Source organism: Fistularia commersonii, chromosome 6, assembly GCF_037954325.1.
Source record: "Fistularia commersonii isolate RoL2024-O1a breed Wild chromosome 6, RoL_Fcom_v1.0, whole genome shotgun sequence".
NCBI classification, from domain to species: Eukaryota; Metazoa; Chordata; class Actinopteri; order Syngnathiformes; family Fistulariidae; genus Fistularia; species Fistularia commersonii.
Window position 1 is genome coordinate 13,352,125 of NC_141289.1, and position 288,358 is coordinate 13,640,482.

The 288,358-nt window shown below is 39.5% G+C and overlaps 13 protein-coding genes across 22 annotated transcripts in view; 6 read left to right on the forward strand and 7 right to left on the reverse strand.

The window, feature by feature from the left end:
* The window catches only part of LOC147233423 (ETS translocation variant 5-like), a 9,864-nt gene extending 6,288 nt beyond the window's left edge, over positions 1-3,576 (reverse strand). For 2 of the 4 annotated variants that reach the window (XM_086148258.1, XM_086148255.1), the window contains exons 1-3: positions 3,440-3,576; positions 413-478; positions 216-300 (exon numbers count right to left, since the gene is read on the reverse strand). In XM_086148258.1, the coding sequence (XP_086004384.1) occupies positions 216-300; positions 413-460 (133 nt within the window). In that variant the 5' untranslated portion in view covers positions 461-478; positions 3,440-3,576. Of the gene's footprint in view, positions 1-215; positions 301-412; positions 479-2,937; positions 3,003-3,439 lie in introns of those variants that run through there. The other 2 variants (XM_086148256.1, XM_086148257.1) reach the window with 2 other exon arrangements.
* A 4,352-nt stretch (positions 3,577-7,928) lies between these two features.
* On the reverse strand, positions 7,929-9,859 carry LOC147233424 (gamma-crystallin M2-like). Its single transcript, XM_086148245.1, has 3 exons — positions 9,731-9,859; positions 8,843-9,085; positions 7,929-8,280 (listed from the first exon to the last, which is right to left on the reverse strand). Exons 1-3 carry the CDS (start codon positions 9,746-9,748, stop codon positions 8,008-8,010), a joined length of 534 nt encoding a protein of 177 aa, XP_086004371.1. The 5' UTR covers positions 9,749-9,859; the 3' UTR covers positions 7,929-8,007.
* Positions 9,860-12,938: 3,079 nt separating this feature from the next.
* On the reverse strand, positions 12,939-14,303 carry LOC147233425 (gamma-crystallin M3-like). Its single transcript, XM_086148243.1, has 3 exons — positions 14,241-14,303; positions 13,862-14,110; positions 12,939-13,267 (listed from the first exon to the last, which is right to left on the reverse strand). The coding sequence occupies exons 1-3, from the start codon at positions 14,301-14,303 to the stop codon at positions 12,989-12,991; spliced, it is 591 nt and encodes a 196-aa protein (XP_086004369.1). The 3' UTR covers positions 12,939-12,988.
* Positions 14,304-14,813: 510 nt separating this feature from the next.
* On the forward strand, positions 14,814-15,802 carry LOC147233426 (gamma-crystallin M3-like). The gene is made up of 3 exons (XM_086148244.1): positions 14,814-14,917; positions 15,135-15,401; positions 15,482-15,802. Exons 1-3 carry the CDS (start codon positions 14,909-14,911, stop codon positions 15,758-15,760), a joined length of 555 nt encoding a protein of 184 aa, XP_086004370.1. The 5' UTR covers positions 14,814-14,908; the 3' UTR covers positions 15,761-15,802.
* A 2,658-nt stretch (positions 15,803-18,460) lies between these two features.
* Positions 18,461-20,925, forward strand: LOC147233427 (gamma-crystallin M3-like). Of its 2 annotated transcripts, none has more exons than XM_086148248.1 (3): positions 18,461-18,604; positions 19,831-20,073; positions 20,508-20,925. In XM_086148248.1, exons 1-3 carry the CDS (start codon positions 18,590-18,592, stop codon positions 20,778-20,780), a joined length of 531 nt encoding a protein of 176 aa, XP_086004374.1. In that variant the 5' UTR covers positions 18,461-18,589; the 3' UTR covers positions 20,781-20,925. The 2 variants fall into 2 exon arrangements, with proteins under 2 accessions (XP_086004374.1, XP_086004375.1); XM_086148249.1 differs by lacking the exon at positions 18,461-18,604 and adding an exon at positions 19,581-19,638.
* Positions 20,926-22,834: 1,909 nt separating this feature from the next.
* On the forward strand, positions 22,835-23,813 carry LOC147233428 (gamma-crystallin 2-like). 2 transcript variants are annotated; one of them, XM_086148246.1, is made up of 3 exons: positions 22,835-22,991; positions 23,165-23,407; positions 23,482-23,813. In XM_086148246.1, exons 1-3 carry the CDS (start codon positions 22,908-22,910, stop codon positions 23,749-23,751), a joined length of 597 nt encoding a protein of 198 aa, XP_086004372.1. In that variant the 5' UTR covers positions 22,835-22,907; the 3' UTR covers positions 23,752-23,813. The 2 variants fall into 2 exon arrangements, with proteins under 2 accessions (XP_086004372.1, XP_086004373.1); XM_086148247.1 differs by having other exon boundaries at positions 23,485-23,813.
* Positions 23,814-23,987: 174 nt separating this feature from the next.
* Positions 23,988-25,049, reverse strand: LOC147233429 (gamma-crystallin M2-like). The gene is made up of 3 exons (XM_086148250.1): positions 24,959-25,049; positions 24,632-24,874; positions 23,988-24,326 (listed from the first exon to the last, which is right to left on the reverse strand). Exons 1-3 carry the CDS (start codon positions 24,965-24,967, stop codon positions 24,051-24,053), a joined length of 528 nt encoding a protein of 175 aa, XP_086004376.1. The 5' UTR covers positions 24,968-25,049; the 3' UTR covers positions 23,988-24,050.
* Positions 25,050-47,197: 22,148 nt separating this feature from the next.
* Positions 47,198-70,470, reverse strand: LOC147233430 (DNA-binding protein SATB2-like). 2 transcript variants are annotated; one of them, XM_086148260.1, is made up of 12 exons: positions 70,395-70,470; positions 64,617-64,865; positions 63,034-63,219; positions 60,372-60,498; positions 58,806-58,929; positions 56,225-56,327; positions 54,514-54,564; positions 53,533-54,053; positions 53,239-53,451; positions 52,586-52,732; positions 50,865-51,056; positions 47,198-49,916 (listed from the first exon to the last, which is right to left on the reverse strand). In XM_086148260.1, the coding sequence occupies exons 2-12, from the start codon at positions 64,816-64,818 to the stop codon at positions 49,296-49,298; spliced, it is 2,487 nt and encodes an 828-aa protein (XP_086004386.1). In that variant the 5' UTR covers positions 64,819-64,865; positions 70,395-70,470; the 3' UTR covers positions 47,198-49,295. The 2 variants fall into 2 exon arrangements, with proteins under 2 accessions (XP_086004386.1, XP_086004385.1); XM_086148259.1 differs by lacking the exon at positions 70,395-70,470 and adding an exon at positions 70,348-70,384.
* A 3,211-nt stretch (positions 70,471-73,681) lies between these two features.
* LOC147233431 (voltage-gated delayed rectifier potassium channel KCNH8-like) lies at positions 73,682-109,190 on the reverse strand. Its single transcript, XM_086147486.1, has 15 exons — positions 108,879-109,190; positions 96,569-96,802; positions 96,332-96,463; positions 94,606-94,751; positions 92,925-93,183; positions 91,694-91,851; positions 90,037-90,244; positions 88,099-88,476; positions 87,499-87,698; positions 86,000-86,249; positions 83,746-83,960; positions 77,657-77,931; positions 74,728-74,837; positions 74,543-74,595; positions 73,682-74,431 (listed from the first exon to the last, which is right to left on the reverse strand). The coding sequence occupies exons 1-15, from the start codon at positions 108,952-108,954 to the stop codon at positions 73,772-73,774; spliced, it is 3,354 nt and encodes a 1,117-aa protein (XP_086003612.1). The 5' UTR covers positions 108,955-109,190; the 3' UTR covers positions 73,682-73,771.
* A 5,899-nt stretch (positions 109,191-115,089) lies between these two features.
* Positions 115,090-174,684, forward strand: fam184aa (family with sequence similarity 184 member Aa). Of its 3 annotated transcripts, none has more exons than XM_086148263.1 (23): positions 115,090-115,361; positions 126,694-126,771; positions 128,443-128,577; positions 128,881-128,979; positions 130,570-130,776; positions 131,254-131,427; positions 132,263-132,424; positions 132,837-132,972; positions 135,086-135,267; positions 136,309-136,494; positions 143,948-144,070; positions 144,191-144,352; positions 148,220-148,341; positions 148,572-148,722; positions 156,545-156,659; positions 158,306-158,403; positions 160,890-161,043; positions 161,190-161,317; positions 161,409-161,593; positions 164,754-164,900; positions 165,109-165,226; positions 168,424-168,528; positions 174,537-174,684. In XM_086148263.1, exons 1-23 carry the CDS (start codon positions 115,194-115,196, stop codon positions 174,543-174,545), a joined length of 3,144 nt encoding a protein of 1,047 aa, XP_086004389.1. In that variant the 5' UTR covers positions 115,090-115,193; the 3' UTR covers positions 174,546-174,684. The 3 variants fall into 3 exon arrangements, with proteins under 3 accessions (XP_086004389.1, XP_086004388.1, XP_086004391.1); XM_086148262.1 differs by lacking the exon at positions 174,537-174,684 and adding an exon at positions 170,815-171,165; XM_086148265.1 differs by lacking the exon at positions 130,570-130,776.
* Positions 174,685-182,469: 7,785 nt separating this feature from the next.
* Positions 182,470-197,727, reverse strand: pln2 (phospholamban 2). 2 transcript variants are annotated; one of them, XM_086147488.1, is made up of 3 exons: positions 197,663-197,727; positions 197,082-197,133; positions 182,470-183,822 (listed from the first exon to the last, which is right to left on the reverse strand). In XM_086147488.1, the coding sequence occupies exon 3, from the start codon at positions 183,585-183,587 to the stop codon at positions 183,426-183,428; it is 162 nt and encodes a 53-aa protein (XP_086003614.1). In that variant the 5' UTR covers positions 183,588-183,822; positions 197,082-197,133; positions 197,663-197,727; the 3' UTR covers positions 182,470-183,425. The 2 variants fall into 2 exon arrangements, with proteins under 2 accessions (XP_086003614.1, XP_086003613.1); XM_086147487.1 differs by lacking the exons at positions 197,082-197,133; positions 197,663-197,727 and adding an exon at positions 191,893-192,035.
* A 6,068-nt stretch (positions 197,728-203,795) lies between these two features.
* cd2 (CD2 molecule) lies at positions 203,796-211,883 on the forward strand. The gene is made up of 8 exons (XM_086147489.1): positions 203,796-203,910; positions 206,486-206,776; positions 207,366-207,439; positions 208,141-208,306; positions 208,792-208,845; positions 208,938-209,015; positions 209,457-209,662; positions 210,909-211,883. The coding sequence occupies exons 1-8, from the start codon at positions 203,850-203,852 to the stop codon at positions 210,981-210,983; spliced, it is 1,005 nt and encodes a 334-aa protein (XP_086003615.1). The 5' UTR covers positions 203,796-203,849; the 3' UTR covers positions 210,984-211,883.
* Positions 211,884-215,404: 3,521 nt separating this feature from the next.
* Positions 215,405-284,700, forward strand: ptgfrnb (prostaglandin F2 receptor inhibitor b). Its single transcript, XM_086148261.1, has 15 exons — positions 215,405-215,735; positions 220,154-220,266; positions 222,928-223,186; positions 234,124-234,531; positions 239,685-240,110; positions 253,595-253,741; positions 253,866-254,026; positions 254,123-254,243; positions 254,975-255,194; positions 255,298-255,485; positions 261,553-261,660; positions 277,386-277,572; positions 277,680-277,798; positions 278,415-278,465; positions 280,088-284,700. The coding sequence occupies exons 1-15, from the start codon at positions 215,684-215,686 to the stop codon at positions 280,198-280,200; spliced, it is 2,673 nt and encodes an 890-aa protein (XP_086004387.1). The 5' UTR covers positions 215,405-215,683; the 3' UTR covers positions 280,201-284,700.
* The last annotated feature ends 3,658 nt before the right edge of the window (positions 284,701-288,358 follow it).

Sequence of the window (288,358 nt, forward strand, 5' to 3'; positions counted from 1 at the left end):
GCTTTAGACATCCTGACATTGACTTGACAAGCTTTACAACTGCTGTACAGCAAAGTTTCTATATTGTTTGAAATGCACATCCATAATGAAACATCAGTGAATATGACAATTTGGCTTTCAAAGAATTTACATGTGTGTCTGGTCAACTCCCTGGGTTCAACGATATTAAAAGATTGCTGAGACAAGAGTGACTGGCGGTGCCATGCAGAGCCTACCCTCAGTATCTTGAGCCAGCCCTGTGTCCATCAACTTCCTTTTCCTGTCGCTGACACATCTGTTGGCTTCTCCTACGTGGCGTTTCTGAAAATCAAAAATCCAAATAATGCGAATGAGTATTAGCGTAAACTGACCTCTGTAATAGAGCCAGAGAGAGAGAATATAGAGGCGATATATTTGAATGTTTCAAACGTACGCTATCTGGGACCACATAAGGAACTTGCTGGTCATAAAACCCATCCATGGCGCAGGATTCTTCACCCTGGAACATAAGAGGGAACAAAGGAAATTGGTGCTTATTTTTGTCTCAACGACAACCTACAGAGTCTATAACCAGAAAGAGCCAAAGTTGTTTAGAAAGCTTTTGATAAAATGAGAGTTGGGCGATGGAGGAAATGAAAAAGTCGCAATGCTCAGAGGCTGTTTATCAAGTTTAGTAGTGTATGTCACATCTGTTAAGACATGAAAAGCACATACATGGCACAAATAACGGCTTAGTTTTCAATATTTTCAAAAAAGGATGGGTTCTAAACTTTCCCTCTTGTTTTGATAGACAGTAAAACCAAAGGGTCCACCTATTTAAAAGACGATCTTCCTTTAATATTGCAGGCCTTCTCCATTCATACAGCATAACCAAACATCCTTACACGGCCCTGTGTGTACTTTTCCGAACTCTGTGACCTCAGGCAGGAGGTTTACAGTGGCTGTAAAAGTGCTGTCGTCAGTGACAGTTCAATCTGAAAATGAGCTGAGGCCTTCAGAGATGTTGGAAAGGCCGCATTGGAGGACAACACACCAATCAGTCTTTTCCGTCTTTTGTGCACGGACAGGAGAGCTGTGGTCGGCTTCTTTGAAAAAAGCGAAACAAACAAAAAAAACAACGTATTATCCCGGTTTCAAAACACACAATTAACGCAGATACGCGGTAGAGGAATGTTTTTGGGGTTCTGTTTGAAAGAAATATGTTGGTTTCAACACACTCAATAATTGCAGATAAGAGTTTGGGGAAATTTCTGTGACCTGCGGCAAGTGAAACAAGAAGTTCCTGTCACGCGTGTAGAATAAATAGACATTTGGAGACAGAGCCTGATTAGCTCAGCTTGGCACTGGAAAAGGAAACAGATACATTTTTCCAAAGCATGTCAAAAAAAATATTTTGCCCCAATCCTATGACCAATAAAATATTGTTTGTGTTCAGGATAATTCTGTTTACTATGGGCGGAGCCAGACTCGAATTTTTCCGGCTAGTTAATCTTTGATCAAATAATTTAAACTAATGTAAGTAAAGCATCTCCTCTCCATCCTATTTTCGTTAAGTGACAGAAAATTAATCTGTGAACGCAAACTTAACACCATAACCCCCCCCCCCCCCCCCCCCGAAAACCTTAACCACATATTCACCACAGGAAATGGATTTTAAGGATACAAATAATACTTCACTAAATTTTCCATGTGATTCTCTCTGATGTTTTGTCTGCCAATGGACAGCATTTTGTGGAAAATCCCCCTCCCCTATTACTCTCCATTTTGAGTGTTAATCTCTACGTGTCCTCATACAACCAGCAGCTAAAACCTTTAAAATAATCAATACATTGCATATACTGGAAAAGCTGAAGACAACTCATTGCTGACATATTTACATTGAAAAATTTATTATTATCAAAATACATCAGCACAACAAAACTCTTAGACCTAGTTTCTCCTGATCGACTCTTACATTTACATAACAAGCCACCATAACCTAGGGCGGCCCAAAGCCCTGGCCGTTGTGTTCAGAAACTCCCCACAGGTCATTAGAACAGTGGAGAACTCTCGGATGAGGGGTGAAACGTCTACAAGTTAAGAAATTCGAGTCCTGTCTTCCACGACAGGAAGATTTCGACAAGAATTCCCCACGACCTGGATGACTGAGAACCTCCACAGACAGTTGAATATTCTGTCAGTCACTGCCCATCGGTGCGGCAAATTGAAATAAATCATACCTTGTGAAAAAACAAGTGAGAAGGTATTTTAAACACATGGGGGAACTTTGAAATTTTTGATAAGCTTTTCAATCACATTTTCATAATGAAAAACCTTGAACAGAACACCGCCAATGTGTTTTGATCACTGTCTAGTTTAAGATTTTGAAAATCTAAATCAGATTATCCAATAACTGATCATCAGATTGGTCCTGCATGACAAGTGTGACACAGTTAACCCAGACAGCAAAAAGCTGATTTAATTTGATTTTGAGGATTGAATCAGACAGGAGAGCCGCAAAAAAATTCTCTTTAACATGAAAATAAATGCAATCTGAAACCACAGCTTGTGTGGTATTCTGTGTAAATGAGAGAGAGACAGAGAGCTCAGTGTACTTTAAGAGCCGTTATGGTTCATTAAGTTCTGATGCAACAACATTTAACTATAGCAACTTCAGCTTTTAAAAAGAATAGGTTCTCGGATAAACGTTTATCTGTTGTAGAATGCCTTTTTTCAAACATCAGGATGACTGCACCCTAAGATAAGGGAGTAAATCTCAGAATTACAGGCCGGTTCTTTCCTTAATTGCTGCACCGACGGATTATAATTACAAGTAAAAATAATTTTTCTTTTTTTTTTTTCCTCCTTTCCCCGGACCGCAACAGACTGTCGCAGGTTATCACATCTTTGCGAGAGAGAAGAGGAGCCGAGGAAGGCCAACGGCAGAAGTCTACGTTGAATCATATGACCGTTACTCACCGAACGCCGGCGCTAAAACAAACAAATAAATTAAAAAAAAAAAAAAAAAACCTTTTTAAATGCCCGTGTTCAGATCGGAGTTTGTGCCGTGACGCACAAGAAACAGCAACGCGACCTCCTTGTTTTTCACAATGAAGTGAAACTTGATCCGAGCGAGGAGGAGGACGAGGGGGGGTAGGGGAGGAGGTGCGGGGGGAGAGAGGGGGGCAGAAGCACGCCATTGAGAAATATTACCACGCAGGACTGAGAAAGATAGGTGATACTGACGGGTCGTAAAGACGACCGTATCCCGAGGGTTTAACGACTGAGGGGGCGCTGCCGGACCGGGGGAGGGGGAATGGACGCGACGCCGCTGACTCTCAGAAAATGGCGTTCGCCTCCCGAGAACCCATCTCCGCTGCGCTCGATGCCGACGGCTCGTCGCGGCGGACGTGACCGAAAAAAAACACCGCTGACCGAACCCTCGCGGGAGGGAGACACGGGAAGCTTTTGCAGAACTCACCTGTCGGGTGAAGTTTCTCGGCAGTGTAAAGACGAGCTGGACGCGGGTTTTGTTTCCTCTCTACATTCCCTGCAGATCCCTCGAATATACAAAAAAAAACTCGGCTGCAAATTTTTCTCAATGAGGGGAGCTCTGCTTGCTGGTTCTCGCCCCGGGGCCTCGAGCTCCGCTCCCATTGGCTGAACGAAAAGCCACTCGAAAAAGCAGCCAATTAGCTACAAGTTAGTCGTGACGCCAATCCCTTGTGTTTTTTATGAATGGCTGCGTTTCATTCATGGATCCGCAGATCTCTTAAAGTGCCAGGTCATTCAGTTACATAATGGATAGATCAGTACGTAAGAAAACAACACTGGAAAGTCTCACTTTCAAGTATTAATTGAACAAATAACTATGGTAATTGCATAACTTTACTGAATATCACCAGTAGCATCATATCTATAATCTAAAACGCATTCCCGTGCTTATCAAAATTGGTTATCGTTTTTCAAAATAGTAATCGTTTTTCCCCTCCCTTTTCATATTCCACCTTTCAGGTTCTTGTAAATATGCCATGGTATAATGAACGTGTGGACTTAAAACTCACATGTTATTCTACAAATGTATTGAGCCAGCAAAGAGTAACAATTATATTTTCATCTATTAACCATTATTTTATATCATCAGGAGTTTTTATTTGAATGCTGATTTTCCTCGGTGACAACAGCATGCTAAGTCGATGCTGTGTTGAGGTATAATCTCTTTTTTTTTTCTTTTTTCAGTTAGATGATTTAATCATTGTCTGTATTGATCATCCTGCACACAGGATCTTGGTTTTTGGGAGCAGGAGCCAATCTCAGCTCTCACTGGTTGAGAGTGGGGCTTAACCAGGATTTGTAACAAGTGGCTCACTAAGCAACATATACAGCAAAGACATTGTACAATTCACTGTCATTCCCATTGGTTTTAGAGTATTTTTAATCAGCTACACGTATTTGGATTGTTGAAGAACGCAAGCATGGGGGGTACTCATAAAATCCACAAGATGAGGCCCCCATTTGAAATTGAACCAGCAGCCTTTTGCCGTGAGGTGGAAGTGCTGTGACCTCACCAGGTTCTACCCCTATGATATAGTAAATAAGAGGGGTAGAATTTTATGACAAAGATGAGGAGTTGCTGCCCTAAGCGGTACCTGTCCTGTGTAAGCTGATGCCGTTCATTGTTTTGTCGTGAAACTCAAACTGGGGGATGCAAAAATGAACTCTTGGGAATGACGTCAATCAGTGTAACTTAACTGATTTTCCGACTTTCAAAAAAATGTAGAAATGCAATGGCTTAATTGATTCAAGAACATTTGTAAGCGCTACTGTTTATGATGGATTGTCTCATTATTTTTCTGTTTTTGACAGGTGACCTACTTATCACATGTCTGGATAATGAAATTAAATATGACTCTGCCTGACTTTGAATCCATTATTTCATTTTATGATAATTCCATTTAATATTATCAAATGAAATAAAGAATGCCACAAGGGCTGCAACCTCTGATATTTGATGCATTCATGTATGGTCAACTACTAACAAGAGACTTTCAGTGTGTGGTAGATATTTCTCAAGGTTTTCCAAGTATACATGCCAGTAATTCCTGTTTGGTTGATAGTATGAAAGTCAGGGGGTGACTGTTAAAGTCAGAGTCAAAGTCAGCTTTGTTGTTCATTTCTTCACATGCACTATACAGAGGTACACGAGAAGACCTTTCTCTCTACCCCGTGGTGACAGAATAAAAATGCATAGCACAAGGATAAGACATTTTGACAGGACAAAGATGAGACAACACTAAAGTAAACAAATGTGGAGAACAGATAAGAACATTTACTAAAAAAAATAGAGGCAGAGATTTCTGTGTAAGTTACCAGGTGCAAAATTGGTCAAGACTGCTCGACTGTTTCAGGAGAAAATATTTGTTTCTTATACAAGTATTAATATTAGATAGTGGCTGAAAAATGTTTTTCAACCTCAGGCGGCTAAAATTTCCCAATTGATAGCCGATTATGCGAAAAAAAATATAAATGATTATCCTTCTTTTGTACAATCCAAGATCTTACTTTTAGTGATACTTTTTGGGATCCTTATTTTCAAGTTCAAAGTGAAGATTGGCAACATGTCTGCTATAATGAAAAGTTTCATTTAACCTTTCGTGCCTCAACAGAAAACACAATTACAAATTATACAAACATAAAACATATTCTGTCAATTAATTATTTTTACTTTCATGCTTTGAGTACTTTTTAATCATTTACCAAGTAACATTTTTCAGTTCAGCACTTATATAAGGAAATTGATATTTTTGGACATTTTCATCAATATTTCTACATGCAGTGTAGGTGGCGCACACCTGCCTGCTTGAGATACATGCTAGTCCCATGACCGCAGGCAATTCATTCAGCAGGACCTTCTTTTTGCGTGCAGTGATTATTTGCATTCTACTTTAAAGTGCCTGATCAGCATCCTGGATTGCCAGGAACAAATCTGTACGTGATCAAAGTTTCTAGTTCAAACATTAGCCTGAGCTCAGCAAGTAGTTACTGATTTGCAGCGTCTTCTATGTCCTTGCGCCTCACGTGTCTAATACATTCTAGATATCACATTCATAACGCTTAATATTTCCGTTTTGGCTGATTGGAATGTGCGATAATTCGGACATCCGGCAGGAAATGACACCATTCAATTTTTTAAGCTTTGTATCTAGTACATCAGCATTATTTTTTTAGACCTGATTTCTTATTTATTGCATTGTATCAGGAGCTGTAGTGTTGTAATACAAAGATACAGAGCTTCCATGCAAAGGTTTCTTGATATTATTTTGTTACAAGCTGTAATTTTCATTATCCACTCAATTATGTTTACAAGACTATTAAGTTTCAAGTGCTGTAAATAATTTTAGATGACAATTGAATACCCATTTCTTGCATTAGCTTTTAAATAATGTCTTTCTCTTATGTTTAAAACAATCTCTTTTTAATATTCTTATTATTTTCATTCTAATTACCTCTTTTAATATAGTATGATTGGCAATTTTATTATTAGTAGCAGTAACAGCAATAATTAGTAGACCTCAATATCAGAGGTATGATCTACAAATCATTTGATATTCTAGATATAGGATTATAATACCCGTAAATGTGAGATTGATTATTGTATAAAGTAATGCTTTTCCAAATCATATCCACTCTCTAAGAAAATTGTGCAAAATTTCAGACCCAACATTATACCGTTTTATGTGTTTTTTACATATTGTAACAGGGCAGGTTGTATGCAATGAGACTGTCCTATCACTAGGTAGCGCTTGAGAGTCATTCCCACTCTTCATTTCGCCTATCCTGCTACATACATGACTGCAAGAGCCTCCAATAGTGAAAAAAACACCAAGTATGGTGTTGTTTTCACTATTTTTCACCATTTGTGATGATATGGCAATGAAAATTGATTTAATAGACCACTGTTTTTTTTTTTTATAAACCATTAAGAACACACCTCATTTCAACCTTTTGCAGTTTGAAAGCCAAGCAAATGACAGGCCCTGAGTTGCAATGGCGATATATTGAAACGTTTCAATTCAGCAAAAAAGAGGAACGTCATATGTGTGACATGTACATATGTGCATATGGTATGTAATGATTTTCAAAATTAGCACTATAATACATTTACCAAGGAAAAGCATTATTGAAAAACCTACAACAAACCGATAAATAAACAAACGAATCAAAAGGAAATCTAAACAATCACACAAATAGACAATTCTTTGGAAACAAAGGACAATTACATACTGTCTCAACGCTAATCATTGCATGACTTAGAGGCTTGTTTTAGCTGGTTTCGCCATTATTTAATGTTAATGTAATTCAGCTTATTGGCTATCATATTATAGAATTTAAAACTTGCAGTCTTTTTAGGCCATCTTGTGTGTCATATGTTTGTGTTTTCTCTATGCATCCACTGTCAGGTGGGTGTTTATTCTGCATCTCTGGCACCAGCAGCCGTCAGAGAACAATGTCTGTTGGCATCCCAAAGGCCCCTGGTCAATCCTCCTGAATCATCAGAGTGCCTTTTCAGCCCTTTTAATTCTGGGCTTTACCATCAGCGCCCAGATCCCGCTATGGCTCATCTCATGATGCCCCCGTCAGGACAACCTGCGTCACCCTAGCGGGCTAATTTCCAGCCCAGATAACTACCTGGTTGAACCCCTCTGGCACAACTTGCGGTCCTGATGTCAGATCTTTGCACTATGAAAATCCGGACTGTTTTCTGTTAACACATGCACGCTATAATTTTCTTTTTACGAGACATAAACTTCGATGGTTGCCATGGGTAATGTGGGATAAAGGCTAAAAGAGAGTAAGTGGTGACTGAAAAATAATGCAATCCACATAATTCCTTTTAACCCAGGGGCTGCTATGTTGCAAAATAAAATGAAAGAAAAAAAAATGAAATAAAATCACACAGAGTCAGCAAGCATTTGCCCAAGTGTTTATTTGGGGAGATTCAGGTTGGGAATGAAGTAGGGAGAGAAACAGGAAATGACCTCATTCAGTCTAATACTCTGCAATACGTCTAATAGATCCCACAGTAGGATGAAGGGCTCCCCAGTCTGCGTGGCGTCTGTATTCACCCTTCTCCAGCAAGTATTGGCGCCCCCTGTAGTTGGGATGCTCAAAGAAGACCCAGATGCCATCTTGGACGTGAGCAGAGTGAACATCATGGTGGCGCCAACGGTCCTGCAGGTTGGGCAGGTCCTCGCTGAACTCCATCATCTGACCGTTGAAATCGGGGCGCTCGTAGATGCGAAGCCTGTGCCTGGTGGGAGTCTGGATGATAAAGAGACAAGGGTTCGGAAATGCTAACACACGTCCGCCTCGACCACTAAATTTGTTTTGATTTTTTAGAATACAAATGTGCCTTTAATTGACCCACAAAGGGGGAAATTTCAATAGATTTGGAATAGATTGGAATTTGATTTCAATCACTCAGTTACTTTTGCATCGTCTCAAATGTAGCTTGACTTACAATAAACATTGAAAGCAATAAACCAAAACCGATTTATGGTCTTTTACTAAGGTGTTATTTGTCAGCATATTTGAATTGAGTCTTCAAAACCATTCAGTCAGAAAAATAATGCATAAAAAAGTGCAAGGAAATGTTTGATGTGAAGATATGGATAATCATCAGGGTTCTGATTGGACTGGATGGACCATCTGTTGAATAGCATGGCTACAGAAAGCTGTGGGGAACCAAGGTGGAACTTCATCGTGCCACTATGGATAAAACCTCACAGTGTCTCCTTTAACCAATATTTAACAAACATTTTGGTCAGAGTAACTGCAATAGAAACCACTTCAACTATTTTTTTTCCTTCCCCCTCGGACTTACGTGTCTGATCAGGCGACAGGAGCGGATGGTGTCATTGAAGCCATTCCAGCTCTGATAGTTGGGGTACTCGCCCTGCATGAGCACGTACTGGTAGCCCATGTACTGGGGTCTCTCGTAGATAACCCAGGTCCCGCCATCCACCCGGATGGAGTTGCAGTGGCTGAAGTGGGAGCTGAGCTCAGGACAGTCACTGCTGCACTCAAAGTAACGGCCCTGAAAGTTCTTGTCCTCAAAGAAGAATATCTGTAGAGAAAAAAAATACATACACATACATTATATATTTTTCTATTCAACTACTTGTAAAGAGCTTTTCCAAACCGCCCTGTGGGAGACATTCAAATTTAATGATCAACAAAACAGCACGAATGAAAGTAGTCCACGGATTCTGCGATTTATAAACCAAACTATCAACAAACGTCTGTCATTGCAAATTTAATAAACAGTAACTATCACTGGGTCCATCATAACGTTGTCTTCTTATATTGCCATAAAATATGCGATAATCTGTGCTCTAAAACAGGCGATTGTTACTGTGTAGAGTAAGTTAAGTAACACATTTTATATAAAGTGTGTAGCTTTTTCCTGGGGATGGAAGAGAGGAGACAGGAACTGCAGTCAGGTTACCCCAAAAGTTATTAACTGCAGTGTTTTTAATAAAATAGCTGTATTTTGTATAGATGTGACACCAGAAGTATATCATTAACTGTTCTCTGATCAGATCCTCTCTATGATGTTATCACCGCACGGACATTCTGCCAATCTTGGACCGATACACGATTCAAAATGCTGTCTGTATTCTTTGTAAGTGTTTAGTAATCCTGTTTTTCTAATTCAAAATCAAACTCTCGCCTCACGAGAGAGAATGAGGTGCAGCAAGGGGTTACTCACCTTCCCTGTGCGCTCCATTGTCACTTTGTACTCCTCTTTGCTCGATCAAATCAAAACCCTTCATCCATGCTGCTTTACCGATGCGCCACTTTTATATGAAGGCTGATGAAATGCATTGCCAGTGGAATGATTGTCATTCAAATCAGCTCCCCATTAACTTCTGCACATTAGCTGATGCTGCAATTGTTTTAAATCACAGGGCCTTTATATTTGTTGTTACAGAAAGATTGGCTGAATGCTGTTTGACTCTAGAAAAAGATTTTGTTGGGATAAGATTTAATGTGTCAAATAATGGTAATTTCAATTGTTGCTGCAAAGCATTTCTCCAATATTATTTTCTATGATAATGTTAATGTGTCTCACTGTGAAATGTGAAATTTGAATTTGAAATGTGTTTATTTTCATTTTTAGTTTTTAAAACTCATAAAAGTATAAATATTTGTTATTAATTGGTGTTTAAAACACAGTGTTATCTGTCTGAGGAATCTCTTGTGATTTCTCAAACTGTTCTCTTTGGCCATATCGGAGTCATCACACTGAAGCTTTTTAATTATATTTTTTTGTTTTCATGTTGAAAAATGACAAGAGACAGCTTGCATTCAAAGGCTCCATCACTGTTTTTCAGGACTTTGTGCTTTGTGATTCTAATAAAGCAGCAGAAGAAAAAGTTCCTCATTCAAGTGGATATAGAAATTCAGTTGAAAATTTTGTTTTGTATTAAACAAAGGTACAGTGGAAGTATATCAAATTCATCAAAGGGATATCAAATTGAAATAGTCAAGAAATCAGCTGTATTTTGAAAACTACTCATGTACATCACTTGCTTGAGTTCTATGTTTACTTTCCATAAGCAGTAACCATCACAGTGTAATGTTGATGTTGAAATTGGAAAAAATATTCCAATGTGAGAACAGAGTCTTTAAAATAGGTGTCTGTACATCAAAATTTCAAAAACGTAAATCTTCCTATGCAATTATACAATGCCATCAGACTGACAGTCATTCTTCTTGCACATGTAAAGTCTACCACCCACTCATCCTTGCACCTGCACTTTGTGAGCTGCACACAAAGCTGCAGTCAAATGTCTCCTTACACTGCTGCTGTTCTGTCGCACTGTTCATATTCATATCCTTAATCGTATTTATGATAATGTTTACACTTTTCCTAAAAGTGCATAACCAAATGCACTGCGGACAGCAAAGTAGGAATTTCACTGTACAGGGAAACACGTCTCTAAACTGTACATGTGACAATAAACACTTTGAATCTTGAATTATAGGATATGAAAAGATATTGTTCAACTTGCACAATATATACTTAAAATATTGTCCTAAAAAAATATTATTAACAAAGTAATTGCTTTCCATCATGCTTACTACAATGCATGAGTAATCTGTTGTATGCTGCTAACTGCATTGCTACAGAAAAGTATTTGGATCACACTGTACTACATAAATGTGAGTGTATTTACTTGTATATAACTTAAAATGAATAGTGTACATTATTTAAAATGTGTTTCCTGTCCTCAGTTACTTTGAGTGTCAAAAATGGTGATATTAGAAATTAAAGAAATCATTAAAAAATTCTGAAACCAATTAACTAAGACATTTGGTCAGGACTGAAATGGAGACCGAAGTCCATGGGCTCACACATATACACACACACACACGAAGACACATATACACACAACTCAATGCCTTCTTGGCTCCCACGTCCTCTCCTTTCCCTCGTTGCAGAGCAGGAGGCCAGTGTTAACGCCTTTGTTGGGCAGCTTCCAGTGTCTGCGCTGCAACACCTTCCCCACCCCAACACCCTCCCCCCTCCGACACGTGCAAGTCTCGAGTACTGTTGTAATGTCTTATCTGTAATATTTTATTATGTTGCTATGTGCTGAGGTGTTTTTCCTAATCCCAAATTGTGCCCCCTATAGGAGCTGAGTTCGGTAATGTTTTTTTTCCCCTCTCTTATCCCCCAGGTCTTCCTACTTTTCCTCTAAGATGGCACTGGGAGCCAGCAGCCTGTTGCAGAAGCTCAACTGCTACATTTAAACAAGAATTTCCCACAAAAATATTTGTTCATTCATTCATTAATAGAACTAGGAAAAAATATTTTAAGCTGAAAAGTATGCATTTTAGCTTCCACTAAATGCTCCTATAAACATCTTCTGTATAATATCCGGCATATACACTGTATATTATCTATTGTACATTCCTTGGGAAATTACAGAAAAACTGCAAATTTTGCATTAAGATATAAATTGTTAATGCAACTGCTACCTCGAGAAGCCTCTTCTTGAGCAAAAAGACAAGTTCAGCTCAAGCTCAAGGTGACATCATACATCATGCAGTGAACCACAACTGTGGGAACGCATCCTCAAACAGTCAAAATATAAACCATTTCGACCTAAATAAAACACAATGGGGCCGACCTCATTCTTGGGGTGAATTTTATATTATACCATTAAGCCAATTGCACCTGGTATTTCTGTTCAACCACATTTAGTATGCACAACACCATACTTAAACTTGAGGTTCGTTCTTGTTTTGGTCTTTTGATTAAGATGCGTATATGAAGTGTGACATGATGAGTGAATAAAAGTCATGGGACTGACACAGTTGACAAGGAATAACATTGTGTTCAAAAGGAAGTCTTTCTTCTGTTTTTTTTATCACTCAGTTGGTCATGCACCTGTGCTAAAATGGTAACAGACACAAATTAAGCACATCCATGTGATATCAGAAGTAACAGTTCCCATACACGCATTTAAAATATGAATCAAATTGGCTTCTGGTCCTTGGTCTGACTCGCTGACAAAGAATGCCAGGTCTCAGTTTGTGCTACTTGATAGAATTTAGCGAAAGGCTGAAAGTACCATTTTAGATCCTGAAAAACAACACCAGCGCCACCCAGTGCATTGGATAGACATTAAAGAAATAAAACAAAAAACGAATGAACAAACAAAGAAATGAAAGAAACAGGGTCTTGGATTGGTTTCCCTGAAACTGCGCCATCCTCTTGTGTTGCATAAAACACTGCATTAAATGCAGTTTCCTTTTTGTGTAGATACTTTAACCTCCAACGCTATTGACTATTCAAAAATACATTTCCGACGCAAAGTTAAATAAGTTATAGTTGCACAAGCACAGTAGGAGACACTATTCACCGTTGACAGATTGTTTTACACCGAAATGAGAGTCAGGCACGAGAAGTTATTTCAGCTTGCTTTATTTTTCAGTGCTGTTACATTCCCAGAACAAGCTAACAGCTTTCAAGGATGCGCCTGATGGAGCCGATCCTCATCATGTTGCTCATTCCGGTGTCCTTGAGGTTCCTGTGCTCTCCTGGCCTCACGTACAGCATCCTTCCTCTGTAGTTGGGCTGCTCGAACATCAGCCAGTGACCGTCCATGATGTTGCAGGACTGGCAGTCAGACATGTGGAGACGATCCGAGAGGTTGTCGCAGTCATCCACCAGCTCGTGCATCTGGCCTCCGAAGTTTTCCCTCTCATAGATCTTCATGCGGAAGGGTCCCCTGTGCTGTGGATCGAGGAACACAAGGGACATTACTTTGGAGACAAACTTAAGCAAACGTGCAACTTTTATATGTTGATTTCTGTACTGTGGCTTGTGCTATGACATTTATTTCAAGTAATAGTTTTTAAAGTACCAAAGCAGCAAATGCTGAAGCGTTAACATGAATTAAATGCAACAAGCATTTAATGTTATTTTTTGGCCTCTTGCCTGTATGTCATTTTTGAACCTTCTCCCCATGTTAGTAATCCAGATATAATTACACTAAATTCTGAGCAGAAACAAGATTATATTGCGAAGGAATCAAGATTATGTATTGTTAAAATTAAAATGAAAAAAATTGTTTCCGTAAGGTAGTAATTACTTTATAGCTTTCATGAGACTGAAGGTTTGTTCTGATGTTATGTTAAGACAAATGCATTAAACGATTTTTTATTTGTATTAATTTTCCTATCATAAATGAGCAAATGCCAACTGCAAGCACAGTCTGCATGCAAGCATTTTCTTGCAAATTGTCACTTTTAAAGACGTGACTGTGCAGAACTATTTGCACTTCAGTGGTTTAAGATGCAACTAAATGCATCCAACTTATCAACTTACCAGAGGGATCATGCGAGAGGATCTGATGCAGTCACTGCTACCGATTCCCATCAGACGCTGGTTGTCTGGGTACTCGCCACGCCTCACCAGCATCTGGTGACCCTTGAAGTTGGGCTTCTCATAAACCATGAAGAGGCCGCTCTCCACCCTGCAAGAGTTGCATCTGCTCAGGAAGGACGTCAGCTCAGGGCAGTCGCTGCTTGTCTCATAAGAGCGACCCTGGAAGTTGCGGTCCTCGTAGAAGATGATCTGCAAAGAGTGTTGTGAAAATAAAGAATAAAATAATTAGTTGTTCCCTGCCTGTTCTGTATATTCTTTAATTGATGTTTGCATTTTTAAATTCACAAAATGCATTAAACAATTACAGATTTTCACTCACTCTCCCCATGGCCATGATAATTCTGAGCAAATCTCCAATGTACAGCTTGAACATCAACCTCATTCCCTTTTATACATTGCACCGCTTTGGTATTTCCACATGGCTTGTGCCAAAACCTTTGAGTCATCACTCTATATTGTGCCGCACAGCAGTACCATAGGATCACAGATTTTACTGTACATCAGAATCTGCGTTACTTATTGTTTGAACAATTTCAAGGTCAATTCTTCCCTTTCATTACATGAAATTATTTAATTTCTATGGTAAAAAAGTGTCTAGTAAGAGGACACACCGACTTTCCACGTGTTCTAAGATATACTATGGATTTTACGAAACAATGTAACAGCAGCGCCAGTAGCATAAGGATTCATTACAGTGGCTATATGGTGCTTTGTTTGCATTTGAATTGCAAACAAAGAGGCATTTGAGAAGTAGTTTGTTTCTTTGTTGATCCTGCAATTCCCTGTCCTAAACTGCATTCAATGTACAATAATAGCTATTGAGGTCTGTTGTTAAAAAAAAAAAAAGAAGAAAAGAATGCAGACCCACGTGAACTATGTGATGAGTCAGGATGTTGTCCACAAAGGTGTGCAAGGTGGCCTGAGGCTCATGGTTGATATAAAAAGGAGCACTGTACTGGCATCGGTACAGCAACTACAACCATCACCATGGGCAAGGTAAACCTAAACTTGTGTGATATTACTTAACAAAAAAAAAAAAAAAAATTAAATCAAACATTTGTGAACATTCAACTGTGTGAGTAAACTCACTGCACAGAAATATGGCTAAAAATGAGATTGAAAAAAAAAATGTGAGAGTGGTTTCTCATTAAAGGGGCTACCTTCCCCTGTTTCCCCTCCCTCCCTCCCTCCCCCCTCCCCCACTCTCCTGCAGATCATCTTCTTCGAGGAAAGGAACTGCCAGGGCCGCTCTTATGAGTGCAGCAGTGACTGCTCTGACATCCACATGCACCTGAACCGCTGCAACTCCTGCAGGGTTGAGAGCGGGTGCTTTGTGGTGTACGACCGCCCCAACTTCACTGGCAATCAGGTCTTCCTGAGAAGGGGGGAGTTCACAGATATCCAGCGCCTGAGCAGCATGATGGGTGTGATGGGAGGCCCTATCATGGATACTGTTCGCTGCTGTCGTCTGATCCCAATGGTAGGATATTGCGTTGCCCGCCTGATGATCATAGTGTAGAATTTAGTAAATAATTGCTTTTTTTTTTATTTCCCTCACAGCACAGGGGACAGTTCAGGATCAGGATCTTCGAGCAGGAGAACTTCAGTGGCCAGACCCATGAGCTGATGGAAGACTGCGAGTCCCTGCAGGACCGCCTGTTCATGTCCGACATGCAGTCCTGCAATGTGATCGACGGCCACTGGCTGCTGTTCGAGCAGCCCAACTTCAGAGGCCGCATGACTTACGTGAAACCAGGAGAGTACAGGAGCCTCAGAGACACTGGATTGACCAGCAGCATGAGGATCAGCTCCATCAGACGCATTATGGAAGTGTGCTGATTTACACTGTCAGTCTGAAATTAAAAGAGGTATTTTGAAGTATCACCTGTTTTTGTGTCTTTTTTCTTTTTTTTTTTCTTTTTTTTTTGTGAAGTTTCAGTACCATTTTAGGTCACCCTCTCTGAGATCAAAAATGGATATTTTTAATACCAAATAAAATAATTGTCTTTTTAAATCTGGCTGTTGATCAGCAGGTAACCCTGCTGTTCAGGAGCATGCATAATCTCAAAAGCATGCTACTGAAAGTAATCCCCCTTATATTAGAAGTTTTAGATATTATAGTATATTTATCAATAACAATAACTTTAATATACATTAGTGTTTTGGTAGCACTTTATTCATTCTTATAATTGAATTGATACGTCATTTTCCCATTTCACCAGAGAATCCAAAATCCAAGATTTTAAATTGCACTAATATACTTTTCTTACGATGACATCTTTAGAATTAGAATTAACCACTGTAGGTTAATGAGGGCCAATCTGTGAATTAGTTAGAATGGATAACACACTTTGGGTTTAACGCATTTAATTTTGACTTTTAAGAATTGTAGCTTGTGTTGTGACACAAAAGAAGAGGAAAGATGTTTTTTAGCTTGATCCCTTAAACTAGTTTATTTCAGCGAGATTAATTTTATTTTGGTCTTTTCAACTTGTTAAATCAGATAAATACATAAAAATGTGATAATACACATAACATTTAAGCATAAATTAAAAAAAAAAAAACAATTCATATTTAAAGGCAAAAACATTCAAAAACAACTTTACCGTGAGAGAACAGGTGTAGGCTGTTTTGACGACCCCTCTTACATTATCCCATTTTAGAAATTAAGAAAAGATAAAAATGTGTATATACATGTACAGTGGTTAGAACAAGTATTTTATGTACTGTTGATTTTTCAGCTTTTCCCACTTGCAAAGCATGTAGAGATCTGTAATTTGTATGACTGAACACATTGTATGATTTTCAAGTAATTTATTTGCATTTTTTTGCATGACATACGTATTTGATCATCTAACAACCAGTAAGAGTCGTAGCTCTCACAGATCTATTAGTTCTTCGTTAGGAAGCCTTCCTGTTCTCCACTCATTACCCGTATCAGCTGCACCAGGTTTAACTTGTTACCTGCATAAAAGACACCTGTTCACACACTCAGTCAAACAAACTCCAACCTCTCCACAATGGCCAAGACCAGACAGCTGTGCAAGGACATCAGGGATAAAATTGTAGACCTTCACAAAGCTGGGCAATCAGCTTGGTGAGAAGCCAACAACTGTTGGCACAATTAATAATATTTCATCCTTTATTAATCTCCATGGGGAAATTCATCCTCTGCAATCAACCCGTCATGGATGAACCATGAACAGTATGGAGCTCTGGTCTGGGGCTCAGCCCAGACCGGGGCTGAAGGTGAGGGATCAGCCCAGAACTACATGGCTGGACCTGGTCTGTGACCTGTAGAGAGCTTGGACCACAGTCTTAAAGAAAACCATAAGTAACACACTACGACATCATGGATTGAAATCCCGCAGTGCACACTAGGTCCCCCTGCTCAAGCCAGCATATGTCCAGGCCCGTCTGAAGTTTGCCAATGACCATCTGGATGATCCAGAGGAGGAATGGAAGAAGCTCATGTGATCTGATGAGACAAAAATAGAGCTGAACCCCCAAGAAAATCTTTGGTGGGAGCTGAAAGTCCGTATTGCCCAGCGACTGCCTTAAAAACCTGAAGGATCTGGAGAAGATCTGTATGGAGGAGTGGGCAAAATCCCTCCTGCAGTGTGTGCAAACCAGGTCAAGAGCTACAGGAAACATCTGATCTCTGTAATTGCCTACAAAGGTTTCTGTACCAAATATTAAGTTCTGTTTTTCTGATGTATCAAATACTTATGCCATGCAAAAAATGCAAATTAATAACTTAAAAACCATGCAATGTGTTTGTCTGGACTTTAGTTTTAGATTCTGTCACTCACAGTTGAAGAGTGCCTATGATGAAAATTACAGACCTCCACATGCTTTGAAAGTGGGAAAAGCTGAAAAATCAGTGTATCAAATAAATGTCCTCGCCACTGTATATATCATACAAACAGACAGTTTACAAGCATACTTGTGTTCATAATTCAGTTTAATGCCTATTGATAATATTGTTTCTAAATTAGGTTTTTATTAAGTGTGTTCCATTTTCTTCTTTTTCTGAATTATTCAAACGATTGACTTCTTTGATTTGCATCTTTCTTTTACGTTTATCCGTGCCCAAGTTTTTGTAAGCATACAAATGCCTCTTAATTCATATTTACTGGCTTGGATCTGAAACATCTGCAAGACACGATCTGAAATTAGTATTTTATTCCATTATTTGTGCAGTTCAAAGTCCACCAGATCGCTGAATTTTCTTGGGACTATAACGGTGTAACTGAACCATATGTATCTGTCCAACCTTTCATTTGGTAACTAGCTATGCAATCAGCTTGAGTTGAATGGTATCAATTCTGTTAAATAGATACAACATTCATTCATGTGGCCACTTCATTCAGTTTCTGAGTGGCTGGCAAATAACAACCTACATAATAGCCTTGTTAAATGTGTGTATTATGTATGTTTATTGGATTGCAGCCTGCTGGGGGCACAAGCCAATGTCTTTGTGAGCATGTCCCAGCCCTGGATAAATGCAGAGGATTGCGTCAGGGAGGACACCCGGTGTGAAAAGATTTGTGCCAAACCTAAATGTGCACATCAAACGGAAGTTGATAGAATGATGCTGACATTGGAACTCCCAGGAAAGTTAGAGGAATACCAGAGAGAAGACTGACAGATGCACTGAAAGAGGACATGAAGTTAGCTGAGGTGAGGATACAGAGAATATGGTTAGATGGAGGAAGTTGATTCACTGTGTCGACCCCTGAAAGGAGCAGCAGACAGAAAGACGTATGTTTATTGGGCTTGCAAATCACTGGCCACCTGAGGTAAACGGCCAATAAACCCCACAGATCCCTCCAGGCAATACCGTTTTGTGGCGAGAAAGGAAAACAGAAGCTCTCCCTTTTCCTGTTGAGAATGCAAATTGCAATTATAATTATCCAATCAGAATGACATTAGAGAAAAGTGAGAAGATGGGAGGATTTTTGTGGCCAGCAAGTAGAGAGAGACCAGAAGACATCTGGATAGCAGTTATAAGCGAAGCTATTTCCAATAAGAAACATGTTTGATGTATCAAATCTTGTTCTTGTTTTGCTGAAACCAAATGGCCAACTGTAGGGAATTTAATCTCCATGCTGATCCAAAATGCAAAAAATATTTCCATTCCAAGGTTTGCCACTGCCAATGTGCAAAAACTTGAGAATGTGTGACACATAAGAAAAAATTTAGACCCAAATGTGCAGGACGAATTGCATGGACAAGGACCTTTGTCTTGGGACTTTCTAAAAAGTACATTCAATGGAAGAAGAGATGATGCTTGATGTGAGCATACCATATTTATAGTGAGCAGAATCATTTGGACTGTATGCAATGGAAACAGGCTTGAATTAATGCATATGCATGCCCACTTGGAAATCAGTGAATAAAGAAAAAAAAAATCCCTTTTGTATTTTAGATGTAATGTTTTGCAATGCAACAAAAATGCATACGTCATGCACTAAATATCCTTACCTAGAGAACATGGGGTGAATGCGTTGGGCTTTTGGGAACCCGCTCCACTTTTTGTTAATCAAAGTAATCACTGCAGTCCCAGCTTTGATGTATAATACAGCGTGAATGAGCTGACTCAGTTATTTCATACAATCGAGGGGCTGATTCTTTTTATGTCACATGATGCATAAAAGCCAGCATGCCCCTGAGAACAAGAACAGATATCAAATAGCGCAACCATGAGTGGAAAGGTAATGAAGGAAACACACCACTGATGCACAGAAATGCACATTGACTTGTGCTTCGTTTGACTGCTTCATATGGGCAAAATGTTGTGACATAACATCTGCTGTGCATCATCATGTGACGCTTATCTGTGTTCTCTGTGATTCTCACGGATTCCTTGTCTAGCACTTAAACCTTAAACCTTTCTCTCTCTCCAGATCATCTTCTTTGAGGAAAAAAACTTCCAGGGCCACTCATATGAATGCATGAGCGATTGCTCTGATATCACCCCTCACCTGAGCCGATGCAGTTCCTGCAGGGTGGAAAGCGGGAAGTTCATGGTCTATGACCAGCCGAACTTCACAGGCCAGCAGTACCTCCTGACTCAGGGAGAATATCCCGAATATCAGAGCACCATTGGCTTCAATGACTGCATTATGTCTTGCCACATTGTCCCTGTGGTAAATATTTGTATGTAGGCAGGTATAGGCAAAGCCAATGAGATGCAGGGGAAAAAAAACAACTGATGAGAAATACAGCTGGTTGCTGTTTTGGCCAGGATCGATCCATTGTAGCTCAACGATTAAAGGCCAAACGTAGAATTAACTATGGCAAAAAGTTCAAAAAAAGCACTTGAAATTCAGAATTTTCACTTTATGTATTTCCATAAACCTGTTCATGCACCACCATCTTAAATAGATTCTTCTTCTCTTGCTCTCTTTATTGCTTTCTTTCTGTAAATTGATGAATAATATTATATATAATTATCTATACATTCATATTTATCTATTGTTTTTCATAGTAATGTATTGTTTTTGACTGAGTACTTATTTGAAAGAAGTTTGGAAAGAGTCATCCACTCATTGAGTTCTGTGTGACATTTTGCACTTTGCAGTATTACGGGCCCTTTCAGATGAAGATCTACGAGAGACCGAACTTTGAGGGTGAGATGCGCGAAGTGACCGAGGACTGTGACTGCATCCAGGACCACCACCACATGTCCGACATGCAGTCCTGCAATGTGATAGAGGGCTACTGGTTGTTGTTCGAGCAGCCAAACTATGAAGGCAGGATGTTTTTCTTGAGACCAGGAGAATATAAAAACCTCAGAGAGGAGACGAGCGATGATATGAAGTTCACTTCAACCAGACGCATCACAGAATCCTAATCCTCCACCTTTGCGGGTGCATTGTTTATTCAAAGTTCCCTTTAACCCTAAAACTGTGATACTTGCTTTGTTTTGTTTTGTATGTGGTCCCAGTTGTACAGTTCAGTCCATCCACCTCGTTTACTGCACAATAAAGTGATTTGCTGCATAATCCCACAGAGTTTTGATTATACTCCTCAAAAGGATAAAATAAGGAATTCTTTTGTAGACTTGTAGCAAATATACCTCTGCAACCTGACACTTTGTGATAAAGTATATAAAATGACATATCATATCAAGTGATAATGATATAGCCAGGTAAGATCCATCACTATCTGGTCATAATCAGTAAAAACACAGTGAAGATTTGTTACTATTTTAGGAAAATTAACATTGATATTTTAAACGTATACCTCCATGCACACGTGCCTGACAGTATTGCAGTAACTGTAGGATAAGGGCATTTTCAGAAGAGCAATACAGCACTAGACAACATCAGTAGCATTTGAACCTACTTGATGTTCAGTCCTTCCTAAATGTTACTTTTGGTTGCTTCTTTTATGTTCAAATTCTGGTTGAGGTTTTTTATATATATATATATATATATATATATATATATATTTGTCACGCCACAATAAAACCATAAATAATTGTACAGCCATTAATAAAATTGAACTACACAACATGAATTAAACTGATGCATTTATATATTTACCTCGTATATTAAAAAAGTCCAAATTGGGTTTTGAAATCAGCCAATAGGTAAGGTTAGTGACCTGGCCAATGAGTTGGCTGGTTAGACCTGTTTAGCTCTTCAGCCTCACAGCACAAAGGACCCTGGTTCGATTCCCATGAGGGAACCTTTCTGTGTGGAGTTTGCATGTTCCCCACGTGTCTGCGTGGGTGTCCTCCGGGTTCTCCAGTTTCCTCCCACATTCCAAAACGATGCAGCAGGTCAATTGGCTCTGGGTCATGTGGATATCTAATCATCTGATCAGGAAGTGCTGTTATGACTTGCTCTGCTGGGATTATCACTTCTTGAATTTACTTCCAGGGCAGCTTATCTTAAAAAAAGGAACATTCAGTAAGTGAGGGTATTTGACCTGGATAACTCTGCGACAATCAAAAACTCATACAATTGAAAGGCATGCAAACTCATAAATGAATATATATGTGTGTATAAAAAAACACACTGCTGTATGTAACTAATGTAAACACTGAAATGTATTGTGAGATTGTAAATGTGTTTTCGCATTGCAATTTTTGATCTGTTTGTAAAATGAAATCTTACCTAATGGATACATGTCAGAATAAACTGTGACATTTCACGTGATATCTGTATTTTATGTAACAGGTGTTTACAGTCAATGCTGTCGCTCCTCTCGGTTCACCGGCGCTGCAAAGCGTAGGTTCCATAGAAATACTCTCTAGAGCTTAGCTCATAGAGGCGGTCACAATATGGGGATTGAACTCAAACAAAAGCGGGTTCCTGAAACAACTTGTTGTGCTGACATGAAGAAACTGATGTTCTGTGAATGTAAATGACATAAACAGCGCCTGCGTGTTGAGTGAAAAGGCAGCAGTTGTTTTCAACTTCAAAGCATTTTACTTCAACAGGTAGCAATGCACTTATACAATAAATTTCCACATTTTAAACATACAATTAGAAATAATAAATCCTTGTAATCAAGTGGATTATAGACCTGATACAACATGAGGCCAGAGGTGTTACTATTGTTTTACACAGAACTGTAGTTTTACAGGATCACAATTTGGTAAGGGTTTAAATTGATTAAATTCTGTATGTGACACATAGATGCCAGACCATAAAACTTAACTACAGACTTAACTACATTTAAATGGAAGTGTCTGAGGGATTGTGAATAATTTCTCATTGTGACTATGATAAAATGCTTAATGAGAATGCAGGCACAAGTATAAAACCATAATAATCGCTCATTTGTTGATTATGCTGTGTTATTGGATACAAAATTTCATTTAGTATGAGTATAAAATCAATAGCAAATGCAAATTCTCTGATCAACAGTAAATGGTTGATCTGCTTTCACCAGGCTGAAGGAAAAACGTCTGTGAGAAAAAGCTGACGAGCTCGGTCATTGTCTGGAATCACAATGACACAGGTCATCCATGGGTTATAAAGGCACAGATGAGCCCCCAGCTGCTGCTGCTGCTGCTGCAGTGTTACCAAGGTTAGCTGGCACAATGGGTAAGGTAAGGCTGCTTGTTTTGCTATTCACCTTTTGTGCTTCTGCATACCTGTGCCAATTATTCAGGAGAAAATGGTGACCCGGCAACGCATTCAAAGTGGTAAAGTTCATAAAATATCCTTGAATATATCCTTTTTGACATGTTGCTGAAAAATCTTCAAACTGTTCAACCTGCAGATAATCTTTTACGAGGACAGAAACTTCCAGGGCCGCTCTTATGAATGCAGCAGTGAATGCCAAGATCTGCACTCTCACTTCAGCCACTGCAAATCCATCAGAATAGACAGTGGTGAATGGATGGTGTACGAGAAACCCAACTACACGGGTTATCAGTACTTCCTGAAGAAGGGCGATTACCCAGACTATCAATGCTGGATGGGATTCAACGACTGTGTGCGCTCCTGCCGAATGATCCCTATGGTATGGTTTAGTATCTTAAGGACCTCAGCCTTTATCGAACTAGTTACTAATACATAATTTTGTCTATCATGCAGCAGCAAGGCTCCCATAAAATGAATCTCTATGAACGTCCTGAGTTCAAAGGTCAGATGATGGAACTGACGGAAGACTGCCCCTCCCTGTACGAACGTTTCCAAATCAACAACATACACTCTTGCAAGGTGTTAGAAGGCCACTGGATCTTCTATGAGCATCCTCTCTATAGGGGACGCCAGTACCTAATGCGCCCTGGTGAATACAGGATGTTTACTGAATGGGGAAGCTTGAATCCCAGGACCGGTTCCATCAAACGGATCACAATGTGAGAAGAGCCGATATCTGTACAAAGTTTCCTCGATGAACTGTCAATAAATCTTCCCAAATACAACCGCTTTTGTCTTCTTTGGGCTCTTTCGATCAGTAGTTTGTGACACTTTGGTCGGAAGTTCAAAGCACTTTGAATTCCACAAAATGGAATTCTACTGTCGTGTAAGAATGAGTTTTAAAGACAAAGCAAAAAATAAACGCATGAAGAAATCGTATGTATGGTATTAATCTAGGCACACGCATTGCTTACGCCCAACAGGTTTATTGAGAACAGAGAGAGGGAGAAGGGTCAGAGGATTTAGTTGACATCAGTGATTCGCCTCAGTGAGCCGATCCTTGGACTGGCGCCTCCCCAGTCGCTATATCTGCGGTATTCCCCTGGTCTCAGGTAGTAGATCCTGCCCCTGTAGTTGGGCTGGTCATACAGCAGCCAATGACCGTCGACCACATTGCACGAGTTAATGTCAGACATACGGAGGCGGTCCTGGACGTTGGGGCAATCCTCGCTGACCTCCTGCATCTGGCCACTCATGTCTGGTCGCTCATACAATCTTATTTTGTATGAGCCACGGTGCTAAAGAAGAACAACACATTAGATTCAGATAGTTGGTTCTTTGTCTTACCGATGAGTTATGAACGGTGTCTTGCATGTAGTGGTGTTCTGACGTCTACCTGTGCTTACACAAAGAATACTTGAAAAAAAAGCTGAGCGCTAGCCTTCTTTTGTGTGCACTCTCACATACCAATAATACACAAACATCAGGTCGGGCAGTTAATCATCAAGAGGTTTGTGATATTGATGAACTGAATACTCACAAGCTTTCTCTCTCTGAGCTATTGTTTTGACACTACAATAAAAGAGTCTGCCATTGGTCTTACCATGGGGATCAAACGGCAGGAACGGATGCAGTCATTAATGCCAATCATGCGCTGATTGTCAGAGTATTCCCCCCTGCGGAGGAAGTACTGGTGACCCAGATAGTGGGGTCTCTCGTAGACCATGAAGCAGCCGCTCTCCACGCGGATGGAGTTGCAGCGGTTGAAGTAGGGGTGCAGGTCGGCACAATCGCTCATGCACTCATGGTGCCGACCCTGGAAATTTCTGTCCTCGTAGAATATGATCTGTATAAAAATAATCCCGCTATTTTCAGTCCACATCAAGGATCACGGTTTCATGAGCCCAACAACAACATATGGTGCGCTTACCTTTCCCATTGTGGTGTTAGTTGGGGCCAAACTGATGCTCAACAGATGCTCCCTGTCCTGTTAGCCTTTTATATTAAGAGGCTGTGTGATGGCACAGCACAAAGTATTGTCATACAAATAGGTTTTATAACACAAATCTGGTTATGTATAGCAATAGAAGAGAACGTAATGACTTATTGTTGTTCGGTTTTGACATGTTCATCACTATTGATCAAAACACCACAATGGGACGGCGAAGCAGAGGTCACCGCTCACAGTATCAGCAAAACAACAGCCATTATTTGTGACCTTTCCATTCAAAAAGATACCTTTTAACACAATGGCCGGCGCTTTAACAGACTTTTTTCGGGGCCCTAAACATGACCTTTGCCCTTTACTGTCACTGGTGCACAAGCAGACACATCAGGTGGTTTGCTCCACAGAACTATCCAGGAAGTTGTCCATGGAAAGTTTATGCAAAAAAGTCAATGGGTCAAAGATATTTCTTTATCGAGGCTGTGACAGCAGTCCAAACTTTGTCAAATGTCAGTCATTGAGAAAACCTTCCGCTTTTGTTTTTTACATTTTTTCAATGAATCACCATCCAGCTATGATGTTACTGTTGCTGCGACTGATTAATGCTAAGATGGATGGAGTTACATGGAAAAATCATCCAAGGTAAAGTATAACATCTGTTAAAATTTACACTACTATTCATTTCACATGTCATTTAGATATTAATTTGGCTTAATTTTCTTTATTTTCTTTATTTTTTAGCGATGAAGGATGATAACAGAGAATTATATCAACTGAAACAAAATTAGAGTTAGTCTACATTTTCTGAAAATTAGAGGTAAATGAATGCCAAAGAGTATTAGTCTCTGTCTGGTATGGACACAATTTCAGAAGTGGCTAGAATCGGTGAAATACACTGAATAAATGGACTGTATGTATCATCCCCCTGATGATTGTTAGTCAGTAAAAATGAAATAGTCATGCAAAATATTTTGTTTTCACCTTGGCTCAAAATATTTTTATTTCACATTAATTCAATATTGTGAGAGTATTTGGATACATTTATGTAGGTGCCATGGATAGAACCATATCCTTGATTGAAGCTGCAGAGTATCCGGTGGTGTAATCACATTACATTTACCTGTAACTCTTTACCAATTTTTTTTACCTAGCAATCAATCACAGTATCTCACTATGCCTCTAGTTGTATTTTGCTCTTGTAACATATTTATCTTAAACCCTGATAACACCTATATTTTTCGGTCTGACACGATCTATATTCTTATCTTTATTTATTTCAGTCTATCTCATCTTGGTTCATCTATCTATCTATCTATCTATCTATCTATCTATCTATCTATCTATCTATCTATCTATCTATCTATCTATCTATCTATCTATCTATCTATCTATCTATCTATCTATCTATCTATCTATTTATTTATTTATTTATTTATTTTTGTTTTTCAGAAAGACGCAATTAATCAAAAATTAACCCTTTCTGGGATCTTGACAGAAAAAAAAAATCAGAAAATAAATAAAAACATTATTGATGAATAATGTCTTTGTCTCAGCTCTTGACAGATGAGACAAACAGCCTTTTCTTCGAATTGAAGAAAAAAATTATTGTTTGTCCTCTGCAGGTTAAATACCCTGAATTCTATATCTATTTTTCTCTTACCTAATCTTTTTGCCATTTTTCCGTGTTATTTGACAAGAGCGGGTCCAGGATTTTTTTTTCTTTTTTTGAGGGAGGGGTTTCAGATAAGGTACAGATTGCTGTAGGGTGGAATAGAATGTTACGCTCTATGCATGTACAAGTCACGATTACGTGGCTCGAATGAAAAAAAAATCATAATGGCTCTCTGGTATTGTTCAGGGGCCGGGCAACATGTGGAGGCAGGCTGTATTCGGCCCCCAGGCCGTAGTTTAGGAACCACTGCGCTACACATGATATGTGAGGTGACCGGCTAATAGCTGGCTAATGAAGCCATTCAACCCTCAAAACCAAGCATCCTGCATCTAAAAGACAAGCTATTGGACTTGTGTGAAAGAAAATAACATTAACATGACGGACAAAAGCAATTATCGGGGCCACAACAAGTTTACACGGAGCACACTGGACGTCCATGATGGGACCGTCTAGTTGCAGGGAAATAAGCTTGGGTTTGCCGCTTGTTCTACAATACAATGGGATAATTGTTTAATAATAATCAAAGGTGCATGACAAAAGTTGTGTAGCGGTTATATTTACATTACTCTTTTTTTTTTCTTTTTTAAATACAGACATGAAAAAGGTTACTCTGCTATACTATAGAGTTTGTTTCATTGCTTATTACGGACCATAAAGGTATGAACCTTGCCCTCAGAAGGCTTTGTGTTTGTAATGAACTGGTGCCAATTCAAATAAAAGGGTCACAGGGTGACACAAAGATAAATACAGAGCAATGGAATAACGGATTTTCATCTGACACTCCTCAAATGATGTAATGCTTCCACAAATACTTCAGGTTTTATCTATACCAAGCATTATTTCGATTACAACATGGTACAATTATAAGAGCCAAAGGTTATTTACAGAAACCCCTGATCATTTTTGAAAAATGAAAATTTGCATGAAACATCGCAGACATCACACACCTGACACAAAGACAGACTGCTGATTCATAAACTTAGATTTCCAGTTATTACTTGAATGAGTTGGCCTTTAAATTTCCTTCTGTGCCATTGCTCGGATCCCCTTAGTGCAAATATATTTCCCTAAATAATTGATGTCACAGCTCTCGATCAGCACTTTGCACAAACCTCTCTGATACTATGGCGTGACCAACAAAATCATATTTATATAATTTTGGTGCTTTGGATCATTTCTAAATCTCTGTGTTATCAATAAAGAGAATACATTTGGAATCCAAAGAAGAAAAAAAAAATCCCCCAAAAAAGGTCACTATCTTTTTGGATGCTATGATGTGACATAAATAAATCAGTGATGAAGATGTTGAGATCCTCTTTGGGAGTGACCAGGATGGATAGTGAATATTGGTAGACGGATGCTGGAATCAGAGCTGCCAGGCAGGAGGTCTCGAGGAAGACCAAGGAGAAGATTTATGGATGCTGTTAGAGAGGATATGAAGGCAGTTGGTGTTAGAGAGGAGGATACAGAGAATAGGGTTAGATGGAGAAAGTTGATTCGCTGTGGCGACCCCTGAAGGAAAAGCCCAAAGGAAAAGAAAAAGAAGTGTAACATAAATAAATAAGTACATACATTAATATGGATAGTGTTGCTCTCTAACCAGAGAAGAAGTTAAATTTATTCCATAAGACGTCCGGTTTTCCCCACCAGCCACTTATTTTCATCGAAAAACCAAGAGCTATGAATATCAACCGCAGGTGCTGATATGAAAAAAAACTGTGGAAACGTAAACCATCGGAGAATTAGTTATAAAAATGAACTGCGTGGTTGGCTCTTCCTTATTTTGGTCGTATTGTACCCAAAGGGTGTTACTTATCCTCTCAGCATGAATAATAGATTGTCTGTAATTTCCAATTGTCATTTAATTGCAGCAATTGAAAGTGTCCACATGAGGGTGTCATTTCAATGCAAACAAAATGTTCATGTCAGCGCCTGGATGATCAAATCAAAAACATATAATTTATGTTGTTTTTAACTGGTGACTTTATTCAAAAATAAATCTTTTATTCAATGAAGACCCGGGGTATTTTCCCTTACACGCACACACACGCACGCACACAGACACGCACGCAGTGTGGGGGGTCCCCAGTAGGGGTCAGCAGTGAGTCGACAAACAGCAACAGTGGCGCTTGAAATAATTTCATTTTAATGCAGTCGGTGCTGAACGAAGTACTTCGATTGTAACAGCTTGTGAATTTAACAGACAGTTGTTTACAAAATAATGATGTTGGAACAAAATCAATTAAAAGACATTTTGAAAAAACTTTTTTTCATTCCAGGTTTTTCCAAAGTAAATTTTGATATACACATAAAAATGCCCCCTACCCCAGATTTGACTTTTAATAACAAAACATACTCATTATATAGACTGCATTATACTCTTATAGCATGTCATGCAGCCTTTTTGTCTCTAAAATACATATGAGAACATTCAGTGTTGTAAACAATTGATATTAAAGTGTTTATAAGAAAAGTACACTGTCTCAGCAGCAATTTATTAGTAATTTAAAAACAGCGAGGACTGTCAAAGGAAGTTGGACTATTTCACGTAGAAATGTCACATAGACAATGTATAAAGTAGTCTCGAATTGAATTAAAAATGAATCTTAATGTATTTGAACATCTTTATTTTATTGCCTTTTATCATCTTATTTATTTATTCCTCCTAATCTCTTCTCTTTTATTTATTATATCTCTTCCTTTTTGGTAGCCCTTTCAATTTCCTCCGGAATCAATTAAATGTTTCTAATTCTCATTCGAACGAGCTTACAAGTCAGACTTTTACCCTGCGTCACAATTACCTTTCATTTCTGAGGATGCGTATTCGAGATCGATTAAAAATTCATTTCTTCTGAATCATTCTCTTACCGCTCATCCACTTGTCTTAGACGTTGCCCATGATTACCACCTCATTTCTGTAGATTCGGATCTTCGTTGTAAATTGGGCCACACCAGAACTGTAATTCATTTTTCAGCTTATCTTAATTGTGTGGTGAAGATTATTTAAGGCACACGTGTGTCGGGACTGTTTGAGGTTTAGCGGAAAATTAAAGAGAATGCTGAAACTGTAAGTGGATGGGTGTGAGGAGTTTATTTCCATGCTGTTTGTAGTGCTGCTCTCTGCTGATACTAACGTGTCAGTTCGATTTTGCTCTTTTTCCCTTATTCATTATATTCAGAAAAGGCTTTGCATCTGAGGGATCGTGCACTATGATTTCAATGTATTCAAGGGATTGCTGGGTTCCTTTAAATTGTGTGTAAAAGATGACCAGACAGATATAATGAGATCAGTTCAGTTGGAAAATACCTATTCATTAGTTCTCGAACACAAGCATCACCGCAAACTTGTGCACAACTGCCACATGAATAGTTCCAATCAGGGCCGTATAAAAGATTACTCTGCCATTGAATGTGTTTATCACAATTATTTAACTCTAAATAAACCAGATGCAGTGGAAATACCGGTCAAATATCAGGCCTCGCAGACATTTCCCACGACAAACTGAACATTTTACCTCAGTTGGTCAGTCAGTCAGACAGTCATGGAGACAGAGGTTGATGAAAAATGAGCCATAACAGAAGGGTTCAGCTCTGGCTCTGTAATTACTCTACAAATCTCTGATTTCCCCTCCTTCATCTTCAGACTATTTATAGCTGCTGCATTCCTCTCGAAGAATAAAATGATCTCTTCGAGACAGTACAATGCCAGAAATAACAGGTTTGGACAAACATTGGCTGAGGCGTGGTGGGCCTGGCTGACCATTACTGAGTTCCACTGTGGTTTCAGTCTACTGTTCTTCACCCTCCGCCATTTATTTTTCTGTTATTCCAAATGGCAGAGGGTTGGAAGGGGTGTGTGTGTGTGTGTATGTGTATTTGTGTGTGTGTGATGGCTCAACAAAACAACTTGTGTTAGCTCTATCACTTTGTACTTTGGGAGACGCAGTTGGGTTGGCTTTCTTTATTTATGTAATATATATAACACATATAATTCAGTCTGGTAATTCCCCCCCACGACCTCTTTTTAATGTATTTGATATTGGACATGTGTGGCTTTTAGTGTGACTATGAATGCAAATGCCTTGTGTGTTTAAACTTTCCTTTTGAATTAGCTTCTTGTCAGCTTTTTTTTTAATGAAGATACTAATGAATATAATGTCTTTTCATCACCAAGGTTTGTAGTTTCAATCCTAAATTAATAATAAAACGAAACATGATTCAGCAGTGGTTGATAATCAACTCAACGCCTAACAAAAGAGACCTTATTAATACAGAACAGGAGCTGCCAGGGTGATTGTTTAACTTCAGTAGGTTATTTCTATATGACATTAGCAAAAGATATATAATTTGATATTTTTTTAGATGAAATTATTGTGGCATTATCTTTTAAATATTTGTAAATGTGTTTGGATATTAACTATTTGATCAACTAAAACTAAATTTAAACTTGAATGCCCTTGATTGGCATGTCAATATGTCTTCATAATGTATCATGTATGTTTTTTAGCATACAAAAAAAAGGAATTCACATATTTGCTTAGCACACCTCCACGAAATACTTTCATTTGAACTTTTTTCCCTATATTTATGTTCCCTTTCTTTATTTCTTAAACTAATGAGGCCATATTAATAAGAGGCATCAGGATCTTATTGAAGTCAGCATCAGAAATATATATTCTTTCAACCACAATTGTTTCCCAGATGAGTGATAATATGCTGGATTTGTGTGTAAAACTGTTTATGAACAGAAAGATCACAGATAGTGTCATTAAACTGCTTCCTGTTCTGCTCTATTACAATATTTACAATGTTTTGTATTAGTCACAATTTTTCATACCTCAGTAGGTATGTACTGTTATGCACATAATGATCAAAACAGGGGCTATTAAACATCATAATGTTCTTTTTTTTTTTATTCCATAACATAAGGACAAGATATTCACTAAACGTAATCTTCTTGCAGCAAACTTCATTTAATCAATAGCCCTCAAGACATCAACATAGTCCAGTGTGGTGTATCCTCCCTCGTCTTTAAATTAAAGATGACTACAATCTTCATGCAATAAAAGTAAAAAAGCCATGAGGATTTCAGATATTGTTCAATTTATTTTGTTGCATTGCATTTTGTTCCTAATGTCAAAATTCCAAATAGCTACAAAAATAGGAGGTTTCTAATATATATATATATTTGCAAGAAGTAGGATTATTCTATATTTGGTGTTCAATGTTTCCTTCCAAAGCCACTCAAATGAGATGAGAGAGCTGAAATGTGGCATAAACAACAAATATTGGCATGCTATACCACATATTTTAGAGATATACTTATAGGTAACCAGAATTTATTAGTCAAGTTTAAAAAAAAAGCTGTGTGTTGCATCATACAAGATACACCTATTGTCCTCTCTCTGGTGCACTGTTTGCTCCTTTGTGAAAATGCTTCACCACAATGGCATCGCATTCCACAGCGACACCCGATGATTTCTCTAAATGCAGACATATTATTTAGGGTTTTATATGCCGGGTTCTTGGCCATAGTTAGTGGGTGTGCACACACTGACCTATAATAAAGTAAACATAGTAAACTGGGCTCGGCCAGGGGAGTAAAAGTTAAGCCAACTCATAGTTAAACAAAGTTGTGTTTGCATGGCTGCTATGGTATGACATTGGGTGAGAAACCTGCCCATTTAATCAGGTTTTATACTATAATTAATGTGACTACAGATATTTATGTTTCTCCCACTGCACTGCTCATGGAAGGTCCTAAAGCAGGACACTAAATAATGGCCCTTATTGAAGCCACTCCAGTCCAGCGATGATTTGCAGTCATGGGTTATGAACATAAAAAGAGTTGTTACAGTAAACTCACTGTTCAGGCTATCATGGGTTCATTGACCTTTTCTTATTAAAAGCTATTTCAAAACAAAGTTTGTTCTTATATTCAGTTTGCTGAGAGTCGAGTGATTTGGAAAGTTCAAATCCAGGTTCTCCAGAGTATGGCAAAACATGGCGCGTCATCATCGAATTGTGCAATGTCAGATTAAAAGCTGTGCTTGCGAGCATTTACATCTGGATTAGTGTGTAAAATTAACACAATTGTCCAAATGTCATCCAGGCATCTCTAAACCAAGTGGGAAACAGTGGAACAGTAATCATGAGGGCAGCATGTAGCCAAGGCCTTTTGCAGACAAACCGCAAGAATACTGCAACGTAGACATGCTGACCACTAGTTTGAGAGGACACTGTGTAATTTCAGTGATAATGATGCATTGATATTCAATGTTTTGAAATGTGTTGTAATTCGGTGGACTTAATTTGTTCTCTTTTAAGCTAACCTCTAGGTCAAACCGTTGGAATGAATGTCAACAGTTATGCGGATATTCCTGCACTGTATTTTGTCTGAAAAGGCAGACTATCTGTCTGGTAGATTCATTTTAATGAATGAATGAATAATACTTTATTGATCTCCAAGGGGACATTTGTAATCAATGGGAAACAGGACTCTATGTAACCTCTTTCTTTTAAATTCGGAAAAAAAAAAAAAAAAAAAAAAGTGGTGATCTTCAGGGCTCAAGAAGGTCATGAAATGAGAGTTGCTTCAGGCATGACTTTTTTCCAAGTACATTAGTGAAGGGTCTTTATTTAATTCTTGATCCTGACCTCTACATCAAAAGTTACCGCACATAATATATTGTCTTGTTAGTATTGCGTGATAAAAGGGTATCAGCCGGAATGAAAGGAAAGGTGGACAAGACAGCGAGGAGACCAATGATGCCGCATGGTTAAGAGACAGTGGGTGACATTGCGGAAAAGAGAGAAGGAAGAGCTGGAGGTTGCAGAGTTTAAGATGATGAGATTGTCTTTGCAAGTGACGAGGATGGATAGGATCAGGAATGAGTCGATCAGAAGGACAATACATGTTAGATGTTTTGGAGAGAAGGTCAGAGAAGACAGACTGAGATGCACAAATGAGAAAATATATAGTAAATATAATGGTAGAACGATGCTGGGGTTGGAACTGCCGGGCAAGAGGGTTAGAGGAAGACCAAAGAGATGATTTATGGATAAAATGGAAGTGACATGAAGTTAGTTGGTGTGAGAGAAGAAGATACAGAGAATAGGGTTAGATGGAGGAGCTCGACTAGCTGCGGCGACCCCTGAAGGGAGTAGCCGAAAGGAAAAGAAGAAGAAGACTGTTTATATCAACCCAGCCATAAAATATTACCATTCAACCAGACTATGATGTGGTTTTGGTTCCTGGTTTCTAAAAGCCACAAAAGAGATTAGCTGAGGGATTCCAACTTCATGTTAATGCTAAGACCACTGATGGAGATGAGAATCCCATCTGGGTTGGAACTAATACTGGGTAATGTAAAGTGCTGCAATACTTTTAAACCGTGACTAAACTGTTTTGCAAACCAATGTGTCATTATCCTCTCTGGTTGGAAGTTCTATTTCTCTTCACGAGTGGGCCTACTGTTTCCCATTCAGATATGATACTTAGGTGGTATTGTGGCTCTTCTGAATTGCCATTTAAGTTCAGCAACACAATACATAAATGATTCCCAACACATAAATAACAATGAACGATCATGCCAGAGTGACAGCAATCCACAGAGTAATGATATGCCTATAACTATGGAGGATCGGAGAATGATTAAAAACAACTTTTAGCAACTAATGTTTTATCCCGTCTTTTACACGAATGCCCTCACATGTGAAGTTGACTGGCCGAGGGAGCCTCTTTCCATTATATAAGACACATGTTTGAAATTAGGACTAAAAATCAGCTGGGATCGAAGCAGGGAATTGGCAACCGTGTCCGCACTTATTTACTACTTTCTGCTTCATGTGACATTTTGAATAAAATATCATTCATCAGGGAGGGTGACAAAGACCACGGGAATGACAAGTCGCCTCACTCCACTATCATTTCGGATGCGGAATCATGAATTATTTGGCAGGAAGATAACACTAATTTTGCATTAGATTCACAGCTCACTGAACCTGCAGATTTTCGCACCAACACACACACACACACACACACCCTGATTTGTTGCCCCTGCCCCTCCTGACACTGTTGTTTGTATACCGTGAATGTAGGTCAAAAACTCATGTATTTGCGTCTCTCCCTTTGTGGGTGTGTGTGCTTACTGTACATGGCAGTGATGGACACAGAGTGTGCTGCTGAGGTCTCCTGACACTACTACAAATAAAGATGCACACACAAACACGCATATTCCGGCAGTAGGTTGGTTTAATATTTCATTTGGCTGATGGACGGCGTCTGCTGCTCCGTGAGCCAAACATCATTACAACGCACTAAGTGACTTAACGCTAATTAGAGCTGAAAATCACATTAAAGCTGCTGTGTGATACAGTGGCTCACCTTTTCCCATCACTTGTTGTGGCCGAGAGCTCCGTTCCGAGGCATCAAAACATCAAACATGCAACAGCGATGTGGTGAAAATAATCTAAAATCAAGAATTAGCAAGGTGCTGTGAACTAGATGCATGTGCAGAAGATTCTGTGCAATCTGTCATTTTCATGGAGGGCCTGCTGCGGCCTGAGCCTCCCCGTAGAGGAATAATGATTCGGAGTTGTTTCAGTCTCCGGGACGGAGCAGCAACATGGCTGAAGAAAATAGCCCGAGGCGGCGGCGCTGCCTCTGGGAGCTGCTGTGAGAGAGACTTAGAGGTGTGTTTGGCTGAGGGCTCACAGCTAAGCTAATACAACAAACAGAAGCTGTAGTGGGCGGGGCTTCAGTAATCTAGAATTTCTCTGAGGATAGTGGGACACTTTCTGCATGGTGCTGATGTTTTGTGTCATTTTATTTTAATAAAAAAAAAAAAACTAGAACATGACATGACAGTAGAATATTTCCGAATGCATATTTTGTTATTTTAACAATTTTTGTTTCTGTTTTTCGACCGCCATTTAAGTCAGAGGGATATAACAGAATAGCAGTGTTCTTCCAGCAATCCTGTGCATTTGGGCATGAATGTCTGTGTGTTTGTTTGTATAATTTATGACTGATTAGGGAATAAACAGCTTGCACTTTAGTTACATGCTTTTGCACTTTGAATTCATGGGCCTGCTTGTTTGTAAGTGTTCAGCGATGGTGTAGATGAATTAGCAAACTTTTGTTCCCCATTTCTTTGTTGTTTTTTTTATTTTGTTGTTCTGTTGTGGCATTGGAGAGATTCGTTGAGTCAAAAGCCAAAGGTTCAGTTGCACCATTTTTTTTTTTTTTTTGATGTAACATACAATTATTTGTCTAATTTTTTCCTATTTATTGGTAATCAACAAATAAATTACACAAATCACAATTCATTGCTTATTTTGATGTGTTGATTGTACACTGGACCTACCAATTGTTCAATATACTCTTAGATAAACCTAAAAATGATGTTTATACTGACCACCGAGCCAAATGTGTCATCGCATTTTTACAAGACCGGTTGCTGCGAACAATCATGAACAGCATTTCCCTCGCCATCTCCGATGAATTCAAATAACATAAAATAAAACAAATTTAGATAAATTCTTTCAAAGGGTGAACAAACAGAAAGGCTTTTTGAAGTTTAAGAGCCACAATTATTGCAGAGAGTAAAAACCACAACTTGGTTTAAGTTCTTGTGGTATGAAATCAATAGAAAATACAAGTTATGGTTTGTAAGCATCCAGGAATGTCAGTCATTTACTTTATGTGTGCAGCATTTCCTGTTATTCTTCTTGTGTTGATGGTTACTTCACAGGAAGTAAACAGATTTGAAAAACATTCAGAAAAAATGTTTCTCTTGATCGGATTGGGTTTATCGGTGCCACTCTCTCAGATCTCGTTCGATCCTTTTTGCCCAGAACCAAAAAAACTTTGATTGCACCTGACATTCATGTTTGAAATATGAACTTTGGAAAAAAACCCTCCTGCCTTTTGTCCCTCAGCACAGCACCATGCTTCACCCATGGTGGGAGTCAGAGATGTCCTTGTTTTCTCCTCCCTTCATGCCTTCACCCCTCGCTGTGTTTGTACTGAACAGATGCCAGCGCCGGGTAAAGTCCTCTCCAGAGGGGCTGCCAGCAGCATATTGGTTTATAATTAATGAAATTTGGGCCTGTGAGGAGGCTCGAGTCCCAGTGTAAGATAGACTGCTGCCTGCCAGGAGACAGAAGACTGGAGAGATGGAGGAGGACAGAAAGTAAGGGACAGGCAGATGTGGCTGATCTGGTTGATCCGCTCCAAGGCTAAGATGGTTCTTGAACTATCAGGATCAGAAGCAGAGGCGGACGAATAACACCAAAACACCTCTGTAGCTTTTTGCGAAACATTAATTTTGAGATGCACAACCAGACTGTGTTTCCGTTTAAACAGTTAAAGTGAGAACGGTAACAGGTTGCACTGAACCACATAATTGTTGAAGGACGTCCAAGTGAAATTGTTCAAATGATTTCCCTTAAGAGCCCAAGAAATCTCTTATTTTTGGAAGCTTTGTTTGATCAATTTTTAGATATTCAGACAGTCCCTTAAAAGGAACTAAGTTTCAATGGAAATGATAAATGAGAAAGAAAACATACTCTTAACACAGAAAAACCTGGCGGACTGAAGGTGTGACAGCAAAGCCGGGCTGGAAGGACGGCATCACTCATCACTGTCTTTGAATCCCACATGACATCCGCCCTCGATGCTTTTTGAGTTTCTGAATCACTTTTTCACTTCAATTTAGAGCACTTTTTCTGGCCTCGATTTTGTGAGTTCTGCGGGATCCCCTGTTTATTGGAATCTGGTCCGCTTGGGATTAATTTATTCCAAATTAGTTGTTTTCCCTCTCCATATTCATGGACGGGAATAACGCAGTTAAAACTTAATGCCTGACAAGTAATACAAGTAAAAATAAATGAGGAATAACTCAAGTAATTGCTGCGCACATGAATTGTGTTATGACAGTCATTGATAAACAGTAAAAGTATTTCTAAAAACAGATGTGAAACAGCCTAGGATATATTTCACAGCGATCCCTTATGACACTCAGCTGAGGGAAATAGTTACATCATGGAAAATTTTACTTGAGTTTGACACTTAATGAAGTTTATGCAAGTTTTTGGCATGGGTCCAACATAGTGTGTAAACAAACATGCAGAAAAAAAATATAGTACAATATTCTATATATATATATATATATATATATATATATATATATATATAATGTTATTGAAGGTAATAGGTTTGCAGCACACAATATAAGAGCCACATAATACTGTCTACATAAATGGTACTTTTCCTTTTGTTTCTTGAAGTACACTTCAACAATATTACTTCTTTAATTTTACTTATTCGGGATTCATCGAGGTCTTTTTAATTTTAATGGAGTACTTTTAGATAACAGGATTTCCACTGCTTTGTCCGCTCTTCTGTGCCTGTAAGTCTCTTGATAAAGAACCATTGCGCGTGCGCACACACACACACAAACACACACACCCACTAACCTTGTTTTAGTCACTTGGAAGCTCTCCTCCTCGGCTTAATTGAGTTAGAGACGCTCAATCCAGCAGCAGCCGTTAATGCTCTCCTGCTGTGCTGGATCATCTCTGTATCCGAATGTTGTGTGAATGATGCTTCTGCCACTTTGTATACAGCATGATACACACTCACTTAACCTTTACCATTCTTGTTTGTTTTACAAAGTTGATACTCCATTAAGCCTTCTGCGGATATTGTTAATTAAATAAAACATGGGATAGATAAATATAGACATGTGGAACAGGGTTGTCAGATGGGATATTATACAGATATTGTACTGGACAGAATTGATTATATTTTAAACCAAAGAAAAGTGGCAACAAAGACAAAAACAGAAAAAACAGTGAATCTGTAAAATGTGGTTTATTCAGAGAAATGAACCACTAATCTATCCATGGTACTTCTGGGCACTGCTCTAAAAGTTTTGACCTCTGTGAGATGAATCGTCAGCACAACCGACAACTATTTTTTGTAGTATTTGCGCATCTCAAATGAAACAGCCTCATGAGCAGTCCAACAAACCTTTTCATGACTTTTCAATTTAACAGTTTTGTTCTCTCTAAGACCTGTAAAATTGTGACATTACCATAAAATATTCATACATGGACCTTTCTGCTAATTTTTACCATTCAACTTTGAATCAGCAGAGAGTCAAATGAATCTTGAGCAAATTTCCTTTTGATGGGCCATACTGAGGTTTCTGATCATCTAATACATGGGATCACAGAGGCAGGCAGATATTTGGGTTTCCTCCTCGCTGACCAGCACCAGGCCGTGAACCATTTGGTGTCAGGCTGCAATGAGAGGAAAAAAAAAGTAGTTAGAAATTATATGCGTTTTATTTTCATTACTCTTATGGGTGTTTTGTTATGAAAAATTGCTACTTCCGCCTGCGCCTCACTCCTGCACTTTACCCAATCATAGGGTTTTTCCATGCATCATTAAGTTGGCAAGCTAACCTTTGCTAAAATGGCCTGCAACCAAATGTCATTGGAAAGCCTATTTTCAAAAAAAGGGGAAAAGACCCAACAACAAGATCCCAGAAGGATGTCAGAGTTGCAGCAAAAAGAAAGATGTGTTGAAAATGTTGATTATTCTGCTTAATCGAACAGGTGATTATTGCAACAGGTGATTCACATGCTTCACACCTGCTCTGCATAATGTGCGGGGACCGGCTACTAGCGCCATTCAACCCTCAAAACTACTCTGTCCACATAGTTTTTAGAAAGAAAAATACATGAAAATGAAGAACAGAAGCGATTATTGGAGGGGCACAACAAGATTACATGGAGAAGATTGGACAAAAAAAAAAAAAAAAAGGAACACACTTCGAGTATCATTGTCTACCATCCCCTCCAGATGGGTCAGTCGATGGGCAGGGAAACAAGCTCAGGGTTCACACCGATCCTGCAGTATGGTGAGTAGATATTGGTGTGATAATCATTTGATAGCTATTAAAAGTGCATAATATAAGGTCTAGTGGTTACATTCATATTCTTTTGCCATCTAGAATGTAAGCCATATATAACCCAATCAGGAAATACTAAGCTTTTTGAGAGGCTATCCACGTCAGCCTTTCAGTTAGCCAAGGTAAACATCTTTTTTATTACAAAACATAAAAAGAAAGAAAAAAAAAACAGAATGTGGGTTTGATGAGCAGAGAATAGTCACTGCAGTGTTGTAACGGAGCCGGCTACCGTTTCCTAATCCTCCTTGTCCTCTGCTGCCCAAACATCATTTTGATGCATATTGCTTGTCTCAAAACTTCTGTTATGACATTTGTGTTCGATTGCATTCTAAACATGCAGTGTGGCTGGCTGGCAATGCAGAACCACTAACTGTTGTAATTGCTTGCAGTTGTCTGCCGTGGCAGTTACTGGTCTCTACCAAAGACAATTGTATCTATGTGCTTTTGTATATGGTTACACCCGACAGTTTATATCTCCAAATGAATCAATGCGCATATATGCGCTTTTTAAAATGTTTCCATAGACTTGTGTTTGCTATATCCATGGTCATGTGTAAGTTCATTTACAAAAGACCATTTGAATTCATGTACATGAACTACACGTGTGCGTGCATGTGTCTGATTACTTCTCAGAAGACTTCCTTTCTCTGTTTACAATCCTGGTTAAGCTTCAAACAGCCATGATTAGATAGATGGGAGACAGAGGAGAGGAAGGGTGATGTGAAAAAAAAAAAAGGATAAGATGGAGGGGGAAGGAAAAGAGAGGGTCAGAGGCGTCTCAAACTTCATCCGGTTGCACTGACTCACCTATGGAGAAATGTGATAAATCAAATATTTAACACAGGTCTTCTAAATCAATTTCTTATAAAACCTGATAATTTAGATGAGAGTAAAATCTTTTATTAAAGAAAAACTAGGTGGTACAATAACAAATTCACTTTCTGACCGAGTAATCAATTGATTATATGCAAGGTTAAATAAAGACATTTTTTGTGTGCGTATTGCGGGGGGGGGGGGCTATACTCTGTGTTGAACATTTCTCTAATTCAAGAGAAATATAATTGCAAAGAGTGAATATTCACAGTTTATATTCATTTACATGTAGTGTGAGACGGATGATTTATGGAGTCCAGGTGGAATTGGATTAGAATTTAGTTGCAGATTTTTGTTTTGGCTAAAAATGTTTAAAATGTGAACTAAATGGATATCAAATCACACTAACATTGTCGGGTGAGAAAGAGTCCTCAGACAGCCAGCAGCCTGTATCCATCAACGTTCTAAAAGTTCGTGACTGAAAGCAAACTTGAAAATATATCCAAACACACCTTGTTTTGCCTTTGGCGAGGGAGACGAGGCACTAGTCGACATGCAGCGTGGCGTACTGCTGTGGGACCACGGCAAAACAGCCGGCGATAATCCCTCCCGGTAACGGTTCAGCAAGTTGCACATGGGAACCAATGGAGGAGGAAAGGAGCGTGAAATCCCAGACACCTGGTGGCTCTTTCTGCACAAGTGTCTGCAGCTGGTGTCAAGAGCCTCCAACCAACCAGCCAGCTGTGCTTGCTTAGAGCTCTAATGGCTTGTGGACGTTTGACTCTTATATGAGAGAAGACTGTGGGGATCTCACCTTTGATTCAGTGCACAGTTATCTACTTTGCTGTTTGTTACCACTGGCAGAATTAGCTTGGATGTAACTTAAATCAGTTAGAAATTCAGTTTCAGTGATACATCTTAATATACCAAGAATTGTAATTGAAGAATGACATTATTAGTCAATTAGATGGGTGGCATGGTGGCGCAGTGGTTTGAGCTTTGGCCTCACAGCACGAAGGATGCTGGTTTGATTCCGACAATCGTTTTTGCATGTTCTCCCCATGTCTGTGTGGGTTTCCTCCGGGTTCTCCGGTTTCCTCCTACAGTCCAAAAACAGGCAGGTTAATAGGAAAAAATGGGAAAATTGCCCTGAATGAATAAGTGAGCGAATGGTTGTTTGTCTATATATGTGGCCCTGCGATTGAGCGGCGACCAGTCCAGGGTGTACCCCGTCTCTCACCCGAGAATACCTGGGATCGGTTCCAACATCCCCCGCGACTCTGAGTGCAGGATTAGCGGCATAAGATGAATGGATGGGTATTCAATTTGAAGTCATTTTTTCATTGTCTATACTGCATAGTCTGCAATCCCAGGGGGTGCAGGAGCCTATCCCAGATCTCACTGGGATAGTGAGATCTGGGAGAAGTTCGATTCACCCTGGTCCTCAGTCGATCGCAGGGCCACGTATAAAGATGCCTGGGCAATTCAGGGTCTCCAATGAACCTACTGCATGTGCATTTTGCATTCTTCATTTTGGACTGTGGGAGGAAACCAGAGAACCAGAAGGAAACCCATGAAGACATGGGGAGAACATGGAGGCTCCACACAGAAAGACCCCCAGGGACCTACTTGCCATAAGGAAGACCTTCCCAATCTGCCACCCAATTAGAGGTTTTCAGCAATATTTGGGCAAAAAAGATCTTAAGAACCAAAATGAGTCTTTGTGTATCAGTCCAAAGCACAACTGTATAATTCATCAATTCATCCTCTCTCATGTCCCTCTAAAACAAAAATCACTTGTATATGGAAAATTTAGTAGTTCCCAACACTGCAATTTGGTTTGGTTTTGCAAAATAGTTAAATTATTTCTGATTTAGTAATTAAAATGATAAATTATGGGAACATTCGCAACTGTCCTGACTACCAAACTCCATTAACTCACTGTATGATTCAAATAATCTTGTCATAAGATGTTTTCCACACAACTCGTGAAATGAGAAGTTTCTTTTTAAGAATTTACCAAAGCAGGTGGTGGATGTGGTGTGAAACCCAGTGTGGTGATGTGAGATCATTGCGCATTGACGTAATTACTTACAGAGTGTGGTTTTGGCCATTGTTGTTACATAACCACAGTGACTCAAAAGAGTACTGAATATTAGCAGACCAGTAGCATGATAAAACCTCAGGGAGATTGTAGCAATTATTCAAATTTCCTTTCACTGCTCCCATAGGTACATATGAAGTAAAAAAATAGGAGAAAAAGAATGTTATTCTCTTGGTAAATCTGGGTTTACTATTACCTGTCTTGACACTGAGTTCCAATTAATACTGAACTTCTGAAAATAATAGTTTTCTCCTACTTAATATGTACCGCCGCATAACAGAACCAAATATTCAACTCCAGGCTCTGCCATATTGCAATTTATTGTTTAACATAATACAATTTTTGTGACTTCTTTTAAAATGTCTGTGAGGGAAGTGAGATTTCAGTATCGCAGCCTGTTCTGCCTGTTACTTGTTAAAGTGCAGCTCACCAAAATGTAACAGGACATGTCTGTTTTGTATTTGTTGCCAGTTGATCAAATCCTGTATAATCAAAACACAGGTCCCGAGACAGGGACTGTGGGATTCCACATAATGGTTTTTGGTGTCAGAATGATGATTGAGTTTTCAGTGGGAACTTGTGTGGAACGTTTTGTTTGTCAAAACTGCCCCAGATCATACAATATGTTAAAGAATAACTTGCAGATCAATCAGTCATTTCAAGTCATCAGTCACTGAATGTTGGATATCTCTTCTCACACAAAAAGCCACACTCAGAAATGTTGGGTTCTCTTTTACTGCAATTAATTTAAAACTTGTTTGTTGTCTCAGAATAAAAATAGTGGTGTAAGTCAGATTCACCAGTTAATTAAGATGCTAATGTCATGATATTGTTGACCATTGCAGAATTGCTTGAACTGGTATATGCCATGTGTTTGAATTGATTTACCCAGACTCCTTCCAGGAGAGAAACAAAGTTAATTTTGACTCTCAGATGGCACAGTGGTTAGTGCTTCTGCTTCACAGCAAGAATGTCTGTGGTTCAATTCTGTTGAATCTGACAATTCTGTCCTGTCTGGAGTTTGCATATTCCCCCTCTCTCTCTACAACTCATTGGCTTTAACATACCTAAGTTACTCCTAATTATACTTTTTTGAATCCTGATCATACACATTTGTGTTAATTTTATAGTGTGCTATGTGGTTGAACAGTTATATATCAGACATTTTTATTTGCTTTTCCCCTTTGGTACCCAGTGTACAATATTACAGTTTTATTCTTCATTCGTTTGAACGTCAATGGTTAAATGGACTTACATGATACATATGACTCCAGGCTTGTGTTGATAAAGTTGTATTTGTGTGATTGTGAGTTGTTTATGTCGAGCCATCTGACACAAGATATTATGGATACAATGAATGTACCTGTGATAGCCCCCCTGCCTACACTGGGTGATGGACACACATCTGCTTCAACATCATTTGTTGAGACCCAATTATAGCTGGCTAAATGCATCAATGTACAAACCAAAAGTAAAATTTTTTAAGTCGTTCCAAAACACAACACTTTAATTTAGATTTCAGTTTATTTGATGGCAAGTTTTGTTCAATGCCTGAAATAAATATAGATTTTTACTAGGCTACTTGAAATAAATGGAACATTAAATTAACAAATTCCAGACATAGTTTGAGCCCTATTAGTTTTTAATGTTTTTTTTTTTTTTACTATCACGCTCATAAAAGAACCTACTTTGAATGTCTTTTGTGGGTGTAAATATGTTACTGGCTCTATTTAAAAACAAGCACATCAAAACCCTCCAGTCCACCACTAATGCAGCCGAGCTGCCTTAATGAAACGTTTTCTTTTAAAGGAGATGTGATGTGGTTGTTCTCTGACCCGTTTCATGCTTAGCTAATTAAAGGGAGTTTTCACATTTGGACATTTGTGTCAGGATGAGAGAGCCGCGCTGATCTGCGATTTGTAACCGGTGATAAATAGTTAAATAGTGCAACCGGAGATAATTACAGCAAGCAAAGGAATCATTGAGGTAAACAATAGATTTTCTTTTAATGACAGACAAATCTAAAGGATGTTTCAAACTGGCTAATGTTTACTAATTCACAGATGACCGGTGGATTGCATCACAGCCTCATGCAACTGAGCGCCATTCAGCTTTCAGTGTTCTTACATGGGTATATTGGGATGTCTGCTTCTCAGAGTTCAGTGTTATTTTCAGTATTTAACACGCACCCAGTGCCGTATGTCAAGGGTTCATTGCTGATCAACACTGAACCCAAAGAGACTGATTGTTGGGGTACTGGGGAACACAGAACCCACAGAACACTGAACCTTTGGTCTTATTTCCATTAGGTGCTTTATAAATCTGGGAAAGATTACCCCCGGTGAGTCTCGATTATGTTCCCAGGTATGACTTGATTTGAGCTCAGATCTACCAAAGCTATATGACGTGACTAAATGAAAAGATGTTATCTGCTAGAGATCTGTCACTGTTAGTTCTTGGCTCAATCCTCTGATTTATATGTTCGAAAGACAACATAGAAAGCTAAATAATCACAGATGTTGGTTCTAATCATCCACTGTATCGCTCCGAACATCCTAGTTCACCTTCAATTTCATTTTCTAAATCAGTAGTTCAGAAAATGTTTGAAATCAAATGTGTACGATGGCTAGCGTGAGAGTTGTGCATTCTTTTGTAAAGCGACGCCAGGCAGGACTGTCACGTGAAAGCTTAATTATGACTTTTATAAACTGCTGCTTTCATAACTGAAAGAATGTTAAACAATGTAATTTTTTTTTTTTAAATAAACAAAGTTTTTGTGAAATAAGAGGCACTTTTGACTATGAACAAAGTAACATAAACACATACTTAGATGGTTTGGCCTGTATTTTTTTATACAAAGGGAGAGTCTGAGTTGCTTTTCATACCCTGTTTGATATATACATGAAATAGACATCACACAAAGCGATGCGTTGTGTTCGGTGGTTTGAAAGCTGTATTTGAGAATATTAGCCTGTTTATCAGAGTGTGTATTAATATGACGCAGTGTCATGTTGAAGGGAGAAAGTGTGAGGTTTGTGTGTTTGCAAGTGAGACCATGTTAGCAGTGGATCACAGGTGTGTTTGCAAGCTCCACAGAGAGCCGCCTTCCCCCCACAACCTCTTTTCCTCATCCTGGGTAATATCAGCCCACAGAGCACCTGCGTCCATATCCTACCACACACACATGCACACACACAAGCATACACCTCTCTAATGGCCCTGTATCAGGCTGCCATATGACTCCTAATAGCCAGCTGTGTGAGCAGAAATCCAGTGGACCGTACTAACACTCACTGATGCAGTTGCAATTTCATGTGAGAATACACTATGATCTCAAATTAGTTTTCACGATATTTCAGATGCAATAACACACAAATACGGAGACTGCATTGTTCTCCTTTTTTTTTTTTTTTTTTTGTAACAATGCACAGTCCCATTTAGCCTTTCCTCACAAAAATCAAGTCAGTTGGCTGAGATAGCCCAGAGTGCCTGTCTAAGCTCTGTTCCAAATGAATCTTTTTTTTCTTTCCCCAACTACCTTTGAATCCAAAGACCCTAAAGAACTAACAGCTGGTGTGGTAATATTTGGTGACCAGGATATATTGGCCAAATTTTTTTCAGCAATTCCTTTAACCACCAATAGGACAGGTGAAAGTATTCAAATCACTCAGAACCAAACAGCTTCATGAGTAAATTAAATCTACAATATTTTCATTGTGGCGTCATCTGAGTCTGAAGAAATGTGTTGTAGCAGCAGATGCAACTTTAGCACTCTGAGAAACACTCTTAATCATGTCTCAATTTCAACCTGGTGGAATAAGACGATGCAATTGTTGGTGTTTGACATATGTAGACATTTTCAACTTGAGAGCAGGTCCTCTAAAAATTAATTGCAAATTCTCTTTTCATTAGAATTCATAGACTGTTATACAATTGTTTTTTGTACGACATTTAACACTTACTAAATCTCTTGTTAAATGATTTCACACTTGTTAAATCTCACACGTGTGAGACTTAACACTTATTGTAATATGATCAAAACATGCAGGGACTATTCAAAAGGTTCTTAGAATAATTGCATTTATTATTTGGAATTTTTCACTCAAATTGTTTAATTTTAATTTTTAAGATCATATTATTAGACTGAAATTATTTGGTGCATTATGAAGCTTCTGGTTACCATTGAATATTTGAATACAAGCTTTGTATCTATAACAGATGTATTGGATCATTTGTCAGAGTTCTTTCCGATATTATATGATGATGAAAAATTTATATCCCCACATTTAAGAAGCACAACCTTTCATACCCAGTGCTTAAGTTTTCATGTGGTGTCACTGCAACATCCCATGGCGCTGACTTTTCATGCACTATGTAGCCGCCATTCCGTGTCAATGAAATGCAAGCTCAGTGGTGACTGAGCTTGCGACATGAACCCCCTTAAATTTGATGTTTTAGCCTTTGCAAAAGCCATGAGGTGTGTTGTTCACAGAAGGAAAGAACTAAGATATGAATGACAAAAATGATTCATAACAAAACATTTGTAATGGTTAGATGACAACTGACTGTTTGTCAATGTCACATTATATCATATCCTTAGACAGACTCTTTTTGAATAAGAACAAACTTTCCATATTATTATTATTATTAATCATTATTATCATTATCATCATTATGTCTTGGTCACAACAGAAAAAAAAGTGAGACATTAATGTGGAACACATCAGCTGCAGGGACAGCTGTCCAACTCAAAACAAGCAAATGATAATAATCAGCCTTTGTATTGTGTTCTGTGGTGGCACAAAATAGCTACACGAAACAGTGTAAGTGAGGCATCCCACATATTTTGACAGACTGCAGGTGGTTTCTCAACAATGACATCAAAAAATACTATATTGTTTCTGTTTGAGTCTTTTTCAGAAATAGAAGACAAAAGATGAACCCCTTAAAATTCATATATGCAAAGTTCAGACACAGTTTGTCACATTTAAAAGACATTGAGGTCATATCACGGCAGTTTGCAAAACTATAATTACAGTATTCCGTGTCTTAAGTAAATGTATATAGGTAGAAATAAATACTGATGTGGGGGGTTAAATTTGAGCTGCTCATTGAGTTTCATAGAACACAGTTCATTGAAGGACTTCCCAAAGTACCGTAGGAAAGACAACTGTATGATAAATTATGTACATTTGTCAACTGTACATTTACATTTTTCTACAGATGCCTTCAGTTTAGAGAGAGGTTCTAGTGTTATTGCCCTGCACGCCTTTATTTTCAATGGCGGATGCTCTTCTCGAGGTAACCTCACAACAGGTGTACTTTGTGCCGATAAAATAGCTAAAAAACTGACAGTTCGTTAGACTGATAGCAGATCCTGAACGGTTTCCAATTTCTCCCAAGCAGTGGGAGACATTATATGTGGGGGAAAAAAATATCAGTGTTTATGTAATGTAATGGCATGACTCATTGAGGAGCATGTGAGTCACAGTGGGAAGACTTTTTTTTTTATATTCCATAAAGATTCCTTGTGATGTAATTGGGAGAACTGGCCTTAAAGAAGCCACTTGGGCTGCTTGAAAATGAACCCAACTTCATCACTTCATGTATTTCTTGTGAGAAAGAGGCAGATCCCTTTACGATTTGAACAGCGTGCCTGGTGTAAATGTAACTTTGACAGTCAAACAAGGCCCCCCAAAACTCAGTTCAGATGCATAATAAAACAACCGATGAATAAATGATGTTCAGTTTTGTGATTCCGTACATGCAGCAGCTGTGGACAGATTAGTCATATTTTCATAGTGTAAAAAAAAAAGGGAACAACTTATCTAGGCGAATAATTCACCTTACTGTTCATGCATGTAATGGGTATATGTATCACTTTGTCCCATTCTAATGAAACACACAGCTTTCATGTCGCACAAAGAGACAGTGATTCTGCATTTAACCATTCAAACCATTAAAAGAAAACTACAGTAAAGGTATAGTAAGATTACTAAACTTTGACTTCAGAAAAGATGTGGACTCCAGGCAATATCTTTAAAAAAAAAAAGGAAAAGAACAAGGCAGATGTATTTGTCAGAGTTCATGAGCTGATATCACCAAGCCACAGATACACTGGTATCTTTGAATATGTTGGATGATATAACTTTTAGCGATGAATATTTGCTGTAAAATATCTGATCAGTTTATTACATCTACTGTGCGTTCCCAACATGTGCTGCAGCTCTACAGTAATACTGTCTGTATATATTATTAACTGTTTTGTGATTGTCTTGTCCAAATTTGTTACTGTTTCTGAAGAAAAATATGTTTAACATCAGCCTGAACTCCCTTTCCATTTTCAACAATTGCCGTTTCTTAGAAACAATTAACCAATGTTTGTGTCAAAGGCTTCTTATCAACGTGATGTATTGAAATTAGCTTCAAATGTCAATATCTCAATGTTGCGCAAAACATCAATGAGGTCATAAGTATATGTTTATCACAAACACGAATTGTCTGAAGTACTCTTTTTGCGGACAGCAGTCATGTACTATATATATCCATAAACTCATATTCCACCCTTCTTTTTGAGGAAACGAGAAAAGTATGATGATTTGGTCTCGTAAGGGTTAGAATAAAATTGATGGTGATGTGTGTTTATTCACATGTGACACACAGGTTGATCTTGTGTGTGTGTGTGTGTGCGTGCGTGTGTGTGTGTATGCTTCACAGTTTCCTAATGCTAGTCTTTTCTTAACCCAGCTGTTATCTTTGCTGCTCAGCAGAGACGGGGCTGTCCAAGCTGCTGTAGGAAGACAGGGAGGAGGTTGCTTGTACTGACACTTTCCCATCATCCACTTCTTTCTCGACCTCAATGTCCAACTCTGCTCCTCTGTCTCCTCCCTCTGTTCCAAACACCTCCACTGATCCTCTCCCTTCCTCACTTGACTCCTCAGATGCAGAGAGTGCCTCCTCCTCTTGGCCCTCCGCCGGCCCAGTGCCCCTCTCACTGGTCCCTGAGCTCTCCCGGTCAACATCCCCGTTCCCGGGTTCTCTGGCCTGGTTGTGGTGTTTGACATTGTAGCGTTGGTTCTGGAAGAACTTGACGATGGTGTGCTTGGGCAGATCCAGCTGTGCTGACAGGGTGTGGATGGCTTCCTGGTCCGGGTAAAGCCCCACGTCGCCAATGAAGCTCTGAAGGATTCCCAATGCCTCCAGAGAAATGCGTGTCCGGGACCGAGCCTTCTTCGGTCCTCCGAGGCCAGGGCTCAGCCTGTGCTGGGGCCTCTCTTCGGAGCCTGGCAAGAGTGGCACGGGGATGGGATGTAGGTCTTCGTGAATAGGGGAAGGAGCTGTGAGAGGTGGCATGGGTTGTGTTTGTAGAGCCTGTCAAAAGATACTTTTTTTAGGCGCTACTCAAAACACAGCAGTTTTAAAGTATTTTGACTTAGTAGATTATAATGCTGAATGAAGCCATTTGTATATATTCCTCTCAGTTGCAGTCAGTCTGTTAATTTCAGAATTGTATTTTGTGCATTTGGTGGATTAGAGATGCAGCAGTTTAAGAAATCCTGACCCGCGTGCTTTAATCGCAAACAGACGATTTTGAAGCCATCGCCGTATTCCAAAGTGCTAACGGTTCATCCAGCCCGCGCTGTCTGTGTGCAGTAGCGTTATAATCCAGACCTCAAACTCCCATCATAAGCATAATAATAGGTGTACAATTTTACTCCTCTGCAGGATCATTAGTGGAAATTAAGTACAAACGGAAGTTAGATTTGAGCAGCTTCAGACACCAGCGACCACACAACCAGAACCTATTAACTGGGCGGGGTGGCCAGCACACCCAAATCACTGATCCATAAATCTGTGCTACATCAAAATGAAAGAGCCTAAATAAAGATAATGGCAATTACGTTTTCTCTGTGTCAATAATTATAGGGTACGCTCTGAATGATATTGAGGCTAGGCAAGACTGGTAAGCATTTTGGTTTGAGAGAGAGGGTGGGATTGAGGCATGTTTAGCAGGAAATGTGTGGGCCGCTCATTTACCACCTCTATTTTCATGATTTATGAGATACAAACATGTCAAAGAGGAGGTCTGCTTGGAGGAGCAGGTGGGATCAGGCAGACTGACAGAACCAGAGAGACATTTTTCCGTTCTCTCACTCGAAAAACTTTGATTTGTGCCCTTTTTTATGTGAATGTTGTTCGCTGGCTGGATGTTTAACAGAGGTTGTATATATTTCAAGTGATTTCTCACATATCTTTATAACAACTAAATACACACAGACAATGTCCTTGCATATATCTGTTGAGACTTTCTACTGGTACCTGCTGTTCTGGGATGTGTAGGATGGTGTGGAGTCGCTCGCTGTGCTGCTGCCTGGACTCTTCTTCGTAAACCTGGTCACGCTCAGCCTGCGGGATTGAAAGGAACCGGCGGATTGTGCACAGGTTCTCCCACAGTGTGCGGTTCTCAGGGGTCGGGCTCTCTTTCCACCTGAGCAGCTCGCACAGCCAGCCCTGGGAGAACGACACACCGCGAGTGACACAGTTAATGTCCGGTTTCTTCTCACAATCAGTGAAACACCAGCAGGAAGTCCCACTAACCTCTCGAAGCAAATTTAGCAATGCAATGCAGCAAACACCATTGCAGCAAAGCTCAGATAAACAATGTGCTCCCTTGCTCCCAACTTAGGATGCAAAAAGGGACATTTGATTATTTCATATTTTCTCATGTGTTTGTTGCTTGCATGATTTTTTTTTTTCTCCTGATGTCCAAGTTATATCTGACATCACCAAATGCCTTTCAATGATGTATTTTAAATTTGGAAATTGTCTTTTTGTAAAGAATACCAGCTTTGCGCTCCTAGAAGCCGTGCTTCGAGAAAGCCGTCGCTAGGAAACAGTTGGATCTGAGACAAAGAACAAATATTGTGGTCCCTGTCCCTGCTGATCTTAGTAATTCAACAATTGTTTACACATTTTTTTTTTGGTTGTTTTTTTTTTTTCTTAATCACTGCTGGTTGTTTGTTCAATGCGGCAACCATCTTTATACAGTTGAGATTTTCAAAGTAACCGTATCCTTTAAACTGAAGCGGAAAAAAAAAATCAGTGGTAGTGGGTGAGAAGCACTAAGTGCCAGCCTGTGTTTGTCCTGAGATTTTATTATCTATGCCAGGCTGACCCAAGGCCTCCCATTGGCTGGTGCTGATGCACGGCCCCGGTCTGCAAATTAAATGTTAATAATGCTATTATCCCTCCGTCATCTTTTCAATCTTTGCATCGTACGCCACTCCGCTCTACCACTGCCCCCTCACCTCACATTGGAGTTCTTTGTATTTCAGGTTGTTTAAATTGAGGAAAATGAAAGAAAAATAATTCATCTAAAAATGACTTTCCTCCACTCTGCTTTGTGTATTGGATGAAAATTAGTGGCATAAATAACGTAAAAACATCTAAACCAGTGTCAAAACCACCCGTCTTCCTGTCTTTGTCTCTCCCTCCCCACTGCTTTGATCTTGCCCTCATCGCCCACATTGTTTATCTGACAATGGAGACATGATGGTATGCCGCTGCTGGTAATCAGATTCCCAATATTCCCCCACCAACACTTCTGAAAGTTGTTGTCACAAGTATGACAGGGTGTACTTTTCCTACGCCGAGAACGTATTAAAGTGGAAAAGAACCACAATGGATTCATAAAGTACAGGCAAAAGCAATATATTACACTTTGAGATAAACAAGCAAAATATCAGTAAAGCCTAAGCTATATTTATGTTCCAAACATGCAGTATTCCATACTATTTCTCCCGTTATTTGTGCTTTTTAAAAGGATCTATCCTTCCTGAGAGACTTTTTTTTTTTTTTTTTTTTTTTTTTTATTATTCCCTGTAGGACAGAGGTTTGTATTACAATTAAATGCCTCAAATGTATTTGTGTGTGTGTTGACTTATTGGGGAGACCAAAAAATAGCATAAAAGGGTTTGAGGACCAATAAAGTAGAAAAGTGCTGTCTAAACAAAAGTCCATTCCCCTTCTATTAGACTCACCTGACTTTTATTGGCTGCCACTTTGGCGAACAAGGCTTGGGACACCTTTGCCCTCTTCATCTCCTGCTGGATCTCCTCATATATCCCCGAATTTATGTTCACCAGCAAATCCAGCTTCATCTCGGCAGGAGAGAGGCTGCTCTTTGTCTGTACAGAAAGTCTGAGGTGAACCTTACAGGTCTCTGTTCAATAGCGATGTAGTTTATAAACATTAAATTAAAGTTTGTGATTAAAACTAACTGGGCCGGAATTATTTTAACTTCAGACTGACCTATTCTGATCCGGGTTCAATGTAGATCTACAATTACTTTCAATAAACCTCACAGGAGCTGTTTGCATTGGCTCGTGGGAGCTACAGAAGTTTAACACCAGTAGATCAGTCACAAAAAGCACCAAAAAATATGAGATGGCAAAATACCTGATTTAAAAACAAATTTTTAATATTCGGGAACGATTGGCTGAGGAATATTTTGAAAATGTGCTTCAGGGAGGAGTTTTTATTTCACCCCTAAACTTGGAGCAGCAGTAGCTGTAGTTCAGTCTGGCTGAGATTCAGAGTCACTCAGATGGAACACCGGCTATTTTTCTTGGGAGAATAAAAACAGTCCGTCCGTGCGCGAGATGAAATTTGCGGTGACTACTGTACAACATACCTGTGTGTGTCTGTGTGTGTTGGCACCGGGCATGTGGTTAGTGGAGTGGTTGTGGTTGCTGCTGGTGTTTCTCTCTCTCTCCTCCTGGTAGATGCGGTCTCGCTCGCCCTCCGGCAGACTCAGAAAGCTCTGCATGGCCTTCAGGTTGACCAGGAGCGACTGCGAGGCTGAGCGAGGGTCCTCCTCTTTACGTAGGATCTCTGACAGCAAGCCCTGCAGCCACAAACACACGGTGACGTGAAACCCCTTCGTGATTGATTTTTGACCGGTCAGGCCAAAAAGCTGTCACTTTACCTGAGTGCGGTTGAAGGCAACGCGAGCAAAGACGGCCTGAGAGACGCTGGCCCTCTTCAGCTCGTTCCTGACTTGCTGGTAAATATCAGAGGACACTTCGCCTCCCGAGCAGTTGAGGCCCTGCTCTGTCGAGGTACCAGAACCCTTGCATGTCCGTGAGATGGGCGGGTGGTTTAGGAACTGCTGATTGACCCCCTGTGGGTGCTGGTGGGCGAGCAAGCGGGTGACAGCCAGCTGCTGGTTGATGAGGTGAGCCATGGCGAGCTGCTGATGTACCAGCTGGGGGGAGAGCTGAGGGGACAAGAGCCTGCTGTGACCCAAGACGGGCGGAGCTTGGGGGCGCAGTGTCGGACTGGGGTGCTGGCTGGTAGGGTGAGGCAGGGCGTGGGTCAGGGTGGAGATCTGAGAGTCCATGAAGCTGCTTTTGATAGAATACGGGCCGGGGCTGCTCAGGTGTTTGGGAGATGGTACAAGAGAGGGAAACCGCCTGCTGAGGACGCTCAGGTCCAAATCCCTCTCTACTGTACAGACACACACGTAGACACACAGTTATATATTATCAGATCTTGTGGGGAGAAAGAGACCAGCACCGGGAAACTCCTGGTTGATTATAATTCATCTCAAACGTGCCTTGCAAATATATTTTAAAAATCTTAATTTTTGAATTCTCAACTGTTTGTAACCATTTCTTGTGAATTACCAAGTGTGTGTGTGTATGTGTACATATATATATGTGTGTATATATATACATATATATATGTGCGTATGCAAAATTGCTTTTGTTCTTTTCAAACAGCAGTAACCTATTTAGGAGTCAAGAGTTATTTTGGGACGATTGGAATAAAACTTCATAAAATAACCACATGTCCATCATCTAGTCACTGGTCGTGTCTCTGAAGCATTAACACTGTAAACTGTACATACATACACACATGTGTGTACGTGTGCACACACACATATATGTATATACTATCAATATACCTTTAATGTTGGTTTTGTCGTGTGCTGACCACATCTTCTCGAGATATTCACCTATAAAAAAAAGACGAACACAGACAGCGGTTATAATCACAATTATTACACTAAATCTTACACTTAAAATAAAAGACAATTATTCATGTTGCGCCTCATCAGTGGAGTGAAACTCATAAATCAGTTCTGTTTAATGAGTCACTTCTTTGTAGTAAAGAAGTAAAACCATCTAAAACTTATTTCTTATTACTTATATGTGTAAAAAGTGGTGTTTAATATAATTTTAAGAGTAATTCACTTATATAAATCCTTTAAAAATCCCCGATTGCCAAATTCCAAAATGAGCAACTGAGAAACTTAAATACCATCAGCTTCTTTTTCGAGACAATTTGTCCTGCCTGTGTTTGTGTGTGCAGACAAGTAGTGGGAGCCCTGGCTTTCGGGTAACAGGAGCGAGTGTTGGTGTTTTCTATCAAGAGTTAAGATCATTTATATTTGTCACGTGTATTAAAGGTGACATTAATGTGAAACAAGTGCGACAGTTCCTCCCCACTGAGCAGTCACTACCTGACGTCTCACTCGGCAGATTAGACAGACACCGACTGACGCATATATGGGGGGTGGACAGAAAAATGGGGAAAACAAAAGAAATATCATCAGAAGAAGGATTCTTTTTGAAATAAAAGCAGCAGGGCGGGCGATTCAGACTTTTCATTAGCGTCTGAGTGCCATATTTTGAAAAAAAAAAAAAAAAAAAAAGCGACAGTTTCCATCTTTTTAGAGCAACTTGAGTCACATTAATGTAAATATGTAATTGTTCCAATGCTGGGAGTTAAATAATAGAACATGAACCTCACATAGATTTGCCTTGATTGGGCATTTCTGGTCATGAAGGATATAAATCCCTGATGTTTATTCTTTTTTTTTCTTTTTACAAAATTACTGAGTGCATTTTCTGCACTCTTTATTATTGCAAACATATTTATATATAGAATAACATAACTATAATCACATATCCTTGAAACTTCTGGAACAGATGGCACTTTCAGCAACACCTATTTGTAACATTACACAGGAACATTTTTGGTGCCACAGATTATTATTGAACCACTACGGCCTGGGTTTTGTGCAAGTGACTGCACTTCATACGTGTGTGTGTGTGGTCTATATATTCATATATATTCTTCATATAGTTGTGTGGGTCTACTTTTAGTTCACTCTGGTTTATTCCCTGATGTGCAAATGCAAAAAGCTTGCACCTCACCTCTGTATCTGTTATATACTCTGCTGTGACTCCATCGCAAAGCACAAACAATACCCATCAGGTAAGATAATCAGGTGTGAGGAATTCATTAGTTTGAAATGTTCTGCACCGCTGGCCCCACATCCAAAGTTATTTAAACTCTTGACAGCATTGGATGCTGGGCAGAGCCTCTCGGGTGATCAGCAAAACAGGAGACTAAATTCCGACTGTTCTTGCTTGGGTAGGAATATTCCAGCAAAAAGCATCGTCGTGAACCACACCTGATGCTTGTCAACAGGAAGATTCAGTTAACGTAGTTACACTGCCTTGATATTTGTCGTCAGACAGATTTGATAAATCTTCCTGAAATGTTAAAGCCATGATTTGCCCAAAGGCATTTTCACGACCACAGATCAAATTCTGGATTTTTTTTACACATTCTGTGCCATTTTGGAAATGTGGTGGGGCTGATGTTACCTTTGACGTGTTTGTAGCGCTTGTACCACCGTCCAAACTCTTGACACTTCGACGTGGAGACATTGGCGTAGTAGGAACTGTTAATGATCGCCGAGATCATACTCTGATGAGACAGATACCAAAAGCAAGAAGTTTAGAAATATTCGATTTTGCAGGTATTAGAAATATATGCATTTTGTATCATTTAGTTGCATCTGATATAGTACAGATGATAAGAATGTGTCAATCTCTACTTATCAATACAGACCATTGAACATGTGTGCATACTGGGAAAGGAAAATGGATTTCAGCTTATTGAAAAAAAACAAACACCCCAAACAAAAAGAATAAAATCTAAACCTATTCTATGCATCCATACAATGCAGAGCTAAAATTTGGGGTATTTGTTCAGCTGTATTTGCTCTGCGCTTCAATGTTCCAGTGTCAGGATTCCTTCGGTTTTTTCAATGTTTAGTTTTGTTTTAAAGTTCTCATCGTTGAGTGTATTTGTAATGCTTCTTGGATCCTATATTCACAATCCTCCCCTTCTGTACATGCCCACATCATCTCAGTCTGACTTACCAGACCATCTAACATGTGGCGTCCCTCTGATTGACTTATTCCTGATCATACCCATCTTCGTCCTCCCAACGAGAACCTCAACATCTTCATTTCTGCTGCCTCCAGCTCTGCTTCCTGTCTTTTCCACGATGCCACTGTCTTCAAACCAGAAACCATTGATGGTCTAACTGCTGTCTTGTACACCTTTCCTTTCATTATGGGTGATACTCTTATTTTACATCACCTTGGTCACTCTTCTCCAACCATTTCCATCTCGTCACAGAAATTTCTTCACCTTTTCCACTCTATACTGTTGACCTGAGTACTTTAAATTATCCACCTTCTCCGATCCCTGTAGCCTCAAGGTACCACTTGGGTTCCTCCGATTCATACACATAATTTGGCTTCCTGCGACTAATCCTCATCACTCTCCTTTCCAGGGCATACCTCCACATCTCTAGATTTTCCACCTACCCCCTGCTTTCACAGATCACAAAGTCACCTGCAAATATCAGTCCATGTAGCTTCTTCATCATTTTAAAACTATGCTCAAATAACTCTAAAAGGTGACTTCCAAGCTGATCGGTCACTACCCTTTCATTGAAAAACTGACCAAATCATAAAAATGACTAGTATGGCTCTCCTCGGGACCACCGACGTTCCTGAAATGTTCTCCAAACTTTGCTCTGATTCCCTTATATCTTCCAAATCCTCACTTGTTTGCAGTCATCATTTGCTTTGGATCTTAGCTGGTGTTTGCATGTTGCAGTGCCTGCTTAGACACTGCAGCTTGTGGTTATATTTTCTTCAAAAAAAAAAAAGGAAAAATCTTGAGAGCAGAAGTAAGTTTTTGCTTTGCAAACTGAAAATTGTCAGCAGTTAACACATCAAAATGTTGCCTAGCCCTTGTCTCCCAACATGTGCCGCGGTCAGCTCTGCAGGGCAGAAGATGCCCAAAAGCAGCTGAGTAATGGAAGCTGGACATGGGAAAGGCCACGGATAAAAACTCACATGAGTCTGGCAGAACACACACACGGCCCACGCACTTCCCCTGATCACTAATTTCATTGTGACTCAGCCGCACATGTAAATCAGTTGAAATGACACACTTATGTCCGATGACTACAGGGTGTGTGTGAGCAGGATAATTGAGATGAACGATTTTGCTTTCTTTCCCGTGAGATGGTATCAATCAATATTTGTGTCAAGGGGAGCAGAGATTATGTGGCGCTACTAGTGTGTGGTTGGCTGTTGATGAAACCTCATGTTTTCGGGGACTAAAGTCTGAGGCTTGGCTTCCTCCCCTCATGTGCGTGTGTGTGTATGTGTGAGTGTGTGAGTGTGAGAAAGAGCATTAAACTCACCACCATTGAATATTTCTTTATGACTTTTTTTTTTGTCTCGTTTCTGATTCTTAATTCTCCATCCAGACCAGAAAACTAGCACCAAAATGGTGATTATTTGCCATTTTTTTAAACATACAAGTTCTTGATATTTATTTATTTATGTTCCAGTTTTGCCAGACCATGGTATTTGTCATCATACCTACTGGAAATTCCAATTTTCCCTTTTAGAAAACTCAGTCATTAGAAAAATATAATTCCTTTTGTTTTTTTTTTTTGTTTTTTTTTTTTTTACAGAGGTGGAACATCATCTTCTTGTCAGACAATTATACAGCTCTATAAGTTGTAAATTTGCTTTTTTCAATGTAAAAACTCTAATGCAACTCTAATGTAAAAACTAACCCTAACCCAGAATAATTTCATAGCAGAATTATAACAGCAGAAATTTTAAATGGAAATTTGTTTGAAGTAAAATCAACACAAAACAAGTTGAAGAACAGCATCCCTCAGCATACATTCCAGCTAGAAGAGGATGATGCAGGCATCAGGAGTTTGTACTTTATATAATTGTTGGACACCAGTGTAAATTCTGACTTGTTACCGCATTCAGCACTTCATCTGTCTTGTCACTGGTTTGGCTGTAAACACCAAATTACAGATGTGATGAAGTGCTGGTAGTTTTGCTGTTACACACTGACCTGGGAAAGAGGACACTCTTTTGCCAGCGTGCTCTGATTTGTCTCTCTGAGCAGCTCTTTCAGAGCATTTCTCACTGTTGCATGGGTCCATTGTTCAGATGGCAAATCCTCCAGTCGCGCAAAGCTGCAAGAATGAAAACTGTTGTTACAAAAACATTACACAGTAAAAGATATCTAAATAAATAAACAAATACATTTTCATAAATATAACAGCCTTTAATCAAAAACATATTTCCCATTTTTATAGATCAGCAAGAGCTCCATCACATTTTAAAGGGGGGCTCTGCTCATGCTATGCAATAATTGGAATATTTCATAACAGCTACATGTACAATATTTTTTTCATATTCTTGTGCACTTCTTATCTTTCACTTGGTACTTAAGACCTTAAGACCCTTTAGTTTATTTGTATTTCTTATTATCCCCTCTTTTTTTACTATTTATACAATTTTCTACTATCATTTATTATCATTATATTTTTCTTGTAACTCTGGCACAACAATTTCCTTCGGGATAAATGAAGTTGTTCTTATTCTTATGAAAATTAGCCCTCTTAATCACAACATGAATTGCAAATATTTATTGGAAATTTTGAGTGTCAGTATATCCTCCTTCATGTCAAGCTCTCCTTAAATGTACCTACGTTAGCATTTTGTCTCATCTAGACAGAGTGAATGTGGGTCATATGTGCTCCTGCTTTTCACTGAAGGGGGGATTGTTTCATCTAGTGAAAATGTAAGCTGTCCAAATAATTTGTAATCGAATGTGTGCTACTGAACCCTGTTCTAATGAATTATTTACAACTGTAAAGTTAGGCAATGTATTGATATGTATCCAGTATCATCTGTTGTCATATGATGGGTTTCATATTAAAAGAAAACTGTGCACCAAGTCATTAGGAGAGCTAGGCAGAAAACTTTTTTCCCTCATTGTGGCAGCTATTAATTTTCTCACAACATTTTCATTTTGTCAGCAGACTTAACTGACAAACCCTTGGGCAAATAGTGTGAATGATCAGACAGTTTCCTCCAATATGTACCTCTAATAAGCCCATCAAAAAGTAATCTGAAAAACAATACAGTAAAATAATCACCCCCGAATCAAAGACTCCATGATTATTATTCTTTTTTGCGTGTGTGTGTGTGTGTTGCCTGTCAGACTTTGTTTTTTCCATAGCATAGATGTATGTGGTGGTGAGCTAGATATTAACAGGAAAAAGGAATTTCTGAGTATTGTGATTTCTATTGTGCCCAACCATGAACTGCTTTCCTGATTGGGATTTATTGTGGCAAGTACACAATTAGGGACTGCCATGTGGACTACCTGAGCTGAAATCATTTCAAAGTGACACCATGACAGTGTTTTCTATAGAAACACATGGAAAGTGTTTCCAAAGGATATTGTGGGTGATTGTGTGTAATTGTTACAGTGCAATAGAATGGAAATTGAATTAAGGCTGAGTCCAAATGAGTCAGTATTGATCAAAAGGCCATTATCCCAGTATGTGGCACACACACACACACACACGCATGCACGCACACACACACACACACACACACAGCTGACCTGTGCAGAAGGATCCGCAGTGTCACCATGTGGTAAACATCCAGCAGCATGTCAGCCACTGTTGCCTCCGGAGCATCTGTCAGGCAGTGGATGGGCATTGGCTTCCACCTCCCGACTTTAATGATGCCTGTCACACACACACACACGAGCACATGCGCGCACAAAAAACACACGCGCACAATCAAAACCTGCATTTTGCTAGATATCTGTCATCTCATTTCTCGTTCCTGAGTTGTCTTCGCGCTGAAACCTATTGAGTGACCCACACGTGAAACTCCACTCATTCATTTGTGGCATCATCTTTGGTTGGAAATTCCTTTGGCCTTTCCACAACCGTTACTGGAAGTGCAAATTTAAACAGGCCAATTGTGTTAAGATCTCCTAAATCAAACGCAGACCCTGCCTGGCCTTGGCTCACTGCCTCAGCTGTGTGTGTGTGTGTGTGTGTGTGTGTGTGTGTGTGTGTGTGTGTGTGTGTTCATTGCATGCGGATGGTGGTGATAGGGCCTGAAGAACAAAGGCTTCTCTCTTTGGACTTTAGAGTTGATTAATCAGAGGTGAAATGTAAAATCAGCTCCACATTAAAGACTGAAGAGTGTGTATGAGCGCAGCGTTTTGAATGTGATGGACCGAATAAACACCATGAGGTCATTGTTTTGTTGCTAAATTTTTTCCATTTTAATACTTTTATGGATTCTATATCCAGGGCAAAACAATGGAAAAAACAATTAATATAAAACATTTATTAAAAAAAAAAAATCAAAGTCATCTATACTTGTCCCAATTTGTATTTGTATTTCTAATAAGAAAAAATAAGTACCGGTATGCGTGCAGGAGCAAAATGCGGCTAATTTCTTCGCAGTGCTGATCTCACTACCTTAATTTATCAGTAATAATTTGATCCTACTTCAAATTACTGTTTCTGTATGTGTTCACACAAATTAGCAACATTCAGAAGTAGATGAGGAAGAAGAGTGCAAACCACCACGAGCTGCACCATCAAGAAGTAATAACATTTCAGTGTTTTTTACACTGAGTACTTGATTTCTTTGGTAAGGTGTTGCCTTGCTTTGAAATGACTTGTAGACTTGTGACTTGTTGGATGACTCATGATGAAATGATTTATTATTTCAGTTCTCTAACCAAAACCGTAATCTTTTCTGACAGACATACCTTGGTAGCCACACGCTAATCCTTTGTGGGACTGGGTATGTAAAACCAGGTTTCTAGTGTTCAACACTTATAGAGAGCTGGGCCAGTTGACCTTTGACCTGTGTCATTTGGTCAATGCAATCTATAAATATAAAATGTGATTGTATTTATATAACGCTAATTGGATTCTTAGGAGATGCAACCTGGAGGAGACGCTACAAAAGATGGAGGGAGATGCCAGTTTGTCTGCAAACACAGCTAAGTTCATTCTGAAGGAATGAACCAAACACTGCAAGGACGTTAAATCAACTAGAGCAAGGGATCACCAGGTAGTCAGCGTGTGGTAGTCAGTGTGATCGTCCCATACCACCTATTCTGTATGGGCATAGTTACAGTACATTAGGCTTTTGTACGCCTGTGTATATCTAATGCCACATGTAAGCAAAGGGACATGTTTTTGAGCAGTTTTAGAACTTTTAAAAACTTTTTACTGGCCGAGGTGCGTATATTAATTAGAGGAAAAAAAAATCCCCTATGCCAGTTAAGTTATAAATACTCCACAAAGCCAAAGTTATGAAACATGCAATGCAGTCACAGAAAAGAAAATGAAAGGACTATATAATTTTGGTTGTTACCACACTGGGGTCAGGGGGGATGTATGACTTAAGCTAAAATATTATTTATTTGAAAAGTCTCATTTCAAAGGAGCAAGTTTAGACAATTGTGGGGGCAAAGGAGGGTGGAGGCATACTGGGATTTTTTTTTTTGGGGGGGGGGGGGGTCGCAGGGGCGTTGTCCATTTGGCTAGGCAGCACACTCAAAGAGTTTGTGTGGGTGTGAGTGTGTGTACACACACACTCTCACACACAGACACACACATGTTAAAGGCTGCCTCGTCATGGCTGACTGAACACTGATATGATGTTTTAATCTGAGACAGCTGTACATCCAATGACCACAGATGACTTGAGAGCACCCCTGTTGTTGATGATTTTCTTCAAAGTTGAGGTTCACCTAAATCCATTGATTTAAAAACTATTCAATAATTTATATAATGGGCATGTGTACTTGGAGTATGTTTCACTGATTGTACCATTGTGCTATACATGCAATAACAATCAGCTGACCTGTGCCAAATAATACACTTTTTGAGGTGTACTTTATGAGGTCAGTAAGGCCTCATATTTTACTCCTCTTGAAACAAGCAGTTCTTTATTCATTTGCTGTATAGGTACATTTCCGTCTTTTGACCCATGACCCCAATGGTTATTATCTGTCTGAACGAATGACAATAACACATGGATGTGATATAGTTTCAGTGTGTAGCATTTCTGTCTGAAAAGGTAATCTATTAAGTAACTGAATTTGTAGATTTAGTGTAAAAAAAAGTGTTTTTCAGATTACAGTGACCAACTTCAATAATCCAAAGCTCGTTATTTCTTTTACAATGCTATTATCACATACTTGATGCAATTCAACGCACATGAATGCATACATGCGCATAAGTTACCTCTTGCTTGTACTGCTGAGCTGTGCGAGTAGCCCAGAGCAACCAGCGCCGTCTCCACCAGCTGTGTAAAGAGGACATCTTTGCGAACCAACACGAACTCAGCTTGACAATCACCGCGGCCTTCACAGTCGGCAGCCACGCCCATGTCAGCATGCTCTACCACGCAGTAGACCGGTATCATCAAACCTGGTGGATGAGGGATGATCGGTCAGGGATTATGGAGATGAAGAAATGCGACAAAGTCATCGGCAGCTGTTACTAAGTATGAGGGTTATCCTATGTCCGTACTAGTGCATCTTTCGAATGAAAAGAAATTTAGACAGAATGCCATTACCTTGAATATTACCATAACATTTATGTCATCGCCACATTATAGCAATGTGATTGGTAAGGTGTTCAACTAACGCCAGTAACATCTGCACTGATTCTCTCAACATCATCCAGACTTTGGATTTGACAAGAGCGGTCTGGTTGAGCCTCAAGCTCACCCAGCCAACCACATACTCCAGGAGGAACTGCTCATTAACCATTAACAAGCAATCAATCTCACTTATAACAGAATGATGATATACCAGGCAGACCGAGGAAGCACCATCAGCACAACCTTAAACTAGCTGTGTGAGGATGGAGGGTGTACCCTTAAGAAAGTTTTGTGAGGTCACATCATTTTCTGTAACCCGGTAAGAGAGTAACTGTGATTTGTGTGTTAGTTTCGCCCTGGTTTGGTCTTTTTAGCTGGCCATGCACCTCGATGTGGGGGTTGCCTCACTCACAGACGGCAAATACCATGGTGACTGAACTTGTGCTTTGCACTACCATTTGACATCTTCTCTGGTAGATGCTGATTTTCATTCAGTTCTAACTGGATATATTGAAAAGGAAGATAATTTCAAAGGGTTGGGTCCTCATATCAGAAGTGTAAATTCTGCACCCCGAAATTGGTACAGAATCAAGACATGGATAGAATGATATTACCTATTCCAGCAACAGTTTGTTGTTCAGCAGAAAATGGACTGATACAAAAGAGAGTATTAATGACATGCTTAATGCAAAGTAAGTCCTTCCTGCTGCTTAGATTGAAAAGAAAATATTTTTTTGAGGCTTGATGCTGTCAAGAGGCTCAGGATCTCGACTCAAAACGTGTTCATGCATCCACATTGTCTGTTAATACCCCCTGAGTTGTGTACAATAACCGTAAAACGGGAAAATTCGTCTCTCAGCTGCACTACAACTTCCGTATAGCCTTATTACACATTTGTTAATAACCACTGTAAATTTTGTTCATAATAGCCGGCTGTTATGTATTATGTTATGCATTTATTTGCACGCACTTCCGGTGTGTCCATAGGGCCAACAGTTTTATGTCCGTAGCACACCCATCTGTACCCCATGTTTATAGTCTATTCAATAAGTTAGTGCCTGTACAGTATCCATAGCACTGCCCTCATCCTGTACATACTGTATTTGCTGTATTTATATACCTATTACATGGATTGGCCAAAAATGTACTAAATAAATTTAGTGGTATTTATACATATGTGGAATCTTGCTTGGCAGTATATGTGTGTGTGTGTGTGACCCACCTGCGAAAGGTCTCAGCGGTGTACCATTGGGTCGAGGTTGTGGGGTTGTTGGGCTGCCATTGACCTCCAGACGGCTCATCTTGCACGGCAGGGGGCCACTGGAGGCAGGGCTCTCCCCGCTCTCCACCCTCCCCCCTGGGCTGCCACTATCCAATAGGCAGTTGTTTTCCGCCACCATTTCTTCTCCTCCATGTTGCTCCATTCCTCCGTAGACCAAACCCAGAGGGTCGCCCTCCGAAGTATGTGAGTCTAGGCGAAAAACACAACACTGCGTGTTGGTAGAGTGTAGCCTCAGGATGTCACTGAAGTGGAGAGGTAAGGTGAAGAATCCAAGATGGAGACAGTAAATCAGCCCTTTCTGCTCTCACTTTTTGGCTAAACTTTAATACTGTTTGCCCCAAAATGTATTTTTGCACAACAAAAAAAAATTGCGTCCCCCTTCTTTGTTATGGTTAGTTGTATTTCTATGACAGAAATCTCAACCACAAACAGGATCTTCAACCTTACTTTTTTTTTGTTTTGTCAACTGAAATATAGATGTCAATTTTGCATTCCATAGGAATATAAAGCGTAGACACTCCTCAGAGATTGTTGAGGCATAAAACAGCAGGAAAGTCTGAGATAATGTTTTTATACTTTTTAAAGATTATCATAGTAACATAGTATGGTCAGTCCAGCACAATTGACTGTCATTTACTATCCTAAATATAACTTTCATCTTCTATGATAAGATGTTAAAATTCATAATCAGATCTATGTAATTATGAAGACATGAAATGATTTGGGTTGCAGTAAAGTGACAAAATTGACACAAGCTACTCATCTTGATGATCATGGTACTTTATAGTTCCGTATTGTCCATATACTAATTTTCATCTTTAGATATTATTTCGATTCAGTCACATGATAAACGCAGAAACAACATTCTGTGCTTTGAGCAGAGCAGAGAAAGCGCCGCTGTGCGTCACACATGGGCTCAAGATATCTCGGACTTTGGGACCGACAAGCCCATTGGCCAAATACAGTTTAATGTCAAATCTGACAAATACAACCCTCTCTTCTCCCCAAATCGAAGCCTGGATAATTTCAGGTTTGGGAGTCAATACGTTTAAGGGGGCAATTCACTTGCATGCTTCCAGATTGTCTCCAATCTGTCATACCCTGCCTTTGTTCAGCCTTCTCCAACCAAATTTGTTCTTTAGAGAAAAGGGAGAGAAAGGCCTCTATAAATTACACAGAAGTCCTACAGAGGACTGAAGTCAGCAAATGTATTTCACTCATAGACAATTAGGGAACTTAGGGAACATGTTGAAATAATTAATCTAACGGTATTCAGGATGGATTTGACCTGATACTCTTCCAGGGAACTTATTCACCACTATTCACATCATCACTTTCCCCATAATTTTCCCCATAATTTTCTTTGCTAACTTTTTATAAAGGAAGTATTAGTGAATCTAATCAAGACATATTGACATCAAAAACAATTGTTGATGTTAAATGAAATGTGTTCCTGTTTATTGAACAGCATCTCCTGTCTGTCTCCCTGTGTTTCTGCATTTGTGTTGTTCTCATTCAGCGTGTTCAGCCAACGTGTGATGTGACCACAGACCAGGTTTTGACAATTTGAGCCCAAAAGGAACATATGATTATAATAAAATGCACTAGCTAACACATGCATGCACACACACACACACACACAAAGTAATAAAAATCATGCAATTCATTACACAACAAGGCTTTACTGTACCTTACATCAAACAGAAATCAACAATTGTAGTCTGGCTTCATGTATCTCAATATTTCAATTATGAGTAATTCATATCACAATATCACACTTTTGTCAGGGAGATTTGAGAACGCCGAGACTAATAAACTCGCATTTAGAATTCTTTGAAATGTTTGTAGAATAAATTCAAAAACCCATAAATGATTAAGAAGCATTCCATCCTTTCTGTATAGGATGTAGAAAAATAATAAAAGCACAACCGCACCACTTTTAAATATCATCAGTAAATCTGGTCAGAGATTTTAAAGATAGAAAGGGAAACATTGAAAACATGCTGGCACTATAATCTACCCTCCAAACCAACTTGGGGCTGGAAATATATGCAAATGTTGGGGTCACATTTAATTTAGTAAATAAGGACATACTAGTTTTTCTTTAACAGGAGGGTGAGCCTAAAAAAAAATGTGCTGATCTCTCCGTAGGGAGGAACTCCTTCTACCGAAGAAAGCTCATTGTTATTGAGGTTTGCCAACAAAACAGAACACAACACTGCCACAGAATGTATGTTTTTAGCCGGTTATGGAATTAAGTTAAAATTATGACCTAACACAGAATCTAGAGATTATTTCCATCAACGTGGACCTTTATTGCACAGATCTTTTGCAACTGGGACCACAGGGGAGACAGGAAATCATTGGATGCCATGGGTTGGTTTGGTGGGTGTACGCCACCAACAACAGCATCAAATATAGATGCTCATTTAAAATGCATTGCAATGGGAGACTGTTGTTAATTAACTAAAACAGTTTATTGGAACTCAAACCATGATTAGTCTGTTGCACAATCAGAACTTGCATGGAAAATTGGGTAGAGGAAATTTGTTGGATTCATCTTGGCCTCTCCTGCTCCACCCACACTTCCTCGCTACAATGAAATTAGGGTTTCCTGGCACCATTCAACTAACAGGGACGGTAGCAAGTAAATAAATCTGAATAGAAAACTTTTAAAACACTTACAGGACATGTCTTTAAACGCTCTTTTGTCCAGCATTCTGGAGTAATAGATTAAGAAGCTGACACGTTCATGGATCTGTTGCTGCTGCTGTTGTCGCTGTCTTACACAACACTGTCCCTCCTCAAGCAACTGTTCAGACCACACTGCCTCGGCTCATTCACCCATCAACCCCTCATCACTGACAAAAATTACAGAACAATGGAATTTTCCTCAGCAAAACTGAAAAAACAAAAAACTATACTGCCTAGTCATATCTCATTATAGCCTCATGCTCCCTGGTCTTTTTTTTAAATTAACATTTATATACCAATATGTACTGAATCTACCATATATTCCATTTACTATATGTATACATATCTATATATTTTTGTTTTTTGAGGGGGGCATATGTGCCATATACTGTGTGTGAGTGTGTGTTTGTATTTTTTTATTTTATTTTTTTTAGCATTGTTTTCTTAGCATTTAGCATTTTTTTAGCATTTAGCATCGGGCAACCAATGCTAAACATACCCTTCCCATTCTCACATTTTCTCATTCAGCCAAAGCACCATCAAAGTCTTTATTGTATTATTGAGGGGACATAAATCGTTCATTAAAGTTAAGCTTTTTCAGCCAACGTATTTGTGTACTTGCAAGTACGATTCATTCATTAAATGATTCATTTCTAAGTGACGTTTCAGTTGTGCAGGTTTATCATGGGTAAACACATCTTCACTTCTAAGTAGTAATAGAGTTTGCCTATTACAATATAATCTAATTATCCAGAAAAACTAACAATCATGATGAATCAGCCTTTCATGCACACACACACACACACACACACACACACACACACACACACACACACACACACACACAAACACACACACACACACATTTAGTGTGTGGTCCACACACTTCCAGTGAAGACCTGGCTTACTTAAAAGGCACACATGGAGCCCAAATGTAAAGCTGCCCTCTTGAGACTTTCCAACTGATGCATCCCACAGAAAGAAACTCCTGCTTTTCCTGTGTTAAGGAAGTTTTCCTGACGGTTCAAAAGCAAAATGAGTATAAGCTGCATTCATTAAGGAAGAATCAATTAATTCTTGTGACACATGGAGGTTTGTGGGTTGGGATGTTGCTAAATGAGCCTTTCGGGGGATTGAAGGGGGTTACATAGCATGACACAGTTAGGCAAGGAGACGGATACAAAGTAAAATCTCGAACAAAACTCTCAAGAAATCAATTACATGTATCTTTGACTGTTTCTTCTCTCTTATTGTTTGAGATTATTTTGAAGAGCAAAGAAAAATGTTTTTTTATTTTTTGTTCATTAAGTAATGAATATGTGCTGATATGAGCCCAATCTGTGCATGGGATGAAGTTGCTATTGTCTTGTGCGTATGAAATGGATGTGGTATAGATATTGCAGGAAATATCATCAAAAAAAATTTGCTTAAACATTCACTGAATAAAAGAGGAAAAAAAACACACAGAAACTCCGTCCACGTCACCAGACAAGCCACCACGTTCAGACAACACTCATCTGTCTCAGTGTTGTTATCTGCATCTGGGAGATCATGCAGGAACACGCAGCAAACATCGCTCCTGCCAGGGTTTGGTTCAAAAATCACAGTGAGATTGTAGAATCTGTAAATCACGTTTGACCAACATTTTGCACCAGTCACTGTCACCGCTATTTCTCAACTCTTGTCTGAATGGAGCACAAGCTACATTCATTTTACTATACCTCCACAACATTAGATCCTCTTTATTTTCACTTATTTTCACTATTTCTTTAAAGCTGAGGCTTATTGAGACCCAAGTTTTGTTCCAGCATGCATTTGTGCACACGGGAGATCAACATTCTGTCATTATTTATTCATCATTGCGTGCAAATCTTTTCGCCCTATCCGGCAAATGATCGTATGGGGGCGGCCCTTGGTTCATAGTGGGGATGTAAAGAAAGGGTGAAATCACCTGCAGCCGCAGCAGCGGGGGGCTTTTTCCCGCCCGGGTCTCGACAGGACAAACACAGCTGTCGCTGATCAAAGTAGGCTGATAACAGTGTTGCACGGCTCAGGTGGGCCGCCAGCAACAACCGATGAAGATGATGTTGAAAAGAGGCTTATTATTGCCGATATTTAAGTGTCAATCAGCCGTAACTCTGCTCTGTGCAGATTTAACGGTCCAGTAGTGTTCGGTGGCCAGTGAAATGACAGATGATTGGATAATGAGTGAATTGAAACAACATTGAGTGAAATTTAGTCAAAAAAAAATGTGATTTTACAAAAACGTATTTTACTGGATGAAAAGTATAAACGAAAATGAAAAACACAGATTTGTCTACTATATCCCGAAGACCCGAGTGTCAACAAGATGTGAATTCTGCGAAAACCATTTTTATGCAAAGAAATTAAATCTCTGCCCTCTACTGCTGATTTAACTTTGTGAAAAACTTTGTGGAGCACACAGAAGTACAAATAAAAATCTCAAATAAAAATACAAAATAAAAATTTGTTAAAAATGAATTCCTATGCTCAAAAGTAAGATGTCCTGAGTTATGTGCATTACTCCCCAAAGTTTGTGTGTGGGTATTTGGAATATTCAAAGGAAATTTAACAGCAATAATTGTTTCTCCCCTTTTAAAGGAAAGAAAAAGTTTCCCATTGTGAAAACCAAAGGATTTGAACCCTCTTAAATTTTAGAAGAAATATACAAAGAGAATACAAACAAGTAAGTTTGGTCAAGACATCTATACACTGTGTTCATGTGGCGCAGATACATTCTCACCACAATTAAATATCTTTTATTATAAAATAAAGAAAGGTTAAATCCATCTTATTCACTGACCTTGCTTTTAGTAGAACATTAGGAACATCATTGCACACTATGACAACTTCTTTGTAGAAAACTTGTAAAATTCTGTCTGGAATAACGATAACTATTTTACTGTAATTTTCCGTATTCTGTATTTTGTATTTTGTATTCAAAGAGACTACATACCTGCAGATGAAGAACTTTTTTGAAGTTATCAGTGAATAATCACTCACTTTTTAAGGTGCCGCTGTGCTTGTTGGGGAATAAACTCCATCCATTGGACAAATAAAGCGACTCCTGTCTGGAAGACTGTAAAATTTCCAATGCTTTTCTTTGATGTGTATGTGATGTGTGTGTGTGGGCGTATGTGTGTGTGTGTGAGCACAAACACACATACAACACTAGAGGAAGAGATTTAAAGACAAGGAGTGATGAGAACGAACTGCTGCTGCTGGCTGAATGAGAGCAGTAAAAATGACACATGGAGCTGGAGAGAGAGAGAGAGAGAGAGAGAGAGAGAGAGAGAGAGAGAGAGAGAGAGAGAGAGAGAGAGAGAGAGAGAGAGAGAGAGAGAGAGAGAGAGAGAGAGAGAGAGAGAGAGAGAGAGAGAGAGAGAGAGAGAGAGAGAGAGAGAGAGAGAGAGAGAGAGAGAGAGAGAGAGATGATAGGGTGTGGGACGGAGACTTGCTGACAGACCGACATGCATAAAAAAAAATATTTACAATGAATGATATATTTAGTGCAAGTCATACTTTGTAAGTTATAATGCGGTCCCCCAACAGTTTATGAAACCAGAAAGTGGTCAGTTGAAGGTGCTGCATGAAAATAAAATGAGTCGAAGACAATTGATGGTCATAGATTTAGAAAGAACAGTTGAGTCTCCAGATGTTTTGGAATAAAATGTGTGGGCTAAGAGGTCATTAGGTGAATAGAATCTTGACTATGAAATGAATGAGGTTTACACACGTCCCAGGGTGCAGGTTCGAAAGTGTGTGCCCTCTACTGGTTGAAGTAAAACATATCACGTTGGAGGGGTAACATTCCTCCCTTTATAAATACTCCTGATCCTCACAAAAGTAAACAGGGCCTGAATTCAGCATTGAATTAAAAATGTCGTTGCAGAATTGTGAGTTTCAGCTCAGATGTCCTGCTTGCTTCTGGCACTGAACGCAATACTGGTAAAAGCTGATGCGTTACAATGACGTAAATGGGTTTTGTTCATCCCCACACAAAGGTGTGAAGGAATTAATGTGGTTATGAATTACGCAGTTCGGCTGTTGTTGGTTGTTGAAATGTTATTTAGAGGAAAAATCTGCTTTGCAGAACAAGTGGGAAGTTTGTTAAAAAACAACTTCCTTCATATTTTCTTCCACCTCAACATTTTCATAATAAGTGTGTTTGTTTGTGTGTTTTTGGTTTCGCTGTCTGTGTGGTCAGCAGTTCTTGATATTTTTTTATGGTTTCCTATCATTATTACTTGTCTGCCTTCCTGTTTCCTCCCCTTTATGGCTTGTGTTTGTGTGTGTGTGTGTGTGTGTGTGTGTATGTGTGTGTGTGTGTGTGAGAGAGAGAGAGAGAGAGAGAGAGAGAGAGAGAGAGAGAGTATGCAGTGCAAGCAACTGTCTGTCCTACATCATCTGAAGTACTTCTGACAGACAAGAATTATGTGTGTGTGTGTGTGTGTGTGTGTGTGTGTGTGTGTGTGTGTGTGTGTGTGATGGCAACTGTCACAATTAAAAGGTATTTTTTATGAGGCTCGTATGAACACATACAGCTGTAGCAGCAAACGTTGTTTACGGTCTAAAACTTCCACATGAAGTTTTGATCAAATCTTTCTTTGGGGTGGGCGGAGACACCGGCGCTGAAAAGGGGGTCATTTGGTTTTTAAAATCATATTTCTTTGATTTCCAGTTAATATTGTGTTCTTGCCAATGACACTAGGGATCACTTCCCAAGGTATTGTGCATTAAAAATGGCAAACCGATCAAAAACAAAATCTGAAAGAATTGCCAATATGAGTTTATATAATATTGAGATTGGGACACTTGTTTAAAGTTCATGTCTTTCAGTATTGAAATTGAGTCAGAATTCGGTCCTACTGTTTTTAGATAATAGGTTCCTGCTATGAAAATAAATACACTCAGTCCTTCAAGCATAAAAATTCAAAGCTTATTTATCTCTTAATGCAGTCTATTCTGTGTTATGCATCTTTGTTTTTGTACATATTGGCTTGAAAAAAAATTTGTCTGGACAACTACTGTCCTAAATTATGAAGTACAAATGAAGTTTATCAATACAATAGCTCTGGCGGCACAGACCCGTTACTTCCTAGCATGATGGTCCCTGGTTTGATCCAGACGGGGGGCTTTTCTGTGTGGAGTCTTTGTTTCTCCCTGGGTTCTCTGGTTTCCTCCCACAGTCCAAAAGCATGCAGTGGGTTCATTGGAGATGCTAAATTGCCTGGATGTTTGAATAACAGGCTGAATGTTTTTTATTCCTCTTTATGTGTCCCTGTGATCGTCTTGCCTAGTGACAGCTAGGATAGGCTCCAGAATTAATTTCAAATTCATTTCTAATTTTCCTCTAAAAACATAAATGATATGACATGTCAAGTGGGTTGTCATTCAGATTCATTCATTCATTTGTTCATTCATTCATTCATTGACTATACTGGCAGCACTTAGGGGTGTTGGAAGCAAATACCAAGTGAAAAGGAAAGTTCAGAAAGCAGACAGTGTAGACTTTCTCTGAGGAAATGCTGCTGTCTAGTGGTAGCATTATGTAAGTAATGACCACAGGCTCATTGGCCTTCTCTGTATTGCTTCTATAATAAATTCTAAACTATTTGTACCTTAGACTGCATTTGGAGCCTGAAAATTAAAAGTCATAGTGAGAAAGAAAGTTTATCCCACATACCTTTACATATTTAGTCATATGAAGGTCCAGCCCTGGTTCTGCTAGATATGTCCACTCATTAACTCAAATGGAGGCTACTCTTTCTCCATTTTACATATAATAGCTTATAGCACTGGGTGTTGTGTGCATTTAAATAAATTGCACTTAAAAAGACTTCAATGGCAGGACAATTTGAACAAATACATATGTTTAAAACGTAAAGAAATCTACTATCTCCAGATACGGTCTTATTTCTTTGAAACACACAATTGCTCCACAAGTAGCTCTGAGGGGAACATATCTCTGAATACTAATTTCAAATGATAATAATGAATGAACATTTGTTTTAAATAGCACTTGTCAGTTGTATGTGAAATACTGAGGTTTGTGTTTACATTCTCATCGATGTTGAATTGACAACTCTGTGCTGCCAATTTCGAACACATGTCGCAGATAGAATCGTCTCACAAATCATTTCCGATCACTGAAAGATCCTTCAGCCTGCTTCTTTTTGCTGTCCAAACAAACTCAACTATAAAACAAACTCTTTATTGTCAGATCCATCATTGCAGCTACAAGTGGTGCATGATCCTATTTTTAATACTTAAAATTGTATTTACATTGTCAATTGCATGCCAAACTGGTAAAATGCTTGTCATGCAGTAACTTGTGAGACATGCCAGTCTTTCCCGTGAGTCCATTGCCGGCGGACACGTCACACCGAAGGCCGTGCTTCGTCGATGAAGCTGAGCTGGGTGTCGCACTCGCCCCACTCAGCCTCCTGCAGCCTCAGGAAGGGGTCCGGACTGGAGGGGTGGAAGTCAGGCTGGGGGAGGGAGCGCGAGGCGTGGAGCCGAGGCTGGGAAGAAAGCCGGGACTCGGACTGGGACGTGAGGTTCGAACGCGAGGAGACGTCGGCAAGGATCGGAGCGCGGGATGACAGGTGGACCGAGGAAAATGAAAAGGGGTTTCTTCCGGCTGTGTGCTCGTGGGGGGAGCTGTGGAGTGAGGGGGGAGCCGAGCGATGAGAGGCCAGATCGGAGCCGCCGGTCTGGTGAGCAAGTGGAGGACGAGGGAGGTCGGAAGAGGAACACTGAAGCGGATCAAACTCCACTTCTTCTACGCAGCCTTCTGAACGTAGCTGAGAAGATGGCGCCTTTGGAACCAAGATCTGTGTAGGACGTTGTTCTTCTGAGCCACGTTTAGAAAAAATAGGGAGACCCAGTGAGCAGCTTTCAGAGGAGACTCTGGGCGGCGGTGTTGAGGCGCTGGGTATCAGCGGCGAGGACGAGGTGTGTAAAAGCGGTTTCAGAAGACGTGTCATTTCCTGCAGTTCTTGACTCACAGCTGTCACCTGGCAGGAAAGGACTTTCATCTGGTCAAAAGAAAGAAAAGAAGACAGAGAATCTTACATATCGTCCAGTTCTGGACAGGCTGAAGGGAACTGAGATGAACCTTTCTGGTTTTTGATGAAATTCAGCCTTACCTCATGTTTCAGTTTATCAATAGTCTGCATCATGTCAGCCTCATCTTGTGTCCCTGCAGAGAGAAACATTCAAACATTTAGAAAAGCGGATTTAGCTAAACTGCAGACCAGCATGATTTTTTTTTTGAGAGTTTTTAAATTTGTTACACGATCTGATTTGCACATGTTCAATAGTATGCGTTTACCTGAGGTAGCTGAATCAGGGCTGGGTAAAAAACTCTGGGTGGTACTCGGGGAAAAGTCGAATTTGTGACCCGAGCCGCTTCTGTTTTCCGTTTCAATTCCATCCACAAACCTGAGGTAAGACGGACAGAGTGATTATGTCAGTTACATAATGATCATACCTGAGGTTGCATTCCTTATCTTCTGATTGTTGAGACTAAAGTTTTCTTTTTCGGATCATCTTCTTTGTTTTGACTACCCTTTTTCTTTTCAAAATCCGATCCAAACAAAATGCGATGTAGCCGTTATGGACGGTGGACGTCCAACTCGAGCAGATCCACCCAACCCATGTTCATCTAGCATCCACAAATTGTTGTAATTTATTGCTTTTCTCAAAGGGACTGCCAGGTAAAATCACCTCTTCATCCATTTTGCTTTAGAGAACTTTTTCGTCAGCACTTTTTTCGATCTTGGATTTTGTGCTACAATTGGTCTACATGTGTTTGTATACGTCTTTCCTTCAAGTTCACTTAACTGTTGCAATATTCCCTCAACTAACTCTGCCTTCAGTTCTAAGGCAGTTTAAATGTTACCTTAATTTTTTCATTTCCAGCAGTTTTTTTTTTTTTTTACCAGTGGTCCATCTGCTTCTACGAAACCATGGCAATTACTTAAACCCATTCCCCAGCTGTCACGGCGCATGTAGCCACATGGATCACCCAAGATGGAACGAGACATTTCAGAGAAATGTGCACTAGCCCGGTGAGATTCTAAATGTCCGTCCATCCTCTCGATGGGATGGAGGGGACAAAAAGTCGCCTCTGATAAAACTACAGTAGGGTGAAGATTTTGCGGTAAACTACAAAGATGCCTGTGCACACTATAAGTTGTTTGGTACTTACCCCAGGTGTGTCCAGATTTTTTTGTTTTTCTTGTTTGAAATAGCATTAAAGATAACCTCTTCCAAACATCTCCATGACTCACCAGTGTATAAACATAACCTCTATATAGTTTAATTGCTGCCGCAATGACTCACTCCCTAAGTAACACAATCCTCAGATGGTGGAATCAAAAAGTTGACAAGAACCCTGCAAAATTACAGTGACGCAACGCCGAGCTCTCGATTACCGTAATTTTCCGGACTATTGAGCGCACCTGAATATAAGCTGCACCGGCTAGTTGATAGCTATCTTCGTCTTCCTCCTGCGCGCTAAAACTATTAAAGTTGTCTTCTTGAGTGTCGGAATTCAACAGCCTCAGAATTTCATACTTAATCAATTGGTCCGATGTGACAAGGCTAAATGTTTTGCCGGCATGAACTCATGAGCCCCAAAAGTCCACAAATTAGCCGTATAATTGTTTCAGCCCAAGTGTTCAAAGTGTGTGGAAAAATGTAACGGCTTATAGTCCGGAATTTACGGTACATACAAAGACATTTATTACAACTTCTAATTCCGAATGAAGTACTTGTTATCCACCCAACAATATATTTTTATTGACTTCCTGGGGTCATTTGTGGAGGGCGATATTGACATACAGAATGTTTTTGTCTGGCTATTGTTGTGCTTTCTGTCGAAAAGCTACATGGAGAGATAAGTTGTCACTTATTTGCTGGATCTGCTTCCTTTTAGCTGTGTTGCATTTACACTGTGTAGATATACAGGACTGTCTCAGAAAATTAGAATATTGTGATAAAGTTCTTTATCTTCTGTAATTACAAAAACAAAAAAGTCATACATTCTGGATTCATTACAAATCAACTGAAATATTGCAAACCTCTTATTATTTTAATATTGCTGATTATGGCTTACATCTAAAGAAAACTTAAAAATCCTATCCCAAAATATTAGAATATTATGAAAAAGTAATTTTTGTCTTTTTTTAATTGCATTACAGAGAATAAAGAACTTTATCAAATTATTCTAATTTTCTGAGACAGTCCTGTAGATACAGTATATAGATAGGCCATGTTTCCAGGTCATACTTCTTCTTTTTCTTTTTGCTGCTCCCCTCAGGGGTCGCAACTCATCTGCCTCCTTCTAACCCTCCCCTCTGCGTTCTCTTTGCCCCTCCGACTGACTTCATGTCCTTTTCTGCACCATCCTTAAATTTCATCTGTGGTCCTCCTCCGGGCCTCCTGCCCGGCACTTCTGATCTGTCTTTCCAGAGTGCATCAACCATTGATCCATACTAAGATTTCGGTTAAATCGTATTTTAAACAAAGAAAATAGATATTTGTAACATGTCTGCTTCATCTGTTACCTCATTTTCACTCTACCTCCAAATACGTTAGTGTTGTGGATTATCACTTTATTATAGACTTTGCACTCTTCACTTTGTATTTTGAATTCTGTGCAATATTTTTTTCCAGTCATTGTTTACCCTTATGTCAGAACTAGGTGTAACCGTCAACTGGAGCCAAATTCTTTGTATGGGCGAAAATACTTGGGCCAAAAAGAATGATTTTTATTCCAATTATGATTCATGCCTTCTTCGACCAGAAGTCCAGATATCAGCTCGTAATTGAAAATGTGGATTTTTTTTTCTGTTTTTTTTTTTTTTTTGAAGGAACTCTTCAAAAAGAGTTGTTACGGACGCAAGTGTGCTCAGAGTTATCAGTGTATTCCCTCCCTGTGAAACTCGAATTATTCAGATGACTCAAGACACGGTGTTTCCCCTCCTGTAGTTTAGCTCTCTGAGTATGTTCTGCCAAAAGTGTCAGAATTGATGCATTGTTGGTCTTTCACAGCCGCTGCCAAGGTAAATTGATTTCTGTAGTCTGCTGCCCTCCCTCCAGGGATGCCATGCACAATAGAGAGTGGGTTTGTTTGTTTTTGTGATTCATATCAAACAAGTCAAAAGGCATGAAAGTCAAGTTTCTACACAGGGTTACTTGCTCTTACCAAGAAAACGCTAAGTGTTCAGTCAATAACTCAGTGAGAGGTTTCTTACCGGGGGCTAAAGTCTGGCTGCAGACAGTTGAAGCTCACCGCGGGGATCTGCAGGTTGGTAGGCCGGATGTGATCGGTAGATGTTCTGAAGGGTCTTGTTGGGAGCAGTGGGGAGCGAAGGGGGGATCGAAGTGGGGAGCGCAGGCCTCGAGCCAACCTGCCCGGCTGAGGCATCTTGGGATTAGGTGAGCGTTCCCCCTCGGACCCCGAGCCTTCCTCGTCTTCTTTGATCGAGGGAAGCTTTTTCATGATTCCGCCATTGCTTTCACAGTCCGTCTAAAGAGGCAAAGAAAGATGGCGGCGACTTTCAATCGGAATCAGACACGTTTTTTTATTGCCACGTTGGTTTTCACTCACAAGAAATATTCTTGTCTGTTGGTGCACTGTATCACATAATATTCAGAATATAAATAGAGGTTAAGAGAAAATAAACAATAACTCCACAGCTGGAGTCAAGTCTTTACCAAAAAGTAGAAAAATATATTTACAAGTCCACTTAATGTATAATGTGTCAGGGGGGTTCGGTCTTGATGGCTAACGCTTTTTCAGTCTTGATTTCAAAGATTTATTCAAAACTACTTTACATGGAATGTGCTGTGGTACATTTTGCATGTTTAATGAAGTTGCCCATTCAGCAAATAAATAAGTATTGTGTCTTTTCCCAATACAATGTGGACCTCGCCAGGTGGCCACTTCTGCTTCTGCAGATACTTGAACCCACTCCCGCATCTTTATCCCCATACTAGCGACGGGGAATCACTGCAATAACTGTTGTAACCTGGATGTACGTTGCCAGAGCCTCGGAAACTTCAAAACTCAATACACGTGTAAGGGCACCATCTATGGGAACTGTGGTGTTCATCCTTAAATGCAGTTGTGGGATATGCTTGAGGACAATGATGACGACTTCAAAATAGTCTGTAGGAAATTGCACAAATCATTGCATACATGTTGTTTTTAAGAATAAGAAGAATAAGAATAACAACTTTATTTATCCCGAAGTAAATTATTATAGTTTAGACACAGTTTAGATATTATACTTTATCAGTTTAGAATCAGGTGTTACGGCATGGTTTTTCCAGATTTTAATTCCTATTTAACAGACATAACATCAGGGATGCTCACGCTTTTATTTATTTTCACCCACACAATATTTCTTTCCTCACATTTGTCTTCTCAGAGCCAAAATCAACTCATCAGTTAATTTCTTCACTACACAGTGGGACCAGACTGGGGAGCTACTGAGCTTCAGGCAGTGCCGGGCGCCAACCATTGCGATTCACAGTTGTAGCAGCAGCGCTAACATCCATTCAGCTTCTCAGCATCAGTGAAGGAGATTCAGATTCAAAATCCAGGCGTGAACACTGTTCTGAGACCGACGTCTCTGGAGCCTTTTAGTGAAATTAAATAGACAGAGTGACCAAAGTCACAGCCAGACGGCTGCTTTAAATGGGAAATGTCATTTTAATAAATGTATTATTTAGGGCCACTTTATGTTATTGTAAATAGGTCTGATTTAAGAATGCCGACCAAATCCTGATTTACTTTTCTTTGACGTTGCTTTTCTTTTTCCCCTGTCACCATCGCCTTATCTTTCTTTCTCTCCTCTGCATTTGTTGTCTTCTACATTTGGACGTTGGCTCACGTGCGAGACTGCTATTTTTAGATCAGAGGTTTAATTTTAGCTGGGGTTCGCTTGAACCGAATCAAGCGAAGAAAAGGGAGAGGGGAGAGAGAGAGAGAGAGACAGGGAGTGTGTGTGTTTGTAGCACGTGCCAGCATTGGTATGCAGCATGCCGCTTTGCCCTCCGTGTGTGTATGCGTGCGTACGTGGGTGTGAAGCCATACTCGCATGTGCTGGGAGAAGCTTTACATTTGTTATGGTCACTGTGTGTGTGTGTGTTTACACTGGAACTGCCCTGTGTGCAAGTGTATGTGCACGGGTCAGTGTGTATCAAGGGCACATACAATGCTGTGGTAAGTTGGTGTGAGACTGTGAATGTTCATATAAATGTGTGTGTGTGTGTGTGTGTGTGTGTGTGTGTGTGTGTGTGTGTGTGTGTGTGTGTGTGTGTGTGTGTGTGTGTGTGTGTGCATGTGTGAGAGGAATGATTGGTGAGTCTCTTCCCTTCCTCCCCCCTGAAGCTTTCTTTCATCCTGATGTTTTCTTGCCTCATCTGCATCTGGTTGTTGCTCTATATTTATCCAACCAGGGGTGACCCCACCCCTCTCCCACCCTTCTGACAGCACTATTTTTAGTCCCGTGCCATCCCCGCCGGGGATCTGACTACCACTCTAAATATCTTTCTACAGAGGGATTTAATACAAATATATGTGGGTTTGTGAAAAGTGCTAACAGCAACAGGGCTGGGTTTGTTGGCATCATGGTTTGAGTACAGTTTTGATAAAAAGTCAGACGTATCATTAATTTTTTTCTTATCACATGCACCGATAAAATTGTACATTTTTTGGTCAATAAAACTTCGAGCATTATTTTCATTGATGTTTTCTGACATATATAAGAGCACATAGTTGCATGCAGAGAAACTGCAATCTGACGTGTCTTTCAAGCACACACCCTTCACATCAAGTTGTGAATGTCTGAATTTAATAAATGTAGTTGTGGTACTGTGAGTTGTACTCGAACAAAGAGTACATTTTTAACAGCAAATTTGTTCAGAGATGATTTTTTTGAATTCATCCGGTACCTCCCTCTGACCTCAGGTCTCTGACCAAGTTCTATTTGCCCGGGGAATAACCAACTCCAAGAGAGCAGAGGTTGATTGGAGATGACAAGAAGAGAATTCCAGCTATTTTTAAAAGCCTCACTGATGGCTGAGAAAATTTAGAAAAGCTGACACTTGATCTTCAAAAAATATATCAGTTGCTTTCGAAAACCTCAAGATACACTAAGGGCTAGCAAAGGGTACTGCACTTATCCACAGGCGTGTTTATGCACAGAACACAAACTGATGTCAAATATGTATTATTTAAGTCATTTATATGCAATCGTATCCCTTGATATTTCTTTAGCTTCTCTGCTTGAAGTAACAAGATAACAGTGAAAGTGTGACTGATAATTCCAGTGCATGAGGATTATTCATGTGTGCCGAGCAGCTGAGATCCATCTGTAAATCCCTGGCATCGGAATCAACCATGTCTTTATCTGCCGGCTGCTCCTCAAGCAGAAGCTCCAGCTTCCTTCTCACTCCCCGTCCAAATGCCTAATCGTTTTAAAGTGCGATGCCATCGCTCCAGAATGGTGTAAAATACTGGGTGGAGGAGGTCGCTGCACAGCTGAGAATCGTCTTGGAAAAACAGACTGGCTATTCTTGTGGTGCTAACCCAGAATTTTCTTCAAGGCATAATAACATGATTCATTTCCTCTGCAATCTCACAGCGATTACAGTAATTAATAGAAGTGTACTCTAACGAGCTTCATCTACCAATTACCGTTTCTTATTTTACTAAACAGTAAGGGTTAATGTTTTTTCAATGGGTCTTCTTTTCCTCCAAGATAGAGCCAACGGTCATTGTACATTTATTATTAAATTAGATAAACGAATAAATAAAATGTTTGTATGTCTACATATATAAACATGTGTATTCACACGCACGCACACACACACACACACACAGAAAACACACATACACATACACACACACATATGTGTGTGTGTGTGTGTGTGTGTGTGTGTATATATATACATTTATACACGTACACATATATATGTACGAATGCGCTTATGTGTATGCATGTGTTTATGTGTATGTATGTATATATATATATATGTGTGTGTGTACATATGTATATAAGTATATATGTACGTATTTATTTTTTATTGCAGTCATTTGCACTAAACTCAATGATCTTGTGCCAACCAGAGACAAACACCACTACATTTGTTATTAAGATAGATAAATAAATACATAAAATATTTGCATTTGTATGTATAAGCATGTGTATTCACATTCTTTTGCACTAAACTCAACAATCTTGTGCCAAGCAGAGACAAAAACTGCAAATTAGTTTGATTCATTTTTGTGTTTGTGTGTATGTGTGTGTGTATATATATATATATATATATATGTGTGTGTGTGTGTGTGTGTGTGTGTGTGCGTGTGTGTGTGTATATATATATACACACAGTTGGTGTAATTGAATAGCCAGTAATGTGTTCATGATCATCATCATTATCATCATTATCATGCCTCAGACTAAGTCTAGCCATAATAATTGTCTCATCAACAGCCATGTCAGCGTTTCACCCTGCATTTGTGATGAAGATGTGGAGTCTGAAGGCAAAGCTTTCAATTCACAGTTGGATAACCAGGTGTCCCTAATATGCATCTTTATCCCCTGCACTTGTACTGCACTCCACGTATTGAGATGAAGCCTAACAGTGTGACTGGTTTTAATTTTCAAATATCAAACCACTGGAGAACAGACACTCTTGTGAAGTGTGTGTTTCATCTGCTGCTCGGGGGGAAGGCAACGCTTTTCATCTTTAAATGCATGTTAACCTGTCACCGTCTTTGCAGCCAATACACCTGTAAAGTAACAAGGTAATGTTGAGTCGATTTTGGCAGAACATGATGTAAAAACATTTTAAAAGCGGGAAACTGTTGCATCAGCAGAGAGTAGGATTTCCATCTCATACACGAGAATGCAGCCTCCAGCAACAAACTCACTTAGTTTTAGTATCACAGCGAAGGCAATGAAAGGATACAGTATTTTCCAATTCAAACTGAATGGACAGTAAAAATAATGGCAGCTGAAGTAGTACTTACCAAAGAGTTCAGAAACACTCACAATCACACATACTGTTGTAGTCAGCTATCACTGCTAATTATTTTCAGATAACAAAGGGTTCAATTTTAGATTACATCTAATCGTCTGCAGCCAGCCGAACACTTTCTCACCCAACAGACCCTCTTCATTGATTCTTTTGGGATCTGTAAACAATGTAAGTAAATTGTTTGTTGAGGTAATTGTCTGTTGAGGTTCTCAGTCATCCAAGTCATGGTGAATTCTTGTTGAAATCTTCTTGTCTTGGCAACTTGACTTGAATTTCGTCACTTAAAGGCGTGTCACCCCTCATATGAGAGGCTTCTCCTGCTCGAATGACCTATGGGGAGTTTCTGAATATATCTGCCAGGGTTTTGGGCAGTGGGCACCTAGACCTGCACCGAGTTTCTGCAGATCAACTCTTCCATTTACACATTAAGCCACCATAACCTAGACCCGCCCAAAACCCTGGCGGTTATATTCAGAAAGTCACCATAGGTCATTAGAACTAAAGAAGCCTCTCAGATCAGGTGTGAAATGTCTTCAAGCAAAGAAATTCAAGTCCAGTTGCCAAGACAAGAAGATTTCGATAAATGCCCCATTGAGTTTTACAGGTCTCATTAACATGGGAAATCATGGATTGCAATCCTCTGCACACTTTTTAGGGTTTTTTTGACAGAACAATTGAAGTTATATCATGAATAGGAAAGCACTGGATTTTAAGGCACTTCACGATGCACTGTGGCAAAGGTCCATACGGCAGAATCTAAACATGCTGCAGGGGTTACATTTCCCATGTGACTGAGGAGCATCTTTGGATTTCCCCTTGAGGATCTGCATAATATGGCTTCTTGGTAAACCTGCAGAGTAGGAGATGAGTTGAAGGTGCCACAGATCCCTCCTGCTTCTTCTCATTAGCGGTGTATTAAATCCCCAAAGATTTAACTAGTAAATAATAAATAAATAGTAAATAATTAAAATTCCTGAACACACTCTTCTAACCCTGACCCTTATTTAGCCAAAATAAGGGTTGATGTAGTATTCAATCTGCTGACACTTTGCTGATAATACCGTTTGCAAGGTATTTGTAGTGCGGTAATGCGCCTATAGTTATTGTGTATATCACTGATCCCCACTGTCTACCATATTCAATAGTTATTTATATTTGCTGATTTCAATTGGGATGTTATTATGATTATCAATTTCATTATTTTTTATTTTTAATGATTGCTATTATTATTATTTTTATTGCATTGTTTGATTATCTACTGACTTGAATTTGAATGTTGACGTTAAATTACCTCAGTGCTGTGTCCTTCCCGCAGGTTGTATGTCAGGTCATGCTGGATTTCGGTAATGAACTTCTGAGCGTAGTCAGGATACAGACAGAGAACCTCCCGGAGGCCTTTGAGGCTGATGTACTGCAGGTCACAGTAGGTGAGGGCCTTCACACAAGCATTTGTCTTAATCACTTCCTCTTGTGTCAGATAGTCCGAACCAATAAGGTCGCCCCTTCCTGGAAAATAGGAAGACAATTAATATTCTTTTAACAAAGGGAAATCAAAACTGTCAATACTAGATCCGTTGAGTTGAGTCCCACTGCAGCCATGTTTTATCGAGGCAAACTTGCACTATGAGCTAATAAGTCTCTTTCTTCTGTACACCACCTGAAATCTGAATGAAATTAATTGTTATGAACCTTTTAAAATGACTACAATCAACTTCACTTGACTTTACAATACATTTTATCTTCCGATTAATGTTTATATATTTTCTTTTTATATAAATAATTTATATATTCATATATATATATTTATATTTTAAAATGGAATATGAAATGAACGTGGTTAATTATCATACTCCCACGGCAATTTAAATTATTAAAAAAAGTTGAAGTACAAAAAAAATCAAGTAGCATACTGAACATGGTGAACATGCAGCAAGGCGTCTTGTTTGCCTTTATCCATTTTGAGATCATCCTTTCATACCTAAAAATCAACTTGAAAAAACTGACATTACAATTAAGGTCCGGATGTTACATCAGAACATTTTCATCCTTAAATTGCTGGAAATTCAAAATTGGATGGGATGGGCTATTGGAAATGATGTTAAATACTTTGATATACATGTAAACTGTTCAGCATAGGATGCAGATAAATCACTGGTTACAATAGAGGGTTTGCATTCCACTCTTCCCTTTAATTTTCAGCTTCCTCTCTTGCAATGCCTTCCCCAAAGCTCCAAATCTAAAGTGGCAATGCCAAAACAATTTACGAACGTGTGCAATTTTGTGTTTGTGAGAAAAACATAGCACACCTCCTGTGCATCTTGTCCCATGTATCTAACATGGCAGGAGAGGCAGAGTGTAACTCGGCATGTGTGTGTGTGGGGGGATGGGGGGGGGAGGGGGCTGTGTGTTCATTGGTGTTTCAATATTTCAACATCCAACTGGACGTGCATGTGAGTACATACAAGGTGTAACGGAGTAATGAATAAACACTCTTTCCTCTCAGGGTTGAAATAACTTCATAATTTACGGTCAGGTCATTAACATGAAAAACACAGTTGTCAATTTTCTCCCCTGCTGTATATGAATGAACTGATTCCATTGATGTCTGTGCCCCTCTTCTCTATTTCATCCTAGGGATCCAGAATAGGAGGAGTGTTAGTGTGATGTTGTAGGACACAGCTCCAGAGATTTTCTTATTCTAGCAAAATAAATCTCAGGTAAACACAAGTTACTGATTCAAGTCACTTTCTGTCCGACACTTGTACACTTATTGGAGTCTTCAATGATCAGGATGTCCTTGTCTCAAATATGATAGTTTGCTGTACTCATGCGTCTGTCAGAGAGTAAACATTCTTATCTCCAACTTTGAATATTTTATGCCATTTGATAATTTCAGAACCAAAGAAGCCTCTTGGATGAGATGGATGGGATGGGCTATTGGTAATGATGTTAAATACTTTGATATACCTGTAAACTGTTCAGCATAGGATGCAGATAATAGAGGGTTTGCATTCCACTCTTCCCTTTAAATTTCAGCTCCCTCACTCTTGCAATGCCTATTTTATGCCATTTGATAATTTCAGAACCGAAGAAGCCTCTTGGATGAGAGACGAAATGTCACGATAAGCTTTGACAATGATTTACCATGGCTTGAATGACTGAGAACCTTCTTAATCAATGGTTTTAGTTGTATGTTTCAATCCAATAGTTTCATTTGTCTTGGAAAAAATATCTCCGCTCTGTTTAACCTTTACATTTAATAATTCCCTGCAGCGCAGGTTGTAGCAACCCATCGGTTATGCGTTTCACGTATCTGCATCGATCAGCATTGTGTGAGACTGGGGTTGACTTTAAAACGCAGTTGTACGCTCCAGCAACAGAGGATCACTGAGCTAACTGGTTATGATCTTCACTGCTTATCCTACATGCACTGTAGGATCCCAGCTGCTACTGGATGGGAGGCAGGCTACGCCCTGGACTGATCACTGGAGCATCACAACACGATTTTAAAGAATAGCTTTGGACAATCAAATGCACGCCTTTACCCAGAATGGCCAGCACTGTGTTGTCCTTCAGCACTTCCATTGAGCCCGAGCATACAAAGTAGATAGCCTGGAGGGCATCGCCCTGGCGGATGAGGAATTCCTCGGGCGCGCAGAAGGAAGTCTTGATGATGAGGGACAAGGAGCGCAGACACCCCCTGCTGGCTGATTCAAAGAGCGGTAGCTGCAGTAGCTCTTTGTTCAAATGCATGGCGATGTCGGCCCGAAGCTCATCCGGGAAGTCCTTCAGCAGCTGTGAGAGGAACAGGACATGTGATGTTGGGGAAAGCGTATGAAGATACAGGTTCAGTCTTTGACTCTTTTTTTTTTTCATCTTTAGCGGAAGGGTTATCATTTACGATAACGCTATGACTTAACTTACCCATCTAATCACAGCCGACTGGCAAACAATCTATTTTCTTTTGGGATATAATGTCCCAAATTTCTACTGCTGAATTAAGTTCACAAGAAAAATTACTTTTGGTAACCATTTGGTTCTGTCCACCACTATAACAGGAAAGATCTAGATTTAAACTCGAGTAGTTTGGTCTATTAGGCTAACAATACAACAAATTGGATAGCAGGCCAAGAATGAGGGGATTCAGAGCAAAACCCTGAGATTTGCGCCAAAATCCATGGGTTCCTCACTATGTTGGAGGACAAATCAAGTAATATGCACTTCAATTTTGAGGAGCTGATTCATTGATTCTATTGCCAATAGCACTGTTAGACAAGGCAACTACGGTCATACAAAAACAAAGTAATTGTTGCCAAAATTAGGTTTGCGTATGCTTGTTTGTTAGCCGAGTGGACTGAGGGATAATGGCCTTTTACAGAAATATTGGTGTTAGTTTGTATGCTAATCAATTAATAATCAATTGTTTATGTATAATCAATATTTGTTTGACTGTAGATTAGGATATCAATGACAGGTTTTGTACTACTGAAAATTAAATATTAGAATTTTGACAACAGCTGACATTGACAGTATGTTCATTTACAGTTATGACTTTAAAAAAACAAAAATCCAATATAACATCCAAATATTGATGAAATACCTCAGATGACAATGTAATTTAATTTTTTACGAAGCTCGGTTTGATGTTACTTGACGAAGCTGACTTTTCATCAGTAAGATGTTTCAGTACAGAAATATCATCTCATTTATGTGTTTTAACTCCAAACCGGTCATGGTTGGATGGCAAATTTGTCTTCTGAACCCCAAGCAGTTTCATTTTTTTTTTTTTCTAGGTTTCCTTCAACTGCCTACTGCCTTATTCATTACTGCACTATTAAGTCCAGCACATCAATGCAAAGGGCAAACTAACTTCATGCTCAATGTGCAAAGCATAAAATTGAAAAAGGTCCCTCAAATGTTTCCCATCTAAAGTCCACTTTATATGGTCTGTTGATTTTTCATGAGTAATACTCAAATTAGTTTGTGGGGATGTCCACAAGAGGAGGTTAAACACAAATCATTTATAGTGGTGAGATTATCCTACCTCGCTAACATCTATGCCATTGTTGACGGACCAGGTCGTCTGGAAACATTCCATCATGCGCTGTTCGAGGGCTTTGGGCAGCCGGTGAACACGGATGAAGTCCTTCAAGTCCTTGGTGCGGGTGTGGTAGAGGGAACGACGTGAGTACATCCGCTGGATGATGGCCGTCACGTTCCCAAATACTACAGCGTGCATTAATGCTGCGGAAGCGATGGGAAAAGACATTTAAAGAGAAAAAGCTTGTCCCGCTGAAGATTTCAAACAGACTTCTGTTCTGAATGCACTTGTATAGATTTAAATTGTAACGAGATAGAGATAAGGATATTTCAGATATAAGTAGATCGACAATGAAAACAACAATTTGACTTATTCGGACACATATCAACACTCCCAAGTGCCCACTGGTCAGAAATATAATCAAACAAAACCATTTCTGTCGACTATCTTAATTTTCATGAAAGGGTTTTTACCAAGAAAGACTTCAATGTTTTATGCTTTAGACATTGAATCCTAATGCTTAAAATTCAGATTGCACTCGTGATTAAGGATGAGGTTGAGCTGGAAAACATGGGCATCTGCTGCCCTCGGGGTTTTGCCCACCTCCAATCAGCATGGTGCAGATGGAGAAGATCTTCTCGGAGTCGGTGTTGGCTGAAACGTTGCCAAACCCCACACTGGTCAGACTGCTGAGAGCGAAGTACAGTGACGTCACATAGGAGCTCCGGACAGACGGACCGCCGCTCAACGTTGTCCCCGAGCTGCTCGATGTCCTCGTTCTGGTCCTGCTGCTGTTCCAGTGGCCGGAACCCAGCAAACCTGCTCCATTCAGTGGCTCCATCCCGGAGCTGTTCCACTGGCTCAAATTGGTCAGCCCTGCTGTCACAGTGCCTTGTGGTGAATCAGAAACTCCCAGCAGAGATGTGAGCGGTGCCAGGAAATACGGTGTTCCCAACCTTTTGGCCAGTTCATGCAGCCAGCCTGGAAGGGGCAGAGAAACAGTCCAGACTCAGACTTATTAAAATGCAGCCATGCTTGTTAGTTGACCCTTACTAGGACGCTTCATTAGCAGTGGTAACAAGGCTGTAGGCGCTGGGAAATTATTTTAAACGAACTCCAATGTTGCAAAGAAACATTTTGTTGAGTTATACTGTGGCGAGCTGGGGTTTAGCAAAGCAACAATCGGTGTCAAGGTTAAATGGCTCTTTAGAAGATGGTTTTAATTTAACAGACAGTGAAAAATGGAAACCCAGGGGGGGTTTCTCTCTCAGCGCTAACAGTTAGCCTGAGGGTGCACTCCACCGTTATGGTAACTAACGGCGCAGGTTAGTGTCACATATTGAACACAACATTTTACAATCGGCCAACGATGGAGTCCTTTAACATAGAACCAAGAGAAGCTCCCGGCAGACATCAACATTATCATTCTCAAAAGCTTCTGGGGTTCCGCTGACCAGTCCCCACCCCACGCTACAATATTTATAATCATGCAAGGTGTAATTATGCTTTAAACAAAGTTTTTTTTTTTTCAAACTCCAGTTTATTTGTAAAATGCAATGTTGAATACTAAACAGTCACCTTTTGAATAGCTCTTTCAGAGCTGAGTGGGATACACACCCACATGTACACTTTTTCTTTGCACATGAACAAAGGTGGAGCCGCTTTGCAAAAAAAAGAAAAAAAAATGCTGACCTGTTAATCAGCAGCAATTTTGGCTCAAGTAGATATTGTTTTATTTATTTTTTTTGGCTGTTCTCACCTGTTAGCCCTATTCTCTTGTTGTCTACCTTCATGTTTCCAATTTAAGCCTCCTGAACAGAAGAACATAAGCCCTCACCATACCTCACAGTATTGTTATTATCACTGGTGAGCGCAGCAGGAGGCGAGATGGATTACCATAATTAGAAGTGTTTTTCTCACTAAAAGGACACGCACACTGCAAGCCTGTCTTCTTGCACAGCTCTTGACTATATGTTACAGATTACCTTTGTGTCAGTCTCTGACTTTAGAATAACTGTGATGTCGGTGTCACATGTCAGCACCGCACACATTTTTTTCATCTGGTTTGCTTCGTGTATTTGCAACTCTTTCCATTCTCGCAGCCTTTCTTTTAGATCATCAAATTTGGACAGGCGAGAAATGGTCTTTTTGCTTTTTGATAGCTCATTTGCAATATATTGCATTCCTGCTCATTTTCTAACATATTTTTCATGCCAGTTTATTCATTTATCAGATAATTTAATGTACATATTTGAGTTCTGTCTACTCATAGCAATAATTATATTGCTTTTAAAAGGGCACAGGACACAAATCCAATGTTGTTAACTGAACTTAAGCTTTCTTGTTATTCTAACCCAAATCTCCTGGTATGTATCTACATTTGAGATCACACCTGTGGTATGCATTTGTTTTAATTTTTGATTGATTTGCCAATCATAAAAAAAGTTTTTAAAAACTAACCTCATTTGTTATGAATGGTAATGTAAACATATCTTGTGAAATTGCAAATAGTAAAGGGGACACACACACACACACACACACCTATATCCCAGGAGGCGAGGCTATTACTTTCAATCTCACTGCGTCCAATGAAGTACCAGACGCAGGCCATCCAGTGCGCCAGCAGGGCAAAGGTGGACATGAGCAGGGTGAGGACAACAGCGCTGTACTGTGAGTAACGGTCCAGTTTCTGCAGTAGCCGCAGAAGGCGCAGGAGGCGCACCGTCTTCAGCAGGTGAACACCAAAATTCTGGGAAAGCAATTAATTTCATGGCAAGAAAAAGAAAAAAGTTTGGAAATTAACAGTCATTTTGAACAAATGTATTTTTGTCATATGTTTTCCAGTGTTTAGTTATTATAATGTCAAATTTCCAAAAGGTATAATTAACTAATCAATTGCTATGTTGTTCATGCTCTTTTTTCTTTTGTTTTATTTAGTTCTAGATTTTGTTCCGCAAATATTCCTTTCCTAGTTAATTAGAAGAAGTACCTCTGGTTTCAATCCCATTCACTAAGATTTAATTCTCTGGATATCTGGGGATCAAGTCAAGGACTTTGATGGGACACAGTGTGTTGTGAGTGGTCCACATGTCTTCTGCAAACACCATAATCCTGTTATTTATAACGTGTTGAAAATGACTTTCAACAAGGGGTTCTGTTTCAGTTGAAGTAACGACACCAGTAAACATTACAAGATGACATGAACTCCCTTCATGACTTTGCCATTTCACCAAAGGTAAAATATAGGCTAAAAAGAGTCCTTTAAATTTTATGACCTGACCTAACTTGTGACCCCAGTGGGTCATGCCTTTTCCCTGCTTTTCATCGCAGTGATCTAAGTCACAGGCTTTGCGCAACACCATCTGACTAATCCACATGCCACTGGGAGCAAATTGCCCAAAGACTTTTCATTTATCAGCCTAATAAGCATTAACTTAAATGAGTTTCTTCTCAAAGCTTAGACTCACAGTTTTTTCTCTGTTAAATATCATTAACACGAACGCAAGAGAGAAAAAGACTGCAGTGTTATGAAGAAAATTGAATGGAGAGTTTCAATTGTTTTTGCTCTCTCTCTCTCTCTCTCTCTCTGTCTCTATCTCTAGCTCTGTTTGTGTGTGTGTTTGTCTAGGTGTGTGGTTTTTATGTTCATTTGCAGACTCTTTTCCAAATCTAATTGAACCACTGGTGAGCCAGAATGCTGCGCATAAAACAATGACATGTTTTCCTGCCAGCAGTGAACACACTCAGTCTTTATTTATATGGATATTTCTGTTGGTTAAAACATTTACTGCTCAAAAAATAAAAGGGAACACTTCAACGACACAATGTAACTCCGAGTCAATCACACTTATTTGAACTCAAACCGTCCACTTAGGAAGCAACACCGATTCATTTCGAGTTGTTTTAACGACATTACATCGAAGTTGGATCAGCCTGTGCTGTGTTTTACTACATTCATTTTGAATGTGACTCCAAATCCAGACATCCATGGGTTAATAAATTTGATTTCCATTGATCATTTTTGAGTGATTTTATTGTCAGCATATTCAACTATGTCAAGAACAAAGTATTTAATAATAGAATTTCATTCATTCAGATCGAGGATGTCTTTTTCTTTAGTGTTCCCTTTATTATTTTGAGCATTGTATTTCCTTTGTGTGTAAGTTTGTGACTGAGCGTGTGTGTACGTCAGGCTCACCACGCTGATATTGAAAGCATAGAGGAGGTCAAAGGGCAGGGCAGCAATCAGATCCACGAATAGCCAGGATGTGACGTAGTGAATGCAGATGGAGCGGGCGTCGTACACAACCTGACCCGATGTGCTCACGTAAGTGGTTCGGAAGTTTAGCACAATGTCTATAAACACAAAACATACAGGATGTCATCACTGTGGGGATCGTGCACATAATTTAAACAGACAGACGGTTTAATCCTATTAAACTCCCGTGATATTTAAAATGGTGGCAATAACTGAATGTCCACCTAAATCTAAACGTGGAGAAAATACAGATTCCTCCTTCCAAAAATGAGTGCCAGGATGACGTAATAATTGGTAGCGCTTTCTTCCTATTTCGCACCCATATGGCTGAGGATTAAGTTGCATGGATTTCTTCGTTGGACAATTATACCAGTTTCCCGAATGTCTCATTTAATTGCTTTGAGCAGAATAGCAAAACAGATTCCGGATTGAAAACTGTGAGCGTGGTTTTAAAAAGACTCCCACTAATCTTGTACATTCAATGGGTTTTGTGCCGCTGTTGTCACAACACAGACACTGAAACAATAGGATACAGCTCAGCAAAGACACCTGCATCTCTAAACAATTGCATCACGATCACCTTCTAAGCTTCTACCAGTAAAAGGTCTTCTGCAGTCATATTGCCTTGGCCGTGATTTTTATGCTGAAAATTCCACACGAGTGAAAGCATCACATCACTCTTATAGGAAATGTTTCCATTTCAGTTGATTTTATATGAAGAAAGAGAAATTCATAGTCAAGGGACAGTTCACTTGAGTAATTCAATCATTCTGGAACAGCGTTTTAACCCGAACATGTGGCGTATTGTTGATTAAATCCATTTGTCTGTCTTTATATGTAGAAAAGAAAGAGAGAAAGGAGAGAGCAAGTTGTGTGAGAGCAGATTTTTTTTTTTTTTTTTTTTATGAGCTTGAATTAGCATACAGCTCCACAGTATCAGGAATGGTTGAAGGCAGTGTGGGCTGTTGTGGCCAATTAGAGAAAGAAAAGACCTGATAGTTCAGAGAGGGCATCTAATGCTCTTAACAGATATTTGAATATTCAAGCTGTGTCAAAAAATATGATATTAAGCACTTCATAACATATTCATTTCTACATATAAATCTGTGATATTAATATTGATCATAGTGACACATGACTGCTTTCCCAGTCAGAGGGAACCGAGCCTTACCAATAATAAAGAGAATCTCCACCAGGATATCGCTTACACTTGGCGGGTTTCTTGCTCCTGAGCCTCCATCTTCTCGTATCTCCACTGCAGTGAAGCAGACATTATAAGGAACGGTGATGGCAACGTAGAAGGTCGCTAACAAAATCAGCCAATCCCAGCCAGCCTTGAATGCACCGTAGTGCAGGAGGATGAAACGGGACTTCTGGATGTCGGCCACCTTGTATTCTGGAACTGGATTAGCATTGGCTCCGAGAACACTCTAATTAGGGTTAATGGACAGATATACATGCACACTGTTAGTGCAGCCATTCAGCATATTAAGCATATACAGAATTTTCTTGCATTAAGTGGTGAGCAATCGATTAATCGTTATTTATCCCATTAGTTTTTTCTGTTATTATTTAGTAGCATTGCAGGGGAGTTAGTCATGGTTTAGGCTTATGTCACATGGCTATTTATTTTGTTATTATTTAGGCTATTTAGGCTATTTAGTTGCATTAATGCTACGACAAAAAAAACAAAAAAGAAAAAGACATTTAAAAATAATAAATTAATACATTTCCCTGGTTAATGTGGTTGTCTATACATATGGACCAAAATTGATATTAGGACAAGGTACATTATTTTGATTGTGGTCCATATGAACTGATTCAAAAGAAAACTAAAGGAAATCAATAAAGGGTGTGTTTTTTCTATGAACTAGGTATATTAAAAGTGAAAGCAGTTCTCTTTTCATGAAGTCATCGTGGAATGAGGTAGGGGCCAACAAAGCCCTATTACATGTACCCTGACACAAATGCCTTCCATATTTATCCATATTTTGAGTGCATGAGGTTAAAACAAATTTATGTTACAGTTAGCTGACGCAAGCCGGTGAAACATTTTGTCAGCCACACTGTGATTAGCCTGCTCCTAAATTAATCTGGCTGACTAATGTAAAGTTTTCATTGGCATATCTGCCCCCAGAGGTTTGGTGTCATTGAGATCACACTGGGAAGACAACTGGCAAGATTTGTTTTGTTACAGTTGCTGACTCAATAGTGTGAAATCATATCGTATATCACAATACGTAAATCAGTGGAGCTCATTTTTCATGTTGAGAGGTGGACAATTTTATTAGATTATGTGTTCTTTAGAGAATTCACGGGGCTGTTTTCAAAAATATCAGTAATTTGACAATTGGTCAAAAAACAGTTGGAAAAATAAACCCAAGACACAGCAAGATATTTTCTAAAAATGAGTGAGAATGTTAACATCAAAATATAGTAACGAGAAATTTTTGGCAAAGTTACAATTAATGCATTAATTATTTGAATAATTGCTGTTGAATTAATTAATTGCATTGTTAATTCATTCATGAAAACAGATATAGGGTTACCTTTGAAGTGCCTGATGTGTTGTATATAAATTCTAGCACAAGTTGAATGCAGAGGCATTTTTAAAACATAGTCTAATTAAAGTTATTATCATTATTCCTATATACATATCATATTCCATTGTTCTATTATTACATTATTAAAATATTACTAATTAATGACAGGTCAATATAAAAACAAGCTCAACCTGAATTTATTTACTGTTATGCAGTTGTCTTATTACAAATGTGGCACAACATTCTGATGTAATACATGAGAAATAGATGTAAATTCATCCAGCCCTCATCACAACAAACCCATCTCACATTGTTGATTTTCAGTTTACTCTTGGTCTTGTCCTGTTTTTGGAGGTGTCCGGAGAGCTGGTACAGGACGGCCCGGCTGCGGCGCCGCTCCATGTTGAAGCCCGGCGGACGGCTGATCTGGTGGATCTCCAGACAGGTTTCTTCATCTGGAAACAAAAGCACAAATGTAGGGCTAAATTATGTCAGGCAAGAAGCTATGAAGTCCAATAAAGTGTCATTACATTACATTACATTATAGTCATTTAGCAGACGCTTTTATCCGAAGCGACTTACAAAAATTCCAATACAATTTATCAGAGCAAAATGAAAAAAATGGTTGTTTAAATGCCATTTAATAACTTTCCAAGCAACAGAGCTGCATTTTATCTTACATAACTCAGAAAGTGTGACTGTCACACTTTTTTTTTTAACAGATAAATGAGAGTGAGGATCCGTTTAACAATAACGTCTATGCTTTTCACTGGCTGTTGATTCATTTTATGTTGCCACTTTTCCTCAGAGTTGCGAAAATTCCAAAGCTAAGAGGTCATGTAATATGGCACACTGCACCAGCTATAGGGTAGAATTAGGTTATAATAGTCACTTTTGCTATTTACTCCTGACAACTGCCCTGCTGAGTCAATACAACACGAGTTTGTTATGAGCTGTAAAGTTTATAATATCAGTGAATCTGCGTGCTAAACAGAAAACAGACCAGCATCTCTGCCGACAGCAAACATCCAGTGATGAAAAATTTAAAATCAAACCTTTGTTGTTGTACTCTTCCATTATTTAGCTGCTTAGGGGAGAGTGCTGACAGATTTACCTTCTACAACTTGACCTTGCTATAAAAGCAGCCGTGAAAAATATTAAATAAATGAATGGGTAAGCTAATTAATTCATTGTTCAGAACTAACAATCTATCATTCATTGTACAGTCTGCGGACACACATGGATACCTTGTATGTTTAAGTGCCTATTTTCCATGAAACTAGTTACGTCCAAAATTATCCACATCTCAGAGCTGCAGACCAAGTCAAGACTTCTGATTGGTCAAGAGACCCACTGAATAAGTTCGGTAAATTTGAAGATTTTGGGCTTTAAGGTTGATCAGATATTTCTGTTTTATAACCTATCTGTCTTTGAATTTCATATCTTGCCCTAGAAACACCATATTTAGTTGCCATAGTCAGTGGGAACTGTATATATAAGGGTAAAACTGACAGCAGTAAGACTACAAAAATAAATCAGTTTAATGTGGCTGACAAAGTATTTTATATTTTTAATATCATCCCCTCCTTAAAATGATCGCCTAAATCAGCTTTTTGCTGGAAACTTTTTCACGTTTTCAGAAAAGCCATATGTTGAAGAAGGACTTGATTTTTGACAAAAAAAATGACTTTTACAATGAGTTATTTTAACAAGGCGAGGATATATGAGATACTCTGAATTCAGTGACCACTGGTTCCCTTCACCAACTGCAAAGGTTTTTTCTTGATTATTTTTAGTCCATTCCGGTGACGATGCCGAAACACAGCCACTACAGACATCTTTCTTGACACATCAGTGTCGTTTGATACGCAAACATACCCACAAAAAGAAAGGGGGGGTTATTTACTAAATCCACAACATCCTCTGTCACATTGCCACTCCTGGCGACTGGTAGATTTGTGACCCAGCTGCAAAGCCTCTACAGATCATTTCATCTGACTTATCGGGGTAATTCGACAATGCCTATTTTACTCACCAGTGTCAGAATCGTTGTCATGGTCCTGGTCCTTATTTTCGGTGATGTCCTTATGTGAGACCAGGAACAGAACCACCTCGCTCTTCTCATTCTTTATTGGTACAATATCTAGCAGACACCAGAACTTGGAGCCTGATTGTAAGACAGAGATTTAAAGTTTATGATCCAAATAAAATCTCTTGGCAATGCGTATATTGAACCAAAATGAACACTACAACATCAGACGTCCAGTTTTACCGCTCTTTTTGTAAAGAATGATCTCGGTCTTGAACTCCCGACGTTCATCCAGAGCTTTCTGCATCTGGGAGGTGAGGCGATCGCTGGTCTCGCTTCCGTACAGGAAATGGCACATGCAACTCTTCTGCATCAGCTCACCGCGGGCGAAGCCGGTCAGCTCGCAGAAGCCATCGGAGCAGTACACGATGGGGTAGAGCGTTTGGACCTGGGCATTGCCCAGCACAAAGTTACTGTCTGCTGGGAGGAAAGGTTGGATGGAAAAAGAAGAGGAGAACAGGAAAGACACATCGCACAGAGCTGAGTAAAATAAACATATTTATTGAATATTTATAAATGGTGGTTTCTGTTTAGTTTAACAAAAGCTTTCGGATCCTGGAAGGAACCAATGGCAGCAGGGGCTGTGAGGCAGTGGTCGCTTCAAACCACCGCATCACTGTGTTATCCACTCATCTATTAATCTATTTCGAAAACAGATCTTGTCAAGGCACTGACATTGTAAATACCCTTCATCTATAAACACTTTGATTAGTGTTTTTAGTATAAATCACTCAGGAAGAAAATAGGATAAATCAATAAAGTTAAACTCATTTTTTTCCACGTTTAGTTGTGTGAAAGTTAGTCGCACCACGGCAGAGTATACAGTATGTGTGTGAATGAGAGGAACTCGGGTGGAACGGTGAGGCTACAGGGAGTGGAGATCAAGAAGTCGGTGGATTTCACGCTCTTGGGGTCAACAGCCCAGAGCAGTGGAGAGTGCGGAAAAGAGGTGAAGAGACGGGTTCAATCAGGTTGGAATGGGTGGAGAAAAGTGTCAGGGGCACTATGTGATAGAAGACTATCAGCCAGAATGAAAGGAAAGGTTTACAAGACAGTGGTGAAGCCAGTGATCCTTTATGGACTAGAAACAGTGACAGTGACAAAAAGACAGGAGGCAGAGCTGGAGGGCGCAGAGATGAAGATGCTAAGGTTCTCTTTGGGACTGACCAGGATGGATAGGATCAGGAATGAGTCTATCAGAGGAACAGCACATGTTAGATGTTTTGGAGAGAAGGTCAGAGAAGCCAGACGGAGATGGTTGGGTCATGTACAGAGGAGGGAGAGTGAATATATTGGTAGACGGATGCTGATATTTGAGCTGCCAGGCAGGAGGTCTCGAGGAAGACCAAGGAGAAGATGTATTGACGTAGAGAGAGAGGATATGAAGGTAACTGGTGTGAGAGAGGAGGATACAGAGAATAGGGTTTGATGGAGAAGGTTGATTCGCTGTGGCGACCCCTGAAGGGAAAAGCCGAAAGAAGAAGAAGTGTGATTTTCAATGCCCTGAATCAGTTTGTAAATATTTAACGCAACATAATCAGAGACCCGAGGATGAATGAAGTTAACTGGGAGTAGCAGAATCACAGAATAAATAATTTGTACACAACACAATGATATTTTGCTCGGTATACGCACATGGATGCAGGGGATAGCTAGCAGGTTGTAATGTCACTGGTTTTGTTCTATGAGTGCGAAACAAACCACAACAGCTGAGACTTGTCATCACAATCATAGCGAAATAAATATTCAAACCGCGCCGCACTGAGAGCCTCGCAGCCATTTTGTAAGTTTTCCACATACATGCACTCAGCATGCTTTACTAAGTCACAGCGCTAAGATTACATTAAGTTGTTTTGTTCATTTAAAGACAACGTGATTTAAAATGGTAACACCATGTGTGCTGTTGCAGAGCACAGAAACGTTTCTCCCATGCAAGAATTTAACCTCATGTGGGTTTTCAATTAACTTCATATCATTTCCCTGTTATTATTCACTAGGAGTAATCTTTTCTTTTTTTTTGGCTCATCTTTTACCGCCTCATCCCATCCCACTCTCTGAGGCATCTTTAACAGCTTTTTTTTCTTTTTTTTCTGTCAGACATTGCATGAAATTGGGCTTCACAAATAAACTATTTGTACAGCTCATTGCCCTCAGATTGCATGCCTATAAATTGAGCCGCAGTGACAGTTTTTCTTTATGCTCAAGGCCTCGGGCAAGTACTTAACGCTGGTTGTAAGAATTATCATTGCAGAAGAGAAATTGAATGAAGGGCAAATGTTTTGTCAATGTAGCCATGACAATACTTTCATCACATCATATACAAGTGGAAAGGAAATGACAGACATGTTGAAGCAGCAAATTATTTCTGTTATTGCAGCTCAGTTTATGTTTGAAGTCATGAAATTGAATGGCACATGATGCATTTATGACTCCTATAGTTTTCAGTGTGGAGGCACTGGGGGAGATGGTTTGCCTCACACACCTGAATCGCATTGGGCCGATTGGTGGGTGGGGTTGAATTTCCATTTAGGTGTTCAAGGTTTGATGTCGAGTTCTGTTTTGGTTGGAAGTGCTTTAACAAACATGAGACTCAATGCTTTGACATTTTCATTTGGTACAAATGACATGGCAGCCATGCAGTTTCGAACATTTTCCCCTACAATTTTTGTAACCGTGGTCAAACAGCCGGACTTTTGGCAGCATGATCTGGCCCTGTGGTTTCACAGTTCAACCTTCCAAGAAATCACAGTGGACAAAGGTAAATACTACCGTATGGTTGCACCGCTAGATTCCTCTGCCACCTCTGCTCAGCTAAGGTGGCATTTTGTTTCTCTTCTTGCACCTTTTCCTGCAACAGCTCTAACTTCATCCAATGCTCACAGCCCTTGCATGCTTGTTGAATTTACTGACTAAAGACTTTTTGGGGTTGGCGGAGGAAGCCGACAGGACCGTGTTGACAAGCTACATGTACAATGCATGTGCAATGTACAGACTGGATGGTTTGGTCATGTAAAGAGGAGGGATAGTGAATATATTGGTAGATGGATGCTGGAATTGGAGCTGACAGGCAGGAGGTCTTAAGGAAGACCAAAAAGAAGATTTATGGACACTGTGAGAGAGGAGGATACAGAGAATAGGGTTCGATGGAGAAGGTGGATTTGCTGTGGTGACCCCTGAAGGGAAAAGCCAAAAGGAGAAGAAGATGATGACACATAGACTTTTGATATGTGGCCTGCAAAATGAGGCTGATTTTCTCACTTGAGTGCTGGTCAACTCTGTGCACCTGGGAGTTGACTGTTGCCCTGGCAGTGGACCAGCTCCACAGTTCCAAGAATTTAGGGCTGCCGCAACTGCTACCTGACTGCAGAGAGTGCCAGTCCAAGTCATCTGGGACAGTGGTAGGGGGCTAGTCTGGCCTTGTCTCTGTAAGAACATCAAAAGCTGGGTGGCTTCCCATGTCAGGTGTCAGTGTGCTACTGTGCTACATAAGGACCCCTTGTTTCCGAGAGACAGTTTGACTGTCAGTGTGGACCTGTTTGGCCCCCCCTCCCCTCCTTCAGGGGTTCCGCCTTCCTCTTCAGCATGATGGATCGGACCACCACATGGCCCGAAGCTGTACCCCTGTCCTCCGCCACCATTGTGGTGGTGGCCTGGTTGTTAATATCCAATTGGGCTACTTTGGTTTCACACTCATCTGACTTCCAACAGGGGTCCCCAAGTCACCTTGGGACTGGGGACTGAATGGTAAAGAGCCTGGGGGTGCAACTCAATCGCACTATGGCATACAACCCACAGGCCAAGGGGTTAAATGAATGTTTACACTGCACCACGAGTACTGCTCGCCAGGCGGGTCTAACCAATAGCAACTGGCTTTTGTTGGTCCCTTGCTCTGCTCCTAAGGGGTATCTGCTTTCCTCTGCAGCCAATGTTGTCTTTGGCCAGCCTCTTAGGGATCTCAGGGAGTTTCATCCCGATTCCTCAACCCTTGGCCACCTGTGTGCAACACTTGTTTGTTTAATTTTAATGATGTCGACAAAAACGTCTTTCCAGACATGAAAATAAGTCCCAGCAATGTCTCAAAACAAATAAGTCAGAATTTCTGCAAAATAAGGAATTTAAAATATCACTCCACAGTACTATCCTGTGTTCCTTAACTGCTCATGTAACACATTTATAAGAACAAAAATTAAACCATAGATAGTAAGGAGAGCAGATGGGTTATGCCACCAAAATGAAAAATTGAGCAATTTGAAAGATTAATGGAGACTCATGAATAGTGTGAAAATATTCCAAGTCATAATTGGATAAGGCAGTGGGAAGACAACTTTTCAAAGTAGTCCAGTAGTTACAGACACCAGTGCTTTGACAAATGGTTGGATATTCTTTGTAATCAGGACAGTGTTGAATAATTCATGATGAAATGTGTTATGTATGACAGGTGACTTTGCACAAGTGGCTCACAAAAAGGCAACACCTGCTAAGAAGAACGTGAGCAATTTCTGACAAGGGAGCAGGAGAGCACATGATTGAATGAGGACAGACGGAAAGAGCAAGAAATAAATTACCAATGGTTGTCTATATATGGTGGGGATAATAATCTTTAATAATTTATCAATTGATAAGGTACTGATGTCCAATCCAAATGCTGGCTGCAATGATAATTATAGCAGAGAACCGTAGAGTACCTTTTGGTCCCCAAGTTGTAATATATTATAACAATGTCCTTTAATATACCATTTGTTTAAAGGGGTACATTTTCTTATTAAATCTGGGGTAGGCTGCAGTACATAACCGTCTCAACAATTTGAATAACTTGCATGCTTCATTAACAGAATAACTCATCAGTATTTCTCATAATCCCTCCCATCAGATATTTTTTTTCTGTCAATAAAAGAGGCTTGAATCTATGGTAAAAGGTAATTAGAGCATTTCATGGGTGTATTTTTGTTACCAGGACACTTCTAAGTGACAATAATAGGCCCTTTTTAAAAGTTTGAAACATACAAGTGGCTGCATTCAATTTAATCGAGTTGCAACACCGAATGGGATGTAATATGATGATATGCTTTCGAATGACAATTTATTATATGAAGCTATTGTTCAGTACGTTTTTCTCAACCTTGCACTGTGAAGTCTGCAGTGAAAAGGGCAATGCTTGTGCGCAAAAAGACCAAGCTAACCATGCAATAAATGAACAGGGGATTATCTATGTATTTATGCTGTTTTTTTTTTTTTTTTTTTAATTGACTGTGTCTTTGCGCATTTGTGTCCCACTCTTGACCCTTCTCAATGTACAGCACTTTGGTGGAAGATGCTCTCTTAATCCATATCTCATTATCATTTGATCGTTCCAGCTCCTTGTCTGTTTCTCCTACAGGACACAAAAAAGCAAAAATAAAACACCAGGATGTGAAGCATGGTCACTCCTAACCTTTTCAGATTCAGCAGGTGTGTTAAAATGAGGTTGCTGTCATGGAGTCTGCTCATTCGAGCGTTCCTGAAGATGCGGGACAGCAGGAAGTATGTCTGAGTATATAAACAAGGGAATGACTCAGCTGGACATTCTAAGGACTGTGACAGAATATAATAGGATTGGATGAATCACATCCCACTCTCCCCCCAAAACACTCTTGCACTTTCCTCAGGATTAAATGGTAGAACGTAGGAATGCATCAAGAGATGCGAGCCCATTTTGGAAAATTGCACTGTTCTCCATCTGACCCATTACTCTATAGCCCAGCTAAATGTAATCTTAAGCGCTGACCTTTATGGACTTTAGAGATTGTTTTAAAATGCCCTTCAAATTCCATTTGATGTTTAAACAGGCTCTACTTTTCTGCCAGTATTGTTCATTTTCAAACCAGATGGACGGAACACTCAACAGAAGGAATGAGGTCTAGGTCAGGTGAGCTGCAGGCAGGTGTTTAGCTTTATCCCGTCATGTTTCGAGGCGATAACCTTCAGTGTTGAAAATTCTGACTGGTTCTGTGTTTTTCCTGTATTACTTTAGGCAAAACTAAAATATAATTATGTTAGAATTTCTTTTTTTTACTTAATATAATGTATACATTTTTGTATTCGATCTAAATGTTTACTGTCAACAAGAATGGTTCTTCAAATTTGTTTGTAAAGAAAAGCTAATTTTGAGTTTTTGTGAGATAGAATAAGACAATGGCAATGCTGTATTCCCAATAAGAATACATAAGTTATTGTTATCGCCTTTTAAAATATTAAATGTGTGGCCTTGTGCGTTTACAATCAAGCTTTGGCAATGTAGCACCGAGCGCTATGTATCACATCAAATATCAACATCTTTTGACCTTAATGTAAGGCTTTTGCTTCCTCCACCTGCGCTGTGACATTAGCGTGTAAAATATACCATGGTCAGCTCATGCGATCATGACCATTTCACCCTAGAGACGTGAGCTGGTTACTGAGAAAAAGCCCCCGTGCCGCATCATTCTCCTCCTCCTCCAGCCTTGTGCTGCGAGCCCTACTTTCTTGTCTTTGACTCCATGACTGTGGTCTCCCCCGGCACAGAGCAGGCTGTCATTCCCACTGTGAGCCAGGTATAATAACCTGTGAGATGAACTACAAACCCTCTCACATTTAGACCCCAGGCTGCTGTGGGGAAGCCTGATAACACGGAAAACCAGATCCCAGCACAATACGCTCAGACAAGAACATGGAAACAGGCAGGCGCACATGAACACCCACATGCACGCACACACACACACACACAGAGGTTTAATATGTGAACTGCACTCCACAGACTCTCACTGTTATACAGCTATTGAATCTTTTAGAAAAAGTTTGATCAAATATTCTACAAGATTGTGTTCTGTTATCACATTATGTATATATATATAATGAAGTTTGTTTAACAACTAAATTGAATTTTTTTTTCATATAAACAATAGTCCCATTGCACCACTCATAACAAATGTTTAGCATTTACAGGTCATTAGTCTCAGCATCAGCAAAGAGGATAAAAACATCACAGTCATATTATATTGCACATTAAATTTGCAATGAATAAATAAGAAGTATTTCTTAGACATGTTTGGGTGGGAAAATACATCAATTGGAAATTCTGATTGGTTTCTGTCATGACTTAACAAAACGCAAAAAACAGGGATGAACACATACACATATGATTGTCGAGCACGGGATTGTTGAACAGCTCTATAATGTCTTTCATGAATCCCAAGTGAAAGCATGTTTTTATGCTGTAACGTACACACATACTATAAATCGGCCTTTTTAAAGCAAATGCAGGAACTGAGGAGATGCCATCATTGTGTGGTCGGAAAACACCAAACTTACAAAAGTAAAGTTATAAAGAGGATCTGCTAAGAAATTTGAAATGTAATCTTTGTAATTCACACTCACAAAATTCAATCTCATAATTTCAATCAGCATAGAAATTATATATATGATGGGCTCAAAAAGGGGAAACCGGAAAAACCTAGAGAGAACCCTCGGGGAACGTGAAAAGTCCACATAAGCAGCCAACAGATTCAACCATGAGGTCTTATTACGGTGTAGCCCCAGTGCTGACCACTATACTGCTTTTCTGCACATTGTCATAAATTAATAATGGAAAAACACAGTAAGGCTGGAAATGAGATAACATAAAGAGGATTAATGCACATGAGTACCAGTTAAAGAAGACCAAACATAAAAAAATACTAATAATGATTATCGAAAATTATGAAATATTAAAGCAGAGGAAATGTAAGGAAACAGAACTGATTGGGAAAAAAAATGTTGGCATACCGGAGTAAAAAGGAAATGAATAAAATATGTATCATATAGAAAAATAAAGAGCCCTGGGGTTTCCAGGAAAGCTGTTCCCGCACAGTTGCAGTTATCAGAGTAACATTAGTTAAATAGACAGCAGCGTCTGAAAATCTCCTGTGTGTTTCACTGATCATTCATAATTATTTGAATAGTTAGTGGAGACACACAACACACTTGTTGTACATGTACGCTTCATGTTTTGTCAGTAAGAGGTTGCAGTATAACGACAATGATAAAGGTTGTAAGTGTGAGCACTGGTATTTGTTTATAGTTCTTGCATTATAATAGTAATTTATCGGTTAAATCTCAATTGATATATGGAGGCAGAAAGTACATCATTTGCTTGATAAAGTCTTTTTTTTAACTATAAATTTTAAAAATGCTGAATTTCCTGGTGAGAAATAAAATTTCACACCATTTACATCCAACAAATGAAATATCACACCATTTACACCAAACACCCAAACTGTTTGATGTCTAACCCTTTTGCCACCATACCTCGAGATAAATGTTATGACTTCGGTATTGTTGGACAGTTCACGCTAGCACGGCACAAATACGTTTTCCTACACTGCTGTATGATTATATCCTGAAAGGTTGAAGTTGTTCTAACACTTTGCATATGGATGCAATTAGAATGCAGTCACTCGGGGATAAAAATCTAATTACTCCCCATACGTTAGGAAGAACATCACCTGAAACTTCATTAAAAGTTGGACATTTAAATATCCTCTTTTGAAAGTTTGGATCAGAGAAGCCTTTTACAGAAATTTGCTTCATAAGTGAGGAGTCCGAGCGTGATGTTTTTTTTGGCGGCATCAAATGGCGCCGTCATTGTGGTCTCTGTACATACAGATGTTTGGTCAGAGAGGCCTTTTTCCGAATTCCTACATAGTGTTTTAACCAGGATCTCAGCTTGAGAAACTCTCACAAATCACAAATTATATTATCTTGCAAAATGTTTTCCAACAGGAACGTCTACCCTGTTCATCTCTTTGTATCCAGCTGGGGCTGCAGAGGCTGCATTGCAGTCAGATCAATGGTAGTGCAGTACACGCACATACACAAAATATTATTAAAGTCAATTAAGCTACTCTCAAGGTTATTATAATTGCTGAATTTGCCTGTTTTTTATCTTACTATAATAATAATGATTTAACAATAATATCTGAAAGAGGCGTATCAAAAACCTACTATTATTTAAATGTTTTATCAAGATGTTTTGTTATTTTGTCAATCGAATAAAGACCGAACTTTCATTCAAATACTTCAGAATGAATGAACGGCGTGCCATCATATTGCCATATTGTTATGATTGTGAAGTATTGTATGATGTGTATTTTATTCTGACCATATTGATATTGATCTTTTGCTTCACAAAATGCTCAACATCAATCTCCGTATACCACAAAACTGCTCTAAAAGTCTAAAAGATAAATCTAAATATACCCTTTTATTGATATTATCCTCCTTTTCCTTCTTTTTTTTCACTCTAATAAATTCCATTCCATTTATCTTCTTGCCTAAGATGTATTCCATTTGAGATGCAGTTCATTGTTTTTTTAATTCTTTTATACTTTTACTTAATTATTCCTTTAACTATAACCCATTTGGATTATTGCATGTCATCATTTTAGCTTTGCTGTGCCTTACTCCTCACCATGTCTCACTTCTCTTTGGCCTGATTTTTTTTTTTTTTTTGGACTCTTGCTTTGTCTTTTAAAGTGCTTTTTTTTTTTTAAATTGCTGCAACTTAATGAGATTCTTTATTTCTAGGGCATGAAACAAAGCTTCAGTAATCACACAAAATATTTGAGAGGTGGGGATACAGATATTTGCGCAAAATTATAGGTCAAATACATTTTTCTGCTGCTGTTTGGCTCAAGAAAGACATATAACTGTTTCTGTTTGCTATTTTCAAATGGGCATGCTGCGAGGGCACAGCTGAGAAGCTGATGTGGTCTGGATCCAGTTTTATCATTGCTGGGGGCAATGTGAGATTCATTAAGTGGGTAAAGTCCCTTCTCAGCCGTCTGTCCTGATGGCTCTCCTTCAGCCAGAGAGCGAGTAAAGTCATCAGTTCAGGAAGTAAGATTGACATCTTCCACCAATCTCAAATGAACAGTAGAACTAACTTCTGTGAGCATTACATGGAAAATTATTGGGTTACAGCTATCTGATGAAATATTGCCCATAGCGGGCGAGGGCGGGAGATACGTAAACAGATATCCCCTGAGCATTATTTCACGCTGGAGATTATTCCAGAGCTGTTAGCGTTCGGCACATGGGAGCAGAAATACCCTCTAAATACAGGTTGTCATTCCAGCAAATAGACACGCATCCGTTGCCGTTTATCCTTATTCCGTTATGTAACTCTGTCAGCTGCATGTTGATAGACCGTAGATTTCCAACTGACTATTTCAGACTAATTCGCGGATCAATTGCAGAGTTCTGCAGTGAATTAGTGTGAAAACGTGTGAGTAGTAATTCAAGGTTTGAGATAATCTATTTGATATTGACATAATGTGATGAACTTCCTGTTTTGTGTGACTGGTCTGTTCTCTTGGCTCCTGGGAGTTTACTCACGTGCAGCCTGAAGAAATGGGGTTGCCCTCAGCTGATGGAATGATGTGAAATGTTCATAGAAATATCTAGCGGATGTTTGATATATAAATTCAGCAATTTTACAATATTCAAAATTGCCTTTGCAATATCAATATGCGTGTAAAATCACACATCATTAAAGGTAATTTCCTCTATCGTTTAAACAAAACTTTCTATATGCGCCACTGGTTCATCTGATACATATATTTCAGGTAATAGTTTCAAAATGTTAATGTTAATTAACTTCTCAGTTTAACAATGAAACCTTTTTTTCTGGATATTTTGGGCCCTGTTTGTAGCAAATTGATTATTCTTTACATTATTATAATTATTAATAATATTATTATTTAGCTTCTTTACAGGTAATTTCATGTTGACTGATGTCCTCGGGGAAGAATTCAATTTAACCCAAATTATCATTTGTATCTGGTGGATTCCCCTAATATTGTCTCGAAAACTCACCACCATTTTTCATTTTCCTAAATCTAGACATCTTAAAGATTTTATAAGTACTACTGTATTACTAAACCACAGGTGGTTGGTACTATACTTCATGTTTTGGAACTCTTATGGAAGATCAATAAAATTCAGTGGAAAAGTATTTTATTTGGACACGATTTCAAATTTGCATTTTGACCTTTTTCCGCAGGATCGAGTGATGCAGCATTTGGAATTAACAGCCGACAAAGATATTCACTCTTTCTGGCTCTGACGTGCGCTCGAGGTGTATTTGAGGAAGCAATTATGAGAGGTAAAACCCTAAAGTTTTAGGAAAGTTTCTCCAAAATGTAGAAGCCAGAGAGGGAGGAACAGCAACAAGGCGACAAAGAAATTCAGTAACATGATCAGAGACAAGGCGATTTTGAAATATTTGTGATGTGCCATTTCTTAATTAAAAACATAGGAACATGTGTATTGGTCCATTCGATGATGCTATGTCAAAAATAAATGAGAAATTTGCCACAAATGCAACAATAAACTAATCATGAATTATTAAAATGAAGGAAATTATAAATAAAATTCAGCCAATATATTCCTTAAAATCGCAGAAAAACAATAATGAAACCAAATGGGGAAAAAAAAAAATAATAAAAAATAAACAACTTTGAAAGAACGCTTCGCCACTCTCTTCATCTGCACATGTACAGATTACGTGTACAGATGAGGGCCTTTTCAAATTCAGTCACTATCAGGCAATCGCACTGAAGTAATCTGGGTCTGCCTTCAGATGTAATATATGGATAATAAATGAAGAGTTAGGTTGTAACTGGCAGGTTAAAGTTGCACTTATAAGGTTTGTACATGGAAAACGTGCAAATATAATGATCCAGGAGCAGCCAGCGAACTCTACAGACACCAGTCCAAAAAACAACTGCCCATAGCAGAAAGCAGGACTTAAGGGGCCGCCACTTTCTTTTTCTGCCCTGCCCTTTGGTTATTCTGGTCATGACGTGAAGTATCTTTGCAGAATCTGCAGAGTCTGCACACACACACACACACACACACACACACACACACACACACACACACACACACACACACACACACACTACACAACTATTAATAACTAAAATAGAGCCCTGTCAATTGACTGACGGCCCTCGGTGGCATAAAACTGGCAAGGAAGCAAAAAAAAGAAGCTTTTGAAATGGTAATTAATGCACTGACTCACAGCATTAATTTGCACTGTACATCCGGTGGCTCGACACAACACACACACACGCACACACAAACACACACGCACATTGGATTTGCATCAAAAGAAGCAGTTTTCGAATTGTCATAAAATAGTTCCTGGAAAGTCTAATTCATCTCTCCCACTGGGGATCCTATAGTGAAGATTTTAGCAACCTGAGTGTGTTGGACATCAGTGTGTGCATGCATGTGTGTGAAAATGTGTGCGTGTGTGTGCTTTCATTCATCATAATTCATTCACCATTAATGGCGCATCTCTGACGCCTGTGGTTCACAACATTTGGATGGGTTCTTCAAATTATTGTGGATCAACTGGATGTTAAGGTTGGAAAATTAAACTGCTCAAGTGAGATATTAATATCTAAAGTAGGATAGGGAAACTCGCACTTACGGGTGCCGTCGAAACGCGTGGCTATGGTGTCCAGGAAGGTGTTCTGAGGCGCGATCAGACCCCGCATCACGGGCATCCGCGACCGCGTCGAGCCGCGTCTTTCTCGGCGCTCCGAGCCATGGCTCTCATTGGTGGTCACGAAACCCGGGAGGAACCGGGACGAGTTCCCCGGCGCGCCTCCTAATCCCTGGAGGAGGGCGCCGAGCCGAGACAGTCGGGACTCCAGGGCTGGGAGTGGTGGCAGAGGGAGAGGAGAGGAGAGGAGAGGAGCGTCCCGGTGGCTGCAGGGCGCGGGAGGATGCGGCCGGATGCGTCGAGGATGGCTCACATTTACGCACGGCTTTGCTGCGACGCAGAGCTTCCTTCCTCGTCCCCTCCCCTCGTTTCCTCCCGTACACTAACTCTGTCTGTCTCTCCACATCCCCTTGCATCCCCTTCCACAGAGCCCCCTTCCCCCCATCCTCATCCCCTCTCCGCCTCCCCAGCTCATTGAATTTCCATCAGTCCCTCATCCTTTTTGAAGTTCAGATGAATGGGTGTTAGAAGCGGGCAAGTAAAAGTCTTTTTTTTTGTCATTTCTTTCTCGCTTTTGCCCGGGTTTCACACTCTGTGCGGCACGTTTCACACTCGAAGCTGTGGAATCTGCCATTTCCAGGGAAAAAAAAAAAAAAAGAATAAAAACAACAACCAAAAACATGAATAATTAACTGACAGGATGGACAAAAGAGTGGAACGGTTTCTGGAATTTTAATGAAAACTGCTGCGTGAAATAGCTGATAATAAAATTTGTGTGTGTGTGTGCGCGCATATGTGTGTGTGTCAAGGGGATGTACTCCTAATAAATTCTTTAACATAGATCCTAACACACATGCTTTTGGTATTTCTCCATGAATGACTGCGTGGAAACATTTTTTCTTCTGCTGACACTGTGCGTTTCTTACATTTACTACAATAGTGAGGCACAATATTTCTGTATTTCTCGGTAGAAAATGCAAATCAATTTCAAATTTGTACTGTAAGGTAGAAAAAAAATCCAATCTAAAACTCCAGGAATAGGACATATTCATTTATGGGCATTGTCTTGCAGCTTAGTCCAAAAACTATAAATAAAAAAAAGTGTGATTTAAGATATTTGTCATTGAAGGAAACAGAGGCATTGAGGAAAAAAACAAGAAGCGGAAATGGAGGGAGATGTCAAGATGACAGGACAGGATAGGATCAGGGATGAGTGCATCAGACGGACAGTACATGTTATATGTTTTGGGGTTAAAGTCAGACTGAGATGGTTTTGTACATTTGCACAGGAGGGAAAGGGAATAAATTAGTAGATGGCTGTTGAGGTTGGAACTGCCAGGCGGGAGGTCTGGAGGATGACCAAAGGGGAGATTTATGGGCAGGGTGAAAGAGGACATGAAGTTAGTCAGTGTGAAAGAAAAGGATACAAAGACTAGGATTTGATGGGAGAAGCTGATTCGCCATGGCGACCCCTGAAGGGAGCAGGCGGGAAGAAAGGAAAGAAGTAGTCTCTCTCTGAGATAATGCTTCGCTTTCCTTGTGCTGTTTTGGTGTCATATTAAGAGCTGAGAGCAGATGGGGGAAGCCTGTAGAGCAGAGCTGGTAAAATAAAAGATAAATAAAAAGGATCAATGATCCACTTCTGCTGTCACCTGGAAACATTTATGATGATGCTGAAATAGGAATATGTTGGAGGGAAGTGAAACATGTTGTTGTGAATCAAAAAAGTAAATTATCCACTTTAAATGTTTGCGTATAAAAGGCTATAAGATGACAATTTTGGAAAATATATACTATATGGCCAAAAGTGTTCGCTCAGCCATTCAAAGAATCAATCAGCTTATATTCCACAATCAGGTGTATTATAAAAACATGGAAGTGTTTGGGAACAATAGAAACTCTGCCATGAAGCGGTTTGTCATGTAAACTGGCGGCTGCTGAGGTGTATAGTGCAAAGAAGTTACCAACTTTCTGCAAAGTCAATCACTATAGACCTCCAAACGTCATTTGGCCTTCAGCTCAGCTCAGCTCAGCTCAAGGTCTGTGTGCAGAGAGCTTCATAGAATGGGTTTCCACGGCCGAGCAGCTGCATCCAAGACACACATCACCAAGTGCAATGCAAAGCACTGGATGCAGTGGTGTAAAGCGCGCCGCCACTGGACTCTAGAGCAGCGGAGATGCGTTCTCCTTCTGGAGAACGGTACTTGTCGAGCTGCACTGAGCCAAGTGTGAAGTTTGTTGGAGGGGGAATTATGGTGTGGGGTTGTTTCTTAGGAGTTGGGCTTGGCCCCCGAGTTCCAATGAAAGGAACTCTGAAAGCTTCAGCATACCAAGATATTTTGGACAATTCCATGCTCCCAACTTTGTAGCAACAATTTGGAGCTAGCGCCTTCCTTTTCCAACATGACTGTGCACCAGTGCACAAAGCAAAGTCTATAAAGACATGGATTATGGAGTCCGGTGTGGGTGAACTTGGCTGGCCGGCAAAGAGTCCTGAACTCAACTAGATGGAACATCTCCGGGGGGAAATAGAGCGGAGACTGTGAGCCAGGGCTTCTTGTCCAACATCAGTCACAAATGTGCTTCTGGAAGAACAGTCAAAAATTCCCATAATCACACTCCTGAACCTTGAGGACAGCCTTACCAGAAGAGTTGAATCTGCAATATATATATATATATATACACACACACATATATATATATATATATGTATATGTGTGTGTGCATATATATATATATATATATACACACACACACACACACACACACACACACACACACACACACACACACACACACACACACACACATATATATATATATATATATATATATATATATATATATACATATACATATATATATATATATATATATATGTTGTAAGCAAATACTTTTGGCCATATAGTGTACCTTCTGTCATCAGTCATGGTAGTGGCCCCTGATGAGGAGGGCATAAATGAGTCAACAGTGCCATCTACTGATTTATTGGCTGTATCGCCGTAATAAAAGTGAAATTTAAATGCAGCTTTGCAGTGAGTGAAATGAATGAGGAGAAAATTGCCTCATAAACGGTTCATTCTTGTCCTCAGTCTGTTGCTTCCAACTGAACTCTGATAAAAACTTCTGGCAGCTGCTGCTGAGATGAGAGATGTGGAAAGCAGTCTTAAATTATCTGGAGTCAATGGAAACACAATCTGTTTGTGTGTTTATTCATCAACCTGTTATGGCCTGAACCAAACTGCTGATTTTATTTTATTTTATTTTATTTTATTTTATTTTATTTTATTTTATTTTATTGCAAATGAATTGCAATTCAGATTATCATTGAATTTTTCGGTCAAACAGCCAATGCTTTATGTCAGCATTTAATTTACTGCAGTGACTGATTTTTTTTTTTTTACTGTGTTTATCTACATAAGGGGTCATCACTTACAGCAGATGAATACAGGTTTTCAAATTTCAATTAAAATTAAACGGTAGAATCACTTTTATTGCATGGCATCATGGAATGAAATCAACTACTATGAAAGCCTTATAGATAGATAGATGGATAGATAGATAATGAGAGAGAATGAAAATGTGAAGTACTTGTAGCTAAGTGTTTCTTGCACTACACTGTAGTGTAAAAATACACCACCAATAAAATTGCAAAAAAATTACATGGAAACCTTTTAGGACTTGCACATCAATTGCAGTGAGAAAAAATATAGGTCAGGATTATTCTGGTTCTGTTTGGCAGGAAGTCTTTTATCATCCATTACAAATACATAGTGCAAAAAATATAAATAAATAAAAATGAAAATCCAAAAACATTAACTCCCAATGGATGTCAGTGTGGTCAGTCTATTTCAGAGCTGCTTAATTCACTGAAAGTCCAGGTTTCAGCATAAGAACAGGGAATAAAGAGAGAAAAGGTAAGGAGTGAGAAGCCCTTCTGCAAGTTCTATCCCTCTAACATGATTTTAGGGATCCTTAAAACATCTGCAGTTTGGAAATCTAACCAGTGAGAGTCAGTGCAGACTCATTTACAGCCGGCGTGTTTCCAGACTGACGTAATGTAGTGAAATTTGAACAAAAGAAATACTCGGAAACTGAACGGTGATTTTTCTTTTGGAAATATTAAGTGATTATTGCTGGGAAAATGTTGTACAGAATGTACAGCAAAAAAAAAAAAAAAAAATCAGGATTATCATCAAGGATGTTTGATACCTGTTTTATGTGATGGACCAAATTACGATCATTGGTGTCCTGATACTGGTGGTGAAGAGTTACCTGTTTTTCTGATGATATGTATGTCAGTTCTATTCCTACTGGAATACAAGGCTAAGCCAGGACAGACATTTTTTAGTCTGACATAAATCACAAACTTGTTTTTTCTTAATTTTTGATTTGAACACCCCATTGTTTCATCGCTAATTCATGATGTTCCTATATCGTCAAATAGCATTGGATTCAGTGGTAGACATATATAATGCGATCTTACCTAATTCAGATGAGGTCAAATTGATGTTTCCTTTCCTCATGATGTTTTCAGATCTGACCTTACAAAAACCACAAATAAAATACAAAATTCTGATATTATTTTATCCACAGTGTGTGGGATAACCATCCTGGTAGTTGCTTATTTTAACATATTAGCAGTCATGAAATACGCAGTATTGTATTGCGATATTGTTCATAAGAACACTGATGCCAAACTCTGGGCAAAGGCCCATTAAGCTTTTTTAATAATACAATTTTGCTGTGGGAGCTTCTAACATTTCTTCATCTCAGCCAGGTCAGAAGCAGAGAAGAGGTGAAGTCCCTGGCATTCAAGGCAGGGCAAGAGGTGGACGACCCAGAGGTTGACACGCGCAGACTCCAATTTACATTTACATGGTGCCATGTGATCAAATCTGCCTATTATAATGGGTGGGGGAACCTCTTCTTCTCTCCACAGTCAGCAGATCTAGTGGATAACTGCATCACTAGTAGGCATAAAAGAAAAATATAACATGTCTTTTTAACCAAAGATTCACTGTCATCTTTGTATTGACAGTTTATCATGTCCATTTTATAAGGCCATATTGCATCTGTTTTCGTGTTTTAGTATTATCATCTTTTTAATGGCATCACATCCGGATGACAAGTTGTTTTATGCCATCAGATAGATAGATAGAAAGATAGATAGATAGATGTTCAATCAATCAATCAACTATTCATATATTTATTTTCAAGGCCATTTCCAATGCAGATGATTATTCTGTCTTTAGGTTTAACAACTGACTTTGGTCAAAATTATGACTTGGCAATTATTTTAAGGTGGCAATACAATCACCTGCAGTGATTTTTTCTATTTAATTCATATAATATGTAATGTATTTATTTATGTATTTATTGTGAAGTGTTCTCACTCCCAGCAGCGGATCACAGGTTTTAATGATCCAATCTAAAACTAAACCATGGAATGACACTTACCGCGTGGCATTTTGGCATGAGATCAACAACAGAGATTGATCCATGCATATATAGATAGATAAATAGATAGATTTTCATTCATTCATTCAGGTCATTCATTTAATCAATCAGTTCATATATTTATTCATTTTCAAGTCCTACCAGCTGATTCATATAGGAAATATAGGCATATAGGAAACTCCAGTGATTGTCTTTTTTTATCTTTGTTACAACATATATTATATTTATGCATTTATTGTTAAGCAGCATCATTCACAGCAGACGACAGTAGGTTTTAATGTTCCAATTCAAAATCAAACTCTGACACTTATTGCATGAGATCAAAAACATAGATAGAAAGATAGAAAGATAGATAGATAGATATTGGTCAGTTGGGTGATGCAGTGGAAAGTAACGTGCATATCCATTGCGCAAGAAATCTCGCTGGAGGCCAAACTGAAGGCAGCATCTCGCAGTTTCCCCCGCGGCGCCTGGACGGGACGCCGGCCGGACTTGTGTCCGTCGACATGTCGGTCGCCAGAGAACCCGTGAGGAGACACCAATACTCCACGGCCAACCCGCGGTTCCAACCCACGGCCGTGGAGCGGAGCCGCATTTACGCGTGCGCGCGATTGGCTGAGCATCTGGCGCGCGTCCCCGCCTCTCTCGTCGGCGCTGCGGATGCGTACGGTAGGACGGCCCCCGCCGTCCGTCCGCCCCCCCCCCTCCCCTTCCCCGAACATCCATCTCCAGCACAACAATGGGAAGATTTCACGCGTAGCGGTCGCCGCTCCATCACTGAATTGTGAACGTCGTTATTTTATTTATTCCATCTTTTGGTTTATTTTATTCCCCGCGAAAATGGCGACGGGAACGGGCTGGCAGCCTCCGTACAACAGCTCGGCGAGCAGCGCCAAATATCCCCCCATGACTCCCGTGGCCAGCATGTTTTACGACGGGAGTTTAACGCTGGAATACACGCAGGATCTGCATCTGAAGATGAGCAAGAAGATCGCGCAGTTGACCAAGGTGCGTTTATGGAGGAGGAGAGTGGGATGATCTCGGAGCAGCTATTGCGCAGGGGGGGGGGGGGGAGAAAGGGGGGCGCTCGGTTGTGGGATTTGTAAACACGCCGGTGACGAAGGAAGTGGTGGAATTTGATTTTATTTCTACAAATTCGTTGTATTTCGAGCTGGGATCACCCCCCCCCCCCTTCCCCCACCCCGCTTCCCCAGTCCTGCACCCCCGCCTCCCTATTTCTCGACTCTCCAGGCGACCTTCCAATTAAGTGACAACCGGAAGATGCAAATGAGATTTACTTATTTATCTGCGTCTCCGCGGAAGTGAACTCTCTGCAACACTCGCCGAGGAGGAGTTTGCATCTTCCTGTGCAAAACACTTCACCTGCAAAATTGTCCAAGTGTGTATTTCATGAGCCATTAAACCGATGCCCGGAGGAGCCCTTCCCGGGTTTCCACCCCTCTGCCCACGCCACTGTATAACCTGTGCATGCTTTTTGGTTTTATTTTGTGCCTCCACTGAGCCACAATCACCCAAAGGCTGATGTGGAGTTATGTAATCTTTAGAGGGGGGGGGGGGTGCAGGCGTTTTGTAGAGCTGTATCTTTGTAGTCCACCTGGCACCACTGTAGGGTGCAGGAATAGTGTACTGCTTAGTAGTAGTGGCTCCAAGGTGGCAGCTACATTCACACTGTACTGGTGTAAAGGTGGATGCAATTTCAGTACAGCACTTTGTTCGGTCATCCTGTGCCAGGCTGGACAAAAAAAGGATTTATTTTTTTATTCTTGGTTTTTTTTTTTTTTTTTTTTTACATAACATGCACAGTGATACAATGAAATACTGAGTGTGCACCGGCGTGTGCTGTGTAACCACTGCGAAATTGACAGAAATGTGGTTATAATTCAGTGGCTTCGGTGGCCTGATAATTGTATTTACATTGGCAGACGTGCTGTATAAGTAATGGGCAGCCGGGTGGAGGTCCAAAAACAGCAGATGTAACTCTCTCTGAAGGAAGTCTATAATTGTGGTTAGTGCCCGTGGATGAAAGTACCACAATCCAAAGAAATGCAATTGAGGTAAACAGCCTGTGTCTGTTGAATAGGACAACTTTGCCCGATTGGTGTTTAACCAATCATACAGGCTGCAGTCAGACACCTGACCAGTCGTGCGTTTTTGACAGCTGACCTCCTGTGATTGATCACCTGCTGGTTTGTTTGCCGACATCTCTCAGCAAGAGTTTTTTTAATGCTCAAAGACCTTCGATGGCTTTCCTGAGTTTTCTCAAGGTGCTGTTGCTTCTGCTTACAGGTCATCTAGCAGCTGCGAGTGAGTAAAGAAAAAAAATAGGTGTTTCGGACTTTGTATCACTGCAGAGCAATGTATTTTTATATATTACAAAAGGTGTAAATGAGAATTGTGTATAAAATCCCATTGAGTCGCATGCTAAGTGCGTCTTCCCATTTTTTTTTTCGGTTTGTGAATATTAAAAGCAAATAGAATTTTTTTTCACCCCTAAAACATTCAAATATTATTTCAAATAAATTAAATATTGCCCTTCATTCAGGAAAAGGCAGGAAGTAGGTTAAAAACATTGAACCTGGCAATTATCACAAATTCTCATGAGATTAATAGCATTTAATAGGTTAGATAAGTGATGTGAGTGCTTGTTTAAATCTTGTGAATGTCGTGTTCAGCTTTATGCAACAGTGGAATTCAACTACTCATGAAATTTGCTGGAGAACAACTTTGTTGATGGAAAAAGTGATGTTCACAGGTAGCAGAGGCTTTACATCTGCTGATATGAGAGAAATTTGCATCAGAGTATGATACAGTTATTTGAGCCGAATGAAAGTAGGATCATGGAAATTGCTTTATTTGCAATGAAGAATATTTTGTTTTACTTTTAAAGTGGTCCAAAAAAAATAACACAAAATGCATAGACTTCTACCAGACTGTCAACTTCGTGTCGGGGCTGATAGAAATCGTCAATATTTCTAACATTGGTCGAGTGGGACGATATATCTGCTGTGCCGGTTGAGTTGAGCTTGATGAAATCTCCAGTAGAAATCTTTTAAATTGATTTTTCAGGTCACCCTATGAATTATTGGACATTTTCCCTGCACTATCTGCTGCATTTGGGCAGCTTAAAGCGGAAACCCAGTTCGTCATGTGGTGTTTCCAGAAGTCTTTGATTTTTAAAACAACCCGTGTGTGTGTGTGTGTGTGTGTGTGTGTGTGTGTGTGTGTGTGTGTGTGTGTGTGTGTGTGTGTGTGTGTGTGGTCCTGCAGGCCACTTTCCCCCTTCTTAGTTTCCACTCCTGCTCAGTGTGTTAGATCTGCGACGTGGAAACATTTTTCTTTTTAAACAAGGGACTCCGATGTGGCTGCAGCGGTGCTTGCATGTTTGTCTTTTGTTTTTTTTTTTGTCTAATTTTTAGGGGATTGTAAATGTTTTCGAAATGAAATGCTTTCATGCATTTGATTCATCTTAACTCTGAAGTAGGAATTGTGTTAGCAACTTTTGTAATGCATCGTGTTGGCCCTCTTATTGTCTATACCAGGGATGTCCAAACTTTTTGCAGGGAGGGCCATATCTGGTGAAGCCGACCATTCAGCCTGACATTCTTTGAACCTTTAACATTAAATGCAAATGAACTATTTCATGACTTTTTTATTGCAAATGGCATACTTTTCATGTCTTAACCCAGAACAAAAAAGTAAAGTTTTTATCATAATCACTGTGACTTTTATATTTGAATACCACATAAAATGAGGAAAAAGTCAGTTTGAAAAAAAAAAAAAAATCAGAAAAATTAAACATATCTTGGTTCATTTGAAACATTGCATATTAATCACAATTAAATACTCATTGTGAACTTCTAAATTCAAAACATGTGAACAAGAAAATAACACTTACGGTAATATTATTCAGAAGTACAAAACATTGAGGGGTGTATGAATCCTTGTATTACTCCTTATCAAAAAGGAGAAATGCAGTGTTTTTCATTATTTCAATTTTAGACTCAGAGCAAATATATGAAAAAGAAGAACGGACTGTCAGACTGAATACGTTTTTATTATTGATTTTATGACACAGGCCGCGGGCCGGTATAAATTTGAGCATGGGCCGCATTTGGCCCGTGGGCCGGACTTTGGAAATGCCTGGTCTATACAAAGCAGTGTTGCTTTCTCTTGTTACACAGGCCTATAACCTTTCTTTTTTGTTTTTGATGCATTCATCTTAAGAACATCTCTGAAATAGTCTTGTTGCAACAGTTACCACTGGTGTTAAGTGTTATTGGCTGGAAAGACTTGGGGCATCCAGGGTTTTCCAGTCTCTAGCATTCCATCAGAAGACAAGTATAAAATAGTGCCACACACTGCATAGCACTTGGAGCGGTCCACTTCTGAGCTCCCTCTCCAGGCACACGGGGAACAATTCCTCAGCTCAGCCGTTCAACGAGAGCCTGGAATGGCTGCAATCAACTTCTCATTTGTTTAACTCCTGCCAGGTAGACACAGCGGTTTGTTAAAGGCTTTGCTTTTGAAGACCTTAAAAACTTTGATTTTGCGTTATATCTCAGAGGCCAGAACTGGCCGATGGGCTGAAAGAGCGGCATCTACGGCTCTGCGGGCTGTGGTGAAACGCCGCAGTCAGTTTAATGAGCCGTTCATTTTCAGAGGTCAAAAGCTCTCTTGATGGGGTTTCTATCATCCCTGCATGGCTTCATATGGCAAGTAGTCGGTGTTGTGGAAAGAAAAGTTGCAGTTTCTCATACACAGGCTCAGTTTGGGTAGTGGTATTTACGTTCCCTCTTCTTGAGTGATGGAGATTACACTTCAGACTTACTAGCTTTGAAAGCTCCAGGCTGGGGATCATTATCCTTTAAGACAAGCTCTGCAAGAGGGTTTTGCAGACATCGTTTTTTTGTCATTCTGATTTAAATCATTCCAATCGGAGACTTCGGTTCAGTCTTCACATGGAAAGTGATCCAATATGTGCTGGGTTTCAGCTGAACTGATGTATGAAGTAGCTTTCCTTTGTTATAATCATCATACAGACCAAAAAAGTAATTGAACAGGGTAATATCAGCATCTATTTCAAAAAAAAAAAAGTGCACTGAGAAAACGCACAGACATCAGGTGTTGTTAAGTTAATGGGGAACTCTTTGTTTGGTTTATTGATAAAAAGGTTTTGTACCGGTACCTTTCAGAACTGGTGACAGCATTTAAAATCTAAATGGCATCCTGATTATTTTGACTGAAGTCATGACTTATTTATTCATGCTAGTAGCCATAGTGGTAATATTTTATGCACAGGACTGTCTCAGAAAATTAGAATATTGTGATAAAGTTCTTTATCTTCTGTAATGCAATTACAAAAACAAAAATGTCATACATTCTGGATTCATTACAAATCAACTGAATTATTGCAAGCCTTTTATTATTTTAATATTGCTGATTATGGCTTATATCTTAAGAAAACTCAAGAATCCTATCTCAAAATATTAGAATATCATTAAAAAGTAATTTTTGTTTTTTTAATTGCATCACAGAAGATAAAGAACTTTATCACAATGTTTTAATTTTCTGAGACAGTCCTATATTGGTGTTTGGCAATCATAGACAAATTAATGAAATAAAGGAAAAGAAAAGTCACTCATAGACCATATTGCTCAGCCATAGACCCCTACAGACATGATAACCATGTCTTTCGGTTAAGAATTTTAAGTTGCACTGATATTGCAAATGATACTATAACTGCGTTATTAGTTAAAATAATTGCACCCAAAAGGGAAAGAAAATCTGCTCACTGTCTTCACATGCACGGCTGAGAAAATTGCAGCATGAACTCCTGCAGAATCACTCTTAATCTGACCTAAATGATACACCACATTATATTTGATGATGTTTTGTTTGTGTGGTCATGTGACTGATCATTATGCCGTCACCAGATGTTTATACAAAGCGTCTTTCCGTGTTTGTCAAATAACTAAAGAGAGCGACTGACCTGATTGTGGGCCCGGTTCAAGTCATCTGTCACGATGAGTGACTGTCAAACAGCAGTCAGTCAGCAGCGACTCTCCGGTGACAAAGAAACCTCTTAGACTTTAGGATCTTCGGTGATATGAGGACATTAATTTGGGACAACACTTGACATTTCACGAATCCATCCGTCAAGTACATGCTGAGGTTTCCTGACTGCACGCAGCTTTGTTCACATGAAGGGACGGATGGATTATCTCATTTAATGCAAACAATAGAGGACGAGATTGGAGGAATTTAATCTGATTCTGCTCTTTTCTAATCTAATACATTCCCTATTTGTATTTTCTATGTCAGAAGCGATGCAGCATGCCCTTGTTCTTGCCTGCTGAATGCGTAAACGAGGGCTGAAAAATTGTGTGCTTGTGGTAGCTGAGTGTCCTTGTAGCACTGTAGCAGCACAATAGCTAAAGAATGAGCAGATTCTAAGCGGGAATGGTAAACTGAGAAGACGAACTCAATGCATATTTGGTTCGCGGACTGTATTTGCTATCACTTTATGGTGTGTCTTCTAGCGGAAAACCGAGTTAAAGCACAGATGTCAAGGGATCCCGTTAAGACTACAGCATCTCTCAGAATAAGACTTAAGTTAATCCTTTAATTAGTGAAGATGATGGTAATCCTCTGAAAATGATGAGAGGAGAGCATCAGTCATTCTTTGCATCATCACCGTTGTTGAAGGCAATGATTAAACCGTTTGAACAAAGGCCACCAGCAGCCCACCGACCAGCTATTTCCTTTATAATTGCTCAGGTGGCGACACGCTCTTGATCCTCGTATGAAGAAGCCACTGTCTCGCCAGACCTCGTAGCTCCGAATGGCGGTATTTCATCAAAAGTGCTGTTGAGCTTAACGCCACCGATGTCGTACATGGTAAACAGGCCCCTACTGCTGCAGAGCCAGAACTTTCTACCATAGCTTTGCCTCAATTCTCAAGGGAGTAAAAAAAAAAAGGTCAGTAAGATAAGTAAAATAAATCCAACAAATGAAGCCCAAAACAACCACTATTACCAATCCTGTCACAGTACACTGTCAGAGGCTGGTGTTACCATTTGTGTTTCTAAATTAACTTGGTTTTTAACTTAAGTTTTCCCAAATTAACTTTTTTTTTCAGTTTTTCCATACATTTATGTGTATGTTTTGAAATAGAAAACCATGTTCAAGTCAGAGGCAGGAGGGAAACCAAAATGCACAAATGAGCAGCAGGCAGGAGCTCGAGGATAGCGGATCATGATTTATTCACCAAACACAAGCAGAATGTGGGAGTACAAAATAGAATAATGATGAAAAGCAAAAAAATAATAAAATGAAAATAAGTCTGAGGATCCGATAAAGACAGAAACTTCAGGCTGAACTAAATTACCTTCTGAACGTATTAAATTTTACAAGAGAGGCAAACAGCTGATGGGAGGAGCAGAGCGCGGCTGACTGATGAATTTACAAGAGGCAGGTGATACGAGCGAACAGCCAGGACGTTGAGCAGAACGGACTGAATAAAACAAGACAAAAAACCCAAGACGGAAACTATTCTACTGATTCATTGTTGGTGTCAAGACAATAGATTGACATGCATCTCATGATAAATCTAAATTTCTTTGCACTTTCAATCTCAGACTCACAATGACTTCAAGTAGCAGTTGAACATTACAGACCATTGACATTCATCATTTGTTAAAATTAGCCTGAATGTGACAATAACGAAATGTATTTTTTCATTATTTTTAGACCAGTGGTCAGCCAACACCATTTTGAACATTTTGCATATTAGTGTCAATGCATCTGCTGACAGTACTGATTTTAGCAATGTATAAATAAACAAATAAATTAGTAACTGACTTTTTATACCCCAATACGGAGATTGTTCTTGCCTTTAATAATCCAGTATTGTTCTTGGTTTTTTGTCTTATTTGCCCTCCTGGGTGTCCCCAATGTCAGTATAATCACCGTCCCTCATTTATTTCTGTATTCTTTCATTTTCTTTTTTTCAGCCTTCTACTTGACTTCCTGAAAATAAAGGGGTTCATGCTGATAATTGCCCTTCGGGGGAGCGGCAAACTGTTATTGACTAGTCACTTGTCCACCTTTCTAATGACGGTGCACTTTGATAGAGCAGACATTGATCATTTCTCTACATGGATGAGAAAAGCTTGTTTAACTCTAATGATGCATTTTGTTGGGATTTTGCATTGTTTGAGACACACTGGAATATACAGTACTTTCCGCCTCATATAAAACTGTCCTCTTGCAAATGGTGATCCCGTGGGAATGGCATTATAAATAAGAATAACTGAAGTCCATTAAGATGCCCTGATGCCGCATGTACCACAGAGTCTGTTCTGCTTGATATTGTTGTTCATTTAGAAATAACCAGACAAACCATATTAAATGTTTTCAATGTCAGAGAGAAGTCACCTGTCCTACTTATTTGATTATTTATTTACAATCTAAAAGCGCGTAGTTCTTTTTTGCCGCAGCCAATCACATTCAGCAGGATCCGTATCCAGTAAAAATTCACCTATGAACTGCAGGCAGGTGAGAAAGTACATGAGAAATACTGTATATTATATTACACACAGTAATTCATTTCATGACAGAGTGGCCTGACTGATATGTGACTCTGTGAGTCACTCTGTGACGCTGATATTAATATTGCAAAAGAAAGACCTTGACATGAGTGTCTGGGTCAAATGTATAAGTGCCCACATATCAAAATGACTTTACAAGTGTACGATTATAGCATACATATGTATATAAACTTGTTTAAATGAAAATTGAGCAGCTGAACAGAGTACCTAATATCAACACAGGTGATGCTAAACATTTTTTTTTCACAAAACAACTTTTTTTTTTGAGGGACTGGAGGAAATATTAAGTATATTGTATTTTAAGATATCAGTGATGACGATTTATGGACTGAGCTTTTTGGTCAGGACATAACAGCTCTTGTATTCATTTTAAGCTTTTCATTTGGCAACATCTGTGCTTTTACCCCCAGGTGAAGTGGTGGATAAATATGAAGCGTAGCAGAGGTTCATTGTCTTGTTGCATGTTTTCTGGTAGTGAATGACTACCAACAGTCATAATAGCTGCGGGCTGTTGTGTTTCCTAGGTAATTGCTTTGCCTTGAGCTCAAGGCCTGAAAAGTTTATTGTAACTGTTTTTTTTTTTGTGTGTGCGTGGTTCCTTTTTTTTTTTACATTTTCAACCCGACATGTCCTTGAATGGACATAAACACAGTGTGCAATCGCCGCTTGCTTCACTTGCAACATACTCAGCGGAACATGTTTGAAAACTGCATGGAAAGCAAAAGTTGCGATGACTTACTCAGTAGAAAAGGACATAAAGGAATGTTCAGCTAACTTACATTTGTCAATGTCAATGTTTTCTACTGAGAGGACCAATGTAGTGGTCAGAGGTTCTTATCGTACAAGTGAAAGATCCAGTTAGACTTACGGCAAGCTATAATTCACATTTAACAAAAAAATGTGAATTTCCAGAACAAATACATGAATTTTATCTCACAATGACAGGATTGATATCATGACGAACCGCCCAACATTGAAACACATGTTATAGAGAACAAAAATAAATAAATGAATCGAAAAAATGTTTTCTGAATATTACATTTTGATGTCTGGAGAATGTCAGCAACTTTTCATTACCAGTCATCAGGATACTACATTTGCTGAGACTGTGTCCAGAACCTACATTAAACTGAATATCCATATTTGACCCAATAATCTTGACCAAGTGTTTGTCACTTGATCAAATATTGTACATATAAAACATGAAGCAGAAATGTTTTAATATTTGTAAATAATTAGACTCAAATGCCAGTATCTGAAACAGCAGATTGGCATTGACAAAGTCAGTGGTCTAAGATATTGTATTGCCTTGAATTGATATTATCACTTTGTCTAATTTGTATTCTATAATATCTGATGATGGTCACTACCAGTGGATTAACAGCCATTAATAGTCAATGTTTTTTTTACATTCATGATATTGTCAATTCTCATGAACCCATTCAAAATTGGGAAATACCCAACAAATGGATACATAAATAAGAGAAACAAGAACAATAAAGCAGAGTTTATTGGCCAATAAAATCCTCACCAGAATTCAGTCATCGCTCTACAATGTGATGAATGAATAGAAATCTGATAACAGATAAGTAGCATCTTTTTTATTGCTGGTTGCTTTTGAAGAATTTCTTTCACAAGCGATCCATTCTTACATTATTTATTATCCAACATTGTCTTGGACCGGAGACCCAGTTATTACAGCGAGAGAGCTTTATTCCTGGAAATAAAGACACAGTGAAGACACAGATGAAAGTGATGAACAAAATCAGCCCAAGAAAAAATATGAAAGCAAAGGATGGGAGCAGCAGGCGTATCATTGGCATTACAATAATCATGTATAATGGAAGCAACACTGCCATTGCTGACTCTCTGCTGGGAATCGTGGGCATGGCAAGCCGAAGACAGGCCGTTGACGCTAACCTTTTTATGTCCACGTATATTGGCGATTTGACTAACATGTCGCTGTGATAACATCCAGGTAACATGAAAGCAAGGCGCCATTTGTCCATGCTGATTAATTATGAACTTTAGGTTCCCTCCACATATTAAAATCTTGTTTTCCTTGTATGGAGTCTAGTGTTTTCATGCAAGAGAACTATAGCCACTACAATACGCCATGACACTTACTTCTAGCTTACAATATTGAAGCACTGGCAAACAAATCTGCTGTCATTATTATATATCGCAGTTGATTTGTCACAGTGAAGAAGATGGCTTGCAATTTAGCACTTCAGAAAATCAAATAAAAAATAAAAAACAATTTGAAGAAGCATATTGTTTGTGATAAAAGATACCATATCACAATGTCAGTCAGAAATTGTCCATGCAAAAAAGCCTTTTATTTTGTTTGCAATTACTTTATTAAATACAGTAGCGCATACATCCAGTGTAGCCTCAGGGGGGCACACGGGCCAGTGTCTCTCTGAGCCAGTACCAAGCCCGGATAAATGCAGGGGGTTGCGTCAGGAAGGGCATCTGGCGTAAAACTTGTGCCAAACCAAATATGCGAATCAAACCAAATCTCAAATCGGATTGGTCAATGCCTTGGTTAACAATGAACCCCACTCGTGATTTTGGGGAACAATTATTTATTTATCCATTTATTTGATGGATGGAAAAATCGGTAAAATGCTTGAATTTAAAAACAAGTCATTATCTGCAGCCCAAAGAGTCTGGCCTTGCAGCTTCCCTCCAAAGTTTGTAAACATTGATGACCTATTTTAAAACTAGCGAATATTTCAATTGACAATCTACAAAGAAAAGAAGCTCTTAACAAAACTAACTGCTGAGTTGGGCTACAGATGTGTCACATTCTGGATGTGCCGGATAGGACGCTTCAGAGTTGAGCTCAGTGGAGCCTTCAACATAGAAAAGAGTGTGACTGTGAAATAACTCTTTATGAAGGATAAAATACATCCATTGCACATACTTGCATGTAAACTTTTCATTTTACCTATGAGTGGAGCAAAATGTGGATTTGCCAGTTCTAGCAGGCCTGTAATTTTCCTGACCATGACTGGATATCGGGCTCCATTTGCTGAAGCTTCAGGTTTTTTTTTTTTTTTTGGAAGCTCCCACATTTATAGAAGCTGCATATAATTGTCCTCCAGCACTTATAAAACCTGCTTATATTTCTGGAAGAGAGGAAGCATGACTGACAAGATGTTATTCACTTAGGCTTGTATGTGTGGGCTGGCACAACGGGCTATCCTGGAACCATTTGAAATTTCAGGGTAATTTGTTGTTCAGAGATGTGAGAAGTCAGAAAGTGCAAGGAAGTATAGAAGCAAGAACCAATGCGCGGTAGTGCGACAAAGGGAAGCATTCTGGTGACCGGCAGAAGTCCCATTAGGCTTTTCATGGAAATGCCACATTCTTTTCTTGTTAATAATGCTCATATGAACTAATTTGTCACAATGTTATTGAATGCATCCTGTTGTATGTAATGCCTTATGAACACACCTAGCTATCCATAAAAAGGCCAGAAAAGGGGAGGAGGATTTATTTTAGGGTACCTACAAAACTCTTTTTAAATTCTATTGAAGAAGACTAAATTCAATCAGCTTTTCAACATCCCTTCAATATCAGCTTTTCTGAGTGCAGAACCAAGCTCACTGTCAAAGTATTAATCTGATAACAGAACGAGTTAATAAAAAGTGCTTTTTTTCCATCTGCATTTCTGACATTTTTAATTCCTCTCTCCTCTACAGGTAATTTACGCTCTCAACACCAAGAACGACGAGCACGAAGAAGAAATCGAGTCACTGAAAGACGCCCACGAGGACGAGGTAATACGGACACACTTTGTCACTCATCATCATCTAATGCAATTGACTTGTCAGAGCGCTTTCGTTAATTACAGCCAAGATATTTGAGGGGAATGAGGGAGTATTTCTGGGACAGGGCCTGTCAGATATACATCGCCACACAGCAATTTCCCTGTCAAAGCTTTTAAAGTTGTGCTGTACCTTTTCTGTTTTCATACATCATACGTTACTACAGATCCACGGACACCAGTTTGAGGGTTCCTAGAACCAGTAATGTGTCTCTCAATAGGTACAAATAAAAAAAAATATATATACTAATTTGTTGTCATGCATAAGACTCAGCTGACAGTAATGTTTGTACATTAACCCAACGAGATATGAAAATATAATACCCAGAACTGATTCCGGACTTTCCAGTATTTGCCAAGTGGGATTAAGGTTACACGGAAACAAATTATGCCAGACCTTCGCCTGAACCGGCCTTTAATTGGACAGCTGGTGGATAAAAGCACATAAAATCAAGAAATATCAGACCTGAATCTGATGAGAAAGCAAACACCTGATCTATGTTGCAAGTTGTTTTCCACAATCAGACCGTGACATACAATAGTTCCTGCCATACCTTCACACTAACAAAAGTCTGAAATCAGCTTTGCAGACTTTTCAGATTGTGTATAATAGATGAAGCCCAGTGATTTGATCTCAAAGCATATTGCTGAGTCTGTTTTTGTGAGAACATCTGTGTTCTCTGACACAAATACTGACTGGCCGGCCAGTGATTTCTGCTTGTTACCGAGGCTATTTTCAACCGCGGGACGCCTCGGATAGGCGAGATTATAAAACATTAACTAAGGATGCACACTATAGGGCTGGATTGAAGCAGATGGTTCCTGGTTCAAATGCAATGCTAGACTTGGTGAGACAGAATGGAGTTTGTTTTTTCTCCGGTGCCCTGAAATCATGCATGATTGTGACGGATCACAGTTTTCATTCATTTTTACCGGAGCCATATATGATTCGATGAGTCTAAAGTTGCGAACAGTTCTTTTTTTCCTTTTCTTTATCAACCGCCGCCAGGTAATTTAGCTCACAGCGCATTATTTGACCTTTTCCTTACATTCAGAAATACTTTTTTTTTTTTTCATGAGAAGGCATTGCAGTGAGGGCGAAGCTTTCGAGGCTGATAAAAGGATTCTGTATGTTTAGTCATAACTGTTACTAGCCAAAAACACACCCACAGAGTTGTCGGGTCCTGTGTTCTGCATTTTCGCCACCAAAATATTCTGCACATTTCTTGTTTGATTTCACAGCTGGAGAGGTCTGACACTAAATTGGGAACTATCAAGTCTTAGCTGCAGGTATCGTTTGTGTGAAGGCAAAATCTGTGTGAAACTTACCGCACATCAGATAGTGCTGCTCTCAAGTGTTACATTTTCAAAATGGAGCCCCTTGAGCTTTGACAGGGATAATTTGCTGGCTTCCACATTTTTCATTATTTCATTTGTTTCCTAATTTCAATTTTTTCTGAAATGTTTTCACCCACACCGCAAGAGCAAAATTATTTCAACGTTAAACCCAGACTTTTTGAGATGCAGCCAAACATGCATGGACTGTACTTTATACTGCAATTTATAAGATTGAACTATGATTTAAATAGTATCGCTGCAGTATTTTTACTATCTGTCTGTTCAGGTACAACACATTGTGACAGAAACCAGAGACAAGATCATGCAGTACAAAAGTAAAATGGCGGACGAGGCTGACCTGAGGCGGCGGCTGGCCAGTCTGGAGGAATCTGTTGAACTCCACGAACACATGAAGAGACAGGTCACTCACCGCTGCTGGGAAATACCAGGACATTTTTGTGTTTAATGTCACTCTGGCTTGTTCTTGAGTAAAGCCTCTTCAATGTGGATTTAGTTTAATTTTTTTTTTCGTGTCAAGTCCTTTGATATTCGTAGTATCGGGATATATATTAACATGGTGTATGATAGCCAAACGGGACACCAGTAGTGATACCAGGATGTTGTCTCAGTGTGCACACACTCACACACGCGTGCACGTGAGTGTCGCAGCAGCGGCATGATGTAAAATTTTGTAATTTGGTTTGTAATGCTTTGATTTTCCCAGGCTTTAGCAGAGTTTGAGATGTACAGACAGAGGATGGAAGATTCCCAGCTCTGCACCGAAGCCCAGCACACACAGAGAGTGGTTTCCATGAGCAGAGAGGTATGACTTCACACACACATACCTGTAAAAATTCACACAGCAAATGATTAAATATTTCCTTTTACAGGAGGACTGTGTGCAATTGTGCTGCTACGTCACGAACAACACCTGCATAACAGTGATAATTGGCATTCTACTTGTTTTTCCGCCTGCTCGATGGTTTCTTACTCAAAATTTCTGTTGCCTTACTAATATTAAGACGAACAGATCGCATTTAGCAGCGGCTAATCCGCGTAGCTTCGATACCAGACATGCTCCATCACAGCGACGGCGACTCTATTGGTCGTGGCATTCGAATTTCTAGATATGAATCCAAGTTGAGTTTTCAGTTGCCAGTCCCAAGTTACGAAAGGAGACCGTGATTCGAGCTCCTGCTCCCCGAGTCCAAGCTCAAATCTTCAAGGTTGCATTGGAGTAGGACTTTTCGTCGCTGTCATAAAGAGCTACAGCTCAATAGGTCCAGCTCAAGGTGTGAAATAATCTCATCTCTTAATCTCAAGGAGATGAAGTTTGAATCCTGGTCTTGACAACTGCGATACTGGCTCTAATTAAGAACTGCGTGGTAAAGCACGTTTAAGTGAAACATTTATCCTCCTGACTTTCTCTGCTCGACACTTATGTTCGTAATTCTGACTTTAACAGTCAGAATTATATTTGAATCGGTCAGGACCACCCACTTGGTCACGCACTCAAATAGCTTTGTCCATGGATGCGTGAGCCTTCCGGCCCCGGGAACAATACTGACCAGTGTTTGCTCTCTCTAATCTCTGTATTCCTTCTTTGCATTGAATGATGACAGGTTCACACACATTTGGAGGGGAAATAAAATCACTGAACTGTTGGGGGTACAGTTATACGGCCAGTACAGGAAGTGATTTGATCACTTCGGGCTGGTATTCACTGTGAGGGCAATCCATCAAGTGTTGGAGGCGCACCTTAAATTAAAAACAAATTAGGAAAAAAAAAAAAGGATATAATTAAAATCAACATGAATCCACAATATCATGTCACATCATGTATCACTTCATTTTACACTGTATCATACACACCTGCCTTTGTAGAGTCTGATGGCAGCGGGCATAATGTAGCACTTGAAGTCTATGGAGATGTGATGAGCTGGCGGCTGAATCAGCTCAGTTCATCATCAGTTCATTTTTATCGGGATTGGTCTGTCAGCCAAGGCCCCCCCCTTGTCTTCCTCTTTGCCACTGCCCGCAGACTGTCAAGTTACAGCCTGATCAAAGGGAGGCTTTTCTCTGCCAGCAGGCATCACATGACGTCACATCCCATATTGCATTTTTTTTATATTCTTTGAAACCTCATGTCCGTCCGATCCTTTGATGTGTTGAGGTTTTGTGCCGTTGACATTTCAACAAGTGGTGGTTTTTGAGAAGCTAAGAGCATTTGCATTGGCCAAACTGGCACAGAGAGAAAATTTTAACCGAGTATACTGAAAATATAATAGAATTAATTATGCTGCACTTTTTGAATAGATGCTCCGAGTGTTCGGCTTGGCACGGACGGAGACCGGTTTGGCAATCACACATGAACGATTCCAACAGAATAGAATATTTCCCGTGGTTTCACTAGGTGGAGGAGATGCGTCGGGATTTTGAGGAGAAGCTCCGGGCGTTCAGCCAGGCTCAGGCCCAATTTGAGGCGGATAAACGGCGAGCACTGGAGGAGCTGAGGTCCACCCACCGCCAGGAGGTGGAGGAACTCCTCAACAACCAACAGAACCAGAGTGCCACCACCACTGAAGACCAGGAGAAATTGGCTGAGCTCCATAGACAAGAGGTGGGCCAAGATTGACAGAGAAAGGAAGATAGTCTTCTGGGAGGCGCGGCATACTTTTTTGGCTTTGGACGGGAGTTCATACCACACGTTATCTCACTGGCTAGTTGTTGTTATGGTGGCTTATTGGTGTTAACTTTTTGGCATGAAAATGAAAAAAAACTGGCTCTTGTTGAAGTTGTAGTTGGCTTGTGAGTATGATATAAACTTGCCATGGCCATAACCTGATGTTAGACCTTTGCTGCATGTCATCCCCTTCATTTATTCTCATATTTTTCTCTTCTTTCAACTATTTCCAAAATAACAGATTTAACAAAAAACATTAAAAACTAAAAAAAAAAAAGAAATAAATGGGGAAATCTGTGCATATGTTGATTCCAAAAGTTCTGAATCTAACGCTGGCATCTTCCAGACAGTGTGGCTCTGAATCAAAGGACAGAAACAAAGATCTGCCGTCTCTCCTCCTGGCTCCGTATGTAGGTGGAGGCTCTGATGGAGAGGGTAGAGGAGCTGACAAAGGATAAAGTCCGCCTGGTGGAAGAGTACGAGGCGAAGCTGGCCAAAGCTCAGGAGTATTACGAGAGGGAATTGGAGGCCATGACCAGAACACATCAGCTCACCACTGAGAACCTGCTGGCCTGGAAAAGGACTGAGGTAAAACCCCCAAAACAAACCACTTCAGACACCCTTTTCGAATTCAATTTTCTTAAGCCTCCCTTTACTGGACGCTATCAGTCCCATGCATGACTTCCTCACTGACTGAGTGACCAGCGGTAGGTAAGTCATCGGCCCCTCCATTGATGTCACCCTTTTTTATTTTTTAAATTTCCTCCATCATGATTTCTGTGCTGAGTTATCCACCTGTATCCGAGAGCAGCGGTAAAAGCCAGCAGGAGCAATGTCAGTATTGATCTTAATACATAATGCAGAAATAGGTTTACAGCGAAGGGGAAGGACTGACAGAATGGTTCTTATTAACACAAAGAAATATGACAAACATAGACTATGACATATATCGTTGTAGTTTTCTAGAAAGAAAAAAAATTACAAAGCTAAACATTTACCACTGCTGGCCTATTGAGCAAGAACAGTGTCGTATCAAGATTTGTCAGGACTCGCTGACATCATATAGACATGGGATACCTCACATTTTGTTTTACATGCATTTAAATGATTCGATTGATAGGAGTTTAAAAAGCATATACCTGCTGGTGTGCATATATAAGGCCTAACAGCTAAAATGACTGAATTTGGGAAGCACCAATCACACGAGGCCTACAAGACAAATGTCTGCATGCATTCATATGTCACCGCTTGGTATTGGCAGGTCAGTGACCGGAAACACAGGAAGTGTTGTTTGGTTATTGAACACTTCATTGTGGTCTGAGGGTGTATAAACCTTAAATTTCTGGTATCAGTGGCCACAGCCATCAAGTAGAGTCCGTTAACAGACGGGAATCACATTAGTCACTCCCTTTTCTTTTTTTAGGTCGAGCTTCGTAAGGAGTTCCAGGCTCAAGAATCGGCATTGCAACGCTCGCTCTCCAAACTGAGGAGCGAGCTTCAAAAAGCCCAGGAGGAGGCCCGCGAGAATCGGGACAAGACCAACAGACTACAGACGTCATTGGTCAACGCAGAGGGAACAATCAAGGTGTGTATGTGAATGAATTTGGGAATGTAATCTCTCTTAGAGAACTAAATACAGAACACTTAACATATAATTGACCGACTGTCACCAATACAGATTTGCTCAAAACTGCTTGAAAAAAGTACAATTTCTTGTTTTTCTTTTGAAATAACAATATTGAGTCTTTCCAACTTTTGCAAATTGGCTGAAAAAAAAAAAAAAAACAAAGATGAAAGTGAAATCCCCAGGGCGAAAAATGTTTCCAGGAATCTCAAAGGGTGGAGGCAATGTAATGTAGTGTGCACTGTTGGTGCTGCAGGCAAATCTGTGGCATTGATAGGAAGGTTTGTGTTGAGACGCTGCATGGGAGGATTTTACATTTTGGATATTGATGTTGTGTAATGCTGTTTTTTTTTTTTTTTTTCGCATGCGGCAGAACCTACACAAGCAGCTGGAAGAGGCCATTCAGGATGGAGAGATTTGGGTGATGCAGCTGAAGGACACAGAATATGAACTGGAGGGCAGCCGAGAACGAGTCCAGCAGCAGGCAACTGAAATCCTGCACAAAGCCAGTAAGACGAGTCGCTAACTCTTGTCTCCTGCTATTTTGTTGGATTTATAAACACTTGAGAGGGAAAATGATCAACCTCTAGCCTCTTAAATGTACTCAATTGACCTATTGTTCAATTTGGTAGTAGCATATGTAAATACCGCACACCAGTTAACATATGCTACTACCCATACTGGCGTTAGGCCCTCGTGCCTTTGCTTCTGGCCCGATGTCAGTTGGGATTGGCCCCAGCCTCAAAAAAACAGATTAAAATTAGCAGCGTGAATGATTTCTTATACCACCATTTATTACTTCAGGTTTTTTAAAAGTCCTGTCCTTGATGTTGCCGACTTATTTTTGCAGTATTTTTCATAACGACTCACTTCAGTCAGCTTGGATCTTAGTTTGCATTGACTGAGATTCATTGAGGTCATCCAATACACACAATCTGCATTTAAAGTTTTCTCTGTCGTCATTGAACCAATGATTCTCCGTTGGGAACCTCCAGAATATACAACGGCCAAATGTGCTTGCCATTACGGTGAACAATCTCACAAGCTGGAACTTTTTATTCAGTGCTTGATCATCTCTTTGGTCTTTCCAAAAGGCTTTATTTTGAATATTACTTGAAGCTGCTTGCCAGTGATCCAGTCCTTGGGGACAAATCTGAACCCAAACTGGAGTCTCAAATAATCAGACTTGTTCTCCATAGCGCTGCCACTGTGGACGGTGCTCGCAAAAAAATAATTTTCAAACTGATTCTAATCGAGAAACGTCATTTGTTGAACGCCGGTCAGACTTGAGTTTTGTGTGTTCCTGGTACATTAATCGCTGGAAATTAATTCAGCTCAGAATGACACGCATGAAGAGATTTACCTCTTCAAGAGAGTACGGTGGGTCACTGAGAAGCAGGTGCAACGGATTTTTTTTTTTTTTTTTAAGTTATTTCGCTTCAGATAATTCACAAAAGGGCTGGGACTGGGAGACATTGTGAAGAAAAAAAACAAGAAATGGATGTTAGTAAGCATCAAAGTAGGTGTATGCATTAACTCAATTTTAACTCGTGTAACATGGCAATAAGTTTCACGGAAGTAAAGCATATGTACAAAATTACTTATCAGTAAATACAGCAGCCAAATTCAGAGAGGGCGGTACCAAAACTCGTGAATCAGTGAAATAGTTAATAATTATGATAATCAGAATTATTGAGATTCAAAAATAAAGCAGTAATTTAACAAAAACAAAAACAAAGGAAAAGAACATGGGGCGGGATGGTGGCGCAGTGGTTAGCGCTTCAGCCGCACAGCACAAAGGACCCTGGTTCCATTCCGACAAGGGTACCTTTCCATGTGGAGTTTGCATGTTCTCTACATGTTTCCTCCCACAGTCCAAAAACATAGAGCAGGTTAATTGGAAAATAAAATTGGGAAAATTGCCCCGAATGAGTGAATGAATGTTGTATGTCTTTGTATGTTGCCCTGCCATTGACTGGTGACCAGTTCTGGGTGTACCCCGTCTTTCACCTGATGACTGCTGGGATAGGCTCCAGCATCCCCCGCGACCCTGAGTGCAGGATAAGCGGTAGAAGATGGATGGATGCATAAATGGATGGATGGAAAAGAACATACACACTAATCAATGGCAAGAATAGTCTAAAAACCCCTTCAGTGGAAAAGCAAAAAGCAGAGTTTCTGTTTTTCCACCATTCATCTCAGATGTTGATCTTTCAAGCAAACGAATACGGCGATCTCATCACCGTAGTTCTGGGATCATGTCGATGTATAACTTTCCTCTGCTGTTGATGCTCCGAGGCCTATCCTTTTCTGTCGGAGTAATAAATAAGCTGTAGGTTTGGGATTCTGTTGCTGTTATTTTTCACTGGCTTTGGGATGACAAATTGTATCCCCCCACACACACACTGCCAATTTCCCGCCCCTGCACCTCTCATTTTTCAAAATCCTGCAAAGAGTAGAATCAAATTCAGACCTCCGGCGAAGTTACATGAAACCATTGCCTCACCAGAAAAACAACTGTTTCAACAGTGCGCCCAAGGTGAAGGTCCTCGTTGATTATAATTTGAAATCCAACACAACTTAATATGCAAGCTTGCTCTGAGATGTATTTAACTCTTCTAGGTCAGATTGGTTCTCTGCAGGCCACCCAGATGTCCCACGAAGCCACCATAAGGAACCTGGACCAAGAGCAAAGTCGGCTGAAGGAGAAGATCGGCCGGCTGGAGGAGGAGAGGGAGGCTCTGCTCAACCAGAACCAGGCAGCCAGCGAGCAGCACAAACAGCAAGTGCTCAAACTGGAACAGGTAATCAAACTGTTCGGGAAGGTTCCAGGTTCAATCCCGACCTGCATGACTTTCCCATGCAGTCCTTTGACTGATGGCTCGAAATCGCCCAGGCATGTGGATGAGAGAGTGAATGGTTGTGCGTCTCTACATGTGACCCTTTGATTGGCGAGAGCAGTGTTTCCCAACCTTTTTTGAGCCACGGCACATATTTTACATTAGAAATAAATATGTCAAAAACATTTTTTTTATCAAATTAGAATGAAACCGTGGTCTAAATTTACTTAGTGTGAAATCTAATATATCTAATATCTGTAGATTCGTCAAGTTGTAATGCAAATTTCCCAATGATGTGCAACTTTTCCGGAACACTTTTTTTCAATGTCTGAAGACATGTCATCAATATGTCTGAAAATGGTATTATTTGAGAGAACTGGTTACTTCTTTATCAACACCAGAGCCGAGCATTTCTTCTACAATGATTTTGCCGGCAGGTAGTATTCATATTTTGCTACGGTGTGTGGCTGTTTGGATTTAGAGATGAGTTCAGCAACTTTGTAGCGAGCTTTCACTGCTTTCTCACTCGTCTTGGTAGTTTTCAACAATGCTGCCTGTTTGTTTACGCAGATACAAGTACTTTTTATTTTAAAAATGTATCAAGCAAAGCGTCACTAATCACTCTGATACACAGATGCACAGGTTAATTCACTACCCGTTGCCATCGAATGAGCACGCTGCCCAAATAAGACATAGGAAGACACATTATTTGCGTTGGATAAATAATTTTCGGACCAATCAAGTGAAAGTGGGCATTTTTCCACGGCACACCTGATGATCTCTCACGGCACACTAATGTGCCGCGGCACAGTGGTTGGGAAGCACCGGGCTAGAGGTAGTCCAGTGTGAAACCTAGATCACGCCCCAGGTCCAGCCTTACTGCAGCTCAGAGTGCAGGATAAGCGGTATAGATAATGGATGAATGAGGGAAATAATGAATTCATTAAACATATCGAGGCCTGACAGGGTGCCATTGATCGAGCTAACAGCTTGTCTTCTCCTCAGTCACTGCGGGAGGAGCATCAGGGGTACGAGAAGGAGCTCTCGAGGTTGAGGTCGCACTACGAGGAGGAGACGCATCGCTTCAAGGAGGCGCAGGTCCGGGCACTGGAGGAAATGGAAGAGAAGCACCAGGCCATGAGAGAGGAAGCCCAGCAAGAGAAGGAGGAAGAGAAGAAACTCCTCATGATGGTGAGCTCCACGCTTTCTGCCTGTTTCATGAGTCGGACTCTGAAAGAAGAAATGAAACAACTGAATATGATTCCTCTAAAATGAATTCAAACGTAAAATCCAGCGAAATAAAAATCTGGCATTTAATAACATGAATAATTGAGGGATGTTTATCAATGCTTTTGCACAAAACAAATAATATAAACAATAAATAAACTGCGGTACTGTGGTACTTGGTGTTTCTAGCAGTTACTGTAGTAACTAAACATAATTAGGTACTGGTCTGAACTGCAAGCCTCAGAATGTTAAATTAGATTATTGTCATTGTTTAAGTATTGCTATTCAGTATATCTTAATATACATATAGATATGAATATACTATAAATGGGAAATCAAGATTTATGGCATCACAACTCTTTGACCGCAGAGGAGACACGCTCGACTTATCACAGCATCTGGCCACTGTTGTGCTTTTTGTGCATGGCTCAGGAATTGTTTTGTTTTTTGTTTTTTGTGAAAAATGAGCCTAGTCTGGGAAAAATGTGACATTAGCCAAAACTTAAGTCTGAGCAGTCGATCACAATCTCATTTCCAATGCGCAATTATGAGGTTAGTGGCCTCAAGGTCAAATTCACTTCTCAATTTTGATGTTGATAAATAACTGAAGTGATGTTGAGATATAACTGCTCATGAAAAGGGTTGATCAGACCAATGGCTTTAATTGCACATAAAATCATTACCTCACAAAATCAATATTTGTGGCTTATAGCCAAAAAGTAGTACTATGTAAAAAGGTTGCTAAATAATAATATCCGCTTACTATGCTTTGAGTTGCACATATCTTTTTTTACGATAAGTATTGATCGGAGACAATATGTTAACATAAATAAATCCCACTAAAACCTGTCTTTTAACCCATCGTTATGTAAAAATACATATACTTAGGGTAAACATATGCATTTCCTACTAATAGGATGAAAAGCAGAATTTACCTTAGGATCTTGATGAGAACTCATCAAGAAGTCAGTAACAGCCCGTTACATAAACATTTTTGTCGTGAATCCCAAATTAAAATGCATGATGGATGTTGTCTGGGAGTTGGAATCACCTTCACTTGTTGCTTCGTTCCCATCGCCGCAATTTAAACGATAGCAAAACCGTCACTCCTCAAATAGCGCATACTCACGCTGTGTCATTTTCTTGTAGCATGAATAAATAACCGGGAATAGTAAACACAATAAGATCAAAACCGAGAGAACGATAATAACTTCTATTTGTTGCTGAAGGAGACCCATGGCTGTTAACTCCGGTTGTAATGGTGCCGCGCCTGTCGTCCTGTTCGGATCATTTAACTGTCTATTAACTGTCGCCTGTATGACGTCACATTGGTTCTGTGTGACTATATGACTCTTCCCTGTCATGTATGGGACCGAGCTTTCATAGCTATGTAAGAGTAAGCGCTGATGTCATCTGTAACTGTTGCGGTGGATAAAATTAGCGAGATTATTTTGACCGTATGAATAATTCATCCCTCTTTCTGTATGCATTGCTGGTATTTGAATTAAGTGGAGGACACTGTCAAGACAAGGTCAAGATAATCCCAAGACATTGGTAGTGTATCATTTTGACAATGCCAAGGCATCAAGAGGCCTGTTTGGCCAGGCTGCACTGACAAAGGAAGCAGGGCTGCAGAAAAAAAAGATCGCCTCCAAATGAAACCGCGAACTTGGTCGAATGATCGCATCTCACATTAAATTGCTGCTTTATACGACACGGAGAATCACACCAGCTGTCACAAAACCTCAAACACCTTTACTGTGATGTTTGTGTCCCAGCTTCCCCCTTCAGAGCGTGCACGTCACAGCAACAGACATGCGGTTTATGATTCATTGTAAGATTAGCTCACAATTTTATAAAAAACAAAAGAAAAGCTAAAGATATTCATTTTGGGTATTGGTTTACTTCTTATTGAAAGTGATAATATTATCCCCTTTCACAGTGATTACACGAGGTAATGGGAATAAGGGCACACACCACTTTTCACATTTTTCATTAATGATGACATGCACAGCTCTGGATTGGCAGAGGGTTGCTCTCAGGTTTTTGTATCATAGTTAAACAGAAACGTCACCAATTAACTCTTTCTGCAAAGAAAATGGCCCCAGTCACATAAAAATGCATCTCTAAGAAATGAACAGCTTCCTCAACTGACTGCACACTTTTAATTAGGTCAGCTTTTAGACGAAGACATGAAAACAACAGCACGCTCTCCTTATATTCCCCTCCTGTCATCTGCTCTTTTTCTTTCATCCACCTCTCTTCCTTTTTTCCCCCAACCCTCATCCCCTCTCCTTCACTCTCTTGAGTTCAAAGGGACTGCGTGAAGCGAATACAAATGTCCTCGTCGAAAAAACAGAGCGACACAAACGAACAGATTACACAGGTCAAATTAATTTACCGCGATTCACTTAGCAGCCCCGGTAGGGTGACTTTAAAAGCATCAAATGGTTGCGGGGGATGCTTAACTGAATTCTGGCAGTCTTAGTCTATTATCATGTTTATCCTTCTGCAAGACAAAATGTGGAAGAAGAGATTGTTGAAAGTGGCCGAGTGAGTCGGGAGAGCAGCCTAATGTGCACATATGCAGCTGCTTGTTCACTTGTCAAAAGGCCAGTGAGAAAATGACAGTGACCATTTTTATTTTAATGATAGAGAGTGGATCACGCATGATGAAAGAACAGCCATAATATTTTGGATTACTTTGGCTGACACAGAAGCTCGGTAGATCATCTGATACGCTGTTACATCACAGTGCACTGCATTTATACATGCTTACATGGCTGCACCTGCACTCAGAAGAAATTGCCTTATGGGCATTAAGACACAGCGATATATTTTGAGCTGCTTGAGTAATTATGTGCTATATGTTTTCAAATTATAAATAAAAAAATTATGTCCCATCTGTGGCTTTTCTCAAAGTTCTCCTTTCATAACATTTTTTTTTTTTACCTCTCTCATGAGCTCATACTTCTAATGCTGTTTGAAGGCAGCAGCTAATTGGTTGATTTTCATCTGTGGTAAATCCTGCCCCCGAGCAGAGTGAGAGCGATGTGGGTGTGTTGATGGATTCTCTTGAAGAGAGTGATGGGGAGAAATGATGGCGGGGGGTGTCCAGGGGTTGATGAAGAAAGAAAATGTATGCACCAGAGCCATGCTGCGCCCCTTCATCTTCAGATTAATTAAGTGGTATTGAGACAAAGCGGGGCTGGACGATGGTGATGCAGGGAGGAGAGTGAACTGGTCATTTTGGTAGATTTGGTGGATTTTCCTTTTATTTTTCCCATCTGTCATCCAGATGGGAACACGTTTCTTTGCTGAGGTGGTCAAATGACTCTACAAATTCGCCTCTGCTCTCTTAATTCATAATCTCCCCACCCCACCCACCCACCCCGCGCTGCCGCCGCCTGCCAGTCATCGCTCCTCTGTAGAGGCGCATCATTTCACTCGCTGTTTGAGTTACTTCAGTTGAAGTCAATCGTAAGTGACAATGTTACTGCCCGAGCAGTAAATCGGTCAAGTGTTTTTAATGACCATTAACAGCTTGTCACAGATCTATCAATATCATCTACATTAGTGTTGGTGTTAGTATTGCATCGGGTATACAGGACTGTCTCAGAAAATTAGAATATTGTGATAAAGTTCTTTAAATTCTGTAATGCAATTAAAAAATAAAAAAATACTTTGTCATGATATTCTAATGTTTTCAGATAGGATTTTTGAGTTTTCTCTAGATGTAAGCCATAATCAGCAATATTAAAATAATAAAAGGCTTGCAATATTTCAGTTGATTTGGAATGAATCCAGAATGTAAGACAATTTTGTTTTTGTAATTGCATTACAGAAGATAAAGAACAACATCACAATATTCTAATTTTCTGAGATAGTCCTGTATGTTATCTCCTGAATCTAATACTGGCCATTTGAATTACAGTGCTAACAACAGATGCTGTTAACATCCAACGAAATGTTTACTGCCACATTTGATATTGTCCAGTTCCAAGGTCTGATGTTAAATTAAAAGATTGAGTTTGATAATTACTCTCACCTTTTTTCTAGTTTAATTCTAAGTCTCATCTTTCATTGAACTGATGTAACTGTTTGGTTATGCAACAATACCATGTGCTGAAAAAAACCTCCAACTACACTTGAATGCAGCTCAAATATCAATATCATATCTTGGAAAGTGTTTTTCATCCAAATCTCAATCTAGGCTTGAAAATTACAGTATTGATCAGACAGTAGAGCAGATATAATTCTAATCAGTCATGGTCCGCGAAATGGATTGTTTAAATGCGTGCAGTGGAAAGTTAACATCACCTCCTCTGAACTCCTTAGTTTTCTCCCTCTTTTCTTCAACAGTGCAGAAAAAAATCTGAAATTCTGTGAAAGAAGCGACATTGAAATTTCACTCTGATTTTGAACAGTTTTATATTTAATCTCTAATTAAATTTTATGAGGATTTTAAAGTCAATGTTTCAGTACTTAGAATTGGTTGATCGGGATTTAAGCACTTTAATTTCCATGGGTGAATAAAAAGGAAGTTTAATCCTTGGAATTGGAAGCAGGATGATAAAAGGTACCGGTAATTGGGTTAAGAAAGCATATTCATACGGCTCCCGTGTGGATGAGATAATATAAAGGCTGCTTTGTATTTTTAACATGTCACACAGGAATGAAGCGAGAGAGTGAAAGAATTCCCAACACAGAACCTTTGGATGTTTCATACAAGATAGAGAAGGACAAAAGCAGTTTATACAGTGAAAATGTTTATGTAGTCTGCATTTGTGAAATGGAATTATATGTATATGTATATGGCCTTCAGTAAATAGATCTGCATCTGACATAATGCAGCCAAAATTACCGTCTCATAACTTGTCCAGTAAAATATGTCTAAAATTGTGTGTATCATACAGTGACAGTGGAGAAGATGGGCATCAAAGAGAATTCTACAGAAAAAAAGATTTATATAAACCAGACAAGACTGGATGGCATTAACTGAAGGTTTATAGAGATGGCCTTTTAAGTGTAGATGATGACTGATGTGTCCTTTCACACTCTTGCAATACACTTACCCAAAAATAGCCATAACTCTATATTTATAGGATTTACCTCCACCTCTTGAACACCCTCCTGCAGGACAGATGGTACCGTGGTACAGAAGTACTATGGTCCTTCATTTCTAAGAGAATTAATACAAACATATTATACAGGGTTTATACTACTTATAGGTTGTGCTAAGAGGCAATGAAAAGTAATAGAAGTCATTGGTGGGTACTTGTATATCGTTATTCTAACTATTCTAACAATGCCTTCTATACATATATATATATATATATGGAAGGCATTGAAGAGGATAAAGAGTGGAAAGGCAGTTGGTTCTGATGATACACCTGTGGAGGTATGGAGTAGCTAGGAGAGACAGCAGTAGAGTTTCTGGCTTGGAACAGGATCTTTGAGAGTGAGAAGATGCCTGAAGAATGGAGAGGAAGTGTGATGGTGCCCATTTTTAAGAATTGGAAATGTGTAGAATTGCAGCAACTATAGAGGGATAAAGCTGATGAGCCATACAATGAAGTTATGGAAGAGTAGTGGAAACTAGACTGAGAGCAGAGGCAGTATGTCTTCATGCCTAGAAAGAGTACTACAGATGCAGCAATTGCTTCGAGAATGCCAATAGACAAGGCCAGAGGGAGCTGCATTGTGTTTTGTAGATCTAGAAAAAACTTAAGACAGGTTGCCAAGAGAGGAGCTCTGGTACTTTTATAAGGATTTTTTGAGTAGCAGAGAAGTATTTTAGACTGGTTCAGGACATGTATGCTAGCTTCTGAGACAGTGGTGGGGTGTGCTGTAGGTGTAGCAGAGAAGTTCAATGTGGTGGTGGGACTCCATCAGGGATCAGCTCTAAGCCCCTTCATGTTTGCAGTGATGATGGACAGACTGACAGATGAAGTCAGACAAGAATCTTCATGGATCATGATGTTTGCAGATGACATTGTGATCTGTAGTGAGAGCAGAAAACAGGATGAGGAAAATCCAGAGAGGTGGATGCGCTGGACAGGAGAGGAATGAAGGTTAGTCGCAGCAAGACAGAGAATATATGTGTGAATGAGAGGAACCCGGGTGGAACGGTGAGGCTACAGGAGATCAAGAAGTTGGAGGATTTCAGGTACTTGGGGTCAACAGTCCAGAGCAGCGAAGAATGTGAAAAAGAGGTGAAGAGATGAGTTCAAGCAGGTTTGAATGGTTGGAGAAAAGTGTTGGAGTACTATGTGATAGTAGACTATCAGCCAGAATGAAAGGAAAGGTGTACAAGATAGTGGTGAGACCAGTGATGCTGTATGGCCTAGAAACAGTAACAATGACAAAAAGACAAGAGGCAGAGTGAGAGGTCACAGAGATGAAGCTGCTAAGGTTCCTTTGGGCGTGACGAGGATGGATAGGATCAGGAATGAATCTATTAGAGGAACAGCACATGTTGGATGTTTTGGAGAGAAGGTGAGGGAAGCCAGACTGAAATGGTTCGGTCATGTACAGAGGAGGGAGAGTGAATATATTGGTAGACGGGTGCTGGAATTGGAGGCAGTAGGTCTCGAGGAAGACCAAGGAAAAGGTTAATGGATGTAGGGAGAGAGGATATGAGGGGTAGTTGGTGTGAGAGAGGAGGATACAGAGAATAGGGTTTGATGGAGAAGGTTGAAGGGAAAAGCGGATAGGAGATGTATATTTATTTTATATATATATATATATATATTTTTTTTTTTTTGTTTGTTTGTTTGTTTGTTTTTTGTTACTTATTTTGTATATTAGTAGTCAGTGCGGAGACATTCAAAAAAAACTCTGTCTTTCACCCTATCAATCACAAAACCAAATACTGGAATTGTTATTGAAAGGCATATCTAAACGTGGCAATGTGAATGACAGTTTATTAAAAATTTCTGATTACTTTTCGTATTCAAGTACATTTTTCATAATTCAATAATTCAGCTAATTTACATTTTTTCATGTGCTTTATTTGACATTTCGTTTATTCAGTTTTGTTTTTTTTTACTTTTTTATTTGAAGTCTTATCTATCAAATTGTACATCCTATTTCCTATGAATTGCAACATCAAAATCAAAAGCAAAGTAAAAAATGATTTTATCAAAGTTATTTTATAATCTTTAACAAAATAATTAAAACAGTTATTTAGCTTTCTTACTATTAGTTGGAAAATCCCTGTCTGTGTCTCCTGACCCAACAGGGAAGTCCCTAGTGCTTCTTTGAGAATCCTTGAATTGAAATATAAAGATACGTCCGTGTTTATAAAGTACCCCAAATATAATTAGTCAGTGTACGTTTTAAGATCCTTGAAGAAATCCGTTTTTTTTTTTTTTACGGACACACAATTAATGAGCCCTTAATCTTCCCTCTTCAGAAAATGAGTCAGGAGTTTGAGATAAAACGCCTTTCACTGGAGGAGCAGCGAGACCGCCTTCAGCAGCAACTGGACAACTTGAAAGAAGAGCTCTCAGCCAAACTCAACATGGCTAATCAAGAGGTAACACAGCACGAGCCAACTCCACTTACACCCCTAAATCGTCATCATCTCCTGGCTCTCCAGTGAAGCTGTTTCACCCTGCTGGTGGTGTGTGTGTGTGTGTGGGGGGGGTCTCTGCAGGTGTCCCACCTCCAGGAGCTGGTGAGGGAGGGCGAGCAAAACCTGAGCTCTGCTCAGACACAGATCAGCTGCCTGAAGGAGACTCAGGAAAAGCTCAAGATAGAACTGGATGCGACGCGGGCCCGGGTCAGAGAGACCAGCAATCTGCTCACGGACCTACAGGTGAATGCAAAGAAATTAAGCATATATATTGCATATATTAGCATTTATATTGATGTGAACTGGCTGGAATGTACCGTTTCAAGGATGTGATTTTATGAAGTCATGGCTTTTTTTTTGTTATTACTGCGCAGGATAGATAACGTGATCCCATCATCCATTGCTTTTCTTTTAAGTCCCTAGTTAGTAATATTTCCGCTGTGTTTTGACATCATATTTATCCATTAAATCATGCCATTAAAATGCAATGCAGGGTCAGAATCAGGATTATTTTAGGAAATAAAACATGTAAGTTGTAATTTTTTAATGACGCTTTACATGTAATTGTGTTATATTCTCCCAGAAATATGTCCAAATCATAATATAAAATAAAATGCAATCATAGTTTAAAAAAATTTGGGGGTGGGGGTTGAAAAAAACATTATTCTTGTACAATTTTTTCCCACTCAATTATTCAATATCTTTCTCATATTCACTTTATTTGCCTTTATTTCTGCATTGGGTTCTGACTACTGTCTTTATTAAAGGACAGTTTTAATTAAATGTCTTCAAATTGATGAGTTTGGAAATTCTGCACCTGGGGATTGAGATGGAAATGTTCCCGGTGACGCAGTAATTTAAGTTTCTGAGATGTTTGGAAATCAGCAGGCAATTATTAGGAAAAATCTAAGCTCATGCATTTTTCAGTTCTCTCCCCGTGTGCTTAGTTCACTGGCATAGAACGCTGCAGAATAAGCATTTTAGTTGTTTGTTGTGTGGTGAGCAAAAAAAAATAAAATTACATTGCTAAACCCCGTACAGCATGCAAGGACACTAAGAAAAACATAATTTAAATGGCGGTTTGCGAGGGGATCAGCAGGCATCGGATTCCAAGTGGGGTCGGCTTCATCGTTAAATCGAGCAGACATTGGGCCCAGTGTTTTTAATTATTTGGCACATTTCTAAGTCAAAATGGGGTTGAAAATGTGCCTCAAATGAGCAAAAAACAAATGTCTGTTTCATAATTTGAAGATGCATAAAGTAATGACAGCACTTGAAAATATTCCATGTTGTTTCTTATCAAAAAGAAGGAAAAAAAGATTAGGAGAGGTTTTGAAACCGTCCTTGTAGCCAAACAATCTTATCCTTGGACACGGTGGAGGTCATTTGTTTCCTTCACCAGTTAGTCAACATGAGTTTATTTGTTTTTCACTCCGCCGTGAGCAGACATGTACAAAGTATATTTAAGTTGTTGCTTTTGAGAAAAACTAAACAAAACCCTGTGTTGTCTGATTCTATAAGTCCTTCATCTCCGAGGTAAAATTCCATGGAGAGAAACAAACAACAGAACATCCACAGTTATTAGTTCAACTTTCAACAGTTTTTCTGCTTTATTTTTATTTTATGTTTATCTTTTGTTACATTGTGTTTTGAGTGTTTAAAAAGCTCTATAAAAGTCATTTTTATTATGTTTTGTTATTATTTTTATCAAATCAAAAATTCTTTGACAAAAAGACAAGGATAGTTTTATTTGTTCTTCAAATTGCAATTTTTAACCTTTTGATTTTAGTCTTACATCCTTTGTCTCAGATCATAACTGTTAAGATTGGCTGATATCATCCCTTTTAAATTTTATCATAGTTTGAATACAGACACAAGGAATATATATATGAAGTATTCTAACGTTCGGTGAATTTTGGTTGAAATTCCTAGCTAAAAACCCAACAGTATTTACTGATCATGAATTCTGACAGAAAGGTGTTATTGCTGATATCTTGCGCTACAGGCAAAATTCAGGTCAAGACAGTATTTCTAAGAAGAAAGTGAAATGTGGAACCCTGAAAAGTGATTTTTTTTCCTCTCCAAATCAAATAGTTTTACAGGGAGCCCAAAAGCGTTGCTCAGGAGATGACAGGAGGAAGATACAAAAAATGAATTGGGCGGGGCAGACGGACACAGAGATGTGATAGCAAAAGAAAAATTTGAAAGCAGGAAATGAGAGTTAACGGAGATAAGTGCTACGCTGAAGACCAGCTGTGAGATAATGATGATGAGTCTATTATGAGTTGAAGGATCGTACGTTTGCAAAGGCCCCTGCTGATATGAGACAGTGGGGTGACAGGGGGTGTGTATGTGTGTGTGTTTGTGTGTGTGTTAGAGTACCCCCCCCCCCCCCCCGCCCCATATAGCATCTATTGCAACATGCTGGTGCAGTAGTTAAAGCTTCCGCCTCACAGCGTGGCGGTCCTTGGTTCCCCGGTTTCCTCCTATAGTCCAAAAAAAACATGCAGTAGTTTCATTGGAGGCTCTAAATCGGCCAGATCTGTGAATGAGCGAGTGAATGAATTGTTTGTCTCCATATGTGGCTCTTTGATCGACTGGTCCAAGGTGAACTTGACCGTTATAAATACTGCCTTATCCTCCCTTATCCTCAGTGGCAGCTTGCATAGGTTCTAGCCTTTCCATGAATGAATGAATGAATGAATGAATATTGCTAATAGCAATAATGTTCATGGAAAGAATAGACTGTATATTTATGCTTATTGACACCAGGAAACTTAACCTTAAGGACACACCCAGGACAGTACAGCAAGTCAAGAAATCAAATTAGATTGATAAGAGTCACAATTGACCTATTTCAGTCATAATTCCTGAGAAGGGTAAAATAAATAGGATAGTATTACATGCAAAAAACAAAGAAAATGCTTGAAATTCAGTAAGAAATAATCTACGATTTAGCAATTGAATGCTTAAGAGTCAACAGTATATACAGTTGACTCAGTATTATTACAGTATAATACAGTATTAAAAGTTGAAAGAAATGAAAAAAATATAATAATCATGATTCCCCAAAATTAGCAAGTAATTACAGAAAAATAATAAGGGTATTAATAATAATAATGATGATGTATTAATGATGTATTTTAAGGCACCTTACTTGACCCTTAAAGACTAATGTCAGCATGGATACTGAATGTGTATGCTTCAATTACTTCTATGGTAAAACATTTTATGGATTGGGGCCTGAAAACCTCATGAAAAAAACACAAAATATGTTCATCTGATAAATTGTACTGAAGCAGCCACCCAGATACGTGCGTGCAAAACCAAATGAGAGACACTTTTATAGTATCCTTATAAAAACTTGAGGATGATCCTGTTAGCCTCAGAGGAAGGGATTCTGACCATAAAAAGCATGGAGTTCGCTGCAGAACCGACATGAGAGCTAAGCCCGCCGAGCCATGTTTCAGATGAACTAGTGTTTTGTATTTTAGGAATCCTTGAGCCGGGCATTAATTTTGTAAAGACCCAAAAGAGTACTGTTGCCCTTGTAATGTACCAAACTGAGAACGGTGTTTTCAGCTAATGATTTTTTATAAACTGACACCACATACTTATAGATCTCTTTTAAAAATGTTAGTATCAATTAGAATTTCACCAAATATTCTCCTTGAAATCATAATTTTACAGCGATGACAATTGACACAGCTGCCTTTCTCGGGGAAAAAAAAAATGTTTCTGTCTTGCTTCACGTTACTGTTTCGCCCTAGTCAACAAAAACCATGTCTGCGATCACTGAAAGAAGCAATAAGCTCGGCTCCGTGCAAATTTTGATGAATCAGTTTGGAAACATTATTGGAGTTGGGGGGGTCAAAATGCCTCAAAATGTCAGCCTAATGTGGATCATAACATTTGGACCTTTAGAAGAGCATGTCATTGTTTGGATTACAAGAAAACTGAAGAAAGCATCATTATGGCTGTCTGTGAAATGTCGAGCCTGAAAGTTTTATTCATCTCCATCATATAAACAGGCCGCAACATTATGTCGGACACCAGTACAGCTATGCAGATATATTATGGCTGCATCTCTTAACTGCTGTGTTTTTGCAGGAGGAGATAGAGACCCAGAAACAGCAGCACGAGGCCCGAGTGATGTCCATCAGGACAGAAGAAAAACAAAAAATGGACAAAATGGCAGATGACTTGGACCAGAAATGGCGAGATGCACTTCGGTAAGGAGACATGCTCACCACGTATCCCTGTCATTTCGTCACTTCTTCTTCAAAATGACTCTTGCTATTTGTTGACTTTTTACCTGAGCAGTCATGGATATCAATGTGTGTAGGAAATGAGCACATCCCGAATATTGTCGTGTCAGCCGTGTCATAGTTACAGATGCAGAGAAAGACGCCAATAATGATTATAGCGGTTGAATTTTACAAGCCTGTATCTCTGTATGCAGTGAGGAGGTGCGTCTTTTGAAGGAGGACTTGAATGAGGAGTACAATTCAGACAAACAGGCAGCGCTGACTCAGCTCTCCCAGCAAAAAGAACTGGAGATGATGGCTGCAAGGGAGAGCTGGCAGAGGAAAGTGGAAGACCTGCTGGAACAGGTGGATCATTATATTCTTTTACACATACACACACACACATACATACATACTGGGAAATGCAGCGGTTGTGGATCGAGAAAGCAGTAAAATGCTTTTGTACTTTACATCATTTCTGCCTCAGAATGACTATTCAAAGAAAGATCCATGAAAAAAAATAAACAACTTTATATCCAGAAGCCCTTTACTAGATTAAACCAAATTTTTCTTTATTGATTTATTTTCAGTTTGCACAAAGGTCAACAATAAGGACTATTCCTGAATGTAGACCCAGTGGAATCCATCGAGAGAGAGAGAGAGAGAGAGAGAGTTTATATAATATAATTATGTTGTTTTTATTCTGTTGTCATTCCATTCTTGTTTATTCTTATGCTTCTTGTCATTCTGCTATCTGTCCCTGTCTTTGTAGTGTCTTCGTCCTTTTAATTGTCTCTTCTTTTTAGATTGAGATTCACATTTACAAATATTATATCGTTGCATCGCTGTAACAAATGAATTTCCCCCATGGGGATTAATAAAGTACTATCTTATCTTAATGGTATTATTTATATTCATATTTTAAATATATATTTAAAACTTGGCTGTAACATAAAATAAATAATTAGATAAATTAAGAAATAGTCACTTGGCCTAATAAAAATAAATGAAAGTAAAGATATAAAGGTACACCAACAAAATATATATATATATATATTTTATTTTTTTTTCTTATCTATTTCTTTTATTACATGTATGCGACTTGTTTCAATATACTCAAAAATGAGGATGTTCCTTTTAAGACCTCCTGTTCCAGACAGACCAACATTGGCCAAATGAGGGTTTCTTGCTTTCAACCTTCACGGCTGGAAAGGGTTGAAGGGGTTGTTGCAGGGTCAACCAGCCAGGAGCAGAGCTTTGCTGTGCTCTGGCTTATCTTCTCTGTATATTGATTTTCCAGACTGTTGAATGAGAGATACTCCAGAAGGACAAACCTGGGTTTCTCATTCACTTGAAACTGATTTTTGGATGCTCCTGTGGTAAGATAACAGTGTTAGAGCAAGAGTGAGACAATGTTGCTCTAAAACAGGGCAGTTTGTGCAATTTTTCTTTGAACAGGTAAACTCCAACATTTCTTTAGCAGTGTAATTGGACTTTTAAGCTTGACAAAGGTGCGGGTTAAAATGGTTTTTTTTTTTTGGTTGTTTTTTCAATAGAATTGCTACATAAAAAAATCAATTGAAACATGTTTGTATGTTTTCCGTATTGTTTTTTTTTTTGTCACATTTGTAATTAAACATGATAGAGCTTTTACACAACCAAAACCGACAAATTCTTGGAGGGTAATTCCAACCACAAAATCCTTACCAGACGCTCTTTGGTCGAAAGCAGCTTTTTCACACAGGGGATCGTAACAAAGCAGCTGTATTATAATCTTTGTTGAAATACTGGGTAGAAAGTATTTTATATCATAGCCTGGTTTGGAAGCATTTTAATGCCGCCAGAGTGTCCATAATCAGTATCTCGAATTACCCGCTTGCTAACTTGTACTGAACAGACAGAATGCAGCTTACTGTGCAGATCAAAAAAAAAAGTGACAAGGGTCAGATGAGAATGACACAAGTGGTGTTTTCCATTGCACAGGGAAATGAAACAGCACATTTGGATTTAAAGATGATATATTAAAAGATAGAAACTATTTATATATCTTCTTTTTTTCCTTTTGGGTTTTCCCTTCAGAGGCCGCCAAAGTGAATCAACCTTCTCCATCTAACCCTATTAGACCCCTATCTAACCCTCCTCTCTCACACCATCTAAATTCATACCCTCTCTCACTATGTCCATAAATCTTCTCTTTGGTCTTCTGTGGACCTCCTGCCTGCCAACTCCAATTCCACCATCCTTTTACCAATATATATTCACTATCCCTCCTCTGTACATGACTGAACAATCTCAGTCAGGCTTCTCTGACCTTCTCTTCAAAACATCTTACATGTGCTGTCCATCTGATAGACTCATTCCCGATCCTATCCATCCTGGTCACTCCCAAAGAGAATCTCAACATCTTCAACTCGGCCTCCAACTCTGGCTCTTTCCAGAGCTTTCTGCATCTTTCCTTTCATTCTGGCCGATAGTCTTCTATCACATAGTACCCTGACAGTTTTCTCCTCCCATTCCAACCTGCTTGAACCACTTTCTTTACCTATTTTCCACACTCTCTGTTGCTCTGGACTGTTGACCTAAGTACTTGCAATCCTCCAACTTCTTGATCTCTCTGTTACCGCTCATTCACACACATATATTCTGTCTTGGTGCACCTATCCTTCATTCCACCAATGACCACTCTCTCATCTCTGTGGATATTCTGCATCGCTAAATCTAACTTCCATAATGTTCCATAAGGCTGCTGATGAATGAGCGAGGTTCACGGACCCATGATTGGCGTGCCAATGCGCTGGCAGTGCATTGAGGGAGTTGTAGTATTATTGTGGCGCATGCAATATATGTGCGGGCCAGCTCTAATAGTGTGTAGATATTTTCATGCGGGTAAATGATAATGAATTCACAAACTAGATGTGACCCATAAACCTTGTGTTTGACACATGTGCCTTAGCACGAAGTATATCTTGGTTGGTACTTGTCATTCGAAATAAAACAAAAGGAGCAAAAAAGGTCTCCCTTTCAAATAAAAACTTAGAATACCATATCTAATGATCAGATTAGGACAAGTGAAGTATTCTAGCAGTCTGAGCTAAAGTGATGTTTGTTCATGTTGGATTCCTGATTCATCAGAAATCCCTAATCTGTATGAAGGCTTGCTACGTCTTGTACTATTTCCTCATCCTGCTGTTCAGCTACAAAAGATCACAACTCTGGTAATTCCTTAGTGTTTAGTTCAGGATTTCTGCCGCGCATCAAGAAAAAGCCTTTGAAAAAGAATCTGAGCCACAAAATGTTTCAGCTCCAGCGAGAACAACAAGGACAGACGCAGCCCAAAGCAGCGGTTCCCATTCATCCCTGCTCTTTGTGAGAGTGAGGGCCATGCAGAGACTGATCTTCCTCCTCCACCACACCCACTTTGGAGACCTCATTGATTGGCAGATCCACTTGGTCTTGCTGCCTGGAGACAGCCCGGAGCAAAAATACTGTCTGTCCAGAGAGAAATAAAACTCCATCTCGAAAACTCTCGTGGGCTTTGCAGCTTTTCGATGCATCTCTGAATGTGATTTGCTGTGATGCCATGAAGTGCAGCTTCACCTGCACAACAATTCACACAAATCCCATGGTGTCTATGTAAATCACCCGGGAAAGATAACGCTCCTGTGATATTTTTGGTCTGTTGTTATTGTTTTTTTTTTTGCCTGCAGCGACACAAAAGAACTTCTGGGGTTTTTAATTATGTTTTCACAAAGCTGTCCCTCAGCCCCATGGCTTCACCGACGCATGTTTTTTACATTCGCACACACTCGCAGTAAGTCTGTATGTCTCGCGGTAACTAACTTTACCTAATAGCCTCATTTATTTAGCAATCGTCCCATCAGGATTGGAAATGAGTCGGGGCAGTGCTGCTAGAGATGCTCACCTCAGTGGTGAAGCTGCAGAGAGAAACATTTGAAACCGGGGTATAAGCTCAGACAGTTGACTGCTTACACTAATGCAGCTGAGCATACTGCCTCTGGGTAGTTTAGAGCTCTGCTGAGTCACAACCCAAACCTCAAAGAGGCCCGTCCTGATTTTACCAAGACGCCACTGGGCTTAGATGAACAGTTTCTGACAAGCTGGGGGCAGCAACCACCGATGCCAGCTTGGCAACTTTTGTAGATAGCCTCTCCGTCGCAATCCATGGCAAAAGCAGTTCACGTCATGCTTTTGTTTTTATCATATTCAAGAAGCCGCCTGGCTTTGCATGTAATGTAGTCGTTGAATGTCATTAGACGAGCATTATTTAGCCTGACCCGATTATAAGACTCTTGTAATTCCTCCTTTCTCTGTAATACGTTTTCATATTTTTTCGTACTGTCGCCTGTTGTTTTGTAAGTTCCATCTTCTCCCCCAGAACAAAGCAAAGTCAACTGCTGCATCCCACATATGAAATATGTGAAACTTGAAATATTTATAAATAATATTCCAGAAACCTTGTGAACACCAAAAATACAGAGACCAGAAAAATTCTTAACCTAATTTACTGCCGCTGTTTTGGGAAATGTGTAACAAACAAAAGCTTTTAACTGATAAGCCAGACTAGCCGAAAATAAACATCAAACAATGTCACGGAGCAAATACCTAAGGAGCTTTCGCTCTGTGTGTGTGTGTGTGTGTGTGTGTGTGTGTGTGTGTGTGTGTGTGTGTGTGTGTGTGTGTGTGTGTGTGTGTGTGTGTGTGTGTGTGTGTGTGTGTGTGTGTGTGTCCCCTCCTCTGTGATGTCTGCAATTGTGTTGTCTTATCAAAGGGCTTTGGTGAGTCATCATTTTTTTTTTCTATTTCAGCCGTATGAAGACATCCAGCCCTATGTGTTGCGTGTGTGTGCTTCCCAAAACAACATCGAGCGTGTGTTTTCGGTACATGCATGGTTCCCATGCTGCACAGACCACTTTAAGCATGTAATCACTGTGATATTTGTGTACATGTGCTGAATATACCCATCCTGTTCTTGTGAAAGAAGTATCTCTGGAGTACCATGAGGGAAATTCATTATATTTGGCAGAATTATCCATTTGGCCTCGAGGGATTAGGTGGTCAGAAGTTCAAGGCCGAGGTCACTGTGCTTTTCATAACTCAAAAATTCATGCATTAATTTAATGCGATGAAATGAGAAGTTTTAATTACCAAAGTGTTAAAAGGTGAGGTAGTGTTGACATCATCCTTCTCTAGGAATATACACTTGTGTTCATTATTAGATTACTTGTAAGTCTTCACTGTGTGAGCAAGAATAGAGATAAATGTAAACAGCAAGTAGTTGGTGAATAAAAATGTCTAAAATGTTATTTTGTGATAAATTTAGACTTGAGAATTTCAGATTATATGAGTTTGAGTTTATATGTTCACTTGCCAATGAAATATTACACGTAAATTGCACTTACAAAATAATACAACAGCGCTCTCATAAATCCTGCCTTCAAAGGGATTTGGTTGTTTTATAACCCAGGTTTATATAACCTTATATAACCTTTTAATACAAGTTTATGTTGTCTTCTAATTATTTGGTTGAATTTGAAGAAACTCCCTCAAGGACAGCAGGGCTAGTCCTTGAGAGAGTGCATAATGTAAATGAAATGTAATTATGGTGATTATTTGTTGGACAACCAAGAAAATTATTCCTATTGGTATTAGTGGGCTTGAGATTTTGCACATCTCTCTATTTCCTGATGTTGCACAAACAATGGACTTTCAGAAAAAAATGTTTTAATTTTCTGGGATGTCAGTAGAATAATGGAACGCAAAGAAACTCCTTACCCCAGGATTAGTATAATCAAAGTATGATCATCTCTTTTTCAGGCTGTGACAATATAATATACAATATATCATATATATATATATATATATATATATATATATATATATATATATATATATATAATACACACACAAACTCAAAAGTCAGATTCATAGCAGATACAGAGTGGCATCTTTTGATCACTGGCACTGCAACGTTTCTAACATCGGGACAGGAAATTATGTGCTTATGTGCTGCCAGCATCTTCTTTTATCCTATCAAGAAAATACCAACAACACTGGCAGAAGAAAAGAAAGGACAAACGCTTTCGCCAGATGATACGGAATACGAGTAGCTTCCATCACATCTTCGATTCATGTGAGCGTGAGCCCTGCACATTCAGACGCATGAATCGATAAGTCTCAGGGAAAGGTAGCCACCATTAAGTAGGTTTAGGCTACCGAAGGGGATAAAAAAAAAAAGGGACAAAGGCATTACCGTGGTGATTTGCACTGTATTGACCTACTTACTGTTGTGCTGAAACACCATCTCTACTGGAGGCTCAGAGACTCGCACAAAATGCATGTCAATCACTTCACCCTTGAAGCCTTCACCTTGTGGTGTGTGCTGACATCACGTCGTACTGAAGCCTCATGTTAGATGGATGTGTTATCAACTATAAAATTATACCAAGTGAACAAAGTCCGATACAAATTTGAATTAGAAATGTGTGTACAAATGGAGAAAGATGTTGCTATGTTCGAATGATGAATTCTGTAGAGAACACAAACCTGTCTTAAATACAGGATGAGTCCTTGACTCACAAGAATCAAACATCCTTTATTCATGTTATTAATGTATTTATATAAATTCAAGCAAAATGTCTTCATTGCTATGTATTTGAAAATTTGACATAAAAAGAAATATAACGATAAACTATAATACAAATTTTGTCAACATATAGTTGCAGTTAATAACAGCAGATACCTGGATTAAAATCTCAAATGAAACATAGGATGTTTCCAGTTTTTGTTTTGAATTCTTTAAATAAGTTAATTGATGAATTAGTAGCTTTAAAAAAAGCGTTCAGTTGTTTATGTTATTGTATTTCCTGCATTTGAAATGTCTGGATTAAATGAATGGCTACGGTGCTGAACAGTACAGTACATTTGCCGCACAGTTTTCACTTTAAAAGCCTTACAATTGCTTATTTACCAGTCTTTGTTTGCAGGTGATAACTGTGCAACACACACACGTATGATAAGTAGTTGTTTGTGTGTGACTGTTAGAGAATTTGAATATATTTAAACCTCTGAAGACCCAGTGTCCATCATCTTTTTGGAGGTCTCCTATAATTTTTTTGAGATCTCCCATAATCAGTGGTAATGAGAATTAAATGTAAATGAAATAACTGCATATTTAAAATACAATTTACAATATATTTTTTATTGTTTTCAATGAACGGTAAATATCTGGCTAGCTGAGCTGCGACCCTTCTTTCAGTAAATTTTTCTAACGATGGTAATGTGAAATGCCTTTTTCTGTTTTTGTTTATTTTTTTCAATGTTCCAGCTCCAGACTCCTCCGGCTCCTTGCGCTTTTAATTCAAAATGTTTAACAGTTGGAAGAGCTCTATTTGAAATATTTGTGCCTGGCAAATATTTTCGCCTCCTTTTTGGATTGATTGAATTGGTCTTTGGAGACTGGCAGGGTGTTTAGCCTCTCGAGGTCATCTCCCCGTCTTATTAAACCCATATTCAAAGTCCAACCCAACAAACTTCATCCTAGCCCTGCTTCTCATCCTCGCACTTTAAATCCATCTTACCTTACTCTCAGTAATGTAGTACCCCACCAGCACTAAATCCTTCTCGGATTTAGCCGCTGGAGCTTGAGAAAGAGTGGCGTGTGGAGGACCAGAGCCGTTTTTCAGAGAGTTCTGCCATTCACACCCTCTCAGGATCCTAATGGCTCCAATAATGCCTTAAAACAAAGCCATTTTTTTTGCGCAGTGATGGGGCTTATAGTTGTTGCCTTCATGTTCTTTGGCTCCATTTGCTGCCATTTGCTGTCTGACAAGTTGCTGGCTCTATGAGATGAGCAGTGAAATCTTCAGCTCTGTGTTTGGCTCCTATCCACACGGTCATATCACCACCAGTCCATCTCTAAATTCTAAGTCTCAAATCCCGAAAAAAAAAAAATCTAACTTCTTGGTATCTCTGTCAATATGCCAAAGATATGTGGTGTACTGAGAAAAATAAAATCGAAATGCTGCATACGGACAACCTCAGATTTGTCATTGTTGCCTTGCTACCAGTTTCTTATCACTGTTCACATACAATATAATGATATTAATATTTACATCTGCTGCATTTGTTTTCATTTCCTGTGTCTTTGTGTTCCTCTGTCTCTGTCTAGATATCCTTGTTGAAGCAGTCTCTGGAGCTGCAGTTGTCCCAGTCCCAGTCAGCTCTCCAGCAGCTGCAGTCTCAGTTCAACCAGGAGAGAGAGCTGCTCAGCCAGCAGCTGAAAGGTAAGCCGGACTCAGTCGTCACATAAAGCAAACCGTGGTGTTTAATTCTAATCTCGACCATCCCAAACAGCAGCCGGTCTCTTGACCCAGTTAAGGTGACATCCAGATTGATTTGCGGTAACAGAAGAGCAAATCCTGTTTTAATAACTTTAATAAAATGAATTTGCCATAGACAGTCAGCCATACACTGTCCTTTTGGAGTTTCTAGTTGACCAAATAGTATATCAATTTTATATCATCATTTAAATCTTTTTGTAAAATAACTGTCATTAAGTTTGGATTGAGGGGATTATTTGTCATCATCCTGCATCACTTTTATGTTTATGTGTGCTGTGTTAGTTCTTCGTCCTTTCTGATTAAGTGAGATTCTGGTTAAACGGTTGCATGGAAGGCTGATGGTGCAGAATAGATCAGGATGTAGAGCAGGCTGGTTTTATCGTCTAAGGCTGTCTGGCCTGTATGTCACTAGGAAATGAGGTGATTACTCAAGATTCCGTTTGGAGACATTTTGTTTGTCTTTTGGCACCGATAAACCAAATCTCTTTTATTCATGCGTTTTTTGCACCTGCTCTTTACTCCTCCTCATTTACACAATGCGAACAATACAGTGAACCTTGGAAAATGCGTCTCCAGAACATTTTGTCACAACAACCCTTTAACATTTTAAAGTCAAAATGAAAATGTAATATACATGTGGTTAGAAGTAAATGAAATGAAATTTATAATTTTAAGTAAATTATACATAAACGCACATGCATATGCATATATTGTATGTGTGTATATATGAAGGTACTGTATATATGTGTACGTGTGTGTGTGTAACCTATATGTATATGGATATATATTTCTATGGTAGTGTACCATGCACACAAGGCTGCCAAATTATTCTGTGGTAAAAAGATGATACCCCCTGCAAAATAATCTTGTAGCGAGTCACGAATGTTGGGGTTTTTGTTGATGCTTGTTTTCGATGTAAATTTGGGGTTCAGTGAATTCTGGGAGTTATTTACCTTGAATTGAGCAAGAACAATTAGTTGTATTGCAGGCTCGTGTGGTGCGGCTGTGGCCAACAACAGCCATTGCTCATTAAACACACGTTTTACCACCACATGGGTGTTTTCCTTGCTAAAACACTACAATATAAAAACAAAAAACCCTTAAGTGCTAACAATTGACAAAGCCTATTTCTTAGCTCTAATATTAGAACCCACTAACCTATGATGGTTCTTTATAGTGAAGCCCGTAACACTGTGATGGTTTGATCCCAGGTATAAAAAAGTATTTCTGATCACAAATGTCCTTCAAAAAGTTAACCAGGAAAAAAATCCCACTGTTCTGGGGGATAGTTCGGATTCATTCTTTATTTTGGTTTATGTTTTCGGGCTTATTTTATGACTCAGATTTACAGTTTAACTCCACATGACTACTTCCGTCTGTGATGGTAAAAGTACGCTAGGTAAGAGAGGTGTGTGACACATTTCCATCATATTTCAATGAAAGCGTCTGTCATTCAAGGCAGGATAAAGCTTGTCAGTCTCACCTCAGCTGCTCTCATGTCAATGCAGGCTGCTGACGATTTTAATGCTTTTGAGACCACTGTTGTGGGTGATGGCTGTTTTATTGATTTTGTTGGCGTGTACTCACAGAGATGCAGCGAGAACATCAGAGAAGGGAACATCGACTGCAAGAGGCTCACTGCTGCGCCCTGAGCACCATGGAGGAGGCCAGGCAACACCAGATCAGGGTATGACAGATACATACACATTTTGGTAAAATATCCTTATTTACCATGGTTTGCCATGTATCCTAATATCTTTTGAAATGAGCAAGGCAGTGAACTCTTCAAATATAGATATTGCTATATGTTTGAGTGAATATGTCGCTTTACATAGTTATAAAGAAATAATTTGAGACTAAATTCATCAACAAGGGATGTGATTGATCTACTTTTGAGTGTAATTTGTTCTGATTATTGTCCAAGTGCAAGAACTATTGTATATCTTGAAAATCTGACACAGACCTCATCTATATTACTTTACAAGGCGAACATGTTCCTGCTGCAAAAAAAGGCAATTAAAGTGGATTTAGAGTATTCAAGGTTTTTTCCGTGGAGGTCTCTTTTAATTATTACCTTGACAAATATCTTATTATATCTTTCTGCTTCCACTGCATTTGAGGCATATAAATTCAAAGTGTGTTTGCTTTTTTTATTTTTAGATAGATTCTTCTTCTCTTTCTCCTTTCGGCTTTTCCCTTCTGGGGTCACCACAGCAAATCAACCTCTTCAGATAGATTTGAAATAGAATATTTCTCTAATCATACCACAGTGGGGAAATTACAATTCAAGCAGAAATTGAATACTGTAATAGAGGTAGATAATAATGTGCAATTACGAAAATATATAAATAGAAAAATATAAAATATACAAATAGAAAAAAATGTAAAAATGGAAAATAAAAATAAACAGGAAATGAAAAAATAAAGAATATAAACAATATATAATCAGTATAAACATGTGCAAAAGTAGCAAGTAGTAGCACACAATGATTAAGAAAACAAGATCAAACATCAGGAACCAGGACAAAAAACATAACACAATAATGTAGTTTGTTACAAAGACCAAAACAGTAGAACCTTATTTAACATCCTCGATGCTCTTACATTGTTATATTATTAGAAACTCAGAACCCTCCGCACCCCCTCCTCCTTCAAAGTTGACCTTTCTCTTTAATGAGCAGTAAATTATGCCTGTAAGGTTTTGCCAATGTTTTTAACGTCATTTCTCAAAGTCGAACACACTTGTTGGCCAACTTCATTTACAGTCAAGTGAAAAAGGACAAGAACTGGCAGAAAACTTAAAAAAACAGGCATCTTTAAAATGATGAAGTATCTGTCAATGACAATAACACCATCAGAGTAAATAAATCCTTAGAGGTTTGTTGTTGAGAACAAACAAAATTAAACGATAATGAAATTGTAACAAATGACTGTTTTGGCAAAAGGCTTCTTTGATGTTGTTTCCCCTTGTTCTCTTTTCGTCCTCAAGTCGTTCCCGTCAGCAGTGAACTTTACCGGAGCTGTGTGAAATGGAAGCGTCTCTGACATTTAACTTATCCCGGGACTATCTGCAGACTAACGTTCGCCTGGAGTCATTTCCTCCTGAGAGGAAATTTACTGTCAAGCATCGTCAGATTTACAGTTTAGAGCTCCAAAAATCAATTTATCATGGCTCACACATAATGATTTCATTTTTCATTTCATTTTTTTTGTGTTGACGGTAGAGTTAGCCTCATACCAAGTTGTGACCATCTGTAAAACCACCACTAGGATTGTTTCAGTGTTTACATGAATAGTAATTAAGGCTTCTGACTGAGATGTAAATGAAAGGCTCACGAAAACATACTATAAAGCTGAAGAATTGAACCAAGCTCAGACATTTGTATCTCGGTGACAGTATTCAGTGGATTCACCTGCTCTAGTTCCCCTCATATCCTTGTTTAAATAATATTGAAAAAGAACCTTAGGGGTGATGGCTCATTATTGAGTTCATGGTTGAGGTTCTGTTATAATTGCATTGCAGGGAGACACATTATAATCCAGAATGAGTTGTTGATTAGACTTTTACCCCTCCAGTTAATGATTCACTCCTCTGTGTTATGAGGGAAAAGTACCTTTCAATCTTATTAAGATTATACGGAGATCATGTACAGTATTGTCCATCCTTTTGAATAATCTAGCCTTTATACCCATATAATTATTTTTAGCAAAATACAGCATTGTTAATTAGTGAAGATGCTGTGGAGGTGCAGCTTTGACTTAATCGGTTCATTAAGAGTCTAAAAAAAAAAGAATAAAAAGGATGTAAAATCTTGATTTTATGATGCTGAAATACAAAATGACGTGTTGCTTATTTCGATTTAAAAAAAATCTGTTTTGGCTTTACAACAGGAAAAAAAAAGTTTACCTTATTTGATATCATTATTCAGTCAGGAATGATGATAAATTAGATGTTCCGCATAAGAGTACATGTACTACAAACTATGGCCACTTTGGAAAACAGTGAGTCCATAAACCAATGCAAACGGTACCTGAATTGTTCCATCTTTTTCATGTCCAAGTCAAAGTGCCTTCGGAAAAGTTTATGCCTTTTTTTCAATCAGAAAATTTGTAACATTGCAAATCTGTTCCCCCCCCTCGCTTCTGTGCTCTCTTCCTACTTCTTCCTTTCAGGCCCTGGAGGAGCGTCTTAAGCAAGAGCAAAGAGAGGAGGTCCACGCTCTAAAGGAGGCTCACAGAAGAACTTTAGATATCCTAAGGCAGCAGTCTGAGCAGGAACTGCAGACTCTAAGGTTTGAGCTGGAGGACGAGGGGAAAGCAAAACTAGGTAAATGCTTATGACAAATAATATCGCCTTGTTTGTCTCTGAGTTTAAAATATGAAAGGAATTTGTAATATTTTACTGTGATGGGGTCCTTGAAGTTAATACTTACTTCCCTTAGAGATGCCCTCACTTTATCCTCTCTCTGGCAGCCTCCCTACGTGCAGAGCTGAACCACCTCCATGCTACTGCCATTGAACATCTAAAGCAGATTCACCTGAAAGAGAATAACTCGGCCAAACGGGAGCTGGAGAAAGCCATGGAGCACAGCCACCAGCAGGTGACTGCATCGATTACCTGATCGGCTTAGGATTTCTCCCCTTTGTGACTGAACCGTCTTGTGTTTTTGTTCAAATATATCTACCATCTAGGAACAAGAGCTCCTAGTCCGTATCTCCGACCTGCAAGCCGAGGTGTGTTCCCGTAGCAACCGCATCACCGAGCTGGACCACGAGATCCACTCTTTGAATGAGACCATTGACACTCTGACCAGAGAGCTGGAGCTGAAAGGCAAAGAGGTTCTGCGGGTTCGCAGTGAAGCAAACCACCAGATAAGGTAAGACAACTCAAACCTGCATGGTTTATTTGTTCGGCAAGTGCCTCCAAAGCACAGCAAGAAGGTCTTTGGTTCAATTCCAATAGCAGGCCTTTTTGTGTTGGGGTTCGCATGTTCTCTCTATCTCTCCCGGTCTCTGGTTCCCTTCTGCTATCCAAAAACATGCAGGAGGTTCATTGGAAACCCTGAATTACCCATTAGCTGTACAGATAATGAATGAACGCCACATGATATAATTAAGTTTTAAGTTCATTAAAAAGAAATGCAGAACAAATCTACTTAATATGGGGTGCAGAACAAAAGCATAACTTTATAACTAATCACGCATTAAGACATCTTAAAATTATACGTAGTTTCTTCAATTCATACCAAGCTTATTGGTCCATGCAGGCAATTTCCAAAATTACTCTTTCTTGATAATAAAGACTCATTGTGTGAATGGTCAAAATGAATGCCAAAGGGATGGAGATGTACTTTATGCATCACACATACTACGTCGTACATCCTGCACTGCCTGTCATGGTGTACTTAACTCTTTTATACTGTTCTATTGTACGTTTCATCAGAAAATAATGCGTTGTTGGGGCATTTGATAATGTCAGCCACTAAAATATCAACTACATACGCTATCAGCATGTTAGCGAAATAATGTCAGCACACTGTCGTGGAGCACTAACACCATCTACACGCTGCCAAACCGAATGGCAGGATATTTTGGGGAGTGGACCCACAGCACCCTCTGTGGTCAGGAGATGTTGCTTTACCTTCATTACATACAGTGGGGAGAACAGGTAATTGAGACGCTGCTGATTTTTTCAGTTTTTCACACTTGCAAAGCATGTAGAGGTCTGTAATTTCTTTCACAGGTCCTCTTCAACTGGATGACGGTATCTATAACAAAAATCCAGAAAACACACTGTTTGATTTTTAAGTAATTAATTAGCATTTAATTGGATGACTTGAGTATTTGATCACCTATTAACCAGTAAGAATTGCGGCCGTCAAAGACCTATTAGTTCTTCTTCAAGAAGCCCTCCTGTTCTGCACTCATTACCTGTATTAACTGCACCAGTTTGAGCTTGTTAGCTGTATAAAAGACACCTGTTCACACACTCAGTCAAACAAACTCCAACCTCTCCACAATGGCCCAGACCAGAGAGCTGTGTGAGGACATTGAGGATGAAATTGTAGACCTGCACAAGGCTGAGATTGGGCGACGTAATAAGCACGCAGCTTGGTGAAAAGGGCAAAACCTATTGGCACAATTATTAGAAAATGGAAGAGGTTTGTCTGAAGGTTGCCAATGACCACCTGGATGATCCAGAAGAGGAATGAAAGAAGGTCATGTGATGTGATGAGACAAAAATAGAGCTTTTTGGTTTCAACTCCATTTGGAGAAGGATGAGTACAACCCCAAGAACACCGTCCCCAACATCATTCTTTGGGGATGCTTTTCTGCCAAGGGGAAAGGACGACTGCACCGTATGGCGGGGAGGATGGATGGGGCCATGTATCACAAGATCTTGGCCAACAATCTCTTTCCCTCAGTAAGGTAACTGTTCCTCCTGATGCTTCCCTCAGTAAGAGCCTTACTGAGGGAGCCTTACTGGCCGGGTCTTCCGGCATGACCCATCTTCAGCCAGGGCAACTAAGGTGCAGCTCCGTAAGAACCATCTCAAGGTCCTGGAGTGGCCAAGCCAGTCTCTAGACCTGAACCCACTAGAAAATCTTTGGAGGGAGCTGAAAGTCCATATTGCCTTGTGACTGCCCCGAAATCAGAAGGATCTGTAGAAGATCTGTATGGAGGAGTGGGCCAAAATCCCTGCTGCAGTGTGTGAAAACCTGGTTAAGAACTACAGGAAACGTCTAATCTCTGTAATTGTCAACAAAGGTTTCTGTTTTTTCTGATTTATCAAATACTTATGTCGTGCAATGAAAAGCAAATGAATTACTTAAAAATCATAAAAAAATCATGCAATGTGTTTTTCTGGATTTTTGTTTTAGATTCCGTCACTCCCAGTTGAAGAGTACCCATGATAAACAGTTACAGACCTATATATGCTTTGCAAGTGGGAAAAGCTGTGATACACTGATACTCTGCTCAGCAGTGTATCAAATACTTGTTCTCCCCACTGTATATGACCTATTTTTCTATATGAGAGAGATTTAACCTTGAAAAGAAACTGATCAACATGTGGCCTCAGTGGACCTTCTTGTGCCCGGTATGAGGATATCAAATCATGAAGGCAAACCAGCCTCCACAATTTAAATTTATTATGCAAAACAAGTTTATTTTCAGGTAAGTGTCTGAAAAGGTGGTTTTATTTTTTTTGACAATCTGTGATAGCATATTTATCTTTTTATCAGACAAGACGAGAATGCTTGCAGTCAGAGGATTTTAAACCCTGTGTGTTAATTTCTTTTTGAGGATGTTTTAATTTTCCATAATCCAAACTCACGACAGTCATACATTTGTGAACAAATGTTCTATGATGCTGCAGGAAAATAAGGAGTAATAATGAAGTAATATTGGAGTGATGTTGAGGTATTGTTTCTTAGTTCCTCCAGGTAACAGTGCAATTCGGAAGCATGTAAAACAAGATATTGCAACTCTCTTTTTTTAATATATATATATATTTTATATAAATGTATGTTTTTTTTGTGCCTCATTTTCTGTTTTCATGTTTTTGCAAGTGCATTGATAAGCTGAACATAGTAACTCTGATTGACATTTTATATTTTATTCTGGTCCGTTCCATTTCTCTTGTGATTTTCAAGGTTTTTATTTTTTCCAGGATCACGCATGAACTGATAATATTTGATTGACAGCTACAATAAGGGAAACTATTGAGAAGTAAAGATACCCTTGAGTCTTGTAAAAAAAAATGTCATTTAGATGAAGTGTATATACGAGTATATCCTGTTAGTTGTTTTGTGCAGTGGAATGATAACTAGGTCAAACGGCACTGCCTTGCTTACAGGTTCTTTTGTAATTGAATTGCCTAAGCAAGGGACCAGCAGGAAGTATTGCCATGGGAATGCATACATAATGGTGCATTATTCCAGGGAAAGTGCATCCAGCACACTTTACATATTGGGCTAAAGTTCTGTTTGAACATTAAGTCATTATGTATTCATGAGTGTTCTCTTCCTGCTTCAGGGCTCATGAGCAGGACTTCGCGAAGCGACATGAGCGGGAACTGGGGGAGCTCAGTGTGGTCCATCATCGAGAAATTCAAATCATGCTCGCCGACTTCAACAAGGCACAGGAGGTTCTCAAAGACAAGATTTCTGCTTTGCAAATACTGTGAGTCCCTGACAAATGTCTTTAAGGCTGTTCATCTGTCCCCTGAGCTGTTTAGTTGTTGTGACAGTTTCCAATTGGTTATTTTCCTGAGGCTCTTAAAACCCTCAGCTCTCACCTCTACAAGATACTGTAATTGGTATAAAATAATATGCATCCCTTCCTGCCCTCCTCGATTGATTGGTTCTTCATGCGTCTTGTCTCCCCACAGTTTGGAGGGGACAGAGGACAAATTAAGGAACAGAGAAAGCCGACCGGAGGATCTGCATCTCATCGCAGAGCTCAGAGAGATGGTCACTGAGAGAGAGGCTTTAGTCAAAAAGCTGGTGGTGAGTACATTTTTAATCCCTGCAACAGATTAAATATGTTGTAAGAACATTTTGAAATTAATCTTCTTCTGAGACATGAAAGCATCACAACTAACTAATTACTATTTTCAAAGGCCATTTAAAAGTTTTCTCAGAGAAAAACAACTGACTGATCTACACATTCTCTGCCTCCAAAAGGATAGTATGCTAAATGAAATGTATTCATATGAAATGCAATTTAGTGTGTGATGGGTATTATTTGTTTGTTTTTTCAATCTAATTACGGTAGGTAGTTCAAGTTGACAAGCATCAGGAGGCACTGATTCTTTTGTCTGTCACCTTTGACCAGTGCAGCAGATTTTGTAGTGATAGCATGTCTGCTTTTTTTGGAACATGTCACAGATTTTGCTATTTTTAAGTTCACACATTCTTATTCTAATACATTTTATCAGATATCATAATTAATATTACTTCCATATCTATACTGGAGGGGAAGCAATGTTGTTGTACATTTTTCAGTAATTTCTTCATCTGTCATCTCTTGTATATGTTTGGTTTATACATTACCTATTCCATGTGATTTTTCTACATCTGAAAATATGTGAAAAATCCAGTGAGTCACACAGACTCTTTAATTACAATTTATGGCTCTATTATCCATCCATTTTTCCCCCACTTATCCGGAGTTGGTCACAGGGGAAGCAATCGGAGAGGAGAGGCCCAGACCTCCCTCTCCCCCACCACATGGTCCAGCTCCTCTGGAGGAACCCCAAGGCGTTCCCAGGCCAGCTGAGATACGTAGTCTCTCCAGCGTATCCTGGGTCTTCCCCATGGTCTCCTCCCAGATGGGCATACCCAGAATATCTCCCCCAGGAGGTGTCCAGGAAGCCTCCTGACCAAATGCCCAAGCCATGTCATCTGACTCCTCTATGAGGAGGAGCAGCGGCTGTACTCCGCTCCTGGATGACCGAACTTCTTACCCTGTCTCTAAGGGAGAGTCCGGTCACCCTGTGGAGGAAACTAATTTTGGCCGCTTGTATCAGCCATCTTGTTCTTTTGGTCACTACCCACAGCCCGTGTCCATAGGTAAGGGTGGGAACTTAGATGGACCGGTAAATTAAGAGCTTCGCCTTCTGGCTCAGCTCCCTCTTCTCCATGACAGACCGGTACAGAGTCCACATCACTGTAGAGGCTGCACTGATCCACCTGACGATCTCCCACTCCATCCTTCCCTCACTGGTGAACAAGAGCCTGAGATGCTTGAGCTCGTCCACTTGGAGCAGGACGTCTTCCCCGACCCGGACTTGGCATTCCACTCGTTTCCGGTTGAGCAGCATGATCTTGGATTTGAAGATACTGATCCTCATCCCGGCTGCTTCCCACTCGGCTGCGAACCGCACCAGAGCTGGAGATCATGGCCTGATGAGGCGAACAGAGCCACATCATTCGCAAAAAGCAGAGACTTGATCCTGCAGCCAGAATCCCCTCGACTCCCTGGCTGCGCCAAGAAATTCTGTCCATAAAAGTTATGAACTGAATCTGTGATAAAGGGCAGCTTTGGCAGAGTCCAACTCTCTCCGGAAACGGGTCCAACTTACAACCGGCAATGCAGTCCAAGTTCCGACGCCGATTTTACAGCGACCAAACAACCCGTATGACGAGGTTCGGTACCCTATACTTATGGAGCACCCCTCACAGGATTGCCCGCGAAACAAGGTTGGATACCTTCTCCAGATCCATAAAAACACATGTAGACTGGTTGGGCAAACTCCCATGCCCCCTCGAGGACCCTGCCGAAGGTATAGAGCTGGTCCACTGTTACATGACCAGAACAAAAGCCACACTGGTCCTCCTTGATCCGAGGTTCAACAACCGGCAGACCCTCTTCTCCAGCACCCCTAAATAGACCTTTAAAGGGGGGCTTTATTTATTTATTTTTTTCATTTGTCACAAACTTCTCTAAGCCTAAACATTTCCATTGTAGATTCTTTCTTGAATTTATACACTCAGGGACGATTATCTAGTGTCTAATTTGAAACTGTGTGTGCCTGCTTGGCAGAGGCAAACAAGCAAAAGGAAACAATTGCTGTTTATAGAGCATTTGAGAGCAATGCAGCAAAATTTGCAAGATTGTGAACAACGGCTGAGCCTCCCGTGGTTCAGGTTCCCGTTGTTTATTTCAAAATTCAATTCAAACCAGCATTTTCTCTTGGATCTCTCAGATCTGAAGAGCAGTTCATTAACAAGTGAAACCGGTGATCTGTCCTTGTCATCTGAGCCCAACGCTTTGCATTCATGTTGATGTTGGATCTTTCATTTTGTCACTGCTTCCCCTCCTTCTTGCGTAGGCAAGCCCTTTTGTTATACTGGATATAATATCGGTAAAGCAGAAATTCTCACTAATAGCGTTGGTTCTTTGGATGTTGTTTTGCCAATTTGCTCATTTTGAGTACAATTCTGATCCCACACTGGCAGCCTAATGGGCACTTTCATACTGGCTCAACACGGTCCAGTAGTTGTCTCACTCTCTCTCAAATCAGCAAGTGGTTGGAGGCTCTCTTTTTTTAGCTCTCAATTACCACCATTTGCATAAATGTGGGTGGGGGGGGGGGACACAAGATGGATTGTGTTATAAAGGCGCTTTCCTTGAGTTTCATTTTATCATTTAAATCATCGTAGCAAGTTTTTGTAAATCTTAAAATCTTGATTTAGTCGACTTTGGATTAGCCCTTGGTAGCTTTTTAACATGTCAAATAGGATTTTGTTTTATTTATTTTCATTGATTTTTATTTATTTATTATTGTTTTTTGTTTTTTTTTATGGTTGATGTGATTTTATTTTCTTTGTTTTGTCACTGTAGAGGTTTTCCTGATTCAGGGATGCATTTTTTTTCCTTTTCTGAATATGGATTCTTTTTTTCTTTTTTTTCCATTAGCCTAAAATCATACAATCATGGAGTCAACCTTTTAAACCAAACCTGATAGATTATCAGAAAGTGTGAACATTATTTGCATGTTTTGACATTTCCATTAAATATTTAAACAAATGTTTTGGAAAGCTATTCCTTATCTCCGTCAATTGTTGGCCTTCAAGGCCTGCTGCCCTGGACGTTCACCCCAAGTCCTAAATATGCAAAATACAGTCAAAGATTTAGTTCAGCAGTGTGAATAGTAAGCTGAGGTGAACCAAACTGTGTCATTTTTTTTTTTTTTTCATAGGATGACAAAAAGTTCTACCAGTTGGAGCTGGTCAACAGAGAGACGGGCTTCAACAAGGTCTTCAATTCCAGTGCCAATGTTGGTGTCATTAACCCCCTCATTAAGGTGAGTAGTCATACCGAAATTCCGTGCTGATGTTCATGACATCATCAGTCACCTGCTTGAAGTAGCTCTTAGACAGGGGAAATCACAAAGTGCTTTGAATATTTCAACCAGCAACACACTTCAAGCTCACGCTCCAATTCCTCTATCAGCTGGATAGAGTTTATTCATCTGGCACCTCCTCTGTGTCTCTGAAGCCTCTCCTTCTAAAATAAACACACTCTAAGACTGGAGACAAAGTGAAAATAAACCAAGTCCCTGAAACCCCTTAAACATAACTTTGTGCGCTATCAGTAATTTGTAATCAGTAATTCTGAAATTGATCAGCAGCAGAGCTATTAGTCTATAGGGAAATATATATACATTTCATAGGGGATTTCTCATTTTCATCTCTAAATCCTTCAATTCATGTCATTCTGACTTAAAAAATAAGATAGATGTTTGAATATTGCTTCTGCCTCCTTGCGTCAAATTTGAGAGGATGTCTACGAACAAGGATGTTCATAACCTCTCCGTGTGCGCTGATATGAAAGGTGTTTCTATCCCCGGAGACATCGAAGAACATCATTGTTCAATAGCGGTGCCAGTCGCCTGCCCTCTTCTTCTCGCCGCTCCTGCATGTGGCATCTTTGATCATATTCTCATCAACAACTCCCTTTGCTTCTGTCCCAAAACAGCCTGCTGCAGGATTAGATCATGTTTTAATTTGGTAACTCTTCCTGATAGTTTCCAAACAGCAGCTCCAACTGACAATAACACAAGTTCTTCAATAGGAAGCTATGATAAAAAGCCATTTCTGTACCCTCTTCAACCTTTTATTCCAATTTCAATTTTTTTTTCCCCAATTCATCCTTTAACTTCAAGAACCCCTTCAGACTCAAGTCCGAACTGGGCTTCCTTACTGTTTTCAAACTTTAGTGTTTTTTTTTTTTTTCCAAGGTCATAAGGGGAAGCGCATTCTTGAAAAAGCAGATGTCGGCACGCTGACAATGTGCCAGCTCTTTATGTTGGATCTGCGAAAATAGATTCTAGCCTTTTTTTGGGGTTGCCATGATACAGCGCTATTATTTTGTTTCATCATTGTATCAGCTACAACCACAGACACAGCCATTTTCTCTGCATTTTATGGTCCATTTTTTTGTGTTTATTTTATTTTTATCTTATAATTCATTGTCAGTCCAAATTACAGTAAAATACAAAAGCGCCTCCTCTCTCCATGTGCCCACCTTGACTTCCCCTCCATTCCTTTTCAGTCCCTCTGTAATTTTAATGGCCGCCTGTAGCCTCAACCTCCTAGAAAAGGAGTTTGACTCTGTGGCAATACGATCCAGATGTAGACTAGTTCACTGTGTTGGTCCAAATTTCCGTTGTTTGCTCGTCCAAATAACAATTTTTACCCGATGTCGAGGTCAGCAGTGACCAACCAGCTCATTTTATCTGTAGGTCAAAGATGGGTAAAAGGTAGGCCGTTCAGTGCTGTTTTAAGTTTGGAACCAAGGCGACCGACCAGAAGATAAATCACAACCATAAAACAATCCATTTGAGGTAATGAAAAATTGAACCAGATGGCAAAGGGTGTATGGTTGCGCGTAATAAGTTTACGAGTGGTCGAACTGCTCTACGATGAACCCCCCCACCGATGAGTCACAGCATCATGCGATGCATAAATCGCTATTTCCTTCCCAGCACCTGTGTTCTAATTCTGAAACCACATTAAGCATCTAAAGGGGCAAATCCTGGACATTCTGTGCAGGCACGGTGCATGTAACACTAATGACACAGACTTGGTTTTCTGCAGGAGCAGATAATGTTTTAAAATGTGCTTGCCTGTGGAAAGTTTGCTTTGATATATTACACATGGATTGCTCATGATTTAAAGCCCCAATACAAAAAAATGAATGGGCCTTTTTACTTTCCAATATAGAGTAACACAACACTCCCAAGTTCAGTAACTGTTAAGTCAAAAGAGAACTGTTAACAATTCCAAAATATATTACATGGTAACATTTTCATGTCGTTTTAGATGTCTTAAACATTGCAGAAATGTAAGAAGACTTCTCCTATACATGGTGTTGTGTGATTTGAACAGTATTTTACAGTTCTTCATTTTTACCTTATCCATAACAGCACCATAGCCTTACAGTAAATATCAGAATTCTCTCCGGTCACTGTGGACATTCCTAACAAGTGTCGCTAAGAAACAAAGGATTTAAACCAATCTGCTAAAAATATTCCTGTAACACGACGTCCCGTCCCCCCCCAACCCTGCCCCTCTATGTTTGTTTATAGTCAAAAACAGGCAGCCAATCAGATCACCGCTTCACCAGCTTTCCTAGCCAATCAGCTCTCCGATTCAACAGCCCTCCAACCATGAGTCATGCAGGAGAGGAGCAGGAGGGAAGGGAGGTGGAGGAGGTAGGACCGGGAGGCCACTTTGTGCCTCCCCACTCCCCCCTCCAAAGGTCCCTCCCCCGACTAAAGAAACCCCTGCCTCTGTTCAGTCCCCATCCTCCTCTTCCTCAGCATCCTCCTCCTCTTCCTCCTTCTCCCCATCCTCCACATCATCCCTTACCCAGCCTTGCTCTTCCTCATGCTCCTCATCCTCAGGAACCGCAGGTGCCGCAAAGTTTTCGGAGGTGAGAACTGACTGATGTGCCTTCATGCTGCCTTCTGTCCTCTTTCACTTTTTCATTCTTTAAGAGGCAAGTCGCCATGTTTGTTGCCCCCCCCCCCCCCCCCAACTCCCCCGCCGCCTTACCTCTCACCTCACTTTTGGCTTTTCGGTCTTACTCCCCTCCACCATTCTCACCCTTCACCCCTAAGCTTGAAGGAGGGCACTTTTTTATGGCAGATATCAACCCTCAGATTAAACATCAGCTTAACAGATTTACTATTAAAAAAGTCAGCATGTGGTTCCCATGCCTGATGTTGGCTAAACGTATTATCCAGAAGCAGTCCTGCCCAGTCCAGTCTGCAAACATGATTAGCCCAGAGTTTCGGGATGGCTTGACTATCTTTTGTCGACACTTCACTTCAGAAACTCGTTTTTTTTTTTTTTTTTTTGATGATGTAAACATTAAAACATGCGCTGATGCAGGATGCATTTGAAGCGTTTCACCGCCAAAGAGCGGGCGGAGAAATGCACCCCTCAGCTCTCATTCTAATAATCTAAGCGAGTCACCCGAAATAATTAAAACTGCTGTTCAAAAGTGCCAACAACAATCACGTGTTTGAGACCCTGATGTTGTTAAATCCACCCAGCACTGAAAACCACCCTTAAAGTGAAATAACAGTCAGTAGGAACTGTCAGCTCTGTATTTATTTATAATAACAATGCTCTGATGTAAGACTGAATATCGAAGAGTGGATGCTCTTTCTTTGATAAAAGAATAAAAGAGTAATGCTGGATAACATTCTGCAATGCTTCTGTGAATTCCTTTTGTGTTTGTGTGGAGGCAAAGAGAAGAGAATAATTTCATGATTTAAATAAACAAAGAAAAACAAAACGGTGATACATATAACTTCCTTGATGCATTGTTTTTGTTGATTTGGGGAACTGGTGCTAAACAACCTGGCTCAAATTTGAAAGTCAATCGTGCTTAGCGTAGCAATGTTTTGTTTGGCTTGACTTAGCTTTGCTTGGCAAAGCTTGGATGAATTCTTGACTTTTTTTCAGTTTTAATTTCATCTAATTTGATTTGGTTTATTGTGGCGAAGGGTGGTTTCGATCTGTTTAATTCCTTTTTTTTTTAAACTTTTGGATTGTTGGTTATTTGTTTGGCTAAAATGAATTCATTTCAGTTCTCATTTGTTCAGTTTGGATTTATTCAGTTTATGCAGAATATTAGATCCTTAAGTCTTCTTCCCAATTGATCCTGGAGATCAAAACAAAATGTGCACCTCTTTGTTGGCTGTAAGCTGATTCACCGCCCGTCTCAGGTCATAACTCTTGTCCAAAAACGTTAATAGAATATTTGCCCCCCGTGTTGTAATGCAATGAAACAAGCATCATCTACTATTGGGGGAAATTTGCATTACTGCTTCTCTTGAAGCATCCTTTAGCTGTTCTGCAGCTCAATTGTTATTAAACATGAATCCTCCTCAGGCACCAAATGCACGAATCGTATTGTTCTTCCTCCAAGCAGCATGTTCTAACACAAAAAGAAAAGAAAAAGTTCAAAACAAAGATCTTCTGAAACCGTTCAAAAAAAACTTGGACAGAAAAATAAGTCAGTGAATATTACGGACGTTTGGATTGAAATTCTTTCATCATTTCTAAATGCAACAAAATTTGGAGCGGCCTTTAAAAACTTTGCTCGCTGGATCCATGAATAAATGTCTCTCTGTGGAGCTCTCAAACCGGGGGAGGGGGAAACATAGTCGCTAGTTGGACCAGCAGCCCAGGTTGGTATCTTTCCTCTTGCTACCATAAAGATCTTAATTTTAGGATGTCTGTACCGGAACCATGACTGTGCACCACATCGGTCTGTTCATGTCACACAACCCTGCAGTCCAACTATTAGTCCTTGCTCAACAGTAGAAAAAGAAATATGATTCATTTTTGATGAATTTTGTTAAAGCATCACTCCTCCCCTCCCTTAGCATCGTCTCACTCTCCTCTGTGAGACATACTGCAAATCTTCATCTGCTTTCAATATCTGTATAAAGCAACCCTGAAAGTTAACACTGACAAATCAGTCACAACGGGAATACAGACTCTGTGTAAAGAAAGAAAAAAAAAGGGGAAAAGCAATTCAGTAAACAAAAAGTGCAAATTCAAGAGAAACGTGCTCATCTTCTCTCAGCAAGACCGCTGTGGACACTTAGTATAAGAGGAGATAAAATAGTTGTGCTCGCAGCATGCAGATTTTGAAAATATCAGGTGTGTGTGTGGGGGGGGGGGAGTGTTAATGAATATCTTCCTACAGAAAGATGGACATACCGTAGATAGAAAAAGCAGTATTTTGTTTGTAGATGCTTTTTGTTCTTACATTTTCCTTAGGGGGATCACAAGTGGTCACATTCCCACTTTCAGAGGGCTGAGGACCTCAAACACTGACACCTGCTCAGAGTCGGAAGTAATGATAAACTACATGTTTTGGAGCACCTAAGAAACTCACAGAAAGCCTCACCAGTTATTTATACCTCTTTCTAAATAGCTCATTCCCCACCTCTGTAGTGGGCAAGGGGTGTTTATGTGGCGATAGTAGGTCGGTAGGATTTCTGCAGTGGTGCACTGAGATGCATGAAAAGCAATTCGGTGCCGGTTTTTCTTGTCATAGATCTGTGATAAACAATGCAGATAAAAAATTTTTTAGTAGGTATTGAGGCTTGAAATATTATTATGGGATTATTTAATAGCCTTTCCTGTGCTAGATGCAGTCCCATAAGATTTTTTTTGCAGCTTCTGGGGTACCAACCAACTTTGACCTGTTTAGAATTCATATAAGTGATAAATGTGTCCTTCTAATAAATCCTATTACCAAATAATTACGGCCCCATTATTCTGCCTCATCGCAAACCATTCAAAAGAAGATTTCTGGCTGCTTTCATATGATAATCCAAAACATCAGAATTGAGCCCGCTGTTGTCTCCGTAGGCAGTGAAGTGATCAACCACCGTACTGTGAACAGTAAATGCTCAGAGGGTTGATTCAGCACCAGAGTTTCCCAAGTGTTGATGCCTAAATTAATGACAGAAAAAAAATATGGTCATGTCAAATCTCCCCTTGAGCAAAGCACTAGATTTAAGCTGCATCCTCCATTATGGATATTTCACTAGCTCTGCACTTGAATGGCATGTTACCTGATCCACACAATTTGTCTCCTTGATTCCACTCTGACAAATCTCACAGCCTTTTCGTTTACAGTGTGTTTTTTTCGAGGAAAAAATAGACCTGTGAAGAACTGTGCTTTGTATTATTTCGGGTTTCACAGTGAACGTCCCCCGTGTCTCTCTGTCCAGTTCCGTTTGATAGATGTGGTGTTTTTTTTTTTTCTTCCCTCCCTCAGCCTTCATGAGGCAAATGCAGTGACACCATCAGAAGCGAGGGGGACGGAGGAAGAGAACTACAAAGAAGAGGAATTGTACTCTCAGTACTTCACCTTCTGACCGGCAAAAAAAAAAAAAAAATCAAAAAAATAAGTAATGGGACAGGGAGTTAAAGTCGGACAGCAGTCAACATCTGGGGAGCAATGATTTGGTCAGCAATTTCACGCCCATCAGTCGCACGGTTTCAGAGATCTGAATGTGTGGATCTCCTGGGCTGACATACATGTTGAGCACTTTACAAAATGGCTTGTGAGAGCGCCAACGTGAATTTGATATCGATGTTAAAAGTGAATCAGTGTCTGCATTTCAATATTTTAATGTGACATCTTGCTGAGCGATTGAGCTAAAACACAATAATACAATCACATAATATTTGAGTAACATCAGAGACCGTAAGTCCGTGATGGTTTTTCAAATTCTCTAGATTGCCAAGGCCGAAATGTAGAATATCAATGATGTTGTGCTATCGATCTCTTTAAGCAACATCTGAAGGTTTCTTAATGTTGTTGCAAGAGTTTGATTTGAAAATCCTCAGTCTGCAGACTCATTCTGGATAACAAGGCAAAGTTTTCAGAAATCATGAAAAGAATTCAATCAAACACTCATAATGAAAATCCCATGCAGTGTTTCGCCTGCTAGGAATAGCATTTTATTATTGCAGCATACAAAGATCATCGGGGCAAAACGGACCTTGAATTCAGTCAGAAAAATATTCCCTTCAAATTATATTCTTTTATCCAGTTAGGCAACTTGAAACTAGGAGCGGAATTTCTTGATGGCACCAAACAGCCACACAAACCTGTGTTCAGAGTTTGTTCATTCATTAATTGATTCATTTTTTTATTATTTATTGCTTAGCCTGCAGAATGTGTCATCAAAAAAATAACAGGCAACAGGAATTAACTCATTGAAATCCCCTTTGATTATTATTTGATTATTTGATCATTATATAATTCCCTCATATTTCGAGAATTTCTTTGGAGATTCTTTGGCAGCTTGAAAATTTGCTCCCTGGCATTTCCCCCACAATCTATAAGAACAATGTAGCGGACTTACTGAACACATTTACAAAAGTTTGATTCAGTTGGAAAAATAATTTATTCAAAGAAAACAAAAACTTAGAGAATTAAAAGTTAGACAATTTGTTTTTTAGTCAATTCACTGAGTTTATTTCGGCCCTTTCAACTCATAGAATCCAATACATACATTGATGACGATGTAAACTTAAATACAATAAACAAGAAAACATTAAGTCATACAAAAATTCCCAAACAACTTTACCCTATTTACATAGAAATTAAGAAAATAATAAAATGTGTATGATATACAACATTTAGTCAGTTTACCGGTACTCCCACAAGTGTTAATGATTCAGTTTTATATTTAATTATTAATACATTTTTGAATCAATTTAGTGTGTTAGATGTTTCCATTTCTATATCTAAATTATTCCATACACAATATCATGATTTAGGTGGCGAACTTATCAGGCCAAAATAAATGTGTTCTTATAGTTCAAAGAAGTGAATAAAATTGTTTCAATGACTGACTGCTTTCAAACTATGTTGCCATGTTTAAATAGCATTGATCAGACTGTAAATATGATTTTTGAATATGCTGTGGAGTAAGCATATTATTTTGTTTCTCATACATCTTAGAAGCTGCAACACATCATGCTGAGGCTTCATCCACATCACAAATACACATTTATCGGTCAAACGTGGACACGATGGACTCGATTCAAGACCACTTTTGGCTTCACTAAAAAATAACAATGTTGGCAAAAAAGGCCCACTTCAGCTCCCTGTCCCAGAGCTTTGACTGTGTACATAAAATATATGTTTGAAATTCATTTTCATATCTTGGAACAGGCAGATGGGCGTTTGATTTAGTATCCCGGACACCTTAATAGTCTCAGGAGGGGAAACATCAAGACTAACTGAATCAAACGTCCCTCGTATTTTTATGATTCCAGTATTTATAATATTACAAGCTACTGTTTTTCTACGGTCTGTTTGTGACGCCATCAGTCCAGAGACATTCAGAAAAGAAGATCTGTCAGCCATGTAGATGCTTTTTAATGCCACGGAGTGTTGAGTCAAAGCTACAAACTTTGTCATTACAAGCTAGACGTTGCTGTCAGTGACTGAACCTTTTGTATGTGTCTCTGCCTGAAGGGCAGACCATAGAGCATGTTAAAACAGAACACTCATATGCTGCTTTCACTCACTTGAAATTCAAATATCTCTACTTTTGGTGAGCTGTCTTGTTTTTTTTTTTTTTTTTTTTTGTTTCTGTTTTTTTTTTACTTGACTTGACAATTTACATAGTTCTTGTGCTTATATGAACCTGAAGGTCTGTGATGTCCATTCAGTAAACCTGTACAGTTTCCAAACTGCATGGTTATCATCAAGCCTTCCCGCTTCCAGAGAGACGGATCGAGTGACGCGATTGCGATTCCTCGCATATACTGGAGTTACATTCTAAGCATGAACCGACGCTTGTCTTCCTTATGAGAAACAATTCAGACCCCAAAATGGTTCAGGCAGTTTTTGTCACCTTACTTTATGGCCAATAGAAGATCCAGGCAACCGAACCGAGAACCGAATCAGCGCTTCTTGCTCCATTACACCGACGGACGCGTCCAAGAATCGTCTAGATATGCAAGAACTTGTGAGTTTTAGGCGACAGCCTTTAAAACTGACACAGCTTCTCCGCAATACATCACCAGACTGCTCATTCTCCTTCATGTGAAACTGTTTGGTTCAAGAAACACTTGATGTCAGACAGCAGATCATACGGGAATAAGCTGGCAGTTTTCCTAGTTGGCTTTTAAAATGCAATATATATTTGGTTATTGTTATATACCTCTCACTTATATTAAGGCTTTTGTACCATCGGGGCACCAAGTCCTTGTTTTTTCATAGTTTTGTGGCATCTGTCAATCAATTGACACGCACTACCATTCACTGTCGTTTGGAAAGACTACTTTTAGTAGCTTTTGACAAAGAGATTTCAAGCAATGGATTTATTAACGTGAGCAACTTAACGGAATGGAGAAATCACGTTGCTTGTTAAGCCGGCTCGCTTTTCAAGCACATCCAGACGGCCTCTTCCAAAATCCAAATTCTTCAGCGTACCTGCAGAACACGAGTGACCGCGGATGAACAACAGATGCACGGCTTGCGGGGAAGCCAGACAGAAACTGGCAGCTCTGACTGTGGGTGTGACCTTGCGGGGCTTCAAACAGGGATCCAAACCTAATATTCTGTGCTACTGCAGAGGTGGATAAGCTGAGACATCAAGCTGTGCATATAACCTCGATCTTTTGGAGGACACAGTCTTATTTATTTATAATAACAATAATAATACATTTTATTTAAGATGCCTTACTTGACATTCAAGGACACCTTACAGACATATATGTATACTAAAAAATACAGAGTTAAAGGATTGATAAAAATGAAAACAATAAAAGCAACAAAGTTGTAAAAATATATCATTTATTTATTTATCTATTTATAGGTTGTTTTAATCTATTTTTATTGTCATTGTTGTTAATGTTTTAATAACAATACGATCATAATAAAAACATTGTAATAATACCAATAATAATATAATGCCAGAATGAAAAGGAAGGTATTTCCATAGGGTAGTGAGACCGAACATCAGACTTAGATGATTTGAACATGTACAGAGGAGGCACAGTGAAAATCTGCCTGAACAGAGCAGCCACAAAAGGAAAAGATTTACTTATTATCACAAGTTGACAACCAACCTGATGCTGTTTCTTCTCTCATCCTTGCTTTATCTAACCTCTTCTCCAACCAAATGATTTACTTAGCGGTCTCATCTCGAGGCGTCCTCTGACTCAGCGAGGATTTTCTTGACTCGATTAAATCCCAATGAGCACACGATATTTGACAAAAAAAAAATCTTGCTTGATGAAACTCTTAAGTTTAATTGTCTCATAACAGCAACCGTCTTCCCTCACTGATTTTTCATTTCCTTCGACCCCGACCCCCCGCAAAGAATGTTGAGATGATGATAATACTGTCTGGGACCTCGGCCTTGACTCTGAACCGTTTCACTCCTCCTGGCACACTGTGATGAAGTCTGACATGTGAGTGCAGATGTCTCTTTCTTATTTTTTACCATTTTCGCTCACAATCAGATCCAATACGACGTTTTTTTTTACTCTCCTCTGTAGGAAAATTTCACTCCTCTTTAAACCCTATTTGGCATTAAAAAGAAATAAAACAAGCATTTTCAAAGCTGAAACCAAGAAGCACATGGCAAGGACCTAACTTTATATAAAGGCATATATAAAGGAGCATTTCAGTAATCTTGCACACAATATTGCACATCCCTGGGATAATAAATGTGTTTCTTTTTAATTTTCATCGTTTTTTTTTACAGTCTACTCAGCCTCTGATTTAACACAAATAATCCATGTTGAACAGCAGACATGATTGTAACAGTATCACCGTACATCCATGTAGTTGGACCTCTCAGTCAGATCACATGGTCTTTGTCAGGTGATACATGTTGCTTAGTTGTCGTCGAAGTATAGATATAAATCTTTATCGTACTCCTGAGCATTCTAAGCAATTGTTTAGCCACTTTGGCTGGAGAGAAAACACATTCTGCCTAAAGTCAACTGTGTACTGTATCCCTCTCCTCCTGTCACAAAATGACTGACGGACTCTGTGATATTTCACTATAAATCAATATTATTATGAAAACGATAACCTGAGTCTCACCGAAAAGAATGGGGAAGATGTGGTTATTTAAGTTGTGCACTAATGTTTCTGTTACATAAATGCTTTTGTTTGCTTTTCTTTTCTTCTTAGAAACATGATTATTAGTTGATATTTAATGCTTTTGTCGATTCCTGGCTAGTGGATTTATTTATCCGTGTAATATCCGATCAGACTCTGGTTTATAAGGGAAATAACATTCAGTTACTACAACAGTCTGAAGCGACAAATTATTTCCAGATGAAGATATTAAAAAAATATTTCATCTGCTGAATGATAGTGATGGTGATATGGGAAAAACTCATACTCCACTCGTCCAAAGATTCTTGCTCAATTTACTGCATCACAATATTGGAAAACAATATGTCAGATTAAAAACCAAAATATTGATTAGTGTAGTGTTTGGACTTTTTCTGGTGCTTTCCTGCCAATTTTTGCTTTACTAGCACGAAACATTTTACATCTCTCTATGATCGTCTCAGTTACAGATGGAGGCGACTACAGTGACTTACCACATGTTATAAAACGTTAATTAACCTGTATTACCAGGTCTCCACACAAGACTTTCACAGTTCCGAAAATGCGTTGCGCACTTTTTTACTCGATTGCTATTTTCCTTGTTTGCCCCAAACAGAGAGCCGAGTCGGCATCACCTTACTTTCAAGTAAATGTAAGACAATATAGCCTCTCAATATGAAATGCGTATTTATTTCTCTCTATCTAAACACTGCAATCAGCTGGTCATCAGTGAACCATAGAATCTGTAACTCATCAAATCACTCATTGTCCCTTTTTTATTGTTTTTCAGTGTGTCAGTATACCAACCAGGGCTCAGTTCGTTGCTCTTTCAACTCAGTTTCCACACTAACTGAAACATATTTAAAAACAAGGCCGTCAAAAAATTGTTTGCTTTTAAATATGCCACAGTCTGAATTTGTGTTTAACTGAGATGAGAGTGCATCAGTTTCACCCTAGTGACTTATTTAATGATGTCTGTCCTGACATTTTTGGAGTCAATGTATAACAATTTTTATTTATATTTATATCATTTCTGTTGTATGTTACAAAATAGTAAAATTATGATTGTGAGATTCAGCTTGCCTCTGTCCTATTTTTTTAAATATGTAATACACATTGCCGTTAGAAAAAAATGGCCAGTTTGTGACTGAAAAACAAAACTGACTAGAAATGCTTCATTATATTCATAATTGAACATTCCTAGGAATGAAATCTCCACTGAGCTATCTCTCCTAATAGACATGAAAATGCCATGTTATCTTTTTTGCCCTTTCAGCATCAATTGCTACAGATAACATGTATTTCATTAACTTTGCAAATCATCTCACTTTGTTAGTTAATGTCATCTATTTTTCACAAATCCTTGACTAAAACTGAAAAAGAGGAGAATCACTGCATTATACTGCAGTAGCTTGCTGAGAAAAAAAGAAACTTTTCTCTCATGAAACTAAGAAAATTCAGACAAATTCCTCATTCTGCTGAGTATATTTATTACAACAGATATTTGTTTTATCCTTATGCTGATATTATGTTAATTAAATTTGATTCATTCAGATCAGGTCAATAAGTAATTTAAATTCAAATTGGATGTTTGGCTATTCTATCTCACATTCATCCATCATCCCCCGCTTATCCGGGGGTCGGGTCGCGGGGGCAGCAGCCGGAGCAGTGAGGCCCAGACCTCCCTCTCCCCTGGTCCAGCTCCTCAGGGCGTCCCCAAGGCGTTCCCTAAGGTGTTCCCCAAGGCGTCCCCAGACCAGCCTGGGGACGATGTCTCTCCAGTGTGTCCCGGGTCTTCCTCGTGTGGCCTCCTCCCAGATGGACATGTCGGGAAAACCTCCCTCCAGAGGCGCCCAGGAGGAATTCTGACCTGATGCCTCATCTGACTCCTCTCTGTGTGGAAGAGCAGCGGCACTAATCCGAGCGCAGGAAACTAATTTCGGCCACTTGTATACACAATCTCATTCTTTCAATCAATACCCATAGCTCGTGACCATAGGTGAGGGTTGGAACGTATATCGACGGGTAAATTGACCTTTAACTCACCACCACAGACCGGTACAGAGTCCGCATCGCTGCAGACGCCACACCGATCCGCCTGTCAATCTCCTGCTCCATCCTTCCCTCACTCGGCGGACCCTCTACTCCAGCACCACTGAATGGACCTTCGCTGGATGGTGAGCAAGAATCTCCTTGACGCCCAGCGGAAGTTGTTCTCCACGGTCCTCCCCACGCAGGAGGAGTTTTTGCCTTGGCAACCAGGATGCCGCTTGGCCTGCTGGTACTTTTCAGCCGCCTCCGGAGCCCCACAGGCCAGAAAGGCCTAAAAGGACTCCTTTTAGGGACCCATGCCGTTCCGCCCGGCCAAGCCCCATGGGTGAAGGTCTGGCCACCAGGCACTCGCCACCGAGCCCGGCCCCCAGGCCTGGCTCCAGTGCTGGGCCCCGTGACCCGCATCTGGGTAAGGGAAAACTGTTTCTTACATTGATTAATCTAATTAAATCATATTGTAGTGAGTTTAACAAGGCAGGAATGTTGCTGGATTGGCCAGTCACATCCCAGAGGACCCGTAATGCCATATGCACATGTTTTATTTTGACATAATTCAAAAATATTGTTCTGTGACAATGAACCAGTTTAGCCACTTGACTATAGAAACAGTCTTTTGGTCACCGGGGAATCAACCGTTATGTTTTTTTTTCGGTGTAAATATCGTACATTTTACATGAACCTCAAATATTTATTGTTTATATCCCTATCCAGCACTTTAGGTCACGAAAGGACTGGAGCTAATCCCAGCTGTCACTGGGTGAGTGGCGCGGTACATCCCAGGCTGCACCTGTCAATCACAAGGTCATACAAGCAACTCAAAAATGTCATTTAAAAAGCAATGTTAGTTTCCATATTTTACACATTTTCAGTTTTTTTTAAATCTTAGATCATATAAAATTTTCATTTTATATAAGTAATTTTGATTGTTAAACCCCTCTAAACAGTAATGAAAATATTAATTTGTGTCACAGGTAGCAAACCTATTTGGAAGTCTCCATTTTGTCTGATCATACAAAATAAAAGATCATTTTGTGAAATAAAGGCAATTATTCCACACTTAATGTGAGAGGGAAATAAAGTTTATTAGCATGCAAGTTAGCTGGTTTTTCAATCATATAATTCAAATGAATATTTCATATATATCATACCTCTGAAAAATTCACAATCATTTTTTTACATTTTCAGACAAAAGATGCACAATGTGCATCACTGAACATTTCAGGGCGAGTCAAGGTGTGATTTTGTGGAATCATTCTGTATCCTACTCTTATAGGAGACTTGATATCTGGTTATGTGGTTTCCTTGCTTTTTGCACTGTTGTGTCATGTGCCGGTCAGAACTCCCCAAAATGTCAGCGTGAATCAGTGACACCCTTTAAATATAGAGAATTTATACCACTTTTATCATCGGTAAAAACACAACTTGCCATGCAAATCACCTCAAGACTCGTAAGCTTCTCCATGTTATATCATACGCATATCTGTACGTGTCAAACAGAAATACTTCACATTCATAAGTAAAGCAAAAAACCATTCATACATGAATGAAACACCATGCAGATATGTTTTTGATGAGCGCCTCCTTAAATAGCTGCAACAAATGAAGAATACAGCCTCTGCTTTATGTTTTTAAGGCAACAATATCTATTAAGGTGGTATATTTTGAATTATTGGATCATGTATGCCAATCTTCCCCCTACCTAGCATGCTATGTAGATTACATAGATGAGTATGTATTTGCTGGCAGTGGGAGATATACATCTATATAACCTGTTTTGGTTTTTGCAGCTGGTGGCAAGGGCGACAGGCAGCTACAGATGTATGACAAACATATTTCCATGTTATAGAAACCAAACTTATAATTTAAACAGCAGCCATTAACGGTCCGAGCCAGTGAGCTCATATCAGCACATTCTATGCAGGACGTTCTAAATGAGTGGCAGTGAGATGTACATTTACATCAAGTACATCAGTGAAGATTTAAGTGTCGCGGCCGAGTCGCCGTCTCTCTCCTCCGCTCTCAGCTACTCAGCAAGACTATGATGTAGATGAGGAGCAAACAGATAAGGATGAGGGTGAAGTTGACAAACAGCTCCTGCAGGTTCCTCTTGGCCTGCGGAGTCACCTCGATCTGGGATGCGCGACGGATGGCCGACTTGGTCATGTGCTGAACACGCTCCATGGAGATGGAGAGGTTGTTTTCCTGAGGAATTGGGAGAAGGAGGCTGCTCGGGTCCGCTCAGACGGTTTTAGACGGAAGATCTGGGGCTCTGTCTGATCCGAACACAGAAAAATCGAGTTATTGTTTGGAAAGTTCAAGTCTTTTCACGCTCGGAGTAAGCGATTTCTTCTCTTCTCTTCTCTTCTCTTCTCTTCTCTTCTCTTCTCTTCTCTTCTCTTCTCTTCTCTTCTCTTCTCTGAAAATTAAGAACAAAAGTTCAGATTTGACACATATTTTATAACATAAAAATTGATACATAGTTGAATTTTTCTTAATTTGAAAGGTGTAGTAATAAAGATACAAATCTGCCTTTTTATTCATTTTCGAAATTATTTTCAATTATTTCTCCAAATTGTCATCAGAAAAGAGATAAATCCTCAGATACTTTAAAATATACAATTGTGGAGACTAAGGTTGGTTGGAGGCAGGTGATTTGCTATGGCAACCCCTGAAGGGAGCTGCAGAACGGAAAAGAAGACCAAGCATAAATATATTTCATGCATGCTCTCAGTGACTCATTCTGATTTTTTGAATTACCAAGTAGTAGTAATAGTAATGCAACAGAAAGAGAATAAATTCCTTCATTTATGAGGGAGTGAGTTCTGCCATGAATGCCTTACCTTGGAGAGTTCATAAAGTGAATGATAGATTTAAAAAAGAAGTCCACAAGACATTATTCTTAGCACACGTTTTGAGCCAACCCCAACCTTCACTAGTTATAACACTGCATCATATTATTATTGAGTTTGCCGCATTTCTTTCACTCACATCGCACGGTTCCTTTTTTTTCGAGAAAAGTAATTTCAACCATTTTAAGCAGAATAAAATAATATTTTGTGATAAACCTGAATTTGAGTAGAAAACTCAGAACAACCGTTTTAAGTAGGGAACACTTGAGATGCATGAGGTGAAAAGTTGTGTAATATAAAGCTAACGGTGATCAAGAACCTTTGTTACATATGTTGCGTATTGCGAGAAAATGTTTAGATTTTTCTCTCATAGCTGAGCACCAAGAAAATAAAAGTTTTAAGTAGGAAATACTTGATGTGGATTAGATGTAAAGTTGGATAATATGAAGGCAATGGATAACAAGAAGCTCTGAAAATCTTCTGTTTGTCTTTCATAGCCGAGCGGCACATCGCCGCCTCCTGCTGGCTGAGATCAGTTCACCCAGTTTTGATCTTGTGATCCTCTTTTAAGACAGCACATGGTGTGGTGATAAGAACCTGCTGCTCAGAGGCGCCAGCTGAGGGTCTGATGATGTGTCAAGGCGGGCTTTCAGAAATGTCAGGACGATAACGGCAGTGACAGAGTGCACAGAGAGCGACGGCTCCAAAAAATAAGCTTTGACAACCTTGACGATCGAGGTGATAGGAGGGGAAAAAAATCTATTTGAAATCAACGTAAGAACGGTGGGAGAAAAACAAATCAGCGAGGGGAAAAAACGGCGGCCTAAATAATCACAATCCAGCAGCGGCGCTCTCTCTACACTGGATTTAATACCCTCGGTCATCTGATCTGGGACTTTTGAGATCAAAGTGAGTGCGACAAGGTGACCATCGGTACATTTTAGCGGCTCCCACACACACCACGTACATCTTACCACTTGCACATTAGCTTCGCCAAGTTTGTTGCTATTTATAACAGGATTGCCGCTCCGTAATCCAGACGACAGCACTCGCTGAGTGAGGCGTAACACTCATCGGTGATAGCGATGAAGAGTCTTCAGCACTTAGGTCTGATGTCTGGGTGGTCAGAGTTAAAGTTGAACCACGAGAAAGAGTCCATTTTACTTAATAGTAACATGATACCGAGGCTCTGCTTTCTATCCGAATGTGCTTTTCAGCTGCGGTAGTTCCAGATCCTTCGCAGAGCTGAAGGATGGGAACAGAAGACAGGAATCGGGGGTCGGCCACCGGAATGGTGGCTATTTGACGCCTTTTTAAACACAGCTGATTTTATAGTCCGGATTTGCTTCTTCCACTGTTTGTCTGTACCAGTTACCCCGTTCTACACAACTCGTTTACACACTTAACACACCCCCATGTAATAACGGTAACATTTGAAAACCCCTGATTTGTTAGAAAACATCCAAATACAAAGAATAAAATGTCACCGTTAGATGAATTATCTGTGTTTTAAAATTAAAAAAAAACATTCATTTTACAAATATATATTAAATCTTATAATACATGTAGTTGAAATGATTTCAATATAGAGGGCTATTTATCAGAGGAAGTAAAGCCTGAGCACGGGCCGCCCTGCAAAAAAAAGTAGAGCTAAACATATTTTTATACTCACTACTACGATTACTACTACCATAATGATGATTATTTTACGTGATAATCATATTAATAGCATAATGATAATGAAATAATGGCAACATAGGTAAACGTACAAGTTAACATAGGCCTGTGTTCACTTTTTTCCATAATTGAAATTAAAATGTAGGTTAACTTTTTGTTTTATTTTTTCATTGATTTTTTTTGGCACATAAATCACAGTATCTACAATTTACTAAGACCTCTGGCTTCGTCTTTGGAAATGTCTTGTCGTCTACGTTCGTAAAGTTTAGGAATAACCGGGGTGCTTAAGAGCTGAGAAGGGGGACGTTAATAGTGCGGCTCAAGCTCTTTAATCGTATTTAATCATATGCTGAAACCCTGCATTCCCATGACTGGATATAACTCCCACACTGGGATGGTGTCTTCTTAAATGGTCCATCGCGATATCGTCATAGCATTGCTGCTAACACACACACCTCCTCTGTGACAACGGATTATTTTAACCAATAAAACGTAGAAGTAAGTGAATGTACTTGCTTGCCGTGCAAAAATCAAGCGCACACCACAGTAAATGACAAACCGCTGCAACCATCTTCGTAGATGAATTGCAGAAATTCATGGAAACGTAACAGAAGTGGGCACATTTTATTGGCAAGCTTGCAGTTAGAAGTTAATTATAGCCTCATGTATATTCGCAATGTGGGTTATATCGGGTTTACTGATGCATTTTAAAGAGTTTACAAATTACCTCATAATTGTGTGAGATATTAGTGTATGACATGACCCTTTTTTTCCCTTTATTTATATCATTTTTGTTGGGGCTCCGCATGATATAATTTGTTCGTTACATTTGTTAAAATGTTTTAACAAATTATCTCAACACACAATCATCTCAGTTTCTATATCAAAGCATTCACTCGACAGCTTCGGTTACTTTGAAATGAACAGATAAAATAACACACTTTTAAATGAATCTTTCACCCCTCTTAAGGGGGTAAAAGGCAGATTGAAAAGGCATCCCTGATTTATAGCCTCCTGGAGAAGGAGATCCAAAACAATCCCTACATTGCTTTACACTGTCCCCTACTTACTGTTCAGCTGTGATTTAAATATATAACACTGCATTTTATAATCCAGCCTCAAGAGGAGGCTTTGAGTATTTCCCTGGACACAAATTTAACTATTAATATCCACAATCCTTGACATACTATGGGGCCCCCGAACTCATTCATCACCCCAAGTGGACATGAAACACAGACTTCCTCCTCAACTTATCTCCCTTGCTTCCTGCGTTTAATATTTCCATCCAGTCACAAGTGGCCCTTTTAGTCCCACCAGCACTTTGACTTTTGACCCTCTGGGTAGTGTGTGATGGTTTTGCGTGTCTGTCAGGAGAGTTACGTTCAACACCGTTTGCCTGACAACAGGAGAGGTGGGGGTTTCACATTGTCCTCCGCCCATCTGCGCACAATCACCCGTGCTACTATTTACTGAGGGCTCAGCATCATACATACCGTGGTGAAAGACAGCCAGCCGTTATGTGACCAACGTGTAAATAAACCTCAGTTACACAGTCATAAAAGTTTGCGAAGAATCAGTGTTGACAGTAAATATGTCCAATCTTTCCCCTGTCTAATAAAACCTGGGAGTACATAACACATACAATCTGCTAAATGTAACTCATGTCTCAACAAAACAAGTCAAATCTTTCCGTTTGTGTCTGGTTTTTATCCAGCCCCAAACACAACAGGCAAATTAACCGGCTAAACTGTTTGACAATACAGATATGTTTTTTCACAAAGGTATTTTACAAAAAAAGGCACAGTTTTTACTGACGCTTGTGTTAACCTGCTGCTTTGTTTTAAACCAAATAAGAACGAAAATGTCAATTCGCGATGACAGTGGACCAAAATGAGTTCAGACCCATTGGGCGGGTAAGAGTCAAAATGAGACGTAGTGGAAAGTGAACCAAATTCACCAGTGTCGACTGGAGTTCAAATTGCAAAATACGAGCGATAAAGAATGTGAAGATGCAAAGTTATGGTGTAGGGCGTCATATTCTAAATGTTTTATTAAAACAAGTTACTGATCTGCGTAGTCCAATCAGTGTGTTAGAAGAGACACATCTGCAAAAACCGCATCAGCCCTGACTGACTAAGAAAGAATACTTCCACTTACTGTACCCTGCATGGAAGCACATACATCTTATATTTACTTTGTTGCAAACAGCTGCTATGTGCACATTTGATCCTTGTTTGTATTGCACTGGATGAATGTCAGATGGGGAAAAAAAAGCATCAGATAAATAAAAAGTAGATGGTTTTCAGTCCCACTGTCGCATACAGTAGACAGACACAGCGAACAGCCAAGACAAACACTTGTGTTCATTACGCACTATTACGGAAAAAAAAAAAAATCCCTCACGGAAGGGTTTTTTGTTAGCTGGACTTTTTCGAGCTGCTCAGACAATTATGAAGAAGGCGCTTTTTCCTGAGATACACAGGAGGGGACTTTACATTAGAAAAAATATATCAATAACCCAACTGGCTGATCAACTACTCTATTCATACACAGCGTATACAGTTATAGTATGGGTTATAATTTTCAACTTTCGGTTTTTTAAATACTCTGATATATCATAGTGCTTGTAAGCATTTCCTAAAAGTCTTTTATACGAAGCATCTCATTTCAACATTACATTCGAAACCATCATGAATGTGTTGGTTGTAGTGGATATGCCGATTAACTAATTAATTGCTTTACAACTTATTGACTTTTTATTCAAATGTTTAAGCTACATCACAGTTTTCATTGTGGAACTCCACTCGGTTGACTTTTTTGTCATTTTCAATTCTCAATATGTTTTCCTTGGTTAAGAAATTTTAGTTTACAATGTGAGTAAATTTTCTATCAACCCTGCTTGCTTTGGGGATTGACCGCGTATTCGCATCAACCAAACCCCGAATAAAACCTCAATTGAAGATGATAAATGCTTTGTTAAGTGCTTTATTTAAAGATAAACTAAATTCTTCAGCTCATCAATTTTGAGCAAGCATTTAAGTTGTTTAAACAGGTGCAACATAGGTTGCCTGTTATATTCTTTTATGATTTTCAGATCAAAAACATTGATACATTAATGTAATTAGTGTTATCTGCATATTTTTACTGTAATGTGCTTTGATTGCTGTCATGTAATTCCGAAGCCACGCGGGTCATGGCTTCCTTATCTGTCTATGAAGTGTCACAGGGATATTTTCCCCAAAGTCCCTCTCCAGTACCATGTAAACGGCTCCAGTACCTCAGTGGTGACTCCTTCTCCAGCTCTGAAACACAATCAGCTATTGTTAGACGCTGATTACAAGAGGAACCTCTTTCGAGAGCCAGCTGGGTCGATATGATGTTTCATGTGGTTTTCATTTGGAGGTTACTGAGGAAACAGTTGAAAAACTAGAATAGTTGCATCACACAAACAATTGCATATGCCCTCTGTAACCCCTATGTGTTTATGTGTGTGTGCGTGTGTGTGTGTGTGTGTGTGTGTGTGTGTGTGTAAAACTTTTTGGATGCCAGTCATTCCATGGCTGTGAGTTGTATCTTTGAGTGTCAGCTCCACTGGCTGTTGTGTTGAGAAGCGGATGAGATTCAACACAGGCATATGGGGGCCTCCACCACAAACACACATATAGATAAATGTATATATATGTATATATATGTGTATATATGTGTGTGTGTGTGTGTGTGTATATATATATATACACACACACACACACACACACATATATATATATATATATATATATATATGTGTGTGTGTATATATATATATATATATATATATATATATAGTGATTTAATATTTCATTAATCCTCATGACCAGAATAGATTGACTTTTTCATTCTGATTTAATCATAAGAGCAGAACATGTGGTAACCCGCTACTGGAAAAGAATCATCAAAAAGCAGGAAGTGCAAGAGCTGTCATGGAGATTCTCAGTTTTGTTGACCTACAATTCCAACTAGGGCATCATGGTTGTTGTCACACACACACATACACCCAGACACACACACACACACACACAAATGCACGGAACAGCTGTTGAGTGCTTCATATTTTTTTTCTGAGCGATGGATGCCTTTAGATTAATCTGTTGTTTCCCTAAATGTGGAAATATTTACTATCCACCAAATTTAAATATTTACAGGTAGAACAGGTTAAAAACAGGTTGAAATGCACTCAGAGTTTTTGTGCACCGGTTCCCTCCTCTCAGAGAAATCCCTCCTAAGCACCTGTAGCATTCATATATGTCATGTTACAACTACGCCTGCTGCTTGCTTGTCTTTTACTAAATCATTTTTAACTCCAGTTTTTATTCTGTCCGTGATGGCATGGTTGTTTTCATGCGTCATCGTCTACAAACCAATTTTTCACGCACTCGTAAAAGTCAAAGATGAATTGCTGTCAATTCAAAATGATTTACATTTGAGTCAAAATTAATAAATTAAATAACTAAGACTAATTAATAATCCATGAATTAATAATTAAGAAGTTCAAGTATGCTGTTCATCAGGAGACATGAAATACAACACTTTTATAAATGGGTGTATTCAATGTACAAAGTAAGAGAATTCTACTGACTGGGCTATTTTCTGATTACTCCTGCCATCACAGTACATCAAACATAAGCCACTATCTGCTGAAATGAATTGTATGCTGATAAAATTGCGCATCTTGAATGTCTACAATTGCCCAACTACCATCTACAGTGCACCTCAAGCTTAATAATATCCAATCTGGCCTTCATATGTCCCAATAGCTGGCGGTTGTGTGTATAATTGATTATAAATAAACTCATTGGTACAGAGCTAATCAAATATAAATTTAGGTGGAATCAGCCTCCGGACCTGAGAGGAAGGACAGTTGCTGGCCTGGCGGAGGAGGGCAGTGAAAGACTCAGGGAAGCCAGGGCTCTTCCTGATGTCCTCTCCTCCATCCCAGAGAAATTAACGTACAAAGATAAACACAAAAGACAGTCTCCGGGACCAGAGACTGAAGACGTTTCCTCTGCTTTAGAAACTGAACTTGGCAGGAAATGATTGTAGTCCCTCAGGGAAAGCTGAGCAGCAGTAGTCTTGTATCATGAGACAGATCAAAGATGAAACCTGCTATAAAAACATACACGAATTGTTGTCCCACTCCAAAAACCTTTAAAAAAAACTTATCCCGCATTGCGTTTGCCTGGAGATCAATTTGACACCTAGAATTTACATGTCAGTTTGTTTATGCATTATTTGTGATAGAAAAGCTACTCAATAATGACAATATCAGCATCTTATATATTGAATCATGAGAATGACAACAATCCTCACCGGCTTTATTTTGTTTGTATGAGCAAATGGTTCTGTCATACTGTAATGTAAGGTGTTGAAATACGATTGTGGTAGACAAACATCAGGAAAGATCACAAAATACAAGCTTTTTCACATTTAACTGCTAGGCAATTGACGTTCCAATACATGACAGTCTTATCAGGTAGACAGCTACATTGTGCATCAAAAATCTGAGTTGTAAGGTTGAAACCATCCAACGAATGTTTGGATTCAACGTATCTGCGATATAATGTAATCGCGGTCTTTGGATAAGATGAGAATAACAGAAAAACTGTTTACTTCAGTGGGGGTTCGGTCCAGTTTCCATTCCCTTACCTCTTGCTCTGTTGCTTTTTGATATGAAGCAGTGATTTACGGTGTCTCTCTTTATAATACAATACATATCTAACAGTGGGGAAAAGGGTCATGACTTATACTAATCAGAAATCTAATATCCTATGTATCCTATGAAGAACCTCATTGAATCCTGTGACTGCTTTTGAGGAATTGAAACGATCCACTCCACTTTTTTTTATCTCTACCTCTTAATAGACTTTATATTCTGGTGGTACGAGTTTTCAAAGGCGCTGAATCCGGAGGATACCGGTTCTTACCTTGCAGATGAGTTCAGAGCCTGTTGGTGTTTGAGAGAGAAATGTTAGATATGCGATTCTGTAAGGCAGTCGACGCAATCTGTGTGTGTGTGTGTGTGTGTTTGAGAGAGTGTGAAAGCAAGAGAGAGAGAGAAGGAGGCAGGACATTTCAGAGAAGACTAGGAGTGGAGGATACAGCGGTTGGGACAGCCGCTCCCAAACCGTCATTATTTGTCCCCTCCGCTCAAAAATGTTTTTTTTCTCTCAGCAACATGCCCTGAGATATCTGCCAGGGACCATATTGCCTTGAGTGTGTTGCTGTTTCCACGCAGCAGAGCAGCCCTGTCAGCTACGGAGGGGAAAACCAGTGAGCTCTGGCACACTGGACTGAAGGGCAGCACAGTCCTGAGGTGTGCTGAATTAATAAAGCTTACACATTAAACAACTAAAGGCTAAGCAGGATGCTGCAGTAGTGTTTCAGAAATCCAGATTATTCTGGTAAAGTAGAACATGTACATGCATCTTGGAATTTGATTATTTTAGTTTTTATGTGGAAATACCATGTGAATATATAAACAAATCATATTAATAAAAGCTGAGTATTTTTAGAATGTGACTGGAGGGGCCATACACAGCTATATTGGACTGAAGTGACTGCGGATGTTGAACCAAATGTTAGCGACATGCAAAAGAAATATTTCATTTTGCTGATACTGGAGAAAAGGTAATTGATTTTCTGCGTTGCTTGCTGGCTGGAACATACCGCCCAAATATCTAATGGGCTACTTTAACCTCATGACATTGCCTATTATGACAGGAACATTCTGAAATACGATTTCCAGCACGTCCATAAGCTGCTTACCAGATATTACCAACAGACTTAATTAACTTAGATGCAGACAACATATTTGGGGGCTTAATAATTAAAGAAAATAAGTGTGTGTGTGTGTGTGTGTGTGTGTGTGTGTGTGTGTGTGTGTGTGTGTGTGTGTGTAAGCGCACACTTGCACACGCATGCGCCTGTGTGTATTGTCCTGGACAGCATCCTCCACATGGGAGAAATCCAAAAAGACGAGAGGTTCAAAGAATGTCAAGAAAAAGTAAAAATAACCCCCTGCTGTGGCTCAGAGAGCTTTGCATCTGCCTTATAAGGAGAATCTGCATGTAAACAAGCCGTTTGTCACACTCAGCTTTGTTGTTCCTGCTGTGAAACTTGGTTTCAAGCACGGACAATTAATTGTTTCTCGCAATGTATTCTAATTAGTATCAAGGTAAAACTTTAATTATCCCTTCCGGAAAAAAGAAAAAAAAAAAGAACTGGGCTATTTATTTGTGGAAAATCACATGTCAGTTTGAGAGCTGAACAGTTTGCCTCCAGCACAATGAAGAATGTGTCATTTAATTTTCCTTTTTAAATGCAGCAAAGTGACTCAAGCCATATTTATTCATGTTTCGAGGTAGACAAAAAAAAAACTTCAACAAACAAAACCAAAAAAAATCCCTTTTGGGACAACAAGTACAAGCTCCTACTGGAAAATATAACAAATTATTGTTCATTAGATTTAATTTTTGTTCATCAGATTTAAATGTAAACACTAAGTTAATGTCATAAGGCAATAACAAGACATGGTGAAATTCAACATAATAATTCTTCCCTTTACAGATCATTTGTCTCAGCAGGGACAAGACAGGGTCTCTTTGTTTGCCTTTTTCAAATGTAAAATCCCTAAGAATCACTTTACAATGATATTCTTCATACTGAGAGCAGGAGAAAAATCCTTGCAAAATAAATAATCTGAAAAGGCAAAATGATAGACACCATCACAGGAGTTGGACTGTGACCTGGAATGTTGCTGGCTAAGTTTCAGAACAGGAATGGTAATTCTTGTCAATTATAAATAAAAGAAAGAAAAAAAAAAAGAAAATGAGATGGTGGAAGTTGCCAGTGAAGATACTTTATTTAATGGATGCAAATGTGTCATCGATCATGACATATATGATAATGATAATTATACCAACCAAATCACTTGTGCTTACAACTCTAGTGGAAAAAATAAAAATGCCCCATTCTAGTTGTTTCTGGGAACGCTTGGTCTCCGTAGCCTTAAATGGTCAAATGCCTGCCTGCTCCGACAGAGAGAAAGACCCAGAGCACAAAAGATCGGCTTTACTGACATGTAAATCGCAGTAACTGAAACAAAGTATGCACATCTCAACTTGAGAAAATTTGATTGCACGGTGAGACTGGGGAAATTCACAGGCCCCCGAGACTCAGTCCTGATGATTTGATTGGCCCTGACCCTTCTTCCATGTTCAACTTTTTAGGTGATAATATTTACCTACATCCTTTCCAGAAAATATATATCCTGTCAGTCAGACCCATGTTTCTTTACGTTTGCCTTTTAACCCGGTCATGTGGATGTCAAATCTAAACTGACTAAAATTATTCATTTATTGATTGAAACAAACTGGAATTGTCACTCCAAAGAAAAAGGAAAGGGTTTGATATATGACCTGGTGTCCCATTCATTGTACTGCTGTTCGATGCTCTGTCCTCAGATTTGAATTTATTTTGTGTTTATGAAGTTCTTAAAGTAGTTTGCTTTCCAGTATGTTTGAAGACAAAAGCTTTAGGACTGCTGGCCCAGGATCGAAGATTTAAGCCGCTGTAGAATTATGGGATGGATGCAGTTTTCAGCAGAGCAGTACAGCATCACGTTGAATGAGAAAACAGGATGCTTGAAATGGTGCTTTCTATTTACAAAATGTTACACAAGTTTACTATACTGGCATACATAGTTTATCTGCATGTTGCATGAAGGTTTTTTTCTAATTCCTCATGTGATTCTATTGATTATAATGGTCTATAACTTTCAGTCAATGTGTGGTTGGAGTGACATCGATGATATCTACCATTTTGTGAAAAATTTGTCTCTTTATTCCAGAGGTTCTCAAAAAGGGTAAAGGAACTTCCTGCAGACTTACTTACATCATTTAGAAATAACGAAAGATACTCTGTATTCACAGGAATAACCTAAAAATCCACCGCAAAAGAATTTCTGATATTACCCTAATACTTTCACATATTGTATTAAAGTTAGAAATCAGACAGTTTTTTGGGATGTTTCACCAAATCTCTTTGGAATATGAATCTGACACCTAAAACAGAAGAGATTTTCAAAATACCCGCCATAAATTTCTGAAACAGATTGAGTCAGTTCTTGCATTATTGACAAAAGACAACACGTCTTCATGCATCCAGCAAATGCCTGAGAGCACGAAAGTGGGAATGTTCGGTGTCCCGGTTGTAGCCAAAGCCAAGTGTCGACATCTGCCCATCAGACATTTATTGATTAATCGTATTCATTATTACAACCCAAATCTCTGTGGATATTGGCTGTACACAAAAACAGCGTATACTGGGAGAGAAAAGGATTTTTGGGGGGGTGAGGGAGGCTGGACCGAGGGTTTACCCCATCAGCTGTGTGTACTCTGGAGGCCTTACAGCTTCTGTTGGCAGCTTCACACACATTCTCTCTCTCTCCCTCTCTGTCTCTGCCTCTCTCTATCCCTTTACTCTATCTCTCCATCTCCCTCTATGCTCTCCAGATATAGCCAGCTATGTGGTGAAGCCCACAGCTAGTGCTTCCCCAGAGGCCTCTGTCTGAGAGAAGGATTTCTCATATGTGCTTTTTGAGCCTGGGACAAACCTAAGACCAGAGGCGCCTTAATGTCGCTTTAGGCCCCAGCGTAAACTAACCTCTCTGCAGCAGAGGTGCAAATAAGAGATCACACCCTTTTACAATTCCAAAATAAGAATCAGAGTTCCCAGTGAAGTTGTTTCTCATTGCAATAATCTATATTCCATAAATGGTTTTCCCTGGTTAATCACCGAGTAAATACCTAAAATAATTTTCATGAAATATCAAAAATGTCTGTAAATTACCCAAAGCAAACAAGTAAATTAATAAGAGAGTAAATCAACAAATGGATGAATAAATCAATAAATATAGATAACGAGAATGTAGGTCAAGATATGCCTCTTTTTTTTAGATGAAGTTAGGGATACAGTTAGGGTTTGTTGTTAACCCAGCAAACCTTCTGTCAAACTTCCTGACAGTAATTTCTTCATAACATGAAGTTTTACATGCTAGAATTGAAGGTCTTTGGATGTTAATACTTTTTTTTGTGTGTCTAAATAACTTTTGATGATACATGCAGAGGTGCTGCTAGAGGGCTAAATGGAGGGTGACCCCAGTAGGGAACCTGGTAAGGAACCACAACTTTCCCCCGCCATCTCTCAGGCAAAAATTCCTCTGGTACTCGTAGCGGCTGGCTGAGCCCCAGCTCAGCAGGTGAGGCTCCAAAGTCATCCTTAGGGGCAGAATGCAGCCCCAGCATGACCCACGGGAAACGGTCTACGCAGTTGTTACCCTAGAGGGACCGCATTGAGGGACCGGCGAAACCGCTCACACAAGCCGTTAGCCTCATCCCTCATCCCCAAAGACCCTGCCGGTGCCGACTAGAGTGCTGACACAAACTCCTGATTCCTGTCTAAAGTAACATGGGACGTGGGCCCAAAACCAGTGACGTGCCTATGACGTGCCATATATATACCTGGCTTAAACATGCCCCCCAGCCCTTAGTCCCGTGGGTGGGAGGCCACACACTTCAGTTTCCGCCACAATACTGTATATATATGTATACAGATGTACATACATACAGATATATATCTCCTTTCATATATTCTGTTGCAACTACTTTTCTATTTATCTACCCGTTGATTGATTTATTTCAAATGTATGGCATTTCTCGACATAAAAGCCTTCCAAATGTGACTTCCTTTTTAAAATATATGTTGGTTTTTTTTCGCGTTACAAATGAATGGCAACCAAAAGAAAATATACTTAGGTTTCTCCTTTTAGATTAATTGCGGCAAAAACACAAAGTTCCTCTTTGGTGGGGCTATTTTTTATTCACCTTTTGAACAGCAACCTGTGAAAACCTGTATTCTTGCATATCTTTTGTTGTCTTTTGTTGACCAGTAGGGGCTAAGTCATTTGCATGATTTTTCAAATATTTCTCAGAAGTCTGTGACGTCGTATTGCCAAAACAAAACCAATATTTCCACAGTTTACCATGGTCTTTCGGGTAAGTTGTCAGTGAAGTTGCTGTACCCTAAGTAGTTCCTTTGTCAAAGTGAAACTCACACCAGCTTCTGCTACACGCAAGAAGTGTGTTCTTTCTGCAGAGAAGTAAAAGCTGTGAAGAGAGAAAGAAACAAATCGTAACCAAAACGTCTCTCAAACCACAACAAGTCAGCTTGCTCATGTCCTGCAGTCTTTATTATGCCTGTAGTCAAAAATGCCTCTGCTCAACCAAAGCAAGATTTTCAAATCAACAGCAGCCATTAGCTGTGACTGTAGCTTGAGGGATTTGGCTGTCATCAGCAGATGATCCACAAAGCTTCCTTTGTTCAACAAAGATATATCAAGAATACCCATCTGCTAAATATGAAACACCACAAATCCAACCAACACAATAGCTGGGATCTCTCCATCGTATTAAATCAGGCATACATGACACTGGAACTAACATATCTGAATCAATCCTAATCTATGTATCATAGTAGACAAAGAAACCATATCCTGCCATTGAGATATCTTTAATCCACTGCCTCCTAACCTCAACCCCCATCAGGAATGTAAATCAGACTACATTATAACTCATAGAACTCATAAAACAAATGTGTCAGACATCTCAAAATAAAAGGCTCACAAAGGTGAAGCACCTGATGGTTGCTGGCTCCTGACAGATCTTCAATATAAACTGTTAAGTCTCCATAAAAATCAGTCAAATCCAAGACAGCCAACGGATAGGGTTCTCTTGCAATACCTTACAGCAATCGTTCAAATTCAGTGTGACCCAGGATAATCAGCCTCTAAAAATAATTCAGATTCAATGCAGTGACGTTTTGGATGCCGTACCACTGTTCTGTAAATAGAAACCCAATTCAGTTTGGGTCAGTCCATTCTGAGATCAGAAAAAAAAATCTGTTTGTAATAGTCTGTGTATGTGTAATAGTCACATGGGCCCAATATTAAGTACACAGGTACAATGAAATTCTATTTAATATATTGGAAAACGTGTCCTTCTCCACAAGAGTATGTTTGCACTTGGTAAACAAGCTGCTTCTGCTTATATGTTTTCAAATGCTCATCTCTTAAAGTTAGTGTTTTAGTGCCAATCTTGTCTCTCTGTTTTCCCAGTCTTGTATCAAGGTTGTCCATCCATCCATCCATCCATCCATCAATCTTCTGCCTGGTGTCCAGGAGGCATCCTGACCAGATGCCTGAGCCACCTTGTCTGAGTCCTTTCTATGAAGAGGAGCAGCGACTCAACCCTGAGCTCCTCCTGGATGGCTGAACTTCTCACCCTATCTCTAAGGGAGAGTCTGGGCACCCTGCGGGGAAAACACACTTCGGCCGCTTGTATCATGTCAATTAAGAGCTTCGCCTTCTGGCTCAGCTCCCTCTTCACCACGACAGAGTCCACTCCAAAAGCTGCATCGATCTGCCTGTCGATCTCCTGCTCCATCTTTCCCTCACTTGTGAACAAGACCCCACGATACTTGAACTCCTCCACTTGGGGCAAGACCTCTTCCCCGACCCTGAGTGAGCACTCCACCTGTTTCTGGTTGACCATCATGGTCTCAGATTTGGAGGTGCTGAGCCTCATCCCGTCCGCTTCACATTCCAGTGGAGCTTGAGATGATGGACTGATGAAGCCAACAAGAACCACATCATCTGCAAAAAGCAGAGACTTGATCCTGTGGCCACAAAACCAAATCCCTCTGACACTCTGGCTGTGCCTACAAATTCTGTCCAACTTGGGCTCCTTCCCTGCAGGAGAGGAGACATACCATGTCGCTAGAGCCAGCTTCTGTAGCCGAGGGTCAGGCTGCCGAGGTCCACCACACAAGCCACCACCCAGCTCATTTTGCACCCGTTCCCCCCTTGGCCCTTCGTATGGGTAGTGAGCCATGGGAAGAGGGACCCATGTCATCCCTTCAGGCTGTACCCGGCCGAGCCCCATGGGTGCAAGCACAGCCACCAGGCACTGAACATCGAGCTCCATCCCTGGACTTGGCTCCAGGGGAGGGCCCTGTTGACCTGCGTCTGGGCAGAAGAAAACTGCGTTCAATTCTGTTCCCCTTCATGAGGGTTTTCTGAGCTTTTCCTGGTCCCTTACCTGGGACCTGTTCGCCTTGGGTGACCCTTCTGGGGTATAAAGCCTCTGGCAACATAGCTCCTAGGATCACTGGGTCACGCAAACCCCTTCACTACGATAAGGAAGGGACCTATCAACCCATCAAGGTTTTATGAAGTACATATTGTGAAAAGTTTAATTCTTTTTAAGATTGCATTTCAGGGACAAGAAAATCAAGTTCACATTTGCTTTGTAATCATTCAAATGTCTGGATGGTGTGACATTCATTCTGTTATTCATTTTTTATCTCCTCAGCTTTCCCGCCAGTCAAAGTCACATTAGGACTGTAGCCTTTCCCAGATGTCATTAAGCAGGAGGCAGGCTACACCCTGGACAAGTCACCAGTCAATCTTAGGGCCAAAGAGAAATACAAGCATTCAGTCTTTCATACACACGTGTGGTCAAATTGGGGTTTCCAATGAACCTACTGCACATTAAAATGAATGATATCCATGCAATTTATTTCCAAGGTTCTTACTCATCAGAGGTGGATTTATCTTTTCGTGTTAAAACACTATTGCATTTTAGTGTGACCTTTTAACAGAGCACTAATGCTGTTTTGGCATTTTTATATTTTTTCCATGTTTATTTAGGATAGACTACCTGGGAGGCATTCTCCTTTTGAAAATAACATCTTTATTACAGTTGAATCTGGATGCCAATCAATAAAACTTAACCATGGACATTAAATGAAAAGCTTGGTTTTGTTTAAGGGTAGGTCATCGGCAGTAATGAAAGAGGGGTAATCATTGCTTTAACACATCACCTCCTTGATTTCATGCTGGTCCAAGGATCATCTGGGTCATGGAACAATGGACCAGCTCTTTACTAACACAGGGATCCTGAAGGGTTTGTTGGAGTATGCTCATTTGTTCAACATGTACTTTGGGCTTAGGCATGCACGTGGGCTTTATGTGGTCCTGTTGGCCCCACCGCTATTTGACCTCCAGCAGGCCATGTGTTACCCACATAATTAAGAAAAATTACTCAAGGTTTTATTTATATACCCTATTGTCTACGATACATCTGCACAGTGCATAATGGGTACATACTTGTAGAGTGACCAAAATGACCCAGCATCCTCTGTCATGGACATTCATGGACTATAAGTAGTAAACTTGTTCAGGTCCTTAATCAAAGCCTTGCTTTTCTGGTCCAGAAGCCATTGTTTTATTTGTATAGCCCCTGTTATATCAATAATTAAACAAGATAGCTATCAATATAAAAATAAATTGTAATTGTAAATGCCTTTCCATAGAAATAAGAATAAGAATAGGAACAACTTTATTTATCCCGAGGGAAATTGTTGTGCCAGAGTTTCAAGTAAAACATAACAATAATGCAATGAATTATTTGATTTCTAATAAAATGAAAGATATTGGCAAGTATCTTGTTCCCAATAGATATAGGTCTGCAACGTGAAAATGGTTTGGTTATTACTTATCTGTGTGCAGTGATCTGCTGTGATGTCAGAGGGAGTAACAGAGAACCCAGGCTGCTCAGCGTACAAGTGAATGTGATTATCACCGCTCGTCATCAGAGCATTCTTTCCACTGATACAGTATTGTTTCATCAGAGTCTATTAAAAGGTTTTCTATTCACAAAGGACTTTGAGTGCACCAATCAGATTGTGTGGGGAGTCCTGTGAATCCAAAATAAAGCTTTGCAGAAGTAGATGATGAGTAAAACAAAAATTTGACTTTACATTAACCTTGTCATGTTTATATAATTCTCCTTTTCTCACAGTAATGCAAGAAAACCAATGCAATAACATTAGGTATTGGTTCTTTGTTGGCCACAACAATTCTATGTTAACAATCTATGTTCAACTAAGCCATCAAGATTTAGGCAAATTTAAAAAATGATGATCTTCATTTGTACTTTCCCCTAATTTCATTGGCAGGTGAAGAAATACAGTAGTCACCATCAATAAAATAAGACTAAAACTCTTGCTATTGCATGATGATAAAGTCAACATATACAAAAGACAAGGCAAACATGATATGATGTGTCTCCTGAAATATTTCGCATGTGCCTTTTTTCCTCTGCAAGGTGATGGAAACATGGCATGGATAATGGGACCGTAGATAGCTAAACAAGTCACTCCCAGATTTTTACCCATTTCATAGTCTTCTCATTAACCGGTGATACATTTTTCATTAAAGTACTGCACCGGCACTTGGAATAGGGTGTGTTTGACTAGAAGTATTTTTGCTTTAATACCACAATCTTCTCGTTCTTGATGAAAAATTTTAGCAGTCTATTTGTTGTTTATGTTCATCATGCTCCTCCATTATTTTGGGATAATGAGACTGGATATGGTTGAGAAAACATAAGAAGCAAATCGCTTAAATTAACAAATAAAAACCTGTACAAAAAGATGATTGAAGAATCAGAGGCAATTACAAAATGACATTAATCATGAATGCCAGAATTATCTACTCGAGGATGACGGTGATTTCAGCAGTTGAAGTCACCAAAAGCTAAACTTCATTGTATCTGGAGTTTTAGTTGTTTTTCACCATGTATATAACTGTTAACCCGAAGGGAATATGTGATCACTTTTATTAGTTCCATCCACAATTAATATCATCATATATCTTTTAAAACAAAACCACAGCAGAAGAAATTAATCCCAGTTTAGACTGACTTTTTTTTTCCTTTTTTTTTTTTTTTCCACAAAACTAACATCCGTGATCCACTCAAAATGATTCATTATACACCAGGCGAAGACCAGGATTCCAGCCAACTAGAATCCCTACAGAGAAGTCCTCTTTCCTATTGCTCTAGTCCACCTTGAGATCAGAAGGTTATTTTGCAGGACAAGGCCAGATCGCGTGAATGGTCTCCGTCTAATTGCGTCCGATTGCTCATCCCACCTTAGCCAAGAACAAGAACAGTGTGTTTGACATTGTCTTTTTAATCCGCCTGATTGGTCAAACTATTTTAGAGCACTGTGATATGATGACAAATGAACTGATAGGGTGTAAAGGTGAGCATGAAGGATAGTGATTGGATGTTGATTCATCGGAAGGGTTTGTGTTGTATCTTTGATCGGATGTTGGACCGGAGCAGTGGAAAAATAACTGCTCTATTTTTAAAGCCCCATTTAACAAAACAGGGTCATCTGTGTCCCCATGAGGAACAGAAAGAGTCAGAATGTCCCACTATCAACTGCAACAAGAGGTCAGATCAGTGGCACCAGACAAAACCAAGATGCCTCAAATTATACCAAAAAAAGAAAAACTCTGTCTTTTACAGTTTGTTGAACTCCTGTGCACCTGGAGGTGAACATTTCTTTTGGAACGTGTGTATGTGTGTGTATGAGTGTGGTAACTGGGGGTGTCATGTTCAGTTCTTTTATTCCATTTCCTCTTTCTATAAAGATATTCTTACGCTTTACTTTCTATTTCATCATTGCCTTTGTCCCTCAGCTTATCCTGTGCCAGGTTGTGGCTGCATTGGACTGATCAGACTCAACCCGGGCTTATATCCAACTAGGTTTCCTGAGGGACCCCCCAAGTTGTACCTAGTTAAGACAGGATATAAAATCTCTCAAGCCCAGAACACCTGTAATCAGAGATGCCCAAGAGACATCCGTACACACAATCTGTCCATATGTCATTTGATGTAGGCATGAGAGGCTTTGTACACAGGGTCCTCAGCCAGATGCTCCCAATTCACCCAAACTAGCTGTTGGGGTTTGTGAGGTTTATCCGGCCAGCTTACCCGCCATTGGATCCAACTAACCAATTTGCAGTGATCTTTGCTCCTCAGTCCACCCTCAGGCTGTAAATCTGATCACATGACAGAAACTGATCCCTGATCTATGGCCCAAGATTGCCTGGTATCATGTACACTTATGAACATCCTTTTGCTATAACATGGTGTAAGTTATGACCAATCTGTGTTACTTCCTGTTCCTGATGTTCTTATCTATCCCAGTTCTTTGCTTGGCCTCAAACTGCACACTTAGTCTTACATTAGTTTGCCCTGTGTTTTCTACTTTTTGTCATAGCCTTTTACATACAATCACCGTTTCGTCCTGTTCTTGATTTACTGTGTTTATGCCCGCATTAAGTTTTTCAGTTCCTGCCTTTTTGTTGCTGGTCTCACAGCCGCCTTGATTTTTGTATTCTCACAAAAGCCTCCTTCACCTCAGATGTGCTGGTTTCTATGTAAGGGGCCTCATTCAGTTCTATTGTATGTCTCACCGCAACGGCATTTGACAAATGCTGAATGAAAGAATATCTACCTCCATCTGCTGGAGGTTTAAGCTTGCACCAAACTGGGCTGCATAATATTGTAACTTGATACACCATGTATACTTGTTGATAAAATCCTTTAATGAAATTTAATTGGAAAAAAAATGCGTTCTAAAAGCAGCATTGTGAATTCCTGGGCAGGTGCAGATGATGGAACCACAATATATCAGCACAGGATCAACTGTGAGAAGCCTGTTGCACAATGTCAAGTTTCAAGGTGTATTTTATTTTTAACTATTTTAGCTTATTTGTATGACTTATTTTGCAGAGTAAAGCCTCTTCATTTGCAAAGACTGTGGTTATACAGTGTGACTTCATCTCCACATGCAACGCAGTTTGTTCCAGTGAAATCATTTCCTTTTCAAAGTATGCACAAAGTTGACTAAATGAGAACAGGAAGCAACCCCTGATTGTAAGAAGCTGTTTTTAATTTTTTTTGTCAAAATGGCTACAGTCATCACCTTCACCGCACTCCTGCTGTGCTGCTCTATCGCTGACTCCAAAGGTACTGAAAAATTATCTAATAAATAATTCTATATTCTACTAGATTTAAAAGTTTTGTAAGTTTTTAGCTTTTCATCTTGTTTCCTCAAAACCAAGATCTCTTTTCAAGTAATTATTTCCTTTTTTTTAAAAGGAACTCTCAAATGTTGGGAAAAATTGACCTATTCTTTTAAGACGCTTAATTCCGATTTCCTAATCATTGCTTTGACTGGAGGAAAAGTCCTTTGTTTTCAGAAGTTTTGTGAGTTTTTAACTTTTCATCTTGTTTCATCAAAACCAAGATGTCTTTTCAAGAAAACATTTCCTTTTTTTAAAAGGAACTCTCAAACGTTTGGAAAAATTGACCTATTCTTTTACGACGCTTAATTACAATTTCCTAATCATTGCTTTTATTGGAAGAAAAGTATTTTGTTTTCATAAAGTGTCTGTTACTACGTATTTTTGCACAGTTTTTGAAATCAGGAGATTTTCAGTTTGGATTTTAGATTAGAAAATTGGAAAATTAACTTGAGTCCCATTAAACACCAACCTTAATAAAAAAAAACTATTTATTCATTTTTTTCTGGACGTGGATTTGGTGGAAAATACATGACAGACAATTAGTGGTAAATGTGCAAAATTTGTTGCTGAACTCAATGAAGAATTATCACAGATATGATGTCACAGATATGTTTATACACAATGTGTATAAAAAGATAAAAATGTGAAGTTGTCTTTAAAGAAACTCAAAACAGACTGTCACTGTAAATTCATATACATATACACAAAATATAGATCCAAAGAAACAATTAAAATAAAACAATAAAAGTGACTGACATCTTTTTAGACTGACAATAGCAGCCCGGTCAGTACCTAAGCGCACTTGGGTCAACTAAATAATCCACTCCATGTTATATTTATGCAATTCATGGAAATTGATTGTGGGGAACAAGACATTCAGATATCAGAATGATACTACTTGTTGAATGTGGTTTGAAGCAAAAAAAAAAACCTTTTGCTTCACCAAAATGAGGTCGTTGACAGGGTGGAAAGCAAAAAAAGCAAAAGCAGACATGCAGGCACACACACACACACATGGATAGAAGTCATATTCACGAGTACGAGAATGTTTATCTCTGGAATGTAACTGAACTACATCAAGAAAAAAAGGAGTTCTAGAAAGAACACATTATTCTGGTATAATTTTACCATTAATTATCATTATTAAGCCAGATATGAATAGGATCTTCTGATTATCCTGGCCTTTAGCTTTCTATTCATTCATTCATTGATTCATTCATTATCTTTGAAAATGAAAAGCTCTAAATGATGGCTATAGTATCATAATATGAGATATATTTAATGACAAATTCAACAAGACGATTTTAATGGATCTTATTGTTTTAATTCCTGCATGTAACTGCGTTGCAATTAGTGTTTTCCGTACTTTATACGTTATTTGATAGATGGGGTTTAGTTTCCTGAAAGCGATCTGCGGCCTGTGAAACTACGTTTCTATTCATTTAGCCCCACAGTTCTGCTGAAGTCCTTTTGGCTTTACTAATCTAATGATTTCTTTGTTCATCTTCAGAGACAAGTTCACTGCGAAGCTGAGAAAAAGGCGGAAATTTTTTTTTTACATAAAAACATTTAAGGGTTTACATAGATAATTAATTCTAAATACTAGTAAGGAATGGGAATGCAGATATAATTTGTACATGATAGCATTTCGTTTTCCAAGGTTGGGGAGGTGGGGAAGGTCATCTTTCACTGGAAACTATAGATGATATTCCTACACACACATCTGTGCTATTATGTATTTATATGTATTATGTCTTCACCAAGCTATTAATGTCCGTGATACATCACTAACACCTTGTTACACTATCTGGCACTCACTGCAGACAGAAAAATACGAAATTCATTTAAGAGGGAAACACATTTCTGTGTGTATAACATTAAATACTAGAATCCTTAATGCAAAGGTTATTTCCAGGGCACATTTCAAACCAAGCAAGAGCTAAAGAAAGTGATGAACACAAACACAGATATAATAGAGGAGTTTGATTTAATAAAAAAAAAATGAACAAGGATAAATTACAGAAATGTGAGAAACATAATAAAAAAAATAAATACAGAGCCCGCTAAGGCTGAGAAGCACCAAAACATACTTGACAAATTGTAAAATAATCTTACTAATATTTTTCCTTTTGTATATGAATACCTTTTTATTGGATTGCCTTAATTTTTTTTTTTTTAAGCAAAGTATTGAAAAACCTAATCTGTGTTACTTATGTAGCTGTCAAATACAGTATGTAGGTTATTAACCTATAATTCTCATGTCATGTATTTTCCCGGCCACTTTCTTCGCCTGGTATTTGGTGACTTTCGTGGCTATTTTGAAATTCCTGTGGTGCACCCAGCAACCAACATTTTATTATTCAACCTTATTCTGAAGATCAAGCACCTAACATAGAAGACGTTGATGTAGTTAATCTTAATCACTTCCTTAATATGATTCTCACTGTTTCACTATCTCACTGACATTAACATGCTACATCCCTCTGTATCTGTTCACCACTTTCTCTCCTCCAAAGTTTTGTGGCATGATTGTACCATCAATGCAACAGTTGGTGGAAGCGCAATAGTACCACTGATGATGAAGTTTGAAAGTACCCAAAACCTAAGATGGTTCCACAATCAAGAAAAAATATATGACAGCAAATTGGACTCTATCATCCAAGGGACAGGGAAGAAGATCTATCCTAATGGTTCTCTGCAGTTGACCAATTTGCAGAAGAGCCAGGAGGGGGTTTACGTCCCTGGGATTTACAGTCATGATGGTGAAATAATACCAAACATGAAAAGCAGCAGGTTATGTATTTCTGGTAAGTAACTACTGTCTGTGAATGTATTTATACTATTTCTAGGATATATTGTTCTGGTAAGTAAATAAATAAATAAATAAACAAATAAATAAATAAAATGAGGAATAGGGCAAGATGATTACCTAAATTACAACTGCTGTTTGATGAAGTCCATTTTCATGACATTTTCCAGGAAGATTTCTCTGTTTAATTCAACAACTCGCATTTCTTATTTTCCTATAGACATGATGTTTCATAGCATCACTGATCTGAATTCAAACTATAAGTTGTTTTTTTCCTGGATTTGTGCAATGTGTTGTTGATTCCAACCCACTGCCTGTTTGCATTTCTTCCAGTAAAGAACAACAAAAAAAAACTAAATACTCGAAATTCATATAAATATCTGTGCAAGTTATTCCTGAGATTGTTTTTTCATCTATTTATTTATTGGTGTTTCTTCTGACCCTTTGTAAGTATCCTTTGGAAATAGATCCTAAAAAAACATTTTCCAGGAAACCGTTAGATAAACATCTTATTTTAGTATTAAAGATATCATTAATGCACTGAATATGATCGTAAACAATCTTTGGTTTCTCTATTCCCTTCCCAGAAAAGGTTGCCAAACCGCAGCTAAAAATTGAATGCAAACCATCCTTTGTCAAATTTATCTGCAGTGTTGAACAGGTGAGTGCAAGAATGTTTTCATTTATTTGTTTTTTATTGCCCAGAGAATTATCTAAAATTATCCTCTAATGAAATTTGACTCCTTTAGTGCAGTTCAGGGTTTTTGCTTATATAATTTAATCCTTTCTTTAATTCACTTTAGGTTATCAGAGAGTAAAAAAAAGAAATCCAGCTTCACATTCGCTGCCACAGATCACTCAGCTCACAGCATTTATGTAGCTTTGGTAAAATTGATGATTCAAAAGTGAAAAAACAAAATAATATAAATTTAAATATATGTCATCGATACCCTACATTCTAGGAAAACTTTAAAATCTCGGAAAGAGCGTGTGCAAAACCAAGATAAAATTACAGTGAATTAGGTAAGTTTTAGTTTAACTTCATATTAATATCATTCCACTTTCTCAATGAGAGCTCTTTAAAAACAGATGCCATAAAAGTTTGCAAAGAGCTCTGGATGGTGATGGATTTTTTTTTTCTTCCTATTTCACCTTTTGAATAAGACTTTAACAATCCTGATGGGTTGCGACTATTACAATATGGACAGATTAGCATATACCTGACTGTAGTAGATGGTGTGTATAGAATAAGGATGTCCCATGGAGCTCCTGTATAACATTTACGATATTTTAAAGCTGACTTGGAAGTCCATTTGTTTTGTCATGATCACTCCATCCTATGCTATTGGTATTTTTAATCAGCAGGTCAAGACCAACAGTTTTCAATGGTTTAAGAATGGCCAAGTATTGCCACAGGAGACGGAATCCATCCTTCGACGAAACACTGCAGAAGTGTTATCAGATTCTTTCAAATGCGGTGTGTTCAACATCACCAGCAACCAAGTCAAACAAAATTGTCAGCGACCCAGTGAGTATCAATAATTAATCCTTCTCAAAAAGTTAAAATAAATCACAAAATATTTACATAAATAACTAAAAATAAAAATTAGTCATAAGTTCGGTATCGCTTTCACTTTGTCTGATTGATATAGAAAAAAGAAAATAACCGGGGGTTCTTAAAACATGATAAGAAGAAAAAAAAACTTGAAATAAAGAATTTTTGACATTTTTTATGCTCAATCGTCATACTGATCATTTTTTTATACACTGTGTTTATTTAGAATTCTTCATTTCAATACTTCTCATGGATAATGTATGGATCTTGTTGTTAACTGTTATAGTATTTGATAAACAACATATCATGGGGGCAGACATTCACATCTTTCTTGTAGTTTGAAAAAATCAGTGATTTTGTCCTCTGTGTTGGACAAAACATCTCCGTCTGTTTGCTCTCATTTTGTTACTTTGTTTCTGCAACATTTAACATCAATATTCTTATTTATCGTCTTTCAGAGTTATTTGGCCTTCCATTCTGGATCATGGTTGCCATCCTGGCCAGTGGAGGAGGTACATGTCAACAGATTGTTATAGAACCAGATTAAACTTTGCTGTGCCTCTTAATGTTACACATCTCATATATTATTCTTTGTCTTCATCAGGATTTGTTCTGATTCTGTTTATCGCTGTCATTTTTTGCTGCATCAGGGCGAAAAGGAAAAAAAGGGCAAGAATTTGCGGTAAGTCTTTCTCACAAGGTCATGAAATGGTACCCTTCTGTTGCCCTGACATGAAGTACTACCACGGCTCAGGTTTTATATCCTGGCCTCAACCACAAAAGCTGGCAAAACACCCGTGGGAATAATGACCCGGAAGTTTACAGGCTGCAGGAAGGTGGAAGCGATAAAATATTCACTCATTCATTCATTAAATACTCCACTTATTATGCAGTCAGGGTTGCGGTGGGGCCGGAGCCTGTCCCAGCTGTCCAGAGTCAGGGTTCACCTGGATTGGTCGCCACTCAATCACATGACCATATTCAGAGACATACGAAGCATTCGCTCTGTCATTCACACATCTGTGGATCACAATCACAATAAACCCTCTGCATGTGTTTTTTGTTGGAGGGAGGAAAGCTCATGTGTTCATTTGCGCGTGTTGCTTATTGTCACACTCAACAGAAGAGGAAGAGCTCCGTTTAAGATGGAGCCATTCTCAGCAGCACAATCCCCAACCCAAGGGCCTTGGCAGTGGCAATCAGATCAAGGAGCAGCACCATCAGCGGCAGCCACCAGGCCACACCTGCCCCCGTCAGCCCGCACCCAGGCAGCAGAGAAACCAGCGTCCGGGAGGCCAGAGTGAGCCGGGCACACGGAGACCCCCTCAGGTAAGGAAACGCTGTGGTTCGGGCTCAGGTGCCAGAAGGATGCTTTCTTGTTTTCTGATCATTTAGCCCTGACCTTTGACTTCGGTTAAAACTAATGTTAAAAACAACAACTGGAGTTAATGTCAAAATATGTTTGAATGTCTTGGTTGAAATCATGCAGTTACCCTTGATTATTGCCAAATCTTGTGATGGCAACCAGATCTAGTTTCTTTCTAAGGGGCGGCATGGCTCAGGTGTTTAGATGTTTGGTCTTGAAAGGAAGCATTGCTTGTATGACTCCTCCTAACCTGCCAAAATACTGCAGAGCAAGACACTAAGCCCCAACTGCTCCCTGGATGCCGCTAAGAGGCAGTCCACTGCACATGGTTCATCCATGATGGGTTTAATGCAAAGGACAAATTTTGATGATGTTGTGTTACATGTATAAGTGAAAGTGACTAAATGATCGGTTTTCCTCTTCTTTCCTGAAAGATGTTTCTCCTCTCATCCGAGAGGCTTCTTCAGTTCTGAACTGTAAGAATCTTTTTTTGCAAGTTCATGGTGAACCCAACCTTGACATTTGGCTGATAGAGTCTAGTCATTTTTTCCTTGAAAATGATCAGACTCTAATCACACTTGGGTGCAGAACTGCAGGAGCCTCTCAGGTGAGAGACGGAATGTCTTCAAGTGGAGAAACTACATCTAGTTACCACGATAAGATCTGACTGAATATGAGCTGGGTTTCTGAGAACCCTCACAGGTTCACATTTATTCTTTTTAACAAAGCTGCCCAAAACCATGCATGACCACAAGACACAAGCACACGTCGCCTTTCACTTTCACCGATTTAAATACAAGTAGAAAATGAAAAAGTCTGTTTGCAATACATTCATCTCCAATAGGTGGCTTCTGTTTCCTATAGAAATAATAAATTAGTCTTGTATCTGCGTTTTTTTATATTATTGGGTTGTTTGTGGCTCAGTTTGGAGACCCGACTCCTAGGCTCCTCCTGTCATGTCAAAGTGTCGTGGTGCAAGATACTGAACCCCAAGCTGCTTTCGATGGCATGGTTAACACTTCGCATTGCACACATCTTTGTGTGTGCAAATGCATTAACGCTTTGAAGCGGAAAGAAATCTGAAACGGCAAGATGTGAAAGTGCCAGATTAGTGGAGACTATTTATTTGTGTCATTGGTAAGACTTGACCTCGACATAATGTTCCATTGCCTGATCTGAGTTTCATTTCACCTGCTCCCTCTGATTCAGATCTCCCACCGCGTTCCAGATGATGAGGATGCGCCACCTGCTCTTCCGAAGCCAAGAAAGTCAAGAGAGCAGTAAATGCAACATGAAAACACACATTGTTCTAGCCCGAGTTCATACACTTACATTCTTCTTCTCCTCACTGATCTGACTTGTTTGCTTCCGCAGAAGACAATAACATTGTCCTGGTTTGAGGCAAACCTGGTTTCACCTTCTGATGCTTTGAACATGTGGATGTGGTGAAAATCAATTTTTACAGCCAAAAGGTTGAAGTATTCAAAATATGTATGCAAATGTTGAACCAAACTCAAACTGTAATCTAATTTTTTTTTTGTTAAGCTCTGTAAACTATCAAATGGACTTTTGTTTCACACTTTTAGTTAGTTAGTTCATTAGTTTTCCAAACAATTTGGAAAATAATGTTGTTTGATACATTTCTCATTGTTTCTTTCCTTTATATGTCCTTGATGATTCTTTACATCAATAAATTTCATATCAATTATTTTGGGTTCTCAGTTATTTTCTTTTTAACCCGAGGGTATAAAAGTAAATATCTTTTGTCATTTTAAAAAAATCAGTCTGACCTCGACAAAGGGGGGAAAGATAGAAAGAATAAGCATCAGGAGGAAGTTACCACACATGTTCTGTTTGTGTATGCTTTTTGTGTGCACACCCATACAATGTAATTCAACCACTCTTCTCAAACAACTTCCTGGAATATCACTTAAGATCTTTGTGATCTTTGTTTTTATTTTTAGACTTTGGCATAAAGGTTGTGTAACTAGAGTCACAGTCTTCATCAACTCACCAAGTAAGTCAAAAATGAATATGAGGGGGGAAAAAAAAAATGTTCTGGAGGTATCTGAAAATAATTGCAAGGCTAGCCTTGTAATGCCCCTTGATTAATCCCCAATCACTTCACACCATAAATGTGCTTTGAAAAACAATAACATATAGAGATGCAGCTTTAGGAATTAAGGGGAGTGTTTTGTATAAGTCTGCGTGATACAAATGTCACTGTCTACCATTGTTTCAATAAGAAAATTCTTGTCGAAATCTTCTTGTCTTGGCAACTGGACTTCAATTTCTTCACTTGAAGACTTTTCACCCCTCACCAAAGAGGCTTCCTCATTGCTGTATTTGTTCTCATATCATGTGAACTTCTTTTTGTTTTTACAAATGTAAAATCACCTTCGATATCCATGAATTGTGCATTATAACGCTCATTTTTGTTCTCACGTCACCTCCCACCACAGCATTAGTTTAAGATGCATGTCTAGCTTTCAAATGTGTCAACAATCTCTGATGAGAGAATGGATAAGTCACAAATGCATACAAAAGCAAAGAAACTATGTATATATATATATATATATATATATATATATATATACAGTTATATATATATATGTGTGTGTGTGTGTGTGTATGCACACGTATAGTTGTATGTCCCTCTAAAGGCCAGCAGATGACACTCTCACCATTCTTTTTACATAAACAGGAACTGGCAACCAACTATCACTCTTTAATTTTTTTTTTTATAAAAAAAAAACTTAAAGAATAACATGAGCGCAAGATTTGAAATATATTTATAAAGTGCTACTACTAATAATGATGTTTAAAATGTTACATGTATATATCTTTAAAACAATCTCATTCTCTTTCAACCTCATATATTATGCAAAAACTGGTTCTTTAAATATAAATCCAATTATTTTCTGAGGTCACAAATTACCGTAACATTATACTTTAGACACAATCCAGTTTCAGGATCATGCTATTGAAAATAATGCTTCATATACTTATAATGTACATTAACATATCCTCATTCTAGAAATATATATGCAGATAATACACCATCAATGCACCAGAATATTAAGCTAAAATGTAAGAGAGCGTAACTATTACTTCCTATCACAGTCACCATAAATACTATGCTGCTCAACTCGAAACAAGAATAGTTGGAAACAGCGTAAGAGAAGATTAAATGTCTAATCCATTATCCCACAGATAAAATTGAGGTAAGGTTTGATTCTCTAAATTGGATTTTCCAAACTGAGTAAAAAAAAGCCAGTACCTGGAGTCTAATCCATGAAAAGAGAGCAACGAAAACCAGTGGAGACCATTTCAATGATAAATATGTCAGTGATGCAAACTTTTCATTCTTCCAAATTTGACACACACTCTCCGTCCCTTGATCCGTCTATATAGGTCCATATGTATATATATATATATATGTATATATATATATATATATACATATATATATATATATATATATAGGTGTGTGTGTATATGTGTGTATGTATCTATATACACGTGTGTATATATACACACATATGTACTTGTATAAATGTATATATGTGCATATATATATACATATATGGGTGTGTATGTTTTTATAGTTTGAGAAGAATTGTACATGAAATGATACATAAGCACAATAACACTATGAGGACTTGCAGATGTCACAAGTAATAAGATAAGACTGTCCTTTATGTGTCTGTGTGTGTGTGTGCGCGCGCGTGTGTTCGTGTGTGTGTGTGTGTGTGTGTGTGTGTGTGTGTGTGTGTGTGTGTGTGTGTTGTTTAATTGACCAAATGTTATGTGAGAAGCAAAATCTGTCAAACACGCAGTAGTGGACCACACATGCCTTCATGCCTATCTGCTCCACACACACACTCACGCACACACACACATACATTTTTAAAAATAGAACTCTCCAGTGTACCATACTAAATGATGAACTTTGAACCTTGAGGTTACAGCACCCAACTTGTCTGTGACCTTGTGTGCTCTCTGCCAGCAAAGTGACTGACTGTGTGGTGACCTTTGACCTGCCCACTGGGTCTATGTAAATTCGCAGCCTGTGCCAACTGACAAATGGAATGTATCAGCCGTGTTACAAAGGCCCTCCTGCAGCGAAAATGAACATGTAGTTGACAAGAGCAGTGAATACAGAGCAAGTTGCCTGGAAAAGAAGTATTAAAGGCATTTTGTTTGCAATATTCAACTACATTGATGCCTGAGTCTATCAGAGGAACATCACATGTTAGATGTTTCGGAGAGAAGGTCAGAGAAGCCAGATTGAGATGGTTCGGTCATGTACAAAGGAGAGATAGAGAATATATTGGAAGACGGATCCTGGAATTCGGGCTGCCAGGCAAAAGGTCTCGAGGAAGACCAAAGAGAAGATTTATGAACGAAGTGAGAGAGGACATGAAGATAGTTAGAGTGAGAGGGGAGGAAACAGAGAATAGGGTTAGATGGAGAAGGTTGATTCGCAGTGGCATCCCCTGAAGGGAAAAGACGAAAGACGAAGAAGAAGATGCCTGAACCTCCTAAACATGCCATTTTCAATTAAATTGATTGCATAACCGCATAACTTCACTTAAAATAAAATAATTGGATGACCATGGGGCTGCTAAAAGATTTTTTCTCCTTGAAGTACAAATTGCTTTCACCTCACCAAAATGTGGTGAGGTGAAAGTCAAAAAGGACCACAAGTGAAATGTACAGTGAAACAGAGGTGAGAATTACAATGAACAAAGTGTTTAAGTCTTTTATACTTTTTATCCCTAATATATGCATTCAATAGAAGCTTTGTGTTTAGTTCACTGATACATGAATGTATATGTACAACTATACAGAATATTGAGTGCATCTATATCTATGACTTATGACATATGACATAAGAAAGAACGCATAACAAATGTGAAATGTGTAACTGAGGCAAGGAGCAGGATATGAACCAATATTGTAACCAATGCTACAACCATTTAAAAGGTTTTTTGTGTGGTGGAGGTCATTTTTGTGTTGTCAACTGTTTAGTTAGCATTGGAGCCATGGCTGAGGTAGCCATTGTGCACAGGTAGCAATGGAACACAAATTTATTAATTAACATTTATATGAATTTTCTTCACATGTGCCAGTTGAGGTGACAACACAATGCAAACTGAAAACTGAAACATGCAATTTGAAGTTGGTGACATGTGTTTACAGTTCCACCTGCAGGCCAGCAGTGAGGCTCAATCGTCAAAGAAAGGGGACATAGTCCAAATTTTATTTTATCTATTTTTTTGTTACATTTGTCCGCAGCACTTTATTTTTGTGCTTCTTAATGCATATTTTGGGATCTCTAAAGGCTGCAACACGACTTGCATGAAAATGGAATGACTGGCCCTCAAAAGGAAAGGGAAAATTCCTCATTTGCTTAATTATTTACAGTCTACACAGTTAAAGCAATGTTTTTAATTGTATTTAGTCTGGTGCTGCTGGACGTTAGAGAGCTGGAATGGTACAGACAGTATTAGTTGGAGATTCTGCTTGAATTTCTCTCCACCTGGGGCCTCCCTGTTTCCCTCCACTCCTCCTCCAGAACCGTCACCTAACTTCCGGCCACTCTCTCCCCTTCTCTGCCAGTCTCTCCCTCCCCGTCTCTCTCTCTCTCTCTCTCTTTCTCGCTCTCTCTCCCCCCGCCTCTTCACACACACACACACACATACACACACTCAAATGAACAGGTTTAACCCAGCGCGTACTCCGTGTGTAAACGCTTCTCCGGTCCGGGTTGGAACTGGGTGACCGGCCGGGGGGATCGAGGTGTTCATCCGTTTTCCACTGCTGCTCCGACCGGCGTGCAGAGCTTGGCGCCCGCACACCGGGGACTTCGATCGGATTTGCCCGACAGCCGACGCGGGAGTGGAGCCGTCCTACCCCCTCCACGCGTTGGACAAAAGAAAAAAATTAGGGGAAAATCAACGGGCTGAACAGAAACAGGAATGAAAATGGATAATCCCCTCCTCGGCCTCGTTGTCTGTCTTTTAATGATCGGTAAGAGTCCATTGATTATTGATAGCTAATTAACTCTCGGTACGCGGCCGCCGTGCTTCGCCTGGAGACTTCAGCCAGAACCCCGTTTACAAATCGGCCAATTTAAGCGGACTGGCTTTCATCGTGCTTTTACATGCCTTAGTTTTGAAAAAGAAAATCAACGAAAGGTATTTACAGTTTCTTTAACGTCCATAAATACTTTCGGCATATGTTCAGCATGTGAAACAATTGTTTTTTTACATTTAAAACTTACATCCAAATTCTTAACGTCACTAGCCAGTCCATGAGCATGGTGTTTTGACACAGGAACTTCAATGGTACGACACAGAAGACTACTCCAAAAAGTTGAGATTTATGTCAGACAGTAGAATTACTTGGTTGAATAAATAATTGTTCATTTAAGAGTGAATCTGCTTATATTACGTTGGTAAATCTTGTAACAGGTTGGCGTTCAGCTACAGATAGCGCCACTTTAAATTGCCGGATTATTAAACGGAGTTCGGTATGAGAAATGGTGTTGCTGTTATGAGAATTCCCTCTTGGGTGCCAAAAGCAGTTTGGCTTGTTGCTATCAACTATTGTAGTGGTGCTGTGCAAGACTTTTTTTTCTGTCTTAAATTTATCTTGAACTCTTGCCAGTACAAATTATATGCCTAATTGCCCGGTGACTTAGAACCTGACGGTTTGGTGACAAACAAGCACTGGCTCGCTTCGGAGTCAGTAGTGTCCTAGACTGTTGGCTTAAATTAGTGCACTGTGAGATGATCGACTGTGGTGTGTGTTTCTGTAGATCTGTGTATTTTTGTGTGTCTTTTCTGATACTGCAGAAGGAAGTAATTGCCCACAATACATGTACAACTTCCCCTTGATATGCGTTGGGTTTAACTGTCATGCTTGAATTTGGTTCAAACTGAAATCTATGCACATACAGGGCACAGCCAATATAATCCTTTTGACATTGTGTTGGGAAAATGACCTCAAATTCCTGACAGATAAGTTCTTGAGTTCTTTTAGAATCCATGACAGTAATTGTTGTGAGTCGTGCGTGTGAAACCGAACTGCATCTAGATAGTTTGGACCGACATGTTGCTACTTCAGTCTGTTCTCAAGGTAACTGTTACATTTCCCAAATGCGTGAAGTCAGTACAGCTTTCCCAATGTACGCGTTGAGTTTAGTGGAGCATCTCACTCAAAACTGTCCAAGCAGGTTCAGATTACGATGTTTGACAAGGTTATTTCTGTTATCAACAGAATTTTCTTTGTATTTCTAATGACTATGACCTTGTGCAACTAACAACAAGTGAAATCACCAGGCTCATTTACTATGTCAACATTCCACTGTACTTGAATATTCACGTATATTTATAAAGATGGACCTAAAGCGCGCTTGGAATCAAGTTGTCTCTTCGTCTGTTACCCGTAGCAATTTTCTGGAATGTATTTGCGGGTCAAAATTGCCATGTATTTCCGCTGGAGAACTGGATTAGGATAATATTTTTATTGTAGAAGACAGGGTTTTATTTAAAATTGTATTGTATTTTTAAGATCCTTTTAAAACGCGATGTAAGAATAAGGCAAACGTCAGGCTTCAGGTACCAGACTCCCCGGTGGACTGGAACCGAGACAGCTGCATCACTCGGAGTGCGGTGGCTCCTAAAAGATTGGCAGTGACATGGCCATGTTGTAGCTTGTAATGTGGCAGTGATAATGTGACAATGTGACAATGATAATGACAGAAGGAAAATTTAGAAAGTCAGAAACTACAGCTATATTATGATAACCTTTTCATTAGGGAAATATGACAAAACACACGACAACAAGGGGATCATCAGCTTAATCTGGGGTGCCTTAGTTCCATTATTATTTCTTGTGGATATTTTTATCATTTTAGTAGAATTTTCCTGCTAGTTTGTTAGATGTTTGCAAAATTCAAGGTAATTATGTCGGCTCGTCATGCAATTTCTCCGTTATGTTCTCGTTTACGATGATTTAGAAAATTAGCGGATTAACAATAATCAGTATTGCCAGAACATTTCCTCCTCTACTGCAGTCATATAAAGACATCTTTCATTGAAAAGGTTTGGACTGACCGCATTAATAAAAGTACCATGCAGATTAAATAGCCATGTTCAGTATGCGCATTCTGGGTTTGTTGTTTTTTTCTTTTTTTTTTCCACCTGATGCCGCAAGGGTGATTATGATCTCACCAGTTCCAGCTGGTCCGCCTGAGTTTTACAAATTAAGGAAACAAGTTAAATTATTAATAACTTGTTTCCTCTACTATCGGTTGAGTGACCATATAAGACTCCTCTGCTATTATTTTAGATTGCTAATGCTGTCAGTACTCTTCTGATTTCTAGCCATCTTTTTGTAGTGTTTTTTCCTCCATTGTGACATGTTGCAAAATGGATAAAGTAGAAAAAAAACATCACTCATTAGGCACTGAGGCACAGCAATAGGCTCACACACACACACAACCTCAGGCCAGATGCCAAATATTGATGGATGATCTAAGCACAGGGGTAGTTACACAGCTTTTTTTTTACCCACCAGATACAGCTAAAAGGACAAGGAAGACTGAGAGGAGCTCTGTTTGTAATTGTACAAAAATCTATAAATATGTCACTCATACAAAAAGTTAACCTTAGTTGATTACAATTCTATGAAATGTGAAGATGCACTAAAAATCAGCTTATATTTGACTCCAGAGGAACAGTAGAGAGTGATTTAAGTTTGTATCGAAAAGTGAATGAACCGTTAAACTCTTAAGAAAACATAGAGACAAAATGAGCAACCTTTTACAAGACTAGACCAGAAACTATGTAGATACCCCAATTGTTTGATATGAATGGACTTTAGCCATAAAGTGAAGGCCCGACAATAAAGGTCTTTGTCTCTGATACTCCTGTTTTCGAGATAGCGGCGAGAGGAGTGTGGTGTGGCGTAGGAGGTAGAGCGATCTGAACATTCCCGGTACGATTCCCAGCGCCTCCTAGTGTGTCGAAGTGTTGTTGAGCAAGACACTGAACCCCAAACTGCTCATGCTACATCTATGATGGGTTAAATGCAGAAAACGTTTTTTCCCGCAAGGGATTAATAGAGTATAATATATTGGGAGGGTTAGATCGGTCAGGTTCCATCCTTCGAACCAGACATTCCTGGTTCGATTCCCGCTCTCCACCTCGAAGTGTTATTGAGCAAGACACTGAACCCCTAACTGCTCCTTTGCTGTCATGGTTCATCCATGACAGGTTAAATGCAGTGGTCAAATTTTGCTGATGTTGTACTCTATGTATAGAGGATTTCTTTTTTCATAATATTGGATTTATGCTCACACTAAGATTTATCCAGCTCTGTGTCAGAGTAGATGTACTTTTTGCAATCGGTAGGCAGACATGAAAAAAATTTAATTAATTTACCGTTGTTGATTTACCATCAACATGACATTATGAATTGTGCGTGGAAGCTGCTTTTTTTGTTTTCTCCAGCTTTAAATGAATTCTTGTTTCACAGAGAGCAAGCAGCTCTTTATCTGTACCTGAGTGCAAACCATGGTCCTCGTATAGCAGTCCTCCGACCAGGAAGCAAAGTGTCAGTTGAGGAACAACTCGGCTGTGTTGCTGCATGCTCCTCTCAGCTGGAATGTCACCGGAGTTTTCCCCCTCCAGGCTTACTTTGTCTGAGTGAGGAATGGAACTTGATGATTGGATTTTATGGAGGCCAACCTCAGTGGGGGAAAAAAACAAACAAACAAACAAAAATGCAGCACTAAAGATACAATAAAACAATATAAATATAATTATGGAGTCATGTTTATATATAAGTCATAGTCTCCGTGTCCTAGTTTCTGCTGTTTGGCCAATCTGCGAAATCTGCTGACATAATCATTCAGCTCTGCACAAATTGCAACAAAGCTCTGTTTGCTCACGTTGGTTTTTGCTTTGCACATGTCAGGCCCATTTGTCAACATAGTCTTATTTCATTTTAAATTACCATCATATTGGACTGGTCTACTTTATGCTACAATATGTTAAACTTGGTCAATGAGGTCACATTAATGCTGATCATTAGTCATCCGACTTAAGGCTCGCATTCAATAAAGCATGCACAAAAATCTTTTCCTTTGATATTTCCATCCTCCTCCTTAATTGATTCTTTTTTAAGATTGATGTGTGGTTCATCATCTAGATGTGGATTAAGTCATTGCATAAAACATTGATTTACGAAGCGCTCAATCTTCTGATTTCAGTTAACAAAAGTTTTGTTCATTGAACTGTCATTATTGAAATGTCAGGCGCTGGTAAAGTGACTAACAAATAAGTGTCAGTCCTTGTGTTGCTTTTCTCTGCTGTAATACTGGCTAAAAAGCTTCTCGATTGTTTTGCTGAACATTTTTATTTTTAACTTTTCCTTCGCAGGTGGGTGCTTGGCCCGGGTCGTTACCGTATCTTCTGGTCCTTTAATCCGGGTGGAGGGTCAGCCAATCTCCATCAGATGTGACGTCAATGATTACATGGGACCCCGTGAGCAGGTTTGTAGATTATTTATCTGCAGACTTTACACATAGTTGCTATGCTACAGCTTGGTTTGCGAGCAGATCACACCTTTGAATGGTGTATGTCACGGTTAACAGTTGTCATGAGAAAAAAAAACATGCTACTGCCCAGTCTTTCACACACACCTCACTAACAATGAATATGTTGGCTTATTTGAATATGTTAAAACAGATTAATTGATGAGTTTGTGATTAATTCCATCAAGACACTAACATGATTACAGCTCCCCGTCATGACACTTGTGAGAGGTGCAGGACCAGCCAATCACCTGTCCCCATTGTACACAACATGGTTATTCAAACATACAGAGTGCTTAGATGAGAAAGATAGACATGCAAAAATATTGCCCTGAGTGACACTACAGTGGCACGCCCTATTTCCTTAAGAGTTGAGAGTATGCGATACCACGAGCATGTGTGGCGTGTTCTTGTCAGTACCCGCACAACATTCTGCACCTGAGACCAAGCAAGATAAATTGCTGCAAATCTCTCCACTCTCAACTGGCAGTGTGTTGATTGTACACAAAGCTGATTCACCATTCAGGAGCAGACGGCCACAGAGAGTCTGCAGGCAAAGACAAAGAGTCCTTCTAGAAAGTCGTTCCAACCGTTGAGGAATGAGAAAGCAAAGAAATTGACGAACATGCTGACTTCAGTTGGAAACAAGTCATCAATATAAAGTGTCATGACTCTTAAAGCAGTGTATCTCAAATGAGAGGGTTACTTTTTGTGAGAAGTGACGCTTGTTTTCCTCAGAGCATTTACGGGCCAAGCCACTAAATAATTTGTAAACTCACATGGGAAAACTATACAATAACTTAAACGTTGCTTTAAATTCTATAATACTTGTCAATTCTTAAAATTAGTACCAGCATCATTAGTTGAACCGGGGGTTGTGCTCGTGATGTATGGAATCTACTGTTCTGTTAATTTCCGTCCGGACTTTTGGCTTCACAGAGAGCAGACCTCTCACCACGAGGTCCAGTTTGGGTTTTCTTGTTTGGTAATATCATAAGTAACATTTTATAAACAAATAACATTTCATAAACATTTTATAAACAAAGCTAAAGCTGATGCCAGACTGATTTCTAGCATGTCATAGCTTTGATCCACCTGTGATCGCATTGCTCATAAGGCCGCTGTTGTTGTTGTAAGTACTCTGTAACTGACGAATTCCTTACTCTTCTCAACCACATATCTGACGTTTCATAACTTTGAGACCCAAGCACAATTATCAGCCTTCACATTCCTGTTGAGGGATACCAAGTCACAGAGAATCAGTATACATTTATAGGTGGTTTTTTTTTGTGTGTGTATTGGTCTAGGTATTTATATATCGTGGCATTATGACAATTTAAATATGAATCAATTTCTTTTTATGATTTGATTTCATGTTATGAAATTATATAAAGGAGAAAGACCTCTTCTTTGCTATCTAAAAAATGTGAGATTTACAGAATTAGCAGACATTTCTTATTTTTTTGCCATTAATCATGAACTTTCGCTATTTCAAATTGCCCCCTTAAAGAAGTGTTTTAATATGGGCAGTTTGATCTATAATAAAACTCTATAAGAGTAGTTACTATATAAAAACACCACTATGATGTTAAGAATTACTGAACCAATTGTGTGAAATTCAGTTCAAATGTAACATTGATTGATATGATGTGTAGATATTCTCAAGTTAGGAGCCATGATACTAGTGGCCGAGGTTAGCAAGGCTGCAGCTTGCTGTATAGTGAATGATTCTCAGGAAAAGTCCAGTCAAATTTATTTCTTTCCGTAATTATTTTCTTTCTTTGAGAGACGATGAGTATATGTCGTCATTTTACTGATTTAATGAATCAGATGGGTTATTAAGCTTTACTTCCTCAGCCAGAGATTAATTTAAATTCTATATTGTACACCTCGGGGTATCTTAGTCCTCTCTGTGATCATGTTCCATAATTTCAGCCAGGCTATAGAATTTATCTTTTTTTACTATTACATTTAAACAAAGGGAGAGAGCGGTAGAGATAGTGGAAGTTCAAAACTTTAAAAAATAAATGAAATTCAAGACACAATGTGTCAAAAATGATCTAAATAAAAATCATTATAAATACATTAATATATAACTTAGTCCCACTTGGTACAGTGAAGGTTGATATTATTGATATTAAGAAATTTTACTGCTCAAAATGATGTCTTTTTGGATGTTTTGATGGTCTTCCCCTGAAGGTGATAGGTTTCTTTTTTATTTGGAAACCTAGAGATAAAATGTATCATAAATACAATCAGATATATAGTTGGCTTGTCATCGCAAGAAAGAAACATTGGATGGGGTGGCGGGCCTTCACTTTTAATAGCAAATTCCATTGTAATGATATTAAGAATTAATGCTAATGAAGTGTTATTGAACATCTATCAGCAATTTAAAAATATATATGAATATCTTAATCAGTCAACGGATGAATGAATGTAGTTTGTCAACTTACTCTTCTTAAATAAGCTTATGAACCAGTGACAATTTAATAATAAATGGTAATAATGAAAAAATATGTCAGCTGATTTAACATTATCCTCCACGGACCATGAATATACAAATTATAAGTGACATTTTGGCATCGGCCAATCATTATCATCTTCTTTGTCTTGAAGGATTTCGAGTGGATTATGTCCAGGGAGCCAAAAGGGGGGAAGATAGAGATCATCTCCACTTTCGATGCCAGCTATTCACACTCTTCACTGAGCAAGCGTGTGGCTTCTGGTGACATATCCGTGGTGCGACTCCAGGACAACGTAGTGGAGCTGAAGATAGCGGAGGTGAAGTCAATGGATGCTGGTTTTTATTGGTGTCAAACACCGAGCACCGACTCAGTCATCAGCGGCAACTATGAAGCTCAGGTCCAGCTTATTGGTAAGGAAGAGGCGTGTCTTTGAATAAGTATGTGTTGGATGGTTTTTGTACTTTTATTATTTTGGGGGGCACTTTTTTATTTCTGTTGGCTTTTTAAAGAAACTATTTTAAGCACTGTTCTAAGTTATGAGCCACACGAGTTACTAATTTTATATTGACACACACAGACACACAAACCGCTATTAAGCAGTGACTTGCTTGTCATTTGGCTGTTCCATCGCGCACCTCGCTCAAGGCTGGGCAGCAGATGTCTTGTGGGAGGTGTTGGCTTGTGTCAAATGTAGCCCAAAGAGACAAAAGCTGAGCGATGAGCCAAAGCACACGCATGAAAATGTCGTTGACACAGTCTGTGGGTGCTGAGAAAAGCATGACACATGCTTTTCATTAACTTGAAGTGCTGATAAGTGCTGATTGTTGTGACTAGGTTTTGGTTAAAGAAATTGTACCCTTTTTGTAGAAAATGATTGATCGGTCAATACTTGTCGCAACAATTGTCTTACTTGTTGCTGCTCATTTATCCCGTGTGATGTGATGTCATTTGCAGACAATTTGAAGACATTATAGAAGTTGTCCTTGTGTTTGAGAACTCACAGAAATGACACTTGACCAACAAGAGCTCTGGCCCACAATGCAGTTTGGGGATTCCCTGAAATAACTGGACTCAAAGTCTTGGGTGTGTAATTACACAGAATTTGGCAATCTCACCTTGTGTTTCTCAAGGATAATTTTAATTGTCAGGAAGGGTTGAAGGAATCATTGAAAGGCCACATCATACAGATCAAAGTCCCCTGTGCAACTATCAGAATATTCTTATGTAGTCAATTTTCTCTCTTCACATTTACCTAATCTTCTTCATCTTTTCCTTCGGCTTGTCCTTTAAGAGGTCACCACAGCAAATCAGCCTTCTCCATCTAACTCTATTCTCTGTATCCTCTTCTCTCATACCAGCTAACTTCATATCCTCTCTCACTACGTCCATAAATCTACCCCCTTACGCTTAAAAATGGGTACCATCACTCTTCTTCTTCATTCCTCAGGCATCTTCTCACTCTTAAGATCCTGTTGAATAATCTTGCCAGAAAAACTACCTCTGCCTCTCCTCTCACCTCGTCTACCCTTCCCTCCCTTTCATTTTCCTCATTCATCAGCTCTTCAAAGTACTCTTACCATCTTCCCATCACTCTTGTAGCATCTGTCAATACATTTCCCTCTCTATCCTCAATCAGCCAGGCCTGCTGTATATCCTTTCCATCTCTATCCCTCAGTTTTGCCAACCTGTTTAAGTCATTCTCTACCTCCTTATTGCCCTACTGAGCATACAAGTCATAAGTCCTTTGTTTTGCCTTTGCCACCTCCATCTTTACCTTATGCTGTATCTCCTTGTCCTCCTGTCTGTTCTCCTCAGTCCCTTCTTCCTTACTAACCATTTTCTCTGTATACACTCCTGCACTTCCTCATTCCATCACCAGGTCTCCGTATCTGCTTTCCTTCCAGGCAACACACCAAGTACTCTCCTACCTGTCCCCCTGATCACATTAGCTGTTGTTTTCCAGTCACCTGGGAGCACTCCCTGACCACCCAGTGCCTTTTTCAACTCCTCCCTGAAAACCATACAGCTCTCACCCCTTTTCAGCTTCCACCATTTTGTCTCCTGTGCTCTACCTGTGCGCTCCTACCTCCGCTCTTATAAGTTACCTTATGTTCCCTGATCACTACAGCCATTTCCATCCTTTTCCAAAGTCTATCACCATCAGTCCCTCTGTGTTCCTCTCCTGTATACCAAATCTGCCCATCACTTCCTCATCCCCTCTAACGCCTGCATCAACATGCCCGCTGAGGTCTGCACCAATTACCACTCTCTCATCCCTGGGTATGTTCTTCATAATTTCATCTAACTCATTCCAGAAATTCTCCTCCTCTAACTCACATCCCACCTGCGGGGCATAGCCACTAACAGTGGGCATCACACCTTCAATTTTCTAACTTCAGACTCATAGGTTTATCTGATATTCTTTTCACCTCTAGAACATTCCCCACAAACTCCTCCTTGAAAATAACTCCTCCTCCATTTCTCTTCCTGTCAGTACCATCATAGTACAACTTGCCCCTAAGCTTCTAGCCTGACTACCTTTCCACCTGGTCTCCAGGACACACAGTATAGGAAGTATAGGAAATATACCTTCCTTCTTCCCATCATGTCAACCCACTGTTTACCTTTTCCTGTCATTGTCCCAATATTCAAAGTACCTACTCGCAGTCCCAGAATCTTGCCTTTCCTCTTCTCTCTCTGCTTCCAAACATGCCTTCCGCCTCTCCTTTCTTGACCCACAGTAACTCAATTTCCACTGGTGCCTTGCAGGTTATCGGCACAAATGGCGGTCGTTGTTAACCCAGGCCTCGACCAATCCGGTATGAGATTCTTAGGTTAAATTGACATTTGGTTTTGGCACAAGTTTTACGCCAGATGCCCTTCTCGATGCAACCCTCTATGTTTATTAGGGCTTGGGACTGGCATGGGGAGACACTGGCCATGCCCACTGAGGCTGCATTTGCCTTTTCCCTAATGCCACTCAATCAGTTCAGAAGATTAAAGAAAAAATGAAAAAGAAAAAGGCAGCAGGTGTCTGCAGGTTATTGCAAAAATACTTTTTGGGTCAATTTTAGTACTTGTTTTTTCAATACATTGCTCTGCTTAATGATGCATATTGTAAACCCCTGGTCTTCTAGATTTCAAAAAAAAAAAAAATTCCAGTGGAGATTTTTGTCCCGGAGTCATTTTTCACAATGTTGATTAAATGTAGAGAATTTGACAATCATGGGGTTACATTCATTCTGTTTACCTAGGGTCACAGTGGAGTACTCATTGATTATTTTTAAAACACCATTCAAATTATTTTAACCTTCTTGCCTGAGGACAAACATTATGTCAGTGGTTAATTATTTGTTTATTTATTTTGTAAAATATGCTTTCTACCATCTTATATATGTATATATATATATATATATATATATATATATATACATATATATATATATATAGCTTAATTTTTTTTTGTGCCGTGTTTCCAAGTAATCAGAACTTTTTCAAATTCATAGCCACAAAATTGGCTAAGTGGCCCATCGTCAGTCATATTCTATCAAGTATGTGAATCAGTGACTGCAAGTGGTAAGACGGTTTACATCACTGTCGTCAAGTGCGTCAAGCCCCCTAAACACAACCATAAAATTGTTCTTCACGCTCTAGTTGTTCTGAGAAAAACAAACTTAATATTTTGTCAGTAAACATTTTGCACTGAAAAGTGATAAGGAAGTTAATCTTCGTGATGTCTGGTCTCGCCTATTAGTCATATCTCATCTGAACTTAAGGGTCTGATAAGCATTCAAACACATCAGATAAATATTACCTTTCTAACTTCCTAGCCTGAAAACCAACTTAAGGCTGATAAGCACTGAATCAGGTACAGTCATAGGCACCATATGTGATCTGGGGTCAGTACTTATTGAATTGGGAAACCATTAACATGCCACTGTTCCTACTCTCCTCCATTCATTACACAACACTTGTTTCGGTGAACACGTATATTTTTGCGACTGTAATTTTCAAAACATATGCCCCGATGAGGAGTGATTGCTTCTTCTTGTGTTTTTTTAAGAGGATTTCTCTCTTGTTTTTATATAATTTTATTGCTGATTTCAGATAACCTGTCAGCTTCACAGCAAATTTCCTTTGAAAATCGCTCAGGTTACTTTACTGTTAAAAAATCCCCCCCAAAATGTACTTTGTTATAGCAAAGAACACAAAATGACCCGAAAATGATCCTTTTGGACCTTCCTATGAAAGGAAAATTAAAGATTTTTTTTCGAACAATTAAATACTACTATAGCAGTAGTTCACTGCTTTCTTGTAAGTGTATAGTTCCAAAAAAGACAGTGACTGTCTAATACTGTATGAATGAATGATTGATGAAAAGCACTGCCATTGATTGGTATGAAAACAATATACGAAAATTAATTAAGTGACCATGCTGAGCAATATGAATATGCACGCACAGTGAATAATAGCCATGAATCAATCAGCCAGTGTAATTAAATAAATGTTTTATACGCTTAAGTATGAAAGTTGGGCAAAAGCCAATGATGATCCATTGCTTAGTCACACTAAAAGAAAGGCAAATTCAAAATTAAAAACGACACTTTGACACTTTAACATAGAAAGAAATTGCCCCTAAAATTTAAGAAATCATAAATGGTGCGTCCAGAAATTAAAAACAATATATATATACATACTTACACTATAAATAAAAACCCCTGGGTTAGTATTACTTCTCTCAGTGCTCTGTTGGTATTATTTAGTTTGACACTTGTGCAGCCAAAGAATCTCCCAGCTTCCTCTGGATAATTCTATTTCCGACAAAGATTTAAAAAGAACTAGCAAAACTCACATTCAGCATTTTCCTTTCAGTTTAATTGGGATGGCCGGCACCTTTCCAGTTAGTAATTAAACACATATTTTTGGGAAAATGTCTGCTGTTGGTCCAAAAGCTCAGAAAAGAAAGGAAAAAAAAAGAAAAGAAGAAAAGAGGTGTTTGTCGTTCCAGAAACATTTTTTGGCTGTCAGTCCTGGAATCTGAGAGATGGAGTTCCAAAAAGGAGATTGTCTGACAGCAGGTTAGTTAGTTCCATAATGCACCATCATGTTCAGCTGCTCTCTGCTTCCCAGCACGCCTCCCCAGACACCTTGTTAAATTTAGACCTGAATTAACTAGGCAGCGTTGTTTGTGTGTGAGAGGCCCTGACGCGAGCATGTAGAGCATTTTCTATTTTGTTGTGTGTGTGTATGGGGGAGGGGCATGAGGGAGTCAGTTGTTTAACAGAGATGATGAGGTAGATTTGCTGCTGCAGGGTGTGTACCAGTCGAGACTCGTGCTTCACGTATCATCTGCGCACACACACACACACACACACACACACACACACACACACACACCTCTTCCATCTCTCCACTGAGGCTGTTTAGTTATGTAAGAAACAAGTGAAGAAGAGGTCGCTAAGGGTTTGAAAACTCCTTTCAGGCTAATTTTAATTGATAGAGCTAAACGCAGATTATTCTTTCTGCCTTACTTATCTGTCGTGTGCATTCATGTCACTGCAGCACATTAGTAGCTCTGAATATTCAGCCGAGTCTTGTTGGTGTCCAGTTCGGGCCTTTCTCTAGAGTACGCATTTAAAATACACACTGAGCAATCGTTTGGTCACCTTTAGAACTACCACCCAGCCAGTTTATCAGGGTGGCAGTTCTATTTACCAATATATTCCTTTAGATATTAATATTTGGTTTTATGAAAATTGTCAGGTCATCCGGCAACAACTGTATGCGGACAGAGAAAAGCAGGAGGTGGTACCACTCTTTTATGTTCTGTAGTTAGCTCCTCATATGCCATCTTTTTTCAGATGCCTAAATAGCAATATCACAATGTTACCTTTTGATGTCTTGATATTGATATTTTGTTGATTTGTAAGTACTACAACATACTTTTTGGTCTTCCTCAAGACCTCCTGCCTGGCAGCTCCAATTCCAGCATCTATCTACCATGCATTCACTATCTCTCCTCTGTACATGACCCAACCATCTCGGTCTGGCTCTCCAAAACATCCAACAAGTGCTGTCCCTCTGACAGACCCATTCCTGATCCTATCGATCCTTGTCACTTCCAAAGAGAACCTTAACATCTACATCTCTGTGACCTCTAGCGCTGCCTCCCGTCTTTTCGTCATTGTCACTGTTTCTAGTCCATACAGCATCTCTGGTTTCACCACTGTCATACACCTTTCTATACACTTTTTCCTTTAATTCTGACTGATCGTCTTTAATCGCATACTACCCCTGAACCCTTTTCTCCACCCACTCCAACCTGCTTGAACCCATTTCTTTCCCTCTTTTCCACACTCTCCGTGCTCTTGACCCTTAGACTTGACCCTAAGTACTTGCAATCCTCCAACTTCTTGATCTCCACTCCCTGTTGCCTCACCATTCTACTTGGGTTCATTCTCATTCACACTCCTATATTCTGCCTTGCTATGACTAACCTTCATTCCTTTCCTCTCCAGAGCATACCTCCACCTCTCTTTATTTTCTTCAACCTGTTCCTTGCTCTCACTACAGATCAAATTGTCATCTGTAAACATCATGGTCCATGGAGATTCCTGTCTAACCTCATCTGTCAGTCTGTCTATCATCACTGCAAACAAGAAGGGGCTCAGAGCTGATCCATGATGAAGTCCCACCTCTGCCTTGAACTTCTCTGTTACCCCTACAGCATACCACACCACTGTCTCGCAGCTAGCATACATGTCCTGCAGCAGTCTAACATACTTCCCTGCCACTTCAGATTTTCTTATAAGCATATGTACAACAGGGAGAGTTCCTCTCCCTGTCGTACCCTGTCGTTTGCTTTTTCTAGGTCTACAAAAACACATACACTGTTTACATATGCTGACCACTGTTATGTCTATTTTCCACTACTCTTTCCCAAAACTTCATTGTATGGCTCAGCCACTTTATCCCTCCACAGTTACTGCAATTCTGCACATCCCCCTTATTCTTAAAAATGGGCACCATTACTCACTTCCTCAGGTATCTTCTTACTCTTAAGATACTGTTTAATAATCTAGCCAGAAAAACTACCTTTGCCTGTCCTAGACACTTCTATACCTCCACAGGTGTATCATCAGGACCAACTGCCTTTCCACTCTTCATCCTCTTCAATGCCTTCATCACATGACTTTTACTAATCTCTGCTACTTTGTGTTCTACTATAGTCACCTCGTCTACCCTTCCCTCCCACTCATTTTTGTCAATCTTCAGCTCTTCAAAGTACTTTTTCCATCTTCCCATCATTCTTTTGGCATCTGTCAATACATTTCTCTGACTATCCTTAATCACCCGGACCTGCTGTACATCATTTCCATCTCTATCTCTCTGTTTTGCCAACCTGTATAAGTAATTCCCTCCTTACTGTCCAACTCGGCATACAAGTCATCATTGGCCCTTTGTTTTGCCTTTGCTACCACTCTCTGTATAAAAGCAATGTTTTGTGAACAAAATTGAAATCTTCCTGAAAGAGAAATTGGACTATCTTTTGCTTTTTGCCCACCTGGCCAATGTAACCCTAAAAATGTACTATTGAACCTAAGAAATGGATAATGGGATTTCTTTTTTGCATCCATAGTTAGATAATATCGGAGAAAGTAATCAAAAATGTTGTCTTTTTTTGTACAACTTAGATATGAATATCCCTCAATGGCTAAAGGGTAGAGTAACTTTTGCAAAATCAATCCTGGCAGATGAAAAGGTTGGGGCAACGCCTGCGGGCTGATACTGTAGTGGGAGTCCCCTCTCATCGCCCTGCAGTCAGATTTTGATTTTCAGTCAACCAGCTGGTCCAGATCCAGTTCTGTATTGATGATTAAAAGGGAGTGGAGCAACTTGCTGAATAATAACGTGTCATTTCCTAAAGTGTTTTAGGAATATTTCTTTCCAAATGGGACCTGCTGCCACAGGATCATGTTGGCAGTACGTTGTTGGGCGTCTGCTCATTCCTGTCAAAGGAAAACCCTGAATTAAACACGCTGCAACAATTGTTCGTAGTCTCGTTGGAGTACAGTAGTGCTTCTAGCGTCTCTAAATTATTATGGCAATGATTTATTCATAAGGGATAGCATCTTAATAATTAAACATGCTCTTGTGAGCGTTTAACAACCGGATGTTTCTAGCATCTGAGCTGATGAAGATGTTTGTGTTGCTGGCATCACAATCCAGCATCTTTCAGTTTGAAAGCTTCGCTGTGCAGTGTAAACTCTCTAAATGCCTAAATGCCTGTTTTCCCCTCAGGACACGAGTGTGGCATAAATGTAATTCCCCAATGCAATGCTGCAAACAGTACTTCCCAACCATCTGTCACTTCTTGGAATATTTTGTATCTGAAGAATCGGATGATGAATAATGGTGTTTCACTGTATACATTAAATATTGTATCTAAAATATTGAAATAACCTTCTTGTTTGCGAGTCAGTCGTCAACCCACATGGACACACCCAGCCCTTTTTTTCTTATTTTTTTTTCATCAACCAGAGAGCTAAAAAAGGTTTCTAATTTGTTTTAAGTAGCCTGCCTCTCAATTCTGATGATTAACCCCCCACGTCTTTGCTGCAATTCATCAGATGATCGCAATCTTTTGCTTCGCAGCCCCTGCTGTGAAAATTGGAAGTACAGTAAGGCTTTTTGTTGTTGTCGTGTTGCATTCTAAAGCAAAGTCATACTCCCAGCAAGATATCCAGCAGGGATAACATCCCTAATTTTTGTCTGATTTCCTTGCTCAAGATGACTTGCAGACCTCCTTCATATATGATAAGAATAAGACCTCAAACTGTAAAGCTACTCAAACACTCGCAGGAACCAAATAATTCCGATCAAAATCTTTAATAGACAATAGAGTGACAGAGTGGAGATAAGGGTCTCTGTGTACAAGTACAAAAGTTCAGATTGTTACCTGAGCAGGGAAGTTATTATCCTTTGTGAACACTCCTCTGGGTGTGTTCCACACTCCTTTGGGTGTGTTTCACATTTGTCAATACACACGGGCAATCATGTGTTTACAGCAATATCCAAGTTTATTTGACTCTCCAGTTTGCTTCCCTTTAGCCAGCGAACTTGAGACTGAATGTCTGCGAGTGAAACCTAATCTTCACCCGGAGTTTTAACTGGATCCAACAGCTTGGAGAAATATTTAACTGCTGGAAAGATGCTCTCTACATGAATCAGTGCCGTACAGCAGAGGAAGAACTAGCTTTGCTTAGCTACTTATTCAGTTAAAAGTGAGAGAGAGAGCCTGCAATGTGTCGGAGCTGGCCATGTACCCAAACACAGCCGCTGGGGTTTGGTGAACCCCTTTTTCTGTTAAAGTAAATGAGTATTTTTCAAATGAGAGACAAACCTGACTATCCGTTGCCATGAAAGAGCAAATGAATAATTATCAAGAAAACATGACCAAAAATCATCAAATGTTATTTTTCCTATCCTTTGGGCTATTCCCTTCAGGGGTCGTCACAGCAAATTGTCGTACTCCATCCAACTCTATTCGCTGTATCTCTAAAAATCATCAAATAGTGGCTGAAAATGTGCAGCCCTTCCCCCTCCCCCCCCAAAAGAACAAGTTATTCAGTAAAAACATCAAGAAACTTTTCAAGTTTTCCATGTGTTTGCAAAAAAAGATCTATTTACATTTACAATACAAAAGTGTCGATAAACTGCCAAAAAAACAGGAATTTGAATTAGAAATATAATTGCTTCAATGGATTGCCAGGATAGTAGTAACTACTAGTAGTAACTACTACTACTAGTAGTAACTACTATAAAACTATTGGGCGATAATAGAACAAGTTTGTGTATTTTTAATTATGACTAAAGTTCAGGTCATTGGCACTGTCTCAGATTAATTTTATTCTAAAAAATATTTGTGCTTGTCACAGATGTACCTTTTAGCGTGCTCATAACAAAACAAAGTCAGATGTCCACGGTGCCCCGCTGTCTTCAGAGACAACTGTGCTGTTTGTTTTGATTTTGGAGCAACGAGGAGTCAATCAGATATTCCAAAAATGTGAAATCACAATGTTTAGTTTGAGCAGCAGCCTGAGAGATGCCAGTAACATTTACTCATTGTGCTGCTATGGTACAAAGCAAGAAATAATTGGCAAAGTCTCCTTTTTAATCAGAAGCTAGGAAAGGTGACAAGAAGAATTAGACTTCATAATGCAACGACTCACCTACGATCCTTGCTCTGCTTTTGACTTTACTTTTCATTCCCAAATCATTTTCATTTTCATTCCCTTTTGATGTCCCCCCCCCCACACACACACACACACACACATACCACTGCCTCTATTTAAATCAGCCATCTCTCGCAGACTCGTTTGTTTCAGAAAAATATACAGAATTTATTTTATTTATTTATTTTTTATGGAGCTTAACATCAAAGTATAGAAGGACAGGGCGGGAGGAAAAGGCAGCGCTTACTGTCGTCATGTCACTGTCTTTGTTTTTTTGTATTATTATTATTTATTTTCACCACAATAATAAGCAGGCTTTTTTCAAGTAAGATCCTCAAGACACAGTTTACCACATGAAGTTGCTGCAGCAATGGAAAAATATTTACTTTTATTGCACTTTTTACCAACATGATACTCAACAAAAGAAATGGAGCTCGGAAATAATTTTCCCAAGTCCCAGCACAAAGAAGGAAGTTTTTAGAATTCGATTTTAAAGGGAACGAGCCAATTAGCTGCCTAGGTCTTTGAGGTGAATTCAATAGCAAAGTAGCCAGGTCTTTGACGAAATAGCGTGAGAGAAGCAGACTTGCTGCTCAGCCTTGCCCTGAGTGGGATCCCTGCATAAAAATTCATTTTCGGGATTTGTGAATGATTAACTACAAAAGACACCTGCGGCCGGATGACCAAAAGTAGGGTGTGCAAAGAGCTATTAACATGAGATAAAACTGGCATTTTTTGCAGTCATATCCCGAATGAAGCTTTGAACTCCTGTTAAGTTTTACTGGTGACTGCAGTAGTACTGAGCAATGAAAGAAATGTTGAATGGATTCATCTGTTTGGAGTATTTCCTGTGGTGTTGATGAACCTCAAGTATAAACCTTTCAGAACATTATTAAAAACATTCTTAACACTTAATCTTCTATTGATATTGGATTTCAGAGACCAACCTTCTGGATTTGTAAGTGTTCCATGTGACAAAATGCAAAATGAATGTGTGTGTTGTGTGTTTGCCTTTTTTTTATGATTTTCCAAAATATTTCTTATTCAGAGATAATCACCTGTGGTGTGGTAATACAAATTAAAAAAAAATGCATTTTCTCTCTTTCCACTAGTCATCCCCAACACCCTCAAGGTGGTCCCACAAGCACCACCTCAAGTAGTCCCAGAGGGAAGTGAAATCACGCTGTCCTGCAATGTCACCCGGGAACTTACTCAGCCCACCTACATCTCCATCACCTGGTCACTGAAGAAAGGAGGAACGTCAGAGGAGATATTGACCTTCGGCCCACAGGGGGACGTGGTCACAGGCATGAAATACACCCGGCGTTACACTGACGGAGGGATCCGATTGGTCCCTGGGAAGAATGGACTGTTTGAACTGGTGATTTCCAGACTGATGACATCTGATGAGGGAATCTATGAATGTAATGGAACCGAGTGGACGCATGAAAATGGAGGACAGTGGACAAAAATTGTGGAGAGTATAAAAGAAATGGGAACGGTGGCTGTTACCCCAACAGGTAATAAAAGTAAACCACACCGAAGCAGAGGCTGTAGACATATTTTCACTGATCAATTATCGATGTGGTGATTTTAGTGGAATTTTTGTCTTTCCAACACTATTTTTAGAGAGAAGCATCTTGAATATGATGTCCGTAACCCTACCCAGGGCCAAAACCATTTAACTCAGACTTGTATCTTATTAAATGTAGTTGCCTATAGTTTAACCACAGAAACCTAACATGCGGAAGGATTTAGGCAAAGTCCTGTAGTTTTAATAGATTTCTTCTCAGAACTGTGTTCATGTTACAACACAAGGCACATTCTCACTCTGAAGTTGCTTCATTTTTAATTCAACTTCTTAACAGCATGTCGAAGTTGTTCATACAATTCGAAAGCAAGTTGTTGTCATAGGGATTGATTGATGCACTGAGGTTCCAACATATTGTAATGAAAGAAATGTGAAAATATACATCATCAATCCCAAAAATGTATGTCAATTCTGATAAGAGTAAAAAAAAACATGCTTTCAAGGGTCGGTATCGGAACGGGATAGCTCAGATGTAACTGAATGAACAGAATATCTGTAACTAAAGAACAAATTACCTTTACAATGGTTAAAAGTTACCAGAAATATACAACGGAAAGTTGCACAAAATTACCTGCAGGTTAGTTAGATATTTGAAGGAAATCCCATTTGTTCAAAACTAGCTTTTAATTGATTTAATCAGACAAAAAAGTGATCTCATAATTAGCTGAAAAAACAAATTATAAATCCCTAGAATGAACACAGGAACATTTGAAAATTTATCCTCAGTTGGTACAAGCAAGTGTCTTTCAGAGCTCGTCCCAACGCTGAAAAAAGCAGACTGTTGCCTCAGAAAGGGCAACCGCTGTAAAAGTTGTGCCAAAAAACAACTATGCGAATCAAATCTATGACTTCCATCCCAGATCAGTCGAGGCCCCGGGTTAACAATGGCCGCTTTTGGTGCCTAAAGGCTGCCAGTGGATATTGGGCCATTGTGGGTCAAAGGAGAGGGGGATTATGTGTTTGAAAGCAGAGAGAGAAGAGAAAAGGCAGAAGTCTTGGTCTTTGAGTAGAGACTTTTTTGGGACGATGAGAAGCAAAGTTAGACATGATGGTTGACATCATGCAGAGAAGGAAAGTTGGTTATACTGTGCGCCCAGGAGACCAGGAGCAGTTGTACTATCATGGTATAGAGAAATGGAATAGGTGTACGGTAATCTTGGGGAAGCTTTTTTGGAACGGTGGTGCAAAGTGTGCTAGATAAACTGATGAGTCTGAAGCTAGAATTGAAGGTGTGATGCTAAATACCGTTAGTGACTATTCAATGCAGGTGGGATGTGAGTTAGAGGAGAGGGAAAAATTCCGGAGTGAGTTAGATGACGTGAAGCAAAATATCCCCAGAGGTGAGAGAGTTGTCTTCGGTGCAGACTCCAATGGATATGTTGGTGCAATTAATATAGATGACAAAGAAGTGATTGGCAGGTTTGGCATCCAGGTTAGGAACACAGAGGGACAGATTGTGATAGACTTTGCAAAAAAACATGGTAATGGCTGTGGCGAATACTTTTTTCCAGAAGAGGCAGGAACATAGGGTCACTTCTCAGGAGCACGTTAATAGAATACGTTTTATACAGACGGTGTAATCCAAAGAAGATCAGTGACTGCAAAGTAGTGGCAGGGTAGAGTTTAGACAGACAGCACAGGATGGTGGTTTGTAGGATGAATCTGATGACAAGGAAGATGAAGAAGACAAGGCAGAGCATAGGATGAAATGGTAGAGGCTGAAATAGGAGTGTTGTACGTTTTTCAGAGAAGAATTAAGAAAGGCTCTGGATGGTCAAGTATGAGCCTCCAGATAAGATATTACTTTATTGATCCCCATTGGGGAAATCCGATTGCCACAGCAGCACAGGGCAAGAGGAAAGGTATGAAAAGACATTAAAAGGACAGGGACAATAAATGGATAAATCCCATTAAATGGGATAGAAAAAAACAACAAATAAAGGAGTAAAAATAGATTTTAAAAAATGCAACCTGAGAACAAGAATTAAGAGAGAAGTTGCCGGTAGTAGCTAGTAAGTACCAATGAGGCTCAGTCAAGTCAAAGCTGTGGGCTGTCCGAACTGCTGCTGTACGGTCTGAGGCTGAGAACTGGACACATAAGACCATATGAATCGTTCAGTTCTGTAGGTGGGATGATCTGCTGGCTGAATAAACTGCTCATAGCGTTAGATGGTGACAAGGATTGTCCAAGATTGCACCAAGTTGGTCCTTGACCCTCCTCTCAGCCACTATTTCCTAATGGTCCAAGTTTAGTCCCACCGCTGAGCAGGCTTTCCTCAGCAGCTTGTTGAGCCCGTTGACCTCACCAGTCTTGGCACTGCAGCACAGCAAAGAAGAGCGCACTGGCAACCTTAAAGTGGTCTTGAGGAGGTCTTGAGGAGCCCACAAGGGACACTGAACGACAATTGTCTTCTCAGGAAGAACTTCCTGCTCTGTCCTCTCCTGTAGAGGGAAGAGATTAGTAAAGGTGAAGTGAGGAGAGCATTGAAGAGGATGAAGAGTGGGAACGGCAGTTGGCCCTGATGATATACCTGTGAAGGTATGGATGTGTCTAGGAGAGACACCAGGAGAGTTTCTGCTTATAATATTCAGCAGTATCTTAGAGTGAGAGAATGCCTGAGGAATGGAGAAGTGTGATGTGCTAATGTTTTTCAAAATGAGGAAGATATGCAGAATTGCGGTATCTATGGAGGAATCAAGGCGATGAGACATACAATTATGTTTAGGGAAAGAGAAGTTGAAACTACACTGAGAGGGGAAGTCAACATTTGTGAGGCTGATTCACTGTGTTGTATCCTGAAGGGAAAAGAAGAAGAACGTGGAAACATTTGAAAATTTAAACAACAAATATGCTGTTTACCTCCAAAATGTTTGGTAGTCAACATTGAAAGAAGTAAAACCCGGAAAATTTCAATTAGCAGGAATTTGGAAGTAATACATATGAATTATCTTAATTTCTGTAAATTATTTTTTAATAATAGAAACTGTCAGCACATGGAATTACGAACTTCAAGTCGTGTATCAGAAATTTTGACATGGTTCGCTCTTTCCACCTCTAATAGCTTGTATACAGATCAATACATGGATTTATAGCTTTATAATGAGTTATTGCTTTACCCGGCTGGTATGTGCTGCTGTTGATGATTCGGGGGGATATTAAGGCCCCATCAGGCTTTTGTGTGGCTTGCTAGTGCTGACACAGTGCAAATCAGAAAGCTGAATACAAATAAATCTCAAGACAGGTCAAAGTGAAAGTAAAATCTCATTAAAAGCTGGTGAATAAAAATTAGGTTTTAAAAAAGTTTTGTAGTGATAGTTGCTTTACAGTCCAGTCTTGGCTCTAGGCATGTCTTTTTTTTTTTTTTTTTTGTTTTGTTTTTGTACTCAGGAGAGAATTCTTGGCACTTGTAACTGAAAATGACAGGTGGTAAATCGAGGCTTCAAACCGGACGGTCTCCCAACAGTATGGGCCACAGGTGCTGCAGCCGTGGGATCCCAAGCAGCATAAACATCAGACACCAAGCAGGACAGCCCATCCTTAGCAGCTCCAGGTTGTAAGAATTTGTGGATAATTTATCTGTGGGGAGCAATAAATCCTCAAATCTCACTCTTGGTGTTTGATAAAAAAGTCTTAGCATGTGTTTGAAGTTTTCTATGCTGCTGTGTTGGACATGAAGCGGTCTTGCAAGAACATAATAGAAGAGAAAAGAGAATTGAGGGATGAAGTTAGGGATGAATGGAGGGATGGCAGGCTCTTTGTTGTGTGGTTGCCTTCATTTCAACGGCATCCACTCCTCTCCAGGACTCGCTCTGTCCCAGGAGGCTGCTGACCCTCGCTGTCTGCCTGGAAGAGGCCCCTCTACACACTCACACACACAATTGTTCGTCGCGGTTGCCGTGGCCACTGCATCTTATGTTTTTTCTTGGTTACCATATCCTCTTAAGTGCTGGAAAACACCCAGCAGTTTATAATGAAACCAGAACAGACACACACATTAAGGCGTGCAAATGTACACGGACACAGGTCTCAGGTTCATTGTATCCCAGTCAGTTCGTATTGACTCACTCACTTGAGTAAAGAGGATGAAAAAAGTCAAATAGCATGGGCTTTGTCTGTTTTGTCCTTTCCCAGACACCGTACGGACCCTTTTTTAAGACATGCTGTTGTCCCTGCTGTCTGTTTTTAGATGCCCAGGAAAGAGTGAAGACTGGTTTAATTTACTCATATTACGTATAAGCCTTGGGAGGAAGGTAGAGCCCTTCATTTGCTTTGGGAATCTAAAGAATTCTATCTTGTACAGTGTCAATGATGTTTACAGTAATTTTGTGAATGTCCTCATATCTTGCTGAGCAATTCTCTATTGTATTTATAATATGGTCAATGTGCAACACTATCTATAAGAATCAGAATCCGAAAGATTATCCCAGAAGGGCAATTGTGGGAACATGGGTTACTGGCATCATATCGTGACCATTGTCGTAATCATTAGAGGGATTTCGAAAATATGGCCATGAGGCCCTCGGCCATGAGTGAACTGTGGCTTTACTGTGAAAAATCTGTTGTGAGAAATCAGTAGGAAGTTGTAACAGATGACTGTTATTTTTAATATACCACAAAAGCACATGTATTTATATATCAATCATCAAGAAATGTGTTTTTGTGTTTTTTTTTTTTTTTGTTTTTGTTTTTTTCAACAAAATTTACAATTGAATCAATATAGGCATATAATTTTACTCTCCTGCATTATGCTGGGTACATATTTTGTTTTGGTTAAGTATTTTCAACCAATAACCAGATATGATTATATTGTTTGATCACAAAAAGGCTTCTGGATTCAATTGGCATTTGATATATTTTTTTATATATTGCCAGAGACCAAAAAATTCATAATAAAATATTTGCTTTTTTGGAGTCCAATATTATGTTACTAGAATTCAGTGGCTCAGATACTGTGTAGTGTACATTCATTTATACATTCTTTTAAGGGGCCAACCCTTGTTTTGTTTAGCCAGTTTGGCCTGTATTGAAAGCCCTTTAATTGTATGAGGTAAAATGACATTATCCTTGTCTATCTTCTCAAGGTCAGTCCCTGACTGTGAAGGCGTCCTCATCTTCTTCTACTCCCTCAAGTCTGCTCCTCTCCCCCAGCGATAAGCTGACCCTGCTTTGCTATGTCGCCGCTGAAAACCTGCCCTTCCTGGCCTTGGAAGTGACTTGGCTGGCCGATGGCCGCGACATCATCACCATGGAGCGCAGTGGCGTGGTGATCTCGAACATGTCTGCCAATGGCGCACAGGGGAAGCGCGGTGAGGCTAGCCTAGAGCGAACGGCAGCCAACGAGTACACACTGGAGGTGAGAGGGGTGAGCGGAGGGGACGAAGGTCTATACACCTGCCGGATCCGAGCCTTCATTGAGAAAGGAGGGCGTAGCGCAGGAGGAGGAGGAAGATGGCACATGGCTGCTGAGAAGACGTCCAGCCCGATCACAGTGAAAGTGGCTCAGATCAGTGAGTGAAACCTCAGGCCTTTTCTTTTTAAAATCTGTTGATTCAATAAGACCCGATGAGATATTTAACCATATACAGTGGAAGAGAAAATGGAGAATCCTTAGAATGCGGTGATGATACCGCTTAAACTTAAGGCCATCGTAGGCAAAACTCTGGGATTTTTACTCACATTTACCACTTTATTAAACTTCTTTCTCATGCAACTATTCATTCACTCGTACTTACACATTTTCTATGCCTTATCTTTAATCTATAATGGGTTCCCAGACATTCAATTTTGGATTGATTCCTAAATTCGTCATGGTGAAGGAATTACCTTAATCCAATTATTTAAGGAAAAATGAAACCACACATTTTTACATCTTCTTAAGACACTGTCACATCATGAAACCAAATTCAAAGTCATACCTGTTTCTCTAAGGCAGTGATTGTTTTATTAGATAATCAACCTACATGATGAAAGGCATAATTACATTTGCAAATAGAAACACTGCCTGCACCTGGTATTATGCTTTTTTGCATGATACGTGATGCAAGACAAATAATTTCACTATTCTGTTTTTGTCTTTTTCTTCAACATTGGATCCCTAATCAGCCCAGTGCCTCTGTAAAGATAAAACAGTTTCACATTCAATATGTTTCACTGAAACTACCTGTTTATGGCCGGCAGGAGGTTGAATGAAGGGTGCAGTAAATCATTTAATCTGGTTACAACCAAACATGAAACATTAGGTATGCATTTCTAGCCAGTTGCTAATCCAGGTTTCACTAGTTGTGTGTGCGTCTGTGTGTGTGTGTGCGCAAGAGCGGGAGAAAAGCTTTAGAGCTGCATGTTGTTTCTGTGTGACTTCTTTGCTTGCAAATGCGTTGTGAGCTGCGACAGATGAATCTGGTCCCAAGGGGAAACTTTAATCCTCTTGTCACCCTGTCGCATCCTGCAGCGAAGACGATTGATAAGTCATGCCTGTCTTCTACTCTGCTCCTGCTAGATATGCTGTGTGTGTGTGTGTGTGTGTGCGTGCGCGTGTGCACGTATGTACGTATGTATGCACGCGCACCTGCTGCTCTGATCCCCCCTCTTAAAGACCAACGATGTCAACCACTGTTGCCACAGTAATCGATCAGTGGCAAGGTGGGTGGTCCCTCTGCCTGTCTGTCTGTCTTGCACTATTTTCATCCCTCATGCTCCTAAATACTGTCATGTCTTGTTCCTTAAACCTGGCTCGCAAGACTAGCTTGAATATACAATCTAGACTGATTTCCCTTTTCTGAATGATATATAAAATTTACTTTTTTTATGATTAATTTCAAGAGTGTGGACTCAATCAGTCTCTCCTTTTAATTATTTAGCTTTACCCAATGGTTTTATCACAGAGCTTCTTCATATCTTTATTGCTTTATGAAGTTTGACTTTGTTAAACCCTAAGTGGAATTTTGAAGAAAAAACACCTGACTTGAACCTGACTTTCAAAAGCTTCTTGGTTCAAGTTACAGCCCTGGCCAGCAGCCTATTAGCACAGTTTACATTGTTGCCCAGGCCAGAGAATTCCTCCTGGCAACTTCATGGTAATGGCCTCCATCTGTTTTTTTCAAACCACAAATATTTATTTTCTTCCTCTGGAAATATTTGGGACATTAGAGTTTCCGGTAAACCCCAAGCAGATATTTTCACCACAAATGTGTGCAGCTTAAGTGTTATGTCAGGCACCCCTAACCATGTTCCAACACTTTCACTTTGGATGTCGCTTGGGAAAACAGAACGTAGGATTGCGGTGGGAGTTAAATTCAACTCAAATGACCAAGTAAGCCGATAACTCGAGAACACAACAGCATATCAATTCTGTAGTGAGTCCAATCCACCTCTCAGATACTAACTTTCATGTTATGTGCTCGTTTGTGCCTATAAAATCAATTTTGTTGTCCGCTGGCGCGAGCTGAAAACTATTCTTTTACTCTATGCTGGCTGTTCCCACTGGTATACGCAGCATTCCCAACGACCTACTGTATATCCCCGCTAAACACATTTGTATATTTTCTTAAAATAAATGCCAAAGTCCGTAAAGGTTATTCAAAGTTGGAGGATTCAAGTGTGTCCAGCCTCTGGCCTTTTACATTACATTACATTACATTACATTACATTACATTACAGTCATTTGGCAGACGCTTTTATCCAAAGCGACTTACAAAAACTGCAAGTCAGTCACCGAAGATCCAAAGTACCAGTCGTCGGAAGTCAGAAGTGACCAGTCTACCAAATAGTCATCTCCAAATCATATGCATTCATACATTAATTTCTTTGTTTTTTTGTTGTTTTTTTTTGGGGGGGGGGAGCTAAGTGCGATTAGTGAGGTAGTGCTTGGTGAAGAAGTATGTTTTCAGCTCATGGCGGCCTAACTTTTACATCCTCTCTCACGGTTTTCCTCCGTTTGTGTGGCCGCAACTTCCCTGCTGTATGATCAACAGCTTCCTTTCCATTCAGCTCAAAATCACCAGGCATTTCTGAGAAATAATGAAACACAGAAATAGCAGCAGCCTAATATTGCACTTTCTATGCCACCAATGAGTAACGTTAGTGTCGATTAGGTGTTTGCTCTAGTTTACAAAATAGCCCAGTTGTTAGTTTTAGTAATGGCGAAATTCCATTAAGCTTCTGGAGCATCCTGCTATTGTCCAGCCTCACGGAAACCATTGCTGATGTGATCGGTAACACCTGTGCTTTTACTGCCCCCACAAGCACGAGAAGAAACTGTGAAATGGGCCTTTGGCTGCTGAGCTGTAAAATTACAGAGTCTGGCAACATGGTTTTATTTGACTTCTTATTGGTTCCCTCACATCTGCTGTGTTCAGAGACAGAGAAAGTTGAAAACTCTGCCATTTAAAAAAAAAAAAAAGGAAAAACGTATTTAGCGGCAACACTCGTAGAGGTGATGCACGTGAGTGAGTGGAGCATAGATTAACTAGTCTGCCTCATTGAAAGAGCAGCAATAGAGTTACTTAATGTACTAAATTGTGCTCTAGTTTTACACAATGTTTGAAGGCCCTTTATCCACTTGTTCACAGTTGCTGCCAGTCTAATAGAGGAGACAGTTTTCCTGCTGACGGGAGGGGGAATTTTTATTAAACGGTCCTACGAAATGGTTATGAACACGTTGCAATTTCAATGGCAGCTTCACAAAACTAGCATCTTGCCGGTGTCCTCTAGCTTTTAAAACAAATGGGGACAACTGAAGAAACACACTGAGGGACAACAATTAGTCACCTTTCAAAAAAATCAGCAGCTGTTCACCACAAAAGTTCCAGTTAAAATTCATGCCCAAAAATTTGCCAAGAATTCCATCAATTTTGGGGAGAGAAACGGCTTGACAATAGATGATAAACGGCCAAAGTCATAATAAACAAAGGCGTAACCAGTAACAAGAACTTGACATGAAAATGTAGCAGAAAATAAAGAGAGACTTTCAATCTTTGAAATTATAAACAAAGATCCAAATCTGTGATACTGTCAGCGGTGCATTCAGAAGCATTTCACAAAATAAAAATGAAGTTGAACTCCCGCACTACTTCTTGGAACCAGGGAAACTTAATCCAGGAGTGCTGTGTCAGACATGATATGTTCTAATCTGATTTCTGAATATCAGAATGGTCATTTTTCTTAAGGCTTTGCCGCTGTCATGTTTGCTTTCTGCTATACATGTTGTCGCCTGTTTTTTGTTTTTTTTTCCAAACCAAAGGATCATACACAAACACATTTCTGGTGCTGCGGGTGTGCTCTATATGTCAACTATGTCCGTTAGTTGAAATAACAACCATCTCTTGCAGATAGAAGTTTCTTAAAGCCTCGAGGACCCCTGTTACATTTAGAAATACCAACCGGGTATATGAGCGCGCAAAAACACACACACACAGACACACACACACTCAGTTCGACTGAGGCTACAGCTGAAATATCAAAGGCTGTGATTTGAACGAGGCAGTGTTGTCTGTGTGTGTGTTTACAAGCATGATAGTGCACATACATTTTCTGCCTACTTACAGCATGTATGTGAGTGTTTGTCTGCTGGGCATTTTATAAGTATGTGAGAATGGAATTGGGTTAGTTGCAGACTTCCTTCACAGTAAAGGAACACAAGCTCTTCAAACATTGCCTATCTATGTGTATTTGTGTGTCCCACATACTGAGGGTATGAGACTGCTCTAACTAGTGAAACTCCTACATTTAGCCTGGAGGTATACATTCCTTCATTCTGATGTGTGCGCATGCACACACACACATACCAGAAATAACATTTTTAATTGACTAAACCTCATAGATTTCATTATCATTACTCTTGAGTTTGAGACAAAATTTGTGCGCGCATGCATGAATGTGTGCTTGTGCACACGCTCACACGCTGTCAACCAGTCATTTCCTATTCTATTGATGTGCGGCCTTGAGGTTGCCCACTCTTCCCACGATGCTTGGCTGCAAGCATAGCATTACAGAAAGCACAAAAAGAGTCGGAAGACTTGTTTCGACACTCCCCATGGCAGCAGCTCCCCCCCCCCCCCCCCCCCCCACACACATACACTTATAGAGGGTGATTCTTTTCACCCTTGGCTACTGCCTGTATGTGCGTGCGTGCGTGCGTGCGTGCGTGCGTGCGTGCGTGTGTGTATGTGTGAGAGAACGTGCATGTTAATTGTTGTGTCAGCAGGTATTCTTGTCAATGGAGTCACTTTTATTCGAAAAGAAATGTTTTACAGAAAATTCACATTTCTGTAATTATGCTATGTGAGCACATTTTATTATTGTGTTTATGATAACCGTGTATCTACAAAATGTCTGTCACCAACTATCATAATAAACTGTTGAAGACCAAATCATCGCTTAATGTTCACATGGATGCTGTTATGTCTGTACATCTACAATATAACCATCTGATCATCTAAGAATGTCTCCCCAAATAATTTCTTTCTTTCCTGCTATTGTAATATAGTCAATTGGAAATGTATTTGTCTGCTACCATCCCAAGTTTGGAAAATTGTTGACAAATTGTTAATGTTATGAATTTACTGTTACTATAGCACCATTTCCAGATATTTTCAACAAAACTGTTTTAAAGTTGCACCAGGATCACTTGAATGTTGTCTTTAAATTGACAAAATCTTTTAAAAGGCAGCAAGAAATAAGTAAGAAATCAACAGAGGATGGCCATGATTTTGCAGAATGAGGAATCATTTGTATTTAATAGCACAAGACTGTGTCAGAGGTCAGGATTAAGTAACACGTGACAAATTTATCTTTTTAATGTTTAATATGAATGTAATTATTTCATATCTAAATGATGCAGTTGTGTTTGTGTGTGTGTATGTGTGTGTGTGTGTGTGTGTATATGTATATATATATATATATATATATATATATATATATATATATCAGTGTTCTAAAAACTGTCCTCCAGATCATCAAGTTATTTTATTCTCATATCATCCAGCAGTGTTTGGCTGCCAAGCATTCAAAGTTTATCACTTTTCTGATATAGAACTCAAATCCAGTTCCCGCAGTCTTAGTGTCCCTGTCCTCTGATAGGAGATGAACTCACTGTTCTGCTCGTGTAGATGCGGTGCTATTCCTCACCGATATGAGCCAGTGGATGTGGTGAGGTCACATCTCCACGCCTTTTGGAAGTGTTCCATCATGACTGATAGGAAAACCGGAGGCGTCCAAGCAGACACTCTGGGGAGAACGTCTCTTATGGACAGGTGGAGCCGAAGGAAATTGTGAAAAAAACTATTGAGAAGTCCGCCTGGGTTTGTGTATTGCTGGAAAACACCGCCTCGATATAAAGCCCCCCTAATCTGTATTTTTATTCATGCAGTCCGTCAAGTGACTGACGTCATTAGTGGTGACAAACCTAGAAAAATAATCTCACACACCTCACCTCACCAGTTTACAACTCTTGAGCTTCGAAGCTAATTTTTTTTAGCTCTCCTGTCAATATCCGTCAGAAGAACAGCTAGGTTTTCCCAGGTAAATATGTGGTGTCATCTTTTAGAGCCACTACCTTTTCTATCATTGTTTACAGTGCAGTGGAAACGCGTTTCACTCCTGTCAAAATACTAAAGACAAAATGGGCCGCTTACAAAACACATGGAATTATTCCCCAAGGAAAGAGTTAAATATCCTTATTGTAGTTCTTTCTTTAAAAACCTCAGGAAAAAAACAAAAAACCTTCATCCATCTGAACTGAAAGCGGCTAAACAAAGGCTGTTCTGCAAAGGCTTTTGGATTAGATATAATGATGTTTAGAAACCGAGCCTTTCATTGTACTGTCTTCCAACTTCATTATCTCTTTCAGTTTGGATGTACTCTCTCTCTCTCTCTCTCTCTCTCTCTCTCTCTCTCTCTCTCTCTCTCTGTATTAGCATGGGAGGCATTTCTTCGTCTATTATTTAGCTTCACGTTATATGCTATGCTCAGACATGGCTTAGCTTGCTTTTCAGTCAGAACATCTGTAGAGGATTTGCGTGCAGAACAATACGATCCATTATTTAATAGTCTAAATATCAAATGCTTGGGATCACACAACACCACACAGTGTCTGATACTGGTAGAGCAGAGGGTAACTCTGTTACCCTAGTGATAAATGTTACCAGGAACCCTGGCATTGGTGTGAACTGGTTACTGTAGTGTTATTTGTCAGTTATTTATCAGATTGTGTCTTTCTGTTCTCTATGACATTAGACTTCTGACCCACTTCTTTCCAGAGTGGGTCAGCCGGTACCTCACGTTCATCTTGAGACAAGTGTTGACTTTAGGTGGTAGCAGCTCTAGTAGCTTATTCATTTCTGTTGTTCCAAACACACATGCACAGACAGACAAGGCCAAAGGGAAAGCTGACCTTCTCATACGCCTCTGTTGTTTTGGTAGAATATAATATTCCTCTCCACGTAGAAACATCCACTGCTGCCACGGTTGGAAGTTCAACTCCCCTCCCACCAGAATTGCATTGTCATAGCCTAGGGATACTCTGGACTTCCACTTCCTCTGCTTGATATGATTACGATGCCACGCCACCCACCTGTAAATGAGCCAAAGCAGAAACCACTGACCCAACACGTTTGAGTGAAAGCCCAGCTTTTTGGCCTCCCTATCTCCCACAATACCCGAAGGCTTAACGTCCTTGTTTGGTGTTACATGGGAGGGTTGTATATACAGAATGTGTGCATGTTTGGGAACGCATTCTATGGGGAGCAAAGATATATTTTTCAAATAACAATCTCAACACATTGAATATTGTATATTGATATCATGTTATACATTTTTTTAAATATAAAAAAACATTCACCAATCTTCCATCTACAAGGCTTTTTGCATGTTCCTAATCAAATCTTTGGGAAATGCAGCATAAAATGGCAACTTTTGAAATCAACATGTCAATTAGAATTCAGCAAGATAAGAAGTAAAAAAAAAAAAAACTTACTTAAGAAGTAAACATTCCAAAATATTCCCAGGAAAATGGGGGACAAAAAAACAGAAGGTGCCTCTTGGAAATTTGAAACTGTTAGAGGAATCTGTGATTAAACATTTAAAAATATATAATCTTGGGCGCTAATCGAAGAGGTATCTTTGTTTTCATCTAATGAGTCTCGCATTAAGAAAACTTTTGCAGTCATTTAAATATCTATTGATGTAGCTTACGCACATTTCTTTCTCCAAACATATGCAGAAATCTAATCTAAACCTTATGTGAAAAATTAGCCTCTGAATATTATATATCATAATAAGGTTTGCACAGCCCTGGTCTGAATATCCAAAAACAGTTTTTGGAGTAGTTTTTGCATGCCTGCTTAAAGAGGATGTGAACTTTTTAACACATACACATTGATCTAACTTATTGAAGTACAGAAGTTGATTAGAATGGCTTTGTTAATGTGGGATGGGAAAACACAATACCATTCAAAAATATGAATTGTCCCTGCCAGTGTCCTGCAGTCGACCTTTGCTGTAGGTTTCCCAGCTGTCTCTCCTTCTTCTCCTTGTATCTCTTGGCTGACAGTTTTCTAACTGAGGCAGAAAAGTCCTCCAAGCCCACAAAAGATGTCAAGTCTTACTTACACCAAATCCTAAGAGGGCTATACAGCTGTCTTTCTGTATGATGTGCATGGCCCCAAAATATGTTGTGCTGGGAATTTCAAAATAATAGAGAGAAAATAATAAAGAGAAAAGTGATCAAAATTCAAGGAGGTTTTAAATGAAAATGAAGAAAGTAATTTGGAGTTGGCAATTATGATAAGCAGCACCACAGAAGTAACTATCATTCCATCTCTGTGATGTCCCATGGGACATCTCCATCTAACCCTATTCCCTGTATCCTCCTCTCTCACACCAACTACCTTCATATTGTCTCTCACTACGTCCGTAAAGCTTCTCATTGCTCTTCCTCGAGACATTCTGCCTGGTAGCTCCAATTCCAGCATCCGTCTACCAATATATTCACTATCCCTCCCATGACCCAGTCATGTCAGTCTGGTTTCTCTGACCTTTTCTCCAAAACATCTAACATGTGCTGTTCCTCTGATAGACTCATTTCTGATCCTATCCATCCTGGTCACTCCCAGAGAACCTCACATCTTCGTCTCTGTGACCTCTAGCGCTGCCTCCTGTCTTTTCGTCATTTGAACTGTTTCTAGTTTATACAGCATGGCTGGTCTCACCACTGTCTTGTACACCTTTCCTTTCATTCTGGCTGACAGTCTTCTATTGCATAGTACCCCTGACACTTGTCTCTACCCATTCCAACCTGCTTGAACCCGTCTCTTTACCTCTTTTGCGTACGCTGCGATGCTCTGGACTGTCGACCCAAAGTACCTGAAATCCCCCAACTTCTCTATCTCCACTCCCTGCCTTTCTCAAGTCCTCCCTGAATATCATACAACAGTCCTTCCTTTTCAGCTTCTACCACTTTGTCCTCTGCTCTGCCTTTGTCCTCTGCTCTGCCTTTGTCCTCGGCTCTGCCTTTGTCCTCTTGATCTTCCTTGTCACCAGAGTCATCCTACAAACCAGCATTCTATGCTGTCTGGCTACACTCTCACCTACAACTACTTTGCAGTGACTGATCTCTTTCAGGTTACCTCACCTATACAAGATGTAGTCTACCTGTGTGCTCCTACCTCAGCTCTTAAAAGTTACCCTATGTTCCTGTCTTTTCTTGAAAAAAGTGTTCACTGCGGCCATTTCCATCCTTTTTGCATTATCTACCACCATCTGTCCCTCTGCATTCCTATCATGTATACCAAATCTGCCCATCACTTCTTCATCCCCTCTATTGCCTGCACCAACATGCCCATTGAAGTCTGCACCAATTACCACTCTCTCATCTCTGGGGATATTCTGCATCCCTTCATCTAGCTTATTCCTGAACTTCTCCTCTAACTCACATCCCACCTGCGGGGCATAGCCACTAATAACATTGAGCATCACACCTTCAATTTCCAATTTCAGACTCATAAGTCTATGTGACATTCTTTTCACCTCCAGAACATGCCTAACAAACTCCTCCTTCAAGATAACTTCGACTCCATTTCTCTTCTTGTCCGTACCTTGATAGTACAACTTAAAGCCTGCTCCTAGGCTTTTTGCCTTACGACCTTTCCACCTGGTCTCCTGGACACACAATATATCCACTTTCCTTCTCTGCATCATGTCAACCAACTCTCTACTTTTTCTTGTCAAAGTCCCAATATTAAAAGTCCCTACTCTCAGTCCCAGACTCTTGCCTTTCCTCTTCTCTCTCTGCTTCTGAACACGCCGTACTCCTCCTTCTTTGACCTAAAGTAGTCCGGTTTCCGTTGGTTCCCTCTAGGTCATCTGTACCAATGGCGGTCATTTAAGAAGGGCCTCAACGGATCCGGTATGATCCAGTTATTATGATGGATTTGCATGTTTGGTTTTGGCAAAAGTTTTACGCCAGATGCCCTTCCTGATGCAAGCCTCTGCATTTATCCGGGCTTGGGACAGGCTCAGGGAGACATTGGCCCGTGCCCCCCCCACCCCCCCACCCCCCACCGGAGGCTGGCTCGGGGAGACACCTGCCCGTGACGCCCTGAGGCTGCAATGTCTGCTCTCATCCCTAATAGATCCAAATTCTAACCTCAAAGACAGGACTGAAGCAAGTCAAACCTCCCCACAAACTAAATGAAATTGCATAAAAACTATTACATTACAACTATATTTTCTATGTCTGTTCAGCGCTACAGTTAGGCAGCCACATCAGTCAACTGTTTATCCCCCGATGTGTATAAGCAGAAGAACAAGAAAAAAAATAATGAACGATGTATTATTATATTAAAAAAAAGAAAAGTTAGGAAAAGTCCCTTAAGTTTAACCTCTGATTACATGCATTGCAATGTCTGGTTTAATGCATTAATGACTCTGACCTATTTTTTCTTCAATATGTCTCCTCAAGCTATAACACTTAATTGAGTGTTTTTCTTTTTAAAGCTTATTTTTTTACACTAAGCTTCTATCACTAAACTCCGGTGGTGAATAATCAGCCAGATTCAGCTGGGAGGACACACAAGGTCAGCAGCATTATCCGCTTGTGATACATTTAATAGCAGGTGTTTTTTTTTTGTTTGTTTTTTTTCCCATGCAGAAGCAGAACGGGTTGAATGGATTTCCGGTGATTTGTTGTTGTAGTTTTAACCAGATTTGGCAAAGTGATATCTGGCAACATTGCGTTGTAAAGCTCTGTCGTACTTGTTGGATTGTGTTTTCAATATAAGACCTCTTATATTTTGATCAGTTTTTATTTTTCTAAAATGTATATATATTATATTAGTAGCTATATAGAAAACCTTTAACTTGCAAAATTCTAAGTGGGTGGGTGGGTGGGTGTTTTAATATGTACAGACCTCTTTGATCAATTCAATGAGTCATCCCGATGCTTCCCACCACCTGCGAGTCAGAGGTGTCTCGAGCACAGTAGAGCAAAGCAACCAATCAATGGCTGCCACAATTGAGAGGGAGTCTGATTATCACCTTGGCAGTTCCCAAGAGAGCACTAACAGGAAGCTATTATCTTGACCTGAATATATTATATTTACTGATCAATCTTACTAACTTACAGTTGAGCGAACTGACAATATTGGCCAATATTCCTTATTGAATGGGGTGTTTCATTTGATGTCATCATTTCATTTTAAAGAAAATAACATAGGAAAATGTATAATGTGTTTGCTTATTTTTCCCTTTTCTCTTTGTCTGTATATGTATTTAAACAATGTCTTTATATTGCCAGGATATATCTAAAATTCTGTTGAGATAATTCTAGGTGATTTAGAGGGATTTGATAAAAATACGTTTAAAATAAAATGTATTTATTTATTCAATTTCAATTTATCTTTTTTATGTCACATGAAGTATGTTAATGATTATTCAAAAGCGCCATGACTTCAGCTTGTGTGCAGGTTGTTTGCTTGACTAAATAAGGTAACAGTGCAGTGGAATTGGTATTTTGTTGAATTGTCCGGAAAGCAATGTCCTTTGAGTGTGTGTGTCACACTCAGGGGTGGTGGATGGGTCTGAGAGCAGATGGTGACTATGCATGATTTTCAGAGAGAGCATCAGAGTGTGTGTTTGCATGTGTGTGTGATGTCAAAATTCTATCACTGGAAACCACCTCCTTTGCCAAACACACAGGCATATCTACTATTGCATGTGTATTTCTTTGCTCACAGGTTTATTCAGGTCATGGCATACTAAGCCATCACTTTGTGTTGTTTTAATGACATATTGAAATCCATATAGATGTAATGAAGATAATACTACAGCTCCTCTGAAATCAGTTTACTCTATTCGAGGCGTAGCAAATAGTGTGTGTGTGTGTGTGTGTGTGTGTGTGTGTGTGTGTGTGTGTGTGTGTGTGTGTGTGTGTGTGTGTGCGTGCGTGTGTGTGTGTACAGTGCGCGTGCATGTGTGTGCACGCAGTCTCTCATGTATTGCCACACGTGTGCATCTCCACCTAAGTGTTCTTAGCTGACACTCAAGCAGGTTGAAGTCTCTTTTTGTGCGATTCCTGTTCATTGATGCATAAAGGTGCAATCTGGATGTCTGACTGAGAGGATGTACACGCACCCACAGGCACATACACAGACACACACACAAACACACCAACACTGTCACACACACCAACACTGTCACACACAGCTCACCTCTCACAGTTAAGTGTTATTTTAAGTCTATTTCGGCTATCCAGCTCCATCATCCAGCTCTATTTACAGACCAAACCATTAAAGAATCTGCACTTGCTTCAGATGTTGTGCAGTAATGCTACACTCCAGCAAAATAGATAAACACCTTATGAAAGTAAGACTCCAGTATATCCAGCACTGTACTTCTTACCAGGAGGCTTGATGTTAATATGCTGTTTTTGGAAAACCAAGGTATTATTCCATCAACAAATGAGGGAATGTTGAAGCCCTCCTAATTCCCACGGTGTTCATAGTAGGGCTGGCCTCACACTGTAAATTATACCAAATCATTGTCAATGGTTAGGCCACATATTGGACATGATCAACCCTTTGAAAGTGTGATGCAATTTGAATTAGAAAGCATATATTAGAAAGTCTTTTCACGTCATGAATGCATTTGAGCATTGACCAATGGTCAAATCTGTTTCATTCTACAGGACATTACTCATGACTCCGTTCATCTAGCATATAACTGTTTGAAATTTTATTCCAAAGTCATGAATCAGTGAAACATCACAAAGCTAATATATCCACAAGAATACTTTCCAGAGAAGTCAGAGACTAGAAATGTTCAAACAAGGAAGCTTGAAAGCACACTTTAATTAAATACTGTATTGTTTAGTATGACAAGTTTGCTTTATTTAAACTGAGCAGCCAGTCTCACAGTTAAGGGGCACACATTTACATGTGTTTTTGTTGTTTGTTTTTTAACAGCACACACCAACCAAAGACCTGTTTCTTTTTTTTTCCCTTTTCTTTCATTGTCTAAATTGCCACTATAGCTGAAATTTGCTGGCAGTGCCCTAATACGCTATAAAGTGCATGTATGAAGAAGAGCATTGTGAAACTTAACATAGCCTGTTGTCAATAATATTGATGGCCTGTTACTGATAAGAGAAAATGCTGCCATAAATTCGCTGTATTGTGCTGTCATTTACAGGATACAGATTTACTATTCAGTGTCAGGTGTTCAGTCTCCCAAAATTTAAGCTTGAGATCTTGTCAAAAAGCCATTTAAGTACTTTGTGTTGCTTTTCTCAGAGGACATCTCATTTAGCTTTTTCCTCAAACTCAGCACCACCTTCGCAATGCACTTAAGTCCATTCAAAGCATAATATTTGTAAAAGCTTGTCCTCTTGATGTTGAGAACATTGATTTTGAGAATTTATGAAATGTATTTTTGTCATTTCATATTTTTCAGAGTAACAAGTGAACACAAATTGAATTTTAAGCTCTTTTTTTCTCCTCAGAACCGAGCTTCACACCGACCCTTGATGCCACCCTGAGCCCCCAGATGTCTACCCAACCCACAGAGCTGGCTTGTCATGTGACCAACATTACGCATTTTTCACCGAGAGATCGACTGGGTGTGACATGGGAGCATACTTCACTTCCTGGTATTGTCATTAATGTCTTCTATAAAAGATGAATAAAATAAAAAACCTAAAAAAAATATATATATCACTGAGAGAACTGCATAAGAACTCACATAATACTCTTACTCTGTCCAACCACCTGAAGGTACAGGAAGTGATCCTCAGGCTTCGCATACTATTGGTTCCTTGGACGGCCGCGGTAATCTGTTGCCAGGGCCAATGTATTCTGACAGGCTGCAAAGTGGTGCGATGTCACTGACCAGACTCAAGCCCAACACATTCAAACTGAGATTCCTTCGCACACAGGTAGCGACACTAAGAACTGTGAAGACTTCTTTTTATTGTTGAATAGCTGTATTGTACTTTGCAAAATTCCATCTCCACGTCTCTCTGTGTCTGCAGGAGAATGACATAGGCCAGTATGTTTGCACAGTATCCGCTTGGAGTATTAACAGCCAGGGTGACATGCTGAAGATGGCTGAGTTCCGGAGTCCACCACAGACTGTGCGGTGGGACACCAAACGTAAGGAAATTTTGTTTATCTGCCATCTGTGCACAAATCGCTCTAGACAATGTACAAGATAAATGTTTATCATGTTTATCCTGGCTGTAAACCAAGCAATTCCATGTGTTCTCATCTTTGCTGGAATTTTCATTTAGAAATAACATTTCTAGCCAGATGAAATGGCATTGCATTGAATTGGATGATGAAAAGGATTAAGGGTTTGAGAAGAATTGTTGCATGACTGTACTGATGTGACTGGTAGCCAATAATGTATATGGCCATCCTCTGATCCAGGACTCTTGCTAGAATTAATGATGGAAAGTTATGCAGAAAACCGGAATTATCTTACTGAAAAAAAACTGTGCCGTCTCGTCATAGTAATCCTGCTGCTGAGTTTTATCAATGAGCTCTAATGTCTAACCATCATTTTCAGACTTCAGAGAAAACTCTACGACACAATAGACCTCTTGTTGTCTATTATTCTCAGCACACACAGAGACTTCCTCTAATGCCAGCCCACATGCTGAACTTTTTGCCCTCACTTTAGTTAATTGATGATGTAACGGCACTGCTGTGTGCACGCATCTGCTTAAAATCAAAATAAATTCTTGGTGCAATTGCTTATCTCTTCCTGCTGGCGACCCGCAGGGAATTCCCTGCTCGAGGGAGTCTGTCCTTCCATGGGGCTGAATAATGCCTTTCATGAAGCTGCCTTCTTAATGAATTGATCGAGCGTTGGATGTCTCCAGGTCCATCTTTAAACGTCGTAGCCAAGCGCATCCGTGAAGCATCAGTGGGCGGGGCTACCTTTGAGATGAGCTGCACCGTGGTACCTGAGAACCTCGGTGACGCCGGCTACTCAGTGCTCATTCAGTCGCAGGAGAGCCTGGAGAGCAACGTGAGGACAATCATGACACTCAGCCCGGATAACGTCGTGCAACATGGAGGCGCCACAGACCCCAACAGGAGGTATGTTCCCGGCTTCTACACCCTCAAACGCATCGGGAGTGGTTTCTAAGGGATTACCTTTTAATAATCAGATTTGTAAATTTCACAATCCCTGTCCACTCAGGGACAATCTTGTTCTGACAAAGTCGGGTCCAACTGAGTTTCGATTTCGCCTGGTGGGCGTCCAGCTGTCGGACAGAGGTTACTACTGGTGCGATATCACGGCCTGGATGAAGCAGCAACCAGGACAGGCGTGGACCAGAGCGACCAGCTCCGAGTCAAACAAAGTCAGGATAGATTTTCAAGAAAACGGTATGTATGCTGATGAGTTTCTGATTTTTCTTCCTTTCACACGACTTAAGTACCTAAGTCATTTTTTTTCCACAAACACTGTATCGATGTGCCGCTTTTTAAGAAGGTCTCGACTCCCATCAATACGCTTTACTTGATTGCTGCAAAAACCTAATCTTTACCAGCTCATTTAAAGATGAACATGTAAGGTGAAAACTTTCAAACGCTGATGGCCAATATTAATATCCTTTGACTGCACTTCCTGTTTTTAATTTTGTCTCTTATGCAGTACTCTCTTCATTATGCCATTGTACTCATTTACTGAAATTTCCCTTAAAGTAGTGTATAATGAGCATGCTCAGTCAATGTTGATGTATGTAGATGACTCCAGCGAGCTTCGTTGTTAATTTAAAGGCATGTTTAGTTATTCGGGCTCAGTTTCCTAACAAACTCGAGGTCCTAAAGGCTAAATATATTTGAAGTAGCTCTCTGCTGAGGAAAAAAAAAACATGCGCTGCTCTGTTCAAGTCTTGATACATTATAAGAACGTCCTCCACCCACACAGTGTTAATGATAACCAACATAAATTTCCTAATAAAGCCCAAAAATAAAGATGTGCACACACACCTTAAGCCCTTTGACGCCCACCACAAGCACTGGCCTACTTAACTTTCTTTGATCTGGCTGTGAGACAGGAGGAGGAACAAGAGCGTCAGGGAAATAAAGAAGTGAGGAAGAGGAGGGTGAAGACAAGGAAGAAGAGAACTAGATGGAGAGTGGAGGGATGAATAAGGCAGGGAAAGATGATGAAAAGGATGACAGGTCAGGCTGAGTCTGAGAGGGGGAAATGGAGGCGGGAAGGAAGACTTGAGAGGATGAGGGGATTGGAAACACAGGATGCTACTGAAAGGATAGAGAGTGGGGTAAGAAAGTGAGGCCATACACCAAGGAGGCGGAAAGAGGGGGATGGAAGAAGAATGGGGAGAGATGTAATCGCTGCATGGTCGAGCGGGGCTTCTCGAACATTCATGCTTCGATCCACAATTAGGATGCAAAAGATTTGTGACCCTGATGGCTGGGCCAGTCCAGATGTTTTAATGCAATCTTTTTTATATTTTTGAGATTATTTTCTCATTGAATAATAAATATTCAAGTGGAAAAATGATACTCCAAAAGACAACATTTGGTTTCATCAATTACTTTAAGATAAGTGACTTTTTTGATTCCATGACAGGGAAATTCTATTGTTACTGCTGCATTACATGGTGTAAAAGTGTGCAAATAGTAATAATAGAATATAGATACAAATAAACAAAGACTATGTACAATAAATGCAATGGCAAACAAAAGAAATGCCTTGTGCTAGGAATGGTAGGAGAACTATCAGGTGCACAGTAGAAGACGTGGACAGTAAATATGACATGACAAAAAGTGAGGTGTCTGTGGGAATGTATAAATATAATTGAAATATATAAATATTGCACAGAAGAGAGTGGTAAGTAGAGATTTTTGAATTCATCGTTTGAAAAAAAATTCTGTCTTTTGTCTCAAGTGTATCCTGATCCAGATTCAGCGCACTCGTGTTACATTAATTCTGACCAGAAATTAAAATATAACAATTAAAAAAAAAAAAAAAAAAAAGAAAGAAAATTGATAGAGATATACCAGATATATCGTGATCGGAATTGTAGTGGTTATTTGGATTACAAAGTATTCTAGCAGCTGCAGCTAAAATTCTGCAGACATTTTAGTCATTGTCATGATCTGGCCTGGCTGAACTGATATACAGTATAACTAGGATGTTGCCTATTGAGACTGGTGTTAACCAGTCTAACCCTGATCCTGAATTGGAGAAACATCCATTGTCAGAATATAGTAACACTGGTTGTCAACCATGCTATGTTAAAGATTACAAAGATAAAATTAAAATAAAATAAGAAAACTACTACTACTACCTACAGGCAACCTAACTGTGATTGACGGTAACGTGCACCAGTTTAGCACCTAAAGGATGAAGATAAGCTGAGAGTCAGGGTGAGGTATTGTCATTTTAAAAAGGGACTGGGAGAAATTGCTTCAAAATACAAGATGACATTCGAGCTTTGCTGAGTGAATGAGTTTAATACCTAAACAGTTATAATTTTTGCATCTGCTGGAAAGAGGCCTACACCACCTGCGAGTCTGACCAATTCTGTGCTTCCTGCATGCGACATTGTTGCACATCTTGTTTATAAAATGGGAAATGTAGCCGCCGGAAGCATGTGAAGAGGTTTAGGGGAGACAGGCGGAGAGGGAGTAGAGGGGGCCACTAAAAAAAAATTCCTCCAGCTTTCCCCTGGGAGGGCAGGACCCTTGAGCAATGCCTGTTCCTCTCAATTGCCGTTTTACCTCCCGTGATCTATCCAGTGCCGATTCCCTCCCACACCCCTCCCAACTCCCCTCACCTCTCTCGTCCCTCCCTCACTTCCTCCCATCCGCCCCTCTCTCACTGGGACATCTTCAAAGTGAAGCCCTTTGGCCAATCAGCCAGCTGCAGAGATCCACACCACTGCTTTCCTTTTCTTTCTCAGCTTGTATATTTGTGCGTGTGCATGTGTGCGTGCATGTTTGTGTGTGTAATCTTTCAAGTGTTCAAGTGTGTGCAACCAAGTTGAACATTTTTAGTTGACCCCACAAAGAGCAAAACCCCCTCCACACACAAACACATGCACACTCAAACTGACAGTATTCAAGCCGAGCAGTTTTCAAGAAAAACTTGTATTTGCCTTGGGGGACGGAAAAAGTGTGTGTATGAGTATGTGTACATGTACACGCACTTATGCGTGTTTGTGGTATGAGGTGGAAAGTCTCAGAAGGTTCCAGTTGTATATTCAATGTTTCAGATGTATGTTATTTTTGCCCACACAAGATCTTGTACATGACATATGTGAGGACACAAAGCTTCAGCTGCCCCTTAAGTGTTCAACAATTTAGTGGTAGATGTGTGACAACATGCGGATCGAGGGCTATAAAGGATAGAATGTAATTTATTCATGTGGAAAAAAAAAGTTGACACATTTCTATGGTTGGGGGTCTGTGTGAAGGAAATGAAAAGTAGCCTGAATTCAAGATTGTATCTCAATCATGCTAGGATTCCAGTTTCCACCCCTTAAATCATTTGGTTTTATTATTATCATGATTTCATTCTCATGGTTTCACCACAGGGCTCAGTTTATAATCTGCTGCCCACTATAGCTTTACCGTCCATGTAACCTGAATCTATCCTGCCCATGGATGGGATCAAGCTTCTTAAAACATTATTTCATCCATGTACAAAACATTTAAAAAGCAAACCTAAGAGATCCAATCCAACCACTCTCATTTATATTCATTTTATTCAGTTACACCTCTTCAATTTAAGAAACTCATACACAACCCCCCCCCCCCACACACACACACACAAACAGACTAACAAATGTACTTTCTGTGGTTAATTCTCCATGTTCTTAGCTGACATCACGACACGGATATCCCATCAATCAACTCCTGCAGAAAAAAACACTTAAATTAAATATGAAATCTTAAAGTTGCACTCAGTGATTCAAAATATATAGATTATGGCCTACTTTGCTGATGTTGTTACAAGAGAGAAAACAGCCTTTTCACTTCTAAATGCAAGTTTACTTAATCTGGCAAAAAAATGGCCAGTTGCTCAAAACTATTGACACTTTCCGATCCACCTCATCTCTTAAGGTGGTGTGTAAACGACCTGCAATTAATTTAAATTTGCCTTTTATATGTTAGGTGGAATGAATCCTTGTCATAAACTGGAGTTCCAAGATTTTTTCCGGCTTGTGATATCGAAGACTTTCATCAATAATCAAGCCATAATTTTGTCCTGCAGGTATAACACACCAAATAGTTTTTACATTAAGCCGTATGAGCAGGTCTTGCAGTTGATGCGTCAAGATGACATACCCATTTAGCAGAATCCCCTGAAAACATACTATTGCAGCAAAAAAAAAGAATAATTATATAGATAGAATTTTGCTGTCATGCTTTACAGTTGAACATTAGCCACACAGGGAGAAGGCTGATTTACCTTGTTAAACACCCCACAGTGCAAAGACTCAAAACCGTGTTTCATCTCTGCTGGTGATGCATCCGGAGTGAATGTGTCATCCAGCGCTTTGTTTGACAGTACAAGTAACATCCCTTTGTCAGATTCAGTCAAAGAACGTCTTGAAACTTTTCAGACCAGAAAAGCACGAAAAAACATCTGTAGCTGCCCTCTGTCTACTGTTTATTTTTATACATATATTTGACCTCATACGCTTGAGTACTGAGTAGTGGTTGATAATACACTTCCCATTCGGCTACTGTTGGCGTCCTCACGTTGCGAGCGAGGGGGAAATACTTTATGCTTTATCATCATAAATATAAATTAGAGACAGTAACTACTATCTCCAAAAATGTATTGTGAAAACAGTTAATATATATATTGTATATGAGTCCCAGTAAAGTCAAATCTTAACCTACAAAAACAGAAAAATCAACAGCATAAAGCTAAAATAAATGAGTGTGATATGCAAGTCAGTAGAAAACCAACAATCTGGGCTGAATAAGACACTCGCACTATAACTGGGACACTTGTATGTCATAAATTAGTAGTCAAGCTGCCAAACCAAAGCTACACACAGGCTTCATTGTCTCACACTCAAAATGGGAATTTAGCTGTTGTAAACTATGCGTTACAGTCAGTTGAGAGGACTTGAAAGCGGCACAGATGTATTAGTAGCAATTTGGGCCGACCAAGATATCCAATACAAATTTGATTAACCTCTGCAAAAATGTCTCCTGGACAGAATTATCTATTTTTGTATTATTCTTCTTGTTCTTCTTTATCTTTGGGCTTTTCCCTTCAGGGGTTGCCACAGCAAATCAGCATGCTCCATCTAACCCTATTCTCTGTATCTCCCTCTTTCACACCAACTACCTTCATGTCCTCTCTCACTACGTCCATAAGTCTTCTCTTTGGTCTTCCTCTAGAACCTCCTGCCTGCCAGCTCCAATTCCAGCATCCATCTACCAATATATTCACTATTCTTCCTTTGTACATGACCAAACCATCTCAATCAGGCTTCTCTGGCGTTCTCTACAAAGCATCTAATATGTGCCGTCCCTATGATGGACTAATTCCTGATCCGATCCATACTCGTCACTCCCAAAGAGAACCTTAACATCTTCATCTCTCCGACATCCAGCTCTACCTCCTCTTTCCATCATTGTCACTGTTTCTAGACCAGTGGTTCTTAACCTTGTTGGAGGCACCGAAACCCACCAGTTTCATGTGCTCATTCACCGCACCCTTCTTTAGTAAGAAATAAAATATGATTTTTTTTACTGGTGCACGAAATGAATTGTGCATTAATATCACCTTGTTCAAATAACAAAACCAACACAGTGCATGAACTCAAAACAACTTACCTCAGTGTGACTTCTGCTGTTGCCTTTGAGAATCTCAGAGCAGGACGCTTTCAATGACTGTGCCCACTAACTGCAGACTAGAGTAAGGGGTGGACCTCTGCGGCGGAGGCTCCACCGAACCCCCGAGACCGACTCACCGAACCCCTAGGGTTCGATCGAACCCAGGTTAAGAACCACTGTTCTAGACCATACAGCAACACTGGTCTAACCGCTGTCTTGTACACTTTCCTTTCATTCTAGCCAATAGTCTTCGAGCGCATAGGAAATTATTTATTTTTCTATTCATTCTCAAAATCATTGCTGATTTATTTATTTTTTTTGTCAACCTTTTCTTTTTCCATCTACACTTGAGCTTTTTCTTATTTTTCTGAAATTAGTGTACCATACATAAATCAGGGACTCTGACTTTAAAGCTTTGTTTAATGTCTGCAAGTAAAACTTTGGTTCCATAGAGAAACTCCTTGGGGACAGGAGCAGGGAATTTTAATGTATGTAGGTTTTTAAAAATAACTTTACGGTTTAAATGAAATGCTTTTGATCGTCATGGTGTCTCTCTCATGTTTGTCATCAGTGTTAAATATCTTTTCAGTGTAACTTATTTGAAATGATGTCATCATTGCAGGCCCCTCCTTCTCCATTGCCATCCATTCCGATGCCAGCACCGTTTATCCATGGCAAACGGCCAAGATGAAGTGTTCACTCAGTGTCTCTGGTTCCTCCCCTAAGACCGGTACAACGCACACTAACACGCACACACACACACACACACACACACACACACATACACAGACACACACACTGTCCATATATTCCAATGTTGTAGAAATCCAACCAAGCTCATTCTAAACCAAAGTCCTTTCATAGTTTTATCGTTAAAGAAGTCAACAAGAGCCAAGCAAAAATGTAATTTTGGTTTGTGCATGTATCTCCGCTTCGGTAAAAAAAATTAAACCACATCAGATACACACATCATGAATAAACCTCTTGAATAATAACGTTAATGGAAATATTTGCTTCCTTTTAAAAGCTGATAAAGCTTTTAAAATAAATTATTTCAGTTATGATATGTGAAATTTTGGTTCTGTTCTAATACCTTTTATGATCATATAGGATATTTCTTTTTTATTATTATTTGTAATTATTGTGCAATTATGGGCTTATCTGCAATTTTGGAGATTTTTTAACAATTTCTCAGTGTACGGGCGATTTTTAGCTAACCATTACTGATGTTATAAGATCCTACTGTTCCAAAGACCAAGTCAGCCTGGAAAAAATGCATAGGATGTAAACAGCCACTTTATATCTAAAATACAATTTCTTACTTGGTTATTTTCAATACATTGTCCTGCCCTATTCAATTCTCATGAATTCCTTTTTGACCTGCTCAAAACCTTCACCAAATACAGAATTATCACCCTTATAGTGATTTCAGACTAAGACTAAACTAAGAGGCAAAGGCATGCACAGACCCAATGTCTCACATTTACTTATAATTCATAAGTCAATCACCTACTGTCGCAGGGTTCTTCATGTGTTTCTATTTTTACACACGTAAAAAGAGACACGCAGCTGTATCTGCCTTGCACACACAAATGCTTTGTACATGTACTGCATTCTTCACCTGCCAAGTCTGTCAACAGCAGCGCTAATAACAATGATGTGACTTTTGTATTTCAAATGGCTTAACGCAAGAAAAAGACACTGGCGCGCTCACTTTCAGTCCTCTCTGAATAATTCCACATGCATGTGTGCTCGGTAGCTTGAAATACCGCTTACTGGTTGTGTTGCACTACAGATAATGATGATAATGATGATATTTGCATCTTGTTTCACTTCTGTAATGAATACAGTATCAAATTGCAGAAGACTTTTAAAGCGATTTGAGGAGGAAGAAAAGTACTACAACATTCTTACTTAACTTTAGGCTCATTACAAAGAACAAACTGTAAAACCTTGTCCCACCTGTAAAGTTGTGTGGACAATAGCCAATGTTATTCATACTTTTTCATTTGCATAGCAACTCCAACTGGTTTACAGAGGGGAAAAAATGAAACATTTAAAACATCATTAAAAATGGAAACCAAGCATGCTATCAGCAAGGAGCAAGGGGAATGCTTTAAAACGTGCAGAAAAAGTGCTGGATCTAGTCGAGGAAAGGAAAGAGTTCTTCAGTTGCAGTCACTAAAGGTTTTTCGGGACTGTTGTGTCATTATACTGATCCTTATCACGTTGTGTCAGTGAATATTCTTGAGACTGTTTTGAAATGTTTTTCCCATTGCATTTTTTTGTTACTGTAAGTAGAAAAGTTCCCATCGAGCTGATGCAGTAAAAACATACAGCCTGAGCTTCATGCAGACTGTGGATCTGTGCAATATATCATTTAGGTAACTGCCATATTTTTATTTGCCTTATCCCCAGAGATAAGGAAGAGAAGTCAGAAATGGCTCCAGTTTATCAAACCCATCAATTTCTTTTGTACTTTTTGAATCATATTTGATCAATCTAATTGAATAATGTTTAGTGCAGTCCATTTGTGCCATCTATAACTCAATGCTGTTTCCTAGCATCTCTGTTCTCCACAAAAGTATATGGCATAAGTGTTCCATGGCCCATTTGCACCATATAACCAATTTGCTGCAGCGATACAACATGGTTTGCACATCTATCAATTCACCGTTACCCTGGAAATATCAATTTAATGCTTGGTTTCCATTAATTATGTTGTGCAGACTTCTAGTCACCAGAAATCATTATCTTAGCAAAAACCTTGTTCTGTCGGGAGTAGTGCAAACCGCTGTTCAAATTTCCACAAAACATTAACCCTCTTCTAAAGTTTTCATGTCAGACAATAAACCTTTCTCTTACAATATTGCTGCCAAAATCAGCCAATATAATAACCAAAGTGATACACAGGCTCTGCTTTCTTTCTGCGTCATTCTGTCTTTAGTGAAATGTGGTTATTTGGTACAAACACAATAGAAATATTCTTTTAAATGGCTTCAGAACAATACTGGCTTACTGTAACCGAGTTCAATTTACTTATCCCCTTTGCCCTGAAATGTTGAATTCTGGTCAAACAAATAAATTATTTCTACTGCAACCTCCATCATTCCTTCCCAATGTGGAAGCCATCTGCAGTGTAACCCATCATTTTCCCCCTCATCTCTCGTCCATGTATTTCTCCTGTGGCCTCACAGCCACTTTTCTACCTTCACTCCAAACATCCCTTTGTCTTCTACGCTGCTTCCCCCTCCTCATGATTCCATGCTGTTTAACTTTAACATGCCACATGATGTCATGCATTGCCTCCCTCTAACCATCTGTCACCATCATTGCTTTTCCCCTTTCACTCCCCAGCATCTTTCATATGCTGTCCCACATGTGTCTCTCAGATCAGACACTCATGAAAACATTTCACAGAGCCCCCCTCTCTGCAACGATGTGATTGGGTGTTAGGGGGTAATACCATTACCAGTTGTTTGTCCATATGTCAACTTGTTTCTTTTCACCTGTGACCTCAGGAATGTGTGAATTCATGCATATCAGCGGGGCAACAATAGTAGCACAAATGTTAGCTCACAGCAAGTAAACACTGCTGGATTGGGTGCTGTGGAGCGTGCGCTCCAGGGAACACAACACCCTTAGCATTTTACCTGACAAGAAGCGGAATTGGAGCAGGATAATAGTGTGTGTAAGCAGGCTACATTATCATTATTGTTATCAGCATTGGTTGTGGAATGAATTTGGCAGTTTGACAAGTTGTTTCAGTTTAGATATTCCACATGTAATGGTTTGGTACTGAAAGGTGTTTGTCACTTTTTATTGACACAAATGCTTTCGCAACTAATGCATCTAAACTAAATCTAGAAATTAGGGTTTGGGTAGCCATACTCAATTGGGCTGTAATACTTCCCCTTGCATTTCAGTATTGATCAATACAATATTGATTCACACATTTATAGGCACAGTGCCAGTCAAGTGCCAAATTGTGGCAAGTTATACATTTCAAAGAATGTCTAGTGTTGTAGAAACTACTGTTTTTTAAATGGGAGTCTAAAGAAGGCTCCAAAAATTATTAGTGTTTTATTACTAGGAAAATCTCAGGATTGTAAAGATGTTACAAGACATGGACACCTTTTGTTTTTGTGTTGATACCTTGTATTTCACAAGTCAAAGATTAAAAAGGGCTGAAGCAGCCACTAAGTTTGTTTAGCAAATTTTGATTGAGACCTCAAAATTCCACACAGGTAGTTGTGTTATTGGAAAAATACCATAATTAACATTGCAGAGAGAGTCATTAATCAGTCAGACTTCTAGGTGTAAACTGGTCCATGTAGAGACACAATGACACAGTGTCTACTTCTCTATGAAACTGAGAAGTTGGTTGGGAAATCCGTTGTGCTTTGGTGTCCCCTGTTAAGTCTGCTGCATTATCCACATTATCATGTTCTCAAAGACTCTTGTATATTTTTGAACTTAATCTTACACAAGCTTCTCCGTGGTGTCTGTAACTCCTTGTGACGGATGCGTGACTGTTGAAACCGGTTTTGCGGTACCGGTAAAGTGCTTCAGTCATCCTTTTAAATTTATTGTTACTCAGACAGGTTTATAAAGTGGGACAAACCTTTATATCAGGAACACTTGGTGATGCATCCATGACACTTTTGTGTTGACTCTTCATGGAGATGATGGACATCCTTGCGTCTACTACCGTCATAGATGTCGTCAGAGAATGTGACTCCATTCATCATAACATTATAAGTCTAGCTTAAGCAATAGATCCCTCATCTGTTTGGTTTTCAAAATGCTAGCAATCCTGGCACTTTTTGTATTAATTAAGGGGGTGGGTTCGGCTTAGAATAGTCCATCAGGGCAAAAACTCAAAGTTCAAACTAACTTTGCCCTGACTTTCCAAATACTCCACTTTAATGGTTTATTTTAAAGCAGGCTCAGATTTTAAATAAAAATATACCCCTGAAATGTCACCTTAATTTTCACCTACTAGATGAGGATGTTAATCCTCATGATAATAATATATGAACATTTCCTAGTTCTGTAATATGTTTTTTCATGACCATGTTTTTCTAACCTTTCCTGCAATTCTTTTGACGATTAAATAAGATGTTGGCCAGTGCACAAGCGCTCACGTATTTGTCACAGTGTCAGGATTAAAGATTTAAGGGCTTGAGTCTGTGTGTAAACATTTCATATTTACCAGTATTATAATTTAATCAACTTATTGTCAGTGTGTCTCCATCTATTTGAATCAGCATATAAAGTTCTGATTCTAATCCCCTTTCAAGACACTTCGGCTTGTATTTAGCTTGCAGATGTTACTTGTGTTACCAAAACCCGCATGGAATGAGCCCAGCTGCTTTCATAAAGGGACATTTAAGAATCCACATTCTCAGAGAGCAGGGATAACCGTATCATGAGCGTGAGTGACCTTTTGGTTGGATAATTAGTAAACTGGTATGAAGTTGCATGTGTCAACAAAGACCACAACTCCTTGTTGTGGTTTCATATTTCAAACAGAGCCATAACTTTACTTCCTGAAGTAATTACTATAAGCATGCACAAACACAAGCACACCTGTATGTATACACACACACACGACAGTGGAAACTGGGCGTATAGTTTACTTTTCAGGTGTTTCAATTAGTCATTCATGCAAAGGTGTTTAGAGAGTAGACCAGTAGAGTTGTATAATTCAAGCTGAAATTTAGGTGTAGTGGCCAAACTGATAGTATTTACATCTAATTTTCAAAATTTGCAAAAAAATCAAATACCCTTACTGCAGCCAATGTCATCACAAAGTTTTTTTTTAGTTGTATCCTGTTAGAGTTATCCCCAACAAAAGCCCTAAATGACCAGATTGGCTTTAAATGTATCTTTTTTTCCAATTTTCATTTTATTCTTTTATTTAAACCTTGACTTCTAGTATTTTTTCCAAATAGGCTGTCACATTTTAGGCATTATTAACCAATGGCTCAGAAAGAATCAAACCAAAGGAGCAGGTCTGATAGCCGCTGTATTTTCTGATATTTGCCAAACAGGTGTTATTCACCTTGTAATATAAGAAGTACTACATAAGTAGTAAAATAACTCTGAATATAATGTGCCTCTCATCTTTTCACTCCCCTTCTCTTCATTGCTTTCTTCTTCAGTCTCTCCTCCCTCATCGCCACTCTCACCAAATTACCCAGCTGTCTATGCAGGGCCGACCAGCAGCCGTTAATTAGCCAATCTCACGCTCCGTTAGCCAGCCGGGGAGACAGAACAGGGAAAGGAAATAATAGGCAGGGAGAGAAGGAGAGAAAGAGGGAGAGAGGGATCGCAGGATAGTAGGTGGGAGTGAATGAGGGAAAAGTGGAGGAAGCTAAACAGATTGTTAAAGTGAGCAAGAGTGAAAGAGAGTGAATAGAGGAGCTGGTGAATTGAGGAAGAGGGGCTCGAGAACGGCATGCAAAGTTTCCAAAAACAAGAGAGAAAAAAGAAAAGCAGGCTGTGAATTCTAACAAAGTGGTGAGAGGAAGAATGGAAAGAGTTGTTGAAGAGAGGATAGACAGTTAGGAATGTGAAGGAGGTGGGCCCCGGAAATACTCCTTGGTCGATGGGTCGATCACTGAATAGAGCGTGAGTTGACTAAAAATTAAATGTTTTTTTTCAATTAAATATTTCATTATAAAGACCTTTGTGTTAGTTCATCTTCAACTAGCAGAGTTTTATTGTCATCAGTCACAACTGGAACGAATTTGAACTGTTTATTCTGACATATTGTACTTAATTATGGCCAATCTACACTTGTCAAACCTCTTGCTATGGAAAATTATCTGCGAACTTTAGTTCACAATTCAGAAAGTGAAAAATGATATTGGCTAGCTCTAAAAGACACTCGAGTAGAAAGAAAACAGCAGGGTACAGCATGGCTCAGAAGTTAGCGACCAACTTTAATGAGGGGTCACAGGGTCAGTCCAGCAGAAAGCATATCAAAGCAGCTGCGCGACACAACTATAAAACAGAAATATTTTGAGTGTGTTTTGTTTAGATTTTTTGCACTGGCCTTCTGTAGAGGCCATGTTGATTGAAACAGTTCCTTTTTAGGTGTCAAATCATCAGGTGATTTATTCTCACCATTGAAAACAATTTGAAGTTGAAACAAGTCTGATTCATGGAGCTTTCCTAAACAGTTGAAACTTTGTCTACCCTCCTCACAAACAGACAGAGCTGGTTAGGAGGACTCTATCAAATATGCTAGAAGAGAATCTATGTGTGCTTGTTTACAATAAATGTAAATCGTGTGGCACTCCCTTAAGTCCTGGACAGATTAATTGGCCTTGTTAGTTTCTGTTAGCACGCGCTGGCTGTGGCCTCTGAGGCTTTCCCAAGGTCTTTGTTCTTCTGATCTTTGATAACCACCTAACAGTCCCTACATGAAAACTGTAGGCAGTTTAATTGCATATTTAGACATACTCTCCACAATTTTTAATGGATCTGTTTTCACTTCTGCAATGAATTTGTTTGGTCAACTAATGAACCAATAGTTGGTGTTTGTTTGATTCTGACCAAAAGTCTTTTTTCGCTTAAGAATATAGTTTATCAAGAGCTCTATTCTACTGTGTCTTAACTTCGTGGAATTTATATTGTTTGGTTCTTGGGACCAGTAAGAATATCCAAATCATTTCTATCAAATTACTGTGTACCTCTTATGAAAGCACTCGATGGAATTGTAGTCACAGTCCAGAAATGACACTGATTCGAATTATTCCAAAAAATGACTTTTGATGTCAATTATTCTTACTGCCACCAATAGAACAAAGGTAACTGTTGTCCAACACTTGGAAAATGCTCCAAGAGTTTGTAATCTGTTGTATAACCAGTAAAACCAAGGTGCAGATGGAATAACCTGACAGATCTCAGGAGCTGAATTGGATCCAATTTTCCTCATTTTAAATAATCAGAGATAATGCATATCAACAGCAACAATGGCTGATTTGGAAAAAAGACAGGAAAAAACAAAATAGAGCAAAAAAAAAAAAAAAAAACTTTTCCGGTTAGGAAGTTACGTATCCAAATTTGTGAATGTCTCAGTTTGAAATGGTTCCAGTTGGCGAATGCAGTGTCCACAGTTCAATTTGGAGCCTCCATAAAGCAAGTGGAAATGAGCTACCAGAGAGAATTTTTCCATTTTAAGAAACACAACCTGATATTTTTGCAAACTTTCTATCAGCTTTTATCTTCTCTGAACAGTGACATATTATTGTTTCAGGTCCATTTTCTCGCTAACTTTGATGTTGAGTATAAGTGACACAGCCACCCTTCAGTTACAGCGTGATAAATAGTCCAAAAAAGCACAGCCTTTTCTCTACGGTTTCAGTCGCAAGCATACTGTGACTTGAAAACATTTAGATAAAAGTTTTATGCGCATTATTCGCTTGTCATTTATTCATTTGTCGTCAAACAACCCTTTCTAATATTCAGAGACCTCAAGATGACTGCGGGAAATCAAAACCACCTTTTGTCAGGTGTTCTGCTAGAGCGAAGGAATACTTTCAGCTGGAAACATCAAGTGACTAACCCCAAATGTTCATACCGTAGATAAAAGCCAAGAGAGAGTGGTAGCCAAAGAAACATAAAGAGAGGTGGAAGAGGGGTATAAAAAGTAGGAAACTGAGCAGAAGAGGAGAGGAAAGGACACGGTGACAGTAAAACACAAATTGAAAGTGTTGAGCAGATACCCGTAAACAGCGGTATAGTGCAATAATTTTCACTCCATTAGTTCCTGCAGTTAAACAGAAAGAGGACCGGAGATTCGGGGAATTCTGTGTATGAGTACAGAGATTGAATTTTTTACATTTAGCTATCTGGTGGAAGATTCCTGAAACATAGATCTATGTATACAGTATATATATATATATATATATATATATATATATATATATATATATATATATATATATATATATCAATGTCTAGTTGAGACTTGACTTATAGGAGTTTTGCTATTTATTGATATCACAAATACTATTACAAGTCTGGCTTGAAATGCAGTGCATTGTAATGCATAAATCCAAATAAAGCAGAGACAAAAACACATCAAAAATATTTAAATATTTCTTAGAATATGATTTCTGGAAAAATCTGATTGTATCAAAATTGTAAATACATCAATCCAAGTAACCAAAATAGAGAAGGCAGTTTGAATTCTAATGAAAATGCAATGCATGAGGGCGGCACGGTGGCGTAGTGGTTAGCCCTTTGGCCTCACAGCATGAAGGACCTTTCTGTGTGGAGTTTGCATGTTCTTTCCATATCTGCGTGAGTTTCCTCCAGGAACATGCAGTTTTAAGATAGTCTTCAGCATCCCCCGCGAGCCTGGGTGCAGGATAAGCGGCAGACGATGGCTGGATGGATGCAGCAATGAATTTGGGGGAAAAACATTGATTTTTACAAGTAGTTTTGTTTTTAAATGTACCAGTACTTACAAAATCAGTTGAAGTCATGGTCATTGTTTGAACAGATACTGGAGGTAAAATTTGCCAAATGTAAAAGTTTAATTTCCTTCTTATTTCACACAGCCTAAGGGAAACCCAGCTCTGTAGTCATTTTGTTTCTATCAGGCTGAATAGTGTTTTCATCATGTTTAGTATTCCACTCTACCTGTCCTGGCCTGCTTTATGGAGCAGAGAACACACAAACATTTTCATTATAGGCCCTTGTGCTAATTGTCAGTATTTTGTGGGGCTCTGTGCAAATTTCAGATTTAAGGCTTGGACTCTTCTCGGGGGATTAATCCACAGAAATGCAATTAGCCTGTCTTCATTTTCACATGCAGCCATTTTAGTTTTATTAGCTCAGACAAGAGACAGATACTCTATTAGAGATGCACCTCCTTAGCCATCCAGCAGCATAACCACCCCCAGCCCCCTGCCCATTTAATCTGGAACACCACCTATAACAATTATTTGCAATGTATCTTGCGAAAGTTGTGGAATACCAGGTCCTATGAATAAAAACTAGCCTCTCAGTTTCACGGTGAATCTGCAGTTTAGCCAAGGTTCTTGACTAATGCAGCACATCCTATCAAGAACAAAAATCCTCTCCATGACAGATATTCATTGCTGTTCAAAATTAACTGTACTAAAACAGTTGAGAACGCTTCACTTCTACATTTGTTAACATAACTGAAAGGGGAATGCCAGATTTTTTGCCAGCTTGCCATGTTCCCCCATGTATTATCCAATGATTTACAATCATTATTTCATAACATCATTAATTTCCCAAGTCTCCATGTACTGACTGTTTTGCATCTATTAGAATGAAGATTTGATGACTTCTGACAGAATTAAGCTGTCCATACAGGTGATTCAGGTCCCTGTTGCTTAAGCAGAAAACAGAAGGGCATCTATTTAGCATTCTTCACTGCCCCATTCTCTGAGATACTTACCAGACATTCAAATGAGCTTTAACCGCACTGTGAAATAGTATATAGTCAATACTTCCCTCTTTTTCTTGCAGTGTCATAATGAGGGAGGTGAAATACATTTCTGATACTTTCACAGTAGAAACGCACAGATGCAATGACCGACTCTGCATGAGATATAGTGGCCAGTGTCTTTTTTTTTCTGGTGGGGTCTCTTCTGTTCTCAAGGTTTATCAGAGATTTTTTGACACAGATTTTTGAAATTGAATTCAACAATAATATGAAGGTATGATGAAGCAATTTAAACTGTATTTTCATAGGAATCACAAAATGATTCCCATATGTATGTGTGTGAGTGTGAGTGTGAGTGTGAGTGTGTGTGTGTGTATATATATCCTTTTAATGCAATTAATAAAAATATCTGGCAGTGTGCAGCGAGTTCACATGTCCACCAATAGGTGTGATACGCAGTGATCCTGATCATGATGTAATGTAGCGTGCTTCGGACAAAAAAAATCAGTCGAACAGTCAGAACCACTTGACATTTTACAGTTATTTACCAACCTTTTTTGAGAATGTCTGAGCTTTTTTCAGTGATCACTTCATTCATTTGCAAAAGTTTGTGAAACATTTGTTTCATCACTGTCACACCTCTTGCTGCCAAAATATTTTCAGACCCTGGCCTTCCGGAGTGTTATCTCAGGTCACTCGACATGTTCGAGGAAGCTGTGCAATAAGGCGGCGTAAACGAAGCCTATGGCTTATAAAGTTCGGAGTGACTGAGTTCATTTCGGGGGGTAGAAAGGTCCATATGTGGGGACCGCAAGTGTCTGCCTTCAGCAGAGAAACAGCTGTCAGCGAGACGCTGTGTGTCAGTGTGCTGGTGGGGGATCACATATTCATGTAGCACCTCCCCCGAGGAGAAAGTTCGAGGGAAGGGGTGTCTATAGTGATACAACATGCTCTCCAAAGACACAGCTTGAGACGTTCCCATTGCTGAATGCCTCTTGCAGTTGATTTATGGCTATGCGATAAACAAAATAATCTCCTCAGTCACTAAGTATTTCAAATCCGCTTCCCTCCCTCCTACTTCTCCGTCCTCTCTGCTGTCAAGAACAAAGAAAGTAAAGGATGGGGGGCTAACTGTAAAAAAGCTAACAGTTTCTAATTATAGCTCTCCTTCTCGAATATCGGTGCCTTCACTGAAACAAGCAAGCTGAGTTCAGGCGACAGTCCTGTGGAATTATGCAAAACGCGTCTTTGATCATGAATAGCAAAGTCAGATACTAACCTAGTGTTATCAGAGCGTCAAAGAAACTCACATCTTTTGACTGTCAGTGTGTCAGTTTTCATCTTATGTAATTATGGGCGAATATAGCCAGTGATTATATAAAGGATTTCAATTTAATTTTTCAAAGTGCCATTAATGAAATTCGTAATTGAAATTTACTTTACCTCACAAAAAAAGACCAAACTATTAATCCTCTCTATTTAAGCAATACAGGTCTTTTACAAGTTTTGGCCGGTTTTATTCAAGCTTTTCAGTCACACGGATATACATGTATTTACTTTCCCGTTTTGTATTTTAAGAAAAGTGTCAAAATTCTGTCCTCTCAATCCATTAAATGTGAACATTTTGTAGTTTCTTCACATTTCTATGACAATAAGGTGATCCCTGTTCTGTGGTCATCTTGGGCTTCAGAAATCACTGGCATTCTTACCATTTTACAGATCAATTAATTGGAAAAAAAATCAACGCATTAATAAATCATGAAAATGATATGTGGTAGCACCCTTAAAATTGGGCGTCTGTGTGATGCTACCTTTTCAAAGTAGCCAACACAAAAATGCTGCATTCAAATATTATTTTCCACAGCCCATGGAATTAATTTAATATATAATATTAAATATGCTTATAGAGCACTCCATCAAAGTGGTATACAGTTGAGAAGGGATAAGAGTAGCAATTCCAATATGAAAGACCGGATTAAGATAAATAACATCGGCTAAGAGATGGTAGTCCACTCCGCGATGCAAAATGATGCACATGCTAAGATTCCTGGTTTGGGAAACTGGAAAATATGGTCAATCCAATTTTACTTGTTTTTAGCTTTCCAGCTGTGCTTTCTTGAATTCCATTAATCGGTCTTTAAAATATTTGAGTGAATGTGTTGCCGGCGTTATGCATTGCCGTGTGTTTGGTGGACAAAAATGAACAGAATTGGACATCAATTTAGACACTTGACCGTTTCCCAATAAGTTGTCTATCGAAAAGACATAGGATTTGCAGACAATTTAAACACTGTACGAGCGTTTGTCTCACACTTAGTTTATTTTTTACTTTAACTGATACGGTTGTTCAGAGCGTGATTCATCGGGTCATCGTGTCCATCTCACAAGAGAACGTCTCAGCGTGCCCATTCTTCATTTCAATCAGGAGCTCTGCCTATTACCCATTATTAAAGTCTGTACCGATGGGGAGTTGTCTAGGTCGACGCTGAAATCCTTTCCTTCCACCAGACAATATGGTGAGCTATGGTTTGCTCTGAGGGAGGTCTCATCTGTGAGCAATGTGTTTAAAAAGAAAGCCATTTGAAACGCCTGCCCCCACAAATGTCAGCGTATTAGATTGCACCAGAGAACAGTGGATATAGTTATCTCATATCATCAGTCTGTATTAGAGTCCAAAATCACAATATACTCAGAAATAGTGAGATAGAAAATTCTGCTCCTGCAACTGTTAATTTACTTTATGTACTGCTAATGGCAGTCCATTTTCAAGGAAGACGAAACATCTAATGTATGTATCCTATCAGCTTTTCAAAACTATATTAAATGTGAGTCCATCTGAATAGATCAGAAATACGCACATGATTTTCAAAATATGGAAAAACAAGAAAAAGAAAAGGGGTAATCAGCGTGTATCTCCATGAAGGACAGTTTTAGGAACGGCTCATCTGGATCAAGCTTTTGCTACTTTTCCAGTCAATTGCCATTTACCACTGCAGAAGCAGCACATATGGGTAACATAATTAAAATATATAGTATCGTTTTTTAACAGTATTCCATCTAGTGTAACATATCCGTTTATCTCTTGAATTACTTGTATTCTGTTCATTCATTTTAACGTTTGTGTCACCACTTTTTTGGAAGTCTGGAGACGATTCCAGCTCTGTACATCAGAAGTTAGTTGATTAATTTATTTCCATTATATTAAATATCATAGAACATACAGATATGATATATCCAGCATGTCCAAGTCCCAGAGTGCATTTTTACAACATTACGATATTTAACATATAAAAAGAGGAAGGTTTCATGTGTGTCGAAGTGTTGCTGAACCACTATCTGCTCCTCTGGCGCAGATTGACAACATTCTACTGCTCATGGTTCATCCATGATGGGTTAATTGCAGAGAACGAATTTCCCCACGAGGGATTGATAAAGTATAAATTATTATTATTACAGTAGTTGTACTTGCCTCATGTGAACTTTCCACAGTTGACACAAGTGTTTCCTGCAGACTCTTACAGAATTTCTATGCTACTGGGAGGAACCATGTGGGCTTTCTTCAGCCCTGTCCCACTGTCAGAACTTTCCTCATCACTTGATACTGGTCAACAAGACTGGAGGGGGATGTGTGTGTGTGTGTGTGTGTGTGTGTGTGTGTGTGTGTGTGTGTGTGGTCCGTTGACCCTTAGCGTTTCTTAGTGTCACATCTAATTTCCTCCTCTTCGGTTGGATGGAGTGCTTGGCTACTTTTTTCTTATTAAAAGAAAAAACACTGTCCTCCATGTACTGTCCTAAATGTCCTGACACATCTTCATCACCAGCATCATTATTCAATTTAGCAGTTTTAACAGTGTGCACAGGCTTCTTTTTTCACACAGAGGTTTTTAATTTCTTCACTTGTGTGGATAGTTTGACTTTAAAATAATGGTGACCTTCAGAGCCTTAAAAATCTCATCCTCTCATAAAACTCATGGGCCTAGAATATTGGCTAATTATCTTACTCTACGTTTGACAATGAGATGTATGATCATATGTGTCTTGGATCTATGACAAGAAACTATTTCATCTTTTACAGAAAAGAGAATCCTAGATAAAGCGAAGCTGAACTGACTAAAACCATTGTTTTATCTCTGAAGGCATTTAGAGGGCAACCCCCTGTGGTGTAAAGAAGTATTAGAGGAAGTTACTCTGCTTTGGGGTTCCAGTTTAAGTCAAATTCACATAAAAACAGACATTTCAGTTGAAAGAAATGTCATCTCCGTCATCTCCAACCGTCTTCTGCAAACATGACATTATGTAAGTCTGTAACAAGGACTCAAAATTATATTATTTGTTGAATATCTTATTTTTTCTTATTGTATTGTAGGTCAAGACTAAAAAATCAAAAATCCACCAATGTCTGCTCAGAGTCTTTTATTTATTTTGTTTTTTGTGTTTTGACATTTTATCGGTTCAATGTATGGAAAAGAGTCATTTGTTTTCAAAATCATGGTTAGAATGCCAAAAGATAATTGGCAGTTAGTCACATTTAAACATGACAACAACTTTCCCTAAAATCAGGAAGAAGGGAACTTACAGAACTGGAATTCATACAGGATATATTATATATTATTGCATCAACATAACCGAAAAATCCAAAGCCAATTACAAAGAAATCCGCAAGGAATTAATAAGCTATTATTGGATATTAGATATTCAATACTATGTTATGACTGGTCTCTCAAAAATTAAACTACAATTCAAATGTTACTGCTCATCACCATGGGGACAAACTTAGGTTATTAAATTCTAAAATGAACTGGTCCAGTCGCCACAGCCAGCTTAGACAACGGGCTCTATGAATTGGATAACTGAGAATCTTGACTGACATCTTGCTTAATTTGTGCTGTCTATCTGGCGTCGATATAAAAATCTGCGTTTTTGAACATTTCATTATTCTTCTTCATTGGCCAGAGCCGCGGATTAAAATCCCAAAGCCTCAAAAACGGGAGTAAAAAGACCAGGGGGGTGACGTGGCGTGACAGCGTTGAGCCAGACGAAAGAATCACGTGATGGAGATCAGAGGGCTCTTGTTTTTTGGAACTCTATTCCGGGATTTTAACATATCCACTGTCAAATCTTGATCAACGGGATATAGTCAACCTGACAGCGACACTAGAGGAAAGGAACAGCATCTATTTTTTAGGCATTAGAGGCTTTTTAGGTGGTGCTTAAGACTTGAACCAAACTACCAACCATGGCCAGATTATCACCATTGGTGCCATTGGAGTTCTAATGATGTAGCGCTCGAATATTGAAACCATTAAGAAAGAGAAATTGTGATGTGATTCATTACTTCCACTCTGGGTGAGTTCACTCCTCTCACCAGTCTTCCCTCCTCCCATCACTGTTTTTCATCATTATTGACCTTTTTTTTTTGTCTTTTTCAAATGTTCTCTTTTTTTTCCCCCTAAATAAAATGTTCTCTTTGTCTCGTAAATGACAGAGGATGACTAGGGCTGCATGCTTTTTTTGCGTGTCTGTGGGGGGTGCTTGTGTGTGCGTTGTTGTGTAGGAGGCATTGTATTAATAGTCCCCCCTCTCCCTGACACACTAATGACTAGTTTGCGCTTCTGTCTCTCTGCCTCCTGCTCTTGCAAATAATTAGTTATCTCCCCCCCTTCAAAAAGATCAACTCTATTATTCCAAATTCTTTTTTGGCCCTGTTTGCCGCCTTTTGTCATCACTCTTCTTTATCCATGGCGTGTCCATCTTTGCCTCCATTATCTTCCCACTTACAGTAGAAGGAGAACAATCATCCACCTGTATGTGCTAGCGGTTGATGCTCATTGTCAACCCAACTAGTCAAGAGTGCAGTGCGATGTCTATGCTCCTGCAGATGTACAATGTGCTTATGTAAGCCGTGATTAATTTAAAGCTCAAAGCTCCACCGTCGATCCATTTCCGGCAATGTCGCAGTGAACAAAAGTGTGATCTCACACCGGGCTGAGAGGTTTTGTTCAAAATCTGCTTCTTTCTAGATGACCTGGCCTACGAGGTGCGCTGGTTCTTTACCCGGCTGCGTGGTGGTGAGAAAATGACGCAAGTAGCTAGTATGGACCGGTTTGGCATCATCAGGAAAGATTTGCAGAACTCATCCAGCGACCTTTCCGTCGAGCGTGATGAGACACACTCCTACACGTTAAACATTCACGGTGCCCAGGACAGGTATGTTGGGAAGGGTTTTTTTTTTTTTTTTTTTTTGGCAATGTGCCGCGGTTATTCACACCCATATAATTATATGTGTGTTTGACTATAAATATTGTTTTCCCCAGTGACAGTGGGGAATATCACTGTGTTGCCACTCCCTGGTACCTGTCAGCCTCAACAGGAGCCTGGACTCAAGCCGGAGAGCTAACATCGTCACGAATTTTTCTGACAGTCCGTTTTGCCGGTAAGAAGCATCTTTGGTTCCTTGACGGTTCTTTTATTTTTTTCTCCCGACTATTTAAAGCAGGGGAAAAGCACGTAGACTCAGATGTTCTTGAATTTATTAGGACTCTTTACTATTAGGATATAATCCATCATCAAAGCGGAAATACTAAATATTCCTTGTCGCTATGAGTCACATGTCATTAATAACACATGACTCTTCCCTGCCTGAGACAGCAGAAAAGCCCCCCCACCCGTTCCAATCCAGGGAGGTTCAAATGTAATGAAAGTGCAAAACACTGATATCAGACACAGTTTTTCTTTTATAAGCAGACGTAGGCAAGCAATCACACAATTCAGATACGAGCAACAAAGGAGAAACCAGCTGCGTTTGAATGCTACGCCAACACACATACAAAGAGATAATTGATTTTTTTTTTGTATGTGGTGTGTGATTGCCTAAAAATGCTCATATTCAAGACAGAGGTGGGAATTATACATTTACATTATAGTTAATTCGATTTTTTTTTTTTTTTTTTTCTTGTGCGAAATTTTGATTTCTGCTCATTTGAATGTAGCATTATTTGAACCGTATTTGTTCATATCACTTAATCTCTGGCTTACTTTGTCTTCTGCAGTGTGGGAGTCCTTAAAGCTACCTCTCCTGTACGGTGTGTCGGCCTCAATAGGTAAAGTAACCATCTAACTTCATGAAGGGATGAACCATTGTGGGTTGTGATGATCGACTGAATTTTAGGCTCTCATTTATTTTTCATTTCCCTTCAGAGTTTTTAATGAGAAAATGGCCAATAAGGACAAACCTTTCACAACCGTATTCCCTCAAAGTACTTCTATTCTCATTTTTAACAACCCAACATTTATATTTAAGATAGCTGAATTCCTCCTTACATTAACAGTAAAAACAATTTTTTTTTTTTTAATTCTTTCATTTATTTAACTATTGTATCCTTGTGTTTCGGGGGATAATTATCATGACTATTTTGTTAACATAAATGGTAGAACAAATTATGATATGCCATCTATTTTTACAGAAAATTCAGAAGTGTAAGTTCTTTTTTGTCCACGGCAGCAATAAATTGACATGCTGTACTTTCGGCTTCCCTGAAATTGCTGCGGTCATTGTTATTTTGGACACTTGAGTGACAGCTGGTGTTGCCAGGGTAAAGTGGAATTTAAATAAGGCAAGAATGATAATATGGTTAGGTTTATCATCATGTGACAGTTGATAAATCAACTAACAGACACTCTGGAGAGTGTGGCTCTAATATAGTATATTGTGAAAAAACAGCAGTATTTCAGATACAGTTTTGTTATTCAGTTATTCAAGAAATTTACAACAGTCAGTCCTGATGATCTGTTATTAAGAGGCGAGCAAGGGCAACATATTCAGACCCAGCTCTCTGTAATCTGCTGAAGTCTGTCACAGGCATCCCATTCAGAAGTTGTCTGCAATTCTCTTTGGTTCCGTAATTGTAAGATTTGTGTGACAGCATTCGGTAGTGCCGTGCTAACCAGTATCAGTAATTAGTTAGAAATTAAATAGTTAAGTGAGCATTGTATTCTAGTACCCTAACAAGCTGCAAATATTGGCCACTTATATCACTCTCAAACTGAATTTTGATACTTTTTTTATGCGGGAGGACAGAAAATGAAAATGCAGTTTGCAACTCATTTTAGTTCTCAGTCAAACTATGCTGCCACATTCTGAAAATGAAAAAGCATTTCTGCTTATTCATTTTCATTTTAAAATTTGACATTTCAAATATAAATCTCATAACAATTTGCTGGGGTATATTTTGAAAATTGAATCTTAAATGTATTGTGCTCTTTAATTTAAGTAGCCTGGAAGAAGAAAATGAAAATGCAGTTTGGATCACTCATTAGTCATTTTAGTTCCAAGTCAAAATATGCTGCCACAATCTAAAACTGAAAAAGCACTTTGTAAATGCATTGTAATTTGAATGATGATGCCTATATACTTCCAGAACTTCAATGTTTCTTGCGCTGTTGCAATTTCTGAGTGTAACCATTTGAGTAGTAAAAAAAAAACAACCTGTCTTGTTGTGTGTGTGTGTGTGTATGTGTGTGGGTATTTATGAATGTGTGTGTATGTGTGTGTGTAACTTTCAAAGAGTGCAATAATAGTTTTAGGAGTTGTAGTGATTGTAAGAATACTTGAATATTCGTACTTGAAGACACTTGTGTTTGCAGATGACGTGTTTTTTTAATCCAAGTTTTCTCTCATTTAAATTCTTTATTTTTTTTATCTTTTTTTTAACTTTGTCACCAGGTGTTGGTCTTTTCTCCCTGGTCCTGGGTCTAGTTTGCGCCCAGTGCTGCTGCCGCAACACTGCACACACCCCGCGTTCACGCAACAAACTCATGGACCTGGAGATGGACTGACAAACACTTTCCCCCGCATCCACCCACTGCAGCACTCACAGGAAACACCACGTGCACAACAGACACACGCCCATAGATGATTTCTGGGACACGCAGTTGTTTCCAGGCGATGGACGTTGGGAGTGAGAAGGCTTTTCGATATGAAAGTCTTAACCGACCAATTGTAGGGCTTCAATCGGTGCTCAGAAATCTGTTCTGCTCTGCAGTGGAGGTGCGGGGAATTTTTTGCCACCAACAACTGGGAAATAGCTTCACTATCTATGAAGATCCAAGAAATCTGTGGTGCTTCCAGTGGATTTTTACAAACATGTTCACTTGTTGCTGAGGCAGCAGCACAACGAGAAACTCTGAATAATCCAGAGTCACTCTGCTGATTTAATGGGAGGCCTCTGAGACTTCACTGCCGCTTGGGATTAAAGGACCACTAAGCAGAACTGCTGCCTCTATGAAACACTAGGAATAACAAATGAAGGGTTCAAGGCTGGACTACATTTTTTCTTTTTTTTTTTTTGTTTGTTTGTTCTGTTTTGTTTCATGCAAATTGTAGTCACTCCCTTCGGCCTTTGTGGAAGCACATAATAAAGGACTGTCTGGGATCGGAAACATATTCCTGCATGGGGTTAAATATCAACCTCTCAATGACCCAACGCCCCCCCCACCCCCCACCCCAGCCAGCCTTTGCTAAGGCTCCTTTGCATTTGGCATGACCTGACAGCTTCTGCGGACTGATCCTGTGGAGGCTCGGGACAAATCTTCACACGAACACAGGCAGCAGAAGTGCAGGTTTGAAGCGCTCTATGGCCTTTTGCCCATGAGAGGCATTGCACTCCCAACCAAGAGTATTCCCCCCCCCTTGATAAATGGACAATATGTACCTTAATTCTCAACTCTAGTTTTTTGAATATTAAAGATTTTTAACAAGACTTTTTTAAGCTTTACAAGGAGATATGCAGTTTGTGTGTTTTGTGTGTGAGGTATACTGGTGCCAACATTTGAACTAATGGAGGTGTGTTTGGTTCTTACTGCGGATCAACACTTGAACTACCACTGAAAGTGGTGTAAGCAAGCACTCTTCTTTTATAAATATCCAGCGATGCTCTTTGCCACAGTCTTGTGTGTGCGTGTGTGTTGTGTGTGCGTGTGTGTTGTGTGTGTGTGTGTTTCGTACACCGTGTGAGTGCTATGCTACAATACATGAGACAGAGTTGCATGTAGTGTTTTTATAGTGCCAGACTGCTGTCGTTCATGAGCAACAGAACTCTTTTTCCTCAGAAACACGTAGACACTTAGATGACATGAAATTCGCTCTCATCCAGACTCTGCGAAGTAGCTGTCATACACTAATCTCCCCGTCATGTGATCAGTGTGTGCAGAATAGCGCTGTTCTCGCTGAGAAGATGGTGCAAGAGACGCCTATCATGTCCTTTGCTTGCCAGTTGAAGCCGCACATTCCTTATGTTTTGTTCTACTTTAAAAGGATCAGTCCAATATTTTGAGAAACAGTTTTCAACTTTTCAGCTAGGATTTCACACACACACACACACAGACACACACACATACACACTAAGGGGGTCCATCCCACAGTGTAGTGTGCCCATATAAGTGCGGTCGTCTCCAACATAAAACAGAGTGCCAGGCTCCGATGCCATTTGACTTTTACTGCCAGCTTATTTGAACATCACAGTCCCAGAAAATGTCCGATTTGGTTTGGATTACATTAAAATTTTAGAAGAGCTTTAGGATTATAATTATTTTTCTACCTGCTCATGTTAGCTGAGCGATAAACCTGAAGTCAGTTTCCTCAACAGGGCAAGTAATGCAGAAGGGGGAAGAATTCCTAACTGTATGTGGCTTTTTGCTATAAGCAAGAGCACCTTTTTTTTTCTTTTTTTTTTTTTTTAACTAGAAATGACTGGTTGCCCACTTCCAACCCTGTTCACTTTTATTTTTACGTTCAGTGATACATGGAAAATAATTCTCGCCAAAGGGAAGATGTTTGACTCTCTTTATGTAGCTCTTTATTCTTTAACAGCAAAGGTTGGGAATGTAGCGCAACATGAATTAAAATCAAAAATGTGTCTAGAGTCAAACAGATTTACATAGAAAATGATACAAAAGTGATAGAAAAGCTCAGAAGTTGTTTGTTTACTTTCTCTTTATTAATTATTAAGCATCCCATGTCTTGCTCCGTCCCTGTTTTTTTAATTTATTCATTTTCTTAATTCTACCGTCAAGAACAAACAATTACATGAACAAGAAACAGTCATCCAACTTGGACAAGCGTTTATTTCAGTTTTTTTATTGTATGCATCTAATGCCACTATTTCTACAGCAGCCTTTGAGAGGATGGTAAATTACGTAATAATTAATAATATTGAAAACACAATTCATTTTTTGGAGTATTTTGTGTTCACCAAGTTAGCAATTCAATCCTAAACACCCTTTCCAGAGTACATTACTCCCAAAATATTGAACTGTTCCTTTCAGATAAATCTGAATACATATTTTAGTTCAAGTGGTGAACATTTTAGTGCTTATACACCATTTCAACACCTGATGCATCCCTCTTAATATACTTCATTTTAATGTTGTTTTTTTTTGTTCTTTTGTTTGCGGCTGTCAAAGAGAGTTCGTATGCAGATGATGAAACTTGATCAGACAATAAGGACATTACACCTGAGGAAAAAAGTCATCTATCTAAGCAGATGAACAGGAAAGTCTACTGTAGCTGACCAGTGTCATTCTTGAGTCTCTGTGGTGTTTTTATAGCAAATGAATAAATCTGTGGTTATTGTTGTATTATGTTGTCTTTGAGTGCACAGGTTCAGCAACATATCACACACACAGAAGGGGATGTTTGTGTCCAAAACACAGTTGAATCCAAGCTGACATGACGGGGTTTTTGGAAGACTTGTTTTTTTCCTAACTGACAGGAGCTGTGTATTATGTGTGAGGTTTTCTAAGCAAATCAATATAACCGATTGAGCAATATCAGGCAGTAGCCAACTGTAAAGCCAGTTAACATTTCTACATGTCACCCCAGAAAAAAAGCCAAAATAATTAAAGGTCAAAATGGATGTTATGTGTTCAAACAATGCTTGTAAGAGAGTGCAAAGGAATTAATGGCAATACTGCAGTCCCATAATACACTGACTGATTATATAAGATTTACTCTGGGTTCGAACAAAGTGATTTCATCATTAGCTACACAAGGAGAAACAAGGACAAAATGCCACCACAGGAAATCTCTTCCTTTTTGCAGTTTTATTGCTACTTGTCTGATTAGCAAATGTGAGAGAGGAGTTGAGAGCCAACATCTATTACAGGATGATTCCGCTTATAAATAAATGAGTGCAGATTAACTAAAAAGGTAAATCATCGTGGAAAATAGAAAATTTGTCACAAGATTACCTTTTAGATGTCAAACAAAAACAAGTGGATGCAATATGGAACTGTTAAAAGCCATCATATTTGTTTGGTTAAATAGAACAAGCATAACTATTTTTTATTTATTTAACATCTTTTCACATCGGTTATTTTTGCACATGAGACAAGATATTGATAGAACGCTGAAAATCATGTCTTCTTAACAAACCATCACAAACTCATAAGGACTCAACTCTGCACACAGTTGCTCTGATTCAGACTCAAAGGCAACTCTGAAAAAGCTACCTTTCTAAAGGGTAGACTCTGTTTTAAGAATTTATTAAATATCCCAACCCGACAGAAATAAGAAATGTAATGTTACTAGTGGTTGTGTTCATTTGGTTACATTCAGAAATGAGGTCAGGTGTCAGATGACACTTTTGAGATGGATATTTATGGAATTGCAGGTGTCGTTCAATAGATTTCACACAGTTCTTTGGTTCCTGTGTGAGTGTGTCTCATGGCGGGGGAAGGGGTACGCAGTGAGATTTAGATCTCCTAAGTACTTGCAATGACTGTCTTTAGAACAGGGAATGTAGCCAAATTGGAGTCAAGCCCGAAACAAAAGATGAAGATGCAAATTAAAGTCATAGCGGCTGAATGACTTCGATGTGACATCATGTTCTGAGACCAATTCTGGCTGCCTCTTCAAAATCACGGTCATAATTCAGAGTTCAGCACTGCGGTGATGACGTCTCCTCTAGTGATGCCTGAGAGATAATAATCAGATGCGAAATGACAAAAATGTTTTGGCTTGATTGATACTGAAAAGCTTCCCAAAATTTCTGCTACATTGGCACATTTGTCAAATATTAACAGCTATTAAATACCTCTTGCAGTTGTTGGAAATGGTTTAAGCAACCACCGTCATTTCCAGCCCTCACACACCGGTATTATAGTGCTTGAGGTTGAATAACGATTTAAGTTATTACTGTGGCATCAAGAGCGAACATCAATACCCGCCTACTGAGCAAGTCACTGCAAGACATCCCCTGTGTTTCTGTTTTTATGTTACCATCTTATTTTGATGAGGATGATGAATCATATTTTTTAAATAAAGAGATTTGTAAGACATGTTCATTTTTGAATTTATTTGATATGTCCTGAAATAACATGAAGAGTTTTTGTATTGAAAACATTGTTATGGTTGAAACAGTTTTTGAATTTTATTCAAATGTTCAAGCAGCCGGAGCAGTGAGGCCCAGACCACATGGTCTCTTCTGGGGAGACCCAAAGGCATTCCCAGGCCAGCCTAGAGACATAGTCTCTCCAGCATGTCCTTGGGCTTTTCAGTGGCCTCCTCCCAAATGGACATGCCGCTAATACCTCCCCCTGGAAGTGTCCAGGAGGCGTCCTGAGCAGATGCCCGTGCCACCTCATCTGACGCCTCTCTATGCCGAGGAGCAGCAGCTCTACTCCGAGCTCCTCTCGTATGACGGAACTTCTCACCTTATCTCTAAGGGAGAGTCCAGCCAACCTACGGAGAAAACAAATTTTGGCCGCTTGTATCCGCAATCTTATTCTTTCGGTCACTACCCACAGCTAGTGACCATAGGTAAGGGTGGGAATGTAGATCGACTGGTAAATTGAGAGCTTCAGCTTCTGGCTCAGCTCCCTCTTCACCACAACGGACCGGTTCAGAGTTCGTATCACTACAGACACTGCACCAACAAGACCTCAAGATACTTGAACTCCTCCACTTGGGGCAAGACCTCTTCCCTAACCCCGAGTGGGCACTCCACCCACTTCCGGTTGAGCACCCTGGTCTTTGATTTAGAGGTGCTCATCCTCATCCCAGCAACTTCACACTTGGCTGCAAACCACTCCAGTGAGAGCTGAAGATCATGGCCTGACGAAGCCAACAGAACCACATCATCTGCAAAAAGCAGAGACTTCATCCTGTAACCAGCAAACCGGATACCCTCGTCGCCCTGGCTGCGCCTAGAAATTCTGTCTCTACAAATTATGAAAAGGATCAGTGACAAAGGGCAGCCCTGGCGTAACCCAACTCTCATTGGAAACAGGCCCGACTTACAACTGGCAATGCGCACCAAGCGCCGGCATGATCACACTGGGACCGAACAGCCCGTATTATGGGGTTTGGTACCCCATATTCCCGGAGCACCCCCACAGGATCGCCTGCGGGACAAATGCCTCGAATGCCTTCTCCAGATCCACATGACACATGTAGACTGGTTGAGCAAACTCCCATTCCCCCTTGAGAACCTTGCTGTGTGTAAAGAGCTTGTCCATCGTTCCATGACCAGGACGAAAACCACTCTGCTCCTCTTGGATCCAAGGTTCACTGACCCAGCAGACCCTCTTCTCCAGTACCGCTGAATGGAGCTGAGGAGGCTGAGGAGTGTGATCCCCCTGTAGTTGGAGCAAACCCTCAAATCTCCCATTTTAAAAAGGGGGATCACCATCCCGGTTTGCCAGTCCAGCCACACTGTCCCTGACAATGCTGCAGAGCCGTGTCAGCCGAGACAGCCCTACAGCATCCAGAGCCTTGAGTAACCCTGGGCGTACCTCATCCACCTCCGGGGCCCCCTGAAGAGCTTTTTGACTGCTTCTGCAACTTCAGCCCCGGAAATAGGGGTGTCCACTCCAGAGTCCCCCTGGATTTAGGAGGTGTCAGAAGTATTCCTGCCACCAATCTACAACGTCTCAAGTTGAGGTCAGCAGAACCCCGCTCCCACTGTACACACTGTTGATGGAGCACTGACTGTCCACCGGATTGAACCCCAACGTATAGGCGCTGAGTCGGGGGGTAATCAATGTGCCCGCACCTGCCCAGCGTCTCTCACCAGGGACGGAGTAATAAAGAGTACAGCCCCTCTCAAGAGGCCTCATTCCAGAACCCATGATGTGCATCAAGGTGAGTCCGACTACATCTAGTCCAAATCTCTCGGCCTCACTCCAGCTCGGGCTCCATCTCCACCAGAAAGGTGACATTCCATGTCCCAAGAGTCGGCTTCTGCGGCTGAGGGTCAGGCTGCCAAGGTCCCCCACTCCAGCCACCATTCAGCTCACAATGTCCCCTTTGGCCCTTCCTGTGGGTGGTGAACCCAGGGAAAGAGGGGTCCAGGTCATTCCTTCGGGCTGTGCCCCATGGGTGCAGGCCCAGCCACGAGGCACTTGCCATTGACCCCTGCCCCCGGGCCTGGCTCCGGGTGGGATACCTGGTGATGCGTGTTCCAGGCAAAGGAAAACTGGCTCCAAATTCTTTACTCCTCATGGGTGGTCTTCTGAGCGACGCTTTGGCTGGTCCCTCACCTGGGACCTGATTGTCTTGGGTGACCCTTCCAGGGGCATAAAGCCCCCGACAACATAGCTTCCAGGATCCCTGGGACACTCTAACCCCTTAACCACAGTAAGTTGGCAGCTCAAGGAGGGGTATGCAAAAGTCTGTTACAGCTTTACAAGTCTGTCATTTCATGTAATTTAACTAATTTAACTATTTGCCTAATACACAGTAAGATAAAACTGTTTTTCAAATGTTGAAATACCGTATTTTCTGGACTATAGAGCGCACCTGTAAATAAGCTGCATCCGCTCTATTAAAAAAAGTGAAAAAAAAATATACAAGCCGCACCAGGCTATAATCGGCAGATGTCTTTGTTGAAAAGAAATGTCCTCCAGGACATTTTCAAGTTCAGGCCAACTGCTTTTATGTCCTCTGAAAGCTTTTTTCGACTTTTGGCATTGCATGAGCTCTTCCCGCTGCCGCCTCCAACGTCTTACCATAAATTCATTGACGCTAAGCTTGCGTGCCGCAGCGTGGTTTCCTTCGTGGATAGCAAGCTCGATGGCCTTCAACTTAAAACTTGCATCATACGAGCTTCTTCTTGTGGTTTCCATGATGAAGGGGCGAGGATTTGAAAATAAGTACCAGTTAATAATTTGTCGTGCATGTTCTATCTGCTTTTTACCTGCTCTTTCTGCTATTCTTCTTTGCATTGATTTACACGTCTTATCTTATTTTGGATTCTACTTCCGCCCCCTAGCGATGGACAAAAAATCCATAGAATAGCCGCACTTTTGTATACGCCACATGGTTCAAAACCTAGGAAATACGTAGCGGCTTATAGTCCAGAAAATACGGTAATATGTTTGTATATGACCATTAGCTAGAAAAAAAAAATCATACGAAAATCTTGTTGATGATTGTAGCTGTTGAGTGGGTGTCCTCCCAATCAAAAGTTTAAATTTCTTGCTCCTCCTGTCCACCTGCTTTGCATGGCAGTGCCACCAACGTCGGTGTGTGAATGGGTGAAGGCAACCTGGTGCAAAGCACTTTGAAACTGCCGAGTGGGAAGCGGCATTTAAGTAGAGACCTTTTACCATCAGAGTCCCCCTGAGCTGACTTGCCTTATTCTGGGCTGGCGTTTGTGACGATACCCTCTGAGATGTGAGCAAAGCACCAGTTAGTCAAAGGACAAACAAACTGAACACGAAACTACAAAACAGCTTTGAAATTTAGACAGACACTGTTTTGAAAGCCTTTACTAAAAGGAGCTGCAATATTCCCATTCTTCTTAAAACAGCATTGTAGGAGATGTGCTGATATCTAAAACTGGAATGTTACAGAGGCAAATAAAAATTTCTTCAATATATTTCCTCCGATTGATGAAATGTGCAGAAGGTCTGGAGCTTTCACAGCTCAAGCTCTGCAAACGTTGGGAGATACAGGGGGAGCAGGGAGCTGTTCACGGCCTCCTATAGCTGGTAC

Bases quoted from the DNA above. Each gene is read 5' to 3' on its own strand.
- LOC147233424 (XM_086148245.1), bottom strand. The intron at 8,281-8,842 runs GTAAGTCCGAGG...TTTATCATCCAG, and splicing joins CCTGTCGCCTGATCAGACAC to ACTCCCACCAGGCACAGGCT.
- LOC147233425 (XM_086148243.1), bottom strand. From the start codon at position 14,303: ATGAGGTTGATGTTCAAGCTGTACATTGGAGATTTGCTCAGAATTATC. The intron at 14,111-14,240 runs GTGAGTGAAAAT...CACTCTTTGCAG, and splicing joins TTATCATGGCCATGGGGAGA to ATCATCTTCTACGAGGACCG. The intron at 13,268-13,861 runs GTAAGTTGATAA...CTCGATCCACAG, and splicing joins CCTCTCGCATGATCCCTCTG to CACAGGGGACCCTTCCGCAT.
- LOC147233426 (XM_086148244.1), top strand. The intron at 15,402-15,481 runs GTAGGATATTGC...TTTCCCTCACAG, and splicing joins GCTGTCGTCTGATCCCAATG to CACAGGGGACAGTTCAGGAT.
- LOC147233427 (XM_086148248.1), top strand. The intron at 20,074-20,507 runs GTAAATATTTGT...TGCACTTTGCAG, and splicing joins CTTGCCACATTGTCCCTGTG to TATTACGGGCCCTTTCAGAT.
- LOC147233428 (XM_086148246.1), top strand. From the start codon at position 22,908: ATGGGTTATAAAGGCACAGATGAGCCCCCAGCTGCTGCTGCTGCTGCT. The intron at 22,992-23,164 runs GTAAGGCTGCTT...TTCAACCTGCAG, and splicing joins TAGCTGGCACAATGGGTAAG to ATAATCTTTTACGAGGACAG. The intron at 23,408-23,481 runs GTATGGTTTAGT...TCTATCATGCAG, and splicing joins CCTGCCGAATGATCCCTATG to CAGCAAGGCTCCCATAAAAT.
- LOC147233429 (XM_086148250.1), bottom strand. The intron at 24,327-24,631 runs GTAAGACCAATG...GTTCTTCTTTAG, and splicing joins CCTGCCGTTTGATCCCCATG to CACCGTGGCTCATACAAAAT.
- LOC147233430 (XM_086148260.1), bottom strand. From the start codon at position 64,818: ATGGAGCAACATGGAGGAGAAGAAATGGTGGCGGAAAACAACTGCCTA. The intron at 60,499-63,033 runs GTAACTTATGCG...TGTGTGTGACAG, and splicing joins CTCAGCAGTACAAGCAAGAG to GCATCATTAAAGTCGGGAGG. The intron at 54,565-56,224 runs GTAACATCAGCC...TTTTTTTTATAG, and splicing joins GCGCTACAAACACGTCAAAG to GTGAATATCTCGAGAAGATG.
- LOC147233431 (XM_086147486.1), bottom strand. From the start codon at position 108,954: ATGCCCGTGATGCGGGGTCTGATCGCGCCTCAGAACACCTTCCTGGAC. The intron at 88,477-90,036 runs GTGTGTGTGTGT...TGCCCCTTCCAG, and splicing joins CCTCGCCTCCTGGGATATAG to GCTGGCTGCATGAACTGGCC. The intron at 74,432-74,542 runs GTAAGGCTGAAT...TCTTTTGACCAG, and splicing joins TTGATAAACTGAAACATGAG to ATGAAAGTCCTTTCCTGCCA.
- fam184aa (XM_086148262.1), top strand. From the start codon at position 115,194: ATGGCGACGGGAACGGGCTGGCAGCCTCCGTACAACAGCTCGGCGAGC. The intron at 132,425-132,836 runs GTGTGTATGTGA...CGCATGCGGCAG, and splicing joins ACGCAGAGGGAACAATCAAG to AACCTACACAAGCAGCTGGA. The intron at 164,901-165,108 runs GTGAGTCCCTGA...GTCTCCCCACAG, and splicing joins ATTTCTGCTTTGCAAATACT to TTTGGAGGGGACAGAGGACA.
- pln2 (XM_086147488.1), bottom strand. From the start codon at position 183,587: ATGGAGCGTGTTCAGCACATGACCAAGTCGGCCATCCGTCGCGCATCC.
- cd2 (XM_086147489.1), top strand. From the start codon at position 203,850: ATGGCTACAGTCATCACCTTCACCGCACTCCTGCTGTGCTGCTCTATC. The intron at 206,777-207,365 runs GTAAGTAACTAC...TTCCCTTCCCAG, and splicing joins CAGCAGGTTATGTATTTCTG to AAAAGGTTGCCAAACCGCAG. The intron at 207,440-208,140 runs GTGAGTGCAAGA...ATTTTTAATCAG, and splicing joins TTATCTGCAGTGTTGAACAG to CAGGTCAAGACCAACAGTTT.
- ptgfrnb (XM_086148261.1), top strand. From the start codon at position 215,684: ATGAAAATGGATAATCCCCTCCTCGGCCTCGTTGTCTGTCTTTTAATG. The intron at 223,187-234,123 runs GTAAGGAAGAGG...TCTTTCCACTAG, and splicing joins AGCTCAGGTCCAGCTTATTG to TCATCCCCAACACCCTCAAG. The intron at 234,532-239,684 runs GTAATAAAAGTA...TATCTTCTCAAG, and splicing joins GGTGGCTGTTACCCCAACAG to GTCAGTCCCTGACTGTGAAG.